The 288,358-nt window shown below is 45.9% G+C and overlaps 2 protein-coding genes and 2 long non-coding RNA genes across 4 annotated transcripts; 2 read left to right on the forward strand and 2 right to left on the reverse strand.

The window, feature by feature from the left end:
• Positions 1-90,082: 90,082 nt before the first annotated feature.
• LOC129146814 (uncharacterized) lies at positions 90,083-93,771 on the reverse strand. The gene is made up of 3 exons (XR_008554076.1): positions 93,739-93,771; positions 91,100-91,272; positions 90,083-90,302 (listed from the first exon to the last, which is right to left on the reverse strand). It is a non-coding gene; the product is annotated as an uncharacterized LOC129146814 (long non-coding RNA).
• Positions 93,772-93,986: 215 nt separating this feature from the next.
• On the forward strand, positions 93,987-97,603 carry LOC119256734 (uncharacterized). The gene is made up of 3 exons (XR_005127868.2): positions 93,987-94,023; positions 94,445-94,518; positions 97,042-97,603. It is a non-coding gene; the product is annotated as an uncharacterized LOC119256734 (long non-coding RNA).
• A 22,330-nt stretch (positions 97,604-119,933) lies between these two features.
• Positions 119,934-120,625, forward strand: LOC119256735 (RWD domain-containing protein 1-like). The gene is given in 2 exon segments (XM_037524499.1): positions 119,934-120,249; positions 120,252-120,625. Coding segments are annotated over 2 exon segments (690 nt in total).
• A 15,167-nt stretch (positions 120,626-135,792) lies between these two features.
• On the reverse strand, positions 135,793-235,020 carry HUNK (hormonally up-regulated Neu-associated kinase). Its single transcript, XM_037525035.2, has 11 exons — positions 234,760-235,020; positions 197,415-197,707; positions 185,216-185,271; positions 179,545-179,680; positions 168,134-168,261; positions 162,099-162,234; positions 157,029-157,191; positions 151,856-151,939; positions 149,030-149,077; positions 144,750-144,930; positions 135,793-142,408 (listed from the first exon to the last, which is right to left on the reverse strand). The coding sequence occupies exons 1-11, from the start codon at positions 235,018-235,020 to the stop codon at positions 141,762-141,764; spliced, it is 2,133 nt and encodes a 710-aa protein (XP_037380932.1). The 3' UTR covers positions 135,793-141,761.
• Positions 235,021-288,358: the final 53,338 nt, after the last annotated feature.

A 288,358-nucleotide genomic window follows, 5' to 3' on the forward strand; every position in this document is an offset into this window, starting at 1 on the left:
GTCTCCAGTGAATTTCCCTGTAGCTGAGTTTCCTTACAGAAGTGAAAGGACTCCTTCTAGATGGAGGGTGCCCTCAAGCACTTGGTCGCAAAGCACCTGTGGTTTCACCTGAGAACCTGCTGTTTCCAATCGTTTTCAGCAAGCAGAGGGTGTCCATCGCCTGGTGCGTTGTCCTGCACTGAAGGGCTGCCTGGCAAGGGAAGTGCCAGCATGTGCTCAGTCTACAACGTGAACACCTGATGCAGTTAAAACACCTGCTACAATTTAGAGATGACTTAGAACCACACGCACCTTTATGCTGAGTCAGGAGCTCCAAGCCCAAGCTCATGGTGGTGGTTGGTTCTTAGACTTTTAGGGTACCGGGGTGGCTCACAGAACTTTTGAGAACCTAATAAAAGCTAAGAAGACTCTCAGGAAGAATGCATGTAACAGAAAAAAATTTGTGTGTGATCTCAAGGATCCCCAAGTCAAGAATTTCTGAGAGAGAGTGAGAGAAAGAGGGAAAAAAAATACAACCTCAACTAATGTGTCTTCTAGGTTTTTAATTAATTAAATCAATTAATTAATTAAAACTTAAATTGAGTCCTGGACGTTCAGGCACATGTAGGGCTGGCTATGGAGTTTGCAGGATCAAATGAAAATGCAGGGTCCATTATACCCAAAGACTGAGCTATGATTTTACAAAAGGATGAAAGGAAAAATTCTCCTGACTTAGCATTCCATCCTCACTCCCACTCTCTCTTCACTCCCCTCAGACTTTCTACTGAAGATATTTCAGTCTCTAAATGTGAGGACTACTGCCAGGTGCTAACTAGAGCGTTCCCGGGGGAGCACGTGCCGTGGCTCACCTCTTGCTGGAAGCCTGGCCCACGGCTGCTTTGCTTCACTCCAGGCCTGTGCAGACAAACCACCACTTGGTAGCGACTGGCCATCTGAGTGTGGAGAGAAAACTAAGGTAGAAAATGGTTTTTCTTAGGCCTCCCTGGTGGCACAAGGGGTTAAGACACAACCTATGAGGCTAGCCACAGCCACTGCAGCATGAGTTCGATCCCTGGCTAGGGAGCTACCCACATGGTGCAGCAGACTTCTCCTGACTCACCCACTGCTCCCCTCAGCAGTGTGTTTCAGTCAGTCTGCCTGTTCTGTTCTCTGTCTATCTCTGGTGAATCCTCTCACCCCGCCCCCACTCCTCTGGCCTATACCCCAGTTCTTGTATGCATAAATAAAATAAATCTTAAAAAAAAAAGAAAGAAAATGTTTTTTCTTTAGGAAGAAACAAATGCAAGGCCAGCCTAGCTCTGGAGCACCTCAGGCAGTGACTCCCCAATGTCTGCAGCAGCCCCCGCACTTTGTCAGCCTCTCATCTCCCGATTCTTGCTTCTGGCCTATGGCTAGAGTTACCATGGAGGCTTCAGGGAGAACAAAAAGCTTAAGGAACTGGAGGTTTTACACCACATTTACTTTCTTCCCACAGGGACAGACACACGTAGAGTGGACTCTAATGACATGGGGAACCTGCTTGCTTCCCATCCCTGGGCTGCTTAAGAATACTGTTTTCTTCTCCCAAATTATCTTTATTGAGGTAAAGTAGGTTTACATCTTTGTATCTGGTGCGGGGATGATAGGTTCAAACCTCTACACAAGTGTACTTTTGCCCCGCTCACCACCAACAGTCCTCCACCATGTTCCACTGGGCTCCTTCCCCACTCCTACCTGATACCGTCCCCCTTTGGGTGCCTCAGTTTTTCAGTCAGATGTTAAGAGTTTATTGTTGGTTTGGTTTTGATGGACCCTTTATTATATTTTTCTATATTCCACATGTCAGTGAGGCTCTCCTGTATTTTTCTTTCTCTTTCTGACTTATGCTGCTGGTATTATCCTCTTCAGTTCCATCCATGTGGTTGCAAAGGGTGGGAGTCCATCCTTTTTTATAGCTGAGTAGGATTCCATTGTGTGTACATGTGTGAATGCACACATGTATGTACACACACACTTTTTTTTTCTGATCCAGTCCTCTGCCCTTGGGAACTTAGGCTGTTTCCATTTTATTGAGAGAGTTGCTGATCTTGGAGTAGGACAGAAAGATGAGGCTTACTTGAGGGGTAACAAAAAGGACCCTCTTACACCTGGAAAAGCTGTTTTGAACAGGACTCATTGCTTTTGCCTTTTGCCTTTCCCCTTATTGTCTAGACCACAGACAGGGTGCTGAGGCTGGTCTTGCAGCCATCAGCTGACCAGAATGAATGTGAAGGCTGCAGTTTGTTTAAAGATGGCTGAGGTAGGATAGGAGGCTGGGCCTCTGCTGGCAGGGTTTGAGGGAGGGGGTTGTGGGGGGCCATCACATCAGGCCTGGCCTGCTTACCTCTGAAAGTTTTGTGTGAGAAAACAAATCCTCCAATATATTTAAACCACTATTTAGTCACATTTTCAGTTACTTGCTGTTGAATGCTGCCCACGCTGACACAGATTCCCTCTGTGTCTTTTATTATGAGTCTGGGCTCAGGATTTTTTCAGAGGGGGTGGTTACAGAGGCTGTGGTCTAGGTGAAAATGCAGATGCTGCTGGCACCCCAAATGTCACCTGTGTACTTACCATTTCTCTGTAAGGCACTCGATTTCCACCTGGCAGCACCCACGACTCTTCACAAGGGCATCCTTTGGCCCCTGGGGCCTGCCCTGTTCACACGTGGAACAGGCTGGAAGGACATCTCAGGAAACTAATGCCGCCTTGTCCTGGCTGAGCATCCTTCAGCCAGTGCCTCATGGGCTGGTATATAAGCACCCCAGCGCCTTTGACCTCAGGTGGGATTATTCTGAAGCAATTTCTACATGGTTTCCCAGGGGCTCTGGAGCAGAATGGACTCCACTTGGCCACAGTAGTGAGCAGCTTGATCACAAATGCAGTCACTTCCACGTTGACGATGGGTCACATCTATCTCCGTGGTCCCCTTGTCCAGCCACGGTGTGTAGCGGCTGCACCATCTACTAGAGAGGCATGTGATGATGCCCTATGACATATGCATGACAAAATCCCCTAACTATGCATTTCTTGGAAAGTATCTTTGTTGTGAAGTGATGCCTGACTGTACCTTGAACCAAATCCAAGGGGTTCATTGTTTTCAGACCCTCAGAGCACAAAAGAAAAAACTTACCTTTGAGAATAGCTTTTACAGACACAGCAACGGCTGGAGGCTTTCATCAACAACCTCTCGCTGAGATCCACGGCCAGCTGGGAACTGAGAGGCAGAAAAGGAAGGGGTGACCCAGAGGAAGAAGGGGGGCACCCACAGAAACCCAAAATTTCAGCTTTCTGAAGAAAAGCTTCTTTAGACTTCATATGTGAAATGCCCTGGGTTTGGCCAATGAACTTCAGCCACATCCATATCTCTTTGCCCCTTAAACCGTTCACACTCAATAAAATTTAACTCCTTTGGGGCCTCCCTGGTGGTGCAAGGGTTTAAGCACCACACTATGAAGCAATCCACAGCCTCTGCAGCACGGGTTTGATCCCTGGACTGCCAGGGAGCAACCCATATGGAAAGGCAGACCTCTCCTGACTCGCCTGCTGCTCCCCTCAGCAGTGTATTTCAGCCAATCCACCTGTTCTGCTCCCCACTCTGTCTCTGGTGAGTCCTCTCACCCCGCCACCACCCCCACCACACCTCTGGCCTATACCCCAGCTCTTGTATGCATAAATAAATCTTAAAAAAAAATTTAACTCCTTTGTTCTTAACCCTGGCCTCCCAAACCTCTATGCTCTCATTTCCTTTCTTTATTGGGGAGGTAGATTTGAATTAATGTTTTACCTCTTGGACCATCGATTCACAAATAAAGCCCATTTCCCTTCTCAAAAACCTGATGTCATTACTGACCTTGAAAGTCGTTAACATGATTCCCTTCCCTTCTGCGTCTCCTGTCCCCGGCCCTTCCAGGGTCCTCCTGGATCGCCTTCCAAATAAACTACCTGCACTGGGAACTCTGTGTCAGAGTCTGCAGCTGGGGGAACCCTAACCAAGACTATGGGATGTTAGCAAAGGTGGCGGTGAGGTCAAGAAAGCCAGGGGGCCTGGGCACCCTGCCCCCCGTGCCTGTGCTGAGCCAGCCTATCTCAGCCCCGGTCCCAATGAGCCCAGCAGGGAGTTTGGCTGTTGCTCTTCTTTGCTGATTCTTTTCCTCTTCCACAACATTCTGTGACCCAGATCTCCCATGGGGTCCACTGAGAAGAGGCTTCTGAGTGAGGGCCGGGTTGGCTGAGATCGTAACCAAGGGTGGCTGTGAAATGCAAAAATCAGAACGCCAACCCTGGTTCCGTGGTGTCCAGCTGGATGAAAACCTTCACAGTCCCTGGTGAGCGCATGTTCACCTTAGGGATTTGGCTCATTTGTTCTCAGGTCCCCTGCCTGCTGAGGGCCATCTCAGGCGTGCCCCATGCCCCCTAACGATGGCCTGAGTTCTTTGCGCTTTTCACTTTAGGAAGCGTAGTTGAGCTGGATCACATGCCCCTAATTTTCAGAGGTAAAGCCCTGATTTGAAGTATTCAAATCAGGCGGCAGTGACAGAGCTGGGTACCCAGCATCTTGGAATTAGGAGCAATCAGATCCACAACTCACTTAGAATACTCGTGCTCTAAAAACACACTTGTTCCCACCAAACAGGGCTCAGCAAACTGCTGCCCGTGAACCAAGTCAGGCCCCAGGCCTGTTCTTGTAAATGAAGTTTCGCTGGAGCACAGCAGGCCCTTTTGTTTGCAGGATGTCTGTGGCTGTGGTTGTGCTTCTGCCATTAAGCTGACTCGGTGCTGCTGAGGCCACAGGGCCTGCAAAGCTTGAACATTTACTGTCTGGACTTGGACAGAAAAAGTTTCCGGACCCCTGCCTTCGACAACTGCCCAGCACCCCACCCAAATCTGCTCCTTCAAGAAACCGCCCCCTGGGCCTCCCCTGGTGGTATAGGTGGTTGAGCTCAGTGCTGTGAAGCTGTCTGCAGCCTCTGCAGCGCCGGTTTGATCCTGGCCGGCCGGTGAGGGTCCCACATGGCGTGGCAGACCTCTCCTGTCTCACCTGCTGCTCCCCTCAGAAGTGCATTTCTTCAGTCTGCCTGTTCTGTTCCCCACTCTGTCCCTGGTGAATCTTCTCACCCTCCTGCGCATCTGGTGTGTACCCCGATTCTTGTATAAAATAAATAAATACATCTTTTAAAAAAAAGAAAAGAAACCGCCCCAGCCCCGATCCTGGGCAGCCCCGCTCAGCCCCTGGGAGGGTGTGCCTGCACGCCGGTGCCCCACCAGGCCACTACCACAAGCTGTTGGACTTGCAGCTTCTGATTCAGCATCACTGGATAGGGCCCTAAGTGGGATTTCCAATAGGCTCCCTGGGTGTGTGGACGTTGCTGGTCTAAGGACTGCCTTTGAGGAGCAAGGTTCTAGAAGCCTGGATCAGGAGGACAAGCCACTTCTTATCACTGTTCCTCATTGCTTGTTGTTGTCAGGAAATTCTGCCCCCTCCCTGATCCTCTGCTTGCCTTACACACATAAACACAAGCACACACACGTACCACAAGCCCACACCGTACACACACACCATATAACTACATGTGACATACAAGCACACACATGCTATAGTACTCACACATACAACACCCCCCACAGCACAAATCCATACAACATGCACACACATGCACACACTATACACTCTCATGCATACACACAGCAGTACACATGTGGCAGTACATGTGGGCATGCAACACCTACATTGCACACATACATGCACATGCACCACACAGCACATGCAACACCACACACATGACATGCCTTACATGAAGGTGTAGACACAACAGTACACACATGCAAAAACACCCTCATGTACACACATGCATGCATACAGCACAATACACATATGTATATGCCACACATGCAGTCACCACACAATACACATGCACACACAGCACACACTCGCACACCACATGCGTAACACACACACACGCACCGCATCTATCACTGCCTTCCCGTTTGATGAGCTCTGGTCTCCAGTCTGAGGTGCAATCTCAAGAGTTAAAGAGCTTTGAAGCCAGCAGCAGGAGAGATGCCAGAACTCTAATTAGTCTCCCTTTTTATATTTAGTTTCTGATTAGATAATGCTCGACACCTGTTCACTAGACAGATCTGGTTCGAGTCTCTTCTATTTTGCTGTTTTGGACATGTGGCTGCACAGACACGGGCACGGTGTGAGCGGAGGAATGAAAGCCAAACAAAAGAGCTGTTTCTTGGAAATGAGGAGCCTGACCAGGGACTAACAACCACTGGGGCCTCCTCTGAGCCAGCAGGGCGGAGCTGGTGGAGGAGACAGCTCTGCGGCTAGAATTCACCCCCAAATTCAGGCTTGGATGGTTCTTACCTTGGTTGCAGGCGCCAGCGCGCCCTTGACACGTGTTTCCCATCTTCAGGATGAAAAGGGAGGCAATTCCAGGGAAACACTCCTTGCTGGGCTCTAATCAGAGAGCAGGCTGCCGGCTTTTACAGAAGTGATCAAAATGGTTCTAATTTTGATTTGATTATTCCATTTGTGTGAAGTTGCCTGAAGTGTGCAGTTTCAGCCTGAGGGGTCCTGAGAAATTTCCTCAGATGCTGCAAGCAAACCAGAAATATTGAATCCATTTTAAAACCTTCCTTCTTGGGTCCTTGGGCTTTTTATTTTCCTGTCAGTGGCTGGAACTGATGGACAGATGTGGGGATGTAAATCCATGCATCACGAGGACCTGGGGATGGACACTTATATGGGCGGGAAACAGGTAGCCAGCCCCCAGAGAGCAGCCACTCTGGGCATAAAGCAGAAACCACCATAGGGCAAAATCTCTGAAATAATGAGGGCAAATATTGTGATGACAGTGCTGGGCTTAGAAATTTTTCTCTTTCCCTAAGCTGTCCTGAACCCAAACATCTCCCAAGTCTGACGCGCTGTAGAGGCACTAATGCTCTATCCTCACAGGAAGCTGTGGGAGGTCATTGTTTTAGATGTTCATGTTAATATACATCCTCAAATTAGAACTCTCTTGTCCTAACTCTGCTGACACGTTTTGCAACTTGAATCTCAATGACATTTCACAAAATGAAAATGCAGTGTTGGGTGACTAAGTCAGTTGCATTAGATTTAAAATTTTCCATGTCATGTTTTATAGAGTGGCGAGGCCACACCTCAGTGCATGCTGGTCACACCTCAGTGCACACACAGATCACCAAGCCTAATGGGATGAGTCCCCCTGAGCCTGCATTTGGATTTATTACCAGCAGGGAGGCAGTATTTCTGAGTCCAGAGTGTCAACCCTGAGAAGAAAGGGTTGTGTCTTGAATTGGCTCCTGGCCTGGCATGAGGCGATGGTCTAGACCCTGCGTCCCCAGGCATCTTCCCACCCACCATGCTGTGCTGGGTCATATGCAACACACCAGATGGCTGCCTCATTTTAGGGACACTGTCTCTGGTCACCTCCCATTTGCTCTCTTGACCTCCCACCTTCTCTCAGCATCCCTGAGCTTTCAGCCCCCAATCAACACGCTGATGTTAGACTCCTGTGTAAGGGGCAGGAAGACACGGAGGTTTTCTATGATCCAAGCAGATGGAGTAATGGAGGCTAGTCCTAGAGCCCTCAGTGGCTTTTCAGGCTTTTATTGGGATTTACCTGGTACACAGCAGGCAGAGGTGCCGGGGGGCCAGGAGGCTGGCAGGTCTCCCAGCCCCCAGCAAGCTTCACTTTGGGCTCTCTGGCCTTCTCTGGTGGTCTCTGCTTCTCTGCTCTTCTCGTGGTTCTGCTCTACTGGCATCCCCGTGACGCCGCCCTTATAAGCCCAGTCTTAGCCCAGGTGAATCCCACCTACATATCCCTACTCCAGGTGTCCAGCATCAGGCATGCATTCAGGACCGCAGATCCATCATCTATCCTGATGGCGGGAGGGCAGAAAAGCCTGATATCATTTACTTACCCTACACCCTGCTTCTGACCTCCCTCTGCCCCTTTACCTGCATAACCAGCCTTGGTTCCCTGCAGATAACACCCACCCTCACAACACCTTAGCTCCATTGCCTCTCCCAGAGTAGGCTGGGACCCCAGCAGGGGTCAGGTAATCAGGAACCAGAGGGTCAAAGAAGCAGGGGATCTGTCTAGAACCCGGGCGGTCTTGCCCTTCATGTCCCAACTGAAGCATTTCCCATCACTATAGAGTGAAGGGTTTAGAACTTGCCCTGGAATCACGGGGAAGGTTACTCTGATTTATGTCATCATGTACTTGCCACATGGTGAAGCTGTACTGGTTCAACCCACATGTGGGCTCAGTTAGTATCATTGAGCATTTTATTTTATTTTCTGGATCCTACTGCCCTGGGGCTAAGATATTATAAAAGGTGGGTCTCCACAAGGGGAAGATATTATAAAAGGTGGGTCTCCAAAAGGTGGGTCTCCAAAGGGTCTCCTTTTATAAGATATTATAAAAGGTGGTGCAGCCTGTTTCTGTCTGTGTGCACCACATCTTTCACAAACACTACATTTGTGTCATGGACTTTAGGCTTAGATGGTATATTAGTCAGGGTTCTTGAAAGAAATAGAACCAAAAGCATAGACATAAAACAAAGAATTGGCTCACGTGATTATGGAAGATGAACAGCCCCAAGGCACAGAGTTGGTACTCTGGAGACCAGGAGAGCTGGTGGTGCAGTTTTAGTCCAAGCCTGAAGACAGAAGAAAACCAATACCCCAGCTTGAAGATAGGCAGAGAGTGAATTCCCTCTTACGTTACCTTTTTCTTCTATTCAGGCCCTCAGTGGAGTGGATGAGGCCCACCTACCTTTGGAAGGATGACCTGTTTACTCAATCTGCTAATGCAAATATTAATCTCATCCAGAAACACACTCACAGGTACACTCAGAATAATATTTGCGCAGATACCTTGACACCCTGTGACCCAAGCAAGTTGACATATAAAATAAACCATCACAGAAGGACTAGAATTTTAAGGCACCCTCTTCCTTCTGCATTAGTCTGGGCTTCTCTGGAGAACAAAGTGCAGCATTAAAAATAAGTAAATTGGGGCCTCCCTGGTGGTGCAAGGGGTTAAGAGACAAACTACGAAGCTGTCCGCCTCCTCTGCAGCACAAGTTCGATTCCCCTGGCCGGCCAGGGAGCAATCCATATGGTGCAGCAGACCTCTCCTGACTCGCCCGCTGCTCCCCTCAGCAGTGTACTTCGGTCAATCTGCCTGTTCTGCTCCCCACTCTGTCTCTGGTGAATCCTCTCACCCCCCACACCTCTGTCCTATACCCGAGCTCTTGTATGCATAAATAAACAAATCTTTAAAAATGATGAGTAAATTCACCTGCAATATCCCCTGTGTATGGAATCTTCCTTGAGGGTTTACAGAGAAGTCCAAGAGGGGATTCTGATTCATCTGGTTATGTTCAAGTACTCATCCTTGGGGTGCTCACTAGGTCTCCAGGAAGAGTACTTTCAGCTGGCAAGATTGGGGCATAAGCTAATCCCTGTGATGAGGGCCAGTGCCCCTACACTGGGACACAGAAACCACTAGAATTGAGGAATCTCTGAATTCAGCAGGTTGGTGAACATGGTCTGATAGCTTGTGTTTTTTTATTTTAAATATCCTTTAACTAAAATTCATTTCTGATAGGAGTATGGCTGCAGATTCAGAGCAGAAATAAAATGAAGACTATTTCTTTCTACAGATTTATTCTATTGAAGTGATTTATGCAATTACAGAGCTCCTGTGGTTTCCACTTTATTGGATGGGTCTCTTTCATCTATCTATAATTCTGTCTGTCTGTCTATCTATTTTTCTTCTGTCTCCTCCTCGTCCTCGTCCTCCTCCTCATCAGCATATATCACCTACCTATCACCTATATATCATGCCAAGAGCAATTAACTTGGCAGAACAGAATGAGATAATTTCTGTTTGGGCCAAAACACATGAGTTCCTATTTCCACTGTGATGCAGGATCTAGCTATGGAATTCTTTTTTCTAATCTGCAGCCACTGGAGGTGCCAGTGCAGGCAGACCTTTGCCTTCAGGGTTCTGGAGGCGTTCTCTCCTTACCATTAAGCATTGTACAGCATGTGAAGCTCCAGCCTGTTTCCTCACACCTTTCCCCCACACTGTGCTCCTGGTGGTGGCTCCTGGGCTAGACGTCCAACCATGGGCTAGCCGTGGTTGGTTCAGCTCCTGTTAAAACAAAACAAAACAAAATGAATATTTGAGACAGATTCTGGGCATGGAAACTTTGCTGTCTTCCCTCATTTTTCAAAGTCATGAAAATGCTGCCCCCCTTTTTCCATCCTATGCCCGCAGGCAACCTTTGATGTTGATTTAATCTGACTTAATTAGGTAGACAAGAGATGGGGGTGGGGGTCACTTAGAAGTGCCCTGGAATCTATGGCTGTATGGAATCTAAAGACCTCCAGCTGCTGGGATGGGGCAACAGGTGACTGCTCCTCCCTCCCAAGGGACTGTTCCTGCCAGTGTATTGTTCAGTCAGTTTGCAGTCAGCTTAAACAAGCATTCATTTGCATGTTTGGGACAGAGAAGAAGGAGGAATTTGGAGGCACCTGGGAGGGGAAGAGAGGAGAGATGGAAGAGCATGGAAGCAGGGCGGTGAAGGGTCAGCATTTCTACTGTGTCCTCCCACCCCCCACTAATGGATGGTTTGACACCTCTTAAGGGCTGGGGCTGGGGCTGGGCAAGAAGCCGTGGGAGGTAAATGATGAAAGAGATGAGACTATAGCACACCCAGGTGACAGGGCTGCTGTGGGGGCTCGTCTCTGTCTTCCCTCACAGCTCCAGTGCACCCCACCCCCTGGCAGAATTGGTCAGGTTCATGGGAGGAGGCCTGATGTAGAGACCAGAAGGAGTTCTAAGTGAAACTGTGGGACTCTCCAGGGAGACCCTAGAGTGGTCTTGATGTGGGGCTGCTGTGGGAGGTATGGTACAGGGGTCATTATGACGGTGTGTACACCTTGGACCGATGACCCATGTCGGGGCCTGCTGGTGAGGGGTGACCCATCCTGGGGCTGACCCATAGGACTGAGGGACTCATTCAGCCAGTGAGTGTAAGAGGGCCTGGAGACAGAAGTCAACAGAGTCCAGAAAGCAGAATACAAATCAGGATCAGTTGGGAGTATCGTCTTAGTCTGTTTGGGCTGCTTTCATAACACACCATAGCCCGTGGGGCTCATGAACAATAGAAATGCATTTCTCACATTCTGGAGGCTGGGAAATCCAAGGTCAAGGTGCTGGTAGATTTGGTGTTTAGTGATGTCATACATGCTAGTTCACAGACAGCTGGCTTCTCGCTGTGTCCTCGCAAGGTGGAAGGGGTGGAGGAGCACTTTGGGGTCTCTTTTGAATGGACACGCATTCCTTCATAAAGGCACTCCCCTCACGATCTATTCACCCCCAAAGTTCCCATCTCCTAGTGCCTTGGGGGTTAGGATTTAACAGATGAATTCTAGGGTTTTACAAACATTCAGTCCATAATAACCGTGGCTGATAGAGTCACTTCCCTCTGATGGGTTTCATTTTTCTCTGGTCCCCAAATGTTTGTGCCTCCCTTACATCCAGGGAAGAAGCACTTGGGTAAAAGGGTGGCATAAATTTTATCATGAAAACTTGAGATGGGTTTGGGCTGTGGTATGTAGTAGATTTTTGTACCTTTGGGCATAGAAGACATTGTAAGAAGTCTGAAACTTTTTGTCAACTTTTACTATAAAAGTCCTTTCATTCATTTAGTTATCAGGCATTTATCTGTAAAGCACCTATTTTATGTAGTGTCTGGGGATGCCAATTTGGATATGATATAGTCGCTGCCTTCACAGGGCACACAGCATGATGGGCTAATGAGAACCCATGGCTGAAAACAGATTACACATCCAATGTGTCCCACGCTTGCTCAGCCTTCTATGCTTCTTTTTTTTTTTTTTAAGATTTATTTATTTTTAATACAAGAACCAGGGTACAGGCCAGATGCGCGGGAGGGTGAGAGGATTCACTGGAGATAGAGTGGGGAACAGAACAGACAGGTTGAAGAAATACACTGCTGAGGGGAGCAGCGGGCGAGACAGGAGAGGTCTGCTTCACCATGTGGGATTCTCGCTGGCCGGCTGGGGATCAAACCCGTGCTGAAGAGGCTGCAGACAGCTTCTCAGTGTGACGCTCAACCGCCTGCACCACCAGGGAGGCCCCAGCCTTCTATACTTCTGCATTATTTTCAGGGAAGCCCGTGTGTCTTGGAGAATGGGGACAGAGAAAATGTATTTGCACCGATATGACTCAATTTTACCAGTTCAAAAAGACTTATAGTAGCAGAAGAGGCTCAAAATGGCCAAAAGCAAGAGGAGGAAAAATTGATGAATGCGTAATTTCTAGGTTGAGTGGAACTTTCATAGGTCTAAAGATTACTGAAAACTATTTTCATGCCTGTTTATCACTCCCATGCAGTGAGGCCAAAGTCGCCAAAGGGTCACATACCATCTGCTCCTCAGTCACCTTTGTCAAATCCGATGGTTGATTTGTTTTAAGAAGAGTTGCAGGAGCTGAGAGGGCTCTGGTCTTGTCTGAGAGGGTGGGCTCCCCCACTTTGGAAAATTTAAGGAGTGAAGGGACATAATTGGAGCCCTTTTTAGTGTTACTTTCTTTGTGGTGCTTGTGATTGTTTTTAAACCTTGAGAACTACGGGCTTCTATCAACGCCTGGCAGGTGTCTGCAAATTTTGTGGGTAGAAGGGCATGTAAATTTGGGGGAAGAGAAGTTCTACGTATTTCATCAGATTCTCAGGCAAGTCTGTTACCAGTTCTCATCACCAATTCTCAAAACAGAAGCAAAGCTTTGGAAACTCCAGATTGGGCAGCTCCATTTCTTACCCGTTCTCTGCAGAATGAAGGTGGTGGCACCTTTAAGACACCAGAGAGGGGGGTATGCAATACTGTCACCTGCAGCTGGCATGATCACACCACAAGCAGGGACAGAAATAGAAAGGGAGGAGGGGAGAGGATGCTGCAGCTGTCAATTGCATTTGAGGAGAGGAAAAAGGAGGAAATCATAAGACAAGAGTAGAGCAACAGAACTAAATTTCAGTACTTCTTGACCTTTGGGAGTTACTTGAAAATAACTGAATTTTCTGTGGCACGTGATTGAGTTCTCTTGTATCTTCACATTTGTTAATGGATGTTTAGACCTTTGAAGACTCAGACTTGTGATGTCAGAGATAGGGTGGAAAAGAAAGTGGGAGCCACTCATTTAGTGGTTGTTTGGTGAGTAACTGTTCAAAGCTGGGTGCTGTGATGGGAGCGTACTGCTCCAGGTATCCCCAGGTTCAGTGGGGAGGAAAAATACCCACAGGTAACTAAGACTGATGTGGAGGGACAGTAAGAGAGGTGAACTCAGGATTACTGGAAGCCCTGAGAAGGGCACCTCACCCATTCTGAGATGATTTAGGGGGGCTGCTAGCAAGCAACAGTATTTGCATCAGGAATTAAAGAGCAGGAAGGAGTCCAGGGAACTGAGTTTTGGGAGTGGGAAACACAAGGAGGACTCACGATGAAATGTACAGGGGTGAGAGAAACAGCCAGGCATAGAACCAAGACCACAGCGGCTGTCCAATACAGTATCAAGTAGCAGGCAATGGGTTACCAGATTCTAGAGCTGGAGAACTGGGCAAAGACCAGCTCATGAAGGGCTTGGCTGCCTCTTCCATCTCCCTTCTGGTGAACCTGCACCAGCCTGCTTTTCCGTGGCTCCTTTTACTCTTCCATGAACTTATGGCTAAAGAGGTTTGCCCAGGTTGCTCCACTGTGGACTCTGTTTTAGGGGGATCTGATAGCCCATCTTGAGCAACCTGGGGGAAATTTCTTCTTCCTTTGAAGGCTTTAGAAATTCTTTTGAAGGGGAACTGACATTGATTGGTTGGATGGCTTCTGTCGGATACCAGTTCTCCATGGAAGAATTCTTATGTTGCTTTGCACATCTGTGAACAGTGGCATTCCCATCTTTGTTCCAGATCTCTTTTCAAGGATGTTTATTTAGTGAGAAGTCATGGAATGAATGTCTTCTTCCAGGGCAAAGAACAGGATATTTACTGTCTACTATAAAATATTTGGGTTCCCTAACCTCAAGGTTCTTCCCTTGTAATGTAATTCTCTGAGTGCACAAGGGTCATCTGGCCACATTCATGTCATTCTGGAAGTTGGGCTTGGGGAATCTACACTATAGCTGACACTCTGGCTATGGCTAGTGCCAGGAATAATAAAGTCCTTTGTCTATGATCCAAGAGTCTTGTGTCTTTTGCCACATACATGAAGCTGGCTAGCTCTGTAGGTCAGTTCAGGGTGATATAACAAAATACCACAATCTCAGTGGCTTAAACAAGAAACATTTATCTCTCACAGCTCTGAAGGATGTATTTTGAGACCAGGGTGCCAGTCTGGGTGGTCCTGGGGGAACCCTCCTCCTGATTTGTAGGTGGCAGCCTTCCAGCTGTGTGCTCACATGCCAGAGAGAAGCACAGCATGGGTCTCCTCTTTCTATACCAACTCCATCTTGAGGACCACATCTCCATAACTTCATCTATACCTATAGGACCTATAATACCTCTGAAATTATTTCCCAAAGCCCCCATCTTCAAATACTACTATATTGGTCTTCAACATGTGAATTTGGGTGGGGGATGAAGACACAAAGATTCAGCCTCTAACACCAGCTAATCTGTTAGCTAGAAAATAGGGCAAAACCTTAGACTCTTTATAGGTCTAGCCAGCTTCCTTCTCCAGTTCTCTGAGAAAGGAGGAATCATTCCTTATCTCTGACTCCATAACACTTTACCTTTATTCCTGTGATAGCTCACATTCTGCCATTGAGATTTACTATGTGCAGGTTTCTTCTGTTGGCCTGTCAGCTCGGCCTCAAAGGGATGGACTGCATCTTCAATTGTCTTGTTTTTAGGTCCCAGAACATAGTGCCATATTATGGGGGAAACATAAGAGATGCTCAATAAATACCTTTCAGCTGAGGAAGATGCATACTGGCCCTGAAAAGAGGTGATAACCATCCTGTCTCAGGATGAGTGACTTCATGTAGGTGAACCTCAAACTCAAGATAAGCTGCTAAAGTCCCCGTCCCACTGTCTGCACAACTCAGTGCTGAGTCACCTACAACCAGCCGCTGCCCAAGCCTGTGAATCAATTTCAAAACATGACACTTCCCAAGGCAGGAGGCAAACTTTCCAAGTTCAAGCCCCAGGAAAATAAAAATAAGTAAATAAGAATTCAACACCAGATGGCCTGAAAGGACAGAGCCGGAGTGGAGGATTAACTGGCTGGTAGTAAAAGCTGTCATTACAGAGTGTCATCGTTGGCGGGTTATTTATTAGCTCTTCCCTTTAGATACCAAATGTCAAATGTGTTAATGTGTAGAAACCAAGCCTTCCCCTCCCAGCTGCTCTGGTGTCAGTCTGCCAGCTGCATTGTCTCCTTCACAGGACCTGCCAGGAGTTTAGCATTCATATGTCAAGCTATGCAGACCATATTGCACTTAAAAAAGGCCAGATGAGGCCAGCTCAGCCTAATAATCAGCTTGTCAATCATTAGGCTGCATTGTGCATGGAACTGCTTTCCCCCAAATCTTTGTTCTCTCTTTAAGCCCACACCTCTTTTCTGCCCCAGATGGGAATGTATGGCTTATTCCCCCAACCGTTGCCTAGAATCAAAGAGGTATATCTACCCACTCAGTGCTGGCGGAGGCCTAGGGGACTACAAGATGCCTGTAATGAGAAATATTTTGCCTATGGAATGGTACTTTGCTTAAAGACTGCTCTAAATCATCTCTCTCTTTCTCTCTCTCTCCCCCCCCCACACACGCGCGCGCGCGCACAACCAAAATTAATTTTATGTGCATCATTCTCTTCTTCATCGTATCTGCAACTAAAGCATCACATATAACCTCAAGTAACCAAGTACTATGTTACATAATCAAAGGACAACTGCAACCCTGATCAGAGTTTGGAGATCACTCCCAGTGCTAAGGAAAGCAAGAGCTAACAAGTATTCCCGGAGCACCCTCCCTGCACCGGGGTACCAGCCCCGCATCTCCCCGACGTCTGCAGGCGCCCCCCAGTGGAGCTGGTACCCCGGTGTCATGCACTTGCCAGCTTGTATGTTGCTCATTACTCAAGACCAAATTATTTGGGGAAGAATAGAGGTGTGGGCAGAGGAAAGGGCCTTTGAAAATATCCTTGGTCCTGATGATTGGTTCCCCATTTTGCAGGTGGAGTTGCTGTCTGGGGCCACATTCAGTGTCTGATGTTAAAAGGACCACGCTACCAGCACCCTGAAGTCACTCCTTAGGTCTCTGCAGTGTCCGGAGGAAAGAAGCCTCCTGTGCATGTCAGTGTTGAAATTTAAACACCCCAACTGACCAGAGAGTTCCACGAACAGGACCCCTAGTGGTAAGGAAAGGCAGAGGAAGGGAAGAATGACAATGAGTAGAAGGGCACGCACTTGTCCTCAGGGGAAATTCACCAGGAAGACAGAACACAAACAGGTGCATTGCCACAGAAATCACAGGCGAGGTTTCCAGGAGTATTCCATGACGGACATGGTTGCTCTGCAGGAGGGAAAGAGGAGCTGTGAGTGCGAGGAAGGGAGGTTGCAGGGACCTGGGAGCTTCACAGTAATGTGGGGGCTTTCAGGGGGGTCTTGAAGAAGGGCAAGAATCTGACAGACTCAGGGAGTTGGTAGGCGTTCCTAGGAGAGGGTATGATGCTGCAGAGATCAGAGGCAGCGAAGTTGCCATATTGTTGGGGTGAAAGGGGACCCAATAACGAGGTCACTTGAATTCTAATTGCCAAGTAGAATAAAAAAGTAAGGTAAGGGTGTTAAAAAAAAAAGATCACTTTGTTACAGAAAAATCTAGTGAGATTGAAGGATGTGGGTTGTACGGATGTGAGGGGGCTGGCCTCCTAGCCTGCTCACAGGCAGTCAGGGGACAACCCCACCCCCCAGGCCTCCTGTAGGAGGTTACCTCTAAACACATGGTCCTGGGTCCACCCAGTGGGCAGCTTGGCTTCCAAGATAAGGGGCAGAGAGAGGAGTTGGCTGTGATGCCCTGTCCCTCCTCCCAAACCAACCGATCAGAGATTTACTCTTCCCGCAGGAAATGGAAACCAGTTGTGGGGTGATGGGATCTCCTGAAATAAGATGGCAAGTTGGCCATCGAATTGGAAAGCCGAGGTGTAGCTGGAGGCAAAGGACTGTGGTGTTTACTTTGAGCACTGGGGACTCCTGGAAATGTCAGAAAGTGGTGTAAGCAACATTTGGGGGAGACTAATCTGTGACGGAAGTGTGGGATCATTTCCTGAGAGTAGACACTGTAGGAGAAAGGCTGGCCGGAGCTGGTTCCCAACTAATGCAGGAAGAAACCCAGCTAGAGGGTCAGCTGTGGCGGGTCTGGAGCCAACATGAACAGGCAGAAATTGGGATCTGGTGGGGGATGGTGAGGGACAAGGAGACCAAGTAGCCAAGAGTTGCTGTTTGGTGCCTGGATGACTGAGCGAAATGTGCTACAGAAATGAAGGTGTTGGGCACAGGACAACCTGTTATGGAGGCAGGGATAAGTGTGCATTTTTTCATATATGAAAATGAAAATGGACCATCCCTACATTCCCATAGGACTGGAATGCAGGAGAGCGGGAGGAACTCTGAGTCTCACTGGGAAGATGTTACCAGAAGGGGGTAGGCAGGTGTCAAATGTCACACAAGTCAGGTCAGATGAGGACAGATTGGAAGCCACTAAGTGTGGTAATTGGGATATGACCTTTTCATGGTCAATGTAAGAAAGTTGGGGAAAAAAAATTTCAGATGCTCTGCCTCCTAAAGAGGAACCGAGGCAACCTGGATCTGGCATTTTCGATTCAGCCTGGTGGCAGAATTGTGAGTAAGGAGACAGCATTGTCCATTTTATTTGTCATTTCCTCCCTTAGCGCTTCAGTATGGAAATGAAAGGATAGTTTATAGCTTCTCTTGATATTATCTCTGAAAAAACTTCTGTCTCAGGATCTCATACAGGGAGGAATAAAAGCGAGTCATGTGTCAGAAGTGAAGGGACTTCTTGAGCCAGGAGAGTAAAGTGGTGAAGTCCCAGACATTCTCGTGAGGCATTTCCGATGCTGGGGGCTTTCTGAAGTGGCTCTTTTGACACAAATATTTAATGGGAGTAAAGCAGGTGAGACTCAGGAATGGGTATAGACTGAAAGGGATTCAAAGATTGAGTTAGAAATAATTGATGTTCATGTCATTTGGTAATCTGAAAAATCCAAGTGATTTCTATTTCCTTAAACAGAGCTCCCTTAACCCAGTTATATTAGTCAGGGTTCTCCAGAAAACAGAATCAAAACAGATCTATCTATCTATCTATCTATCTATCTATCTATCTATCTATCTATCTATCTATCTACCTATCTATCTATCTGTCTGTCTATCATCTATATGTACATATAGACACCTATATGGAGATTTTTGTATGTTATATAGAGAGAAATAAGAGACTTTTATATGTTAGATAAATAGATGTATAGATAAGTAGGGAGGAGAAGATTTTTTAAATAAGAATCACTTCATGTGGTTATGGAGGCTGTGATGCCCCACAATACGGATGCCATCTCTAAACTGGGAACCAGAAAAATGGGGGTATAATTCAGTCTCAGTCTGAGAGAACCAGGAGTGCTGATGTCTGAGGGCAGGAGAAGACAGATGTCCCAACTCAAATAGAGAGGCAATTTACCCTTCTCCACCTTTTTGTTCTATTCAAACCCTCGTGGAAAGTATTTTGAGTCAAGCAGGCTCCATCTTGTCTCTTAGCAGCCATGTTGAGGCCTGTAGGTAAAAAAAGTAAGCAGACTGACTCAGCAGCCTGACTCAACTCCCTATTGGCGGCTACAACAGAACACCCACTCTGCGTTCTCCTTCCAATGAATATGAAAGAACAGCAACACACTGTTCTCTCCTTATACATGACTAGGAAAGAAACAGGAAGGCTGATTTTTACAAGGACCTTACATTGAAACATTCTGTCAAAGCCTCCTGTCAACCTAAACCAAATTTCAAGCAGATGACTTAAACTTAGACCACGGCTCTACTTGAGCCTGTAAAGTCTCCCCTCTGCCCTGTCCCTGGTGCAACACACTTGGAACCACCCCTCAATTGTTGACCTGCATCATGACCCCTATTTTAGATGAAAACTTCTGAATTCTGATGCCCTCAATGCATTGGATGATCCCAGTAGACTTTACTCAGAGTGCTGATTCAAATACTAATCTCTTCAGGAGACACTGTCACAGACACACCCAGTAATAATTTTTTCCAGCTACCTTTGCGTCCTGTAGTCCATTTAAGGTGACATATCATATTAACCATCACTGGTGCTATAAAGATGTTTTGTATGTGTTTCCAAAGGCTGAAACATTTTTCATATTATTCATGAGAAATTGCCTTCAGATCCTGTGGCGTCCTCTTTCCAGTAATTTTAACTGTGGTCTATTTTCCTCCACAAAAGATTGATTTGGGTTTTGGAAAATAGCAAAGAGAAATTCAGAATTAAGTCTCTGTAGATGGCTTTTGACACTTGAAGCAAAATGAATTGTGTAAGATAAAGACCGATCTGGGAAGTACTATTTTGGATCAGTAATGAGGTAGCCAAGAGTTGGCATCTGGTTTCCTTCAGAGACTCTGCAACTGGCTCGGGAAAGCAGAGTCTAAGGAGAAGACCCCACAGTGACACACCAGTGCAGTCATTCCCAAAATGGTCCTTTAGAAAAGGGATGTCTTGCCCAGCTTAGAAGAACTAGACAGTTACTACAAGTCATTCTTATGTGTTTATGTGAAGAAATGATTAGGTTTTAGCTGTTGTCTATGAGACAAAACTCATTATGTTTTGGGGATATTTTCATGACCTTAACTGTTGGTAAAAGAAATTGTGTTTAATTATTTAATTTTCATGCTGTCACATTACTAAAATATGCTCTGTAGCAGTGGTTGTCTGGGTGCTTTGTGTAATGTGTGTGCAATGGACCCTCCGTGGCGACAAATAATAGCTGTGGACTTGATGCAAGAAGCCCATGACATGTACTAATTTATCGTTTTGCTGAAGTAGGATGTTGGCTCAATGGGCTAAGAAGTTGGTGTGTGTCTGAGTGTGTATATGAGTGTGAGGTGGGCAGGTGACAGTACTAGCTCCTCCTAAGGTAACTTGTTCTTGACTTCTGATACTCACATGATTACATCTTTTGTACTGATAAACCCAATTTTCATTGGGGAAAAACTCACGAGGAGAGATCTGGGCCATTATTCTATTTCATCATTTGGGAATCCAAGAACATTTCAGAAGATGTCCCTGAAGCATATACACACATCTTTGCACACTTCTTCTTATGGAGCTTCCATATGATCCAGCAATTCCACTCCTAGGTATTTACCCAAAGGACACAGAATCATTAATTCAAAAGGGCACCTGCACCCCTATGTTTATAAGCAGCACTATTTACAATAGCTAAGCTATGGAAACAACCCAAACAACCCAACAATAGATGACTGGATCAAGAAGATGTGGTATATAGGGCCTCCCCAGAGGCACAGCGGTTGAGCGCTGGCTTGCGAAGCTGCCCGCAGCTTCTGCAGCGCCAGTTTGATCCCCGGCTGCCGGGCGAGGGTCCCACATGGCGTGCAGACCTCTCCTGCTGCCCGCTGCTCCCCTCAGCAGTGTACTTAGTCAGTCCGCCTGCTCTGCTCTACCTCTGGCTCTGGTGAATTCTCTCACCCTCCCGCACTTCTGACTGTACCCAGTGCTTGTATATATAAATAAATAAATCTTTAAAAAAGGGAAGAAATTTAAAAAAAAAAAAAAGAAGATGAGGTACATATACACAATGGAATATTACTCAGCAATCAAAAAAGAAAAACTCATGCAATTTGCAGCAACATGGATGGAGCTGAAAGGGATCATGCTCAGCAAAATAAGCCAGAAAGAAAAAGAAAAATACTGGATGGTCTCACTCATAGCAGGAATTTAGAAAACCTAAATAAGGGACCAGGAAAAAGACTAATTATAATAAAGTAAAAATCAAAATCAATAAGCAACTATAAACCAGAGAAACACTACAGGGGTGGGGGAGGAGAGGAGGGATTAGGGTCAAAATAAGGGGGGTGGGAATTGTTTGGGGAATATAACCAAGATGAAAATGCATACATTGTGCAAAAATGAAAAATGATGTAAAAAATACATAAAATTAAATTTAAAAATATATAGTAAATACAAGAGGTACCTTCTCTTTCCCAGAATAGAGTAACAAAACTGGTTGGGATCTTGGACATCATTCACCTTATTTCAGAGATAGGAAACCAAGTCTCCAAAAAAATCACCCGACCTGCTCAGCTTCACACTGTGGGTTTCTGCTGAAGCCCAGAGGCCTGCAGCTCTCCAGGCTTTTTCCACTGCACTGTGCTGTCTCATGAATCTACCTTCCCCCCAGGGTTCTCTGCTTTGTAGCAGTAGCTGTGGAAGCTGAGTGCCAGCTCTGCTGCTGCTGAGCCCACCTGAGCTCACCCACCCTTGCAGGCGTTGGTGTGGTGAGAAGCCAGGAATGACACAGTGGAAATTCCCTGCAGAACGCAGAACAGAAGACAGTGTCTGCTTTCAATATATTTTTAAAAAGAGTCATGTGCATTGGCCTCATTTAAAAATCAGCTCTTTTTTGGATTTGCTTAGCAGTCCTTTCTTAGAAACTTGAAATGGGAACTTTCCTGAATCAAAACTTCCTTCCAGGTAAGTTGTAAAATGAGGAAAGTGGCAGTGTGTGCATTCAATGTCTGCAACAGCGCCCCCTCTTGAGTTATGGCAGAATGACTAGTTGATCACATACCCCCCTCCATCTCATGAGCCCATGGGTGGCTTTGGAATCCTTCTTAACAGGTAACCGCTATCGGTCAATAGGAACTGATGCACCAGATGATAACCAGCTTTCAGTCATAATAGTACAGGTTGCTCCAATGGGGCTGCTGATATGGAAAATGTTTTATTGATTGGAAACTAGATCTATAGTTATGGGCATGCTACCCAATGTGCGTAGGACAGATTATGACACCAGGGTTTTGAGAAAAGAAAAAAGCTTCATTGCAAATTGATTGGCAAGGAGGTATAAGATAAACTCAAATATACTCCCTCCCCCCCCCCATTAAGAAGGGAAATGAGGTGAATATAGGTTCAGGGGGCCAGGGGTGAGGACAAGGGAGTTAAGTGTTACTGGCTGAAGAGCTGGTTAGGGTTAATGAAGCAATGGTGTTGGCTGCAGTTCACTGACTAGTCTCAGGGCACTTCATACAAGACGTCTGAGGAGGTTTTTCTTTAGATAACTAGAGTTCTGACTTCTGTTGGGGACCCCTGACCTCTGGGTAGCCCCTCTCCTCTCGTATCTTTCCTCCAGTCAACCTGGGAACTCAGCGCAAAGTTTGTCCCTAAGACTCCAACTGTGTCTATAAAAGCTAATCTTCTGTGCTCTTAGTTTCTGAGACCCATTTAACCATTTAGCCTTGGTTACAATATTCTATCAATATAATATATTGATATGTAACAATAATGATGGTGATAAGAATAACAACATTTATTTACTATGTTATTAACTATGAGTCTGTGAAACCTACTTTGAGTCAAACAGGTTCCCTCTTACCTCTAAGATGCCATGTTGAGACTTCCGGGTGAATGATCAGCCTGACTTGACTCCCTACGGATGACTATGTAAGAACAGCAACGCCCTGGTCTCTTCTTACTGATGATTAGGAGAGAAACAGAGAGGCCATCTCTGCTGATTTTTACAAAAGACCCCGCACTCCAACCTTCTGTCTGAACACTCCTGTCAACCAATCCAGAAGTTTCAAACAAATGACCTAACCTTAGTTAGATCACTCCCCCTGCCCTAACCCTGGTGGAACATATTTTGGGGCTGCCCCTTGGTTATAGATTTGGATCATGACCCATAGTCTCAATAAATGCTTTCTTGATTATATAACAGCCTGAATTTTCCTTCAATGTCAAGTCCTTACCACGTATAAGATCCTTGCTGAACTCAATTTTAGTGATATTATCCCATTTTTTTATTGCAACATTATAAAAGTATATAAGCATTTTCATTTCATAGATGACACACATGAGGCAGGGCAAGGTTAAGTAATGGGCCTAAGATCCAGGACTTGTAAGTAAAAGACACATGGATTATTTACCTCCTGAAGTGCACTTTTAATCGCTCTGCTACCTTTGTATCCTATCGCGGCTGACAGCACTAGTCTCAGATCCACATTCACATAGAGGTGCCACTGGCGCTCCCTTCCCATCATTTCTGTATCCACGCCCCTGCTTTGCCTGGCCTCCTCTGGACTGCCGTCTGTTACTGAAAATTCAGATGTCTCTCGGCCCTCTCGCCATTGGAACTGGTATCTTATTATCTGGGCCACTCTTTGATTGGAAGACATGCCAGAGGCAACAGGCAGGCTGGTCTCAGTGGCTTAAGGCCTTATGCCGACCTCACTTCTAAGACCCATGCTAGGAAGCAGTGTCGGTGGTTAACATAGACCCCAGAGTGACCGAATCTCAACTCTCCTCTTTCTCACTGGTGTGTGCTATCACCCAAGTTAAGTTAGAAAAAGACCCTCTTCTCTCAGTCACTTGGAAGAATCAATGCATCTTGCCTCTTTCTGAAGGAAGAGTGGAGATCCCGGTTTTAGATCCAATGTTGGATCTAAATGAAGAGCCCGGAACAACTAAAACACATTATTCATCACCCATCAGCAGGTTGGAGAGAGGAGTTCAGTGGATTAGTCTGTAGAGAGAAGATCCTTAAAAATTAACATCTGACAATGAAAGATCTGGAACACCAATCAGTGCTTCATCTTTCAGTTACCTTTGGATTACCTTCAGGCTCCTGGAGAACTAGAGTACAGATATGTGCATGTGTGCATGATCATATGTGCATGTGCACATGTATGTGCATGATGGAGTATGTTTGGGATGATCTGGGGTCCTCTCAAAGTTGGAGGATAAATCAGAGGCCACCTGTTCCCACTAGCCCTGAGACCTCCCCCAGTGAAACCAAGACCCTCAGAAGTAGGTGTCAAGAGAGAAATAAGATGTAAAATAATTAAGGAGAATTTATTCAAGAACAGAGACCAATGGAGGGTGGTGGTGCACAGCCCAAGAGAGCTGTTGTCCCAGCTACTCAGGAGGCTGAGGCTGGAGAATTGCTGGAGCCCAAGAGTTCTGGGCTGCATTGTGCTATGTTGATTGGAGTCTGCACTAAGTTTGGCATTGACATGGTGACATCCTGGGAGCGGGGGACGACCAGGTTGCCTAAGGAGGGGTGAACTGGCCAGGTGGGTAATGGAGCAGGTCAAAACTCCATGGATCAGGATCCATGTACACAGCCCTGCACACCAGCCTGTGCAACATAGCGAGACCTGGTTTACTAACGAAAACAAAAAGAACAGAGACCATTATCTAGGTCCATAACCCAGGGGCAGTCCCAAGTATTTTCCACCAGGACAGGGAATAGAGAACTTTGAAAGGGCCAAGCACCGAAGTGGTCTGAGCTTGAACCATTTGTCTTGAAACCCTTGGAATGGTTGTTAAATTCATTTGCCCTTTTATGATTGGTTGACATCAGCCTTCAGACACAAAGCTGCGATGCAGGGTCTTTTGTAACAATTGTTTCTTTCCTAGTCTAAGGAGAAATCAGGCAGTTGATGTTCTTTTGTAGTTAGGGACAAGGAGAGAACAGGGATTTGCTGACTCAGGTCTCAACATGGCAGTAACCGACAAGATGGTGTGCGTTTGATTCAAAGTAGTCCCACAGAGACAACTGAGAAGAAAGTCTATCTCAGAGATAAAAAGTAGAGATTCTCAGCTATGTGGGCCTTGCTGTGAATATAAAGGAAAAGAAAGATCAAAATCTATTTCCTACCTGCTCTCACTTGGGTCTGGAATTCATTGTAAGTCTGATCACACAGGGATACATATTCCAGATACTGGAAGCAGCAAAGAGAAATAAAAAGCAGATATTTTATATTTCAAGGAAGTAAAGGAGAGCACTGGAAGTAAAGTTAAGGGACAAGACACTATCATACAGGACCAGGAAGATTCATCAAATTCTGTTGATAAAAAGTATAATAATTGGTGGTAGGAACTCATATAGTTACATTACACAGCAGATTAGAGAGCGGGAGACAGATATTGAAAAATGACTGAGAACTCAGCAGAGAGAAACAAAGGATGAAAATAAGAAAGATAAATTAAGAGATATGAAAGTCAGCTGGAAAGGTTTTACATGGATTTAATCAAAAGGAGAGATGAGCGAACGAGGGAGATAGAGTATTTGGAGAGATAATGGCTTAAAATTTTCCCCACACGACAAAAGACATGAGTTATTAGCTTTAGCTGCAGCTCCCAATTTTTGCTATGTCATCCCACACTGTCCTTCTCTTCAGAATGGATTTTTTAAAGAAATAAACTACTTAGTTTACAAGCATTGTGAAGGTTTTAAAGTTATTTTTAGCTAGGTTTTTTTTTTTTTTCCTGGCTTAATTCTATTGTGTTCTGATGTTTCTCTAACTCTGGCAGTGCTTCTTTAAAATTTACCTTGTTTGATAGCTCATCAGCTTTCTTTAGTTCGTATTCATAGAGTCTGTATCTCATCCTTCTACATTCAGCTTTTATAGTGTCTTGTAAGCAGAACATCTATTTTTAAAAATCTCGTATGGCCATCTTTGCTATTTAAAAAAAAATCTTTATTGAAATATAATTCATGTACCATCAAATTCACCATTTTAAATTGTAAAATCCAGTGGTTTTTTTTGTCTATCCACTGAGTTTTGCAGCCATCACAGCTACCTAATTTTAGATCATTTCATTACTCCCTAAAGAAATCCCATATCCATTAAGAATCCCTCTTCATTACACCCACTTTCCACCCCTGGCAAGTGCTGATCTATTTTCTATCTCTATGGATTTGCTTATTCTGGACATTTCATATAAATGGAATCCTACAATATGTGCTATTTTTTATGACTGGCTTCATTTACTGAACATAATGTTTTTGAAGTTTATCATTAGTATTTCATTCTTTTTTTTATTGCCAAATCATATTCTGGGACATGTATATACCACATTTTGTTTATTCATTCACTCATTGATGGACATTTGGGTTGTTTCCACTTTTTGGCTTTTATGAAAAATGCTGCTAGGAACATTCAAGTACAAGCTTTTATATGAACATATGTCTTAATTTCTCTTGGAGATATATGTAGGAGTGAAACTGCTGGGTCATATGGTAACTCTATGTTTAACATTTTAAGGAACTGCCAAGCAGTTTTCCAAAATTACTGCACCATTTTACAATCTCACCAGCAATGCACGAGCACTCCGCATTCTCTCTGCCCTGGCCCATCTTGGCTAAGGTCTGTCTCTATTCTAGCCATCTTAGGGATGTGAATGGTATCTTATTTGTTTCTGATTTGTATTTCTCTGGTGATTAAAGTTATTGAGGAATTTTTCATGTGCCGGTTGGCCAGTGATATATCTTCTTTGCAGAGATATTTATTCAAATCCTTTGTCCATTTTTAAGTCAGAATAAATAGGGATATGTATCTTCTCTTTTTCTTTATAAATTGTGGATATAAGTCCCTGATGGTATAAATGATTTACACATATTTTCTCCCTTACTAATTGTCTTTTCATGTCTTCATGTTCTTTGAAACACAGATATTTAAAATTTTTATAAAGTCAATTTATCTGCTTTTTTTTTTTTTTTTAGTTACTGTGTTTTTGGGTCCTTTGCAAGAAACTATTGCTGGACTCAAGGTCGTGGAGATATACCCTTAAGTGTTCTTCTAAGTGTTTTATAATTTTACCTCCTACATTCAGATCTATGATCCATGCTGTTAATTTTGAATATGATATGTGGTTGAGGCCAGCTTCATTTCGTTCAAATAGCTAATGAGTTGTCCCACCACTGCTTGCTGAATTTCCCCATTGAATTCTCTTGGACCTTTGTTGAAACTGACCATAATTGAGAGGGTTTACTCGGGACTCTTGTTTCTAGTCTACTTGCCTGCCAATACACACAGCTGTTCTGTAAGTTTTGAAGTTGGGAAGTGGGAGCTCTCCAACTTTGTTCTTTTTAATTTTTCTCCCTTGCATTCCATATGAATTTTAGGATCACTTGGTCAGCTGTTATAAAAATAAAAAGTCAGCTGATATTTAGATCAGTTTGGAGGATTGTTGCCCTCCTAACGATGTAAGGTTTTTCACCCATGAATACATCGTTGGCTTTCTTTTATTTCTTTCAATAATGTTTTGCAGTTTTCAGGATACACATCTTGTACTATTAAATGTATTCATGAGTATTTTATTCTTTTTGGGATGTTTATAAATGCAATTTTTTTCTTGATGTCATTTTCAGATGATTGTTAGTGTATTAGACGTGCAAGTGTTTTTTAAATTGATCTATCCCACAGCATTGCTGAATTCATTTATAAGTTCAAGTAGGCTTTTTTTTGGATGGATTCTTTAGGGGTTTTAATATTCAAGATTATGTTGTCTGTCAATCAAGATTATTTCTTCTTTTCCAACCAGGATGCATTTAATTTTATTTTTCTGCCTTATCATCTTGGGTACAATTTCCAGTGCAATTCTGAACGGGAGTGGCAACAATGAACATCCTTGTCCTCCTCCTGCTCTTAAGGGAATGTATTCAGTCTCTTACCTGATGGTAAGAGTAGAGTAAGCTAAGCACATACTCAGCCACTGACTTACCGCTGCTGCTTACCATTGAATAGGATGCTAGCTGTGGATTTTCCTAGATTCCCTTTATGAGTTTAAAAAAGTTCCTTTCTATTCATAGCTTGTTGAGAGAGGGTGTTAAGTTTTGTCAAAAGCTTTTTCTACATCAATTAAGATGATTCTACGGTTCTCTCCCCCATCCCCTCAGTGTATGAAAATTGTGTATTGATTGACTTTTGGATCTTGAATTGACTTTGCATTCCTGTGATAAAGCCCACTTGGTCACGGTATATTATCTTTTATGTGCTCTGGATTTTGCTTGCTAGAATTTCATTGAGGATGTTGTGTCTCTGTTCTTCCTAGGACCCACATCACACATGTTAGTATGCTTGCTGTTGTCCTACAGCTGCTGAGGCTGTTAATTTTTCTTCATTCTTTCCCCTTTCTGTTCCTTATGCTGTTTCAGTGACCATACCTTCAAACTTGTTCGTTTCTTCCACTCAAATCTGTTGAGTTGCTCTAGGAATTTTTTATTTCAGCTATTCTATGTTTCTGGATCTTCTACCCGGCCCTTTTAAATCATTTCTCTTTTTGGTGAGACAATTATCTCTTCTCATGAATTCATTAATCTTTGAACATATTTATACAAGCTGATTTAAAATCTTTGATAAGATAAACATCTCGGGTAACATACAGAGGGATAGTTTCTACTGATTGCTTCTTCTTCTTGAGTATGGGCCAATACTTCTTTCTTTGTATGTCTTATGATTTTTTTTGTTGAATATTGGACATTTAAAAGAATACATAATGTGGCACTTCTGGAGAACAGATTCTTCCCTGCCCCTCGAGTTTGTTGTTTCTGTTTGTTCCCTTAGTGATGTTCCACATTTATCTGTAAAGTTTATTTTCCATTGTGTGTGGCCACTGAAACTTCTGCGTGGTTAACTTAATGCTCATCTAAATATTAAACAGAGATGTCTTTAAAAGCCTTGAAGTAGTAAATATGCCGCCATTTATCAAGGAGCTCTGTGTGTTGGAGTATACCTTCAGAGCCCCAGTCATTTACAACTCTGCTGTTGTCTTCATTTCCTGCCTGCATAAAGCCTCAATGTCAGCTGTAGGTAAGAGATTAGGACTTCCTCGGATATTTCCTGGGCACGCATGCCACCCTGCCTGTGAGCATGACCTTCTAGATTCAAAGAATATGTTGGAGTTTTTCAAAGCCCCCTATGGACATCTCATTCCCCGTATTTTCCTTTTGTGTTTTGGCCAGCCTCTTGTTTGGCTCCACAGGTCTTGCCAATGGAGGCAGCTGTGATGTTAATTAATTGCCACTGACTGTTTTTGGCAAATGCCCACCGAGCAAGCTCTGAGTCAGGTTAGGTAAGAGAAGGTTTATCCACGGGGCTTTTCCAAGGGGCTGCTGGAAAGGCCAGGGGGTGACAATTCTCTGGGAATGGATTTTTTGAGGGGAAACTTCAAACCTGTTGTCCTTCCAGTGACTGTTGCTGTTTTCATAGCTACTGTGGGTGTGAGGCTGCCTGGAAGGGACACCCCTCATCAGAGTGACACCTTTGTTGTCATTGATGAGCCTACATTGACTGCCTCTTCTGGACCTCTCAATGTTAAAAAAAAAAAGTTGTTTTTTTAAATGTAGAAATGCTTTGCCACTTAATATTCTGTGTACCCAAGAGTGGCCAAGAAGAATCTCAAGGAAGCAATAGATATAGCTTCTCCCAGCCATGCAAAATGGCAGGAGTTAACCGTCCAGAGAGGAAGGATATCAATTCTTTAACAAGTCACCTTCAGCACATGACCCTCAGGAAGGAAGCTCCACTTCTGTGGGTCCCGTGACAAAGAATGATAGAGACTTACTGTTTGATAACTGATATAGAAAGGAAATGCAAGGTCATAGCTTTGACCTGGATTGAACTGCCAAACTTGAAGCTGCCTGATTTGTTTGAGAATCAGGTATGAAGGTAAGTGTCCCAGTGTGCTGAGACCCCTATGTCTCTTATTTTCTAATGTGTTGGAGAAGACCCAGAAGGGGTAATGGAAGATGCATTTTTCAAGGTACAGGTGACTTCACAGGAGAACTGGCTCATTTGCTTGTAAATATATCTTTCGCTTCAGGGCTGTATCTACTCAGCAAAAAAAGTGAAGTGGAAATTTGGCAAACATGATCATTAATTATCTCATTTGGCTGTTTACTCCAATCAAGTTAATGGGTTATCTGCCAGGTTTCCACTCATTGTGATTCGCTTGAGGACGGCAAAAGGCAAGGGGGATTAAATCACACATCTGATTCTTTGATGTAAAGCTGATGAGATGTCTTTATGGGATAGATACTTGGCCTTAATAGGTAAGGTACTTAATGATGAGAATGTTCTTGCATTTTCTTTGCAAAATGACAGAAGAGACTCAGCTGCGTTTTCAGTCCATTAACTGACTTAGATACTGAGATTAGGTCAATTCTTCACTCCCAGTTTCCAGACATTACTTAGCCATGGATCCAACAAGATGCACTTAATAGCAAGATGGAAAACTCCTGGAGAGGTTGGCTACGTGCCCCAGCCTTAGAGGAAGAGTGTAGAAGCTGCATTCAGTTCATCTTCAGGAGTTTCATATCCCTCCGTGGAAGAGCACTATGTGCCCATCCATATTAATTAATCCAGTCATTCATTCACTTACTCATTCATCCATTATTAAAATATGGTATGTGCCAAGTACTGTACCAGGTATAGTTGAATGAGACAGTGTTCTGCAGCCATCCCAGGCCGGGTAGGTTCATCATCAGTTCACGCAGCTTAAGAAAGAATCTTGGAGTCCTTGGCATCATCCCCACAGCTTTTCTAATAGTACACAGGGGAAACAAGCCAGTAGGGAGAAAGCAACTTGCCTCCCCGCCACCATCCCTATACTCTCTTTCCTCTTGTAGCCATTCTCATCTGCTCTCCAGAGCTCCCCACTGCACTTTGCCGCATAATCTTCTGTGGCAAGGTGCTCTGTGCTGCTGCCCTTATATGCTCATCTGCTCAATGCAGGTGCGCCCACTCACGCATGCGCACCACAGTCCAGGAATTAGACCTTCCACAGTAGCGGGAAAGTGGAAGCATGAAAAGGAGAGTTGGAGGATTAGAAAAAAAGTTGCTAAACAGTCTTCTTCAACCGCTGTTGTGGGTGGACAAGTCAGCATGTGTCTGTGGAAGAGAAGCTTCCAGGAGGCCACGGAGCTGAGCACATCAGCCACCTGGAGTCTGGCAGTGAGCCTGGGGCTACTGTGTGTCCCCGGGATGTATAACCAGGAAGATGAGCTAGATGTGGAGCAGGGAAGGCCAGGCCAAGCAGAGTCCAGCGTGAACCTCTGTGTTTTCATCTATCGTGATGTCTTTCAGAGAGCAGTTGGGCTATTTCCTTCCTGCTTTCCAACCTTTTTTCAAAATCCCCTTTTGGCCAATTTTAACCTAGAACTATATGGGGAAGAGGATTCTGAATGTGAAAGTTCTAGTTTAAACAAGTTATCAATAGGAAAACCCAGCATAGGCAACCAACCTGGCGCTCATACTCACTTCTTTTAATCATTACTTCCGAATAAAGACAGTGGAAAAATTGTACTTCCACCTCACAGAATAAACACTTATTCTCATACAATCAAAAACGTGCTAACCTTCTCCCCAAAAGGGGAAACATGGACTCCCACCTTATCCATATATGGGTGATGTTCATTTGCTTTCTATCAGAGTCATCCCTCTTTGAAAATACTAATCATATTCCAGTCCTCACTTCTTCAATTGTCTACTACCCAGTCCATTCTTTCTGACTCTCTCTCTTTTTTCTTTTAATTGAGGTAGCACTGGTTTAAATACTATATGTGATTCAGGGGCATAGGGTCACACCTGTTCATATGCCTGTCCCCACACCCCAGCCACCACCCAGCACCCATAACCACCATAATCCATTTTGTCCTCTCCCATCTATTCCCCCACCCTTGTCTTGTAGCCTCAGTTCCACAGTCAGATACATTGTCTCTTTGTTCTCAAAAAGCACCTCAGGTGGTGATGGTTCCCCCCCTGTAGGGTGACCATGCCATCATTCTTGAGGGTTACGTACCATTGGGAACCCCACCTGAATTGGTCTGTTGTATTTTTTCCATTCACTTTTCCCCCCAATGCTTAGCGTAAACATTTTTCTTTTTCTCATTGTGTTGAAATGCATAGAACTTAAAATTTACCATCTTAACCATTGAAATGGTATTAAATGCAGTCATACAATTAACTTTTATCATAGGACATGGGAGTTCTAAGAGGTACCCCAAGGATCCCCTGTGTTTTGGATATGCCCCCCTGTGCCCTGACTCTGCAGTAGCCATCTGACTATCCACTGCAGCAGACAGGATCCCCCTCCTGTTCCTGTTGGTTCACTGGCAAGTGGAGTCCAAAGAAGCCAGGTACTAGATTCAGCATCCAGGTGAACAGAACAATTGACCTCCATACTAGCAAAATCCAAAATGATGGGTCAGGAAGTAAAAATATGACTGGCAAATCATGAATAATAAGAGAATCCACTCCCTTTCCCAGGCCTGATCCTCATCACCCAGATCTGGGTTATGGGAGAAATACCACCATTGGCTGGTTTAGATCATATATGGCATCCTGGGTTCCCATAAATGTTGCCCCCAAGTTAGCATTACAATTGGGTCTTCAAAAATCATTCCATGGGGGTGGCTGCTTTAGGATGATAGTTAGACCAGGGCATTCCTCAAGGGGCGAAGGAAGCACAGAGGTTGGTCATTTAATAGTTATGTGTAGATTCTACAGACATTTATTGAGTACAAACTTTGTGCTGGAAATTTTGTTAGGATCCAGGTACATAATAACAAGAAGATGGATAATTCTCTGTCCTCAGGGAATCTCAGAGGAAAGATTTACTCTAAGACATTGCAATTATTTGGTAACACCCTCACATTTTTTTTTGCCTTGGCCTGTAGAGCATGTACAGCTAATTCATATTTTATTTAAGTCTTACTCTTCTAAAGCTAAATCAATTTCATCTAAAAGGAAAGATTACATCACAGATTGGATTTGCTACTTATGCTTTTCAAACTCATTAAAATAAATGCATAATTATTAAAATGAAAAATGGCTAAATGCAAAATACCAAGTATTACATGTCCTGCAATCTGGGAAAAACTGCTTTTAGTATGCTAAACATTGTACAAGAGACATTTAATTTATAAAGAACAAAAATTGTAATGGACATTTAAAAGGAAATGTTAATACTGTCTGTTTTTATGTGAAAGGCTATGTAGAAAAGTGATGTTAGCCCTTTTATCATTCTAACATCTGTGATAGTCAAAATCACGGTCCCCCAAGATGGGAACATCTGAATCCCTGGAACCTATGAATATATTCAATCATGTGATAAAGGAGAATTAAGGTTGCAGATGGACTCAAATTGCTAATCAGCTGGCCAGAAGATAGAGATTAAACAGGATGATCCAGATGGACCCGGTGAAATCCAAAGACCCTTCAAAGGAGAAGAGGGAAGCAGAAGAGAATATGATTTGACATGGAAAGACTCTACTGCTATTGCAGACTGTAGAGATGGAGGAAGGGCCCAGAAGCCAAGGAAAGCATGAGGCCTCCTAGAAGCTGGAAAGGCAAGGAAAAGGGCTTTCCTCTAGAGCTTCCAGAAGGAACACAGTCCTGCCTACACCTTGGTTACAGCCAAAGACCCATGTTTGATTCCTAGCTAAAGAACCATAAGCAAATCAATTTGTGTTGTTCTAAGTTATTAAGTTTGTGACAACTTGTTACAGCAGCCATGGGGAATGAACACATCCACACAGATCCACTGCCTCATAGGTACTGGGTAAAATCACACCAAATGGAACAGGGTCTCCCCTCTAAGTTTCTCAGGAGCGAGGAACTCGTAGACCTATGGCTTATAATCATATTAGCATGTAGTTAGAAGACAATCACAACTTCAAGTGCATTTTGAATGAGAGCATGATTTTATCCAGAGCATTAGGAATGGGTAGAAGTTTACTAGGCCTGAGTATGGGTGAAGGGAGGTCTTTGAAGATGGTAGGAGCTGCTTGAGCAAAGACACGGATGTTCGTGCCGTGATTGGAGAAGTAAATGACCATCTGGCAGAAGTCGGCATGCTCAGGGAGAGTGAGCAACTGTGAATCCAGGGCTGGGAGCAAACTGGGATGGGCCTGGTGTGGCACCCCAAGGGGTCCTGAGGCCCCAGGAAGCCATGTGTATCTCCCTTGATGTGCCATTAAAGGAGACTTGGGCTTACCTTCTTCACACCATGCACTGGAATCTCAGGTTTCAGGATCTTTGCAATAACTGCAGATGTTTTGGGAGAAAGCCAGACCTTGTGCCCTTGAGTTCTTGGGCTGGAGGTCCAGGGCTGCCCACCAGGAATGCCATTTAAAGGAAGCCCGTGGCCTGAGCAGGAAGCTCCCTCCCACAGGAGCTGATGAGCTGCATGGGTTCCACCCTACACTTCACACTCCGTGTGTTTGCAATGTGGCCACAGAGATGCACACGGGCTCCCGGCCTGTGCAAGGGCTTCACTCTGGAGGTATTGCTTCCTCCTTTTCCTGTGCATTTCAGAGAAAGCTTATTTTGCTTTCTTAAAGTTATGGTGTGGAATAAAAGGACAGTAATGAGTTCCAGATGCTTTTATTTTTCTCCTTCTATAATTGGAAACAAAAATATAGCCTGGCTTTTAAATTGAAAGTGCCAGAGAGGAATGATGCTTTTAGCTCTGGGGTTTTAGCCGTGATTTAGAGCTCAGCGTGAGGCCGTGGTCCTCATCACCACACACCAACTCACACAGCTCCCTGCAGACCAGCTTCAAGCTTTATCTCAGAGCCTGAATGAGGTTCAGTGGTGAGTCCTATTTTAAGAAACTCTAATACATGAAACCCAAACGTGCAAAGCAGACAGATGTGGGTGGAGTGAGCAGCCCCATATTCAAAGCATGATTGTTGTGCAGAGGCCAAAGCGCGGGCCTCTTTTCATTGGCGTTCCCCTGCTGCGTCTAAAAGTTTCCCCACACGTCATTAATTTCTGAGGAAGGGGACAAAGAAACTTCCCGCTGAAGTGATCCAAGTGTGAAGTGCCAAATGAAGATCAATGAAAATATCCAGAGACCTGACTCTGGAAGTCTAAGTGATCTTAAGAAGGAAACCTGTTTGTCTCCCCCAAACAGATGTAGGACACCCAACTTTTAAGGGGACTTGAGAGCCATCGTGTGAAGACCTGACTTGCAGACATACCTGGAATGGGACTGGCCTCCTGGTCAGTCAAAGAGGCTGCTCTAAACCTGCAGGAGGAAACACCTATTCAGACTCCACTCAAAGCTCTAAGTCCTTTTTGGAATCCTCCAGTCTTCCCTTTGGCCAATCGCTGTTACAAATGGGTGGGTGGAGAGAGCAGGATTCTGATTCAGAGCGTGGGAAAGCAGTTGGCTTCCACTTACAAGACACCATAATAGCAGATTATGTTCTCTCCAGGGAGATAATCTTTAACATAAAGCAGAACCCAGTCTCCTCCATGGAGCAGCAGGCCAGGAAGGCCAGAGAAAGCTAACTGGCCACTCCATCCTTGATTTGCATAGCACCCTGATACAGATGGGGATTCTGGACCCAGAATTGAAATGTAAGACCCGCCTCTTTCCTCTTGTTCATTGCAAAACAAATAGTTTAAGTTCTCTGCTGATAACAACACTCTCAGGTCAGTGTTGATGAGGCACAGGGAGCCTCTTTTTGATCCTCTCACCTTCTGTTCTGCCAGTGCCTTTTCTCTTTTCCTCCTGCAGCCTGGCAGGAGATTAGCCCTCAACATGCTAAGCGGGCCTGCTCCAGGGACCTGTGGGGCGAGCTGCCTTCCAGGGCTCTGTCTCTGCGTCCACATTGTTTCCTTTCTCCAGGCCCTGGGGTGGATCAGCCAACTTCAGGGCCCTCACACCTGCCTGCCCTGTCTAGTTGTAAGTTGCCAGTGATGCCAGTGATGTGGGTCTAATGAGATTCCTCAGTAGTTTTTTTTTTTTTTTTAACCCTTTAAAACTCTTGCTGAAGCTGGCTCCACCCTGGACCTATTAAGGCCGCATCTTTGGGTCGAACGAGCTGCTTCTTGAATCTGTTCATTGTGATTCGGACACATCATGGGGCTGAGGGGCACCCTAGGTGGGGCAGGGTTTGAGGGTGATTGGGAGAGTAGACACCTTTTCAGGGATCCCTCTACCCTGCTGTGGGTACTGAAGTCATTGCTTCTTGTTGGGTCTGAGAAAATAGCAGGGGAGGCAGAAGCAACAGGTGTGCTGCTCATCCCGGTAGGATTTCTGCCCTGTCTCACTCTTTCTGCCCTGTCTGGTGGCCTAGGTAAGCTTGGGTTCATCACCTTCTCCTTAAATCCTAGAGCCTCTTCTGTCTGTACTCCTATCAGATCTGGAGGCTTAAGGGGACCTCCCAGGAAGTCTTTCCCAGACACCGTGGGACTCTGGCCAAGTCCTACTGGCACAGAGTTTAAAGTATGGAGGCAAAGTGGAGAATCATTTAGAGCTACCCTCTTCTCTCAATGCAGAAGAGCCCATCCCCAGTACGTGGGGTGTTCTCAGTTCATCTTCCAGATGGTTGCATTTGCCTAGTCTCCCCACCATTCCATTTTGTTGGTGTTTCCATTGGTCTACAAGGCCCATCCTTCCAGGGGAGATTGGAGAGGTGGGTATAGACACAGACTCTGTGCTGTTGTGATCTGGGGGTGGGATCCTTTGGGTCTACCCTTAGCAAAGTGTCCTGACACAGACACGAGCCTGCTCCTACTCCGTGGGTAAGCTTTCAAGTCAAGTTCCCCTTAGAAGGAGGCAGAATGTGTGATTTTTGTAAAAGAAAAAAAAAATCGTGACAGTCTTGCTGGTCCTGTTGGAATGCCACTTAAGTAAACAATGATTAAGGATGCGCTCCCACACCAACTACCCGGATGTTCCCTGAAACGTGGATTTCACTGTGAAAATTTGGCAACAGCCTAAATGGTCAACATCTGAGGATTAGGTAAAGGAATCGTGTCACCGCTCAAGCTCATGCTGCCCATCCCTATTCTGCATCAAGGAAGCCTGTTCATTGTATTTTAGATGTCAAGGGCAGTGCAACATGGACATTATGATCTCAGTTTAATCTGGAAAAGTACACATCAAAGTGTTAATAAGAACTACCTCTGGGTGGAAATTAAATGTGGTTTTTTTTCCTCTTTCTTTGCTTGTCTGTATTTAACAACAACAACAACAATAACAATTATGCATATAGTATTTGGTTAATGGGTACAGGCCTCCTGCTGGTGTTGAGGGAGGGCAGGCATCTGAAGTGAGGCAGAAACGAGGGTGACTGTGGGCCCCCTGGAATCTCTAAAAGTATAAAAGTCTTGTCCCCATATGCAGCTCACCCCATCTCCACTTTCCAGTCTCACGGACATCGACTGGCATTACTTGCTTCACTTAGCAAGAAGCTGTCATGTTTTTTTCATTAATCAGAAGAGAAAACAGATGCTACCAGGCTCCACTGTGGCTCCACTGTTTCTGAGGTTCCCCAAAACAGTTGTCAATCACCAACAAAGACATCCACCAGCCACCCACCCCACCCCTGCCCCTCCCCAGGCCGCTGAACTGAGAAACGGACACTTTACTATTGGGGTGGATCAGGGAGGTGCCTCCTGAGTTTGGAACAATGGAGATAAGAGATGTGTCCTGCAGATGGAGTCACTTGCGGAAGCGAGTGGGTCTGACAATTCCACGGCCCCCAAGATGAGGCTGGATGTGGCTGTCATTGGCTGCTTGGAACACCCGCGCTCCTCCCTGGCTGTCCTGCCCCGGGAGACTTCCAGGCTCACGGAGCTCCCTGCATCTGTGTGTTAAGTCTGTCTCACATCAGGTGGTGCTCCTCCTGCCCCACCCCCTAAGTGGGGATGGCTAGAGCTCTCTGGTCAAACACAACCATCATCCCGATGCCTCCCTGGGGAGGAACACGGAGGAGAGAGACCAGAGGGTTATTCTCAAGCCAGGGTCAGCAGACGACTCCCCATGGACAGATTCTGGCGCCCTGCCTATTTTTGTGAATGAGTGTTACTGGAACATGGCCACGCTCGCTCACGTGTTGTCTAAAGCTGCCGTCACGCTCCTGCAGCATTGTGGACAGGGCCCTGAGAACCAAATACTGCTGACCCAGCTCCAAAGGACAGCTCTCCGGGGGGACTGGAGGGCGGGGTGTGTGTCTCCTGGAGCGCTTCGGGCTGCTCTGGGATGTACCCTCCCGGCCTGCCCGCCCCCACTCAGTCCTTGGATTTTATCAGGCTCACTCCTAGCCTCCTCTCGCTTTCATCCTATAGTCTCAGAAGCTCTTCTCCTAGCTGTCCAACTCACACATGACCAGATGATTAGCCTGGGGTGACCAGATGATTTTTAAATCTAAATCAGGGCATTTGTGAGAAGAACACATTCTGGACAAGACTCGGAGACACTGATTGTAAATTGGGTGGTCCCAGAGCACCAAGGAGTGTGGGCACGTTAAACGAAAACATTCATTATTTCCTTTCCCCACATTTGGGCCCTTCTCAAGCTTTCTCAAAGTCTCTAGTATCATTGCCCTGCCTGAGGGATCCATGAGCAACCAGGGCCTCTCCTTCACACCACGTCTCCCTCACCAGCCACCTCCAACCCATCAGCAATTCCCACCTGTCTTTGGAGTCCTCACCTTCCCCTGTCTCAGCTGCTACCCTCTGAGGCCAAACCACCATCTCCTACCTGGGCTTCTCAAGAGCCGCCTCAGTGGCCTCATCCCTCTGGCGTCGGCCCTCCGGCTGCTCTCACGGCTGCCAGACTGATCCAGCGGGACTTCAATCTAATGGGCAAAAACGCTGCAGTAAGTAAAGTTCTACCCTTCGGACTCGAATGGCCCCACCCTGCACCCTCCTTCCTTTCTGTAGGTAATTCTTGACCCCTCCCTACACCTCCCCATTTCCAGGTCTCCCTCTAACTGGAAGCTCCTTCCCCTGATGCATTTCAGGTTTCTGTATATTTATTTTTTTTACATTGATTTACCTAATTTTTTTCTTTATTGAGGTAGCAGAGGTTTACAATACTGTAAACCAGATTTCAGGGAAATAGGTTCACACGTCCTGAGAAGTGTGTCACCACCCCACCCCACCACCAAAGCCCCCAGTCTCCACACGAGGCCACTGTCATCACCTGTCACGGCCTCAGCACTTCATAGCACCTGCTCGAGCTACAACTGCCTCCCCATGGCTGGCTGCCTACTGACCCCCTCCCCTGCTGCAGCTTCCTGGACACTGTTCAGCACTCCTTGCTCACCCCTGTACTCCAGTACCCAGCTCGCCATCAGCGCTTGGTACAGACTCAATAAATATTGTTGAGAGAATGAAAATAGGAAAGTAAGCCTCCCAGGATCAGAGCTGGGGGTTTTAGTTGATCAGGAGGGGGGCTGTGCTAGCTCTCTGTGACTGCTGTAACACATAACCATGAATTTGGTTGCTTAAAACAATAGGAATTTCTCATAGTTCTGGAGGCCAGAAGTCTACAGTCAACATGTCAGCAGAGCCACATTCCATGGGGGACTGCCGGGGAGTGTTTCCCAGCTTCTGGGGACTGTGGCTTGTGGCCACATCACTCCAATCTCTGCCTCCAACATATTATCTCTGCTCTCCTGATCAAATCCCCCTCCTCATATATGTGGTTTTAGGGGGTTTGTGATGCCTTTCCAACCCGTTCATATAATCCAGGATAATCTCCTCATCTCTAGACCCTCCATTGAATTAGATCTGCAAAAACCCCTTTCCCTGGTAAGGTCACATCGACAGATTCCAGGGCTTAGGAAGTGGACACATCTCCCGGAGGAGACGGGGTGCATTTCAGCCAACCACGGGGATATAAGACTACATTTGATGCAACAGGCGAGCAGATCTGTCCTGGGAAATTCAGGAGAATTTCTGAAAGTCAGAAGACAGATTTCTGTGACTTGACAGAAACATCCCTCTGATGTTCCCCACTGGGGTCAAAACAGACACCATCACTGTCCCCTTCCTCACTTTTGACTTTTCTGGCCACAAACAAAGGTCACTCCCATGGGCAGAGGAGTCAGGTGAGAGCTGGTTCTTCCCCGGCTGTGAGGATCCTGCCTACAAATCCATGGAAGGGAGCTGGACCTGAGGAATGCGCGAAATTAGGCAAAAAGTCACCTCTGTTAGCATCAGTTCCCCGATTATAAACCACGTTATCTCTTCCCAAGGGGCTCACTGGGATGCATTTCCTCATTTTTCATGTGTCTTGGGACAATAGGGTTAATATAAAACATTGTTCTGTTTATCAAGCCAGTTCCTTGCTGGACTGAATTTCACTCTTTTTTTTTAATTTAATTTTATTTTTGCATAGAAGAACTGGGGTGTAAGCCAGAGGTTCGTGTGTGTGTGTGTGTGTGTGTGTGTGTGTGTGTGAGAGAGAGAGAGAGAGAGAGAGAGAGAGAGAGAGAGAGAGAGAGAATTTTGTAAAGACAGAGTGGGGAGCAGAACAGGGGGATCCACTGAAATACACTGCTGAGGGGAGCAGCGGGGAGACAGGAGAGGTCTGCTGCGCCATGTGGGTCAGCTCCCTGGCCAGGGATTGAAATCAGGCCTCAGCAGTGATAGCACTGAGACTGAACCTCTAGGCCACCAGGGAGGCCCCCTGAATCTTACTCTTTTTTTTTTTAATTAAGATTTTATTTATTTATTTATACAAGCACTGGGTATAGTCAGAAGCACGGGAGGGTGAGAGAATTCACCAGAACCAGAGCGGGGAGCAGAACAGGCAGACTGACGAAGTACACTGCTGAGGGGAGCAGCGGGCGCGGCAGTAGAGGTCTGTCGTGCCATGTGGGGCCCTCACAGGCGGCCGGGGATCAAACCTGCACTGCAACACTGCAGAGGCTGCGGGCAGCTTGGCAGCCCAGCGCTCAACCACTGCGCCACCAGGGGAGGCCCCTGAATCTTACTCTTAAGGTGACTTCATGCAGCTCTGAGCCCTCCAGTTGCCTTTAAAAATAACCCAATCTGCCCACAGACTCATGGGCACCAGGCCCCTGTGCCTCAGCTCTCGATGGTGTCCTTCAGCCCTTCCTGCCCCGGACACCGTTATCTCTGGGAAACTGCTCGGAGGTGTGACCCCTCCAGGGCTGTAGGACATCTTTTAAAAATATATAGTTTCCTGGGGAAAAAATGGCCAGAAAGAAAGGCTACTGTATTTGTAGAAGGCTGGGTTCTCTCATTCTTAGGTAATGAGTCTAATCAGATTTCTATAAACCCCAGCCGTCCTTCTGTGGCCTGACTTCAGCCTAGCACATTGTGCTTCTAAGCCGCCTTCTGAGATGGCACCGCCTGCTGGTTGTGCTATTTCTGGGGGAGAATTGGGGTGAGGTTCCATTTTTGGCAAAGGGTAAAAATAAAGAGTTTTCTTCTGAGTGGGCCCCTCTCCGATCCAGCCTGGCCGCTCGTGTGTGCTGGGCACACGTGCGCAACATATGTCAGCCTTGCCTGGACGAGGGGGTATGAATCACTCGCCTGGCTCTGCCCTGGGGAGTTTTAAATCCTGCTGCTCCTCCGACATGTAAAGCAGCGTTTGATTTTCTGGAAGGGAGGTTATGGATATTTTCACAGTAGAAGATGAACAGCGAGCACAGTCGGTGCCCATTGTGAGGACTGAGGAAAGACAAACTAAAAGGAGATCAGCAATGACTTCCCCTTCACGGGGTGCTTCCAGTCCCCTTTCTTGTGCGCCAAGGGATGGTGGCAGTCTTGTGAGAGGGCAAGGTCACTTCTTCAATCAACAAACAGTTGCAAGCCCCTGGTGTGCACCGGGCAAATGACATGCTGGTGGACCAGGTGTGTGTTTGCTTTGAATGAAGTGAGTCACTCCCAGCTTCCATGATCACAGACCCAGCAGCAAACTGGTTCACGATAACCAAGTTCAAGCTCAGTCATGGTGTTTCAGTCATTGTGTGCACTGAGGTCCCTCCTTCCTACACCTTCGCAAGGGAAGAGGGCTGCCTCCTTTGGGTTACACTTGGGGACACAAAGACTTTGGGGGGGAACTTAGACTGAATTGAATCTCCTCCAGAACTCTCCAAGTTGGGGCCCAAAGGTCCCCCACCCCGAGTCATCCTAGGCTTGTTTGTAATCTGTTGAGTCCCAGTGGCGCCTGAAGGGGCCACGGCCCCCACCTGTGTGTGATGGGGGTTGTGAGGGTGCGCTGGAGGGACAGGCTGGGAGGGGGACAGAGCATAAGTGGTTTGGTTAAGGCAGTGGCTGCTGGTGCTCCGTTCCCCCAAATTTGAAATTAGGAAATTTTGGGGTGGTGCCAGCAGAGAGAAGTGAGATGCCATCAAGCCCCTGCCCAGACAGTGCCCAAGGGAGGGCAGATGCTGGCGGGGGCAGAGTGAGGGTGTCTCATGTAAGGAGAGTGTGGGGAATCCCGACTGATGGGGACTGATGGAGACATAGTAATGACCCCAAATGATGGAGAGGTGGGAGCAGTTGAGATAGAGCAATTTAAAAAATCAATTAAAAAGCAACCATCTACGAAGACATAGATAAACACACACATGCAAGGACAGACAAAACTTGGCTGGGCTTGGGGCCTCCCCAAAATGAAAATGAGCAGCAGGTCTGATAACATGCCTCTGAAAAGTGGTAAAAATAGAGGCACTGAACTTAGGTGGGTGTGCGATACTGTTGAGCTCCATGCCCGTGGAGCTCCAGGTTTGGGGGAGCTGCCCCGCGGTCTCTCACTCCAGGGGGTGCCTCTCTCCTCCCTGTAGCCGGTGGTGCCCGGTGCTCCCTGGCCTGGCCCTGCTGCTCTGTGTTGCCAGATTCCTGAGGCTGGACAAGAGGTTTGTGGCCATCCCCTCTTTACTACCAATTGCCTTGTAGGCTTAACCTGTAACGTGGACTCTCCCCCAATACGTCCACAGTGTGGTTAGATGCATTTGGCTTGAGTCACAGTGAAACCTTTCTGCTAGCGTGGAAGTTCACACACCTGAAGTGTAGAGATCTTTACGGATAATGAACCTGGTATAAAAATGGGCCAGGGTTGGAGAAGGTGGGAGAGGCCGGGAAGAAATGCAGTGGGGGAGCGGAGGAGGAGGAGAGGTCTTCTGGCATTTTCTCCTCTCCCCCCAGGTTCCTGAGAAGGGGAGATGCGTGCAGACTGGGATTGGACTCACTGAGGAAATGTGTGCTCCGTGCGGCTATTTGGAGGAAGGGAGGAGCCTTGTGGGGATCCGACTCTGCCACCCACAGGGACCTCACGGGCACTGGGGAATCTGAAGGCAGGTGGGGGGAGAGTCTGAGGGGGGACGGTGGAGGAAATACCAGCTGTCAACACCAGCCTCTGCTGCTGGGCTAAAGGAACCCTTTTACTCACAGACAACTTTTAACACAATCCTGACATTCTCACCAGCGCCCGTTCTTATCCAGTGTGGGCTCCCCACTGACCTTCACTAGAATTTCAAATTCACTAAAAATATAGTTTTTGAAAAAGAATATATGAGCTAAATGTTCTTTTTGGGGATGCCCAGATGAAAAGTGGGGGCCAGGGCGCCCTTCCAAGAACCCCGTCTTGCCAAGAACCCTTTCATGGGACCTCAGCTCTGTGGTCACTTTGTGGTTTTCAGCTCCATCCCTCAGGGTCACATGGAACTTTCTGGAACTTAGGATGCAGACTGAAAAAAACCTCAGATGTTCCTCCAAGCTCAGGCCTAGAAGCATCCGGGGCCAGTTGCCCTGTGCTTTCTGGTCAGGTCTTTGCTGAGTCAATTAAGGGTCAAGGTGCCTTCCCAATGGCCCCGTGCAGAGGGATAGCCCCTCTGACCAGACCACCCAACCCCCGGCTTTTCCTAGAACCTATAGAAGTTGCCTCAAGGAAGGGCTGGGGTGATGGGGAAGTCCCCTCCCTGCCTGCTGGTGGGGGCAACCCTAAGTGGGGTTTCTGGATAAGCCCTTTGCTCTATTCTGGGGCCTCAGGGGAGTTGGTGCTGCTTTTTACTAGTCCGCCCCACTGGGAATTTAGGGGTACAAAGGACCTCTCAGTGAAAAGCTGCCTGTATTAAAACAGAGCTTCCCCCAAATGCCCACTTTCATTTAAGACAGGAAGCAGTAAGTTCTTTTTACTGAAAGAAAATTAAATAGAAAAAAAAAATCCAAAAACAATGTAAGTGCCAGGCAAACACCATCTTTTCTGCACTTGTGTTATTATTAAAGGCCCAGCTCCCAACGACTATTCTTAGCTGTTTTTATACAAATGCCCACTGTTGGTTTCAAGTTAATTTTGCATCACTGAGAAGGTCTGAGTGTCTTGGTCTGCCTCTCCATAGCAGCTACTCTCCTCTTTCTGGAACAATCTGGAATAATCTTTCTCTGAAAACAAATCCTTCCCTGCAGGAACAAAGTATATTCAAGAAAAGAGCCCAGATTTGGGAGTCAGAGAGATCCGAAGGTGGACCTTGGTTCAGCTTTGTGTCCTTCAGCAAGTGGTGTTATCTCTCTGAGGCTCAGCTTCTTACTTCTATAACCATAGAACCAAATCCCATGGACTACTGGCTGTGTGACCTTGGTCTAGTTACTTAACCTCTCTGGACCTTGATTTTATTTTATCTACGAAAAAGTATAAACACTGTTGTTAATATTTAACTGGGTTCATATTAATTCTCCCATCAGTGGCTCTTCCCCTAGACAGCTCAACACCTGGGAGGACACAGGTGGTCCTTCTCCTGGATAGGAAGGCCCTGTGGAGACACATAGCCGGAAATCCCATGGAGTCAGTGTTCATCCTACAACCTACATTCCCTTCTCCCGGGAGCAAGTCCAAATGTCTGAATGGACCCAGCTATAAGCTCCCTGGGGCCACATTCTTTTGGCCTCACTTTTATTACACCTGCCTTTGCACAGGTGTACAAGGCTGATGAGCACAGACTCTGGTCTGCCTGCCTGGGTCCTAAACCTGGCTCTTCTGTCACTTGCTTAGGGTGTGATTTGGGCCAATCACTTACTTCTCTGAAAAATGGGCATTTTACAGAGGAATAACTGGCCCCGTGGGATGAATTGCGTTACTACGTCTGCCCTGGTAGAACAGTGTTGGCACCTAGTAAACCCTGCACTCACATCTGTCGTTTGTGTTACTCCTCAGACTCTGTGCCAATACTAACAGGTCCTTCTTCTTGATCTTCTTGATCCTAAACTTTCATTATACTGTGTTATTTTCCTGTCTACTGCTTTCATCTTCCCTTCTAGCATTACCTCAAGCCCTGTCTTCCTGCCTCCCATATATTAGTCACTGTGTTGGGTGCAGGGGACCAAACGCATCAGTCAGCTGTGGTCTTTGTCCCCTGAAGCCAGTCCATTAAACACTGTACAAATCCCACCAAGAAACTACAATAAGGGGTGATAAATGATTTGGTACAGGCAGTAGATGCTGTCGAGTCCATAGCGGAAAGAACCGCCATAACATTCTTCAGTGCTGGAAAATGCTGTTACAACAAATTATGCTGGAATAACTAGGCCATCACCTGGGGCTGACAAATATTTGGTTGCACTTCACTTGGATTTTGACTGTAACTGGGTTTGACTTGTATTTAGTGGCTCCATTTCCTCAGGGTTGAAAAAGAGGTCACATCTTTGGGGAATGGGACCTGACAGCGAGTAGCATTCCTTCCCTGTGAACTGCTTACAGGAAGGAAGACTGTCACGTGGCATTGGGTAAACTCCTTTTTTGTAGCTTGGTTGACTGGCCAAGTTGTTACAGTAACAGCGCTTTAAAAAATGTAATCTATATATTTCTATTAAGGAAATACACAGACCTCATTTAAAAAGTCAAGCAGTATTAAAAGGATTTTATTGAAAACAGCAGTCCCCTGACCCACTCTACCCCCTGTATTTAATTTCTCCTCCCCTGAGGCAAGCACTTCCAAGTTATTTAAGATGTTTCTTGCAGTGTTTTCCTCCATGCTTCTAAATAACATGTGTGCATTGTTATTTCTTGATTCTCTACTTTGGATGTTTTATCCCCCATCTTGCCCCCAATAATCAATCTCTCTCTCTCTCATGCGCATGCACACACACACACACACACACACACACACACACACACACACACTCCTATGCCTCCCCCATCCCCACTACCAGCCTTCTGATAATATAATAATGTTCGGTCAAGTCAATATTCAGGGTTCACTTTTTTTTAAAAAAAAGATTTATTTATTTATGCATACAAGAGCCGGGGCACAGGCCAGAGATGCAGAGGGTGAGAGGATTCACCAGAGACAGACTGGGGAACAGAACAGGCAGGCTGACCGAAGTACAATGCTGAGGGGAGCAGCGGGCGAGTCAGGAGAGGTCTCCTGCACCAGGTCTTGCTCCCTGGCCCGCTGGGGATCGAACCAACTCGTGCTGCAGAGGCTGCAGATTGCTTCATAGTGTGGTGCTTAACCACTTGCGCCACCAGGGAGGCCCAGGGTTCATGTTATTTTGACTATATGCATATCAATTACAAGTGAACCACAAAATCTTGCACAAAGATTTTGTTTTCCAAGAGTTAATTGCCTCAATTTTTCATTTGCTTACTTGCCCGTGGACTTATCATAAATTCATTGCTTCTACCAGAGCTTAACTTTCTTAATTATCAGCACCTCAAGCTCCCATTTTCATCTTAGTTACATCTCTCCCAGACAATTTCTGGACTGGCCTCCAGAAACACTCCAGACTGAAATCTGGTCACTTCCCCTTATACCCACACCCTGGGGCTTCCCTGGAACTCTTCCCCATGTTGGATCCTTAACTTCCTTGACTTCACATCATTTGCTTTTAAAATTTTACTTCTTTTTTTTGGTGTAACATCTTAATAAATGGGGCCCCTGAATGTTTGAAAATAACTTTATTCTGCCTCCATACTTAATTACTAGATGGGTAATGATTAATTTTATGTTGAGTTAAGGAAGACCTAGATATCTTGTAAAAACACTTCCGGCAGTCTCCGGAAGAGATTTGCATTTGAATCAGTAGATTGGGTGAGGAAGACAAGCCTACATCCTTACAGGCAGGCATCATCCAATCTGTTGAGAGCCCAAATACAGCAAAAAGGTAAAGGAAAAGGGAATTCTCTCTCTTGCTTCTTGAGCTAGAATACCTGTCTTCTCCTGCTCAGACATCAGAGCTTGGGCCTTCAAACTCTGGAGATACACCCGTGACCCCTCTGTTCTCAGATCTTTGAACTAGGACTTAATTAAATCACCTGTTGCTTTCCTCATGCCCCAGTTTACAGACAACAGATTGTAGGACTTCTTGGCCTCCATAACTGTAAGTCAGTTCCTATAATAAATTTCATTTTATTCCAGAGGAAGCTGACTAATACAACTGGGCATAAAATTTTAGGTTCCATACAGTTTTCTCTTACAGTTTAAAAAACAGTGTTCCATTGTTCTCTAGATTCCGTTGTTTCTATTGGGAAATATAATACTATTTTAATTCTGAATCTTTTCTAGATGGCCTATTGTTTTTCACTTCCTGGCGTTTTTAGGATATTTTCCTGTGCCAGTTCTTTTAAAGTCTTATGATGGTCTGCCTTGATGTGGGTCTGTTTTTCATTCTTTGTGCAGGCAGGAAACTCAAGCTAGATGCTTGAACTCACTTTCAATATGGGGACTAATACCTCCAGTCTTGAAATTTTCCTATTTTAAATTCCTTCTAACATCGTTTCCTCTATTATTTCTTTACTCTCTTTTTAGACTAACTCCTACTATTCAATGTAGAAATGCTCTGACGAGCCAAAGATTCCGATTGTTTTCCCTTTTCTTTCTTGTATTACATTCTTTGTCTTCTCCCTGGGTGACCTTTTTAACTGTATCTTTTAAGTCTTCGATTTTTTTTCTTTTCTATTAAATATTTGACATTTCTTTTCTCATACTCTGAGCTTCCAAAAGCTCTTTCTCATTCTGTATATTTCACAAATATTCCCCTTTTTCTGCATTTGCCCTTTGCTTAAAATATGCAATGATTTCTCATTTTTCTGAGAACTTATAAAAGTTTGATTTTTAAAGTTTTCTTCCATGTCCTCTGAGTTTTTCTTGTCTGTTGCATTTTCCTGTCTGTCATTCTTGCTAGAAGGTTTCCCTCAGATATTAGGTGACCTGTAATTGTCTAATTTTAGCCAAAAGTGAAGCACAGGTTTCCTTTTGGGGATAGGGACTGTGTTGGCTGGAACCAGCTAGAGGTGGTAGTTATACAATATTGTGATTGTACGAACTGCCACTGAATCGTACACTTTAAAATGGTTAATTTTATGTTACGTGAATTTCACCACAATTTAAAAAATTGGGAAACATAGAGAGAACCACAAAGCAGCTTGTGGACCAAGATCTCAGTTGTATGTGGTTCTGTGTGTCTAGGGCCTGTTCCCATTGACTGGTGGGCCTGGTCTTAGAGTGGGTAGGAACTGGGCAGTCTCACCAGGGATTTCCAAGTGTCATTCTCTGTTTTCTTTCCCATCCACAGTTCAGTTTCCCCAGCAAGGAGCGCTCTACTCTCCCACCTGGGTTGCTACAAGCCTGGACCCCAATGTCTGAGAGCTCAAGGAGTAAAGAGCAAGTCAACTTTCATATAATTTTCCTTGTCTCAGTGTGGCCTCTCACCCCACTGGACTATACTGGCATCTCTGAGGTCAAAGGCTCCCGGGTTCAAATGCTCCAGAGAGTAAACCCTGAAGCAGTTTTCTGCCAGGTAGGGAGGGGTTGTCTCTGTTGCATCAACTGAGACAAGGGACTCTTCTTTGCGCTGACCCTGATGTCAGCCCCATCCACATCCCTGCTGTCCTGGGTCCCTGGGCCTCCAAATCTGAGACTTTTCCAAATTTCTGCACCCTTCTTAGTCCTCAGTCCCCTACAACTAACTCCCGGATTCAGGTTTCTTCCCTCTGCTGATCAGGTAGTGCATTTTCTTCTTCAACACAAAGATGCTGTCTTCTTGGCTGATGATGTTCCTCTAGGGGTTTGCTCCCTAAACGCCTGTCCCCAAAGTGTGGTGAGCTGACCCCAGAAGAGGGGTGGAGGATCTTAGGATTAGTCTTCACTTTGGCACTGCTGGCTGTTCGTACTAGAGTATTTGACAGGCCTGCTCTGCTTTCTAATTTTGTAAATATTTCCTGATCTGCAATATGGCAGGTTGAAGGCAGCTGCCCTTTTGAGTCCTCCACACCAGTACTTGGACAAAGGCCTTTCAAAGATCAGGTGTCAGCCCCTTTGGGAGTCGAGAATTACTGGGAGCCCCTTTGAAACCTCAAGCGGTCATTCAATCCTGCCCACACCTTGGGAGCAACATTTTCAGCTAAAGGTATAAAGCACATGAAAAGGAAGAGAACACTTGAAACGCAAGATAATCCCCAGGGCATAGAACAGGTGACTAGGGCTTAGCTTGGTGGCTGAAATGGATATAGTTTAAATTTTCATGCATAAGGGCTGGCTAATAGTTCAGCCTTACATTCCTCTATTTAGTGACCCTTCTTCCTTAGATCAGATTCTGGCTCTGCTGGCCTCACACTCATGTTCTAAAGTGCAGTTGAAACTGGAGTCTCTCCTGCAAGAGCTGCTCATCGGCACTTTAGAAAAGGCAAAACAAATCAATGAAGCAGAACAAATAGTAATATTCTGAGAAGATATCAAAAGCAGCCTCGTCTAAGTACAGAAACCACTGTGGAGGCAGGGTAGTCACAGGGATGGTGGGGGTCCTGGGTGTGGGCCTGAGGGTGAGGGGGCAACTTTTCCTCCCAACAGTTCAGTAGCAGCTACAGATCTCTTGAAAGCTGTACCCAGAGTTTAGGCTACCCTAAAAACGCAACAGTTAGTTTTAGAAAATAAGAATTAGAGGCAAGTTTGTGTGGTTGGAGTTTCACAAACCTTGAAATTTTCTTGAAGGTATTCTTCCTCTCCCCACCTCTGTCTTCCAACTCCCTTTCATCTTTATCTACCTTTTTCTGCTCTCTATGAAGCCCCTGTAGTGCCAGCTCCCACAAAAGGGTCAGATAGGCTTTCTCTATAAGCCCAGAACAGACAAAGTGGCACCTTGGTATGGAAACCAGAGGTCAGTGGAGGCCCCAGAAGCCTGGGGAGGCATGGTGCCACAATTTAAAGAATGCAGATTGCACCAACTTGCATTCTCACCAATCATGGACTATATACTCGATGGAATACTACACAGCCACGAAAAAGATGAAACAGTGACTTTTGGAACAAAATGGGTGGATCTTAAGGTGATTGTGTTAAGTGAAATAAGTCAGAAAATGAAAGATACCAGATGGTTTTACTCATCTGTGGAATAATGAAAAAAACATACACAGGCAAAATACAGTAGGAATAAATCTTGAATTCAGAGCAAGAATTTAATGAGTATCAGAGGAAATGGGGGAAGGGGAAGGAAATGGGGTAAAGAGGCAGAGGGGGTATAGGCATGAGTAGTTTGGTGGAGGGTGAGTGGAGTTTGTACATATATGGAAGAGCAAAATTACCCCAAAATTAAAGATTAAAAAAAGAATGCAGATTGTTTGTGTGTGAGAGCAATGAGGGCCCGAAAGGATAGAAGGAACTTCTATTCCTGCCCAGCTCCTTCGCCCCTCCCTAATGAGGAAGAGATCATTCTGTCCTAAGCTTCTGCCCTTTCCTGACAGGAGAAACCATCACTGCTCCCCCTTTTATGACTTAGAAGAATATAGTCTGGCTCCCCTTTTCTGATCCTGAAGCCCCAGGTCCTAAAATACAGGGTAAGTACTCCTGGTCTGCTCCAGTCTTCTTTAGAATTTACAACCCTGTGGAGTTTTCATGTGCATGTTATTAAATTTATTGTTTTCCCTTTACTAACCAGTCTGATGCTCTTTTATTTACTCATCCAGACTGAGAAGAACCAAGAGGGAGTGCGGGCTGATTTCTTTTGCACCCTCCACCTCTCCTTTGCTTCCTCCCTCTCTTCTCCTTCCCCCGATACAATTGAGACTCACCCCTGCCTGCCCTAGCCTTGGGGGCGGTGAGAGGCACACAAATCTTGCCCTCTGATTGCCCTTTCCTTCCTGCCTGCTGCCAGACCAACCTCTTAGCTAGTTCCACAGGGTCTCTGAATCCCTTTGGATTCCGATGTTTAAATTCCAAACTGAAGAGTTTAATTGCAGCCCAAAGTGAGGCTGTGGAGACCAAGCTGGGAGGGCAGAAGCGATTAATTCCTGTCCGACCTGCAGGATGCTGTCCAATGCCCACAGAAGGGACAGCCAATGCCTGGGGCCATTTGGAGTTCAACATGCCTGTGGGCTGTGCCCACTGGGGATTGCCCAGCTGACAGCAGGCTTTGCGTGAGCATCTCTGGTTCTGCTCGTTTCTCTTCTGCAGACCTAATTTTCCCTCATCTCATTTTTGCCTGACACTCACTTTTCTCTCCTTGGGGTGAATACTTCAATCCCAAAGGTCTATTTTACTGAGAAGGGTTTGGGGAGCACAGACAGTAAGAAGCTCATTGTTGCACTGCATCCCTGTGAAACCTTTGTGAGTTTCCTCTGACACATTTGAAGCGCCTGGCAGGTGGAAGGGAAACAGCCTCCTTTGATATGTTAAATCGAGTCCATCTTTTCTGCTGCCCCTGGTAAGTGAATGGGCTCAGGAGTTTGCAATTTGAAAAGAAGTGTATTTTTAAACATGTCTGTAATCAAAAGGACCTTGGAGGGCCTGTCATATGTGACACAAAATTCTGAGCCCAGGGAAGACCTGGGAGCCCAGCTGGGGGCTCCTGGAAACATCACATGGCAGCCTTAGTTCCCATGTGTCAGGTGGGGAAGTGCCAGGGAAGCATGTGATGGGCACCTGTTCCCAGCTGGCTTATGGTGCAATTTTGAGCCATTAGTCTCTGTTCTACTATTTCCTTATGTGCAAAACTGAAAGCAGAAAATAAATCCTGAATTGAAATTTTATGGTATCTGAGGTCTAAAGAAGAAATGTTTTGTGGTATATACCCATCAAGTCCAGCTGGGGGGAACTGACTGGTAAGTCAGCTGTTGGGTTGGTTCCTAACGGTCTTACTGCCCTGATTTCTCCATTCTCTCTTCTTTCACTATCAGTCTTTCCCAACAACCAAGATAAAAGACATTTAATGTTTGTGTCAACCAAGAGTCTCTCCTTGACATAGCTCTATTCAGGTTCCCCTGAACTCTTCAACTTGGCTTTGACTCTTGTGTTCCGCTCCGTAGTATCTAATTTTTATCAGGACTTCTGCTAAGTTGGTTTAAGCAGATCCCCCACCTTTACCATTTGATTATGTTCCCCATCATCCTCCACCCCCCATGGGATGTCTGATCACCCAAACCTGCTTTCTGCAAGGGTCCCTTTAGGTCACTCTAGCCAGAATCCATCCCTCACACCTTGGATGGTTCCTCTTAGTCAACTTGCATCCATTGATTCCCAATCTACTTCTTGGCTATAAAACTCCATTTATACATATTATTTTTGAAGTTGAGGCCAATTTCTCCCCCAGGGCAAGACCCCATTTCAGTGGTTCCTCCACCAATAGTCATGGCATCCCTTGGATAAATACCTCCTTACCCTACTCCAACAAATGTCATTGAGTAAGTTTTAACTTAACAGTATTTTTTTACTTAAATTATTCCTTGGCTACTTGTAATATCAGCCCATGACAATTGTATTCTTACCACTGCTGTTTCATGGATGAAGAATCTAAAACTCGGTTAGGTCAGGTGACTTACCTAACATCACTCAGTTGTGACCTGGCCAAGCTTCCCCATCATCTGGGTCTTCTGATTTCCAATCCCAAACATTTGCTTTCCACCAGGGCAGACATGAGGTACATCTCTGGTTTGAAGAATTCTTGGAGCAAAAAACATTAGTGTTGGGTCTCAGTGATGAGATTTTATGAATTCTTACTCCCTACTTACCCCATCAACCAGGGTCAGTTTTAGCTGCAAGCACAGGAAGGTGTGGGCTATGATGCAACAGTGCTTACATTTCCCCAGATCACTATCCTACTAGCTTTGAAAGTATACTGGGAATGGACTGCTGGATATTTTGGGCTGGATCTCTACCAGGGGAAATAATCGGAGTGATTTGGATGAGCTTTTTTAAGGCAACCAAGCACTGTTATGAGGCTGTGCGTCATCAGAGACGTCACTTGCTTCTCAGAGACTCTCCAAGGCTCCCATCTCACCAGGAAATCTCAAACTCATTTCCCCTAGCCAAACTTGGAGTTAGAGAGCCCTCAGCAAGAAATGAATTTGAAAGGAGCTAAGAGACCCCACCATTGAGGCAACAAGCCCCCCAAAATGAACCAAAGAGAATTTGGGGCAGTCATCTGTGTTCTTTGATGTTGCCAGGAATTGTCATTAAAGGTTAATGGCAGTGCATTTGCAATGAGTGCTGACCGGACTTATGGAAAGATCAGCCAGAATGTTGGAGAGGAAGCTGGGGGGTGGGGTGGGGAAGGGGAATGGGGAGCAAAGAAACTGGAAATCGTGTGACTTGGGTTCTGAAATTTCTATCAGTTAATACAATTCCTATGTACCTTGAAGATGTCACCTCTCCCATCAATTTCCTAGTTTGTACAGAGGTAGTTGGGCAAGCTGATCCTATATATTAAGCATCCTATAGCCATTTGATGGCTTTTAATTCTCAGTTCTTTGCTTGGGTTTCCAAAGAGCACTGAGGAGAAATGGTCATGCAAGCTGCAATTGTTGCTAACTGGCCAAGGATACCTGTCAACGCCCTGGATCCAAACAAACTAAGGAAATAATAGTATCACTGCTCCACACAATTTGTATCTGAATGGGAATTTATAGTCAAAGAGTCTTTCATGCACGTTTTTTGCATTATTAAGATAAGCAACCCAGTGTTCTCCAGGGTACTGGGAGGTCTGATACAGATATAGGTATGTGGAAACAGAATATTACTTGGTCAATTGGGAGAAGCAGACAGCTTCCAGAAGCCGCCACACTCAGGACTGGATCAGCTGCTTCCTGGTGTAATCTTTTTTTTTTACCTTCTATAGCCTCATTTTATTTTATTTTTACCATTTTTACATTTTTTTGACAATATTTGCTTCCCCCACCCCTCAGATTGAGTCCCCATAGAATTTCCTTTCCCAAGTCACCCATGCACCATCTCCTGGTGTAATCTTTTGCTTAACCGCTGTGGTGATGATGCTGTTTGTGGTCAAGTATTTCTTTCCTTTCTCCTCCCCCACCCTTTCATTCATCCACCATCCATCCATGCATCCATCCATTCATCCTTCATCTATATATTTATCATCCATCGTTAACCCATCCATCACCCATCTGTCATCTATCCATCCATCCACCCACCCATCTGTCATCTATCCATCCATCCACCCACATAGCCACCTGCCCACCCACCCACCCACCCATCCATCCTCCTACCTATCCATCCACCCATCCATCCACCCACCCATCCATCCATCCATCCATCCAGCCAGCCAGCCAGCCAGCCAGCCCGCCAGCCACTCATCTATTCTCCAAAAGCATTCACCAAGCACAAGCTTTGTTGGGACTGTGACATGGGACACAAGTGACATGTAGCACATAAACTCTTGTGCTAGAGGGTCCTTATTCAAGCTGGGAAGACAGACTCATGAAATAAAACAAATGCATCTATGATGGCCAGTGCTGAGGAGGGGTGCAAGAGAGCTGTAGAGCTTTTTCCCCCCTTCCCTCCTTTCTCATGGACACCTGCGTAGCAGCCTCATCCTCATGAAACTTCTTCCTTAGCTGAAAGCAATAATGTGGTCACAGTTACACAGCTGAGAAAAGAGCATTATCCAACCACTTCACAAAGGCTTCTGAGTGAATGGCATTATTATTGCAGCTGGATTCTCCTACTTGCCCAGAGGGATGTCTCTGCGGGAAAGGGGCCCTGATGGAGTTTTCTTAGAGCATATTAATGCTTAAAAAAATGGATATGTGCCCTTTCTTGGGTCAGAGTCTCTTAGTAGGATTCCTGTTCAGCTTGGTTGTCGTTTTGTCATTAATTGTTACATAAATGAATGACGCGGAGGGTAGTACTTGCTGTGATAGTCTGCTCTGAGCATGTGTGGTTAGGGTGGTTGTGGTAAACTGGATTAATTGGAGGAACACATTCAGTATGGTGAGGAAGGCCTAGTCTAGAGCTCACACCACCATGATGACGGCTGCTGATGGTCAGTGTGCAGGAGACCCTCCTGGATATTAGAGGAACTCTCACGTAAGGAAGGAGGAAGTTTGTCAGGGGTTGACCTAGAAGGTCAAAACTGAGAAATAATTCTAAGGCAGACTTTAGTTAAACATAAGAAACTATTTTTTCAAACAACCAAAATGTCCATCAAATGAAACGAGGATAAACATAATGTAGTCTATCCATACAATGGAATATTATTCAGCAGTACAAAGGAAAGAGTTGCTAACACAGGTTGAAATTTGAGAACACGTGCTAAGTGAAAGAAGTTAATTCTGTTCGCCACACATTGTATGATTCCATTTATAGGAAACACTCAGAATAGGCCAATGCAGAGAGACAGAAATGGTTGCCTAAGACAGGTTGGAGGTGGTTGGAGGAAAATGCGGAGTAGCTGTGATTGGGTTGGGGGCTTCTATTTGAGGTATTGAAATGTTCCAGAATTGATTGGGGTGATGGCTGCACCACTCCACTCTGCATATGTGAAAAACTGTTGAGTTGCTTACTTTCTATGGGAGAATTATATAATGTGAATATCTTAATAAAGCTGTTATAAAAATTAACTTGTCTGTTTTTAACTTTGAAAAAGGAAACTTTTTTGGGGTCAGAATGGGGGGATTGCAATTGTATGGGGAATATAAAAATAAAATTTATTAATTAAAAAAAAAAAGGAAAAGGAAACTTTTTTAGCAAAAAGAGTGGAAAAATATAGCACAGTGTTCCTTGTGGAAAGCCCTGGATTCCCTCTGGCTCACAGCTTCCCTCTTGTCTGCCATGGGGAGGCTTAGCTGAGGCAATAAGAACTCCAGTCATGCCTGGAGACACCAGTGAAGTCAGCTGAAGGGGCATGTAGAAACTTCCAGCAGTGAGACAGAGGATGGGTCTTGGTTTGGATTTTTTGAAAAGTAGAGCCTGACCAGAGACCAAGGTGGACGTTATATAATGACAAATAATTCAATCCACCAAGAAGACATGACAATTTTATATCCATATCTAGTACACCCAACATAGGAACGCCAAAATATAGAAAGCAAAGACTAAGAAACAGAAAGAGAGATATTGACAATAATTCAATAACAGGGGTCTTTAACACCCACTGACAAAAACAAAAAACAAAGCAAAACAAGAACAGGAATGAAGCATGAATTCAAGGAGATCAGGGCTCCTGATCTCTGTTTGTCAGGATCTCTGTTTGTCCTGATCTCTATTTGCCCTGTTTGGTTTTTTTTTTTTTTTTTTTTTTATTTATTTTTATTTTTTTTTTTTAAATATTAAATTTTATTTTTATATTCCCCCATACAATTGCAAATGCCCCATTCTGACCCCAATCCTTCCCCTCCCGCCCCCCACCCCCAAAAAGTGTCTCTGGTTCATAGTTTTTGTTTGATTTTGATTTTCACTTTCTTATATTCATTTTCCTGGTCCTTATTTAAGTTTTCTAGATTCCTGCTATGAGTGAGACCATCCGGTATTTTTCTTTTCTTTTGGCTTATTTCGCTGAGCATGATCCCTTCCAGTGCCATCCATGTTGCTGCAAATTGCATGTGTTTATCTTTTTTGAATGCTGAGTAATATTCCATGGTATATATGTACCACATCTTCTTGATCCAGTCATCTATTTTTGGGCATTTGGGTTGTTTCCAAAGCTTAGCTATTGTAAACAGTGCTGCTATAAACATAGGAGTGCAGGTGCTCTTTGAATTGATGTTTCTGTGTCCTTTGGGTAAATACCTAGGAGTGGAATTGCTGGATCATATGGAAGCTCTATGTTTAGTAGGTCCAGAAATCTCCACACAGCTCTCCATAGTGGTTGGACCAGTTTGCACTCCCACCAACAGTGCACAAGAGTTCCTTTTTCTCCACATCCTCGCCAACATTTGTTGTTGCTAGTTTTTTTAATATGTGCCATTCTCACTGGTGTGAGATGGTATCTCATGGTAGTTTTGATTTGCATTTCCCTGATTACAAGTGATGTTGAACATTTTTTCATATGTCTGTTGGCCATTTGCATTTCCTCTTCAGAGAAGTTTCTTTTTAGCTCTTCTGCCCATTTTTTGACTGGATTATTTTCTTTGTTGTTGCTGAGTCTCATCAGCTCTTTGCAGATTTTTGTGATCAGTCCTTTATCATTAGTGTTGGGTGCAAAAATGTTCTCCCAGTTGGTGGGGTTTCTCTTTGTTTTTGTTATTGTCTCTTTGCTGTGCAGAAGCTCTTTAATTTGATGTAGTCCCAGCTGTTTATCTTTCTCTTCACTATCACTGCTTTGGGTGATGTGTCTGTAAAGATGTCTTTGATGTGCAAATCCGTAGTGTTTCGCCTATATTTCCTTCTATGTATTTTATGGTTTCAGGTCTTATGTCTAGTTCTTTAATCCATTTTGAGTTGATTTTTGTGTATGGTGTGAGGTAGTGGTCAAGCTTCATTCTTTTGCATGTAGCGACCCAGTTTTCCAGCACCATTTATTGAACAGACTTTCTTTGCTCCAATGCATAGTCTTCGCTCCTTTGTCAAAGATTAGTTGACCATAAATCTGTGGGTTTATTTCTGGATTTTCTATTCGATTCCATTGGTCTGTATGTCTGTTCTTGTTCCAATACCATGCAGTTTTGATGATTATGGCTTTGTAGTATAGTTTGAAGTCTGGGAGTGTGATGCCTCCATTTCCTTCTTTTTTTTCAGTAGAGCTTTGGCTATTCGGGTTTTTGGTGATTCCATATGAATTTCATCAATAATTGTTCTATTTCTTTGAAGAATGCCATTGAGATTTTGATTGGAATAGCATTGAATCTGTATATTGCTTTGGTAGGATGGCATTTTAATAATGTTTATTCTTCCAATCCATGAGCAGGGGATGTCTTTCCATTTCTTTGTGTCTTCTTCTATTTCTTTTAACAATGTTTTATAGTTTTCTTTGTATAGGTCCTTTACCTCTTTTGTTAGATTTATTCCCAAATATTTGATTTTTTTTGTTTCGATAATAAAAGGGGTGGTTTTTTGATTTCTTCTTCTTCAGATTTATTGTTTGTGTATAGGAAGGCTACTGACTTTTGCGTGTTGATTTTGTATCCTGCCACTTTACTGAATTGATTGATGAGTTGAATTAGTTTTTCTGTGGAGATTTTGGGGTTCTCTATGTATATTATCATATCATCTGCAAATAGTGATAGTTTGACTTCTTCTTTCCTATTTGGATTCCTTGGATGTCTTTCTCTTGTCTTATTGCTCTGGCTAGGACTTCCAGTATTATATTGAAAAGCAGTGGTGAGAGTGGACATCCTTGTCTTGTTCCAGATCTTAATGGAATTGCTTTCAGCTTTTCACCATTGAGAATGATACTGGCTGTTGGCTTGTCATAGATGGCCTTTATGATGTTGAGGTATGTTCCTTGTATCCCAAGAATTTCAAGGGCTTTTATCATGAATGGGTGTTGCACTTTGTCGAAAGCTTTCTCAGCATCTATTGATATTATCATATGGTTTTTATATTTCTTTTTGTTGATGTGTTGGATAACGTTGATTGATTTTCGGATGTTAAACCATCCTTGTGCCCCTGGAATGAATCCAACTTGGTCGTGGTGAATTATCTTATGGATACATTGTTGATTCTGATAGATAAAATTTTATTGAGGATTTTTGCATCAGTGTTCATTAGGGAGATTGGCCTATAGTTTTCCTTTTTTGTGTTGTCCTTATTCGGTTTTGGTATTAGTGTAATATTGGCTTCATAGAACGTGTTTGTATTGTCCCTTCCTTCTCAATTTTTTGGAAGAGTTTGTGAAGGATAGGCACTAATTCGTCTCTGAATCTTTGGTAGAATTCATTTGTAAATCCATCAGGTCCTGGGCTTTTGTTTTGGGGAGGTTTTTTGATTACCATTTCAATTTCGCTGCTTGTAATTGGTCTGTTTAGGTGTTCTATTTCTTCTTTATCTAGCTTTGGGTGATTGTAGAGTTGTAGGAATTTGTCCATCTCCTCTAGATTGTTGAACTTGTTTCCATATAACTGTTCATAGTAGTTACTGATTATTCTTTTGATTTCTGCTGTGTCCGTTGTGATTTCTCCTCTTTCATTTATGATTCTGTTTATTTGTGCTTTCTCCCTTTTTTCCTTTGTGAGCCTGGCTAGGGGTTTGTCTATTTTATTTATTTTTTCAAAGAACCAGCTCTTGGTTTCATTGATCTTTTGGATTGTTTTTTAGTTTCAATTTCATTTATTTCTGCTTTGGTTTTTATTATTTCTTTTCTTCTACTGGTTCTGGGGTTTTTTTGTTGTTCTTTTTCTAGATCTTTGAGCTTCGAGATTAGGTTGTTTCTTTGAGTTCTTTCTTGTTTCTTGATGTGAGCTTCTATTGCTATATATTTTCCTCTTATTACTGCTTTTGCTGCATCCCATACATTTAGGATATTGGTGTCCTCCTTGTCGTTCAATTCAAAGAATTTTTTAATTTCTTCTTTGATCTCCTCGTTAGTCCAGTGGTCTTCCAGTAGTGTGGCTTTTAATCTCCATGAGGTAGGATAGTTCCTTGCCTTCTTTTTATGATTTATTTCTAGTTTGATGCCTTCGTGGTCAGAAAAGATGGTTGGTATGATTTCAATCTTGGTGTATCTGTTGATGTTTGTCTTGTGCCCCAGTATGTGATCGATCCTGGAGAATGATCCGTGTGCGCTTGAGAAAAATGTGTACTCCGTTTTTTTTGGGTTTAGTGTTCTATAGATGTCTGTTAAGCCCAAATGCTCTAGGTCCTTATTTAGAGCTTTAGTTTCTTTACTTATTTTTGTCTTGTTGATCTATCCATTGTTGATAGTGGTGTGTTGAAGTCTCCCACTACGTATGTGTTTTCTCTGATGTCTGTTTTCAGAGAGGACAACAGTTGTCTGATATATTTTGGTGCTCTTTCGTTTGGTGAGTATATGTTAATGAGTGTTATTTCTTCTTGAAGTATTGTCCCCTTAATCATAATGTAGTGACCATTGGGGTCTCTTTTATTTTTTTTGAGTTTGAAATCTGTTTTATCTGATATAAGTATAGCTGTTCCTGCTTTTTTTTGGCCCATTTGCTTGTAGGATTGTTTTCCATCCTTTGACTTTGAGCCTATTTTTATCTTTTGTAGCTAAATGTGTTTCCTGGAGACAGCAAAAGGTTGGTTTTGTTTCTTAATCCAGGCTGCAACTCTGTGTCTTTTATTGAAGAGTTTAGTCCATTTACATTTAGAGTTAATATTGATATGTTAGCATCTGTATTTGCCATTATGTTTGTCTTTCCTTTGATTTTATTTATTTATTCTTTTAATAACTTTTTTTTTTTTTTTTTGGTCTTCTTTCGTTGTTATTCGTCCCTCTGAGGTTCTGGCTTTAGGATTCCTTGTAGTATTTTTGGAGTGGGGGTTTAGTCGCAATGAAATTCCGGAGTTTCTCTTTGTCTGGGAAGGTCCATATTCTTTCTTCATGGAGGAAAGAGAGCTTTGCGGGATAGAGTATTCTTGGTTGGCATCTGTTTTCTTGGAGTCTGTTGACTATGTCCCTCCACTCTCTCCTTGCCCGTAGTGTTTCTTCAGAGAAGTCTGATGTCAGCCTGATTGGTTTTCCTTTGAATGTTATCTGTTTCTTCCCTCTTGTCAGCTTCATTATTTTTTCCTTGTCCTGGATTCTTGGAGCTTTACTATTATGTGTCTTGCTGTGTTTTTCCTTTCGTCGTGGAAGTTTGGTGTTCTTCTTGCTTCTTGTATATCAATTTTTCAGCTCCTTCTTCTCATTTGGAAGTTCTCTTCAATTATATCCATGAATATTTTCTCTGTTCCTACATCTCTCTCCTCTCCTTCTGGAATTCCTATAACTCTTATATTTCCTTTCCTCATGGAGTCAGATAGTTCCCGAAGTCTTTCTTCATTCTTTTTCCTTCGTACTTCTCTTTCCTTTTCTGTTTTGGTTCTTTTTATTTCTGTGTCTTCAAGATTACTTATTCGTTCTTCCATTTCATCTATTCTGCTTTCCTTGCTTTTCCCAGAGTTCTTTAGTTCCTCCATTAATTCTTTGATCTCCTGCATTTCTCTTACTTCCCTCTTTAGGGACTCAATTTCCTTCTCTGATCTATCACTTTTTTAATCATGGCAATTTTAAATTCTCTTTCTGGAAGGCTCAGAAGTTCTTCCAAGTTGCTGTCGTTGCAATCTGGGGAGTGGTTTTCTTTTTGTGGTGTGCTTCTTTCCTGAGGAGTTGTTAGGTTGCGTGTGGTTCTTCTACTCCCTACTGTCTGTTTTCTAATTTGTCGTATGCGTTGGGACACTGTGTTGCTCGGACTGACTGACATCTTGGGTGAACTTCTCCGCTCCCCTCTGGCCCTTCCAGGAGCCATCTCTGTCTTCTGGGGGAGCTTTCTGCTGGTTTTAGGCAGTTTTTACTGAAGAAATGTCCCTGTTCTCAAATGGCGAAGCGGGATGCAGTCCCTGCGCCTCCGGTTTCAGGCACACTCTTCTGCGCCCCCGGTCTGCCCCGGACGTGGGTGCCTGCTCCCTCTGTGGCTCAGACTGCTGGTCGGAAGGGGCCTGGCGTGGAATAACTTCCCGGCTGGCCACTGGGTCCTCCAGAAACCTGCCCTTTTCAAGCAGTCTTAAGAAATGTCCTGTTTTATAGGGTGTTAGTGACTTTTTTTTTCCTGGTCGCTAGGTGGCGCCAGAGATCTCTCCTATTGGCCTTGGGGGGCTGTTTTTCGCCTCCCCCCACCCCGTGGGACAGGGAACAGAGCGGGAATGGTAGGGTACACCTCAACGGCTTTGGGGTGCTGTGTCTGCCTTGTGCCCCACCATCGTGGGGAATCCACGCCCCTAATTTCGTGCCCCGGGTCTCAGTTCAAAGCCCTCAGTTCCAGGACGCGGGCTGTAGCCCAGTTCAGTGGCGCGGGAATGGCGCCTTTTGCACCGCTCCCGTGCCTGGGCGCCTGGTTCCTGCTCACTCAGGGAGGGACCTTCACCTCAGTGAGGACCTCCGCGCGTCTCCCCGCAAGCCTAGGTCGTCTCCCCGCAAGCCTAGGTCGCAGGCGCGGGGACCTGGGCAGCCGCGATCCAGGTCTGCACTTGCTTTTCAAGCTCCCCGAGCGCGCCGCGTTTCCGCGCCAGCTTACCGGCAGCCCGGGCTGTGTGCGCGTCTCCCGGGGTCTTTGTTCTTCTCTAATGGCGCCCGGAGCCGTTCGCTCACCGCCGTGGCGGATCCTGCAGGGTTCGCCTCAGCTCCCGTTCACGGGGTGTGGTGGCTGCAATAGTTCCTTTCCACTCACAGTCCCGCTTGCTGCGTCGTTTGTTCTTGTGGGCCGTTTTGGTTTGTTGTTTCCTCCTCTCTGCCGGTCGGAGAGTGCCGCCTCTGTGGGCGGGGGAGGGAGCAGGGTTCTGCGCTTCCCTCCCTTCTAGTCCTCTTTTATGGCCACTTTCTTCTTCGGGCAGTTCGCTGGCGTCACCCGTTTATCTTCCGTGTCCCAGTTCTCACTGGGACCTGCCGCTTTTCCTCCCTATTCACTTTTTTTAATGGGAGATCTTACTCGCAGCGTCTCCTCGCCGCCATGTTGCTCCGCCCCTATTTGCCCTGTTTGATCAGGGCCTTGTCTCTGTTTCTTAGGAATAATGTGCTCTAGGACCTCTTACCTTATGTAAAGAGATTTGTTTTAAGGATTTGGCTTATACCATTAAGAGGCCTGGCAAGTCTGAAATCTATAAGGTAGACCAATAGTGAGGGTTTCTACATTACAACCTTGTGGCAGAATTTTTGGGGAAATCTTAGTTTTTGTTCTTAAAACCTTTAACTGATTAGATGAGGCTCACCACCTTAGCAAGGATTGTCCCCCTTATTTAAAGTCAACTGATTGTAGCTGTAGCTGTTAACCACATCTGTGAGATACCATCATGGCAACACCTGGCTTAGGGAGTCATTGAATCACGAGGTGCTATAAAATGGCATAAGGATCACCCTCCCCTCCTGACATGCCGGGATTTGGACTCCCATTTGGCAGCTCCTTGAATGTGAGCTCAATCTCTGACAACCTGAAAGTGAAATGCTTTACAGAATACGAGTTTGCAGTCCAAAGCTTGTGCTGTTATTGAAAATTCTGGACCATTTGAACTCACCTTTGTCCCTATTTTACAGATGAGAGGGCTCAGATTGGCCTACCCTGTCAAGGCCCCACCAGGAGCTTGTGGCCTAACCCTCATTTGAGTGAGACATCTTGCTTTCTTAGAGCATGATGGGTTCCAAAATGATAGTTTGCTTAGGCCAAGTGGGGAAGGAAATACTGTTGTGTCAACTTCACTACGAGTGGTTCTTATTACTTTCTTGAACCAGGAGGTAGATGTTTTCATTTGACAGCAAACATTATTGAGAGCACATTTCCTACGGAGACTGTCCATGTCCTAACTCCCAGACACTGCTAACTATCTGCTTCCCTTCCTCCTGGGAGGCGAGGAGAAAAGGCGGGGCGGGCCAGCTCTCCTGGGAAACGCAATCTACTCTGACGTGGATGGGTTTGCAGTCATCAGAACCAGATGTGCAAATGTGTCTGGGCCTCTCCTCCTCATCATGGGGTGACCAGGCCCAGAAGGGGGTAAGCAGCTTCGAGAGGCTGTTTCTAGTCTTGGGGTGTCTATGATCCTTTAGTGGATGATGGAGGAGGGGGTTCTGGCGTAGGGAATGTTGTGGCCTTTCTCTCAACCCTCTTCCTCCCTGCTCTCTGGCCTTGTAAATCATTTAAACATGGAAGGAACTAGGCGCCATTCAATGCCCTCATCCTCACGTGTCCATTCTCACTCCAACAGGGCTTAAGCAAGGCTTACTCTGTCAGGGCGCCCCGCGTCTTTCCTCCGTTGCTCAAGAGCAGCTTAGGTGACACTGCACTTTAGTCTGTCTTATATATTGGGCATTTGTGTAAAATTTCATTTGAAAAAATCAATTCTGCTGCTTAAAAAAAGGAACTATCATTGCTGAAGATAAGGGGAAACTATCTCAGGTGATGGTCTTAGATGAGATGCATGTCACATGTTAAAACTTTGGGGAAAATTTGCTAACTCACACATAATCCTCCAAATTTTTCTTTTCAATATCCTTATTTATAGCCTGCTCTGGGAGAGTCAGAAAGTCAAATATTCTGTATAGAGGTAGAAATCGCCGAAGAGGATAAGGTGCATATGACATAAAGCATCTGACCCGGGACCCAGGGGCCCAGTCTAACAGACACACATGTCAGACGAGAGACTGAGTTAGGGTGGAGGCATTTCTTATCCCAAGGCGCAGGGCAGCCCCAGTCCCACCTCTGAACAGACTCCTCCTAGCAGGTCCAGCTGGAGGCTGACTTTCCATCCATCACAGAAATAATCATGGACTATAATCTCCCAAGGTTCTCCTTCCACACTTGGGGGGCATTGCATGTCGAGGTGGGAATGCAATCCACACTTCAGGTGCAAGAAAGCCCTGTCGGTCACACAAACCTCAAGCTATCCTGGTGCCTTATTTTTCCTCGTGTATATCTAATTGAACAGAATAAAAAAGATATTGCTTGGCCTCAGAGGGAAAATCAACACTTTCTGAAATTAGAAAGGCCTGGTGTGATGGTGACTCTTCCTTGTACTTTTGTTCTTGGGAAATAGTAGCTACTTGCTTTAGAGCCAAATTTATTTTGAAAAGTCACGTTAGTGTTCCTGTCTAACCGAAAGGAGCAAGAGCCACCTAACACTCTGCTTCTTCTACACTCGATTTCTGCTTGTGCTGATTGGGATAATGGCAAAAAGTGCCAACTCTGGCACAGGTGTTGATGCCAAGGACTGGCAGAAGGCTCCAGTGAGGACAAGGGTGTGCTGGGGATGGGTGCCCTCTGACCACTGTGGGGGCACAGAAGCTGAGCCACAGGAACCAGGTGTAGCCATGTGTAATATTTCACCAAATACTGCAGTGGATTTGTGGGTGTCCTTTCTCACGAGTTCTCCCTCCATAACACCCAACCTCCTTCAACCGCTCTCCTTTCAGATCCCAAGACAGAAGAATGTTCTTGTCTTGACCTTGTTCCAGCTTTTCTCTCTTTGGCATTGGCTTCTGTTGGGAACCACTGGACACAGTTGTCCCAATTGTCCAACTTTCTCTGCTCCTTCTCTTACCTGAGAAACCCAAGTGTTCCTAATGAGTGCCTCTGAATCTGGGAATCTGCATTCTCTCTCATCTTTTGATTTCCATGAGACATTTGGCCAAGTCTACCATGGTGTCTTTGTAGTGGATGAGATGTAATCTTACTCATTGCATTTATGGCTGGTTCCGTTCACCCTTTGACTGACTGATGACGATCGCTTCATTCTTTTTCTAGCTAATTTCCCAGCCATCCACTTAAAATGTGTGGGTGATCAGTCTAACAGAATGCCTCTTTTGACATTTTTCTGGAACATTCTTTTTAATGGATAACTCAATGTCTTTTTCTGCATCTGGCAGAATTTCTTTCCAGTATCTTTCTTGGACAAATGCGTACAAGAATTTTTTGGGGGGACAGGGGGAATTGAAAATGATTTGAAATGGAAAGGATAGAATAATGTCATTGACAGGGAAACATGTTGAATTTGCCTAGACTTTTGTTTTGAAGGGTAAAGTTAAGATGAGTTTAAATAGTAATCAATATCAAAACCTGCCTTTTAGCTTCAAAAAGAACCTCTAGTCCAAGTTTAAAGGTGGGGAAACATAACTGGCAGCAGCTAGTATAAGAAGACAAGATAAAAGGAACCATCATTGAGACACAGGACCTAGCGAAAGGAAATGAAACCCTGCCTCAGGAGACCAGCCCACAGTTGGGAATGTTCACGCCACCCCTACTCCACGTTACCCACTGCTAGTTCCAGTTCTAACAGTGGGGTCTCTCCCTGGGCTCTCATTTTAAGGAGACATCGACAATCTTGAGTATTCCAATCAGGGAAATCATAACACCAAGAGGTTCAGAACCAGACTATAAGCATAATGGATGGAAGAATTGGATAGTCTTCCATCCTGCAGGAATAATGGACAGAAGAATGGCTAGCTTTACCTCTGGGAATTGGAGACTAAAGAAAAAAAAACAGCTGCAATGAAATATTAAAGGGCTGTCATGCAGAGGAGGAAATAGTCTTGATCTTGTTTCTCCAGAAGGTGCACTTAGGAGAATGGGGGGAATTTGTAAGAGTAACTTTGACTCAGGGTGAGAACCTTACTGATGTAATTTGGCAGGAAATGGAGTGAGCACTCTCCTGCTCCCTTTGCTGGTGAGTCTAGTATTTGCTGGGGGACTTCTTCAGGCAGAGACAATGTTTTTAGGCATCTCCAGATATCTGCGTCATTTGGAGAGATGGAAGCAACTGAATTAAAGTCCTTTCCCAGTCTCAGGCCAGGCTGCAGGCCTGGCTGGAATAAGCTGGGGTGCAGAAGTGAAATGGTTACAGGTGCCCCATAAAGTCTAGTGAAGGGGAGGAAATCCAAGTTAGGAAGGAAGTGTTGTCCTCTGGCAACAACCTTGATTATTTTGCCAAGGGACACCCTTAGCCATATGGTACGCTCATCTGCCGAAGTCTAGGTCAACAGTGGTTGGATTTTACTGTGCTGGGCAGAGCGGGTTACCTTTTTAAGAATTTTTGTGTGTTTGCATGGGAGTCCTGCTTGAAGAAGTTGGAATAGCCCTTCTCGTGATTGCATTTCCACAAGGCATTTGACCACGTCTACCGTGGTGTCTTTGCAGTGGATGAGATCAGGTTCCGCTACAGTGGATTCCTATGGTGGGATCTGCACAGAGACAGGTCACTGGACTCTGGAGTCTCCAGACAGTGCTAACATGTGGTTCTCTTGAGGCACTCACAGGCATGCTGTCTACACTGGCAGCCTACCCAATGCCCAGCACCTCTGGCTCTTCAGCAGGCTACACAAGCCCACTGACTGCTGAGGAGGAGGCAGGGTAGAGGGGACCGGCTCTCTACAGAGCAGTGGATCCCCTCTTAGCAGCTTGAAAGGATGGGGGAGGGAAGGCCACATCTGTAGCATGAGGGCAGCTACTTGCCCACTGAGAAAGCGAGAACCTCTTGAGAGGGAACGAGGTATACAACAAAGAAGTGTCCTGGAGAAACTGGGCCGGGCTGCTGGGTCTGCCTTCTCTGTCATTCCAATCTATATGAACAGGTCTGTGCTGGCCTCTTTGTCCCTCCTCATCTATGCAATGGAGGCAGTAACAGCACTTAAAAGCATGGAGTGAGGGGCCAATTCTAGTGCCAGGAGCCAGATGAATGTTTGCTATAAAACAAGACCAGAGAAAGTTAGGTTCACGCTCTGGTTCAGCAACTTTCTGGTTTGGTGACTTGGAGTGAGGGTCTCAACCTCCCTGCGTCGCTTCTTCACCCATGATATGGGAATGCCAACTCCCAGGGTTACCTGAGGACCGTGTAAGGCAACATGTGTCAGCTAAGTGCAGCAAGCTGGCATGCCAGCACATGCTTATTAATAACGAAGACACTGAGGACCAGCAAAGTTGAATACTTGATCCACAACACAATTCCTCCATCACTCCGCCACCAAATTTCCAATAAAAACAGGCTCAGAGAATCAGAGCTTGTAACCCTGGAGCTCTGGAGGGCCAGATACCCCAAAGTAATAACAACGGCAATAGCAGCAGAAGCAGACCAGCAGGAATTTACTACCTCCCAGACCCTGGGCCAAATACTTCACATATATTATCCTGCTGAGCTCTAACAAGTTGTGATTATTCTTATTTTACAGATGAAGCATAGTGAAATAACTTTGTCTCAGCATAAAATGGTTGGGAATGGAGATCTGCTGACTCTACCTAGGCTCTGAAGAACCAGACCCACAGTTTCTGAGTCCTAAACACTGAGTCCCTGAGAATCTAAGGGACCCATAAGGAAGATCTGAGTGTCTTGATGGAACACAAGATTAAATGGGCCAAAACTGGGATATAATTACTTTAAAAGTCCATGTGATCGTTTGAGACAGTTCCGAGCATGTTCTCATTGTCATCTGCCTCACCCAGGCATTTGAATAATGTCACATTGGGTTTACATGAGTTCACCAGAATTTTGCATTTTCCTAGAATGCCTTCAAACAGAGTTTCTTCACATGAGATGCAAACACTCCAGGTCTGGATAATATCTTAACATCAGTTCAAACTGCCAGCTTCTTTCCCTCTGCAGAGCACCTGGTCCCCACCTGATGAGAGGAAGCAGCTGGGGAGTCTGGGGACTCCAAGTGGGAACAGCTGAGAAATGTAGAGACTGATTGAAATAAAGCAAACCAGGGAACAAGGGGATGACCTGGATGGTGTGTCCTCATCTACACACTTAACAACACAGGACACACCCCGAAAGTAGACACACAGAGAGAAACAACAATGAGAGAGAGAGAATCTAATGCCGAAAGCAGAGGTAGCCTAATCTCTCCATAGCATCTTAAGATGCAGCCATCCCTTTGCAGACCCAAACCAAGCCCAGCTACAAAGAAAAGTCCAAGCTGATTTGCACACACTAAAAAAGGATAATTATGCTGCAGAGACAATCTCCAAGTCACAGTGATTTGTAGCCACAGAAATTTAGTTCTTACTCAAGCTACATGTCTTTCTTCCTTGGGATCCAGGTTGATGAAGCCACTTCCTTCTGAACCATGATCCACCTTGAGGCAGAGGGAAGCCTCACAGCAAACCCCGCACCGCTTCTTAAGCCTCTGCCTGGAGCTGACTCTGGTCACGTGACGTTTGCTTGCCTTGATTAACAAGAGCAAGTCTCATTAAGGGTGAGGGGTAGCAGCAGACCATCCTCCAGGAGGGGCCAGCAACTATTTTTAAATATTAATACCCTCGGGGACAGTCTCAGAGCATTGAACCCTGAGACAGACAAAAAGATCTCTCCTAGCCCCGTGACCCAATAAAACATCCTTGTCCTTGATCATAATGCATCCTGGGAGGGGAGGAAGGAGGAGCAGAGGGAAGCAGGAGCAGAGAGGAGCCCCCTGGAGGCCAGCAGCATGCATTAGTGATGCCCAGAAAAAGGGACAGCAGAGCGGGAATGGAGGGCGAGTGCCTGGGCCGGGCCGTCCACTCCGTCAGGGTGCCCTTGCTCAGGACTCTCTGGGGCTCCAGCCGTGGCCAAATGGGGAGAACTGGGCACTGCCTGAAGCTATTGTCTGGCTAGAAAATGGAGCAACTATTTTTCCATGACCCACTTTTAATACTGTGAGTGTGTAAGGAAGCTGAGGGAGACAAACTTTAATCTCTAAAGGAGATTAATTTCTCAAAAAACAAAAACCCACTTCTCTACAGATAAGTGCAGCTCAGTTCAAGTCTTAGAATAGACAGAATCAGTCAGAAAGCAGGCCAGGAGGTGGCTGGAGGGAGCGGCCCACAGGCCTGAATCCAGACCTCCCCAGCTGACACTCAGAGGACCAGAAGGGCATTTGGCGGAGGAGTCCCTGGTGCGCACAGTTCTCCACAAAAACCACGTGCACCTTTATGGGAACTGGGCCAGAATATTTAAAATGAAAATCGTCATTAAAATCTGGGCAATAAGGTCATGGAGCCCACAGGGCCCCTGCAAGTCCTAAAACCTACCAGGTTTTTTGCTCTGCAGACTTTTCTCTGGAGTCGAAACATCTGATCTGACCTTTCATTGGCCCTAGAATCTGATTTTTTTTTTTTCAGTTTCTGGGCCAACTTCCTGGTATAAGAAACCCTTTGGGGGAAAGCAGTGGATGGTGGTTTAGCAGGAAAAAATAGGTAACACGTGAGCAGATTCTTGACAAGAAAAAGGAGGTTCAAATTGAACCCTCAGGCTTTTGAAGATGGATAGTGTGCATGATAAAAGTGAATGATTCATTAATAGAGTTGGGGTTATATTGGTTCAGCTGCTTTAACAAAGATGAAAATGAGAGCGACTCAGACAAGACAGAGGCTCCCTCTTCTGTCATTTGAGGTTTGCTTTGTCTGTGGCAGGTGGGCAGCGCGGTGGTTCTGCTCTCCCGGGTGGGGTTGGGGGAGGGGTGGCTCCTTCCTTCTGCTGTTCTGTGGCTCTGTGTGATGTCATCCTCCCTGGAACTGTTCACTGTCTCCAAGTCCACCTTCCATCTGGGATAAGAGGTGTGAAGGACAAGCAGGACCCTAAGGGGCAGGGCCCTGAGAGTGGTACACCTCCTCTTCCTGCATCCCATTTGCTGGCACTTAGTCCCAGGGGCAGGGCAGGCTGCAGGGGGAGCTGGGAAATGTGGTCCAGCAGGCAGTTGTACACCTACCGGGAGGAAGGGAGGTGGATCCTGGGGAAGGAACCAGGTTTAGTAAACAGTGACTGATGGATGTTGCTGTGAATTGATAAACCAAAATTGCAGCAATAACCTGCAGGTGTAACCAAATCTCCAAATAGGGGATACTGTCACTGATGACTGCAATTAGGAATATTTCTCAAATTTAAAAGAAATGAACTCATTGCTGTCCACTCAGGGGCCTGTCGCCTCTAAGGGCTTTCCCGGGATCCCTCCCTAGACACTCACCAGCTCCGCCCGCGGGAGGGAGATGTTATCTTTGTATCTGCCCATCAGCTACAGGTCCAAAGTCCTGGCTGAGGACGGCAGAAGGTCCCGAGCTACCCTGTGACCCGCTGCAAGATTGAGGGAAGGGGGATTTCGACATGGGGCCCCTTCCCGACCGCCCTGCACTCCCCCACTCCAGCGGTACCACTAGGGCTGTAAGGCTCAAAATGGCTCTCATTAAACCAAACCTTCAGCGTCTTCACGCCCCCCTCTTTCCAGAAGAAAGAAGGCTCCTTATTATCTCTCCTCTCTCCATCCATTTCTTCCTACAGGTATAACAAAACACACACACACACCCCTACTATGGGCAAGAGAATCCTTTCGAACGTTGGTTTGTGTTTGTGTTTCTTCTGACTCCTTCACCCCATCCCAGACAGGTGAGCAGGCTCAGGAACCCCAAAGCAAGTTGGGCCCAGCAAGGGTGCGTGCATGAGGGGCCAGGGCCACAGATGGGGTGTCACGTAGAAGGTTGATGCTGTCTCAGAACTCCGGACACCTTGTCCAGTGGTCGATCAGAGTCCCATTAGCGTCCCCACGGGCACTCAGGTTTCCACGGAAACTGCAGCACCGTCCTCCCTGTCCAGGCAGACGCCTCTCGATGTCAGAGGAGCAGGCGGCTGATATCAGCAGGGCAGAGGCCCGTGACAGGCAACAGCAGGGCTGGAGCCGAGGCATCGCCTGCAGGTCTGGGGTGACAGTATGAGGCCAGGGCAGTGTCCCTGCACAATAAGTGGCTGCTAAAAATGGCAGCGAGACAAGGTTCCTGCAGCCAAAGGACATTCAGGCTGAGACTGGCCTCCTCCCGCTTCCCTGGGGCCCAGGAGCTGTTGGCGAGCCGGCCGGGCCATTCTGGATGGTCTGACATTTCTCATCTGTGCACCTCACTGTGGGGGAGGCCTCCTAAGGAGAGGGCCAGATGGAGGAGGGGTGATGGCAGGAAGGAACAGAGGGATGGGGGACAGAGGGAAAGAAATAGGGGAAGGTGTGGGAAGGAGGGGCTGGGGGGAGAGGGAGTAAGAAGTAAATGAAGCCTTGAAGCAACAAGGGGAGGTGGGATGATCGTCCATCAGGTTTGGTTGAGGGAGTTCAGTCATTTCTTATTTTTCTTTCTTTTTTTTTTTTTTCAGAGGCATGTTATTTATTTGTTTGTTTGTTTGTTTGTTTTGTTTATACAAGCACTGGGCACAGTCAGAAGCATGGGAGGGTGAGAGAATTCACCAGAGCCAGAGTGGGGAGCAGAGCAGGCAGAAGGACCGAAGTACACTGCTGAGGGGAGCAGCGGGCGGCAGGAGAGGTCTGCGCGCCATGTGGGACCCTCCTCCGGTGGCCGGGGAGCAGCCGGGGATCGAACTGGTGCCGCAGAGGCCACGGGCAGCTTCGCAACCCAGCGCTCAACCGCTGCGCCACCGGGGAGGCCCGGGGGTTCAGTCATTTCTAATTGAACTTCTCAATCAGGTGTATGGGCTAAATTCTGCACATTTCTGGAAAAAAGGAGCTATATTGAAGTCCTGACCTCCAGGACCTCAAAATGTGACCTTCTTTGGAAATAGGGTGTACGCCACTGCGATTAGTTAAGATGAGGCCATGCCAGAGTCAGCTGGGCCCCTAGTCTGACTGGCGTGCTTTCAAAAAGAGACACAATGAGCCAGTGGAGACCCAGACAGATTGGGGTTTTGCTGCCTCAAAGCAAATAACACCAGGGGCTGCCAAAAACTGGAAGAGGAAGGAAGGATCCTCCCCCTGGAAGTTTCAGAGGGAGCATGGCCCATCACAACTTGAGTTTGGATTTCTAGCCTCCAGAACTGAGACCACAGATTCCTGATTTGATTTTTTAAATTTATTTCACTGGTTGCCTAGGGATTAGGTTTCAGGGCTATCATCTCTGCAGCCTGAGTTTGATCCCCGACCAAGGAGCTTATCGCCTGTTCTGCTCCCCACTTTGTCTCTGGTGAATCCTCTCACCCCCCTCCCCCTCATCTCTGGCTTATACCAGAAAAAAAAAAAAAGTCGTTTAAGGAAAATAACTTTTTTTAAATAAAACAAAACATCTGCCACCCTTGCTCCACCTCCCCACCCTTTTCATGGCTGGTGATTTCATTTTGATTTCCACTGCTTAATTTTTATTTTCTTTTATCCTTTAATCTGCTTAGTTTTCTTATATTGCCCATATAGGTGAAATTATCCAATATTCGTCTTTCTCTTTCTGACTAATTTAACTTTACATAATCCCCGTGAGTTTTTTTTTCAATTGGCAAAATTGCATCTTTCTGTGTAGCTGAATAGTGTTCCATTGTGTGTGTAGACTGCATCGTCTTTATCCACTCCTCTGTTGGTGGGCACTTAGGTTGCTTCCATCGATTACCTACTATGAATAATGCTGCATAAACATGTGGTGCATGTAACTCTGGGTTGATGGTTTCACATCCTTCTGAGAGATACCCAGAAGTGGGGTTACTGTATCATATCATAGTTTTATTTTGATTTTTTGGAGGAAGGTCCACATAGCTCTCCAAAATGGCTGCACCAATTTACATTCCCACCAACAGTGTAAAAGGGTTTCTTTTTCCCCACATTCTTGCCAACAATTATTGTTAGTGTCTTTCTGATATAAGCCATTCTCATAGGTGCAAAGTGACATCTCATTTTAGTTTTATCTGCATTTCTCTAATAAGAAGTGATGATGAACATTTTTTCCCTGTGTCTGCTGACCATCTGTATAGGAAAATGTCTCTCATAGCTTTGTAATGATCGTATTTTCAGATTCCCCTAAACTCCCTTCCTTCTGACCGCCTCTGCTCTACCCATAATCTCCTCAGCCCCCCTGCACAGAAGCTCTCACCTTCTCCTACCAATGCTTTTGTAGCCAGAGCAGGAAAATCCCTGGTCAACCTTTAAAATTAGAGAACAATTTACAAACCACAGGAAACAAGTAGGGGTTCCCATTCCCAAAGTCTTCCCAGGGAAACATGGAAGACTCTTCAGAAATGCACATGTTCCTTATAGGAGGTGGGGAGTTGGTATTCTCTGCAACCTGATTGCAACAATAGGGAAGTGTATGCTGAGGCTTCTGGACGCTAGCAAAATATCTGAGGATTCAACTGAATTTTGACACCATCTACCTGAAATAGATCAGATTCCACATGTTAGGGGCTCAGTCTCAGTTGCCAGTCCAAGCCCTTAGCAAGCCCATGGTTCTAACCAACCATCATAGAGATCATAGGTGCCCAACACCCCCTTCCCAGACTTCAGGTGTGCATTGCAGGCCCAAATTATTACCTGTGCTTCTTACCAACTGGTTATAAATCAGAGGTCCCCACTACACCCTCCTCAGTTTCAATTAATTTCCTAGAATGGTACAGAGGACTCAGGAAACCATTTACTCACTAGATCACTACTGTATTATGAAGAATACTAATTGATAAAGATCAACAACCAGATGGAGGAGAAGCATTGAGTAAGGTATAGGGAAAAGTCTCGGAGTGTCCATGCCCTCTCCAGGACTGCTACCTTCCCCCCAATCTTTGTGTTTATGAAGCTCTCTGAACCCCACATTGAGTTTTTATGGAGGCTTCAGTGCATAAGCATGATTGATAAACTCAGTGGCCACTGGCAATTGAACTCAACTTCCAGTCTCTCTCCACTCCCTGAAGGTCAATAGAATAGGACTGGAAATTCCAACTCTCTTTGCAAGTTGGTTTCCCTGGCAACCAGCCCCCATCCTCAGGAGTTTTCTAAAAGTTACCTTTTTTATTAACATAACAGGAGATACATTTATCACTTGTAACTCATAGAATATTCCAAGAAGAACATGGAGCCAGGCGCTGTGGATGAAGACCAAATATGTATGAGAGATATGCATTTGAGTCATCTGAGTGACCCAAATATTTATTTCTTATATCACAATATCATACCTGCTTAAACCTCTTTGATATTTCCTCTCTGACTAGAGGACCAAGTACAATCTACTTCTAGCAAAGCATTGAAATCTCTATAACTTTTAACCTGATTGTCTGTGACCTTGAGCTCTGTGCACATGGTCACATTAGTAGTTCTCAAAATATTACTGTTACAGATGGGGGTCTCCATAAAAAGGAGGGCTTTCAGGTTCCCTGTCCCACCTAATGAAGGGTGGTACTGAGTGGCAAGACTTGGAGCAAACATTCAGGCAAAGACTCAGAGGAGGCACACGTAGTAGACATGTGAGAAGTCAGGTTTGCTTCTTGGCTTTGGACTTGCACCAGAGAGTTGGGGGACATGGAAGGAGACACATGATCATGTAGAGACACTTGGAAGAGAAGTGGTGAGAGACCCATGGGAGGCTGAAAATGGCAGCTGTTACCTTGATTTGTATTTTGATTCTGCTTCTTTCATTTGAGACTTAGACTTGTGGGGAGCTTCTGGGCTCAGTGGCCAAGTTTTGGACCAACTCTATTTGGCTGGGCATTTACCCATGAGGGGGATGGTAACTGGGTGTTTATTGGAAAACCATTATCCTTTGTATTATCCTGTCTATGAATACTATTCTATTAAAGTTTTTTCATACTAAGTATGCTTTGTCTTTGTGCAGCAGATGGAAGAGCAGATGTGCAGGTTTGGGGGGTTCTGGGGTACCCCAAGTCTGCCCACTGACATTACAGCCTCATATTTCATTGCCTTTGTGTCTGATGTTTCCTCTGCCTGAAGTTCCAACCCTGCTTTGTCCTTCAGGTGACCTTCAAGAGCTGAAGCTGAGGCTCAAGCTGTAGCTCCGATGTCTTTCCTCAATGAAAAGATTTTGGAGCCCCCCCCAGGCAGTATAGGTCACACAGAGAGTGGGGGCAGTTAGCAGATCTTGGTACCAGACACATCCAGACGCAGAACCCACCTCTGCCACTTACTAGCTGCGTAAACCTAGACAACTTTTTGGACATTATTTATCTTATCTATAGGATGGAACTAACCAAACATGTCCTCACATCATGAAAATTAAAGAAGTTATGTATACAAATTCCTGACACATGCAAGATGATCAATGCATAGGCCATTATTAAAATGATTTCTGTGTGTGTGAACTGGGGTAAAGCTAAAACATGCAACCAGAATATCCCAACAGAACATCTGAGAAAATGGAATGATACTTATCTTGATAAAGGTATGGGCAATGTGGGTGTGGTATTTGTTAACACTCAACAGTTATACATTTAAGATTTGTATATTTCATTGTATATGCTTTTTTTTTCATCCAGAGGGAAGTAAATGATTGAAGTCTAGTACATACGGGAAGTACTTTGAGGAAAGTGCAAAGATGTTTGCAGAACGCTTTGAGATGTGTCTAAAAAGTAAAAGGGACTATTGCATGGATAATGGGTGGAGAGTTTGTAATTTTTTTTAAAGTATAGTAAAACTGTTGATGATAGACTTCAGGTTTTATATTTTTAGCTTTTCTATTTGTTTGAAATTCTTCATAATAAAAATAAATAAAAAGATAGCATCCTAAAGTGGTTTTGAAATTATCGTCGTTTTTTTCCCCCTCAAGGGACAGTCTCAAAGTGAGTGTGCCAGGTTTGTGGGCAGTTCTGTCCCATCTGCTTATCCAGGGGTGCCAGGGAGTGGGCAGGCATGCGATGACTTCCAAGTTGTCAAGTCATTGTTCCATCGTTCATTCCCTAGACCTAAAGACATTATCAGAGCCCACTGTGTTCTGGTTCTGAGAGATACCTATCACTTCAGGCCAGGACCTGCTGTCGACAGCAGGCTTCCTGTCCACATTCCACCACAAGTGCTGGGTCACATGACCACATAGGAACCTGGAAATCTCTAGTTCCAAGCTCATGCAGAAGGGATGCAAACCCAATCCTGAGCACTGGAGAACATACCGGGAGGCCATTTATCACCCCAAACTGTATTCATGTGGAACCCCAGTGAGTTGCAATCCCCCGGACAGCAGGAAGAGTGCTTGGCATGTCTTAGAAAAACACCTTGCAGTCACTAAAATTGCAGGTCTGAAACAATAGGTCTCAAAGAAATGTTTGCTGAATGAATGAAGGCATGAAAGAAAACATAAATGGATGCGGCTAAGAATGAATCGTACGTTCTTGGACCAGACGGTTCTCAATATGGATCTACTTTTATATATGTTAAAGCCAGCTGTCTCGAGTTTGTAGATCTATAATATTCCAACTCACTCAAACCAATTAATTCCTTATGAATTAAGGACTCCTCACTTTCTTCCTCCCTCTTCACACAGGACAAGAACTATTTTACAAAGTTTATCAAATAATCTTAGATGCCTGGACACGTTTAACCTAATTAAGAGTGGAAACTACTCTCTGCATTATTGAAGCACTTGAGTAAACCAATTTGGATTAAAATAGTGTGAAATGGCATATGAAAATTGCTTACTAATTACAATTGATCAGTAAGACTTCTACATGGTTATAATTTTTTTTTTTTAATCTATGTAAGTACTGGAAGGGATATAATTGTTTCTTCTACTACGTTCTGGAATTCTTACTTTCATTAACTCATATTGAGCTCTTTATCAATTGATTCAAATGATTGTGTTTTTACTGTACTTCTCCAACATTTAATCTTTGATTTAAAGAAACATACACTATTTTGGACGGCATTTAGCTCAAGTATTGAAAAAATGGAATAGGAAATCTAATTTCCTCTTTTGTGCTTGATGGATTTGTCTTATAAAAGCTGCAGAGCTGTCCTTTCCATTCTCCACATCATTTCTTCCTATACAGTTCAGAGACCGCTTGCTCTTCTGCATTTACATCAAAACCTCCACATATAGTTCTGTGGTAATAGTGAAGCCAAAATAGCTTCTTTTAGCTGGATCTCCTTATGTCTGTATATTGGGACTTATTTTCAGCAGGCTGGTATGGTATGCAAATGCTGACCCAGAATACACGGTGAATGCTGGTGGCTCAGGACTTGACTGTGTGGAAGGAGGATCTCATCTGAACAGGCTGAGCCCCAGGACCTGGGCCTGTTAAGAGCAGGCAGTGATTTCCATCCAATAGAAAGAGGATGGTTAGCCTAGCTTGGAAATGGAGATGAAGCCATCTCTTGGCTAGGAGATGAAACAGGGAAAAGCGAAAGAGGTAACTAGGAGGTGGGTGGCAAAAAGTCAGCTCTGAGCTTGGGGAGCAGAAGAGACCAGCCAACCAGGACAGAAGTGAGAACAGAACGTCCCCGAGGCCTAGGATGAAGACGCTTCTCATGGGAATCCTGGACAAGTGGGTTAACACAGAAGTTCCGCTTTTAGGTTTGCAAAATTCAGGGATCCCCAACCCTCACTTCTGTCTCTAACAATTGGGGGTATTCAAGATCACCTTTGCTCTGAAACCAACTGCAAGTTTCAGGAACCCCCAAGATCACCTTCAGGTTGAGTCATTTGCTAAAGGAACTCCCCAAACTCATTACACTAATGTTTATGTTTATGGTTTATTACCCTGAAATTCTATTACCATAGAATACAGGTTTGTACAGCCAAGGGAAGAGGCAGGTGTATAGGGCAGGGTCTAGGAGTCCTCAGATTTGGGCTGTGCAGAGAGCACCTACTTCTCCACGATAAGACGTGATGTGAGGCTACAGAGTATTATTAACCAGGGGAGATCAAGCCTTGGGTGCAGTGTTTTCTAGGGCTCAGTCATGCAGACACATTTGACTGCACAGCTGACCTCTGTATCCAGAAATTAAGACGATACCGTGTGGCCCAATTTCCTCTCCTCTCCCATAAATTACACTGCTGGCATAGACTCCATGGCAGGGCCCCAGACCCCAGGTAAACGAAGCTACGCTCATCAGCAGGGTGTTCCAAGAACTTAGTGGCTGGTTCCAGGGCACAAGCCATCCTTCTCTGGGCAAGCAAATTCTGAACTGCGTGTCGGGGCCATTCCTGCTCAGGGAGGCCTAAGCAAGGGCAGATTATATGCTCAAACCTGTAGCAGTAGCAGAGCGTCAGAGAGAAGCAACTGTCCTTGCACCCAAGGGGCAAGCTCAGGACTGTCACAGGAAATATGACCCAAAGTCTCACAGGGATGATGAGTAGACATAGAAAAAGGAGTCAGACCCAAGGCTGAGATAGCAGGAGCTTGTTCTTATTGGGGGCTTATCCTGCGGTGCTTGGGTGGGTCTTTGTGGTGTTAAAAAAAAAAAAATCCAGAACAGATTTTTTTTTTTAATTCAATTTTTAAAAATACTTAAGAATTCAAGCCAAACAGGTATTTGAATTACGTTGGTTGTGATGACTAACCTAGGCACCTGAAAGTTCCCAAGCTATCTATAGCTTCTGCTGGTCGCAGAGCAGATAGTTACACCCGGGAACACTGACATGCCACGTGTGCTGATGCAGGAGCACAGGGGGTTGCAGAGGACAGGCTCCAAGGGGTCTCCGAGGTGGAAAAGCTTCCTCTCTCCATGGGGTGGGAAACAGGGAGGCCTACAGGTGAATCCCAGCTTTCCAGGAAGAGTCTTCCCAAACTCATGACCAGCAGGATGGGTTCCCATTGCTGTCCTGCCAGAAGAGGAGGCTTCTAGAACCCAGGTCCTCTGCCATTTCTCAACCAAGTCATGCTGGACCGGAAGAAAGCACTGAGTACTGAGAGTCTCCATAACCCTCGTAGAAAGACTTTGGCAGAATGTGTAGCCAACAAATTCATTTCTTCAATCTATATTCAATATCCCCATGTACCTACCAATGAATTATGTTTCAGGGGTATCACCGTAGACCTTACTCTTTTTTCTTTTTAAAGATTTATTTATACAAGCACTGGGGTACAGGCCAGAGGTGCAGGAGGGTGAGAGAATCCACCAGAGACAGAGCTGGGTGTAGAACAGGCAGAAGAAACAAAATACACTGCTGAGGGGAGCAGTGGGCGAGACAGGAGAGGTCTGTCGCACCATGTGGGACTCTCCCCTGGCTGAGCAGGAATCGAACCGGCTCCGTGGAGGCTGCAGACAGCTTCATAGCACTGCGCTCAACCTGCTGCGCCACTGGAGAGGCCCCAACCTTACTCTTAAGGAGCATATGTTCCCCCCTAAGTCAAGGCCTCCCAAGTGGAGGGTACACACTCTAATTTGTCCAGGATCTCTCCAGATTACACCATGGTAGCACGTAGCAGGGCCATGAAATGTGGACATTAGAACCTAGTTGCCTCTTCTCTTCCTGGATCACATGGGATTCAGAGCTTTAGAGAGGAAGGTGACAGAGAAAAGGTAAATGTTGAGGGGGGTGATCAGGGACAGGGCTGAGAGAATCAGCAGTATACTGCAGCCCTGCAGCCTGGCTGAGGTCACCCAATCAAATTAAACAACATTTAAATGTTGTAAAATTTTTTTTAAAGATTTATTTTATTTGTACAAGAGCTGGGGTACAGGCCAGATGCATGGGAGAGTGAGAGGATTCACCAGAGACAGAGTGGGGAACAGAACAGACAGACTGACAAAACACACTGCTGAGGGGAGCAGCAGGCGAGACAGGAGGTCTGCTCACCATGTGGGTTGCTCCGAGGGTGGTGGGGATCGAACTGGCGCTGCAGAGGCTGCGGACAGCTCCACAACACTGCTCTCAACTCCCTGCGCCACCAGGGAGGCCTGTTAAATGTTTTTTAATATCACCCCAGGCAGGGTCCTCTCTGTTTTCCCCTTTGAGGGCTTTCTCTTCTCTAAAAAGAATCCTGAGACTCCTGATAGACAAAGATTACGCCCAGAGGATATTTCTGGAAAATTCTGCCTCTTTCCTTGGATGGTGAACCCCACTCCTACTGCAACTTTACAAGACCTTAGGGACTCATCGTTGGGCAATGAGCAAATCTTCAAAATCACTTCATTAGTTCATTCATCTGAGGACAAAATGTGGTGTTCGGTTCTAACAAGGCTCCTTTGTATACGAGAAACTGCTCTGAAATTTCCCATCAAGGAACCAAGTTATATTATACTGCATCGTTTGGGAAATCCACTCCATCTTTGTCCTCCCTTGAGAGGGCAATCACTGCCAATTCACGGTGCTGTTGTGAAAATGAATCATTTGGGGGAATGCCAAGCTAGGTAAAGAAAGGAGGAGGGCAAATTGGCCTGATGGATCTGGCAGCACTGAATAACAGATTTAAGTGGGGTGTACTTTGTAGTGCTGTTTTCTTAGTCCTCGCAGAAAAAAGTTGGAGTGAAGTTACCTAGATTTGCGACATTTGGTAATATAATTATATTACCCTTCAGTTCTTCGAAAAATATTTGACTAGATAATATATGAACGTTTTAAAACCCAAAGATGATATTAAAATGTTCACATTAAGGGGCCTCCCTGGTCACGCAAGGGGTTAAGTCTCAGCACCATGAAGCTATTGGCAGTCACTGCAGTACAAGTTTGATCCCCAGCCAGGGAGCTGACCCTCATGGTGCAGTAGACCTCTCCTGTCTCCCTGCTGCTCCCCTCAGCAGTGTTTTTCAGTGGATCCACCTGTTCTGCTCCCCACTCTGTCTCTGGTGAATCCTCTCACCCCCCCCACACCTCTGGCCTACACCCAAGTTCTTGTATGCATAAATAAATAAAAAGAAATCTTTAAAAATAAAAAACCAAAAATGTTCCCATAAGAATCCACACACCTACTCTCCCTGAAATTGACCACTTTTATTACCTCCTCTTCTATCATTTCATGTTTCTTCATGAACACAAGCAGTAAACCTTCCTCTGACTTGGGGAATCCTACAGTAGAATTCAGGGCTTGACCCCCCTCAATGAGCTCAAATTTACAGATACCTTCCCAGCTTCCCCTCCCCTGCCAGGGTGATGCATGTGATCTAGGCTCAGCCAATCAATAACCACACACCAGATGCTGAAGTAGGGATGGTGATGTACTTTGGTAAGCACTGAAAAGAATCTTTCCAAGCACAGAAGCAGCTACAGCTCATTTTTAGAGACAGCAGGGCAATTGTTCAGACTGCAGCATCTTGGGTCCAGGGCCAATGAGCACAGCAGGGCACAGGGGAAACCAGACCTACTGTGAGTCTGATGGCCCTTAAGCTTCAAGGCTTCTTCCCTTGAATGAACATCTTCCAAGGACTCAAGGGGCAATGCATTCACATGTTTTTGGAAGAGCTTCAAAAGAAGACATTTTAACTGCAATTGGTTAAGACCACTATCTCCTTCTCCAACTAACCACTTGTCACACATCCTTATAGGCTGTTGGTAGCGGAGTGACAGCAGCGTTTTGGGTGATAAGTGAAGCTGGGCTGAATGTGACACATTGATATGGTCCATAATGATTTCCATCACTTTCCTAGGTACCCTGGCATCAGAATGACTGCAAGGACATTTCTACTGCTCACTGTGCCAATTCCCTAGCCTTCAGACCAGAAGGGGCAGGATAGGAATTTGTGTTGCAATATGGATATGCCCTTGAGAGTCAGACCCTGGCTTTGTGTAGCAAGTGAAGAGAAGAAGCAAGATTTGAAATGCATGTGCCAGACACGGGTCCATGAAAATCCTTCTATCTTCATATCAATGATGAGATTTGATAGAGTTCCCCCAGCTCTGACAACAAACCTACAACATTTCAGACATTACCAACAATTCCAGAAACTTTCCTAAAATTACAAATGATTTAAAACCTATTTGGTGATCAAGGTTAACATGTGATGGAATGAAAATGGCACCTCATTTGCTTGGTCTTTCTCCCCTCAACCCATAATCCCAACCTGGTGATGGAAAGACTTTAGACAAACCAAAATGGAGGGACATTCTACAAAATACCTGACCAATGTTCCTCCAAACTATGAAAGTCATCAAAAAGAAGGTAGAATAGCCAAGGTATGGAGACAACCTAAATTCCCCAAAATAGATGAATGGGTCAAAAAGTTGTGGTATAATTTATACAATGAAATATTACTCAACAATCAAAAAGGCAAATACATGCCATTTACGGCAATGTGGATGGAGCTGGAAGGGATTAGTCAAAAGGAAAAAAGTAAATACCAGATGGTCTCATTTATATGTGGAATATAGAGGAACCAAACAAAAGGTCAAGAAAAAGTTAAAACTAGGGGTCTCCCTGGTGGTGCAAGGGGTTAAGACGCAACTTACGAAGCTGTCCGCAGCCTCTGAAGCACAAGTTCAATCCCCGGCCTGAGAGCTACCCACATGGCGCAGTAGACCCCTCCTGTCTCTTCCACTGCTCCCCTTGGCAGTGTATTTCCATCGATCTGCCTGTTCTGTTCCCCTCTCTGTCTCTGGTGAATCCTCTTACCGCCCACACCTCTGGCCTGTACCCCAGTTCTTGTATGCATAAATAAATAAATCTTTAAAAAAAAGAAAAAAAAAGTTAAAACTAGCCAGCTGACTATAGAACTGAGACATACAGCAAAGGAGGGGGTGGGGGGGTGGGGCAAGACTGGGGAGGGCTGAACACAAGGGACTATGTTGATGCTTCAAGGGAGATTTGGTGGTGGGAGAACTGAGGACTTCAACAATGTATGAAAAATTTTTAATTAATTAATAAAATAAAAAATAAAATAAAAAAAGAAGGAAATCCTGAGAAACCATCACAGTGCAAAGGAGTCTAGAGAGACTAGTTGACTAATTGTAATGTGTTATCCTGCATGATATGCTGAAACCAAAAAGGACAACAGGGAAAACTAATGAAATTCAATAAAATATGGAGTTAGCTAATAACAAGTATGAATGTTGGGTCATTCGTTGTCACAAATGTACAGAAGGGGAGCCAAGTAAGGAATCTAGATAGAGGAACTCTCTCTACTAACCTCACCACTTTTCTGTTTTATACTTAAACGTTCCCTTAGAAATTTGGATAAACCATGCTAAAAGAAAGGCTTACTATTGTTCTGTATTTTGAAGCTGTTATGAAACTACATTCTCTTGTATAACCATGTTCTTACACAGCCAAAAATGAAATGGAGAGACATATTGTAGAGGAGTGTAAAATAATTAAAATACCATGCAACAGTTCTATATTTTGTAATGTTTATGCTATTTATCAACTTTTAAAATGTTGGATTTTGGTGACTTTCCCCTCATTCCAAATGTTTACTTTGGGGCCTGATTTTCTGTTTATAATTTTGCATGTTTTTCTCCTTAAGAATGGCCCCTCAAAACCTGGGTCTGCCCATGGGTATATGTGTCAGGCAATGGGCAGTCATACTGTGAGGTGGGGCATTGACACTGTGATCTGACCTTCCAGTGACCAAAGGCAGTTATGTAAATTTGAAGTCATTAGATTATTTTCTTGCATAAGACATCCATAGTTTGTTTCTACTGCTTGTAAATAACAATTTGCCCAGTAAGTTGGACATCATTGAAAGCAATGGCTTTTAGCCCTGGTGGCACATCACATCCCCTGGGGTGACAGTGTTGGAGTGGGTGGGGGTTACAATGCAGTGAACCCTAAACCCAGAACAGTGGTACCAGTGTCCCTGAAGGGAAGGCCCAGGCACCGGTTGTATTTAAACTTCCTAGTGGTTTTAATGCTCGGCCAGAATTGAGCACCATTGACAAGAGTCTTGTCTCACATAACCCGCATAGTTCTGGTCCGAGTTCTAACTTTGTTCCAGCCATGATGGGTGCCCATACCTGGGACACACACAGTGAGGGGCTCCCAGCCTGGAGATCTCCAAGTGGGGAGGGGCCCTGGGGTCTTCCTCTAAGGAGAAGCTGAAGAGAGAATTGAGTACAGGCTGCCTGCTGAGAGTAACAGATGAAAAGCGTCAGAGAGCTGGGCTTTGTTTTTACCACATCTAGGGGTGTTGACAGATTCTGAAAGAAGATTCTGTGGATTTCCAGAAGCTTCCAAGAAATTTGAGGCTCTGAAGAACCTTCTACCAGAACCCAGTTTTAATATTAACGAGGCAAAAGATGATCTCAAATGACCTGCAGGCTCAGGGCGCCTGCCATTATGGAGACGGACTAGAAAGGACTGGCAAAATGTGTGCATTGTTAAGAAAACATGTTCCCCAGTCTGTCTCTGGTGAATCCTCTCACCCCCACACACACACCTCTGGCCTGTACCCCAGATCTTATATGCATAAATAAATAAATCTTAAAAAAAAAAAAAAAGAAAACATAAGGAGGGAGAGAGAGAGAAGGAGAGGCGTGGGGGGAGAGAACTTGCTTACAATAGCAACAAAAATATCAATCGAGGAGAAAAGAGGTATAAAGAACCTAAAATCAGAAAATTATAAACTTTATTAAAGATGTTTTTAACCACTTCATAAATACAAAGATTCCAGTTTGGAAATGTGCGGTTGCAAGCATGTTTACTCATCCCAAATTAACCATATACTAATTAGAATTTCAGTTTCTACCCCAATTAAATTATTTCTGGAACTTGACAGTGATTTTAAAGTCAATTTGGCAGGATGTGTGAAACTGGTCAGGTTGAAAGAAAAAAAAAAAAGAAGTAGGCAGGGCATTCATCTTACCAGATATTAAAATATATTTTTAAAGTGACAAAAATATAAACAGAGTGATATTGTCTTAGGAACAAAATTAAAAGTATAGAAAGAGCTCTAATTCCATAGAAATAATTAGGATATGGTAAAAATAATGTTCCAATTAAGTGTGAAAGAATGAATCACTCAATACGTGGATTTGGAACAACGGGCCAAGTTTTTGGAAAAAAGTCAAGCTAGATTCCTTCCTCATAAGATCTATGATAATAACTTACAGATGGATTATCTGTCCTCAAAAAACATAAAAGTACCAGGAAAAAAAGGGATATTTGACATGAACTTGTAGGAGGAAGAACTTTCTAAGCATAACACCCGGGGAAAAATCAATTGAGTAATATATTGGGAGAAATGACTATAAAAGATACTTTGCTCATAAATCTAAAACACTTAATGAAAAACATGAAAGTACATTGTATCTGGGACAACAGCTGTGACACATCTGACAAACAGGGTTTAATATCCTTAAAGTGCAAAGAAGTTTGATAGACAATAAGAAAGAGACAAATAGTTCCATATAAAACAAACAGAATAAGAACTAACTATTCTTACAAGAAGGACACGTGATCCATTAATATTTTGAAACCACTGTTCAATAGGGTGCATAAGAAAACAAAGAGAAGGTGCTTCTTTCCTAAGAGATGAGCAAAAGAGAGTTTGGAGAAATAGGTTCGCTTTCAAAAAATATACAGTCACATGTCACTTATCAACGGTTGTGTTCTGAGAACCGTGGCTGGCGTCCTCTGAGTGTCCCAGATGGAATCACACAGACCTGCGCTGGCTGGGGCAGCCCATCAGGACCACTGTTCTAGAGGCCATCAGTACTGACATGGGACAGTAAACTGTCATTTCTGGAAGACCACTGGGCTCTGATCCTCAGTGACACAAGCCTTTGGCCCTGCCAGCTCTTTGGGGGAAGTCATTCCAAGACACGGCAGCAACAGAGCACCAAGGGAGACCTTTAAGCATATGTTCAGGTGTCAGCAAAACAAGGAAATCTTTTTTTTAGAAGAATTATATAGTGAATATTTCAAAAAAGAATTGGAGGAACCATTAGAGACTCTGCAGAATTTTGCTGACTCTCCTTTATGATTAGCCATTGTTTGTATTTTATAATTTGAATGAGACAAGGAAGGGGGAGAGATACCTTGTCGCAGCTTCATGTATATTTAGGGCTCAATTGTGTTCTGTATGAAAGCGTCCCATCTACTATTAACACTTACAGTCATGAATAAGTAGGGGAAAAGCTGGTAAGTGAGTTGTTTACAATGGATAACACAATCTTACAATAGAAGGCCAAGAGCCACTGCAAATTAAATAACAATCTTATTTTTATTTAGTGACATGGTAGGATATTCACAATTCACCAGGAAAAGAATAAAGTTCAGAAATAATAATCAGATAAATCCTGCTTTTGTCAAGTTAGTATTTTCAAGTATATTTCTATATGAAAAAAAGTCCAGATGAATAAATACCAACATATGCACGATGTTTAACTGCATGTGAATGGAAGAGGAGATGAACAGGTTTTTACCTGTATTTTTATTTTTTACAATGAAAATGAATTATTTTTGTAATAAAGAAAAGATGCTAGGGGAACTTTTTAGCTGACTCCATTTAGTACTTTCTGGAAGAAGGCAGAATGAAAATTATTTAATGGAAAGAAAATAGATCAGCAGGCTCCACACCCTTGATGCCTCCTTAGCCTCAATGGGTCCTCACGACAATGCGACCAACACTGGGTTCTAAGTCACATTGATTTTGGGATGTCTGTCCTCCTGGCTTTCTCCATCAAGTGCCTGAGGGAGCACTTGATGTTAAAGTGCTCTTTTGTTAAAGATGAGAGTGTCAGGAAGAAGGGCAGTGTCCTTGAGAGGCCTGGGACCAGGCCCTGGTGTCCCTCTTCACCACCAACTCCACCACCACCTCCATCAACTCCACCAGCACCTCCACCATGGGTGTTTCCCGAAGCATGGCCACTTGAGATGGTGGCAGGGAGTAGTCCTCATACTCCAGAGTTGGGAACCTGGAGACCTCACAAGTCTTGAGAGAAGGCAGTCCCTGGCCCCTTTGGCCCATGAAGCCTGATGCTTCCTTGGGCCCTCTCAGGGAGGCCTCACAAGGATTGTCCCCCAACTCTCCCCGCTAGGCACTCCCAGAGACTAGCCCTGGCCCTCTCGTCTGCCCTGCTGTGTCTCCTCTTACATGCTCCTGCCATGCGCTGGCAGCCCATGCCCTGTCGTCTCCCAGAATGCAGGCAGGCTTGGCAGCGGGAGAGTGGAGATGGTATGGAAGGAGCAGAGCCCAGGCAGCCTATGGCATCCCACATCCTCTCTGCCGCTCATTTCTGCCCTTCAAAGCAGGGCTTCTGGGGTCTCAGCTCATATCTGGGAGAAGGACAAAGTGAGTTCACAATGTGGAACACCTGGGAGACAGGAGGTGTCCAGTCAACACGAGTCACCACTTGGACTCCAGCCTCTCACTCCGGAAAAGCGGAAGAGATGATGGGGCCTCTGGGGCCCCCCCAGGCTCAGCCATCCCTGAGTCAGAGACCAGAGAGTCCCCTGCTCTCCCCTCACAAAGTCAGCTCAGCTCTTGACGGAATAGTTCCACATGTGGCCATTAACTGAAAAGATTTTTTAAATATCCATTAACTACACACTATAAATAGATTATCTTTTTTGTTTTTCTATAAAAATATGTATTCTGGCATATTATATTGCTCTTTTATCCTTGTTTAAAAAAAAGAGTCTTTCAAATTGCCTTCCATGGAAGAATAAATAGCATATCATTTCTGGAGGGTTCTTGTAAACGATTTAATATCTTAGTTGAAAATAAATGTAGTATGAGATGGATGTAAAGTTAATATTGACTTCTTTTTGCTGCTTGGTCTCAGCTGAAATTTCCCCTTTTCTTTTCTTTTTGGTCAATTCTGTCCAACTGGTGGTTTGGCTAGAAGTGTTCCGGAGAACCCCAGTCACGCTGGAAGGGAAGCAGCTGTTTCCCCGTGGAGGATGGATGGAGAGAGGCTGGGAATGCTGGGCCAGGGTGGGGAGAGACTTCAATCCCAGGGCCAGTGACTGGGGTGCTGGGAGGCAGAGAAGGACAGAGCCAGGCAGCAACCAGTGACCTGGGTGCAGAGGCTCCCCTAGGGGCAGTCGGGGTGAGGGAGCAGAACAGGAGGAAGGGCCTTCCCCTCCGCCCCTTCCTTCCATCTGCACCTCTGGACCTGCCCTTTAGAGGGCCTCGGTGGGGGTGGGCGTGACCTGCAAGCCTGCGCAGAAGGACGCTCAGCACTGGGTAGGACAATGGCGCCACTGATGGCGCATTAAGTGACACATCCTGGTTTTCATGCCACAGCTGAGTTTGTCTACAGCCAGTTTGGGCCTCTTGTTTCCTGTCCACAGCCTTCTGGTGAGGTCACCCATAAGGTCACCGCACCTTTCTTTATCCCCAAGGGAGGTAGAGTTAGGCCACCCCAGGAGTCAGGGGTCAAGAGCAGGGGAGCAACTTGCCCCTGGTCACCCAGCTGGGTAGTGGAGACTTGAGACCCACCCTCACGCTCCACCACTGCTCACCCTGCTCCCCTGCATGTCCACTGGGGCCTGTCCCCTCTCACATGCCTTACTTTATTGGCGGCTCACAACCTCCCTTTTTGTCAGATGACCAGTCCGAGGTCATGCATCAAGTTCTTGGAGTGGCTGACCAAGCCAGGATACCACCCAGATTTTCCTACATCAGCCCCAGGGCACCTCTCACCTCCCCCAGGCATCCAGACATGCCCACCCCCCACTGTTTTATGATCACAATAGCTGTGGGGACCTCCCACCTCTGGGATCCTGGGGCCTCTGTAGAGCTTGGTAATCTTGCGGATTTCTCTTGCCATGAAAGATCAGAGAATTGGATCCCTCTAGCAGAGGGGACCACCTGTGAAAACTCAGCAGTGACTAGCAGCGGGGAGTGCAACCAAATGTGAGACAAGTGGGGGGCCTTGAAGACGGCAGATCTGTCGCTCTCAGTAACAGGCAGAGAGGACCTTGAGGAGCCACTTCTTTAATCCCAGGGTCCTACCGTGCCCTGGGATAGCTTTACCTGCTCTGGAATTGCCCACTTTAATGGTTCCCAAAAGGCTTCCAGGAGGTGCACAGGCTCCTGGGGGTGTATACCCCGGGGCTGAGGGTAGAGAAGGCCATGTGTGCACAGTGTGAGGGTGTGGGAGAGCCCACAGCCCACTGGGGGGCACACACATGCAGGGGCATGTCCCTGGACATGGTGTACAAGTGGCGGACCTGGGGTGAGAAGGGAGAGGCGGCGGGCCTGTCTGCTTTCCTCCCAGGCGCACTGTTGAGGACGGCCTCGCGTGGCTGAGCCACGGGGTCCACTGAGCCCTCCTGACATTGGCTTCAGGGCCCGCTCACTACCTCTTAAAAAAATTATAAAGAATAAAGCACACGGAATAACCTCTCATTTCAATACTAGTACATAAACGATGTACTGATGAAAAATACAAAGAAGGAAAAAGAGGAAGGAAAATGAACTCCATCCCCTCCTCATAGGCCCTTTCCCAAATACAGCATCTTGGGGTTTAGCGCTTAGCTTAGGACTCGGCCGGGAGGGACACAGCTCAGTCCACAGCGGTAGATAATAAGCTACTTTCAAAAAGTGAGATCATATGGTGCGTGTTGACTGCTACTCTGCTGTTGTTCACGTGATAACATATTTTCACATTCTTTCCACGCCCATACATGTATTTGCACAGCTTTTTTTTTAAATTTATGCTCACTGAGGCGATGTTGGTTTCCAACACCCTCTGTTTTAGGTGTCCCAGAGTACACGCCCTCACCCAAATTAAGTATTACTAATCTTTGTAAATCTTGGTAAACTTTGCCAAACTAGCAGGTGAAAATGGACTCATTCGTGTTTGAGTTTACACTGAAAGTTGCCCAAGTAGTCTGAGCACTTGTTTACTAGAAGTCTGGGTTGGTCTCCCGTGCTCTTCTTACTGGCATCTTTGTCTTTCTTGGGCCTCTCCTGTGTGCTCTGGAAGGCCTCTCTTGTGCCACGGGTAACCACCTCCTGCTGATTCTGTCCCTCCTGCTCCTCACACAACAAGCCAAGCCACAGAGGAAGCCTTCCCTACAGAGCCATTTGGAGGAGTGTGTCTCCTGGGTTCTCTTTCCTCTCTCCCCACTTTCCTGGTCCCTCAGTCCCTCTTCCCAAGTTTCCCATCTCAGTCCCCTTCAGTCTTCTAGTACCAAGGCATCTCCCTGTCCCAGCAAAGAGTCAAAACCATGAATGAGGAATGCCTGCTCTCAAGGGCGCTATGGGATGAACCATCTTATCTGTGGGATCTTCTGTGTCTAAAGGTTGCCCTGTGGTCAGTCAGCCTTGAGGCCAGGGGTGAGTGTCCTCCAGGTAGAACAACTTGGGAGACGGAGTCAGGCAAGGCCTTTGCTCGCTGGGAAGCTGGGGGGCCTGCTGGATGCCCGCTGACCCTTCTCTGTCCTATGCTGCTGTGTGATGGTGAGCAAGCCCCTCTGTGCCTCAGCTTCCTCAGTGTAGAGCAAGCTTAGCACCCGGGCCCCTTACCTAGACAGTGATTTACTTCAAGCCTCTCTGGCTCCATTCCTTGGCCCAGGCACTTGCCAAGTGTGTAAGCTGCACACATTTAAAAAACAGGATGGACCTGCATGTCCTGCACTGAACTCTCAGGGAGGACTCAGGAGGAGCCACCGGAAACCAGAAACCAAGGCTTCCACCCTCTGTCTCTTGCAGATGCATTAGTAATGGTGCATATCTCGTCAGTGCCTACCACGACAGGCACATCTGGTGTGTTATGTCCCTTCATACTCTCATTGCTCTAAGGAATGGGTCCTTTCATTATATCACCTTCACACAAGGAAACTGAGGCACAGAGGCGTTAAGTCGCTTACCCAAGGCCACAGAGCCAATAGATGGTGAAGCTAAGCTCTGTGCTCATAACCTCCATGATAAACAGCTTCCTCTTTGGCTGTGGGAGAACAGGAGGAGACATCTGGAGTCAGGAGGAGCAAGCCAAGGGCCCAGTCCAGGTAGTCTGCTCTGAAGCTCGCCATCCCTGCAGAAACTAAAATCACACATGATAGAGCCAGATGAGACCTTGAGATTTGTGCTGTTCCCATTTTTCTCACAAAGAGGCTGAGGTCTAGTGAGGTGAAGTGACTGGCCCCAAATCCCAGAGCAAATTAGTGGCAGAACCAGGCCAAGAGCAGATGTCCTGGTTTCTGATCCAGCGATCTTATTAAATACCATGTTCCATCTTAACGAGAAGGAGTAATTTTATTCCACAGCTTGAAAGATTCATAAAGGGTGCTGAGAAACCCTTTCTGATCACTAAGCTCTGGCATATTTTGGGGGTTTCCCAGGGAAGATCTTTCAAGCGGGTTTGAAAAGTGGAGCAAATCTCATCACTCTCCACTGGGACCAGCATCCAAACTGCTGTGGGCAGACTCCTGAGGGAGACCTAGCTGGGCTGAAATCTCCCACACCCACATTTCAGGTGTAGAGTTGAGTGAATTATGATTTCACTAAAAGTCTACTAGTCCTCCTACACTTATTGTACCAATTACTGATTGATATCCGCTGAAGACAGGGGAATAATTTTACCACAATATTCAGAGATAATTGAGAAAGCAGCTGTCAACTGTTAGTGGTTCTTGAGATATGTCCACAAAATTTGCCCATCCATTCAACCACTTATCCATCCATCCATCCACCCATCCACCCATCCATCCATCCATCCATCCATCCATCCATCCATCCATCCATCCATCCATCCATGAATGCATGTTTCATTCCATTCAGACATTCATTCAACTATCCATCCTTCCAACCATCTATTCATCCACCCATCTATCCATGCACCTATCCATCCATTCATCCACGTATCCATCTGTCCATCCACTTATTCACATTGTTTTTACTCTGTGCTAAGCCTTAGGATTTACAAAAGAACAAGACATAGTTCTTACCCTTAGAAGAATTTAGGTTCTAGTGTTGGAGGCAGGTTAGAAACCTATGACGACAACACTCTGCTTTCAGTAAAGCAAACAACCAAAGGTTCAAGAAGGCTGAAAAGGGTTTCTTGGACAGAATGATATTTACTTAGGTTTGAGTAAGAATTTGTTAAACAAAAAAATGGAGAGGGAGGGTGTTCCAGATAGATAGGCAAAGAGGAGCAACAGCTGGCGGGGCAGGTGCTGACCATGAGACTTGCGTTAGCGTGAAGTTCAAATTGTATTCACAAGGTGCCCACAACCATTGTTCAATCAATTCTCCAACAAATCTTTCAGGTTGGGAGAATGATGCCAGGATAGAAAAGGCTACTTTCATTCAAGGTCACCAAACAGCTTGGATGTCATCCTCAATACTGGGACATCAACCTTGAGTTTTCACTTCTACTAAGTGCTTCCATGACTTGCTCTCAAATAAGCAGAGAGGCTGGTCTGAGGAAACGCTGTGAGGCAGGCAACGAGCACAGCCAGGCCTAGACAGATGCCACAGCTGCAGGAGCAAACCTGCTCTAGTAGCAGCTTGACTTCATTTGCCTCCCAGCAATCATAGGGTGCTCCTTTCTTTTCTCTCTCACCATATGGATTTTATAAACAAGATAAAATCAGAACTTAAAAACTAAACAGACCCTGCAAGGCCTCCAACACTGGCTAGGGCAGTGATGTTTTCCAGGCATTTCCTCTCCTGGTAGGATTGTAGAGAAAGGTCAGAGGTAAGGAATGGAGGCAAGGAAACAGGGCTGGGAGGCCACAGGAGACCCCCGTACCAAACACCGTCCGAGGGCGGATGATCTGTGTCAGCCTCGCAGGCATGGTGGAAAGAGGTCTTCCCTCCTTATCTTCCTTTTTTACGACTGGTATCATCTCCACTGTCCTGCTCCCATGCCCCAGTCACCCCCTCCCAGTATCCCCAAGGCTGTCTTCCCATTAAAGACCTCGATTCCCGACTTGAAATCTCCAGGGAAATGTCAGGTCAGCCTCATCCATCATTCCCCAGCACAGGCCAACAATGTTCACACCATATAATAAGAACACATGCCCTGAGGTTGCACAGGGATGGGCCCCCTTTGCTGGAGGAGGGACAAACTCCTCTGTGTACACCCCAGGAGGCTGTTCTGGGGAGGGAAGGCTCTGAAGCTGGTGACTGTTACAGGCTTGGAATGAGTCCGGGGCTCCTTTCGACTTACTCAGCACGGTCCGCACCACAAAATGAAGTTCAGATCAGTATGAAACTGAAGTCACTGGGTGTTGAGACCAAGATATTTATATTTTACTGCTCAAACTCTGAATTGTGGAGGGGGAAGCCAAAACTGCTAATGGATTGGCAAGTCAGATAATTCGTCTATATGTTGGTGCCACAATTGCAGGAAAAAAGAAATTGTGTGACAGGCAATTATAAGAAGAGTCAGTTAAAAAAAAGAAGTCAGGAAAAGACCAAGTTGGATGTTGAGCTCCGGGTGGTCTGGTGTGAGTGCAGGGGCTCAGCTGCTCGGCAAGAGCCATCAGGCTGGCACGTGCCTTACCTGACGTACAGCATCAGGCTCCAACAAACACAGCCAGGCCATGCCACTAATCTTAAGGCCCAGATAGGCGAAAAACCAGACCCTGGGCTCCCAGGGTCAGAACTTGAGGACTTGATGAGAAAGCTCTGGAGGTGGAGAACACATTTCAGTCTGGTCTGTAACTTTGAAGCTCATCCTATGGGCTGTTCCTGAGGTCGCCTGCTGTAGAATCTGAGGGGTGATTAAAATTCCAAGTTCTAGGTCCAGACATTTTGATAGAGAACATTGGGAGATGGGAACAAGAGAGTCTGTATTTTTTACAAACTTTCCTTTCTCCACACCTCCCCCACTGGCCAGGGTGATCCCCTGCCCAGGGGAGAAGCACCGTATTGACTGTCCTCTTCCCAGCTCACCATCCGAACTTTGTGTCTCTCTTCCTGGGGCCAGGAGCCCTGGGCATGGGGGGGTGATGGTGGTGGAAGAACAGGTGTCATTTGATAACATGCAGATCTTTCCACATAGATTGCTGTGCTCCTTGAAATGTGTATCAGTTCAGGTTCTCCAGAGAAACAGAACCAATAGATAAATATGGAGGGGTGGATGGGTGGGCAGGTAGACGGGTGCATGGATTGGTGGGTAGATGAGAGAGAGAGAAACATTTTCTTCCTTCTTCCTTTTCTCCCTCCCTCCCTCCTTCTATTTTGACTTAAAAAACATTATTTTACAGGACTATAGGTTGAAAGTCCAACGTGGGCCAAATAAAGATGCTGGCACAGCTATGTTCCTTTCTGGACGCTCCAGGTGAGAGTCTGCTTTCTGGCTTTTTCTAGCTTCTAGAAGCCACCTGCTACCCTCTTCTTCCAGCTTCAAATTCAACACTGCAGCTCTCTAACCTCATGTCTGTAGTCACATCTCCCTCTCTGACCGCAGCCAGGAAAGGATCTCTAGTGTTTTCGTTGTTTGCTTTTGGTTTTTCCTACCGCCTGCCTTGTACCCCTGTGACCCTTCCCCCTGCCTCCCCCCTCTTAGCCTTAAAGTCCACGAGTGTCATGCCAGCAAGCCCAGGGCAGGTCTTTATCAATTTGGGCAGGTGGCTAAAGGGGAGTCCTGGAGCCTCAGTGGTTTTCAGGCTTTATTGCTCTTTCTATGCCACTTGTTGTGGGGCAAGACCATAGGTTGGCAAGGCAGGGAGGCCAGGGGACCAGGAGGCTGGCAGCCCTTTTGGCCCCTGGCAAATCTTTACCCTTTTCTTTCTCTGGACTCTGACCTTTCTCTCATGGTCTCTCCTCTTAGGCGTTCCATCATAGCTGTTTTTTGTCTCTGAGTGATGCCACCCTGATAACCTCAGGCTCCAGGCTCAGGTGTGCCCACTCACACATGCCCACACCATACTCCAGGGGTCCATAATCAGGCACGTGTGCCCCTGCGTCCTTGCTCCCAAGTGCATGCAAGGCCACAGGTGATGGCCACAGAGGCCAGCTGCGTAAAAGCCTGACCGTCACTTACCCTACAGCTAGTTTTTGTATTTTCCTGTCAAATCATCCATTATGGAGATGTCCAGTATTTTGTCTTTGTGATTCTGATTTGGTTTATGACTCATAATTCCCTCACACGCTCTCCATTTTGCTATAAATGGTGGCATTTCATCTTTCCTTATGGCTGAGTAGTATTATATATAGTATGGCTGGACAACATCTTCTTGATCCAATCTTCTACCCATGGGCATTCAGGTTGTTTCCATGTCCTATCTGTTGTCTTTAGTGCTGCAATAAACACTGCAGAGCATATAGGTTTTAACACTGATGGTTTCATGTTCTTTGGCTAGATGCCCAGGAGTGAGGTTGCTGGGTCACATGGTATTTCCATTTTTAGTTTTTGAAGGTAAATAGATTGCCTTCCATGATGGCTGTGCCAGTTTATGTTCCCACCAACAGTGTAATAGGGTTTCTCTTTTTACTCAGCATCTGTCCATCCACCCATCCATCTATCTTTCCATCTATCATTTATCTGTCCATCTATCTGTGAAATTACTTATTTATTTATTTATTATTTATACAAGAACCGGGGTACAGGTCAAATGCGCGGGAGGGTGAGAGGATTCACCAGAGACAGAGCAGGGAGCAGAACAGGCAGACTGACGAAATCCACTGCTGAGGGGAGCAGCGGGCGAGACAGGAGAGGTCTGCCGCACCATGTGGGACCCTCGCCGGCCTGCTGGGGATCGAACTGGTGCTGCAGAGGCTGCGGACAGCTTCACGGTGCAGTGCTCAACTACCTGCGCCAGCAGGGGAGGCCCTATCTTTGAAATTTCTTTTAAGGAATAGGCTCACACAATTGGGGCGGCTGGAAATTCAGGCAGGGGTAATGCTATAGGCAAGGTCAGATGTTTTCCTTCTCAGAAACCCTCAGTTCTTTGCTCCTAAGACCTTTCAACTTATTGGGTGGGCCATCCACATTATCCAGGATAATCTCCTTAAAGTCAATTGATTGTTGATGGCCACCCCTGCTACAAAATACCTCCACAGCACCACCTAGATCAGTGCTTGATTAAATACATGGGTACCATAGGCTCACCACGTTGCCTCTTAAAACACACCAGCACAGGATGCTTCTTAATTGATTTAACCTACTTACCCAAGGTAGAATTGTAAGGAAAGAACATTTGTTAAATAATCCACAGGAACATAATTTTACAGTCAGTTTTTATGGTAAAAACTGACTTCAAAGAAAACAGAACCCACATCGGCTGCCAAATAGACTCCTTAAAGTTACCCAAGGCAGAGGGTCATTCAGTCATAAGAGTCCCTGGTTCAGTAAGCAATGGGCTTTCATAATCCGGAGAGGTTTTCTGTCTTAGCCTGCCTCCTGGCAGCCCTGAGCTATGGCCTCCTAACGAGCACTTTAATTAAGATGAATGTTTATAAGGACCAAGGAATTACTTCGCCTCCAACCAAATAATTTTCTGTGGTATTGTTTCCTTCTTGCCATTTTAAAAGAGGCAAAGAGAAGAGTGAGGGCTGGGGATATTGTTGAGGGAAGATTAATGTGTTATCGAGGTTGGGGGTCTCAACGTGGGGTCCACCGTCTCCTGGGAATCTTGGCTATTAGACAGAAAATGTGTTTGTGTCTGTGAAAGTACTTTATATGAAGAGAATCTGTACTTTTGTCAGATCCTCAAAGGGGTAAATGCCTCCCAAATAGGTTAAGAACCTTTTTACAGGCAGAGGCAGGGAAGATAAGGCCTCCTCACTCAGACAGCAGCCAGGGGGTTGATCAACCAAAAACGACCATATGATTTTTTTTTAAAGTAAACTTACTTTTTAGAGCAGTTTTGAAGAGGAAGAGGAACCAAAATGAAGAGGAAGGTGGAGATTTCCCATAACCCTCACGCCGCATGATTCACGCGCTGCCAGAAGGCTCCAGGTGTTCCAAATGCTCACCCTCTGCGGATACCTCATCATCACTCCGAGGCTGGAGTTTACATCCGGGTTCACGCTTGGAGTTGCATGTGTTTGCACACGTGTAGAACGACCATTCCATCATTATGATACCAGACTGAGAAGTTTCACTGCCTTAAAATCCTCTGTGCTTCACCTATTCATCCCTCTCTCCCCTAATCCCTGCCATCACTCATCTTTTTACTTGGGCAAATGTCAGACAGGCTTCTTCACCGAGGAAGATGCGTTTACGATTCCTCCATGTCTTTGCATCACTTGATAGCTCATTTCTTTTTAGCCCTAGATAAAATTTATGACTGGATGGACCACAGTTTTTCCATCCATTCAGCTACTGAGGGACATCCTGGTTGCTTCCAAGTTTTGATGAGCACAAATAAAGCTTCCACACGCTTGGTGTGGACGTTTTCAACTACTTTGGATAAATCCCAAGGAGCATGGTTACTGTTCATATGAATAGGGATTTTATAGCTCAATGAGATTTTTTCAATACACAGATGACATGCAATTAAGTACGGTTATGCCAGCAAGGCACGGGGGCAGCTTTTCTATCGATTCTGGAGAGCCGGTAAAGGAGAGTCCTGGAGCTGTCAATGGCTTTTGCAGGCTTTTTAATGCTCTTTGTATGCCAATTGCTGTGGGGCAAGCCTGCAGGCTGGTAAATCTTTACTCCCTCTTTGGGCTCTCTCTGGCATAGTCTCGTGGTCTCTTCCTCTGTAGTCGTTCTGCCGCCCTCTCTGCCATCCTATTCCATAGCTGTTCTCCAATGCACTCTGCCCTTTGGCCTGCTGCTGCACCCTGCCCTCTGTTACGCTGCCCTTATAGGCTCTGTCTCTCAGCTCAGGAGCACCCACTCACGCATGCCCACACCACGCTCCAGGTGTCCGCTGTCAGACGTACCCTGAGCCCATGCTTCCAAGTGCTTCCTTCAAGGCGGCAGGTGAGAGCCACAGAGGCCAATGGTGCAAAAAGCCCAAGGCATCTTTGTTTACCCTACAAGTACTAAATAGCCAGAAGACTGAAAAGCCATAGCTCAGAGTGGACAGGCATTGTCTGAGATAGCAGCTTCTCAAATGGGCCAGAAGAGGGTTCTGGGGCTGTGTGACCTTGGTTATATGTGACTTCTCCCATCTGTAGGCTGTGTGACTTGGGGGGCTGCCTACCTTCTCTAAGCCAGTTTTCTCATGTGGCAATTGGGAAGAATAATAGCAGCACCCACCTCTTTGGGGGGCGAGTTCTTGGCAATTGCACACCTAAGGGCATAAAGCAATTCTTGGCACAGGTAACTGTCAGATTTGATTAGGTTTGGAAGCATATGAGGGAGGCCCAGGACATGCATGCTTAATGACTTCTGGAGATGCTGGTTGCAGGCAACTTTAGCCATGTTGTTGTGAGTCCGGAAGCAGCATAGGCCCTGTTCTGTCCATCAGCTCTCACGGTGTGCAGAAGTACCTGGACGTCTTCTGATCCCTGTGGCTGGTGGCCTCTGGCCAGGTGGAAGTTGGAGAGTCAGCTTCTGACTCTTACTGGGCCTCTTGACTGGGGTGGGTGGGAGGCCCCTCTGGCAATGCAGAGCCTGCTCTGGCTGCAGCTCCGCCAGGAGTCTGCAACAGGGTGGTCCCCAGGAAAGGGGGAGGTTCCCTGCCCCACCCAAGGGAGGGTGGAGCTGAGCAGGAAGAGGAGAAGCTGCAGAAGAGACTGAGGAAGGAAGCAGGATGGAGCCAGGAGACCTGGAGGAGACGCATGGAGCCTAGAGACACGTGAAGAAACTGCGCTTGTCTTTGGGTCGTGGACTGGGTGACACAGATGTGGGTGAGACCCGTGGGGAGGTGACAATGGCAGCTTTTATCTTGATGTTGATTTTGCTCTTTTCCTTCCGGGCTTGTCCGGTTGTTTGTGACCCTTTTCTGTGGATCCCCACTGGAAGATGTTTTAGACTTGTGGCAGGCTTTGGGGCCTTGCTCTGGGCCGATCCCATATGGATGGAGTTTTACCCACGAGGGGATGGGTGACTTTGGGTGCTTCATTTAGAAACTAGACTCTTTGCCTTACCTGTATTGTTTCCTAGTTTTTATTAAAGTTCCTTCCCATTAAAGTGTCATATGTTTTGTGTTGATGCGGCGGATGGCAGAACCCATTTAGAATAGGCAGGTTTGCGGGGTTTGGGCTGCCCCTCTCCCTGTCCTATAACAAGTCCACGTTTCCTATAGGGCATCCAGATGGGCAGAACAACCCGACACACAGAGCACAGCAGGAGCTCCCTCCAGTCCTCCCATCAGGAAAGCTCTCCACCTCCTTGGCACAACAGCCAGGTGCCCTTCCCACACCCATCTGCCCAGCTTCTCTCTCTGATTTCTCTCTCTGGCTTCCCACCATAGTCCCCACTCCTCTGTTCAAGTTATAGAGGACACAGTGAGTGTTAAGATTCCAAATCATCCCCGAAGCTGATGCTTCTTCAGCTCTGGTTATAAAGACCAGTAAAGTAAGCAGGTGACACCTCCAGACAAGCCGAAGAGTCGCAAAGACCCACTGCAGAAGAGCCAGCAACAGAGAGCCAGGGCTACAGGAGCATCGCCTCTGCCCCCAGGCTGCCAAAGTTGGAGGGGAGAACATCACATCAGGGAGACCGGTGCACAAGCTGGTGACAGGTTGGCCAGTGCGCTGCTGGGTTCACACCCGGCTGGAAGGACAGAGCCAGCAGGAGGGAGAGCAGGGCCTTGTCAAAAAGGAAGAAACAGGGCCCTGCAGGGACTGCTCTCAGCTCTGCATCATTTGCAAGAACAGGGCTGGAATCCACAGGCAATGTAAAGTACTCCAACTACGGGACATGGCCCTGGGCATTGCTTGGGGAGAGCTATCTGAGAAGCAAGTCACAACCTCAGCACTAGCAGCCGCCACTACTGCAGTTGGGAATTCATAAGCCCCAGGCGTGCTGCAGGGTGCCACACCCATCCGCTAAGCTTCACTGGTAGAGTCAGAACTGCAAAGGTTAGGAGCAGGGCGGGAGCCAGGAAACCTGGTTCAAATCCCCTCTTGACTGCTAACTAGTGATGTTACCACTGGGGGTGATTGTCCCTGATCCTCAGTGTCCCATTCTGTAAAACGGGTCTGAGAGAAAGAGGGGCTGCCTCAGTCAGCTGCTGTGAAGGGGAAATGGGATGGCACTGTCACTGCATTTGCTCTGTGAGGTTGGCTTTCCAGGCTGCGCTCACCTGGTAACAGCAGAAGAAGAAGTACAGAGAGGTAGACAGGCACACCCCGAACAAAGGGACCAGAAACCCCAGAAAAGAAAACGCTTTCTAAAATGTGTCTCTCTCTGTTTCCCTCTGCACAGCTCGTAGGGACTACAAATGACCTTCCACATGACCTTTAGCGCAGGGTAGGAGCAAAAGCGACACTTGCTGTTTAGACTGTGAGTCCTTAGAGGAAAGGTAGGGACGGTCCTGGCTGGGACCCCATGTTGCCCACACAGTATCCCTATTATTTCTACACTAAACTAGCAGAATGAAAATGAGCAAGGCGTGATCACAATTGGTCCATAGTGTAGCCAAGGACGGGGTTTCCAGGAGACAGATGACAAAACAAACACAGCTCTGCGGTTCCTGGGTGATTCGAGACTGTTTACACTCTCCTGGGTGAGGGTCTTCACTTGGAAGGTCAGTGCAGTTCTTCAACAAAGTAACTGTGTGAATGGAGAGATGGAGTCACCGGCCTTTACCCCACCCCACTCCCCCCTCAAGCTGATACTCAGCCTGGGTAGAGGCCTCTGGAATGGGCTAGGGCTGGTTCTGTCCAGCGCTGTGCTGATCTTCACAGAAGCCTGCAGGTCTGTGCCCGGGAATTTTTAGTGCACCCCAGGAACATGCACAAAAGCCCCCGCAGGATTTTACCTGGTAGGTTGGGAGTGTGGTGCAGAGAATCAATCTCTCCTCTTCTCTCTCTCTTCCCCTCTCCCCGCCCCCCATCCTGCAGAGTGGGAGAATGTCTTGCACATTAAAAGTTTGGAAAGGATTAGTCAATAAAGCCAGATCAGATGGTTAGCTTTGGGGAGGGGAGAGGAGGAAGAAGTTAAATCCTTCACTTCAACCTAGGCTAAGATTAATTCCAGATGGCTTAGAGAATTAAATATGAAACATGGAGCCATTAAAGAAGAAACTTCAAAGGTGCTGGGGGTTAGGGGATGATCCCCCAGATGATCTTTCCAAACATGCGAGCCAGGGAAGGCTGCAATCCTGAATACACAGAAACGCAACGCTTCTCCAGTAGACACCCGAAACAAAAGCAAAGGACAAGTCACCAACCATTTCGAAACATAAGCAATAGGATTTATGTGGCGAATATTTAAAGAATTTTTACAAAACAATAAGTGGAAAGCGATCACAGAATGAGCATGGAATTAGAGCCCAAAAGAAGCGCAAATGGAGAATGTATCCACATGAAAATAGTTAAAACCACCAGCACTCCAGTTCCTACGACTGAAACTAGCCACAAAAATGTCACTTTACAGATCAAAATTAGCAGATGCTTTGAAAATCATGCTATTTCATAGGATCTGATTTGGGTCACACAGTGCATTGCCATCAAGGAGGGCAACTTTTCTGGAAAAGCAAAGCAAGTTGGCAACAGGCACAAAAGGCAGCAAATACACTCCTACTATTTGAACCACAATTCCCACCTCGGGAATCTGTTCTAAGGAAATAGTGGAAGATGAAGACATGGACAAGGAAAGGGATACTGATAACACTGGAAAGCCGAGGGGGGCCCATCAGCTTGGAAATTATTTGAAAAAGCCACGTCCACGTCATATGTTCACAAGTACCCAATGACATTCATGACTCGATGTTAAGAGAATAAAATTATTTATTCCATGCTGTGTACAAAGATGAGGCCAATTTGGAGATCTCTCTCTGCTCACCATTTCTCTGTCTCTGTCTCACACACACACACACACACACGCGCGCGCACACACACACACACAACCATACACACTGCGCACACACGATTGTACGGAAATTACCAAAATATTAAGAGAGGTCATCTCTGAAAAGTGGGAGTAATAATACTTCTTTAAAAGTAGTAATACTTCTATAATCAGGAAAGAACAAAAGGCACACCCACTTGCATGTGATAAAATACACAGCAAAAATGAGGCCGTGTTCAAACGGTGAAGGGATGGCTATGCCTCCCTAGCCAGCTTCCCTGAAATTCCAGTGCATGTCCCCCCTCCACAGCCTAACAGACACCAGGGCCACAGTAGGGATTTGAAAAGGTCCTACAAAATGATGGCCACCTAGGATCCTAGTAAATTCTTCCACAGGGAACTTCTGTGGAGAGTTTCACCTTGAGAGTTACCCAGTGTGGCCCACCACCATGACTTCTGAGAAGTAGCCTGGGGGAGTACCTCAGGCTGGGGCAGGGAAGGGCCACAGTTGACTGCAGACTTCCTCCCACTCTGCCTGAAGGTCCTGTCCAGCCCTGCTATTTGGGTACAGCCACTGACATGAAGAGTATCCATATTTTTTGATGATTATGTAAGTACCTCAGTTTTGTCTCTTGAGCCACAAGCCTCAAATACTTACTAGCTGGCCCTGCCTCCCAACACCCCAAATTGGTGTTTGGCTACTTGGAGTTGGAACATTTATGTGCTTTAGTTAAACACCAGTGACAATTTTCAAAAAATAGTGCTTGCTTTGAAAACTAAAGAGAGTGATATCATCTATAGTTTGGGAGAGCAGTAAGCTTACCCTAATGGGGAGAGTGGACACTTTTACTTTTTTTAAAAAATATTTTTTTTTTATTGAGGTATGGTTTACAACCCTGTATATAACTTGGGGATACAGGTTCACACCTCTTCAGAGTTAAGTCACGATACCTATAGTCCTCTACCACCGTCCACTGGGCAACGGTGGGCAATTTTGAGTCTCTCTTCACAGTAACTTAAAATTATCCAAAAGCCTCCACAACATGCAAACTTATCTACTTAGCAATTCCACTTTGGGGGATTTATTCTAAAGAAATAATTATATAACTGCACAGAGATCTAGCTGTACAGATGCCCATTGTGGAATTAAAAAATTGGAACCAGCCTCAAAGTCCAACAATTAGAAATTTGTTGAACAAATTATGGGACATCCATCTGCTGTGATAGTATGCGGCCTTGAGACATGCAGTTTTGATAGACATGAAAAGATACCGATCATACAGTGCAGTGTAAAACAAAATAGAAAATAATTACACAATAGGAGCCTATTTTTGTGATTATTAGCATACAGAGAAAAGTCCCTAGAAGACTATAAACCAAAATGCCAACACTGGTTATCTCTATGAGACTGGATTGTGGACAATGTTTATTTTCTCCTTTTTGCTTATCTGGACTTTGGGTTTTTTATGCAATGAACATACATTATTTATGCCTCTGCTCCCTCCCCACCACCACACCCTGACAAAGTTAAGCAAAGCTGAGGACTACACAGTCTCACTGACACATCTTACAGAGCGTTGTACAAATATTATTTGGAATTAATTTTCATCTAGGTTGAAGGGAAAGCTCTAACTTTATCCCTCTCCTCCCGCCCAAGGTTAACCAACTGAAGGGGCTCTGTTACTAATCCTTTACAAACATTTAATATACATGATTTTCTTCCATGCTGTATATTTTGAATGTACCAGAAAGTTCCATGTTTCCATTAGTTATAGTTGCAAAATAATGTATCTGAAATGTAGCCGCTTCCAACAGCCACCATGTTGTTATTTGCTCAAGATATTACCATTTGGATATTTTGGTGGGTAGAACTTGTCCTGCTCCACGTGGCTCCGATCAGCACCTTGACTAGGACTGGCTGAAATGGCTGAACTTGGGTCATATTGTTAATGGGTGAATGAGGGCTACCCAGGGACTCCAAACTGTTAAGGGGTGCACATCTCAAAGGGGGCTCAACCATCCATGCACACTAAGGCAAAGGAAACATACTCTTGATGTGGACAATTTTTAATAGAATTGATGTACATAGAGAGAAGGAAGGTTTTCAAATAACAGCAAACCCTGAAAACTACCCATCCCCTCTTGAGCAAATGTCCAGCCAAACATGCTTGGTCTGAAGTGAGGCCCAGAAACTTGCCACAAGTCAAAGATACCTCCTGGTGGGGAACCACAAGAAAGGGATGAGTCAGTCCTGGAGAGCTGGGACAGAGGGAGAGACTCAAAATCTAAACTATACCACATAACCCACCACCAGATAACATGACAGCTGCCATTGTCTCTGCCAAGGATGGGGAGCAGCCTCCCCACGTTTCTTACCCACATGTCTCCTCCAAGCACCTCTTCAAGTGTCCCTCTCCTTCCCTGCCATACCCCCTTCCTTTATAAATCCCCCCTGCTCCTTCCTAGCCGCCCCCCATTCAGGAAGTCCGGTTTATGGCCTGGGGGACTAGAAGTCTAAGGTGGCTGCCTATAAGTGGAAATGGAGTTAATGGTGCCCGCTCAGTGGCCTCCCCCCTTCACTGGGATGGGTCTGTAACAATACAATCTCAGTGATCACTGTGGGGGGGTCTCCTATTCTCCTTCATTGGCCTTTTCACATGGTTAGCCTGAATTTCCTCCTGCCCTGCTCATTGCAGGCTAGCTGGACTAGTACATGGCAGCTGGCTTCCCTGAGCATAAAAGTGAAGAGGTTGTACCTTCATAGGATGTAGACACCAAAGCTGGCTCAGAAATGGTTCCATACCTTATTCACGAAGGCAAGTCCAGGCCAGCCCAGATCCACGGGGAGAGACCGGTATTCATTAGAGGCCGCCCAAGGTACAGTCCCCCACACTCAGTGTTTACAGGAATATCCTAGCAAATTCTCTTGGAATGTACACTGATTGATTATGGGTATAATTTCTCTTTCCCTATATTCTTAAATTCGGCAATACCTGTGAAAGGATGGTTCATTATATATTTTACTAGTAATTTGCACCTCTCACTTGACATAGTGTGTATTTGATCTGTTCAAACATCTTAAGATGACTACATTTATATATGCCACTCAACAAAATAACCATCATTAAACTATCAGCAGCTACTTATCGTTCCATTAAAGGCAGCTAATGGCATCAATAAATGTGAACTCAAGTATCACTTAGGCTTCAGCACTCCTTAGTGAGATTCAAATTAGGCTGAGTATTTTGGATACAAGTTCACTCAGCATTTATCACAGATTAGCGGGAAGGGCTAAAGGAGACCCAGGACAGGCAGCCGGGGTCACTGGCAGAGGTGGGCGGTGAAGTGTTGCCTGGTGGATGCAGAGAACAGTGGAAACCTGCAGAGTCAGCAATGCAATCTCTTGACCTCCCCACCTGCCCCACCCACCTGCATTGTCTCCCATAGTTCAGAATCTTCCTCCTCAGTTTCTTCTGATCTTTTCTGTATTTTCAATCTTCCTTGTCTGCTTGCTCGTTGCCAAAATATTACAAAATTCGTCTGCTTCAATTTCAGACAATAGCAGCAGCAACACTCATTGTCCCTCAGCTCCTTGAGCCCCACCCACAAATACCGCCATAGCTGTCTCCTTTTCTCACACCCAACCATCCTCATCTCCTGCTCACGTTCTAGCCCTCGCTCAGTCTCCACGTTCCCCTGAGGGCGAGGCATTGCCATCAGGTCCCCAGTAGGACCTTCTACCATAGGGCTGAACTTCCTACAGCCCAGAGTGCTCTGCCTGGCCAGTCCTCTCTTCTCTGCACACTCTCCTCCTCAGCTTAGTCCTCACAGCCTCTTGGTTCTTACTCATCTCTCTGACCAGCCTCCCTCATGAGCTCTTTTTTCTCTGCCGACACCTGGCTTGTCCATGTGTGTCCCTCCCCACCGCCACCCCAGAGTCTGTGTCCCCAAGGCTCTCTTTTTGCTCTCAAGTTTCTTCTAGGCCAAATGTTGTTGAGTCAATGATTTTATGATACTTGATGTTCTGAGGTCCATGATTCTGGAACCAAAAAACACATGAAGATTTCTGAGTGTGCTGTTTTTCTGGAGAAAGGGTAAAGCTTTCAGCTGATTCCCCAGAAATTTTGTGGTCCAAATTAGGGAGGAAACTCCCTGTCTTTGGTTATCTCACCTGCTTCCTGACTTTGTCAGTCCTCCCTAGGCTAAATATCTGTGAATCTGGAGAGCTTGGTGGGCCTCATTTCTTGGTACCTGGTTGAACACATTAGGGGAAAACTGAGGCTCTGTCATTCACTGTCTGGGATGGCAGAGCCCAAGGCCAGGGGGAGCTCTGTTGCAGCCACCAGCTCCAATCCTGCGTCTCCGACCTACATGTCTCACAGTTACTTCAAATGCAGCAAGTCCAAAACCCGACTCCGTCTTCCCTGAACCTGGATCCTGTGTTTTCTGGTGAGGTCCCAAGAAAATGACCTCTTTTCCTCACCCTGTATCCATTTCCATATCCATTAATTCTGTTCCTTTCACATCATTCCCAGACCGCTCTCTTTCTGCCATCTCTACTTTATTGCCTTGACTCCACTCAGGTGTTGACAAGCTTTTCCTGCAAAGGATCAAATAGTAAATATTTCAGTCTTTGGAATCATCTTTCCCTGTAGCTCACAAGCAATCCTGCATAATATGTGTATAAATAAGCATCCAATAGAACAATGTCAGGGACACCAAAATTTGAATTTTTATATATAACAATATACTATTCTTCTCCTGATTTTTTTCAAACATTTAAAAATGTAAAATCCATTCTTAGCTTTCAGGTCCTACAAAAACAGATGGCCGGCTGGATTTGGACTGTGTGCTGTCATTGGTCAACTCCTAGTTTAGGACATCACATCTCTTGCCCAAAACAATCCTCCCCCAGCCCCCCACTCAGCTCTGCTGTCACAGTGCTCTGAGAGTGATTTTCCTAAGAAAGAAGCTGTGGGCGCCACTCTCCAGCTTAAAACTCCCCCAAAGCTCCCAGTCACAGTGGCAGAATTTCTCAGGCTCGGTGCTACTGACATTTCCTGCTTGAAAATCCTGGAGGGGGCAGGGCAGAGGCTGTCCTGTGCCTATTAGATATTCAGTGGCATCCTGGACTCTATCCTTCAGATGCCAGCAACAACCCTACCTCCCTGATAACAACAATCAAAACTTCTTCAGGTGTTGCAAACTCAGCCCTGCGAGAACACACCAGGTCCTACCTGACTCAGCCCTGGCCTCCTCCCCACGCCACCTCATGCTCCCCACGCTCTGGTGAATCCTGGCCACTGTAGTTCCCTGTGCAGGCCAGGTGTCCCCACCTCTGTTCCCTGCAGGAAAGCCATCCCTCCACCCACTCGCCCTTCTACACTGGGCACAACTGTCCTGTGCATCTCACTAGCCTGAGGGTTTGCGTTTCCCCTCGCCATGTCCTCATGGTCATCCCTGTCTGCCAAAGCTCCTGAAATATGTAGAGTAAGGAAAAATGTCAGGCTTTTTTGCCCCCCGCCATCAGGATAGATGATGGATCCTTGCGGTCCTGAATGCAGGCCTGATGGCGGGCACCTGGAGCAGGGGGTGGGCACAGGTAGATGGGATTCACCTGGGCTGAGACTGTGCTTTTAAGGGCGGCGTCACGGGGACGCCAGCAGAAGCTGCGAAAGAAGCAGGAGAAGCCGAGAGAGAAGCAGAGAGCTGGGGGCTGGGAGGCCTGCCAGCCTCCCGGCCCCCCAGCACCCCTGCCTGCTGTGTACTGGGTAAATCCCAATAAAAGACCTGCAAAAAAACCACTGAGGACTCTGACTTCTCCTTTACCCGGTCTGCTGGATCCTAGAAAACTTGGTCAGTGGTCATTCCTGCCCTATACAAATACCTTCAAGCCTGTGTTTCCCATTTGTCTCCCACCTTCGGTTGTAAACCCTTTGAGAGTGCGGGTCGGGTCCAATTCCTCTCTGTAACTTCGGCATCTAGTTGAATGCATACATGGGTAAACTGAGGCTCGGATAATCCACATCTGTGATAGAGCCCAAGATCCAGAGCTTTCCTGGTGGAGCCAGGCCTAGAAGGTAAGTTTCTCCTTGCTCTAAGCCCTCTACCTTCACGGCCCCATAGACTTACTTCCTCTCCTGCTCCAAGCTTTGACGGTTGATTTGGGGATGTGAAAACTTTGCTCTTATAAAGAAGCAAAACATTTCCAGGTGAGACCTATAAGTCAAGGAAGAGATTTGAACCTGAGTTGCTGCGTCCTATTAAAGCTGCGGGGTTTGTGAGCTGCCCGTGGGTGAGGGCAGGCTGGCGTCCAGCATGGTACAGGCCTCTGAGCAACCCAGACCCAGGTGAGCTGAGGGGTAAAGGCAGCAGCCTCTTGGGGAGGGAGCCTGGCATGGGAATAAATGCAAAACACACCCAGGTTCCAGGCACCTGGAGCCTTGTGTGTCACAGAGGATTTTCTAGCTGCTGCGAGCTGAGAAAAATGACTGTAATTAACCCATGCTAAGGATAATATTTTGACACATGATTTCTGCATCAGGGCTTTTGAGCGGCTCGGAGCCACCAGCAGCCTCTCCGCTGCGGCAGCCTCACTCTCCAACACAGTTGCTCAGGAGTTGTCGAAAGCCTTTGCAGGACTGAGATGTCGAGCATCTGGTTTTTATTTCAGAAATCCCAACCTTCATAAGGCCCAGAGGTCACCATGAGGGTTAGAAAACAAAGGCAAGACACTGAAAAGTGGCCTGGCCCTCTCAGGTTGAGACAGCCCTCCTGGCACATGTGGGGGAGCAGTGCTGCAGGTTTGGGGCATCCACGCTGGCAGTCTTACTCCAGCCCCCCACAGCCCAGTCTGGATGGGGTGTGAGTGTTCAGGCGTCTGGACCGCATTCAGGAGCCAGAGTCCTTTGCTTCCTCCCATACCTGCTTCCCCCTGTACCTGCCTCCCACACATGCAAACCACCAGCCATCTGTGCCAGGGCAGGAAGTGAGGAAGGTCGGGTCTCCCTCCCTACTCTCTAGATCCCCACTGTACCCTCAGGAGGAGGAACTGTGGGATGTGGAGCTAGAAGACCGTTAGAAGCATCCCTCCAACAGCCTGTCTTACAGAGGCGTCTGGGGCCAGGGGTGGAAGCCACTTGCCCAGGGAAGCGCCTTGCTAGGATGTGACCAAGTGAGCTCCACAGCCTTGCTCTCTCCCAGATGTCCAGCGAGAGAGAATGGGTCCCCAGAACGGTGGTTGTTTCTCACAGCAGAGAACTACGTAGCTTTCAAGAGAAGGAGGATGCTCTTGAAGGGCTGATGCAGAACAGTCTTTGAGATACACAACACAGTGAGAGCAAAGAGCGCAACAAAGCATTAAATATACACATATGCTTGGATGCAGTAAGGGGTTGAATTACATCGCCCCAGAAAGGCAAGTCCAAGTCCTAGCCTTCAGGACCTGTGGACGTGGAAATAGGGTCTTTGCTAATGAAAACAAGTTGAGGATCTAGAGATGAGATGGCTCTGGATTGAGGTGCTAAATCTCACGATGAGTGCTCTTAGAAGAGAAAGGAGAGGGACAGCAGAGATACAGAGAGACACAGGAGAAGCTAAGCTGGGTCAAAGTGGAGGCAGGCATTGGATGACCTGCACAGACTAATGATGATCTAGGGCAACTAGAAGCTGGGAGAAGAATGAAGGAGTCTTCCCTAGCCTGCAGAGGGAGCGTGGCCCAGCTTAGACCTTGATTGCAGACTCTGGCTTCCCACGCTATGAAAGAATAAATTTGTTATTTTGAGCCACCAGGTTTGTGCTAATTTGTCACAGCAGCCCTAGGAAATGAACACAGATGCTACCTAATAAGAAAGTTTTAGGAGGTAGGTTTAGATTTTAGCTAATACATGATCAATAGGAAGAAAATCAATAGTACTTATGTATACCAATAATAAAACAATTGTATAATACAGAGTTTAAACTGTCCCGTTGATAATAGGATCAGTCTAACAAAGGAGTCAATGTAACAAAAGAACGTAAGACCTCAACACAGAAAAATATACATATTATTAGAAAAGGTAAAGACAGTCTAAATAAACGGTACATTTGGGCCTCCCTGGTGGTGCAAATGGGTTAAGTCTCAGCACTATGAAGCTGTCTGCAGCCAGTGCAGCTCGAGTTCGATCCCCAGCCAAGGAGCTGACCCACATGGCACAGCAGACCTCTCCTGTCTCACCCCCTGCTCCCCTCAGCAGTATATTTCAATGGATCCACCAATTCTGTTCCCCACTCTGTCTCTGGTGAATCCTCTCACTCCTCACACCTCTGGCTTGTACCCCAGTTCTGGTATGCATAAATAAACTTTTAAAAATAAACAAACAAATAAATAAATAAATGGTACATTGTATGTTTATAGACTGGGAGGTTCAAAAATGTAAAGATATTTCTTTATCCCCAAGTGGTTTAAGGCAATCATAGTGTAGATTCCATGCCACCACCGTGAAAATCTAGTAGATATCTGTGAAAATTGACAAGGTGATTCTAAAATACGTGTGGAAATTCAAAAGCTTGATAATTGTCCAAACACTCTAAGAACAGCAACAAAGATGGGGGATTTACCTATCCTGAAGATCCAGATTTATTATAAAGCTACAGCCATGAAGATTGTATGTTATTATTTTAAAAACAACAGCAATGGACTAAGGGAGTAAAACAGGAATAGAAGTGCACCCACATGACCAACTTTAGTTTTGATTTATAACAAAAGTCTCACAGAACAAAGGGGATTGAGGGCTTTTCCATAAAGAGTTCTCAGTCAATTAACCATCCTAAGAAAAAATATCTATCTTGCCAGTCACCTTACAGCATCCATAGAAATCAATTCCAGATCAATTGTAGATCTAAATGTGAATACCAAAACACATTCTAGAAATGTGCCCCCATTATAATAGGGGCATACCTTCATGACATAGGAGGAAGCAAAGATTTCTCAAAGTTAGATAAAACAATAACAATACTAGAAAATATTGATTTTTCTGGATCTGACCAAAATTGAGAGTTTCTGTTCATTACAAGACATTATGAAAAAACCGGAAGGAGGGCCTCCCTGGTGGTGCAGGGGTTAAAGACAGCACTGTCAAGCTATTGGCAGCCACTGCAGCACAAGTTCGATCCCCGGCCAGGGAGCAACCTACATGGTGCAGCAGACCCCTCCTGTCTCGCCTACTGCTCCCCTCAGCAGTGTACTTCAGTAGATCTGCCTGTTCTGCTCCCCACTCTCTCTGGTGAATCCTCTCACCACCCCCCATACCTCTAGCCTGTACCCCAGTTCTTATATGCATAAATAAATCTTTTAAAAAATCTGGAAAGGAGAACCATGCAATGGGACATCTGCATTCCACGTAACTGATGGAGAATTTGTATCCAGCCCATATAAAAAGTTCCTCTAATTAAACAACAACAGCAAAAAGGCAGCACAGATAAAAATAATGGTTTAGATGTTTGAACAGGTACCACCTAAGAGAGATTGTCCTATGATCAGTAAAAATAAAATAAAATAGTAAAAAATAATAAAAATAAATACCTAAATTCGTGGCAATTTGTTATGACAACCCTAGGAAATGAATAAAGGTGCCTGGAACATTTTCGGAAATGAATTTACAGCATATATTTCCTGTCATGACAGGTCTTGCTACAGACAGAAGATGTTTAATTAGATCAAAAATAAGTAAAAATAAATGTAAAAGATGCTCAGTCTTATTAGTCATCAGTGCAAATTAAAGCCACAAAAAAAACCCATACATATCCACCAGGAAGCTAAAATTAAAAAGACTGACAAAGCCATTTGGTGGCAAAGATGTGGAGCAGCTAGAACTCTCAATACCCCACTCATGGAAGGTGCTGATTCCATTTTGAAAACCGTAGCAGGGTCTACAGTCGCTCCTATATATGTTTCTCCACAAAGGCAAAAATGTGCATAGCTCTGTTATTACTAATAGCTCCAACATGAAACAACCCAAATGTCCACTAACAAGAGAATGAATAAAGGAAGTGTTACATATTCACACAGTGGACTGTGAATTACGTGAAATGAACGCACTGTAACTATAAGCAAAATCACCATGCAGAAGAAGCCAAGTTCAAAACAAAACGAACATACAGGTTTGCCCCACTACCCAGAAGTAGAGCATTCCCATGAGATGTTTCCTAAGTTAAAATGGAGTAAGGTGAAGAAGCTGCACCTTTAATTTACATGGAATTATTTCGAGCATTCCCAGACTCCCAAAATAACCTACCAAATCTTACCAAACACACCTAAAACCTAAATGAGCACTCCCCAGGGTAAAAGTGGGCGTGGTATGGTAAACACACCGTCTGTATAAGTCTTTCCCTGGGGTCGGGGCTTGGTGGCGCCGGTCTCTGCTCTGGGCTAGCTCTGTCTCTAGAACGGCTGCTGCAAAACAAACACTGAATATTATTTTTGCTTTTCACCTTTTGTTATAAAAGCAGAACTCACCTTTGGATTTATTTTCATCAGCAAAAACAGACACTAATATAGGTCTTTTGTAAAAGTGAAGTTGCCTAAAGTGAACTTTAAAAAAAAGCAGGATGTTACCTGTATATGTCTAAACACTGCCACAGAGGGTTAGGGCTCAGCGTGGAAGGGAAGCTCTCTGCCGCTGGGTTGTGAGGGGTGCAGCCAGGAGGGAAGGCAGAGAACCCTCCAGGTGGTAACTCTCCAAACAGTCGGAGCACCCACCTGTGACTGATTCCGCTCTCCACTCCTCTGAGGCTGCTTTGTGCTATTGCTCCACGGGAAGAGGGGTTTGGGATTTGGGCTGTGAAATGTCAACATTTGGGATTTTGATTTTTCAAGATTGTGATCTTGAGGTTTCTGACTGTCAAGGTATTGACCTTTGAGATTCTGGAATTAGATGCTTTGGAATTAAGACCCAGGACCCTTGCAGGATAGAACGGATTCATCATTCGTTTCATCCCATATCAGCTGATGAATGTTCAGGAATGGGGCCGTTTGAGTGGGAAGAGAGAAGAAAGCTACTTTTAAGTAGAACCAGGAGAGAAAGGTCAGGTTTAGGTGGGTAATCATTACAGGTCAGCCAAGGGGCAGCATGAAAGTCTCAGGCCCGGGGGGATAGGGAAAAGGAATATTCAAGAACCCAGAAAACAGAAGCCACCAAATTTCCAGTAATGCCTGGTGTCTGCACAACTTGTGAGAGCTTCATTCTTCTCCTGAACACCCCACCCCCAAGGTAGTGACCTTGAATTGGCTTCATTCACAATCCCACTGGAGCTGCTGGTGCCCCCATCTACAGGTAACTGGCACGATGCCCAATCAAAGTCTGATCCTTGGGAGCCCTTGGACCTGTAGGCTTGGCGCTGCCCCACCCTTAGCACTAGGAGAGGGATAGTTGAGGTTCAGGGAATCACGGTGGCTGGGGACTCATGCCAGCACCCCACGGCTGCCATTACCTCATGCAGACCTGCCCCAGCAACCTGAACGTCCAACGTACCCACTCCCATCACACTGCTCACCCAGACTATGTCAGAGTTGTACCTCCTGTCCCCCCCTCCCCCATCACATCCCCACATTCCTGCCTCACCTTGCATGACCTGTTTGACTTCTAGGCCTGGCTCATATCCCCACCCCAGACCTCAAAAATTGTTGCTGCTGGCCAATGTGGACGTACATTCCGCTTGATGCCAGGCATTGTTCTAAGCACTTTCCTGCTGTCACATGACCTTCCACCAACGGTAGAAAGCAGATACTATTTACTAGCATTCTTATTTTACAGATGAGAAACCGAGGCACAGAGAGGTTAGCACACTTAGCCAACAGCACACAGCTAGCAAGTGATGGTCCCGGGAGTCAGACTCTTAGCCACCATGCTATACGAGCCAGAAAGGGAGGCTGGATAATTCAGCCACAAAATAACACCTTGCAGATGGGAGTGAGCCCATACAGCAAGAAAGGCATAAGGTTACCAAAGGGGAAGCTGGTGTGGTGTGTCCTCAATGCCCCCCTGACAGCAGACAGGAGCAAAGAATCGAGAAAGGACACATCTGCTGAGGAGCGCAGCCTCAGGACCAGAGCCGACTGGATGGATTCTGGGCTTTGAAGCTGCTGCCCAGGAAAGTTCTGGCACGGGCCAGACACTCCTGAGAATACAGCCAGAGGTCTCTGCAGAGGTTGAGGGAGCTGGCACAGCTTCAGCTTCAAAACTGACCCTGCGACCTGACCATCTCGCCCTTCTCTTCCTCCTCCTTCTTTCCCACCACCACCTGCTGCTGCTGCCCTTTTTGGTTCTGACCTTGGCCTTCATTCTGTGGGTTCACAGGCCTCAGAGTCAGTTTCTCCACCTCCATAGCCCAGGCCCCCGGAGCAGTGCCCAGGGCATCATAAACACTCCATGGATTAGTTATTGACTAAACAGATGTGGATGAAGGCGATGAAACACGCACATACTTTTGATCAAGCAGACTCAGTGTGCTGGTCACTCTTTCATTTGTTCTGCACCCGTTCCCAGCTTGCTCTTTGCCCGAGGCTGAGCCCCCGGCCTGCACTGTTCAGGCCCTGGGGTTGGGGGTGGGGAAGGGTCTGGCTGCTTGTATCTGCAGCAGTAAATGGAAGACAGTAGTGGAGACATGGGCGGGGCGGGGAGGCTCCTCAGTCCTGGGACAGCTCAGATGACCCATCCAGCACTGAGAACACCATGCCCACCCCCTTCCTACAGGCCCAGGAGTGGGTACAGATCCCCCACGTGGCTGTTCCTGTAGACGCCCAAACATATGGATGAGTGGGCAGCACGACCCACACACCACAAACCACAGGCCGGACGAGGAGCAGCCATGTCCCCAGCACAAGAGCTGCGGTGCAGCCGCGGGTTCCCTGTCAGGCCTGCTGTGAGTTTATTAATGATACAGTTGATGACCATGGGGTTCTGGCAAACCCTTTTGGTCGGAGGATGACTCAACACTTAGCAACCACAGCACATCCTGAGGCAGAACCGGTATTGCTCTAGTTCAGTGTCTGTTCTCGACAGGCTGCATTTAACCTCCACTGTGACATCAGCTCAGGACAGCCCCAACTTGTCTTCCTCATGGGAAGCCCAGCCAAAAAACCAAACCTGTTTCTGAGACTGCAAAGAGTAGCCTGTGTTTTGTGGGTGGTCCAAAGGGGATGAAAGAAGGCCAGGAGGACCCAGTTCTGGGACATGGTGTGGCAGATGAGACTCACTGAGACATCAGCATATAAAAGGCCCCATCCTGGAGGTAATGATGATTGGCCAGCCTGCCTTTCAATCACCTTTCCCTTGGTGGGTGATTGGTCTAGGGGTGAGCATGTGACCTATACCTGCCAATTAAATATAAGGAGGGGTCTGTGGGGACTTGCTGGGTAAAATATTTCCTCTTATTAATAGCAGGTGAGGGTACCTGGCGCGGTGCTTATCTCCTGCCTTCTGTTCAGGCATGTGTGGGATGTCTCCAGTTGCACATTGCGAGCGTCAAAAGAACTGGGATCATGTCTTCCTCACAGCTTTGCTCCTACAGTTTCTGGTTCTGTACACTGACTAAATGCTGGTTTACCACACATATGTTCGATACTTAGAAACTTGCTCTATATCAGTGTCCTCAACTGCTCCACTGGTGATCTTCCCCTCGGGTGACATGTATCATGTCTGGACACATTTTTGGTTGGCCTGATTGGTCAAGGGGAGGAAGTTAGCAGCCACAGGAAGGTGGGGGCCACAGACCCTTTAATCCTGCCCCCAACACACACACACAATGCACAGGACAAGATAGCCCTCACACCGAAGAATGATCCAGACCAGAATGTCAATAATGCTGTTGTTGAGAGATTCTACTCTGTAGACAACTAAATAGGAATGCTTTCTCTTGATTCTTTTCAGTAAACCTGAAATCAATAAAAACAAAACAGATTTTTAAATTATTTCATTTTTATTGAGGTAGCATTGGTTTACAACACTGTATATGATTTAGGGGTATAAGTTCACGACTCCTCAGATGTATGTTACCACACCACACCCACCCCCAGGCACCCACAAACTTCCACCATAGTTCTTTGGGTCTCTACCCTCTTGTTCCCCACCTCCATCCACCTTTCTCTCCTGGTAAGCTCAATTCTGCAGTCAAATCTCTAGGGTTTGAGTTGGTTCAGTTTTGTCTGTTCTTTTTTTTTGTATTCCACGAGTGAAATCATCCATTATTTGTCATTCTCCTGACTTATTTCACTAGTTTCATTCCCTCTAGTTCTATCTGTGTTGTTGCAAATGGCAAAATTTCACTTTTTTTAATAGCTGAGTAGTATCCCATTATGTACCTAGACCACATCCTAATTCTCTCATATGTCATTGGGCACTCAGCTTGTTCCCCTCACTTGGTTGTTGTACATAGCACTGCAATGAACATGGGAGACAGAACTCCAAGGGGGTGTGGCCAGTGCTTTCTGGGAAGTCAATCCACCTGCATGGCCCCTGCTCAATGGTGAGGATGGCCACGGCCTAGACAGAGTGAAAATGGGGAAGTCACAGACCCTCTGGACAGGCAGCCAGGGTGTCTGTTCTTCAGCTGTTCTCAAAATCTAGGTGCCTGACCATCATCTCATCTTGCCTGGGAAGGCGGTTTGTTTATAACCTTGACTCTCAGCACCTGTATTAAACACCCATTCACCTATGGTGCTGAGACATAATTTGTTTCCTACACCAAATTTTGAGAAACATGGCCCTGGGGGACAGAGAAGACTGTCCTGGTGGGGTCACAGAAAAAGCATAACACCCCAAGAACAACAAGCCTCACCAAATATCATCAACAGGTTCGTGGAAACCATATCCAGGGGAGGCAGATCTTGGCTGTCTAACTCGGTGTTGCCCAGGGTCATTTTTTTCTCATTGACGTTATGACAAGATGATGATGAATGAAACAACGTAATGGAGGACCTACTGTGGGTGAAAAGAATACCAGAACACCTGAAGAGGGCGGAGGGGCCTGATCCCAGGTGTGCAAGCAAGGGACAGAATGAAAGGATGCATAGCTGCCTGAGCTAAGGCAGGGGTCGCCTGCTGTCCCCAGGCAGTGCCTGACTCATGTCAGTTAACATTTGCTAAATGACTGTCGCCCAAAGGAGACCAGGCTGCTGATGACTTCTTCGGAGCCATTTCTTTTACTTCGTTTTAGAAATCCTCAGCCTTGGCTGTCCATTGAAATCTCCTGGGGAATTTTGCAAAAACTTGTGTTTGGGTTCCAACCCTAGAGATTCCTATTTAATTGGCCTGGGTCATGGCCTGGCCATTGTTTCTGTTTGTTTTGTTTCTAAAGCTCCTCAGTGCTATGTGCAGTCAAACTGCAAACCACTGCCGTGGCTGCTAATGAACTTGTATGTATTAAGTTCAATCACATAAAATTGGCTTACCAGAATAGCAGTTTTCTCTGGTTGAACTTGATATTTCACTTGTAGTGTTGGCTGTGCTTCTATTTAATTCACATCTGTGTTCAGTTGTTAAAGTAAAAAACACCTGAACCCAAACGAAGCCCAGGTGGTCATGGCTTCCCCCTCCCCCCAAAAGGCTACATCTGAAGATAAACTGATCTGGCCCAGGGAGGGCAGAGACACCCTGCCTTCTATGGGTGACGACCTGCGCAGAGGCTTTGAGAAACTTGCTTTCCAATTGGGGCCAAATCCTGAGTCTATTTTGTGCCTGAGAGCAAATAAAATGTGCTAATATGAACCTGCTCTTCTAATTCACCCTCTAATGCAGGGAAGGCTCAGTTGGATTCCTGTGTAAAATGCTCAGAGTCTGGGAAGCTTAATGCTCTGCAATCATTTCCACTTCTCTACTGATGACTAGAAATATGACCCCAGAGGGATTCAGTGCAGGACAATATGGGTGGGGAGGCGAAGGGGAGATGGAGGAGGCAAGACCCACATGAGCCATAAGAGAAAATGAAGCATCCATACTTTATCCTTCTTATGTTGGCCTCCTGCTTGGGAAGATGTGAGGTGTGGGAGCAGTACCAACTGCAAAATTAGGGGACACAGTCCCCAGGCTGTTTTTCCACAATGCACTAGAAGGACTCCAGTACTGACTAGAAGCTTTATACTCATGGTTAATGTTTACTGCAGCAAAAGGATACAGATTAAAATCAGTCAAGGGAAGAAGTACTTAGGACAGAGTCTAGGGGGCTCCAAACACAGGATGCCCAGTTGCTGTCTGCAGTGGGGCCAGGACAGCATCGCTGGCCCAGCCCATGTAGCAATAGTCTGCCCAGAGGACTGCCAAGCAGGAAAGCCTCAGTGTCCACAGTCTTTATTGGGGCTCTGTCACTTGGTTGGCTGCCCATGTGGTTGACCTGTCTCCAGTCCCATCAGAGGGCAACTGACACCCCCACCCTAAGTCACCCTGTGGGTGTGGCTCCAAACCTCAAGGCAAGGAGGTCAGGCACACCATCCCAAGGGCTTCATGATCACCTCCAACAACCACGGACAGAAGCAAGGCTGGATTCTTTACCTAGGGAAGAGCCTTCTTTCTCCCCTAGAGGGATCATACCACACATCTAATCCACTTACCAATCTGGAAAGACTCAATTCCTCAGTTCACTTGTCTTCTCTCAATCAGTTGATACTTTCAAATCCTAATCCAGATAAGCCCTAAATCTGGTAGCCAGCCCATGGGGTGGGTGGAGGCTGGTGAGAACCAGAATTTGTGCACCTGTCTTAAACCTTCCATGGTAGGTGATATCTAGATGCCTTAAGTATAAGATTAACCTGATTTGCTTTTTTTTTAATCTTAGAAATATGTTACCTAAAGCTCAGGTCAGGAATGGCCATTACATGGCTTTGTCCTATAATTAGAAGCTATTCAGTTCTATTATAGAGGGTGGCAAAAACAATGGGTTGGATGAAATCGATAAGGTGAGGTGTGCAGAATGAGTGAGCAAGTAGCTTTTAAGACAAGCAGAATTGATATGAATTCTTAAGTATATGTAAATTAGTAACCTGTAAAACATGTGATGTGGATAAAACAAAAAAAGGAGGGATGCTTTTTTTGCTACTGATAGACAGAAAGGATTAGGAAGTCGAGGTCTTATATAAGGTCTTATATAAGATCCTACTGGAAGTCATGCCACTTCTAAGCGGATGGTGTTGTCTACCCCTGCATTGGTCACCCATCCATGACACTCCCGATATCCCATTCTGGATTCCACGTGCCCAAGAAATGCACATGAACCCATAGCTGTTCATCAAGCCAGTTGGCAAATGACGCCAATGGCTGGGTATCATTGCTCCTGAGTCTCTCCAATAGAACAAGCATGTGTTGACTCTGAGCGTCTTCTGCCTGTCGACCCCCATTCAGCTCTGACACCACGCCATTGACACAGAAGGGTGATGCAGGTTGCAGAGAGACAGGACAAGATGAGATCATCTAGTGACCCAGGAGTCAGGGGGGTGGCAAGGTCAGCCCTGTCCCGACTGTGGAAACCACCCAATCCCTCTCCTGTGGCTTCTTCCTGGGCGTTTTATGTTGATTTACTGCTTGAGCTTCCTGGCAGCCACTGGGGAGGAATAGTTATGAGAATGTTGAATCAGAGACAACCCTTTGTCTTAGTAATTCCAAGGACAATTCCTGGAACCAAGTTTGAGAGTTTATCTTCCTTCTTATCGAATTAAAATACTAATATTTTCCTTCTTAGGGAGGCAGGGTCATCATGACTGTCTATGATATATCCTCATAAGAGTTCTACAATGGGTACCAGCATGGCCGCGGTCCCGCCGCAGTGCCCTGCCTGGGTGTCTGGGTGATCCATGGGCGGCAGCCAGGGCCATGATGGCAGATTACGGTGAGGAGCAGCGCAATGAGCTGGAGGCTCTGGAGTCCATACACCCCGACTCCTCCACAGTCTTATCAGAAAGTCCACACAGCTTCACCATTACTGTGACATCTGAGGCTGGGGAAAATGGTGAAACTGTCCAGACTACCCTCAAGTTTACATACAGTGAAAAATACCCAGATGAAGCTCCTCTTTATGAAGTAATCTCTCAGGAAAATCTACAAGATAATGATGTCTCAGACATTTTAAAATTATTAGCATTGCAAGCAGAAGAAAATCTTGGTATGGTGATGATTTTTACAAAAAGAAACAAAAAGAAAAAAAAAACAAAAAGAAACAAAAAGAAAAAGAAGCAGAAGGAGCCGAAAAGCAATTATTTCATGGCACTCCTGTTACAACTGAGAATTTCCTAAGTTGGAAAGCCAAGTTTGATGCAGAACTCTTGGAAATAAAAAAGAAACGAATGAAAGAAGAAGAACAAGCAGGAAAAAATAAATTAAGTGGGAAACAGCTATTTGAAACAGATCATAATCTTGACACATCTGATATCCAGTTTTTGGAGGATGCTGGAAACGATGTGGAGGTAGATGAGTCTCTGTTCCAGGAAATGGATGACTTGGAGCTGGAAGAGGATGAGGATGATCCAGACTATAATTCTGCTGACCCAGAGAGTGAGTCGACTGACTAATGGACTAACCCCATCTGCCGAGACGCTTTGTTGTAGAGCAACCCCGATACAAAACGGGGTGCCTGACTGTGGGTCCTCACCCAGGCGCTTAAAAGGATTTATCAATGCTCTACTGCAGGCACACGTGAAAGGTTAATAAAGGGTTTATTGACAAGGGAAGGGGAAATGAGGAAATGGACAGCTCAGGGAGAAAAGTGGGAGACAAAGTTTTAAATGAGTCCTACCCAATCCCCCGATCAGGAATCCCAAAATGGCGCTCTCAGAGCTGGCCGCGAGCCAGGAGCCGTGAAGCCAGGAGGCGAGCGATCGCGAGCCAGAGAGAGCCCCCAAGGCCCACGTGTTTGGTTTTTTATATCCAACCTGGCTGCCCAACTCCACCCTCAGGTCCCAGCCACCCTCCCTTGGTGGTGACGGGATTTGTCTTTCCCAATGTCTTGATGGCTTTGGTCTGGAGTGGGGGTGGGGTCCACAAAGCCTGCATGGGATTAGCTCAGGACATCATTTCCCCCTAACAGCTTGACTGTCACAGCACCTGTGGCTTTGCTGAGAGGGTGTTAGTTTTCCTTTCTTTTTTTTTCTAAGAAAAAATAATTTTCAGGAGAATATTCTTCAGATAAGTTTCATCATTGAACTTAATAAACTGACCTTAAAATGTAAAAAAAAAAAAAAAAAAAGAGTTCTATAATGGAGAGGGGTCAGGATCCAGGTAGAGAGCTCCACTCCTTCCAGCACAAGTGACTGAGAAAGAAGGGTTTTGGGGGAAAAGACTGAAATTGGCTTTGCAAGAGAAAGTGGGAATGAAGTGGAGGGAGTCTGCGCCTGGGGAAACAGGTGAGTGGTAGCCGGGGAGAAGGCCGGGGATTGTATTTAAGAACCTGTGTCCAGGGGCCTCCCCGGTGGCACAGCGGTTGAGTGCTGGGTTGCGAAGCTGCCCACAGCCTCTGCAGCACGGGTTCGATCCCCGGCTGCTCCCCGGCCACCAGAGGAGGGTCCCACATGGCGCGCAGACCTCTCCTGCCGCCCGCTGCTCCCCTCAGCAGTGTACTTCGGTCCTTCTGCCTGCTCTGCTCCCCGCTCTGGCTCTGGTGAATTCTCTCACCCTCCTGTGCTCCTGACTGTACCCAGTGCTTGTATAAACAAACAAACAAACAAACAAATAAATAAATAAATAAATAAATAAACATGCCTCTATTAAAAAAAAAAACAAAACAACTCAAAGAACCTGTGTCCACCTTCCGCCTTCCATCATCTCCTACGCCTTCTCCTTATCTCCGTAATAAAACCCAGTAATTCCAAACTGGTTCTAGGAAATACTGATGGAAATAGACATTGACCGAAGGCTCTGGGAGAAATGTAAACGACCCGTATCTATAAGGTGTTCAGCCTCCCTAGCAACTCCAGCAATCCTAAGAACCGCAATACAATTTCTTGGTAGGGTTTGAAACAACTCAAGGAGGTGGTCTCAACGCTTTCCAAATAAGGAAAACTTATGACTCTTTGGGGATTTCTCAAGACATAAATGATCATGATTTTAGAGGGCTCTTTTTTTTTTTAAATGAAAGTGAAATAATAGTATTATACCAACAAAAGTTGCAGGTATTTGGGAATTTAATAAAAAACATAGTATCTGGGATTTATTGAAATCATAACTCAAGGCAGCTTATGAGATGACAGTTCTTTTCTCTTTGCCATCGGTCATGTGGAGATTTCATTGGGAGAAATCAGAGCCGACAACCAGCCTCAAGTTTTGCAGAAGGAAAAGATCCTGTTTCCATGTCCCCCAGATCATTCTCTTTCTTCTTCTCTCAACTCACCGCTCTCCTCACTTTTGCCCTCGTACCTACTTTTGCCCATTTGTGCATGTCCACTAGAGTCGAGGCAATAAACTAATGAACTGTCAAACCCCAGCACCTTCTTTGTGGTGCTTTCTCTATCACTCTCCAGAGAAAACCGAGAAGTGGAGGTTCAGCTGAGAGCTATCTGGCAGTTCATCCCTTCTGAGATGAACTGAAAACAACCTAACATCATCATAAAACAGAATAAATGTCCACAGGTTCTCTCCCTCCTTTACTTGTGCAAGGACCGACTTTGGTGTATTCCCTGCACCCAGCTCTGCTCTCCCTCTCAGCACCCCAATCCAGGCAATTGGGCTCAAGAATCTCCAGGACACAGGAAACCCAGTGGCCCTCTGGCCTCACAGTCTGGGGACCATGACCCCCACCAGACTCCTCCCTCGAGTCCACTCCCAGCAGGGTTGCCATGGATCCTCCAGGGACTCTGAGAAGCCCACATTATATAAAACTTATGGGGAGGTTTTGTGACAGGATCCAACATTTTTGTTATGTGTTTGTATTTTGTTAAGTAGAGAAAGCTGATGGGTGCAGAGATCGCATATGCCATTTAAAAGGGGAAAAAAGCTTTAAAAACTCCCATATTCTTGATTATTGTACCATGGTTATAGAAGATGTGATCACTGGGCACACCCAGTAGGACGGCTATTATAAAAACAAAACAGAACAGAATATAGCAAGTATGGGCAGGAACGTGGAGGAATTGAAAGCCTTGTGCATTGCCAGTGAGACTATAAAATGGTGCCACAGCAGTTCACAAAAACTAAGCATAGAATTACCACATGATCCAGCAATTCCACTTCTGGGTGAAGACCCAGAAGACCTGACAGCAGGATCTTGGAAAGATCCCATGTTCATGGCAGCATCATTCACCATGGCCAAGGGTGGGCGCAACCCCCATATCCAGGAGTGGATGACTGGATCAATAAATCATGGTCTATCTACACAATGAAGTATTATTCAGCCTCCAAAAAGGAAGGACATTCTGTCACACGTTCCAACATAGATGAAGCCTGAGGACATGATACTGTGTAAACTCATCACAAAAGGACAAATGCGGTTTGATTCCACTTAGATAAGGCTCTAGCAAGTCAAAATCAGAGAGAGGAAATAGAAGGATGGCTGCCAGAAGCCAGGGAGGGGTCACGGCCAGTTATTATTTAATGAAGGCAAAGCTTCAGTTCTGTCATGCGAGAAGAGTTCCAGAGTCGATGCAGGAGATATCTTTAGCCACTGAGCTGGACTCTTGGAAATGGTTACAGTGACCATTGATGTTAAGTATATTTTACCACAACTCTAAGAATTAAAAGAAGATGTTATTACTGGGGAAACTACTCTACCTTGCAACTTATATGTGCCTGAAATTATTTCAAAATAAAAAGTTTAAAAGTAATGATAAGTGAGCAAACCATAAAGAGGGAGGGTATGTACTTATGAACAAATTAGGAAAATAGGAAAAAATCAGAAGGGGCTACACCAAGTGTTTTTAGGCCATGGGACTTAGGAGGGAACAATTTTCCCTTTTTTCTTTTCTTCTGGCCTTGCTAAGATGCAACCGGACTAATAAGAAAGAAAATTTTTTGTTTTTCAAAAGTCCCCAGCTATTTTCCTAGATCCACAGAGAAATGGCTCTTTTGACATTCAAGAGCCAAAACAGAGTCTTAAGATCCCCAGCAACTCCCACCACATTTATTTATAAATATTTATAGATTGATAAATCTATATTTATGGATGAAAATAAATTTTTCTTGAAGGAATTACAATCACCAGTGTGCTAATCAGCAGTGAGATGAAGACCAGACAGACCAATTGCTGAAAAGCAAACAAAGCCTCCACCAGAGCCCAGGGCTGGAGGGGCCGGAGGGAGACACGATACTGTGAGCAGGAGGGGGCCTCTTGTCAAGACCAGACAGGCTTGACGTGGACAGCCAGGAAGCTTTTCTGGGAAGTTCCATCACTCTTCTGGTGTCCTTCCTCAGACCCTGCATCCCTTCTTTCCACCCATCTCAGCAACCCAGCCCACCCCATACACATCAGAGAAAGTTTTTCTTAAGAGGAAAAGTCACTTTTGGAAAGTTCGAGCTAAAATTCTCTTCTCCTAGCTAACTGGCAATTATGAGTTAAATTATGTGCGCCACCCCCGCCCCGCCCCAAATCCCTCTGAAAAGAGCTAAGTTGGAGTCCTAACCCCCAGTGTTCAGTGCTTTTAAGAACTTACTCTTCTTGCTACTCTTCTAGACACAAGTAGAAACGCCTCTTCTAAGGGTTAAAACAGAGCCTTGTCTTGAAATCTCCAGCAATGCATATTTTTATTCTCAATCTTATTTGGAAATAGGGTCTCTGTAGAGATGATCAAGTTAAAATGAGGTCAGTCAGGTGGCTCAAATCTTTATAAAGGAAACAGAGCCAGGCTCAGAGGGACGACGAGGGAAGAAATGGCAAGTCGGGGCATCCACCAGCCCAGGAAGGCACCAGGAGCTGGATAGATTACTCTTGAAGCTTTGGAAGCCTCCAGAACCATGAGACAATACATCTCTGCCATGTGAGCCGCCCCCACTGGGGTGCTTTGTTCAGCCGCCCTAGGCCATCCACACCAGCCTTCGTCGCTTCTTCCAAGCCGGCTGCTTTCGCAACAAGCTCTCGCTTCACCTCCAATGGACAGCGTCTCCCTTTGGATTCGGCCATTGTTATTTTCCGCTTTCCTTCCCAGACCCAAATCTGAAATGATTGTTTTCCCATTTGTGCCTTAAAGACATGAGTTTGTATTGTGCTCCCCTGGGATTTCAAAACACATTCGAGATCTGCCCCCAACCCTCACCCCCAAATGCATGTCTTACCACTTAGAAGCAAGTACTATTGGAAAAGACCCTTCTTTCCCCCTTGCTATTTTTATTTTTACAGATATCTGATCTGCAAGATAAGGTGCATGGGAGGGGTTTTAGCAGTTTAATGAATTTTTAATTGAGAAGGTAGTTTAATAGTCTACTCATTAGTCTTTCTGGGAAAGCCATTAGAAACATACAGGGTCCTATTAAGCAATAGAATCCATTGACCGACAGGATTTTGGAGAGCTTAGCTTCTGTATTCCCACCTCTGCCCAGAAAAGGGGCAGGCTCTGCAGCCCCCAGGACAGTCGGGCATCCAGGCCTATCCCTCTCTCCTCCTACCTAGATCCCAGGACACCGTGGCCCTCCCTGGGGACTAACTACCTCTATGGAGTCAGAGAGCCTGGGGGAGGTGCAAACCCCACTTCTGGAATATTTGGCAGATAGGACAGTGCACAGACCTCCCTTCCCATCAGGGTAGTTCCCTACCGACCAGGCTTGCTACTTCTGAAAGAGGGCGGGGAGTGAGACCGCATTCCAGGGCTTAGAAGTCAGAGGAGCGAGACTTGTTTGAGATTTTGCTGTCAGCAGAAGGAAAACCACGAGAGTCTGGCTCCAGGAAGCTGAGGCTTCTGTGGTCAGAAGGTGGCCAGACCTCCCACTCCAGCTGCGCTTGGGCTCTCAAGGGTGAGAGGGGGGCCCTCTCTTTTGATGGCACCAGCTTGGTTATTATTTCCAGCACATTTCCTTTGTGCAGTCACTCCCGTGGGCGCAGACCACCCTGAACGCATGTGGGAGAAGAAAAGCTTGCGCATTGCGCACATTGGCGATGACAGATGGGCTTCCCCATCAGCCTGGGCTGCCCTTCACCTCTTTTTCCAGAGTGGGGCCCTGGGATGAAGGCCAGTTCCCCTCTGTCCCTGGAGCCTTGAGGTTTGCTTTGCCTGGGCTACGAGGATATCTGCCCAGAGCAGTTCTGTGTGTGTAAATGTGGGGCCTTTCAGACATTCTGGACTCTTCCGTTGCACTGTGTGTTTCCCTCAGCCACACAGCGGGTGGGTTTGGGAGTGGTCAGTGTGACATTGTGCAGCTCCAGGGGCCCGGGGCAAGCTAGGTCTTGCAGGATCCCTCACCTTTGCTTTGCCTGGTTCTCAGCCGTGCCCGGTGGAAAGGCAAGCCAGGCTGACAAGCCACGCTCAGCTACATCTTCCCATAGAGAAATGGTAGTCCACAGCAGAGCTTTTGACCTTGCAAAAGGAGCTGCAAGCAGAGCTGGAACAGAGCTTCAGTTGTTAGGAATCCACAGGATGTGGAGTTGCACCCACAGGCTCTTCTGGGATGGGGGACAACTCCAGGAGGCAAAGGAGAAGTTTTTTTAGTGCCCATCCCTTGTGGAAGAGTGATTTCTGGCCCAAGGTGAGATTGTCCTTTCAGTTGAGAAGGATGCAGAGGTAGGCCAGGTGAGAAGGGCAGAAGGGCTGGTAGCTCAGCCATCGGGACCACCTGTTCTTGCCTCCTCTAGTGGGAGCCAAAGGGAAGGTTGCTGGGGGCCTCCTTGGTGGCGCAGTGGGTTGAACGCAGCGCTGTGAAGCTGTCCACAGCCTCTGCAACATGGGTGCCAGCCAGGGAGCTACCCACATGGTGCGGCAGGCCTCTTCTGTCTCGCCCACTGCTCCCCTCAGCAGTGTATTTCGTCAATCTGCCTGTTCTGTTCTCCACTCTGTCTCTGGTGAATCCTCTCACCCTCCCGTGCCTCTAGCCTGTACCCCAACTATTGTATAAATAAAAAAAAATCTTTCCTTTAAAAAAAAACCCCAAAAAACAAAGGGGAGGCTGCTGATGGGTGTCTGGAGTGAGGAGGAAGCGGGTTGGTGTTTCCACCCCCTGCTCTGTGTCCGGCAGCCATACCATGGCTTCCCAGATGGAAGGGTAGCAGGCAAAATAAAAGAAAGAAATGAAAACCAAAAAATAAATATTTTATTATGTATCTAAGTATTTAATAATTATTTAATATTTAATGACTTATTGAGGTTGCTTCACAACACTATATATGTTCTCAGGACATAGGTCACCATATCACACCCACCACCTCCCCCACACGCCTCACCTCCCCCACAAGTACTGAGTCCCTCCCCCCTTTGCTCCCACCCGTCTCTCCTTCTCTGGTAGCCTCAGCTCAACAATCAGATTTCTAGCATTTGTTTTATTTTGTTTTTGTCAGATTCTTTGCTGTGGTTTTTATATTCCGCCTATGAGTGGAGTCATCCGGTATTTGTCTTTCTCCTTTTGACTTATTTCACTTAGCACCATTCCTTCCAATTCCATCAATGTCATCCTAAATGGCAAGATTTCATCTTTTTAATAGCTGAGCCGTCTTCCATTACCACATACATACCGCATCTTACTATCTGCTCCTCTGATGGGCACTTCGGTTGGTTCCATAATTTGGCTATTGTAAGTGGGGCTGCAATGGACATAGGAATGTGTACGCCCTTTCAAATGAATGTCTTTGCATACTTTCTGCAGATACCTAGGAGTGGAATTGCTGGGCCACATGGTAGATCTATTTTTCATGTTTTGAGAAACCTCCATAGTGTTCTCCATAGGGGTTATGGCAATTTCCCAGAGAAGTCAGGGGGCACTCAGAGAAGTGGAGAGAGAGAGATTTATTTGTCACACCGGCAGGCTCAGTGGGATAGCTCCCCAAAAGTCGGAGCCCCAAATTGCAGGAATGGTAACGTTTTATACAGTTTGTATGAGGAAGCTTGTCACACCATCCATCATAGACTATTATTTGGGAAGGGGTCAAGGTAGCCATAGCTACTACTGTGGGTAAGCAGCACATGCAGGAACTTTCCACTCCAGCAAGCAGCAGAGTCCAAACAGCAGACTTAGCAACTTCCTGCTTCATAGGGGCTGGACCAGTTTACATTCCCACTAACAGTGCACGAGGCTCCTTTCTCCCCACATCCTCGCCAATACTTGTTTCTGATCTTTCTGATGTGGGCCGTTCTCACCCATACGAGGTGGTATCTCATGGTGGTTTTGATCTGCATTTCCCTGATGACTAGTGATGATTTTTTTCATATGCCTGTAAGTCATCTCGATGCCTTCTTTGGAGAAGGGTTTGTTTAGCTCTCTGCCGATTTTTTTTTTTAAGATTTATTTATTTATTTATACAAGCACTGGGTACAGTCAGAAGCGTGGGTGGGTGAGAGAATTCACCAGAGTCAGAGAGGAGAGCAGAGCAGGCAAACTGACGAACTACACTGCTGAGGGGAGCAGTGGGTGAGACTGGAGAGGTCTGCGCGCCATGTGGGACCCTCTCTGGCGGCCGGGGATTGAACCATCGCTAGAGAGGCTGCAGGCAGCTTTGCAACCCAGCGCTCAACCGCTGCACCACAGGGGAGGCCCTCTCTGTCGATTTTTTGATTGGGTTCTTTGTTTTCTTTTTTGAGTTGCATGAATTCTTTGTATATTTTGGATATTAACCCCTTGTCTGATGTATGATATACAAACTTTTCCTCCAAATTCAGTAGGGCTCAAAGATGGATCTTAAAGGGACTTGCGTTGACCTGTGCTTGCCAAGTAGCAGCCATTTCTCATGCCAAGCAGGCAGGTCTGCATAGTGCATGGAAGACAGGCTGTGGCTTCACATTTGAGTAAAATGGTAGTAGAAAATGCGAGCAAAAAGTCTCCAGTTTTGTAAAAAAGCAAAACAATGGGGAAGTTAGATACTTGCTATACTCAAAAGAAGCATTTGGAGAAAAAACAAAATGACAGGCAGCAAAGAAGAGAGTTTCTGATTGTCACGGAAGGTTTAAGAAAGGAAAGGGGCGGCTCAGTGATGGTGCACAAAGGAGTTGCCTCAACACTCACCAGAGAAGTGGAGAGGGAGGGGCTGCAAGGTGGGAATGTCAGGCGGCTGAGTGTGACTTTCAGATTCAAGCAAAACTGAACACCAGGAAAGTGTCTGTGAAAAATTGCCAAGGATTTTGAACCATGAACTCAGAACTAAAAAGTCTTGGCATTTAGTCTGACTTTTATAGGGGGGTTGAAACACCTTCAAAAGCCCATATTTTTTGAGAAAAATGGTAACTGATCACAGAACATAGTGTTTCTATCATGATCCAGAAGTAAAGCATCAACGTCTGCAGCGAAAACTTCAACATCCCTAAGACTTAGGGAAAACACCCACTTCCAAAGCACAAGTGAAAAAAAGCGTTCGTTTGTAACATCATGACATTGTTTGTGCTCAGGGCAGCACAGAAGGAGAGAGTCCATCAATTTTTTTATGCATAAATGTGAAAGTGATTGGAAAATGTCAAATAGTTCTTTAAAAGAACTCTGGTAATGATTTGCTTCTCAGCCATGATAATGTTCCAGCTCACTTACTCTCTGTCACCGTTTTTGATGAAAGATATTATTTAACCGGTGTGATTACAAGCTGTGTCACCAGATATGACTCTAAATGACACATGGTGCTTAAATACTTTTAAAATCCACTCACACTGGGCCTCCCTGGTGGCGCAAGGGGTTAAAGTCTCAGCACTAGGAAGCTATCGGCAGCCACTGAAACACAAGTTCCATCCCCTGCTAGGGACTGACCCACATGGCACAGCAGACCTCTCCTGTCTTGCCTGCTGCTCCCCTCAGCAGTGTATTTCAGTAGATCTGCCAGTTCTGTTCCCCACTCTGTCTCTGGTGACTCCTTTCACCCCCCACACCTCTGGCCTACACCCCAGCTCTTGTATGCATAAATAAATAAATCTTAAAAAAAATAAAATCCACTCACCAACGAATTGGACTTGCCACTGTTGGCAGCATTGTAAAGATCACAAGCAGGGCTTCTTAGAGAAGTGGCTGATGATAGGACTTTCGTAGGGAGAATGCAAGATGAGCCCAGAGCACCTTGCAGCGGCAGAAAGCAGGGAAATGCACTCCCCCCCAAAACGGAAGGGAGCTTGTCAGAGTGACACAGGAATCAGCCTGAAAGTACTCCCAATGGCCAACGCTGCAACAATTTGAGAAGCAAAGTAAATGACCTGAAATATAATGACCTAAAATATAACACAAATATCCACGAGTCTATACCGGTATAAACACATGGTTGAATAAATAAATAAATAGGGGTGGGGAGAAGAAACCCACCCTTCCTTTCTCCCTCCCTCCCTTCCTACTTGAAGCAGAGATTGTTCTTTTGTTGCTGTGCTGGCTTTCCTAGGCTGGGGCCAGTGGGGTGCTAGGGAGTGGAAGATGACAGATTGGGAGAAACCGAATGTCCCAGCTGATGCCAGTGTCTCCTGGAACATCCCCCTCCCACAGGGGAGATTTCTTCCATCTCAGAGCAGGGACTTTCCCCTGGCAAACTCAGCCAGCCTAGCTCTCCCCTCACCTCTGCTCTGCTTAGCCCAAAAGTAACAGGGAGCATGGAGAGCCAGCCATTATCTGATACGATCCCAAATACCTACTTTAAACAACTTGTTAAAATGCTCCCGTGAAAGGGAGGAAAGAATTTGGTTCCTTATCAAATCTGGGTTCCAGTCTCAGGGCTACCACTTACCAGTCTCCATTTACCCAGAGAGAGAGAGAGCAACACCTGCCTCGCAAGCTGCAGGGTGTACAAAGGGATGTGGAAAAAGCCCAGTGCACACAGTAGGTGCACACAGTAGGTGTGCCCTCTCAGCACATACTGGGGAGTAGGTACTACATTTAACCACTGGGGTGGTTTATCGGTTGCCCCTTTGGGCCCGGCCATTGCTCCCTGATTATGCCACTCCCATGGAGCGGGGGCCAGCAGAGACATCTTTCTTAATAATTTTTTTAAATAATGTATGCAATATTCCCTCCTCTAGGAGGTGGAGTTCAATTTCCAGCTCTTCCCACTTAAGGGTGGAGAGGACTTAAGTCACTGACTTCCAAAGGCTGGAGTAGAGAACGGGCAAAACAGGAAATTGATGATAGAGAAACCTGGCAAATTCTCCCTTCACAAGTGATCAAGGTTAATGTCACCAAGTGATGTCATTTGTCTCTCTTGAATGGACTCCCCGCTATGATGTCAGGAGAAGGCATGTCACCTCTGTGACACTGTTTATAATCATGATGAAATTAGGAAGATCAGCAGACAGACCCAGAATAGGAGACATTTTATAGGACATCTGACCAGCGCTCCTTATGATTCTCAATGTCATCAAAAGAAAAAAAAAATAATACACTGAGAAATTGTCACAGACCAGAGAACACTGGGGGAGGCAGGACAACTAAATGCCATGTGGTGCCCTGGATCAGATCCTGGAACAGAAAGAGGACATTCATGGGGAAGGCTGGTGACATCCAAAGAAAGTCTGGAGTTTAGATCCTAGTAATGCATCAACGTCAGTCTTGCTTCTAACAGATGTGCCCCGGTCACGTAAGACATTAATAAGGGGGGACTAGGGCGAGGGGCATGTGGGAACTCTCTGTACTTTCTTTGCAACTTTTCCGTAAATCTTAAATTTTTCCAAATAAAAAGTACATTTTTTTTTCCCTACAGAAAAGGACATGATGAATTCCAAGGGCATTTCCAAAATAGAATAGCACAAAAGAATTTTTGAAAAATGGCAGCAATGCTAGAACATGTGTCCCCTCTCTCAGGGGCCTGAACTTGACTCTATTTTTGTTTTATTTCAGGGAGAAATATGCCCCTAAAGAGTGAGGCAACTTGTCTGCAGCTTCGGACCCTGGCTCCTTGACTTCATGTCAAAGCACAGCCGCCCACACACTCACTTTGTACCAGACTGTTCTTCGTTAGCTATTTAACCCTCTTACCCCAGATTCCTATTTTGCAGATGGTTCCCAACTTGACTATCTTCCATGGCACCACGCTAAGTGGCAGGAGAAAAAGAGTGGGTTTCCTGCCCCCCAGGTGGGGATGGCACTCCAGGTGGGGATGGCACCGAGGGCCCTGCTAGCCCTCCATCTTTGGAAGGTGGGACTAGCGAGAATTATGAAGCTTTTCCACTCCTCGGCCTGCCTTTGAGTCTCTGCCAAAGGCTCTGACTCCCTTGCTATGGGCAACTCTGACAAGTAGCCTCTGTTCACATCAGAAATTGATTTCTCACACCTGCAGAGGCTGGACGTCTAAGATCAAGGTGCTGGCCAGGTGGGTTTCATCCTGAGACTCCACCCCTTGCTTGTGGACAGCCCGTGTCTGCATGTGGTCTCTTCTCTGTGTGACCAAATTTCTTATACAGGAAGATACCAGTCAGGTGGGATTAGATCCACCCTAACAGTGGCCTCATTTTAACTTAATTAGCTCTTTAAAGACCTTCCTCCCCTTCCGAATACATTTACATCCTGACCTCTGGAGTTTGACAAACATGTCTTATTTCTCAAAATGGGGGTTTAGCGCTCCCCTCTGAATTTGGGGAGGGTGCAATTCAGACCATCACAGTGGGGAAGTGACGAGGTCAGCTGGGGTGAGGCAGAGCGTGTGAATGCAGTCTTGATGAGCCCTTATAAAAATGCACTATCTGTTTACGGCTTCAGATGGCCTGTGTGCAACACAGCTGGGCTCCAGGGCTGGCAAGAAATGTCAATGAGGATAACAGAGTATTTCAGAGTCAAGATTAGGACACGATGAGTTTGGGCCTCAGTAGCCTGGCCTAGTGAACAGCTGTGTGTGGGTGGAGGGGGCAGAGTAGGTAACTGTCCAGCTTCTCTCATAGTTGCCTTATCTTCTTGCCAAATTTCCATAAGGTCACCCAAGAAAACAGTCAAATGGACATCCATGCATTTGACAGTCGGGGACATGGCTGCAGCACACAACTGAGGTAGCCAAGGATCCAATGGCAGGAGGGTGTCTGGCTTCAGCTGCTAAGTATGTTGGCACCCAAAGTTAGAGTCTTTGTTTCCCAAGTCCTCCATTTGTCCATTTAAAGTGTAGTTGAGGGTTTTTTTTTTTTTTTTTTTGTGTTCGAGGGAAGTACTTTTCCTTTTCCTTAGGTCCCTTAGATTAGTCCACTAATCTAAGTCATGTAACTCTTTCAACATTTACCCTCAGCCTTATTCATTCATCAGTCCACTCAACCACCCATTCATCCATCCATCCACCCACCCATACATACACTCACCCATGCATGCACCCATACATCTACTTATACATCCACCCATCCATATAAGCATCCATTCACCTTCCCATCCACCTACACTCCCACCCATCGATACACACCATCGCCATCTACCCATGCACCCACCCATCCATGGGTACCCACCCATATATAGACCCACTCATGTAGCTTTCCATCCATCCATCCATCCATCCACCATCCATCCATCCGTCTATGCATGCATGTGTTTAGATATGTGGATATAGACACAAAGATGAGTAAAACAGCATCCCAGAGCTCTGAAAGACACAGCAATGTGTTAACGATTATCACACAGTATACTTGGTGCTACAAAATACATACCTAGGAGGACTCGGAGGAAGGTGAGAGTCATGTTTGGGATGGTAGAGAGAGAGAATAACTACACATACCCTTCAAACACTTCTCACATGTCAGCTTATTCTTTCTATTATAGTCATCACCATGTCCACCCTTTCTGTGGCTCCAAATTTGCAAAGAGTGAGTAGACCCCAGACATCATGACACCCTAAGCATTCCCAGACCCTGCTGTCATTCCAGGCTCTTCATTGGGGTTAGTGGAATGAGAACGGACGCTGGAGGCAGACGTGGCCACTGGCAGCATTGGTGTTGTATCAACACATCACACTGTTGCTAGTTCTTCACTGCATCATTTTCCCATATTGTCCTCAAATCTGCATCTGAAAGGGTTAACCCTGACCCCTGCTTCTTACAATTATTCCCTGAAATGTCCCAAAGCAGAGTGGCTGATGAGGCTTGGAGTCATAAGATTTACCCTGATTTCGTATTTAAATACATGACATGTGTTGAGTTAAAAAAAAAAAGTTTGTTCTTTTTTAAAATTAGCAGTGAGTGATAAAAACTGCTCCAAGTAGCTGCTACGTGCTTATCCTGAGCATCCTCTTTGTTAGTGTGCTCTTTGCAAGCTGCCCCAAACTCCTGGGGTGCTGAGCCGGGGCTGGCTGACCCTCAAGGTCCCCGCAAGCTCTGACAGCGAAAGGCTCCTGTAATTGAAATGGCGTGGGCGGAGGGCTCTGAATGGGCTCTTCTGAGCGCTCTGACTCAGATGGCACAATTCGTCTTTCAGCAGAGGGGACGCTCGTCCTGCCTGCGGGGACAGTGCGTCATTCAGGCCTGAGTGACGGCGAGGACGCCACGAGGCTGTGTTCCGCTGCCTGTCTGCTCTGCGTTTAGATTTGTTCCCTAGGATTCTGCGTAAGCTCTCTGTTCACAAGCAAGCATGAGCTCACTGAGAAGCCATTCACAAAGAGAAACAACTCGAATGGCAAGTGAATGGGATGCGGGGCCACGCTGACACACACGAGAAAGGGGTGAGGCTGAGCGTGGACTGGCAGGCTCCCCACCAGGCTGGCCTCACCTGGGACTGGGAACCGACCCCAGAAACCTACCAAGAGCAACACAGGAAGGACAGAGAAAGACCCAGGTCTCTTCTCCACCTTGAAATCCCCTGGGGTAAACCCTTGCCCCAGACGAACCCTAACCAGCTCGTTACAGTCGGGTGTCATGAAGGACACTCGGTCAACGATGGGTGAGCTGGAGGATGGCGTTCCTGACGGGCTACACCGCCAGCCTAGGTGTGTAGGGACTGAGCACCTGGGTTTGTGTAATTACGCCCTGACGTTCACACAATGAATTGCCAGCAATGCATTTCTCAGAATAGGCTGCTGTGGCTCCATGACACGTGACTGTCCTATTATCAATGGTTTCTGCGTCCAGACAAGCCCAGAAATGGCAAAAGGTGTTCCTTCTCCTTTATTCAGGTGGTGAGTTCCCAAAATGAATACCTGTGGGGGATAGGGCAGAAGTCCTGGCTCTGTGAACTGGACAAGTGACCTACCACACCAGTGAAGCAGGCACAGGGCACTTCCAGACCCTTGCAGGCACGACGGCAGCAGCTGGCCGGGACTCTGGGACCTGCTGTCATATACCCACCAGGTAAAGATCTGCCCACCAGCTAGTAGTGGTTTTTTAAAGGATTGTGGAAAAAAAAATAAATGAACTGAAAACACAAAGTATGCAACAGACAGCATGGGAGCTGGCTAAGGATAAAATATTTACTGTCTACAAAAAAAGTTTGTGGATATCCAGATTAAAGGAAGTAACAGACTTGAAAAGAACTGGCACCGAGTCTAATACACAGGGGACATTTAGAAAAGGTGGGATTTCATGCCAAACATAAAACGAAAGAGAGAACGTTCTGGGAGTAATTTAGTTGTCAGAAAAGGATAAATGGAATTCAGCATATGGGACAAAATGTGTAAGATCTGTAGAATGCATAAATGTTTCTATTCACCCTCTCTCCTTCCATGTTCGTCTATGAGGATTTATGTCCAAAGGCCCACAGACAGGTCATCTTAAACAATTTATTTTCTCACAGTCTGAGGCTGAAGTCCAAGGGCAAGATGGCGGTAGGTTTAGTCTCTCCCCTTAGTCGGAGGGGCCACCTCCCCCCATGTGGTCCTCACATGGCCATTCCTGTCTGGTGTCTGTGTTCACATGTCCTCTTCTTAGAGCGACACCATGGAGACGGGGTTAGGAGCCAACTTCATGGTGCTTATTCTAACTCACTCTACTCTTAGGGGTCCCATCTCCAAATACAGTCACAGAAGGAGATATTGGGGGTTCGTTTCAATATGTCAATCTGCAAATGGACATTGTCCAGCCTATAATGCCCCCCTTAAATGAAGTACTAATCACTAACAATGCTTCTCCCTTTCCTTAAAACAAAAATAATCCATGCACACTGAGATGTACTGTAATTTGTCCAACAACGGGAAAGGCCAGCTCACTTTTAGGGGACCTTTAAGAGACGCACACAGTTGGAAGGGGCATGGGCAGGCACTTTCACTTCAGACCAGCCATGAATTTGCTGCCTGAGTATGAGAAGCACGGCTCCTGGAACTTCTTGAGGTAGAGATATTTACTGCACCCTAAATCTCCATATGCTCCCCCACATTTCTCAGTCTTTTGTTCCAAGGCAGGTCCATATGAATGAATAGTTGCAGCCAGTATGGCTTCATTTGAGTGGATGGAGACGCATATTGGAAGCATCTTGAATCCCCGAGTCGCCACATAGAAGACAGCTGCTCTGGAATCAGCTGAGCTGCCTAAATATTTGTGTGAGGAATCACCTGTGAGAATGGCTTTATCCAAAAGGCAAGAACCAAGTGTTGGAAAGGATATGGAGAGAAGGGAACCCATATGCACAATTGGTGGGAATGCAAACTAGTGCAGCCATTGTGGAAAGCAGTACGGAGATTCCATATAGAAATTCCATTCAGTGTAGTTATCCCACTTTCAGACATTTACCCAAAAAATACAAAGATACTAATTCAAAGAGATATATGCACCCCCATGTTTATTTCAGCATTATTCACAATAGCCAAAAATTGCAAACAACCACAGGGCCCAGCAACAGACTAATGGATAAATAGATGTGATTTCTAAACACAGGGGAATACTATACAGCTATAAAAAGATGAAACCCTGACATTTGCATTACATGGATGGACTTAGAGGAAACAAATAGATGAATAAAACAAAAATAAACTTTTGGACTATGGGGTCAGTGGTGGTTGCCAAAAGGGTAGAGGGTAGGAAGGTAAATTGGGACAAGAGATAATGGTATGGAGGACAGAATTAGATGTTTAGCAGTGAGCTTAATGTAGTACCTACTTGTGTTGATTCTCAATGATGCACACCTGAGACTTATTTAATGTTACCATGTCATGTTACTGCAAGTAAAAAAAATGTGTAAGAAGTAAGCCTTGATTGGGCAAGTCAGAGACTCTGGGTTTAATTTGCTATCATCATGAAGTCTAATCAGCTTAACACAGTGATGGCCCAAGATGAGATGCTTGCAGATGGAAGTTGGGGTGGGGAGGCACTCCTGCCTCAGACCTGCTGTGATTCACCGCCCGAGGACGAGAAGCCTGGTTCCTGATACAAGCCCATAACCTGCCCTTTTGAGCTAGTAGCAAGAACAGGAACAATATTTGTGTTATTCCTGCAGATTTCTAATGTCAGCCAAAGACATTCCTTTCTGAATAGCTTCTGGGCCATCTTCTGAGAAGAGAATCCATGGTGTAACTAGCTCAGGCCATATAAGAGCCTTTTGTTTGATTCCACCTGTAAATGATGCCGCTTCCTCCATGAATGTGCTGCCATTGTCCTGTGCAACGTGTTGTTGTCATTTTCATCTCGCTCAGCTCCAGTCAGTTCCTGAGCTTGCTCCACATCATGCTGCACTCAGTGCTCCTGGAGGTAGTTCCTCCAAACGCCTCCTCATCTGCATGCCCAAGTAACTGTGGACGCACGGGTGGGAGGGGATGGCGGCGCTGCAAGGCCCCCAGGCCCGCGGTGCCCCAGACATCAGATCTCAAAGATCACTGTATGTCCTGAGGACAGATCCCAGAAAAGAAGTACAAATACACACCCCATTTGTCTTTGGAACCAGATGTCTGAAAAGCTCCCTTGACAAATAAGCTGCCACAAATAATACACTCATTTACTACTCAGGAAATACACTCCTTTCATTGAAAAGTGATGACATTAAATTGAACCAGTTCCCAGTGCTGTTCTGCGTTATTCTGACTATGCCTAGCGGCACAGAGAGCACCCCCAAAGAAACAAAGGCAATAACCAAGGGGTTTCCAGACCTCACCCAAAATATCAGTCTTGCGATCTTTCTGGATTTGTCTCCCTTTATGACCGGGCTATATAGAAATGTTTTGTTGGTTTAATCTAGTGAAACCCAAAAGCCTTTTGATAGTTAAAGAAGAGACCCCGGCTACCCCAGGGTTGCTGCTTTCTTGGCAGATCTGTTAAGAGTCTTTCTCTGACTTCAAGAATCAAGGGTGTGTACACTGTGTGCTCAGAATGTCAAGCTGCACAAGGCTGAGAATGAGATAAAGACCTGATCCACATCGGGGCTTCAGAGATACATGTTGTGATAAGGCTTGATCTGCTGTTGACTTCCTATGTTCCTGGGGTCACACTCACTGACTGTTTTTGAGGGAGGAGCCCTGAGCCTGAACTGCCAACTCACTAGGGGACACTGGGAATGTGACAATGGGGACGTGTCCTTAAACCATTCAGGGCCCCGGCTTACTCTTTTTCGAAAGGTTGCAGTTGAGCCAGATAATCTCAGGTCTCTTTTTGTTCTCAGAAGCTCTGATTTCTAAAAGGAAACATCATCCTCAAAGCTAGATACTCATCCTGCTCCCCTGTCATCAAACTTGAGCAGAGCTTCCTGTGGTAGGAATGGTAAGCTCTCCCCTTCCAGCCAGGCCACCCTCCCAGCCACACCATACGGGGGACATGGGGTTGGAGCAAGACATCACACCTGAAGGGCACTCTGTGGACAGTGATGGATGAAAACAGACCGAACAACCCAAGCAAGCAATCTACACCCCCTCTCCATCCCACCTCATCGCCCCACTTGCCCTTCCTTCACGGAGGCTTAAACAAGACAAACACTAGAAGGAATATTCACAGTTGTCATTCTTCACAGGCGACTTTCAGAGTCTCCTTGGGAGATCCTGATCCCTCTCCTATGCCCCAAAAGAAAAATGCTGACTCATCTTGAATGGCCAGTCGCCATATGCCAAGCCAGATGGACTTTTGTAGACCTACATGTTACAAGTGAAATGAAGCAAGGACACTCGAGCAGAAAATGCCCCAAATGCCCCACAACCCAATTCCCACTTCCATCCAGTCAGTTGTTGGGCTAAGAATTTTATGTAGAAGATGGTACAACTATTTGCAATGGACTCGATGGTTTAAGATTTATCAGCAAAACAACGAAGCCATCAAGTGAGGGAAGCGTGTATTTCACAGTCATTATAAAAGTACATATATTTAGTAATGGTGACATAAACACAGTCCTTACCTATGACCAAAACAAACCATTGAAGCCGACTTCCCCCCCGGACGTCACGTGATGGTGGGTCAGTCATTTCCGTCAGTAAATACAGGCTGACTGAGTTCACAGGTGCAGACTAACGAGAAACAGTCACGGTCAAGTAGACAATAAACAGGCTTTGTACTTACCAAAGGGAGAGTCAAGTTTTCCATATAAATATAATAAAATAATAAACAATTTAACATTTCTTCTTTCATTCGATTTCATAGATTTGTCGGTGCTCACACTCACAAAAATACAGTTTGCTCCCTCCCTCACCTCCCTCACCTCTCACTGGGTTCAGAATAAACCTGAGTTCACAGTTCAGGGGCCCGTGGCAATGTGATCAGCTAACTGTAGACAAGCCTGCAGCTTGTTCTCGACGCATTCGGGAACGGGAAACGTGTTCCCCACGAGCTCACAGCGACACGGAAAGTAAAATACATGAAAGAGACAAAGGAACTAGAAATCACAAGGCACAGGTAACAGCCTGCCAGCCTGTAGGTTGCCCACTTGCAGCTGGAAACAATCTCAGAAAGGTTTCTCCACCACCCAGTGAGAACCAAACGTTTCAAGCCAAATGCAGAATCTTCTTGATACTTCTTTTCTCTCCTCTGCTTAGATAGCTCTATGTTTGATGGAAGGTTCTAGAACCCGGTCTGGAGTCATGCCAAGGAATAACACCAACAGGCAGGAGCCTGTCCCCCACCTAACAAGCCCGGGAATTGGGGTGATCCCCTCAATGGGGAAATAGCAGCTCTGTCTTGTCAAGGTCAGCCAGGACTGGGCAGGACAGTGGGTTTCAGGGTCAGTCAAATATCTGCTCTACTTGCTCAGTTGGAGACACGCAGAAGGCCACCACTGGCCAAAGGGAAAAGATGATGAAGCATCACTGCTCTCTGCCACAGGCTCACAGTCAGTGGGCTTAGTAGACTGGCCTTCAGGTGGCCCCCATAGTGGCTGCTGGTCACCCCTGGCTTAGTCACCAGTTGAAAACTCCAGGCCATTGCTATCCAAACTGGTTAGTTCTTTTTCCAATTCTGCTCATGACCAAGGGGTCCCTGCCATGCGCCAGGCCCCAACCCCATGTGGAGAGCACCCCAGGCAGGCCCAGCTGGACACGGTCAGACCACAAAGGGTCCACACACCGGCACACACAGGGACGGCACAGATACAGCACCGGAGACGCATCTTTGGTTCAATCCTTGGCAAAAGGTGTGAAGACAGAACATGGACTCAAAACCTGTGTGGGGAAGGGTGCCGTCCTCCAAGAAGACCCTGCTCTTATGGCACATGACCCTGCTGGGCATGCCTGTTCTACATGGTGCCCACAAACTAGCTGAGCTCTAAGCAATACTCATTTTCTTGGCAGCTTGAAAACCATATTGCACAGAGGAAACGGCTCCTCCTTGCCATCCATATCTGACCTGCACCACTTTCTCTCTTTGGAAACAATCCACTGGAACTATGTTCTAAACCTTCTGGAAGGATCAGGGCTGGGCTGATGGGATGGGAGAATGCAGGGAGGGTCTTGATCACACCCCTCCTGTAGGCCACCCAGAACATCATCCTGGGGGGAGCCCAAGTGCCTTCCACGCTCATCCTCTCATGGAATGTTCGGTGCAATTCCTTCTTATGTTTCCATCCAGGTTTTCTGAAATGATGTTGCTTCGATCTAAGGACATTACGTAAAGAAAAATCATCTTTGGAGAAGGTAAGTGGACCATTAGCAGGTTCCAGCCACAAAAACGAAAGAAAGTCTGGCAAACTCTTGCTTGGGGGGTGGGTGTCCCCTTTGAGCTTTTCCTTCACTCGGGGTCCCCACTAGTCGGTTGTCTCTGCCCAGCAGGGTTCTGCTCAGAGTGGGGCACTGCTGGATACTGGGGCACTTGCCTGGCTTCCTCGGAGGTTCCTGGGGTCCAGCACCCCTGTGGGGAGTCACTGCTATGAAGGAGGGGAGAGCAGGCCTGGGTGACCCTCTGAGCTGCTGCCCCAGTCCCGTGTGGCTGGCTGTCAGGACAACAATCCACCGAGAGGCACACGCAGCACAGAGTGAAGAAAGGTCTCCTAACAGCTGCAGTCTGGGGACCCCGGGCCTGCAGCTCCTCACCCTGAACCCAGCAGGGGAGGTGGGTGAAGGCCAGTGAGTGGGTGGGAGGAAGGAGGACATGACGACTGGAACTGGCCACACCAGGGCCAAGCCTCTGAGCGGCCTCTCTGCAGGTCCCTAAGTGAAAGGGGGCTAGGCAGGCCTGGGGTCTGTGGGTGCCAGCAGTTCCACAGTTGGGACACAGCACGGCAGGAGCTGGGGAGGCCAGGAAAGCTGCCTCCATGGAGTCTTCATACCCTCCAGGCTGGAGCTCTGTCCCATGGCGTCCCTCAGAGACACCCCCATCCTGCTGCTGGTCCAGGTTAACACTGGCCTTTGACACCATCAGCCATATCAAAGGAGAGGCTCACAGGGGCCATGGGCTGCAGAGGGGGCATGCTGGCTTCCAGGGGCCGGTCTGTGGTCGCCTGCAGGCTCTGATGCCGCTTCCTCAACATCTGTCCAATGCCCATCATGGGGAACCTGCCCCGGCTCTTGACGCAATTCGGGCTCCCCAGGGGCTGCGTGGGGCCATTGCTGGGAGCCGGAGGTGGGGCACAGACACCTTCCTCTTTGGGGGAGCTGTTCTTATCTTCGTGAGAAAAGGAGACCAGAGTGGAGTGGAGAGCTGACGGGCTTCCAGGCAGAAGGACTGGGGAGAGTGTTCGCTCACTGGGGTGTCCTCGAGCCAGACCCCCGGGGGAGCTTAGAATCCTATAGTGATGGGTCGGGGAGAGCAGTTCCACCTGGTCGTCACGATCCACAGACTCGAAGGAGCGCACCATCTCCAGCATCAAGGGGTCTTCCCTGGGGGGGATGCCCGTGTTTCCAGGCCCCTGCGGGGGGGACTCTGGCTTCTTGGAAATCCTGGGGGTTCTAGGAGGTGGGACGGGGATGAACTCCATGGAAGAAGAAGCCACACAATTGGAATCTGAGGTTTTGCGGAAAATATTGCGGCAGCCGAAGGAATCTGTACACCAAGAGAGCAAAGGAAATGGTGAGGAAGCCGCACCAACCATGCCCAGGGGCCCGTGCTGCCGCTGGCCAGCCTGGCTGGGGTAGCCTGTCGCCCGGCTGAGGGCAGCAGGAAGCAGCACCGGGAGTCCTGGCTACTCGGAGAGAGGTTTGGTCAGCACGTGACCCCCGACAGGGCCCAGAGAGGCTTTGTGGAATGTACGGGCCATCAGACTGGTGGCCGCAGCCTCCTGGGCTCCGATTCGCCTCCTGGCACCAGTCACATCTGCTCCCCTTTTGAGGCTTAAAATTCAGGACCCTGCCAAGGGCGTTTTGAATAAAAGAAGCACCTGCTCTCAATGGAACAGTTGCAAAGATGCCAGAAGCACATTAAGCAAAGTTCATGGGAAGCTCAAGTTGCTGAGGACCCTGGAATCGGGTGCTCAGATATTGAGGCTGGAAGAAGTGTTTTTCCTGTGACTTTATTTTTGTAATTGTAATTGTGGTAAAAAAAAAAAAACAAACCAAAAAAACAACATATAATGTGAAATGTACTTTCTTAGCCACTTTTAAAGGCACCCCAAAAAATAAATAAATAAAGGCACCGCTGAGTGGGGCTGAGCGCATTCACACTGGGATGTAGAACTCTCTTCATCCAGCAAAGCTGAAACTGTCCCCCTTAAACCACAGCTCCCCTGGGGCCCTGCTCCCAGCCCCTGGCCACCGCAGGCGCCTTGCGCAAGTGGACTCCTGCAGAATCTGTCCTTGGGTGGCGGCTCATTCGTCACCTGCTCAAGGTTCACCGCGATGAAGCAGGAGCAGACTTTTCCTTCCTGGGCTCCCTCATGACATCTGAATGGGGTGCGGCACCCACATTTCAGGCCACAAGCCAGTCCTCACTGCTTCTATCTCAAATCGGCACAGATGGGAATCGAGGTTTGCAAACTGTGCCAGAAAAGGAAGGGGACCTCCATACACATATCTGGAGTGGAGGGAAATAAAGCCAAGTTCACACCCAGCGAGCTCTGCCTTCACCTCCTTTCTCTTCCACCCCGTCGCGGCCCCACAGCAGAGCAAGCTGTGACGCCCGAGAGTGTGTGTGGGAGCACCAAGGGCGCGCAGACCCTCTCTGCCTTACGTAAACAAGACACCCAGGACACACTTACACAGAGATCTGAAGCAGATCTCCAGCTGCCACAGATGCCTGAGATTCACGGGCAGGAACGGGTAAGGTTTCCTCAGGGCTACTCCAGCTGGAGCCCAAGCATCTCCCCCATCTGTGCACCCACCTTGCCCTTGGTCCGGTCCTGCCCTGGCGCCTCCCAGAGGGACCAGAGAGGGGCCTCCCACATGCCCTGCTAATCTCACCTCAGACTCAGCCCCCCAGGAACTGACCCGAGCACCACGTTGCCCCAGCAGAAAGAACCTGGGCCTCGGCCCACCCTGTGAGCATCTTCCTGCTGCTCCTCATCCATCCTCATCGGGAAGCAGCAGAATCCAATGGTTGGGGCAGAAAGTTCTAGCACCAGTCTGCCCGGTCGGAAATCTGGACTCCTAAGCTCTGGGTGTGTGTGTGTGTGCCTGGGTGTGTATACGTGAGTATCTGCCTACGTGTGTGTGTGTGTCTGGTTGTGTATGTACATCTGGGTGTGTCCCTTCTGCATCCCTCAATGCTCATCCCAAGGAGGGAGATATACATTCACCACTTAGCGGATCTGCTGATTCTGAGGGAGGCAGAGACACCCACTCTGCGCCTCACTTAACCCGTCCAACAGCTGGTACACCAGGTCCTGTTTCATTGCAAAAGCAAAAGCAGTTGGTCAAAATCTCAGAAGATAAGGAAACTCAAACTACAACAAACCCTAGAGCTGGGGTTTGAGCACCGCCCCCTACACACACAGGCTCACAGTCCTGGGGAAGGTTCTCACCACACCGAACCCCATCACTGCTTCTGCTCCCTCTCCTCTGCCTCACACTACTGAGTTCCTCGTTCTGTTCTCTGCACCCCAATATCTACTCTTGTGGTAACTTACACCTAATTTCTGTTCCTGCGATACCATGCCCCCTGATAAGACAGCTGCTCCCACATCTTACCCCGCAGCACTTTACACCCCGAGGCTCCCACAACACCATGTGCGCCTATCTCTGCCCCACAACAGCATGCACCCCAGCTCTGCACCTGCTGATGGTGCTGTCTGCACTGCAGCTGACATCACTCACACCGGACCTGGATTGTTCTGGGTGGCCTTGGGTGCACTGACGTTGCCTTTCCAGGGCACAAGAGGGTGTCTGTCCCATTACTCATGAGGGGAACACAGCTCAACACAATGTCCTAGAGGGTACTCGAGCTGACCCACCTTTGTCCGGGAAGCCGGACTTGGGGGCCTTCCGGTCCTTCAGCAGGGCTTTGGTGTTCTGCGTCTGCGTGATGAGGGAGCCTGGGGGCTGTCTGTGGGCCGGCAGGTTCTTGTCCAACTTCTTGGAAAATGGCCGATGAAGAAAATCCCCTCTTTTTTCTTGTTCTTTGGGTTTTTTGTCCTTCAAATCAAAAGGAAACACACACGCTCAGACACACACCAGAGCCCATGATCCGATTCCTCTTTGAAGAGGCACCAAGTTGAGACGCCCCAGTTATTCATGCCCCTGTACTCGGGGCTGCCTCCCCAAGATGCTGCAGGGGCCTCACCTGCCTCTCCCTGGGCAGCAAGCTGTGCTCCAGCTGGGGCCAGGTCATGCCTGGGATGTCAGTTATCCCGGAACTGGCTGAAGGAACCGAGGCTAAGCAGTGGAGGACAGCCGGACACCTCCCAGCGGGGGTTCAGGGCTTCTGCCCACAGCACAGGCTTTGCAGCAGCACCCAGAAACCCAGCCGCTCCCACCAGTTCTTGTGTGTTCGGTCAGGTCAAGGAAGCGGACCGCAAATCGGGGTGCCCTGAGCCCCTCCCAGGTAAGGTTCTGGCTCTTTTCCATCCTTGGGGCACACGAAGACTTGGAAATTTAACACTGGCACCCTTGAGCCACTTTTGCTGTAAATCTTGTCTTTACTGAACTTGATCGCAATCTCTCTGATGGGAGTGAATTTGACTATTTTATGTATCTTTAATCCCACGGCCTCTGGCATGGATCCAGGCACTCGGAGAAAGCTTAATAAATATTGAATTTTTTTTTTAAAGCCAGTGGAAAACCAACTGAATTAAATTTAATTGAGTTCGAGCTTCTGGGAAGGGTGATGCCACTGAGATTAAGTTCTTTTCTGGCTCAAGTCTGCGTTTGATGTTTACTGTTAAACAGGCAACTCAATCCCTGACCTCACCATGAATGATGGAAAAAGAGACCAATTTTCACATTTTGCCTTCTACTTTAAGAGCATTTGCAATTCAAGAGAGCTCATCTATTTTTCATGGATGTTGTTGAAAAGCTTCCGGAGGAAACATCTCTGGCACTTGGGTAGCCCTTCTTAATGAGATTTTTCAAAGCCTTCTCGGACTGGGCTGCCTTGTGTCCAGGTTTTGAGTGGGGACGAACAGGAGGGAAGAAATGTGGAGTGGGGGACACTAAGCCTCCAGGGCCACGTGGGGCTGGGGGGGTATGAGAGCTCATGGCGGGGTCTGAACCTGGCAGACCCAGGAGGCTTGTGCCCTTTGGAGCGGTGACATGGAAAGCGGGAACAGGTGAAGTTCCTGCAGACTCCCACCCCAGTATCTGTCGAGTCACCCCAGCCGTTATTGACGACTGGGGGTGCCAGGTGCTGTACTAAGAGCACGGCCCACGAATAGGCAAATCCGGGCATGGTAAAATAATTGAAAACAGGTTTTCACGGCCTGATAGTTGGTGCTCTTAAGCTTGACTCCACACTGCCCTTGGGAAGCTGGGGGCAGGGACTGTGTTTTTGTCCTGGTCAGTGTCTAGATGCTTTGGAGGGGACAGGGGGCCAAGCGCGCCACGTCACCAAGGTCAAGGTCAATCACAGCTCTCCATGGCTTCCTTCTCCCTGTGTCTGCAAAGCAGTTGGCTTTCACACTCCCTGTCCCCTAGCATCAAAGGACATGATGGGCTTGTCCTGAAAAAATTCCTCCTTTTGCTCAGTTCTATCTCTATTTTTATGAGAGAAGTCACTGGTTCAACCTGTTAACACCTTAAGCAGGAAAAAGGAAATCAAACACACTTTTGTAATACACTGTAACACATATTTGGAAGAGAAGATTGCTGCTCCTGCCTTTTTAGGGTTTGGTTCTTTTTAAAGCAATGAGCAAATGCTCCTTCCGGGCTGCACTGAGATCTCCACATTTAGATGGTGGACAGGGGCTTTCTGGGCCACCTCAGCTCCATCAGACTCCCCTGGGCTCGCAAAAGTTGAAGGATCAAAACAGGTAATTTCTGAGGGCCAGGACCACTCCCCACCCAACACCACCCTTTATTGGGGCTTTTAACACCAAGGGGTGTAGCAGGCACAAGAGTTTTCTGTAGAAAGAAAGACCAAGGGTGGTCTAGAACCTTCTCGTATAGCTGACAAAGGCATATTTGGCAAAGGGCTATTTAGCCGAAAGCCCACTGTGGGGTCAGAAGAGGAAGTGGATGGAGGGGCTGAAAATTTCAGTAAGCCCTGTGAAGGCCACGATCCAACTCCATGCCTGGATCCTGCACCCTGGCGCCTCCTGCAACCCCCAGAATGCCCTCCCCCAGTCTAAAAGAATAGGTGATTTCATAGTACTGGGTTCTAGTGGGATGCAAAAATTCACCACCACCATCTCCCTGCAGGGGGACAGCCCACATGGAAGGACCACCCGCCTGTGTTTGTTCTCACCAGTCATGTCATCGCCCTCCAAACACAGGTCACCACATTCAAACGATCACCCAATGGCATCTAATCATGGTGTGGTCTATTTTGTCCAAGGGAAGTTTGCTCGGGAACAGGATGGTACATTGCCTTACGTAACATAAAAAGATCTTCAGAGGGCCTAATTATGTTCCCCTTCAACGTGCCTGCACCCACCCCCTGGCACCCCTCCTGGCAATGAGCAGCCTCCTTGGCTTCCTACAGGTTTGGATCCCCATGCCCAGTGGCAGGCAATGGAACCGAAGCTGCAGGTTGGAGGGCCCTCCTTAAATCCTCACGCATAGTCTCACATCCCCTGCCCCCAGCAGATTAGAGGGGACTCCATGAGGCCCTGATCCAGTCCCAAGGGATGTTGCAGGCACTTGTTTGAGCCACTTCCCACCCAGTGCACATGAGCACCGCCATTTACACAAGTGGAAACTTTAAAAATGTGGCTCCACGAAGGCCTATCTACTCGAGACTTTCAATGTCTTACATTGTTTGATGGAGAAGAGGAAGGTGGGGGGAGCAGGTGAAGGATGGGGTGATGATCTGCCAGGCTTCTGGAAGGCGGTATCTGTAGGTGCCACTGCCAATGGGAGGAGGAAGCCTGTTCTCAGCCCAGAGGTCTGAGCTCGGGGGACTAGTCCAGCTCAGACTCTTCCCTGTGGCTCCAGGTGCCTGCGTGCCAAACAATCGCACCCACCCCCTTCCTTCTGGTTTTGCTCCCATGGGTGTAGGAGGATCACCTTCCTGCAAATCACTGTCCCTAGGGACGTGTCTCCCCATCTGTAACCAGAAGAGTGGGCCCTTCCCATCTCTGCCAGTGTCAAAATGAACCTCACGTCTCACTTGCTTCATTGTCTGAGAGGCAAATGCACCAGCTTAAGCAGGACAGATGTGACTGCACCTGCTCTTCAGCCTGGCTGCAGCAAGAATTGACCAGAGACAGTAAGTTGAGCAGCAGGGGTTGGAGGGGTGGGGGTGTTCCTGAGGCCAAATGAAGCTGTTTCCTGTGAGACACTTTCAGGTTCAGGTCTCCCAAGCCTGGTGTGCCCTTGATGGTGCTGTGGCCTCCCCTAGCTGTCTGCAGCATCAGAACCAGGTGTGGAGCATGAACACCCAAGGGCCCAGGTGCTGTCGGCTAGTTGATTTTCATTCCTTGCTGCCATCACACCAGGGAAAGCCACAGAGATCTGATCTTGCTGAAGGAAAATCATGAGTGAGTTGAGAAAATGAGAAAATAGGGCCACTGCTGCAAACCCCATCTCATACAGGTAGAAGCACACAGGGAGAGCCAATTGTGAGATTACAGTGAGACAATAAACTGCCAGCAGCACGAAGAAAGGAGGGATTGCTCTGCTCTGAGGGGATTCTGCAGGCCAACTCACGACTGCATTCAGCATGTTTTAATTCAGAATGAGGATGGACTTGTACTGAGTCCAGAGGCCTGGGCAGAGATGTATTACCTCAGGATGAAATGTGATAGCTACTTTCCTGTGTCAGCCTGCCTGGGCCAGGGTGCCCACTTTTTAGTCAAACACAGTTGCTGCTAAAAGAATTTTTTTAAAGGTGCTTATCATTTATATCAGCAGACTTAGAGTAAAGCATATTACCTTCCACAATGTGGTGGGTGGGTCTCACCCAATCAGTTCAAGGCCTTGAGAGAAAAAGACGAGGGAACTCTGCTTTGAAGCAAAACATCGACTCTTCCCTGAATCTCCAAGCACCACACACACACACACACACACACACAACTTGGTTGTTTCTCTAAAAAATTCTGACTGATTTGGGGGTCCAGCATAACCCCAAAGTTCTTACCTGCACAGCATGGAATTCAAGGTCTCTTGTCCAAGTGTCCAGGGAAGCCTGTGAAAAGGAGCATTTTTCAACAATTCATGACACTGTATCTGCTCTTTATCCTCTAAACACTACTGCCTACCACTCCCCCTCCGGCTCCAGCTGAGAATTCTTCATCTTAGTGCTTACAGAGTAAGAAAGAAACCCAACTACTAAAAGAAACCCAACTACTAAATGGTCGTGGCAGCAGGCAGATGTCCCCAGCCATGCATGGAGTAGACGCTCTAGGTAAACTTTTTGTGAAAGTCTAAGACACCTAACGGAGGAGTGTGCTGATGATGAGCAAGCAACTCGATGTGTTTGCTCAAACTACAAAAACACTCATGGAACCAGCACCCAGATTAAGAAACAGAACATGACCAGCACCTGGAAGCCCTTCCCAGCCTGCCCTCCCCATCACGGTCTCTCCCAGTCTGACTTCTAGCAGTATAGATTAACCTGATTCCAAACCTTATTTTTAGAAGTTGTACAGATTTTAAGATGCAAGGCGAACATTTTAATGTTTGCCCATGGTGGGCTGAACTGTATTTCCCCCCAAGTCATTTGTAGGCACCCTCATCCCCAGGACTTCAGGTGATGACTCCATCTGAAGACAAGGTCTTTTCAGAGGTAATCAGGTTGACACGGGAGGCCACAGGGCAGACCCTGATGCGATGTGACGGGTAACCTTACATCAGGGGGGAAATTGGACAGAGACTCATCCACAGGGAGAATATCACCTACGGGTGCAGTCGGTGATGGAGCCAGGCTCCTATAACCCAGAATGCCAAAGATTGCTAGCACCCCCCAGCAGCTAAGTATGAAGCAGATTCTCCCTGCATGCCCCTGACACCTTAATCTTGAACTTCAGGGGCCAGAACTGCAAGACGATGGTTTCTGCTGTGTGAGCCGCTCAGCTGGAGGCACTGTCCTGTGCCAGCTGAGCACGCAGTCACTTGGATACTGGGCAGCTTCTCCTCCAAACTGCAATATTACTTGGACAGTACAGAAAAAACCTCCTAGTTCTATTTTACGATTTCTATAAGTTAACATTTGTAAAGACTCTTAACAAAAATGGATTCTGGCTCCAGATGACTTGAATCAGCCATTTAACAACGATGACTGCTCCACCTCGAACCCTCCAGGGCCTCCTAGAGGAACAGGAGTCCCTCAGGAGTGTGCCTGGGGTGTTCTTGGGTGAAACACGGGTCCCACTTTTGCAGACATCATCTCTGCCTCTCACGGGAAGAAGCGGTAGAAAGAACAGTAAAGTAAAACCCAGCACTGTAACCCCGAGAGGGAAGGAGCCCACAGAGGCTCTGCGTGGTCTCCACTGAGCAAATCTGGGCTCTTTTTTTTACCTTTCAAGCCTTTTCTAAGTGGCTCCATTGCACTTTGTAGGTTGCAGTGGAGAGGAGCTGGCGGAGCTCATCACAGCCTGTCATTTAATTAGCAGAAATCTCACTGCCGTTTGGAGAAAACAAATGGATCATAGAGAATTGAAAGGCTGTTTTCCCATTAGTGTTCCCGTTTAAGCCCTCACCATTAAGTATTTTAACAAATGTTTAAAACACGCACCGGGTGTCTCGGGGCCCAGTGAACTATGCGTCGAGGGAAATCACCTGGATGAAAGGTGATTCCCATCACAGTTGTGACACTTTCCAACACACCAGGGTGGGGGTGGGGCAGAGGGTCCCCAGGGACACAGATGTTAGCAGAGCAGCTCAGAGGCCACTTGGGGAACATAAATGCAGGCACTTGGTGCCTCTATTCATGGATTGGATTATTGCTTGAGGCCCTTAAGTCAAGTGCAAACAAAGAGGCAGGAGGCCCTAACAGTGAATTCAGATCCCCTGGACTCCAGCTGAGGTTCCCCCCACTCACTGCCAGTGATTGTACTGGACTGTGCTGCAGGGGTCCCCTTGCTTGCCTGGAACCTTCTAGCTTCTCCAGTGGCTGTCGCAGTTCTACCAATTTTCAGACACCCAAGTCAAGGTCCACTTGATTCTCTCAGTTGTTCATTTGGCAAATATTTACTGAGCACCTACTGTGTGCCAGGTAGGTGGGGACACGTAAGGAGTCAATTCTATGAGCCTGTGTAATCTTCTAATCAATTCCTCTTTTGAAGCAAAGAAACCAGTCAGTTTCTGTTTACATCCCCGCCCCCAGGCCTCCACTCCTGGCCCCCTGCACCTCATCTTACTTCCTTCTCCTGATACACATCCCACCCACTCTCCGACTGGGACCACAGACCCACCAAGGAACCCCACGTGCACATCTTTGGGATGTGGGAGAAAACCAGCTCCAGAGAAGACCCACAAAGACATGGGGAGAATGTGCCAGCCTCCCAGAGAGTGGCTCTGGCCAGGACTTGAATTTTTTTCCTTCTCATCAACATTATAATAAGCAACACTGAGCAAAAAAGGGTTATTCAGGACCTGCTGTGTGTTGTGTTTACCTATTAGGGACCTGATAATTGTTTCTAACCTTGATTACTCAGAGGGAGTATCCAGGCAGCTTTAGAAAATACTGTGCCCCCAGCCTGCCCCATGAGAGTCCTTGGCAATGGTCTGAGGTCCACCCTGGGCATCCAGATGTTTTAGTGTCCCCAGGTGACTCTACTGTCCCCATAGCAGGGAACCACAGTCTAGAGACTGGGCCCCGGGGATCTGCCATAAACTATCCTCCAGGGCTCAGTTAAGTAGGTCAATGTTTGTCTATGTCCCACAATTATTGCTTTCCTTTCCAGTCTCCCCCTAAAATGAAAATCCACTCTGCCTAAGAGATCCTGGCTTGGGGATCACTCACCTCATAGGACTCCTTGGAGGGCCTGCACTTTTCTATCTGGTAGAGCTGGGTCTTGTAGCAGATGCTGTCCTGGATGTCAGATTTCTACCAGAGAAGAGGAAAAAAGCCTGGCTCAGTTCACAGGGAAATAAAGTGTCCATTAAATGGTCATTAATTTTTAAACCAGAGCTTGGCAGAGAAAGTGCCAAAAATGGCGGGCAAGCCAATAAACTGCCTGCAAGAACAGCTCCAAGCCCAGGCAGGCATCCTACTTCTGTTACTGGCTGTACCAGGAAAAGGCCAGGTCACCCTGCAGGTTGCTGTTGTGTCTGGATGCTGGCTCCTTCACCTCTCTAATGAAGTCTACTTCAAGATGCATAAGCAGAAACCAAATATGAGAGTTGGGAAGATAGTTTATTTTATTGAACTACTAGTGGGATATGAACCTTGCTTGTTTGTTTGCTTATCTAAAAACAGCACTTGAGGGCCTTCCCTGGGGGCACAGGTGGTTGAGCGCAGCGCTGTGAAGCTGTCCGCAGCCTCTGCAGCACCAGTTTGACCCTGGCTGGCTGGTGAGGGTCCCACATGGTGCGACAGACCTCTCCGGTCACGCCCACTGCTCCCCTCAGCAGTGTATTTCATCAGCCTGCCTGTTCTGTTCCCCACTCTGGCTCTGGTGAATTCTCTCACCCTCCCGCACATCTGGCCTGTACCACAGTTCTTGTATAAATGAATAAATTAATTAAAAAATATTCAAAACAGCCCTTGTTCCCACCCACCCCCAACCCCCTATAAAAGTCACAGCAATTCATAATGCAGCTTAAAGAAGAAAATAGACAAATATAGCTAAGATGAGCTGGAGGTGATCCTATCTGATGACAGACGAAACTAAATGACCGATTAATTAATTTATCAACCCATGAAACCCTTATGGCTCTCCAACTTAACATCCATACTTCTTGTTTTCGAAAGCGGAAGTAAGTACTAAGAGCGAAGGGAGAGGTGACAACTGTAATCAAGTATTTTACTTTCTAGTTCACTAGTTTTAATTTCAAAATCAAAACTGGATTGTCAGTAATTGGCTGACGACATTAGCAACTAGGACAGGGCACCCTGGACAATGAAGTTAGCCATGTATGTAAAGCACTGAGCAGAAGAGTGGCGGTCTACAGGGATTACCCTCTAAAAGCAGCCACTTAGCTAAATGCTGGTCCTCAGGCCAGGTCGGTCCTAGGATTTCAGGGTTAAGTGCAAAGTAAACACAATCAAAAAAGAACCTTCCCCAGTTGGAACTACATCAGCTGAATTTCCAGGGAATATTCTCAGTAGACAAAGCCATGTTCCGCTCTGCGAAACTGCCACTTGATACTGTGATGCTGGACAAAATTAAATAGCAGAAACCAGCAGATGGCAAGACATCCCGATATATCAAGACACAGAGTTTTAGACAAGTGTCTCTCTCTTAGGAATGAGGTGTGTGATTGCTCAGGAAAAGTGCGGGTAAGCAAAGTTCACACCGGCAAGAAAGAAACTATTCCTCAAAAAGCCTAACCTCCCTCCATCTTATCGCTCAGCATCCAAAGAACATGCTCTGTCCCGAGAAGAATGTCTGACTCCCTGGCTTACTCAGCAAAGCAGCATGTCATCTTGAACCACGGGAAAGCACGAACTTTATCGGCGGTTTCACGACAACACTTTTTAAAAACTAGCTTTTGAACAACATTCATCATCTGAAAAAGAAAAATCCCTGAGTGGATCCTCTTCTCTTCCTTTGACTTGAGAACTATTTAAATTCTTAAGCATCACCCTCTTGCCCGTGTCCCTAAATGGTGTGGTCCTCAGCCTTTATCAGGGAAGCAGTTGTAAGCAGGCACCCAGCACTGCAAGCAGATACCACTGTGCCAATACACCAAGTTGTTATAAGACGTGTAGTGAAATAACAAAAGGGTAAGAAAGGGAGTGGGGCTGATGGTATCCTTGTAAAAGAGAAGTGAGAAACAGCTTCAAGAGAGATAAGAGATTTTCGTAATCACTCCTTATCACATAAAATGGTATCAATAATAAAGTATGTGTTGGGCCTCCCTGGTGGCCCAGGGGTTAAGTCTCAGCACTATCAAGCTATCATAACTATGGCCTGAGTTCGATCCCTGGCCAGGGAGCTGTCTCACATGGCGCAGCAGACCTCTCCTCTCTTGCTAGCTGCTCCCCCAGAGTATATTTAGTAGATGCACCTTTTCTGGTCCCCACTGTCTCTGGTGAATCCTCTCACCACCACCCCCAACACCTCTGGCCTACACCCCAGTTCTAAGCAAAAATAAAAGAAAAAAAAATCACAAATTTTTTTTTTCTTCCCAGGCGCAACGTTCCCCCTGCAGCAGCTCTCCTGTGTCCATGGCATCGTCTGTAAAATCTAGTCCCAAAGTTGCCTTTGTCCTCATCAGCATGCGTCCTGTCGCTGCTTACGTGGGGCACATTTTCCCCCATAAGACATTGCTCTTACGTTTAAAAGCCTTTTACTATGGAGTTAATTCTTCTTGTGAACCTCTTTTCTTTAGCGTTTGACCAAAAAAATGTTGTTTGGTGGATAATTTCCTATCGAAGCAAAATCTAGCAAATAGCCTGTGCTGAATCAGCTCAGAAACAGCTGCACTTTCGCCCAACTGTTAACAGACTTCCCGCTGAGCCGCGTCGTCCACTCAGCAAGTTCTCCTGACCTCTCCTGAACCTGTTTGCTGACAAGAGACACGGACACTCTGGCCATCTTGGCTGCCAAGCATTAATCTGGGTCATTTCCGCCTTTTTCCCCAACTACAGGGGAGCGGGGGCAGAGGGAGGGTTCACCTTTAGCTCTAATACAGAAATCTCACAAAAGGTTTCTATTGTTTAGTGGACTTCTGTGATGTATTGGGCCGATGAGTTCATGACTTTAAAAAGCTCTGGAAGACTCCAGAAGTTCATCTTCACATTCTTCTTCCCCACCCATAATCCACATGATCAGATGGGTAGGAAATCACGCTTCAGATGGGTGCCCAACAACTCGGATTCCCCTTGCCTACGTCCTGGTGGATGTGTTTAACACCAGCTACTCTGAGGAGGAGAACACAAGGGCAGAATCCACGCCGCCTGGAGCCAGTTTTCTTTGCAGAATTCTTTTGAAGCTATTGTCCATTTGGAGAAAGATGATTCAGTCAAAGCTAGATATCATTTCTTCTAGAGGATTCAATTTATTTGCATAAAGACATTCACAGCCGTTTCTTAAGATCCTTTCTTTGCATTTCTGTGGCATCTGTTATAATTTTGCCTCTTTCATTTCTTATTCTTTTTATTTGCATTTTCTCATTTTTTTCTTAGAGAGTCTAGTTCAGTGTTCAGCAATTTTGCCTATCCTGTCAAAGAAAGGCAACCTGCAGACCAGGAGAAGGTATTTGCATACCACAAGGGATTAATTTCCAAAATGTAGAAAGAACTTACACAGCTCAACAAAAAAAATCAAATAAACCACCCAACCAAAAAGAAATGGGCAAAAGACCTAAATAGAAACTTCTCATAAAAGTTTTGTGTGCCTACAGGCAACAAAATATCACAATGCCCAATAACAGTTATTAGAACCAAAATTACAATGAGGCATCACCTAGGGGAAAGTGGCCTTATGTCAAAAAGCCCGGAAACCACAAGTGTTGGCAAGGATGTGGCGCAAAAGGGGCCCTCAGCCCCCGTTGGTAGAATGTGATCTGGTGCAGCCTCCATGGAAACAGCATGGAGAGTCCTTAAAAAAATAAAAATGGATCCAGTAATAGCAGTGCTAGGTATTTACCCAAAGGACATGAAAACACCGATCTGGAATGATTTCTGCACGCCCGTGTTCGTACCAGCATTGCTCACGGACACAAGCCATGGCTGCCACCTAAACACCCAGTGACAGGTAACCAGATAAAGAAATTGTGGAAGATATCCTCAATGGAATACTACTCAACTATTAAAAATTAAAACCAGTGACTTTTGGGACAAAATGGATGGATCTTAAGGTGACGATGCTGAGCGAGGTAAGTCAGAAAGTCAAGGACAGATACAGGGTGGTTTCACTTATTTGTGGAACATAAAAAACCAAAGAAAAGAAAATGACAAAGCCCAGCAAGAGTAATTCTCAGACTCTGAGCAGTATGCTAGTCCCTAGAGGGAACGGGAGGTAGGGTGGGGGAGGGGGGTGCATGAGCAGGAGGAAGGGGAATAAGTGACGGCACTGGAGTCTGGGGGCAGGTGAGTGAAGCATGCGCACTATGAAGGTGTGAAGCTGTACACCCAAATTATAAAGTTGTGTAAACAACAGACAAATGGAAAAGTAAAACAAAAATTAAAAACCTAGATACCCAAGCATGCAAAATCCTTTAGCCAGGCACATAGGAAATGACTATGGTAAAGAACGGTGTTACTGGCCCCATTTTACAGAGAAAGAAACCGAGGCCCACAGGAAGTAACTTGCCCAAGGTTACCTAGGCAGGAAGTGGTAGCAGCCCCCAAATTCAGACACTCAGAAGCCAGATGCCAGGCTAATGCATGAGGGTACACTGCCATTTGCCTCAGGCTTGGGGTCTCCTAGCTGAACCCCATTGTGGCACAGACACCTGGACTTTCTGATGCCCAGGCTGAGTGAAGGGGCTGGGGCAGGCCAGTGACACTCAGCATGGTCCTCACTTTCTGGATAAGTAGACGAGAATAGTGGTTTCCTCAAAGGCCATGCTATTTGTTTTTCAATTCACGTGTGAGGTTATGGTGAGGTACGACACTGTATACGTGGTAGAGTAAAAGCCATATTTTACAAAGATGTCCGAGAGACATTTCTTTCCAACTCTTACAACCAGAGAAGTCCCCAATACCTCTAGCATGGGGAAACCCACGTTGCTGAGAGGTAGTAGGGGAAAAAAAGCAACAGAGAAGCTGAAGGGAAAAGAGGCTGAATCTCTGACAGTTCTGTCCAGGGCTTAACTCTGTGGGTGGATATTTGAAAAGCACCTCAGATAAAAAGCTCTGCCTGAGAAGCAGGTTTAGTTACTGTTCTAACCCACATTCAGGAAACTCTGCCTCACCTTCATTGACATGAACAGCTTAGATCAAGTGTCAACAACTGGGAGACACTTTGGGAGATAGAGCTTTTTTCCACAGAGGATAGAGAAAAGTGCCGCAGGGCCCCACTCACCCCTGACAAATAGCGCTCCAGTTTCTTGTTTAAAAGGAAGTAGATGGCGAGGATGTGGCAGGCGCGGTTGGAGAGCACGGTGTTGATGACATCGCTGTTCTTGTAGCCCAGCTTCTCGGTCATGTGCAGCACCACACTCGGACTTAGGTCTTCCAGGGAAATCCTGCACGGCAGAGACAGAGAGATGGGTCACCTGTCCAGTCCATGGAGCGGCTCCAGGGCCACAGGCTCACAAATAGGGCAGGACAATCAGGTCCATCCATCCAACTATTCATCCCTCCATCCACCCACCATCCATTCATTCAACTGTTCATCCATCCATCCATCCATCCATCCATCCTCCATCCATCCACCCATCCATTCATTCAACTGTCCATCCGTTCATCCATCCACCCACTCACCATCCATCCATCCATCCATCCACCCATCTATCCACCATCCATTCATTCAACTGTCCATCCATTCATCCATCCACCCATTCACCATCCATCCATCCACCCACTTGACTTTTTAAATGAGAAATTCCACATATGCAGAGAATATCATGTATGTACCCCACGCTTGGATGTACTGAGTGTGAACACCTTGCCATGCTTGCTTCATCTATTTTTTTCCTATTTATCATTGAAGTTACAGTGCATAAGTATATAACACTGCATGATAACATTACCTAAGTTTCATGTGGGCATCATTATAAATCATCCCATGTCTCTACTACATTAAATTCACCACTAAAAGTCCTTCGCCCTCCCATTGTCCCCTTTTATTTGCTTTACCCACACCTTCCTGGTAACAATAATTTCATCATTAGTCTAAAGTTTTGTTTTATCTAGTTCATTCATTTGGTTTCTTTATATACTACATATGAGTGAAATCACAACTTCACCTGTTTGGTTTTCACTGAAGTATTTTAAGTCACAGGTACCAGGACATTTCATTCCTAAGCACCTCTGTGTTTCGATGTCAGTGGAGCCCACACTTCAGGTGGGTATGAGTGGGCAGGGGAAAGAGGGGCCAGCCCAGGCACATTTCAAGGAAACGTGTAGGTTCACAAATCCACAACAGGAAGTTGGGTACAAGCTGTAGAGTGAGGAGCACTCAGAGGACTGGGTAAAGCTTCCTCACAGGAGTATTCTGCAGATTAATTCCTCAGGATAAAATGCCAAAGAAACACTAGTCGTGGTGGAGTCTTAGTCTCGTGGAGAAAATACATTCATTTGGTCCTCATGACAGTCCTTGGCTTCTCTGGTGGCCTAGGGGTTAAGGTCTCAGCACTACCACTGCGAAGGCTCATGATAGCCTTCTGGTCCTATTGGTATTCCCATTTTACGGATGAAAAGACTGAGATCTAGCACAGTAAAATGATTTGCCCAGGGTCACAGAGTAGCAACCCCAGAATTCAGAGGCTCAAGGTCTAAATGTGAAAGCTGCACACTGCTGCCTGTCAAATAAATAGATGGTGGAATGGCTGTGGAGAGCAAGGAAGCAGCTGAGGGGTACCGGGAGGGTGGGTGTTGCAGCAGATCTCATCAGGTAGACCTTCTAAATCCCTTAAGGAGAGACAAATAGAGCACATCTGGCTGGAGAGCTCTGTAGCCCCCACAAAGGGGATGAACACATTTTTGTTGGAACTTGAGAATCATAATACACTGAGAAACCACACGGTGCAACCTCATTGCCATGAAGAAGACCCACTGGCCAGGCACACAGGTGTTCAGGTGTCAGGACTAGGTCTCCCAACCTCTTCTCCCACCAGTTAGGGAAACTAAATTACTCTCCCTCCCAGGTTTCACTAAGTGCCATCCAGAGGAAACATGCTTGGAAGCACCTATCTGCCCTTACTCCTATTGGTCACAAAATCAGAAATTATAGGCAGGAGGGTGTAGAAATGACCAATGGTAAAAAATAACAAATGTCTGCTTAAGAAAACATTTTCTTGAAGTTTGTCTAAAGGTTTATCATGGAGGATTCCATTGATTGAAACTGCCTGGTCATCTCAGTGTGGCGTGGCTCTGCCCCTGGCCAATCAGCCCAAGCAGCATGTCTTAACGTTGGCCAACCACATCACTACTGTGCCCTAACCTTGGCCAATCAGACCTCTCATAACCTCACTCCTGGCCCGTCTGGTCACAATCACGTAACAACACCCATATCCAATCAATAGGTGGGCACACGGCAACAGCCCTGCCCACTGCAGGGAGCAAGTCTGTAAGAGAGAAGGCTCAGGTGTGGGTGTGGAAGGGTTAGGGTTAGGGTTAGGTGGGACTGGAGGAGAGAGGAAAAGCAGCCAAGGCCTGGTTTGTAAAAATGTCTGCATCCAGAGGAGGGAAGCCAGCTCTGATCACAGCAAACATCTGTTGACTGACCAGCATGAACACTTACTATAAAAGTTTATTTTTAAAGACATTTTTGCTCTTGCCTTTTGGAAGAGATTAAGTAACTTAACAGAAGACTTTACAGAAAAGTGATGTAAAACACAGACTTTTATTTTCTCTTTTTCCCAAAAGTAGAACATTGACAACATCTAAAATAATTAAATCTGGGACTTGGAATTTATAAAATATACTTTAAAAAGAAAATATCACTTTCCCTAGCCACGTGTGTGCTTTTATCTATGTGCTGGTAAAACCAGAAAAATAATTATCAAAAGCACATTTTTGGTCTTAAATATTTTTCGAAATAAAGACTATAAATACCAGTGTCTCCCCCAATGGTTCAGATTTCTGGCTTCATTACTTGCAAACTGAACATTGATTTGCTTCTAGCACTAGTTGAATAACGGGACTGACACCAACAGAAGACACTGCGCTGCTATTTTCTTTAATATACAAAATTGTAACCATTTCACAACCTACCTAACGAGTTCAAGTGCAGCCTTGCGGCTACTGACCAACTCCAAAGGCATCACTCATCTGGCAAAACCAACCTGAATTTAGGTTTTAATCTACAAAAGCCTGTCCGTAACCTGGGGAAAGCTACAAGATGAGGCGCCAAGGCCCAACTCTCTGTGAATGAAGCTGTGAGCAACAAGGAGGGGGACTTGTTTCTAACACCAGCTCCACTGCTTTCAGCAGCTGCCGCGTGTGGGGACTAACTGTGCTCATTAGCAAGTGAGTGTGTATCTCGCTGACTCCCCTGCCTTGGGAAGCATACCTATGTGCTCTGTCCGGCATGAGCACCGGTAATGAGTCATGGCCCCTCAGCTCTGCTCGTTCTGTCTCATGTGGGGGTAACGTTTCTGGTGTCTGTTTCAGATCCTGGCCCAAATCAAGCTGGTGATGGAAAAGAGCAGTCTCTTTCCAGGTTCCCTTGGTAACATGAGTAACCTAAGCTTTGTTTAAATTACCTCCCATGTCAAACGCTAGAATCCTATATGGCGACTGAGTGAAACCACCTCATCCATGGCTGTGGTGAGCAAGGGTAATTTAGCCCTGTAGCATGGGCACAGATTCCAGGAATATCCACCCATCACCCCTTAAGTTCTTCTAGAACTTTCTCCCCAAGACAGAGCCTGGCCTGCCCATCTCATTTGGAGAACTTGGCACTGTTGCCAAGTTGTGGTGGATGCTTCCAGACTTTCCTGGGTACCTTGAAAATATGATCACACAGAAATACCAGGTGATCCAACAATTCCACTTCTGGAATTATCTACCCAAACATGAAACTAACTTTAAAAAAAAATTATATGCTCTACAGTGTTTACTGCAGTCTTATTTACAGTAGCTAGGACATGGAAACTACCTAAGACCCCAGGAATAGAAGATTGGATCCAGAAGATGTGGTCTAGCCACACCGTGGAATACTATTCAGCCATCAAGAAGGGCAAACTGTTGCCATCTACAGCAAAATGGAAGGAAGTTGAAGGGAATGATGTGCAGTCAAGCAAATCAAAATGACAAAAACAAATACTGAACATTTACATACTGGACAATTCAACAAGTAAATATTTACAAATATTAATAAATGAAGTGAGGTTTCTAAGGTTAAGAAGGAGAGGGACAAAGGGATGGCGGTAGGGGACAAAAAGGAAATACGATCACAGAGGACACCTCTTTCCTGCCTTGTCAGCCCCCATCGGACCCCCTTCAGCAGTGGTTCTCTTGCCTGGTGCAAGCTTGGTCAAGTGGGCAGGAAAGACGGACTCACCATGGGGCCAAGGCTTGTAGCTACTAGACTCATGTGGTCCCCATGTTCATGCCAAAGTAACCACAGTGAGAACACACATTCCCTCCCTCAGGTTAGTTTGCAGTATGTTAAACAAGTAGGAAATGTCTCCTTGTACTTGCTTTCAACTCTGCCATGAGTATTGGCACGGAGGCGTAGGCCACCACCAGGTGTCCCTGAGTTTCCAGGCTGTGGACTCCTGCCTGGACCCTCCCCTAAAAGCCCCTCTTGGGGAACTGCTGAGGGTAAGCCTCATGGGAAGTCCGCCGGGAAATGCCACCTGGAGCCAGTGATGCCTGCTATTACCTCTTCTTCCCGCCTCTAACATTTTAAGGCAGGGGACTTAGGGTGGCATAAACCTCAGAGCTAAAAAGCAGCAGAAGAGGACCCCAGGGGATGGTCTGAAAGAAAAGAGGGTCAAGTCCAACAGATCCAGATGCTAGGAGAGCGCGTGAGGAATCACACACGCAACACACACTCTCACACAGGCACACCTACAACATACACATAGACACACACACATACAACACATGCACAGACACACAAACTCATGATCTCACATGGCATACAGACAAGCACCCACACAGACACAAATACACACACACACACGCACATACAGAAACACACATACTCTCAGACACACAGACTTACACACACACATACACACGCACCATCAGGTCTCAGCTATGCTGCTCTGGGAGATGCAGCTCTCGGAGCCATGCCCTTGGCCCTTTGCCCGCACCGCCCCGGGGCCCTGCCTATACCACCCTGGTGCACAGTACTAGGCTCGGTGGTGGGCGCGGGTGCACCGGGCAGGTGCTGGCTTTCCCTGGCATCCTGCCCAGCTGCCTGGCTGGGAGGAGGCCCCACCCTGCTGGAGAAGGGGGCCCTGGGGCCCGCGGGTACCTGTTGGGGTAGGTGATGTTGCACGGCACCCTGCCGGTGTAATTCTCATTAAGCCAGCGATTTGCCAGCGCCTGCTGGATATTGGGCCTCTTCACCGGGTCTGGCTCCAGGAGCGAGCGCAGGAAGTTGATGGCCCCTGTGAAGACACGGTCAGGATCACATGTCTGGCAGAACGCGCCCCACGAGCCCCGACGCGGCCCCGCACCCCACTCCTGGCCGCAGCCAGGGGCCTTCCCGCACCACTGCTGCAGGTGAGCCCAGATGCGTCGCAGGCAGGTGTGAAGAGATGGGAGAAAGGAGAGAGAAGACTCTTGTTTTCTAGGTAGGTCTGAGTGTGACTGAGGCAAAGTCGCCCTCAAGTCACACCTTCCACGGGCAGCCCGCACCGCCGGGGTGTGAGCCTGGCCTGGAGTCACGCACCTTACTGCAGCGAAAAATAATACATAAATAAAAATGAAATAAAATAAATAAAAACTAATAAACGAATACATATTGAATGATATGAAAGAGCGTGTGGGCAGATTTTACTGAGACATAGCTTTTCTTTTATTACTAAACTCTGCTTGCTTGTAAGCCATTTCTCTTAATGTGTTCCTAGAATGTACTTCTATTTTTAATAGAAATTCTGTGTGTGTGTGTGTGTGTATAAATTATGAACTTTCTTTCCCTAAGGTTAAAATGGGTTAACTGGAGATAGGACTATTTTTTTTTTATTAGTGAGATATAAAAAAAAAAGCACAAACCTTTCAGTCTTCTTTCCATTTACAGGTAGAAATGCATTCACTTTCCCAATAAATTATATGGGTATTGTATAAAAATAAGAACATAAAGCTAGACCCTGTAATCTGGCACTCGCCACGTGACACCCAGAGTCCCAAGGCCACGGGGAGGCAGGAATCAACCTAAACATCCCTGTCACTAGTCCTGCCTCGGAGGACGCCTCCAGGTGGGTCCCCTGGAGCTGATGAGGTTGGCAGAAGTGGTTTCCCTTTGGAAACATAACGAATAAAAATAGAGGTGGAGGTACCAAAGCAGTCACGAGACAGACTTAATACCTTTTATTTTTAGGTTTTTATAGCTGGCTCTCCAAATAAAACTTCCCTAAAATGCTTTTCAGTGGTCTGTAAAGCAAGCATCTCCCCAAAAAGGATCCTCTTTTGGGAAGCTGTTACCCTTCTCTGGACTCCCCAACACAGCAAGCTCCATCGGGATGCTGCATCAAGGACTCCCGTGGCTCAAAGGAAAAAGATGTGCAGCTGCTGAATGGAAATGGGGCGGGAGCGGGTGAGTTCATGAAGTTTCTGAGACTTCTGTAGCTTCCCCTCCAGCCCCAAACAAGCCCCAGGCAGCAGCCACCAGGCAGCCCATGATGAGCCGGAGGAGTGAGATCAAACTGGATGAGTGTTTCTGTTCTATTTTCAGAACCAAAGCGCTGCCTCTTTGCAAACTGCTCTTGAACACAGTCATTTTAGTTCAGATCTCTACTGATGGATGTGTTTCTTTGGTGATTACAAACACTGCATTACTACCCAAGGGACTCTGAAAACCTCCTTAGAGCTCTTTGAAGTTTGTGACAGGGGCCTGAAAATCCCTGTATCTCATAAGCAAAAGGGATTAAGATATTCCCCAGTGTCCTGGGAAGTCGTGATGGGCATGGCCTTCTAAGTCACCACTTGGGACCCTCTGCTCAGGCCCAGGGCAGGGAAGACACACAGGGGGTGCTCCTTCTCTGTGCTCCACATCACAGGGGTCTTGAGATCCTCCCAGGAAACAACCACTTTCTACTGTGAGACTTCGGCTTTCTGGAGTCTAGACTGGCCTCTGGGAACACCTTGACACTGTGCCTGGGGAGGGGACGGTCAGGGGTGCAAGCAGAGTCCCATACCTGCCCAAGGTGCTACTTCATCACCTCCCAGGTGAAAGCAGCAACAATGAAATGAAAGCAGAACCTTCTGGGAAATCTTAATCAGCACTAAAGCCAGCCCTCACAGACGTAACACCTCCCTGAGGTTTCACTTTGGTGCAAAACCTCTTGATCTGAAGACTGAGGAACATACTCTAAATGCTTCAATGAGGTGTAGTATGAAAAGGTGAATTGTCTAAAAAATACGACTGGCATGAAAGGCATTCATAGTTTGTGATAGACCAGTGCCAACAAGCAGGAGGAGGAACAGTGAACAGAATTGGAAAGGTCCAAAGAGCTCAAGTTTTCAGACTCTGTGACAGAGATGAGGCACAATTCTTTAAAAGCACGCACTGTGGGTTCACGAGGGCAACGGTGATTTTCAACTCAGATTGGGCAAAAATGCTTCAAACTTCACCTTAAAAAAAAAACCTAACTGTGATAGAACCAATGTGGAGAGTCATTAAAAGTATCAGTGATGGAATCATCAAGTTAATAATAATGGGTTGTGAAGCAAGTATTAAAATTGGGATTTTTTTATTTGAACATTACTCAAAACATAATATCCCCAAATTGGGGCTGGGATGGTTCTGCATGGGCATCTTATGCTTGAGAAAGGGAGAAAACAGCACAGAGTTATAGGAAAATCAGATCTGGGATCAAGCTGCCATAAATTCAAAAACAGCAATGCTACTTCATCTCACTGAGACTTAATTTCCCCACTGAGCATTGGGGTAATAGCACTTCCCTTGCAGGGCTGTGATGAGAACAGGAGACAATAGGAAAGCACCCACACATGACCACTCAACAAGTGGCCACACCCTTGGTACTGGTAAGCTGGTATTTGGGGACATACACACATGGTCTCAGGAATGAAGGTGGCCCAGGCTGGTTGGAAAGGACAAGAGTAAACTGGGTGGGGTACAAAAAGGGCAAAGAGGGCCTCCCCTGGTGGCTCAGCGGTTGAGCACTGGGCTGCGAAGCTGCCCGCAGCCTCTGCAGCGCCAGTTCGATCCCCGGCCACCGGCGAGGGTCCCACATGGCATGGAGACCTCTCCTGCCACGCCTGCTGCTCCCCTCAGAGTGTACTTCGTCCGTCTGCCTGTTCTGCTCCCTGCTCTGGCTCTGGTGAATTCTCTCACCCTCCCGTACTTCTGACTATACCCAGTGCTTGTATAAATAAAAATTTTTAAAAAATCAATTGTCTGAAGCCACTGAAATTTGGGGGATGTTTATTACTTATACAATAAGTAGCTGTTCTGCAAGATCAAGTCTCATGGGGATTCTAAGTGAGCACCACCTGCCTTTTCTAGACATGTGGGCACAAATATCCTCTTATTATCATTTGTTCTGTTTGGTCATGAACCATGAGAGGAACTCCATTATTTTATGACCCTTAAAGAGACTGCTCTGAAAGATTGCATTTATCTGTAAACATTAAATTTTGTTACCACAATGAGATGTCATTAGATCCCTATCAGAATGACTAAAATAAAAAATGTTGGTAGCAACAAAGGCCAGCAAGGATGCAGAGGAACCCGATCACTCGTGGGAGAGGAATGCAGGACAGCACACCACTCTGACCAAGAATGTGGGAGAGTCTTACAAAACAAAATATGTGCTACTTCATGACCCAGCAATTCCACTCAGAGGCACTTGTCCCAGAGGAATGAAAATTTGCTCACACAAACTTGTACACGAATATTAACCCAAAGATGGAAACCACCCAATGCCCTCCAGTGGGTAAATGGATAAAATAATTACCGTCTAGCCACGTCATGGAATACTATTCAGCAAGAAAAAAAAAACCCACAAGACGGATCATGCAGCAACTTGGATAGATCTCAAGGGAATTATACTCAGTGAAAAATGTTAAAAACATATATAATTTTATAATCATATTTGTATACTTGTATGTACATATAATTTTTGAAATTATGGAGAAAGAGAAAACATTTGAGGTTTTGAGAGTTAGGGAGGGTAGGAGGCAGCGGGGTGGCTTTGGCTGTAGAAGGTAGGATGAGGAATCCTTGTAATGGAACTGATCTGCATCGCGACTGTGTGGTTTCCACGTGTGATTAATTACGCAGAACTAAATACACACAAACACACACATGACTACATGCAAATGTGAATAGGCCAATGAATTTTATCAATGTCAATTTCCTGGGGGTAGTATTCTATTACATCTAAGCAAGGCATCATTAGTGGGGACACAGGATAAAGGGTAGCTCTCCTGGGTCATTTCTTGCAACTGCATTTAAATCTACAGTTAAGCCACAATAAAAAAGGTTTTAAAAATATTATTTGCTTAAAAGAAAAGCTACCTTTACTCTCTAGTCCCTTAACTTGTTTTATTTTCTTTAGAGTACTTACTTACACTACCTAACATCACATGTTTATCTCTTTTTTTTCTGTTTCCCCAGCTGCTGTGTCAGCTGGATGGACACTGACTGTTTTGTCATCTGTCTTCCTGGCACCCAGTCTATGATTGGGGCACAATCCAAACTCATGGAATAAGTGAATGAGTAAGGAATATGGAGTGAATGAATGAACGAACACTCCTCATAGGGCTTTGCAGCCCTTACAACACTTCTGAAACCCAAACATAGCTCTAAAATCCAAATATAGCAATTCATTTGACATTTTGCACATTTTCTAACTCCAAGAGTTAGTGCTCTCAGTGCAGAAATATTTCTTTTATGATGACAGAACTGTAACTTATCTTCCCAAGTACATAATGCCTCCTTTGCTTTCAGCCTCCCGAGATTGTAACCTCCCTCGCAAAGGTGAAAGTATGGACCGAATTAGGTAATTGTAGACAAGAATGCATTTAGGTTTGGATTCCATTTGGCAAACATAAATTCAGAGTCAGCTTTATGGATGCTTGAGAAACTCAAGAGAAAAATACATAACAGTACTAAAAGAAAAATGTTATATTTTAACCATGTATCAGATGTTGAAATTCAATAATTATTTTTCTGGTCACATGCCTTATCTTAATGAAGTTTAGTTTATTTTCTGGAGCCAGTTTCATGATCTGCAAGGCCAAGCTGTGGCCAAGAACTTAAAGTGAATTGTGAACCAAACAAAAGAAACTGCACGAATTGACTGGATCTGAAACTAAATCTTAATACAAACTCCTTATGGAAATGTGAACTAGCTTTAGTTTGAGAGCACTTTCCAAATACACCTGATGATTCAGTCTAATCAAGTAATTAAACCTGTATCTATATATAAAAGCTTTCAAATAAGCTCAAAAACTCAAAAAACAAATCACAACACAGTCCAAACTTGAATGAAACTGGAATTTCTTGACAATGAACAGACTAAGGGAGCCACAATAGAAACACGACTGTAAACACGCTTTCCAAAGTCAGCATTACAATATGTGAGTTTTAAAACAACCAAGTCTGCAATTATTTTTCAATTGGAAACATAAAACCCTTTTGATAAATGTATAATACATAGCACAGAGGAGGATGGAGGAAGTCAGGGTTCAGAATTGAAATGAAAAAGGAAAAATCAAGGAGGCATGAAAGAAGTGCCTGCTTAGAGATGGGAGGTGAAACCTCTTGAGACGTACTTTCTTTTTGTTTTAATTTTTTATCAAAGTAACATGGGTTTAAAACATTCTGTAGGTTTCAGATGTAAGCATTATAATGAAAAAACATATTACATATTACATTATGAGCACCACCAAAAGTCAGTTTCCATCCAACACCACATAACTGCCCCCCACTTTACCCAATTTACCCATCCCCTTTCCAAACCCCTCTGGTAACCCCCATTCTATCTGTATAATCAAAGTGTTTCTTTTTGCTTCTTTTGTTCAATTTTTTGGTTTCTTTATTTTCCACGAGTGAAATTTCTTGAATTCTGTCTGTTTCACCAAGCATAATGCCCTCAAGCTCCATCTATATTGTTGCAAATGGCAAAAGTTCATCATTTTGTATAGCTGTGTAGTATTCCATTGTGTAGACCATATCATCTTAGTTTTGACACTAGGAAGAGATCTACAACCATGGGGTAGCCCTAACACATTGTAAAACAAAAGCAACCCCATATATGGACCCAAAGTGGTTAGAGTGCAAATCTTGAAATTCCAAATTCAGAGTGGCAGGTGCCTTACCTGTGGAGAGCTGAGTGGGGAGTGGGTTCATTTCCTTGTCCACCATTTTCTGGTACAAAGCCCTCAGGCTAAAAGGCTCCACCGTGAAAGGCAGGGTCCCAGTCAACATGGCATACATGTTCACACCTCTGAAGAGAGACAGCAAAGCATGAGACAGCTCCTCCTCATTATGACAAAGAGGGGAAGGGCTTGGCCAAGCTTCAGTTCTGCTACTTTCATGCCAACCTCAACACTCCTTCGCCATCATCTTTTTAGAACCCTCAGCATCTCATCAAAGCAGCCAAAGTGAAAGCCTGGATAAAAGTACATTTGTGAATACTTGAACAATGGACAATGGTGGTAAGAGGAGTTTCAAGAGTTTCCAGAACTCCCTGCTAATGAAGGGAAATCATGGCTCTTCCTTCTGGAAGGAAGTCCTGACTAAATGATGTGAAAAATACCTGGGGGATGTTAGGAAATTTGAATCAAAGTAGTTCTGCCATTATGTGGTTTTCTAAGTAGGGTTTCCAAGGTGGAGCCCGGAGGAGGCCAAACCAAAAAAATACAGGGCAGGAGCCTGCATAGGAGGACATGTCCCAGCTTGGTCCCTGCTCAGTCCTTTGAAATAAAGTCTCATACTCAAAACTGGTGTTTTGCTTTCCCTGAATTGTTTTGGCCTGAAACTAGAGAAATTCCTGGGGGGACAAGGATGAGGGAGAGGTTTCTTTCCCACTCTTATTTTTTATATGTTTATTTTTTATTATTGTGCGAGTCTGCCACTCAGCCCTGACCCAACATCTCAGATGCGGTCCAAATACCTTCTGAATGGGCTTAAGTGCTTTTACCCAAAGCCAGTCTGGAGAACAGCAGTGTCCTCCTGGAGGAGTTTTATTTTCCTGATGTGCAAACCTAATATCATTTTGATGAGATTCGCTGATGGGGATGAAATGCCTGCCTGCCAAGAGGTCTCAAGTGCTCAAAAGCACCTGAGGGAATATGTTTTAAAAACAGGCAATAGGATTTCCAGTCAAAACAAATCCAATGAGACTGATTGAAATTAAGACCCTTGGGGCCCTGCTCCATTGAGGCGCCTCTGAATTAAAGTGCTACAGATCACCACAGGTACGGAGCCCACGGGCTCCAGCTAGAAATCATTCTCAAATTGCAGACATTTGCTAAGACCTGGTTCCTGCTCTGTCACTCACAGCTGACTGAGAGAGACTCTTTGCCCCAGGCCATGGTGCAGGTGCTGGGGAGGGTGAACCAGACCACCCACCATCTTGGATACATCATTGGGGACAGACAGCCAACAAACAAATCAATAAGCTCCTTCCTTTCAAGGGGTGTTGAAATGCTGGGCTGTGCTGCTTTATGACCACAGAGGAGATAAACAGGACTACAGTGTAGAGGATGTGTCTTTGGCTGGTGGACAAGAGGCTAGGGAAGACGACCTCCATGGACCAAGAAAAGGAGACAAGAATGAACAAGGTACCTACAGAGCCATCGAGAGCAGAGTTTCCCTGTGTTTGTGAAACGTGTTTCCTAGGACGAGAAAAGATGGGTGATTCAAGGATTTGGGCAAGGTGACCCAGCGGTAAGTGGATGGAAGGGGCAGGTGTGGGGAGTAGGGGATGAAGGGAGTAAACCCAGCACCAGCTACTGAACAATGAACATGAGCGATGTGTGCAATGGGAAGAGAAAAGCAAAGAAGAAATATGGACATCTGAAGGGGATGGGCCAAGGGAATGGGTCAAATTACACGAAAGCCAGACAAACAGTGGTCATAGTGACAGAACTGAGGAAGCTGGGAGAAGAGTGAGTTCTGGGTGGAGGGGAGAAGCATTTGGGGTGGTGGCAGGTCTGAGAAACTACCATGCACTGCGTTTTAGATGTGTTTAGCAATGCTAACCCCCTTTTTGGAAAGATTCTTGGAGACTGACGAGAGAGGGCCTTAGACCCCCGGGTTTTATGGATGGAAACTCCACCAACAAAGTCGCTATTGGAGACTCAACCAGTCTCTCAGACAAGCTGTTTCCAATCTCCCTAGGGCAGCTCGTTCCATTCAGGAATCCTTCCCAGTATCTTCCCTACATCTTGTGCCTGCTGGTTATCGAACAAAACCGTCTCACATCCGTCTGGGTGCCTTAAACTTAGTTTAACATTCACACCTTTAGCTGAATAGCCCAGGACTTACATACTATTTTCCCACAGGTTAGTTTTTATAATACTCAAGTCAAACAATGTTTCTCAAACCAAGGTACCTGTACGCATTCTCAGGGGATGAGCAGTTCTAAGTTTAATTTTCTTTTGGTGATTCACAAAAATATTTCACAAAGCCTAACCAGGGACGTGGGCTGCCCACCAGATAGCCAAGTGCCTCTCCATGGTCCACACTCAATTTCAGGGTTGGCAGCACTTGCCAACACAGGTCACTTCTATGAAGGTCCTAAGCTAGTGAGAAAGGGGCAGCAGTGGGCTTCATCTGTCCTTGATGCCTCTGGGCCTGTATCTGTGGAAGAGAAACCTCCTGACGAGAAGAGTAAGAAGCTGTTCCAAAGCGTGGCCCTCACCCAGAAGCAGCGGCACCAGGGAACTTGTCAGCAATGCAAATTCTTTGGCCCCAGTACAGACAGACCTACTGAGCTTGGCACTCTGGGGGTGGGCCCAGTCTTCTGTGTCCTTACAAGCCTTCCAGGTGCTTCAGATGCCACTCAAGTGTGAAAGCCACAAGAGGAGTGAGAAGTGGAGAGAGGGTTGACCCACAGTGGGAATTACTCTAGGACCATGTGCAGCCTCGCAAAACGGGGCCAGTGGAATTCCAAGTTGTTAATTTGAACGTTTCAGAGAGGGGGGATTCAGTCTTGTTATATTTAACTTGGTTTTATGTAACTTGGTTCCATGTAACTTGCAGAGCCATCTAGTCTCTCTTGCATTGAGCGATAAATAAAAGCAGTTTAATTTGGCAAGGGTAAATATTAAGGAAAAGTTAAATAAAATAACTGAAGGCAACATGAAGGGCAACCAAGCATGTTCTTCCTCTACAAGAAGCAAGTCCAATACTCAAGTTTAAATACTTCAAACATGGACCTATTATATTCTCCCTTAATCTTCTGGGGACACAGAGCTTCCTGTTACAGACGAGGTACACTGAATGATGCAGAAGCTCCAGGAGATGGGACGTTATGATGAAGAGAGAATCCAACTGAAGGTGTTTGTGGCTAAAACTTGGGGCCCTAGAATCAACTCTAATACCGTCTACTTTCAAGGAAACATCCAAATGTTTGTCTCCTTGTCGTCAACTGGTTTCACAAGATGACAAAGATCTCAAATCATTGTCTCTCTGAATTATTTGGCAGGGACCACAGGTAATAGATGTCAGCCTTAAAACTGGTGCCACAGAGGAGCATAAGGGACCGTGGTGATGGATCCTGGGTGCAATGGTGGTGGGATAACTATAGGGACCATACCTGAGAGAAGCCAAATATGGTCCAAAAATGAACAAACATGTAAGAAAATAAATATATATGTTTATCGCAAATATATATATATATTTGTGATAAACATATATATTTGTGATAAATATATATATATTTGCGATAAACATATATTTGTTTATATATATAAAAGTTTATTTATATTTATTTGTTTTATATTTTATATATATTATATATATTTTATATATATTTATATATTTTTTATAGATATATAAAACAAATAAAAGGATCATGCATTTCCTGTTGTTAAAAAAAAAATTGGTGTCACAATCAGTGAACTCTGGGGTCTGGCCAGCTGAGCACGAACTTCATAAAGTAAACATAAGAGATTATTTTATCAAACTGACTCCAGAATTCCATTTCTCTTGGAGGAGTTTCTCCTCAACAAAAACAGTCACCAATCCTTAAAAAAAAAAAACCCAGATCTCCCTTCCAGGCTCTCATCTCATCTGGAGAGTGGATAAGAGCAGTTAGGCCTTTCAGGTTGTCTGAGGGTAGAATGAAAGCCACAGAAAGTGCTCAATGCCTGGCATAAATTCAGAGCTGATGAAGAAGACCTATTGTTTTATAACAAAACTTTTAAAAACAACAGGAAAAAGAAATTACAATTGTATTTGTCTCCTAATGCCAAGTAACCTGCACTAATCGTCAGACGGTCCTCAGGGGTTTTCAAAGGGAAACCATATTGAACATTTTAATTCCTTGCCCCTAGAGGGTTCGTACACATTTAGTATGTGGATAAAGAGAAATCTTGTCCCTTTGACATTTCAGAAGCATGTGAGGATATCAAGGGAACTATGTGGAATGCACTTTATAAACCTCGGTAATCCCATAGAATTAGTGGGAATTTCAAAACATGTTCAGAATTTCCTGATGTGTCTTTTGAAACATGGCCCAGGGGCTTTCTCCCTCCACAGCAGACACAAGGCCCTGGAGAATCACAGGAGGGGAGTAATAAGACACTGGAATGAAAGAGGGCAATAAGCAAGTGTGATTTGGGTTTCTCCAACCCGAAAGAAATGAGTGAGACATTGTGGGGTGGAAGAAAACCCAGATACTTATTGGCCAGTGAGGGATATTCTGGGGTCAAAGGGATAGAATATTCTGGGATCAAAGAGCAGCTGGAAGAAGAGGGGGCAGGTGCACCATGAACATACATCTGGACCCTGGGATTAAGTCAGGAGCTTAATGGCAGTCCTGATTTTCAGCCCAATACACAAAAGTATTTCCTAGAGGAAAAGCTGGGGTATCACCTGTCATCCCAGAGAGGAAAGACATCAAGTCATGTCTCCCTAGAGAAGTCAGCCAGCAGCTTTAACAAGACACCAGGGACAGTCACTGATAGCTATGCTGGCAGGTGGTCTGTTTACACAGGCTCATGGGGCTGGTGGGCAAAACCCCACAAAGCACCCGGTTTACATCAGAGTGCAGCTGAGAGAACTCCTGCAGACACACCTTGCTCCTCTGTGGTCCTACAGGAAAGAAATGGCCTTGGAAAAATTAAAAATAACTCTCCACCTAAAAAAAGCAATATCCTCCCATCTTTCAGTATCAACTTTCAGGACAACTTCGGGCATAAAGTCTTGAAAGTAAGAGTGGGAACAGATCCATCCACTTGGAGAATCTCAAATGTCATGACCACCCGTTAAGTGGTCCATGTTCCCAAGAAATTGTTATCTTGTGGATTTTAAGAATTTTTCCTTTCTCCCTTTCTCTTTTCTACTTTAAAGGTACATGTTAGCTACAAAAATATATACATACATGTTGGATTTTATAACTGAGAAACCTCAGAAGTTAAAGGGAGCTTCTCTTAAAAGTCACAAGCCCTGAAGGAAGTCATAGGTCTCTTCTCCTGCTGCCACCTACTGCCAGCCTTCATTTTGTGGGGGCCTGAATGGGGAGGAAATGTCATTCTTCCATATCTGACCCCAGTCAGTAGCTGATGATATCTGATAGTACTTTTATTAAACAGAGTCTGAGACCTAGAACAAATTCTCGCCTCTCCCTAGGCACCTAGGTCTAGACAGGAGGAAACAAGATGGCTTCCCACGGCCAACTAGTTTATATGAAGGGAAAGCACTGGGGACAGAGATTTTTTTCCCATGAAGTGAAGACAGATTCATGAGGTTGGGAAGGTTGTCTGAGTGTGTTGTACACCACTCTGCGAGGCATTAGGTCTTCTCACAAATTCTTCATCCACCCCCATGAAGGCAAAGAGTAGCTTTGGTTGGAAAAAATGTTGCATTCTTGATTTTCCTTTTCTTGGTCCTTAGAGATGGACCAAACTTCTCAAGAGAATGCTGTGGCATTTTTCTTTTTCTTTTTCTTCTCTTAATTTAGAAAGTACATCTGCGTTAAAGGTGTTTTTTCTAATGGACATATATGCACTCTGAAGGAAAAGTCTGCCCCAAAAAAGGATTCAATACACCAGAATGGACATTTTTGTTCTGTGTCTGAAATCTCAAAGCTCACTGGAAATAAAAATGTAGATATTTCATTTGTCTGGATTAAAGAAGTAGATAATTTCAAAGATTTTCATACCTGGTCCATATCTGAAAATAATTATCACTGAAAAGAATGGAGAACCCCCCCCCACCCCCGCCAAGACAGCAGGTAAAATGTTCTATTTCTATTGTTAACTCCTGATTCACTACAGGATGATGATCCTGGGGACCCCATTTGTGGGAAGAGCTTTCTTTCCTCAAGGTTCCCACGAAAGAGAAGCTGGTTTTCTTCCTCACTCAACTGTCTTAGAAGTCTTGAAGAAAGATCCTATGCTTCCACCAAAACCTCTGGAGGAGCCAGTTTGCGTTTGATTTTGGAAATGAACTCTCCCCTGTTGTTGTTTCACAGCAATAAAGAGATGCTTTATAATAACAGTGTCTGACCCAGGGGAAAATTGTCTTTTTAAACTGCCTTTTAAATTAAATTCTCTTTGGGCTTTCTATTTCCAATTCTGCCAGTGATCACGGATACCAAAACAGAGAGCTTACTAGGATCTCAAACAGCACCCCAAGCAGTGAAAAAGTCATTCTTAAACAAGGCTTGAAGTGTGAGGTTTCTCCAAGATGAAGAGCAACAGTCATCAGTAATCCTTGTGCTTGCATATGCTGTTCCCTTTGTCTGGAAAGGCTATCTCTTCTATGCCAACTGGCAAATTCCCCTCCTCGATCAGGAGCAGATCAAATCCTCCTCTGAAGTTTTCTTCAATTCAGCCAGTTGTACAGTCTCCTCTGGTCTCCGCACTGTGACCAGAGGTTCTGTCGTTGCTGTAATTGGTGAGACTGGCAGGGAGGTACATGTCGTCTTAGTCAACACAGGGCGGCCTAACCAATGGACAGTTATTTGCTCCCAGTTCTGGAGGCCGCAAGTCTGAGATCTGCACTCCAGCATGGCAGGTCCCATGAAGGCTCGTCCTCTGTCGCAGAAGGTCACCTAGTTACCCTGTCCCCACTTGTGCATAAGCAAGCAAGTCTCTTCTGAGGACACGAATCCCATCATGACACTCCACACTGAAGACCCCTCAAAGTCCCACCTCCAGATGCCACTGCATTGAGTGTTAGGGTTTCACCATATACATGTTCAGGGAACACAGCCAGTACATCATCTTAGATAAGTGCCTAGATTGAAAAGAAAAAGCCACAAATTCCTTATCCCTCCTGCCCCCATTAAGGGGTGGAGTTGATCTCTCAAATGGGTTTGACCAGGAGACCTGCTTTGCCCAAAGGGACACGAGCAGAAGTGACAGAGACATCGCCACAAGGCACTCAGGTGCGGGCCCGTGGTCTCCCACCCCGGGACATTCTTCACCACAGTGGGCACAAAACTACGTATTTTGTACTTTTCTGTTTCTGGTTTTCACACAGTTGATAATGCCCCACATTTAGGTGACAGAGCCACTAGAGAACTCGATTTTAGGATCTGATCATCGGTGATCTCTGTGGGATCGCTGACGGTGTCTTGCTCTCTGCTGGGTGACAGGTGACCAAGAATTCACTTGATCTGGTCCATGTGTCTTCAATAAAGGAAACGGCTTGTGCTTCCCGGGAAGGAGAGTGGGTCCTGGGATTTCCAGCGGTGACTTTGTCCTCATCCAGTTACTTTGGACCTTCCCTGGAGGGCAGAGCTTAAACAACAGAAACGTATCATCTCACAGGTCTGGAGGCTCAAGGCCCAAGACACAGAGCGTCGTTTCTGAGGCTGGTGGGGAGACCCTGGCCTGCACTGCTCTCCAGCCTCTGGGGGCTGGTGGCCGTTGGCGGCACTCCTTGGCTGGTAGACATCTTTGTAGTCAATGGCGATCTCCGTGTCTCTCTGTGTCCAAAGTCCCCCTTTCATAAGAACTTCAGCCATGTTGGATTTTATGCCCTCAATTTAACTGGGTTGCCCCTGCAAATTCCTACTCTTCAAATGATGTCGCTTTCAGAGATGCTTGGAGTTTAGAACTCCAACTTTTGGGGGCACAATTCAATCCTAACATTTTATTACCCCCCCTGCTTACAAGTAATGGCTCCCCACTACCCTTAGGGTAAAATGCAACCCTTCCCACGCCCCCACTCCCAGCCTTCATACACTATTTCCTCTGCCTGCAGCCGTCCTCTTCCCACAGTTGAATCTGCCTCAGGATTTGATTTTGAGGTCAGTTCCCTAAGAGGCCACCCCCATCCTCATTCCCTGCACCCCACTTCCTTCCTTCAAAGCAGTTACCATACTTTGTTTATGGCTTTTTAATACATTGACTGTCCCAACAGAATGTAAACCCTACAGAAAAAGCACAACAACAGCTGTAGAGAGTGAGGATTAAGAGACAGACTAGAGGTCAAATCTTGGCTCTAACCCACATTAGCTGCTGTCGGACACGCCGACCTGCCCCTCTGTGCCACCCCCGCGGTGCCACAGTACTTCCTGGGGGAGCCGCTGAGTCTGGTCAATGGGTAGGGAGAGGGCAGATGCGATGGACCAGGTCCCTTTACTGTGCTCACGAGGCCTCTCACATCTGGACCCTCCCCCAGGCCACAGGACTTGGTAGAGGGTTGGGAACAAAATCTGAGCTTAGAAATGTCCTTTGACGGGGCTGCCTGCCACGGCCGGGGCTGCCCGTGTGTCACGTGGTAAGTGGTGTGGGCCCACCGCAGTTGGCAGCGGGAACAGGGAGACCATGTGGGGTGGAGGCCTGGGCCCTCTCCCACAGCTGCCACAGCCCATGAGCACCCCTCCTCCTACCAGTCCCTCCACACATTGGGGAGACGTCTGCTTTACCACTCATGCACTGAAAGGGGTCTCCTACTGCAGGCCGAGCCTTGTCACCATGACGACAGGCAACAATACCATCTGGTGCAGGGCCCTTGAGAGCAGGACCTCAGGAGCCAACTGTTACAGCCACATGACACCCTGAAGCTCAATTTTTGGGGTCCCCATTCTTCTCCATCCTTTCCTTTATTCCTGGTAAACAAACTGCCCCTTTCACAGCCTCCCACTTAGCGTAGATGACTTTCCTGAGTGCTAAGGGAAGAAAGTCAAATTCATCCATTCAATAAGCCTGTATTGAGGGAGGATGTCGTGCCCAAGCACTTTTGAGAAAACATGAAGGGCCAGGACAGGTCTCATCCCACGTTCCCTGCCTGGAGGGTTGTGTGCAGAAGGATGTTGAAGACTCTGGATCAGCCAGATGAGTGGTGCTGGTCAAGCCATCGGGGTACCTTGAAGAAAAGGCATCCTGGGCCACCCTGCATGCACCCCCACGCCACCCCTTAGAGCCTCTGTGCCACACTAACCACTGAGCCTTCCTACCTGTAAGGGGGAAGAGACTCACAGACTGGCCTGGGGATCAGAGAGGATAATTAGCCCCCAGCACTCAGCAGTGGAAGCAGATTCCTGCCTAACTTGTTTCGCCCTCTGGCTGAGCGAGCCCAGCAGGTTCCAGGGAGAGTGTGTCTCTGAGGTCTCTGGACCCTTTACCCAGAATGTCCTAAATCCCACGTACCCCCACCCCCCGCTGAGGCTTGCACAGCCCCCCCCCTTGGTGTGCTTCCTCTGCCTACTTCAGCCCTTAGCCCCCTAGCTTCTGCTCACCTGGATGAAATCTCTCCCTCTTCATTCTCCCTTTCTCCCCCGACTCCTCACACCTCCCTCCCGTGGGCCCCCTGCCAGGTGTGGAAGAAGCTCTGGCCCGGTGGTCCCTGCTCAGTCTGCAGTCCAGGGGTGCAGTCCAGGGGTGCAGGCGGTGTGCCATGACCCCAGGGGTGAGGGTCAGGGAAGCAGAGAGCAGGGACTGGGGTGACACAGGAAGCAGGAGAGCTGCCCAGGGGAAATGTATCCAATTCAAGCAGAGGGAAAGGGTACATTGAGGCAAGATGTCCCTGGCTGAAGGGAGTAGTGCCGGCAAGGGCAGGCGCCCACTGGCATCCCAGAGGCGGGAAACGGTGTGGAGTCAGCTAAAGGGTGCATGGAGGAGAGGAAGAATGGCTTCCGGCAAAGCCAAGTGTTCAAGTACGTGCTCAAGTATGGGGATTTCTGGTGTGGTGATGGACACTGACCCTATTCATTCCCCTGAATCATAGACGGTGCTGCAAACCTTCACATACAGTGCTGTAGCTAAGTCATAAAAACTAAATAACACAAAAGAAAGAACATTCTTCAAATAAAATAAATAAATAAATAAATAAAACTGTATGCATACAGCTGCGAAAAAAAAAAAAAAAGTAAGGGTATTTTATCGCAAGACCCTGGGAGGCTGCCTGGTTCAATCCCAGCTCTACATAGTGGTTCTGTGACTTTGGGACATTTTATTCATTTCTCATGAGCAGTTTCTTCTTTGGTGAAGTAGTGATAGTCAAGAATAACGGCTTCATGGGGTTACCACACAAACTGAATGGCATGATAGTACAACAGGCCTTGCAGCTAACACAGGCCAGGTGGAGAGACGGTGAACAACTCTGGAGGTGACTTGGATCACATGCCCTTGGTTCAGATGAGCCCCCCACATCTCTCCTTTCTGCATCTCAATCGGGATCCCGAAGTCTGTGCTCCCAGGGCCCGTTTCTCGACCCAGGAGCTGTGACTCTGCAGGGTCCCCTGTCCCACTCACGGATGGCGAGGAGGGGCTCACGCACCATGGAGACCTCGAGAGACCTGGATTCACCGGCCACGGCCCCATAGGACCTATCATTCCTTTCGTCTGCAAATATGCTTTAAGCGTGCCATGCCTGGCACTGGAAATGAAATGGTGATGTGGGCCAGTGCCCCTTCCCCGCCTCCGCAGCCCCCTTTCCAATGGGGAGACAGACAACAAACAGAGTAACAAGAAAATGACAGACCATGCTGGGTGCTGGAGAGGAAATGACAACAGTGAGGCAGCAGAGGCCTGGGACCCTGTGGGCTGGTGACGCAAACAGGGCTTCCGCAGTGGTGACAGTGACAGATGCCTGCACGTGGCGATGGGCAGGTCACTGGCAAGACTGCGAAGTGACATTCCAGGAAAGGATACAGGAAGCACACAGCCCGGAGATGGGGACGATGAAGCAGCATCCACTGAGTCTGAAGAACCGCCGCAGAGGGCGGGACAGAAGGTGGAGGCCGGGGAAGTGGGCAGCGGCCAGTCCCGCCCAGAGCAAGCGTCCAGCACCCAGACTGTGTTTACTCTGGTGCTGCTGCAAGGCCATGTGAGGGCTTCAGGCGAGGAAAAGAGGTGGGTGACTCAGGAAACCAGATCACGAGCTGCCCGAGTGCAGCACTGAAATGGGCTGCGGTTAAGGTCTCTTGGAGGTTAATGGGGAAAAGACCAGAAGGAGAGAGTGGAGAACTGACCTGGGAACCCCAGTGTGGAGGCCCCTGAGCCTGTCATGTAACACATTCTCCTCAGACACTGAAACTTCATTTCACAGGACGTCAAAAAGGGAAACAGAGGGAGGGCTCTATCTTATACACATGAGGACTTACATGGACCAGACATCGATTTTGGGGCCATACTTCTTCCTGGCCAGGAGTTCGGGTGCAGCGTAGGCAGGGCTCCCACACTGCGTGCTGAACGGGTCGGAGTGGCCCAGGATCCCCGCGCAGTTACTCAAACCAAAGTCTGCAAAGAAGGGAAGATAAACCGGCTCTGAATTAGAAAACTCTGGATACGAAGGAGGAGGAATTTTTTTAAAGCAGGAAAAGAAACATTTTCTCAAGCTAGCACCTCATTTAGCATCCAAGTGGAAAACCAACAGCTGCGAACCATAACCTTGGACCCGGGTCTCACGACAAAGGAATGTCGGGCGGTCGCTGCCTGGCTTAACTGGAAACATTTGAGATCTGACCTCCCTGTAAAATGCAGCCGGAGCTAAAAGTAGGCTGACCCAAAACATTTTCATCAAACCTTGGAAGAGTCATCCAGGAAAAAGAGAGGCTTTGCTTTCTAGGACTGAGGCACCAAGCGGGAAGGAGCAGAGGGTCTTGGAGCCAGCGGCCAGGCTGCCCGAGGCCAGATGCCAGGGCGATCCCTTTTCTCTGGCTGGTGTGGGCCTCACCCCAGCTAGCACCCCTTCCCACCGTTGACTTTTTCATTTCATGCAAGTCTCTTAAAAATTCTCCTAGTGCATGTAGTAACCTATAGTGACTTGACGAGGAGCATGAAAACGCACCTCACCAATCAGACAACGCTGAGTGCTGGCTGGAAAAATCACGCCAGAAAGATCGCACTGAGGACTAGACTCAGTGACCTCAGAACTGTGCTTTGTTCTCGGATGATTAAGGCAACGGGGAGAGGAGAGAAAAGCCCACAGCGTGGAAAGCCAGGCGGGGTCCATTATGCCTTTGGTGCCCTGTTTACTTTTGATCTTAAGGATACCGTAACTGACAGGTAATTAGAGAGCTGTTAGTGTTATGTCCTCATCTGATATCTCCCCTCAATCTTTGTTGATCTCAGAACTAAGATCCTGGGTCCTCCTTTGAACTTCAATGTAAATATTATGGGTCCCATCCCCAAACAGAAGACGCTCAGCCCACAGGGCTGGTGAGAAAGGGCTGCCGTCAGAAACTGGCTCCTCTCCTCGTCTCTCTTGCACAGAATCCTTGGCAGGATTCCTATCGAATTTCATTACTGGCTTTTCTCCTTGACTCTAACATGTTTCCACCTGCAAAGTGCATGATTTTTATGGATAAGGGAGCTCAGGAAAGGAGAAAGATGGGCCAGGTGAGGGCTGTTATGAGTCCAGGACGTTATTTCACAGCCATGGCCCCACTTTAGCTGCACCTGTAAAAATTCTCTGACTGTCACTGTCGTTGGGTGAAGCTGGATGATGGAAGAGTGTTTCCAAATAGAACCCCATCCAAGCATAGCTCCAGAGACTCCTAGGTCCCCCAGAATCTGAGCCTGGGGATGAGGAAGCAGACGCCACCCCAGGGAATGGCACACCCACCAGGGGGAGGCTGCAAGCTCACTTCTTAAAAATCTTTTTTTTGTCCTAACCTTTCTCCTCTCTTCCTTGGCCCCTTTTCTCTTCAACCCCCACCCTTACTTGAACTCATTTTCCTTCCACACCCCACACCCCCCATTGTCCCAGCCAGCACCAGGTGGCCCCACATAACTGCCTAGGAAGAGCAAGAATCTGAGCTAGATTCTGACCTCAGGGTGAGAAGACCCTGGTCTCAGACTCCCTGCAGATGGAGGGGGGAGGGGTGAATATTTTAGAAGAAAATCATCTCGCTTTAAACTAGGTGGTTGTTTATATGCTGTGGACTTGGAAATTAACCAAAATGATTGTTAATGAAACAAATGCATAAACAGACCTACTATGGTCAGATGGAAGGCGCAGCATGGATAAATATGCTATTATTTGGGGTAACATTTGAAGGAAAGTTTTATAAATAAGTCCTATTGTTAGGGGGAAAAGGCTGTCCTAAAGCTAATTCCATACAGGCTTTGTGGACTCCACCCCCACCCCAGGCCAAAGCCAAAGACACTGGGAACTCCAAATCCCATCACCACCCAAGGGAAGGTGGCTGGGACCTGAGGGTGGGGTTAAGCAGCCAGGTTGGTATAAAGGCAGACATGTGGGCTTTGAGGGGTCCCCCATTTTGGCTCTCCACCAGCTCACAGCGTCCGGCCAGCTCTGAGAGTGACTTTGGGTTTCCAGGTCGGCGGATCGGGTAGGACGCATTAAAGAATTTATTTCCCTATTTTCTCCCTGAGTTGTACATTTTCCTTATTTCCTTTTCCCTTGTAAATAAACCTTTTATTAACCTTTTTTGTGTGTGTCTGTAGTAGAGTATTCATAAGTCCCTTTAAAGCGCGCAGGTGAGGACCCACAGCCAGGAACCCGTTCAATATTGGGGCTGTCCTATAACACTATGAGGGACTCAAGCTTCCTTGGATTCCCAGAAAATGTAGCTCTAGATCTCTGAGATTAGAGGGAAAGACTCCACTCCCCATCTCAGGGGAGGCTCCAGCACAGAACAAACAGGTCCCCTGTTTGATTCCTGAATTCCAGGGCTGGATCCCTACAAGATCCTGATGGGCAGGAGGGGGAAGAGGTAAACCAGGTCACCAGCCCTGGGTCCCATGCAAGCCTGGGAACACAGAGACTTGCTGGTCTTAAACACAGTTTTAAGAAGATAAACCAGCAGAAGATTTGGGGAAGAGATAAAATCTGCATTTTAAATGCCTGGTGTTGACCTAGCCAAGAGGGTTTAATTTAAAATATATTGTAGAGAAATCATCAGTCTGGCTCCCATGCAAAATTATTATTATTAAAATTTTACACATATGCCTATAATTAGAATTGTGAAACTAGAGAGAAGTTCGCCTCCCAGTCATGTCACACAGGTCTGCCTCAATTAGACTGAAGCCAATTATCACTCAATTTTCTGAGAGCTACCGAATGAATCTCAGAAAACGCCCCAGTGCAGGCTGCTTTGGGAAATCCGAGCACAGGGCTATTCTGAGTTGAGACTCTTCTCTTGTAAGATGATTCTGAACTGTAACATCAGACGGCTTTATTTTTTTAAAGAGGAAAAAAGACCTGCTTAAGTAAAGTCTCATTCCTGGTTAATTCTAGTTCATTTGAAACATGGCTTCCAGGCCTTAAGCAAATTTATTTGAATCAAATGATTTTAGGAAAGAGAAACTGCTAAGAGGAAATGCTAATAGCTCTCATCACCGCTGGAAAACAAGTAGGTGACTCCTTGGGAGAAAAAGCTCCAGGGCTTTCTAGTTGCAAAAAGACAAGTTGAAGAGACATTTGATTCAAACTGCCCAACCAACCTGGGACAAGAAAACCCACCCAATGCAGGCCCTCCTTCCTTCCAGCACCTTCTCTTCCCCACCTCCAGCCTAACTTGCATGAAAATAATGAGGACATGCGGATTCTGCTAATAAAACACCATCCCCAGGGGTCCTCGGCCCAGTGTCTCTGATGACTGGGTGCCGGGCCCTTTGGCTGGTTGGTCATAGGGAATGGAGAACCACATGGAAAATTCTAATGACGGGAAACCCAATCACTAGAGCTTTCTTTCCAGCCGTTTTGGGAAATTTGGTTTCTGCAATGGTCTGTTTTGCCCTGATGAGCTGAAATGTCTGCTTGGGTGCTGGTTCAGAAGTTGCCACACCAGAGGTGATGACCCTGAAACATTTGAAGAAAATGGTTCCAGAGACCCAGGGAACAACAACTGCACTCACCCCCTGGGGGGCCAGGGACTCCGATTCGGGTACATCATCCTTCATCTCATTTTAAGGGTTTCTTCTACAGAATTTTACCCCATGGCCAGTCTGCAGCCACTCTGCTGTTTACGGAAATGAGTCCATGTAGAATCTTCTGAGCAAACTTCTAACCAACAAAGAGGCCTGTGCATTTAAACATCATCTAACTTACATTGTCTTTCTGGTTTTATGCAAGGTCAGCTAGGGCTCTGTCATAAGGAGAGGGAAGACAACAGTCCCCATCATGCACCACACAAGTGAATTATTCTGTGACGACAACCTGCAGCCAACTCTGCAGCTCTTAGAGACACTCCTGTCACTGTCATCGCTACAGAAGACAAGTTACAGGTCAGCCTGCAGGGGCCCTAAGCGTCATCTTTCCTCCATGCTCAGTCCCCCAAGAACCTCCTGTGTTTAACACCACAGACCCCGGAAATTAAGACCAAAAAGCGATCCAGCAGGCACGTCAACATCTGCCTCCATGAAGGCTTCCTTATTTGGCCCTCAGGACAATTGAAATGCAATCATGAAACAATCAGATAAAGAGAAAACATCTCAAATGGTCCAAGATTCTTCTAAGAAGACATTCTTTAAAAATCTTGAGCGGGTAGGGAGAGTTGGTTTCCTTTCATGGTTAATCTTCTAATAATGGGCATATTCATCAAGTCTGTCAGGGAGGCTTAATCAGGCTAAAGCACCTGCAGCCATGTGCCTGTTACGGGGTGAGGTGTGGACTCGGTTCCAACTGGTCCTCTGGGTGATATGTTTCAGAGGCTTGACATGGATTTCAACACTTGCCAAATGAAATTTCCTCTTTGAGTAGAAAAGTCAGATCCTCCTCTTTTCTCCTAAGAAGTCTTTTTCTAACCATTGTAAGAAAAGAAATTACTTGTGTTTGAGGTAGGAAAAGAGAACAGAAGATGATGCCGCATGCACCTGGCTGTACAAGTGATGCCCTGGGATAGTGCCTAGAGCAACCTCACAGGCAAATAATGGTCCTCCTAGGGAATGTGCCAGGGAGCAAAACTGTCTGTGGATCCTGAATTATGAACCAGTGGTGACTTACTGTATCCTGAAATGTCCTTTGCCTTGGAGCAGACTTCTCAGTTCCCCTCTGTGGGGATTTCTCTCTGTACAAGCACCACTATCTGATGGGACTTGGATAAAGATTATATGATAAATAAGAAGGTGAATTGTATTTCTCCTTTTTTGATGCCCCAACATTCACTGAAAAGTAGGATGAGATAGAAGACAAAACTTGCAAGCTGACCATAGATTTGAGGCATCCAGCAGGGGAGAGGCAGGGAGAGGGTCCAAAACAAGGGAGGGAAGAGCACAAGGGACTGTGTGGATAGATCATGGGGGCTGTGGTGGTGGGAGAACTATGGGTACTACACCTGAGGGGAGAAGTTAAATACTGTTTAAAAATTAACAATGATGTAAGGAAATAAATAAAATATTTTAAAGAAAACAAGCACTAGCAAAAAAAGACTAGAAGAAAACACAGCTAAGCAAAAGACAGCATCTCTAAACCAAACTATTTTCCACAGTTTTTAAGAAGTATCATGGTTAATTCAAATAAAAATAACTCCTAAAAAATTAGCTTCATCTGAATTTAGGGAGAAGCTGAAGTTTGAGCAATCCAAAGAACACATAGCCAATAAATATTTATTTGTGATTGTGAAATTCCTTTTATGGACACTTTAGGGTATTTTCATTTTCCTAATTATGTTTAAATTATTACTAAAATGCAGTTTCATGTTCAAAACCATTATTAAATATTGGAGGTAAAAGGAAATGATCCAGAAATACCTGTGGGGATTTGAAACAGACCATGAACAAGTCCCAAACCCAATAACCCAGAAATAAATAACTTAATCAGTAATACTTAAAAGAAATCTTGGTTTAAAAAAAAAAAGTGACTCATACCAATCAGCTTGATATTATTGTCTTCATCTAGAAGCAAATTTTCTATCTTCAAGTCCCTGAAATAAACAAAACCATACATTTCAGATAGTCATTTGAAATGGTAAAGTAACATTTTGCTTCAGAAGAGGAACTATTTTAGAGCCAACTTAAACCACCCCATAAAGCTCTCTGCCAAAACTCATGCAATCAATAAGTAAATATTTATAAAACATGATATAATTAATTGCTGCAGTCTAAAAAAAGCCAAAGGATTTCAGAGGAGATGGGGCGTGAACCAATCATGAGAAGTTTCCAGGAGAAGTGAGAACAAAGCTAAAACTTGGATGTTCGTGGAATCGGGACTGAGAGACAACACAACAGATCTCTGAAGACCGGCGTGGCCAGAGAGGTTGGGAACACAAATGTGGCCACCCACATGCCTGTGTGTGGGTCAGCAAGGGCAGTCAGAACAGGGGACAGATTCCAACTGCCATCCACCGATTAGCAAGTGATGATAAATTAATCTATTTAGCAAGAAGATAGTCTGGTGAGCAGAAAAATAGACCCCAGAGGGTCCTAATCCCTGGTATTATGTCTGAGTGTGTGTTCATGCTACATAACCAAAGGCAACTGAGTGGGCATATGGAATAAAGATTGCTAATCGGATAATGGGTGGCTCTGATCACTGAAGCTGCAGTGGGCGGAGGAGGTGGTGGCAGTCTGTAAGCTCCTGGAGGCCAGGAAACAGGTCTGCCTTGCTTACCACTGTACCCCAGTGCCTTTGCACATTCTGGGTACTCATTAGAAACAATGAATGTACATCACCAAAGACATCATTTGGGGCTTCAGAGGGGGGAAAAAATGTGGACAAAAGTATATACTTGGTCATCCAAACCATCTAGGTTGAGTAAGCTCTGGCATCTGAGGTTGCGGCTTGTTTATGCAAACCCACTTTGAATATTAAATATGTTAAAATATTCTTCTCTTCCACACACATCAATGTTCTCTTCATTGTTTAAAACTCACAGGATTCTTGGTCTAGCTCTTATTTTCCACTCTTGAACAGACACATGGGCAAAAGAAATATTTTTCCCCTCTCATCTCTATTGTATGGAGGAGAATAGTACAATCATGATAAACAAAAATGGCAATTGATGACACTACGTCAGAGCTGGGAGACAAAGGAAACAGTTTCAAGACTGTGGTAATGGGAGGGTGGGGTTCCACTTCTCGGGGACTGCTGCTCACGTCTCCGTCCTAGTGCTGCCAGCTGAGCCTGTTCTTCAAGAGAAGCTGGAATTCTGGATTTCATCCCAATTTTTAAATGTTAGCAACAAATTCACATTTAAAACAACAATCACATACCCCACTGTCTGGGTCAACTTGGCAGAGCCTACGGATTATCTATTGCAACCTCAGCACAGGTGGAAGCTAAGTCCTGCAAGAACATGAGATTTTCTACAAAGAGGGTACAAAATGAGGGGGAGAAAAACCCCAGGATGATATGCTGAAGGGGCACATGAACACTCAGCACAGAGACACTGTTGTCACGGGAACCATGAAGGACAGATGGCATTTTGAGATGGGAAGAGTCAAGGGATTAAGTGCAGACAGAAAGATGAGCTCAAAAGGTGTCCGATGTATCTTAAACCTAGAAGGGGGCTGGCAGCCTCTGGGAGGACACTAAGATAAGAAGGAGATGTGCCTGAAGTGTGTGGCAGGGTTTTTGGGAACTCAGATGTTCCCGAAAATGCACCCACCAATGGGAGAAAGATTTGTATGTTTCACTTCGGTTCAAAAGGAACAATACAGAGTATGGAAGAGCCACGTCAGCCTTGAACAGGTATCACTTATATCCAAATGCAAGGTGACGCCTCCATTGTTCCAACAGGAAGATCCTGCCCCTCAGAAAGCCAGTTTTGGAAAACACAAATATATACATTGTAGGAATGCAATGGAATTATCTAATAATCATTTACACTATTTACCTAGCAAGCTACACCATCATACATAAGAGTACACACTAGAATAGTGATATAATTAATTTTAGAAATATTTTTGTTTCACGAGATAATTTTATCCAAACTTGTCACAGGCAGGACTGACAATTGGGTGTTTCCAGATTAACGTGCTCCAAGTTGACTGGGTGTTTGAGATAAAGCACTTTCTTAATCTGTGTATGAGGCACTTGCTGGGGAGCTTATCCCCTGCCATTTAAACTATATAAAATAAAAATGTAATAAGTTATTAAAATCTCTATAAATGAATCACTCTGTGTCTTGTTTGCAGATGACCTCACAGCCCTCGCAATGGTCCACATCCCCTGAAGTTATTATGAAGGCGCATAAAATGCCTCTGCCTCCCTTTCTTCAGTGATTCAAGTCAAGGTGACCAGGTCTTCTGCAATTTGTACTTTGCTATTGAAAATAAAATACACCCCCGTAATAGGAGACTGTGCGAGGGCTCTGGAAGGCACTCCATTTTTTCTGAAGATAATTAGGACGCATCAGCCAAACCCTATATTCTAGCGTATATGGTAATCCCAACCCCACACAAGCACACGCAAATAGTGTGCCAGCAACAGCGCAAACTGTGATTCTATAAAAAGTGATTATAAAGCAGCAGTACTATTTAAATGTAAAGGAAGACCACAGTCTGTTACCAGCAAAATTAAACCTCTCTCCCTGGGAAGAATGGACGCCGCATGAAGGCGGCAGAGGAAAAATTGGGTTGAGAACAAACACCATGGAGAAAAACAGCTTACGGAGGTGAGGGAAGGGAAATGATCTCCAAGAATAAGAAAACTAAGCTGGATATTTCTGGGGTCACAAAAGCTTAGAGAACAACCACAATGCTGAGAAGGATATAAATGGAAGACTTTTAAAAAGAGAGAACACGCACAAGGGGGGAAAAAAAACCCACTTTTAAAATCAAGAAAATGTTATAAAGCTCGGGGAGGAAATATAAAAACATAATTATTAGGCAAAATGAAATCAGTTCAAAGTTACTCTCCTCCCACTACCTGCAACCCATAGTAACCTACCCCCAACGCCCAGGGAAAAAATGTTCCAAGAAAACCTGGTTTATAGGGTGGTTGACCACAGATTACCTTGTCGTCAAGCTTTCTAAAACATTCCATGGTCCAATCTAACTGCCTAAAGGCACCATGACTAGTAAATGGAAAGTTGAGTGAAGTTCATCTCTGTCCGGGGCATCAGTGCACTCAATCTACCCAAAGCTTACATTCCATGTCCTCCTTTGTCTTGGAGACGTATCTAGAAGAAAGGGGAGAATACTTTTCTTCTGATACTTCATGGGTAAAAAGGGTCTAAAGCTCTATTTTTAAAAGTAGCTTTTGGCTAGGTATTTACCCAAACCAATAGAAACTTATGGACACAAACGTTACAACGGCTTGATTCCTAATTGCCCAACTTGGAAGCAACCCTAACTAATGTCCATTAGCAGGTATGGCCACACAGGCTGTGTCCACCCAGACAATGGATGTTATGCAGCAATAAGAGATAGGCCACCGGTTCAGGGACGGCCGTGGAGGAAACTTAAGTGCATATTTCTAAGTCAAAGAAGGTAGTCCAAAAAGACTATACAGTGTGATTCCAGGTAGAACCTTCCAGCAAAGGCAAAACTGCAGACAGTAAAAAGATCGGAGGTTGTCGGAAGGAGGCAGATGAACTGGTAGAGCACATTTGTTGAGGGTGGTAAAGCCATTCTCCGTGATGGCTGCAGGACAACCTGGCAGGAACCCAAATGCCAGCTGGGGGTGTTGGTTAATAATAATGTTCCAACATGGGTTCATCAACTGTAACAAATAACCACACTGTTAGAAGAACAGTGAGGAGCAACCTGGAGGGAAGTAGGAGGCACCTCCTGGGCTCACAGGGTGAAGAGTTCCTTCCCACGCAGGCAAACCAGGAGGAAGGGGAAGAAAACAATGGATGATGGGGAGTAGCTTTTCCTTAGCTTTTCCACAGAGGCTTCCTGGAGGCCAAGCAGGAAAGGAGATGAGGTTGCTCTGATCTCAGTGAGTCTTGGAGGATGGGTTCAGAAGGACCATCTGGGGCAAAGGCATGGCATGGAAATAAAGGGAAACTCCCAGAAGGGCAGGCCAGTGCAGGCCACCGGGCAAGCACAGGAGAGCCCCACCCACAGACCTCTACCCATGTTCTGCTGACCTGGCCATTCCAGGGAGAAATGCCCAGTGGGGCTCTCATGACGTGGGGTCACCTTCACTACTGTGCTGGGGGCAGCGGAGGCCTGAGGTGGTGGCTGTTTATCCAAAGTTGGGCAGTTTGGGCAGGAGCCCTCCTCACCAGCTTTTGTTCCAGCTCAAACAGGCCCTAACTAACAATTACGGCTCACCACGGGCAACCCAGACACTCTCTCCTCCACCCACCCGCCCCAGGGCTCCTAGCATTTCACTGTAAAGATGGCCATCTCGAAGGTGTGGACACTGACCTCTGGGAACTCCAGTCTTGGCCCTCCCAGATCAGGGTGGGGGAGTCAGGAAGACCTTGTTGCCAAAACAAACAGAAGGGTCCGGGGCCTGTGGGCAAGCAGGTCAGCGGATCAGACCCTGAGGAGCAAAGGGGCAAACAGGAGGCCAGCCTGCAGAGGGCAGTGTGAGAGAGAAAGAGTGTGCATGTGTGTGTGCACAGACATGCACACGTGTGTGCTTGCATGAGAATAAGAATATAGACACGTGACTGTTCTGCATGCGTGTGAGCACATGCATGAGTGTGTACACTTAAGTGTGAACACACATGGCTTTGTGCACATGCACCTGCAATGTGTACACACATCCACAGATTTGTGTGTATACACGTGAGCACACAGAGCCCACAGGTGTGTATGTGCACGTGCACACATGTGTCGGTATCTACACAGCATGAATGAGCACACCCAAGCACATGCACACACATTCAGAACCCAAGATGGGAATAAGGCAGTTTCTTGCAGGGTTTCACCAGGCCCTGCCCGGCCCAGCGGGAGGTTGCAGGCCGGGACTCAACAAGCCTCAGGCTCAAGAGGAGCCAGGGAGTCACTCAGGGCGATCAGAGATAAAGGTAAAGAACTGAATAGCACAAGACTGAGGTCATTCAGGGAGGGAAAGAGGGAGACACAGGGAGACCAGGGAGAGTCAGTGAAACTGACTGGCCATCTCGAAACTGGAATGGAGGGGCTGAGCTAAGACTCAGAGCAAAACATGGCAGCCGGGGGAGCGAAGAAAGATAGGCTCTGGTGTCTGGAGCTTCTGATTCTCTTTTGAAAACAGGTTGGGTGGTAAACAGGAAGAAATGAGAAAATGCACTTTGTGGACCACTCGGGGCTGAACAAATGCTAATAGGTAAGAGGTGGGAGGCTGGAGGTGAAAAGTTAAAAAGGCTAAGAGGAGTATAAGAGAAGGGTCCAGCAAAGACTTACTCAGGGGGATTCATCCGGGGAAAAGCAAGCAGTACCGGAGGGCATTAGCCCTGGATGAAAGGCCCAGGAGAAAGGCCCAGGAGTGTTAGACCAAGTTCAGACAGGATTAGGGCTTTTGGGGGACGGGGGGGTGTTGTTTGCCTGGAGATGACTGCAAGATGGATGTTAGTAATAAGCTAAGGATAAAGAATCTGAGAAAAGCACAGAACTCTCCAAGGGCAAGGGGCATTTTGCAGTGAACAGTTTGGGATTTGTTTGGGTTTGGTTTGGTTAGGTGTTTGTTTTTTAAAGATTTATTTATTTATACAAGCACTGGGTACAGTCAGAAGGCAGGAGGGTGAGAGAATTCACCAGAGCCAGAGCGGGGAGCAGAGCAGGCAGATTGACGAAGTACACTGCTGAGGGGAGCAGTGGGAGGCAGGAGAGGTCTGTGTGCCATGTGGGACCCTTGCTGGTGGCTGGGGATTTAACCGGTGCTGCAGAGGCTGCAGGCAGCTTCGCAGCCCAGCGCTCAATGCTGCGCCACCAGGGAGGCCCTGGTTTGGTTAGGTTTTATCTTCAAAAGCACGTACCAGATTTATTTATTCAAAACGAAACCTTGATTGAATGACCTCTTACAGTGCTCCAGAAATGAATTTTGATTATAAAATGCAAGAGCTATTCATTCGTTCAGGTCACTCTACAAATTGTGACCTGAAAAACAGACAAATTGGGGCTACATCAATGAAGAGACTCCTGTGAAATTCCAGGGAATATACGGAATGTTCCAGAAAGAACATGGAACCAACTACCAGAAAGCGTCCATTCCAGTGTTCACCCTGCCACAGGTGTATACATTCCACTTCCTTTGGATTTATTCAACAGTCTTAATGTGTGCCCACTAGTCTGGACACTGAGCTAGGTGGTAGCCTGTGCGGAAGACAGTTATCACACAAGTAAATGATTATATGAAGACTGTTTGGAAAGCAAAGTAGAAGGTGCTGTGGGAACCTATGACCTGGTGTGCTATCCTGGAGGACCTCCTGGAGGAAGTGTGCTTGGAGCCAGGACCAGCGGGTGAGCTGAACTCTAAGGCCCAGTTTCCCACACATTCAGTGAAGGTGGCAGACTCATAATAATGACGGTGAGCTCGTACTCAATACTTCCTAAGTGGCTTGGTTTTAAGGACTTTACATAAACCAACTACTTTCATCCTCACACCCACTACACGAAGTGGATAAACCATTTTCCCTGTGTCCCTGTGGGTGTGGGGGTCTAGCTTTAGTATCCACATTGCTGAACACTGTGCATCCCACTCCATGAACTGGTGGGACTAGAACTTTTCCACATCTCACACTTCCAATCATATATTTTTAACCCCAACTAAAAGCAAGGCACCCAGCAGAACACAAGCAGTGCCTGCAGACATATACTCAGTAAACGGCCCTGGGATTTCCAACAGTCCCTGCACATAAGCAAAAGTTACTGCCCTCTCCCAGGAAACCTAAGAGTCAATGCAGCCTTGCACCCGCCAGCACAGAGAGCCTGCTTCTGGCCATGCCGGAGAGCACAAAGGGACCCGGCTTCACTGCCTTCCACTGAAGCGCCGAGGGCCCATTTCTAACATTGAGAAGTGAAAAGGCCCTGGCCAGGGAGAGACAGCGTGGCTGCACGTCCAGGCAGGGGCACACGGCCCCCCTTGGTCCTGTCTCTCCTAAGTCCTGCCAGCTCCAAGGCTTGTCTCTTCCTGCTTGGGGACGCGGCATTGTCACCACTACCACCATGTGACACCGTATGTGTTGTCTGTAGACTTTGATTGAACTTTGTGCTTTTAAATGGAACAGAAGAATCTCAAATGAGCCTCTTGGCAGAATCAGGGTTCCGGGTGACTGGCAGGGAGAGTCGGGGGGTTCTTTGCACAATAGGCAAATCAACAGATTCAGGCATCCTGCTGGGTGAGCACGTTTAAGAAAAAGAAAAAAGGCCCACTTGTTATATTTTAAAGGCGAATGACTCAGGCAGACCTAAAATGGAGGCATAAAGAAGTTAGACGTGCTCCACCTTTGTAAAACCTGACAATCGCCCTATTGTAGCAAAAGACAGAAGGGCTACAAGAGGTGTCATTTAAAATGAAGTTCTTTGCCAGCTAAGGGAATCAGCCTTATGGAAGTTCAGTCTCCTGTTTTTTTCCTCCTTGTAATATTTACATGATTTTTAATGATTGGTTTCCTTTAAATAATATTTAAATAGCTCTGGGTAGATAATTAAATATTTACATTTACTATCACAGAAAATGTGAGCACTGCTAGACATAAATGGAGGAAAACATAGGGAATAAAGGAAAAGCCTAATCAGCAACTATGTTTTTTTTTAACTGCATCATTTTTTTAGATAAGGTTGGTTTACAACACTGAATATGACTTCAGGGAGTAGGTCCACACCTCTTCAGGTGCATAGAACCACATACATCCACCACCAAGGCACCCAAGTCCTCCACCAGAGTGCATTGGGCACCCCCTCACTTTGCTCCCCTCCGGAGCCTCATTTCTACAGTCAGATTTCAAGGGTTTGTTTTTTCAGTTTCTTTGTTTTGTTTCTTTATACGCCACACATGAGTGAACTCATCTAGTATTTGTCTTTCTCCTGATTTATTTCACTTAGCATCATCCCCTCCAGTTCTATTCATGTTGATGCAAATGCCGAGATTTCATCTCAGCTTTATAGCTGAGTAGTGTTCCGCTGTGTGCATACACCATATCGTCTTAATCCACTCATCTGTCTTTGGGCACTTAGCTGTTTCCAGAACTTGGCTACTGTAAATAGAGCTGCAGTGAGACTAGGAGTGCAGGGATCCCTTCAAATGAGTGTTTTTGCATTCTTCTGACAGATATTAAGAGGGGAATTGTTGGGTCTCCCCTGGTGGCACAGGCAGTTGAGCGCCGCGCTGTGAAGCTGTCCACAGCCTCTGTAGCGCTGGTTCGATCCCGGGCAGCCGATGAGGGTCCCACATGGCGCAGCAGACCTCTCCTGCTGCACCCGCTGCTCCCCTCAGCAGTGTACTTCGTCAGTCTGCCTGTTCTGTTCCCTACTCTGTCTCTGGTGAATCCTCTCACCCTCCCGCGCCTCTGGCCTGTACCCTGGTTCTTGTATAAAATTAATAAATAAACAAACAAATAAATCAATCTTCAAAAAAAAAAAAAGAGTGGAATTGCTGAGTCATGTGGTGGGTCAATTTTTACAATTTTGGGAGAAACCTCCATACTCTTTTCCATAGGGCTGGGCGAATTTACATCTGCTCCAACAGTACACGAGGGTTCCTTTTTCTCTACATCCTCACCAACACTTGTGTCAGGTCTTTTTGAAATGGGCCATTCTCATGAGTCTGAGGTGGTAGAAACTGTGTTTATAATCCTTTCCTGACACCGGTCACCAAAAGTCCTTGAAAGCAACATAATATCCAGCCATCAAAGTTCATCCCCAATTTTTAATGGATGATCCAATCTATTTTCTCAGAAATCTTTCTACAAGGGACGCCTGAGCATCTCTGAAATATTATGCTTTCTTACTCACTTGAAAAATCTAACCTCAAAGTAATTTATGAGATTCATTCTCCCTTTTCAGCATAAAGGAGAAAATTCTCCACCACTGAAAAGGTGCCATGAATAGCTCACTGGGTGAGCCAGACGCCTGCTAAAAACGAGTGGCTGCAGAATCTGACAGTCAAGACATTCAGCTGAGGCCCCCCATGAGTATGTTCTAAACAAATGTTCCTCACTGACAGCTCAATGCACTCATCACCTCTGTTCCTGGGTGCTGACACGAGGCAGCATGATTTCTAGAGAGAAAAAGGAAGGAATCCTCCCCAAGGATACCTGTATTTCCAATTTTCCCTAACTTTAGGAGATCTGGGTCTTTGTCACTATTGGCTTATGAATATATTTCCTAAGAGAGAGGAAGAAGTAAGCAGAAAAGAGAGCCAGAGATCAGAGAGAGAAAAATCGTACCAACTTTGCTATCAAAACATTATTAGATTCATTCCTTTGACATTCTGACAGTAATTGCGCTGAGAGGGATAGGATTTTGTTCAAATTACTTTAAAAGGGTTGTTGAGAAGTTCCTCCAGGAAAGCCAGGCAGGGAAGTGCAGTTTGCACTCAAGTTTCCTGTGTCACCCCCAGAACCTGGAGCAGCTTAGGGCTCTGGTTTTTCACAGCACAGTCACCCCCTCAACCCCACACCCCTCACCCCACAGCTGTTCCTCCCGTCTCTCTTCCGCTGTGGACAGCAGAGTGGGTGATCCAGCTGACTCACTCATGAGCTCTTTGCCTTTGTCGTGTTCGCACACACAGGCACGCTTGCGACCAGCATCTTCCTAATAATGGCAGAGCTGTGACACCACAGGCTGCACCGGGGTATTGTTGGGAAGAGCCAAAAATAGTGTTATTCACTTAAAATTTCTGAATGTTCCCTTCCTGGCAGATCTAATCTCAAAGAGTTCCAATAAAGTGTGATTTCATGACAACATGTGTGACTAAAAATACATACAAGGGGGCCTCTTGCTCAATGAGGAAAGGCTCCTCCCCAAGCCACCTTGTCACGGTTCTGAGCCCTGACACCCGCACCCCCAGGGTCTCGGCACTGAGGCACCGGGAATGGAGCTTCCCCCAGGACCCTCCCCGGGCAAAGGAGACCGCCTTCTCCACCTAGAAAGTCAGCTTTATTCATTAAAGATCTAACATGAATGGAACTGGAGAGGGATGATGCTAAGCAAAATAGTCAGAGGGGAAAGACAAATACGGGATGATTTTACTCATGTGGACTATAATGAAACAAAACAAAGGAATAGACAAGATTAAACCAAAACAAGCCCTAGAAATCTAAGTGTAGAACTGAGGTGATCAGAGGAGAAGGTGGAGGGTTAGGGGGCAAAGGGAGAGGAGGGCCCAGGGGACTGTAATTGAAGGATTATGGGTGGTTTGGTGGTGGTTGTGGTGTGGGGTGTGAATCCTCATAGACAGTGTTGTAAACCAATGTTAGCTCAATGAAAATGTGAAAAATATAAAAATAAAGGCCTAGAACTGCTTTCTTCACTGGTCAGTGTGACTTTCAAACTGATAAAAGGTAACAGAAGATAACACTGAATTTTTAAAAATATGTTTTCTCAAAACAGAGTTATTTGATCTAGTAAATCAATTCTGAAGGGTTATTATGCTCTGTCCAAAGATAGAATTCTCCAAGACAAGTGAAAACATAGATTCACACAATAGCTTGTGTGTAATGTTTGCTGCAGCCGTGTTCACAATGGCCAAAAGGTGGAAACAACCCAAATGTCCTCAGGGGTGAAGAGATAACGTGGTTGGTCTATACAATGGAGTACTACTCAGTCATCAAAAGGAATAAAGTACCACAGCTGCTACAACAGGGCTGAATCCTAGAAACATGCTGGGTGAAGAAGTCAGTCATAAAAGACCACCTACTGTTTGTATCCATGGATAGGAAATGTCCAGAAAAAAGTAAATCCGCAGAGACAGGGAGTAAATTAGTGGTTGCCAGGGGCTGGGGGGAGTGGGGAGTAGACCGTGACTACTAATGGGTATGGCCTTTCTTTGGAGGGAAGATGAAAATATTCTAAAATTAGATAGTGGTGATGACTGCACAGGTTTGCAAACATACTAAATAAGCTACTGAATCATACTTTTAAATGGTGATTTTTACAATATGTGAATTTTATCTCATTAAAAAATATCAAATAGATTCGTGCATACATAAACCTGTGTGTACATATGGAAATGTATACACACACACCATATTTTATACCTTGACCTTGCTTTTCAGAATGAGAATCAATGAAACATGAGCCCTAATTTTTCTCAACAACCTAGAGTAATTATTGATTGCAATTTCTTGAGGGAAGAGCTATGCATTTATTGCTGAGGTGAGTACTTTCTGGGGAAGAAGGAGGGCACTTTGATATTTTTGTTTTATTTTAGTACAGCACTAAAAGGAGGCACCCCCCACCGATGTAGGAAGGTTAGATTTGTTCACTTTCCTCGTGGAGCTCCTACTTGGGAGGCAGCAGGCAGTTTTTAAAAAAAGGTTCACTTTCATAATAATTCAGAAGACTGGTTTAGCTTATGGAGAATACCCCTCACATTCAAGGGCAACTTCACAATTGGAGTGGTGACTCAATCCAATTGAACAAAATAGCTACTGAGCAACTGCCATAACGTAAGTCAGATACAATGAAAGCATCATCCCTAGCTCAGAAACACTGATGCTTGCGATGCGTAAGATGATGCCTTCTTAACCTTGGTGCTTCTATCAAGCCCCTGGCAACTGGTCTCATTACTATGCAAATAATAATAACAACTTGTTTTATTACTTTGCAAATAATAATAACAGCCATCACTTACACAGCCTTTACTATGTACCAAACACTGTTTCAAGCTCTTCCCACATATTAACTCACTTACCTTACAGCTACCTTGAAATCAGTATCATATTATTCTCATATTATTCCCATTTTATAGAAGAGAAACAGGTCCCTAGTGGTTAAGTTACTTGCCTAGGATCACACCACTATTAAAGAGTAGAGCCAGGACACAAACTCAAGCCCCCTGGCTTCGAGACCCCTCTTCTGACCCCACACTGGCAGCAACCCAACTCACAAAACAATTCTATTGAGCAAAAACATGGAAGAATTGTAAAACAAGGTACAATGAATTGGCTTTGTAGGAAGCACGCTGAGCACCATGACACCCACTGGGCAGAGAGAAGCAATCAAAAGCAAGGTGAGCCCTTACCTGTGGACCACTCCCACCCGGTGCAGGTGCTCCACTGCAGAGATGAGCTGCCTGATGTACCTGCGGGCTTCCGATTCCTCCAGACGCTTCTTCTCGTAGATCTTGTGCATCAGGTTGCCCCCAGGACACAGCTCCATGACCAGGTAGTAGCTGTTTTCTGTCTCTAAGATATCAAGAAGCTGGGTAATGTTGGGGTGTCGGATCATCTGCTGGATCTGTCCCTCCCGCCGAAGGTTTTTGGTGACATAGGTGTCCTTTTTGGCTCTCTTCTTATCAATGACTTTTATGGCCACCTAGGGAGACATCCAGATATGGCTGTCGTCAGACATGGCAGCAAAGGTTATTCCCTGACTCTCCAAGAACCTAGGAAAATACACAGCTACAGAAGAAAACCTATATAAAATAGTGCCAAGGGAGAACAGAAAACTGTATCATTGCAAAGATCAAAAGATTCCGTTTTTAAGGAGGAAGAAGACACTGGAAGGTCAGTGTTATGCTTGACTCTCGGTAGAGTGAAATGCCAAGCTCTCCTCCAGCAAAGGTCTCCTCCCCACCCTCTCTCAGGGCTCACCGTCACCCCCAGGCTGGGATCCCAGGCGTCCACTTGTGACACAGCCATACCTGCGGCTAGGGTGGGGTCAGGGGAGGAGGGCTCTTGTCCTGCCTCCCTGCCCTCCTCTGCCCTGCTCCAGGCCCCCAGGCCCGGCTGCTCTGGCTGCAAGTTTTCCCTCTTGCCCTTGGTGGATCACAGGAGGGTGGACTCTCCTCCCACTCAGGACCAGTCTCACTGCTGATCCACAGTTGCATCTCAACCACCCCCAGGCCGCTCCTTCTGGGTCATCCCCCCCACCCCTGCAATCAACACACCCCATGTGCAGACCCTCTAGCCTGGGACAAGGGAAAGGTACAAGGGATGGAGAGCCAGGCAAGGGAAGAAGGGAAGACGAGAGGAAAGGCCTGAGTGAGAGAAGTGAAGGGGAGATTGTCTTTTCCACCCAGATCTGCACCCCTTCCCTTCCGGGGCTGTCAACTCTCCTCTCCCCAGCCCCCACGCACGCCAGCTTCTGCCCTTTTCTTTCCTCTTCCTCCTCTCTCCCATTGACCAGCTTGGACACCATGACAGTTCCGTCTGCAAACTGCCCTCCTGCCTCCTCCTCCCTTCCTGCCTCCCACACCAAGAGCCTGGTTCATTCAGAACCTCCTCTGCGAGCACCCACATACTTGTCTCTAAGAGAGGCCCGGGCATCCCTGCAACGGAACAGAAACAGAGGCCTCACACCTGTATTTATTTCCTTTTTTTTGTAAATATTTTTTGTACAGTTTAATAATGCCACTCAGTGTATTAATACCGTGGTGTGACATAGCTCAATCATTAAGTGGTTGACCAATGACAAATAGATACACATATACACAAGTTTGCAGTGACAACGCCGACTCTAGTTTCATGACATTAGTTCATGATCAAATTAATAAATGTTTGGTACATAGTAAAGGCTGTGTAAGTGATGGTTGTTATTATTATTTGCAAAGTAATAAAACAAGTTGTTATTATTATTTGCATAGTAATGAGACCAGTTGCCAGGGGCTTGATAGAAATAGAAGCACCAAGGTTAAGAAGGCATCATCTTACACATCTCAAGCATCAGTGTTTCTGGGCTAGGGATGATGCACCCACATTCCCCCTCCACCCTCCCCAGGCTCATCTGGGCCCCTCAAAGTCATTCTAAGCTCTGTCTCGAAATTAGTGGATCTGGAACTCTGATTTCTTGCTTCGGACTCACTGCTGCTGCTCCATTCCCTGGGCCCAGCACTCAAGCATCCCACTGGCCCTTCCATATCCAAGCTCCCCCTTACTCTCCCAGCATATGCATTTGGTTATTCTCCAAGCACTCACCAGTAACCCCTTCACCCATTCAAGACCCCCAGTCCTTCAGATGTTAACTCAACGCCCACCCCCCTTCTAGACAGACTCCCTTTTAATTCCCCTTCTTTTTGTTCTCACCATGCCAATCACCCCAACACCATTTAAAGCACTTAATGCAGGGACCCCTCTCTCCAGCACACACCGCACTTCATCAGCAGTGAGTGGCCAATAGGTCATCAATGGAGCAAATCAATGAGCCTTTTTTAAAACTGTTCAAGCAAAAATAGCTGCCAACAGCTTAATCTATTTCCTCTTCTGGAGAACAGAATCTCATTTTGTTTTGTTTTGTTTTTTTAATTATAGTCATCGCCACCTTATCCACAGTTTCGTTTTCCATGTTTCAGTTACCCTCAGTCAACCTGGGTCCAAAAATATTATGCAAAGTAAGATATTTTGAGAGCAAGACCATGTTCGTATCATTTTATTACAGTATATTGTTCTGCTTTATTTTATTATTTGTTTCTGTAAATCTTTTACTGTGCCAAATTTATCAATTAAACTAATCATGGTTTTGTGATTAGTTTTGGATAGGAATCATATATAGGGTTTGGTCTTCCCCATTGTTTGGGTCTCCACTGGGGCAACTTGGAATATATCCCCCATGGATAAAGGGAATCTAGTGTAATTTTAAGTTGACATATAATTTACATACAAAAAAACTGATAGTTTCAGGTATATCACATAATGACTGCATATATGTATTTATCACATAAATGATGACAGTTCCTTTGCTGGTTCTTGGATTTGGTGGTGTTAACCCACCACCACAAATAGTCACAAATTCACATGCATGCAGAGAACTTTCAAGATCTTCCCTCTTAGCGACCTTCAGATATACAATGCAGTATTGTTTGCCCTAACCACCAGGCTGGACTCACATCTCCAGAATTTCTGTATCCTTTAATTAAATGTCTGTACCTTTTTACCACCCATTTTAATAGCAATTATGAGGCCCTGAAGCCAAAGACAAGACCAAGAAGCAACCAAAGAGACCAGACACACGGCAGGAGGCACAGCCCTCACCCCATACACCTCACTGCCAGGGACTTGCCCAGGCCGATGTCTTCGTTATGTCCTAGGTTATGCCCTGGCTGTAGTTCGATTCAACTAGTTCAGTAGATGCTGGACTAAAAGTTGTAAAAACTGTACTCATTCATGATCAAAAGAAAAAATAGATACATCCACATGTATCTAGATAAAGTTATAAATGATAGGTGACTGATAGATGAGAGAGATAGCTATAGAAAATAAACAGATATAGACGATAAATGGATGAGTGGGTGGGTGGGTGAGTGGATAGATAGATCAATAGATAGACAGACAGACAAATAGAGACAGACGTCTTCATTCTCCTGTAGGGCTGGTGAGAAAGGAATGCTGAAAAGTATAATTAGATTCTGTCTTTGCTTGAGTCTGTTGTAATGTTTTAAAAATTGCACCCTTTGGCAATGAAATTCTTACAAGTACTATGAATAAACAACAGTTTAAGAGCCTGGCAGTAATATGATCTGCCTTTTTTAACAGCACACAATCATTATTAAGATAATTTACTTAGCTCTTTAATTGCCTGTAGTAGGTTACATAATGGCCCCCCAAAGACATTAAGACCTAAACCCTGGAAGTATGAATTTGACCTTGTTTGGAAAAAGGGACAGACTTTGAGGAGAGATTAACCTGGGTTATCTGGGTGGAGCCTAAATCTCATCCCAAGTGTCCTCATAAAATAGAGGCAGTGGGAGATTTCCCAGAAGCACAGAGAAGGCGGGAGCCAGGAGGCAGACAGCAGCCACCGAGCCACGGCCAGGAATCAGCCGCCAGGAGCTTAAGGGAGCAAAGGAGGGGCACCCCCAGGGCCCTAGGAGGAGCCCGACCCTGTCCACACATTGATTTTGGTCCAACGGAATTGATTTTGGACTCGGACCTCCAGAACATTGAGACAACACATGTCTCTTGCTGTAAGCCATGTTTGTGGCAATTGGTACAAAGACCCAGGAAACTGACACGTGCACAGTGGTCACTGGTTGTCTTGGGCCCCCTTCCAGGGCTTCTGAGCATCTTCCATGAAAACCGTTATCGACCTCTCCTGGGGTAGGTTCCTGACGAAGCCACCTCTCCACTTTCAAACTCAGCTCCTCACAGCAATTGTTTTCATTCACCCCCTAAATGTGCAAGCCTTGCCTCGACAAAATTGAAAACAGAATGTCATTCTTGATTACACAGAACCATTTAGCCAACTGCATCTGTAACAAATGAAATGGGAAACCCGGATGGGAAATTAAGCAAAAGGCAATCGATGAACAGCAAAGGGAGGTGCCTGATTGAACAGTAATCAGAGACCTGCAGGCAGAACAGATCTAACACGATTCTGTGGTGACGCTGGTACGAGCACGGGTTTCTCATGAAAAGATAAACTGCTGTATCACGAGAATTTTAAAGAGTAAAACAAGCTGCACATGCTCACTGAGGACCAAGTCCAAGAACCAGACTAGAACTCCCAATTTGGTCCTTGAGTGTTTGAGGGACGAGGAGGGGATGTGAGGGGAATATTAAGCCTGGATATCATCCTCAATGTATGCCAAGAAAAACAATTTTCGATCTTAGTTACAGAGTAGCACCCCCAAAAGATTCATTTGTTGATTATTAATTAACTGGAATCTGCAGGGTCCTAGTAGGAATTGAAAGAAAGCATTTCCATGGAAGGGGAGGGGCAGTGCCACATTTTCCACTTACATGCAGTCAGTCACCTTGAACTCTTGAGCCGGCAACTACTGGGACTGGGGTTAGAGCTGAGCTGTCAGGTGCAGCTCTGTAACACAGGAGGCAGGTGGACTTCAGGGCTACTGCCTTTCCTGCTTTAACTTGCACCCAGGGACTTGGAAAAGGTGACTTGGAGGACAGTCGTGGAAGAGAGACCATGTAGAGGCGTAAGTGAGAGGCAAAGTGAGGAGCTCTTCGCTTGCTTTGTATTTTTTGTGTCTCTCCTTCTGTCCCCAACTTGCTGGTCCTTTTCATCCCTTTCAGGTCGACCCTGTTTGGCTGGGCATTGCCCACAGGGGATGAGTAATATGGGGTGTTTTCCTGGGTTGAAGAATATTCTTTTTTTCTCCTCTCTCCCCATGCACACTAATTCTATTAAAGATCTACCACACTCAGAGTAAGCTTTGCCTTTGTGTATATATACAGATGGCCAGATCCCTTTAAATTGTGCTCCCCTTAACTGTTTGGGGTCCCTGTGTGCCCCTCGGTCATTCACTAACACATTCATCATAAAGAATGGAGGAAGCTTTGATGATTTCATGGCTCACAGGTGTCACTGCAACTTCCACATCACCTCTGCCTGCAACATTCACAAGACATCAGGCAGACATTGTAGTCGTATTCACATCTTTATTTAGTTTGAAATTTTCACTTTATAAGAAAAAAAAAGCAATTTTCTTTGGAAAAGTCAATAAAAAGACTTGAGTTTGCAACAGATCCAACTTGTAAACCTACCAAAATTTTACAAAGGACTCTGTTCTCAGAGATTGTCCCCAATATTTCCAAGTTAGAAAGCCAAGTCTTGCAGTGGTGGAAGATTAATAGACCGAGAATAATACAGCTTCAGTCCACCATGGTTCAAGCAGATTATTCATCAACTTTTCTCACTAATTAAGAAATTGCCCTTCTCACAGGATGGCAAGCCCACCCCACTTCCGAGATCACCCCGACGCACCAAAAATAAAATAAAAAATAAAAAAAAAGATCAATGATGGATAAAATCATCAAGTTAACTTTCAAAGAGTGAAGCTCATAAAAAAGAGGAGGTAACCCCTTGAAGGTAAAAACAAGAGGCACTAAGAGAAAGTGGAGGGACAGAACAGGCTGTCCCCTAAATATACCACTTTGGTAGGAAAATTGCTCCCAGCAGACTCAAGAGGCGTTTCTTTACCTCTACCTCAACTGCTTGAAGTAATTTAGCGAGAGCTGCCCATCCCAGGAAGCCAGAGGATCAGGAGAATTAACCACAATGAATAGGAGCTAAATGTACTAGACTGGGGGGGAATTAACAAGGCGTGTTTGTTGACACTCTACCCTGTGTCCTTTGTCTCCTGGATGTGGCAAACATTTGTTTACCAAATATTTGCTCTGCCCATCTTCCTGAGAATGTCTTCCTTCTCTTCCAGCCCCAGACCCCTCACCCTTTCTCCCTGGCTCAGGATGACAAATGAACCCCATCTGCCTGTTGGGGAACCCCATGTTTTTGTAGGGCTCTTGTACAATAAAACTAATTTTTTTTTGTCCTGTTAAGCTATCTTACGTGAATTTAATTATTAGACCAGCCATTGAAGCTAAAAGGGTTTCTTCCTCTCCAATGACTAGGTGGCAGTTATGGGGGTGCTTTTCCTGGACCCACAGTTTAAGCATATTAAAAAAAAAAAAAAAGTCCAGGCCACATTGCAATGTTTCAAACTCTCCGGAATGGACTTACTTTTAAATCCCAAGGCAGTGGTTTAATATCAGTCTAGCCTCTAGCTCATCTTCTTTAAATATTGACTTAGTTGAGACTGCCTACATAGGATCAGAGTTAACAGGATTTCAAATTCATCCCTTCATCCTGGATCACCCTTCACTGCCTTGAAAATTCATTATTCTGAAACACATCAAGAATTGTAGATGCAGGGCCTCCCCTGGTGGCGCAGCGGTTGAGCGCTGGGCTGCGAAGCTGCCGGCAGCCTCTGTAGCGCCAGTTCAATCCCCGGCCGCCGGCAAGGGTCCCACATGGCACGCAGACCTCCCCTGCCGCCCGCTGCTCCCTCAGCAGTGTATTTCCTCAGTCTGCCTGTTCTGCTCCCCGCTCTGGCTCTGGTGAATCCTCTCACCCTCCCGTGCTTCTGTGTACCCAGTGCTTGTACACATAAATAAATAAATAAATAAATAAATCTTTAAAAAAAAAAAAAGAATTGTAGATGCAGCCAGTCTCCCAAATGAAAAGACAGGTGTAAAATGGATCTTCCATACAACTAAGAGGAAGAAGAGGGCTGATCACAGAGACAAGCCTTGAACATCACGTACATGTCTTATACGATGTAGGCTGTGTTTCCGCAAGTTCACGGTTGCTATTTAACCCAAGTGCTTTTACACTGTAATGTTTTAAACAATCACAATGCAAGGGGAAGCCCTGCTCAAGTGAATTTTCTTTTTACTTAGGCAATAGCCCAAAAAAGTTTCTTTCCAGAAGACTTTGGTTTTGTACTGAATGCTGCATGTTAAATGCCATTGAATCTTATCTTCATCAGCAAACATTTCTAAGTACCTAAAATACCCTCTACATGCTGAGACATGAGGAATTTCAGACCTTCTTGTGAGGATTATTCAAATTCTTTTTAGTGGTTCAAGGTTATCATCTGTTGTGGACTGAACTGTGTCTCTCCCTCCCCCTAACATGTTTATTTGTGGAGACAGTGACCACCACCACCACACCATGAGACTATATTTAGCGACAGTGCCTTTAGGAGGTAATTAGGTTCAACTAGGTCTTTTTTTTTTAAATTAACATTTTATTTTATATAATTCTTACATCATTTTTCATTTTTGCACAATGTATGCATTTTCATTTAAACTAGGTCTTAAAGGTAGTGTCTTAATCTGATAGGATCCATATCCATATAAGAGAAAGAAACCAAACCTACCTCTTCCCTCTCTCTGCCCTCCTCCTACGACCACCCCCCTTTAACCTCCCAAACCCCTCCTCCCCAGTGCATGCAGAAGAAAGGTCACATCAGATCATGTAAGGACCCTGCAAAGAGCCAGCTACAAGCCATGGAGGGAGACCTCATCTGAAAGTGACCCCACTGGCACCTTGGCCTTGAACTCCAGCGGGTCTGTGGTCTCTGTTACCCAACTCAGCACCTTGCTGGAGAGTGAAATTTTAAGTAAGAACCAAAGGCCAGTCAAAACTTGCTGCTCCTTTCCCTCCTCACGCTGCCCTCCCCGCTGGTGGTGGGGGAGGCATGGCGTGGGGGCAGGGCATTCAGGCTCCTTCAAAGCCTGTCTCTGCCATGCAGCAGCAGAGAACTTGTAGTTTCCTCATTTTTTCTCAAAAAACAGAGGGGAATAAGTAGTTTACCTCATGGAAAAATAAATGAAGACACCCAGGAAGGGTGTTTAGCACTGGCAAGATTGCTGGAAGCCCTCAGCAAGTGTTCATGTATAGGATTGCATGTTTTGTGCAAAAGAGACTAGAAACAAGCCACTGTCTCCCCTCCCATCCCCAGCTTCCCTGAAGTCCTGCCCAGGGCCCCTGAGGTCCTCCTGACCACTTAGTCCAGGAGGTGACACCCTCTGTGCGCCCCTCATGTTAGGGAGGTGCTGTCCATCTCCCCCACGGCCACCCGTGAACCCTGTGACCGCCATATGCTCATGTGTCCACCACCCCCCACGGAGCTCAGACGGGCCTGAGCACACCCCCACACACCTGTGCACACCCCCCACATACTTGCACACAGGGCCCTCCAACCTGCACTGCCTCCCCCTGCTCCTCTCTGGGGCCCCCAGCTCAGCCTACACCACCTCCCTGCCTAGGTGGCCTGAACCCCAACTGTGGTCCTCCTCTACCCACCCACCCCTCGCTCCTACCTAATGGACCACAAGGCTGTCCAGAATGTCTGGTCCACACACAGCACCCAAACACCTCTAGAATGAATGAACAAATGAATGAACGCGCATGTGGATGGAAGGAAAAAACTCTATTAGCTAGAGACAAACCCATTAGAACTGAATTTTGTCTCCCCTCATGTTCACGCACCAGAGACCTAAGCTCCAACATATCTGTGTTTGGAATTAGGGCCTTTAAAGAGATAATTAAAGCTAAGTGAGGATGTTTAGGGATGGGGCCCTAACCACTAGGACTGGTGCCCTTAAAAGAGGAAGAAGCTCCAGGTGTGCACACGGAAGACCCCGGAGAAGGAGTTCCAGCCACAAACCACCAAGAGAGGCCTCGGGACACCAGACCTGCCAGCACCTTGATGGTGGACTTCCAGGCCAGAACGGTGAGAAAATAAATCTCTGTTGTTTAAGCCACCCGGCTGTGGCATTTTCATTACACCGGCTCTAGCAGACGAAGGCAGAAACTTTATGAAAGGTACTAGTCATGATAAAGCAGCTTGCTTCGTAAATCTCATCATAAAAATAAAATGCAGGTGACGACACTGGATGAAATGAGTCGAACAGGAGTAAGCTGGGGGGAGAAATCCCCCCAAAATAAGCCAAGAGGGAAACACCAGGGGCCACGGGCTCCGGTTCAGGCTACCGCCCAAGCCTGAATTCCTGCACAGGGGCTGAAACGGCAGCGATTAGCATGACCCGGTGGGAAGTTTTGAAAATAATTTGGTTTCACGCCTTCTTCCAAAGAAATGATATGTGTCAATGCACCCGAGTGGAACGTGCCCCTGTGTGGCTGAAACATATTTAACAGAAAGTAGAGAATAATCCTCTGCCGGCTTAGTAATTAATTTCAGGGTTGTTCTGACTCGCAGAGACGCCATGCAAGAGGCACAGGCACACTACTATCTTTTCTAGGGGCCCATTAATTGCTGCTATTTATGTAACAGCCAGCGACAGCTTCTGACCCCTGGTTCCCAGCCGGCTGCCCTCCCGCTGCTGCCCGCTAAAATCTATCTTTTGGTAAATGAGGGAAAAAAGTTTCCTTCCCCACTTTAAACAACAGAGCTCATTAGGACCCATGTTGGCGCCACGAGCAGAACAAGAGCTGGGTAAGGGCAAAGAGCTCAACTCTCATTTAGGAAAAAAAATAAGGTCACCGCTCCCCTGAGGGGCTGGGACACACACACACACACACACACACACACACACACAGAGACACACACAGTGGAGTTCTGAAGTCACTGGGATTCTCTGTGCCTGATGCCAGCTCTGATTCAAAAAACAAATCACGTCCTGACACCCTAGAAACACCCTGCTGGTGGGAAACCAGAAGCTGGTTCCTGCCAGGGAGGAAAAATGCAAGACAGAATTTTGAGACAGCAAGGTAGACTGTCTGGGCTGTAAGGATTTGCAATTGTTGAATTCTTAGCAAAAGCCCATCTACCGAGTTAAAGAGAGGCATGTTCCCTTTGTCATCAAATGGACATATTATCCACCAGGGTAAGAGTAGCCCCAGATTCCCTGCTCGGTCGGTATTCACCAAAACTCGGGAATTTTAAGGGGAGAGAATGAGGTCTGAATTTAAACAGCTGATGCTAAAATCATTTCTCTATGGTTTGGGAGCAGACAAGGCCCGACTTGGTAAGAGATGGCAAATTTCTTTTGAGACCCTCGTTAATTCCCCACAAGGTTTGGTTTCTGGATCGACAAATATTGTTGTTTAAAAAACTGAACAAACAATTGTCCCAAATTCCATTTGGCTCTGGCAACCCAGCAGTCTCTACTGTTCCGTTCTCTTCAATTGTATCCCATTTCTAATGATCCAGGAGAGAACTCGGTGACCACAGAGGATGTCAACTATGTCACCTCAAAGCAGATGGACCCATAGAAACCAAAAGAAATGGGTGGATTCTGAACCATTTCCCCTCACCAGCCATCACTGTCAACTCCAACTCGCTGACAATACCAACCTCCCCACCACCACCACTGGACACCAACGTAGAGAGCCTGCACCCCAACCCTCCTAATGTAACAGGGTGGTCCCCAGGAAAAGGGGAGGTTCCCTGCCCCACCCAAGGGAGGGTGGAGCTGAGCAGGAAGAAAAGAAGCTGCAGAAGAGACTGAGGAAGGAAGCAGGATGGAGCCAGGAGACCTGGAGGAGGCGCATGGAGCCTAGAGACACGTGAAGAAACTGCGCTTGTCTTTTGGTCGTGGACGGGGTGACACAGATGTGGGTGAGACCCGTGGGGAGGTGACAATGGCAACTTTTATCTTGATGTTGATTTTGCTCTTTTCCTTCCAGGCCTGTCTGGTTGTTTCTGACCCTTTTCTGTGGGTCCCCACTGGAAGATGCTTTAGACTCGTGGCAGGCTTTGGGGCCTTGCTCTGCGCCAATCCCATATGGATGGACTTTTACCCACGAGGGGACGGGTAACTTTGGGTGCTTGATTTAGAAACTAGACTCTTTGCCTTTCCTGTATTGTTTCCTAATTGTATTAAAGTTCCTTCCCATTAAAGTCTCATATGTTTTGTGTTGATGCGGCGGATGGCAGAACCCATTTAGAATAGGCAGGTTTGCAAGGTTTGGGCTGCCCCTCTCCCTGTCCTATAACACTAACACACCCCCTCCAAGATGGCAGTCATCAGGGCTCTGCCTCAAAGGCAACTGCCCCTCACTGAGACCTCTTTGTTCTGGGGGCTATTGTCTCTGAACCCAGAGTTCTTGCTGGTCAGCTAAACATACAATCAGGCAGGAAGGAGGCTTCTCACCAAGGATAAAAGTCCTGGTATGAGGGACACACTGGGAAACCAGTATCTGCTGAAAACAGCAGGTAGATATTTTGGCCAGATTAAGCAAGACCTGCTAAAATACCTTACTTGAAAAGATTAGCAGAAAGGTAAGAATATAGAGATAACATGCTTTGACTAGTGGGAACAATGGACCCCCCCCCTCAGGAGATTGCCTCTGGTCACACTACCCTAACTTACATCACATTGCATCCCACAAATGTACATGCAGGAATCTTGCCCCACCTTTGTACATGACTCTAAATAAATACAAGACTGCCTTTGGATGGCACAGTACTTCCTGGTGTAGCCCCTGTACGCTTCTCATTGCTTAACCACTTGGGCTTTGAGTAATCTTCCAGAAGGTTCCCTCCCTGACATGCCCAGCTAAGGGCTTCCCAGGGTGCCCTCTCCAGTCTCCACATCAACACCTCAAAAGTTTCTTCCTAAGAAAGGGTACCACCCTCTTCTGTGCTCAGAGACCTTTCAAATAAACTCAGTTCCTTGACCAATTAAGAATCCTTTATGATCTGGCATCAACCCCTATCCCACCTCCCCCTCTGCCTATTTTTTTGAACAAAATTATATTTTGACTAGCTCACATTCTATGATTTTCCTTTAGCCCAACTGCTTTTAGTCGAAGTTTTATTTTTTAAATGTTTTCACATAATAGTAAGTCCTTATGTTTTCATTCCTTCTTTATTAATTTTTTCATTTGGGTAAAAGTTATCTCATATGAAATCAACCACCTTTAAGTGTATAAATCGGAGGCATTAAGTACATTTCTAACAGGGTGGTCCTCAGGAAAACAGGAGATTCCAGTTCCCTGCCCCACCCACGGAAGGGTGGAGCTGAGCAGGGAAATAGGGAGGGAAGACTGAAGAAAGGAGGGGGATGGGGAGCCAGGAGACCTGCAGGAGGCACCTGGGGCAGAGACACGTGGGGAAACTGCTGACTTCTTAGTCTTGGCCTGGTGGAAAGAGTTGTGGGTGAGAGACCGATGGGGAGGTTAACACTGGCAGCTTTGATTTGGATTTTGCTCTTTTCTTTCCAGACTTGTCTAGATGCTTCTGCCCCTTCCCCATGGGTCCCCACCAGAAGGTGCCTTAGACTTGTGGCAGGCTTTCAGGCCTCCGTGGCCTTGCTATGGGCCAACTCTGTTTGGCTGGTCATTTGCCCGCGAGGGGATGGGTAACTTGTGGTGCTTGATTTAGAAACTTTAATCTTTGTCTTCCCTGCACTGCACACTAATTGTATTAAAGTTCCTTTCATTGACGGTCTTAGGCACTGGAGTGTGTTTTGTCTTAATGCAGCGGATGGCAAACCTATTTAGAATGGGCAGGTTTGGGGGTTCTGGGGTGCCCCTCTCCCTGCCCTGTTAACACATTCACATTGCTGTGCAAACATCACCATTTCCAATCTCCGGACTGTTGTCATCTTTCCAAACTGAAACTCCACACCCTTTGGACATGAACTCCCCATGACTCCCACCTCCCACAACCAGTGGTTCTACTTTCTACCCCACCCCTCCCCTGGTCCCACTCGCTCTCTCCCTCCCCACAACCCAACCTCTGGGAACCTCTGTTCTACTCTAAGTTTGCCTTTTTTAAATTAAGTTTTCACGCGTAAGTAGATCATATAGTATTTGACTTTCTCCGTTTGGCTTATTTCACATGGCAAATTCATCTGTATCATCGCAAGTGGCAGGAGTCCCTTCTTGGCGATAGCTGAATCAAGTATACAGACATCTCCCATTTTCTTCATCCATTCATGAGTCGAATAAACATTTAAGTTGTTGCTCTACCCTGGCCATTGTGAGTCATTCTTAATGAGATATTTTACATTCTTTTTTTTTTTTTATACTATGTCTTTGAAGGCTGATGTGCATTTCACACAGCTCATCTCCATGGGGACCAAGGCTCATTATCCGGGTCCAACAGCCACAGTGGCAAATGGGCACTGTGTTGGAGCCCAGTACTGGCTCTGGCTTGGGCTGAGTCACTGACCCTCTCAGTCCAGGACCCAGTGCACTGTCCACCTGTGATGGAGCATCCAACACAAGTCTGGGGAATGAATGAATGAGTGAAGAAATGATTCACTTTCTCACTGGCAAGCTGTGTCGATTACCAATCATACAAATGTGGAGCAAGAAAGAAAACCATGCCTTTGGAAACCAGAGCAAGGTCAGAGTCCCAGAACTGAGAATCCCAGGCAAAAAACAGCCTCAACTAATCTCAGGCCATTCATCCATACACGGGGGAGATCGTGGAGCCAAGGGAAGCGTGCTTGCAACACAGTGACTGTGCAGCTGTAATTGAAACTGAGCAAACAATAGTGACAGCACAGAGAACGAGGATATAAATGATCTGTGTAGACAGAGCTAATGGGGAGTGAGGGGAGGTGGAAGGAGAGGGAAGGGGGGGGAGTAAGGATTGCAGGACAGTGGGGTATTTCATAGAAACCCCCACAGAGAAGGGGGCAGAAGGATACTCTATTCAAAGTGCGAAAGACTTCACTAGCACCCCTACCCTCCCACCCACCTCCACCCTACCCCACCCCACAGTGGGGAAGGGGCACAGTCCAGGAGGAGGAGACGCACTTGTTCCAAGAAAGGAGAGTGGAAATCAGAGCTGTGTGTTAAGGTTAACCAGGCACGGGAATCCTTCTCCCCCTCCTGTCTCCAGCCTCAAGGACTGCTGGTGACCCTTGCACTCCAGGCGCTCCAGAGAGTTCTGCGGTGGCTTCCCCACAAAGGTGCACAAAGGCTTCCCATCTTTAAATCACCCCTTAACTATCAGGGCTAGCCCAGTGCCTGTGCTCCTAAGGAAAGGGAGACAGCTCTGACATGGGCATGGGCACAGTGGGGTGTCCGTCTAGAAAGCAGCTCCTGTATTCCAGTAATGACACCAGCACCCTCCACCCACCCAGAATGCAGAGCGCCCAGCTCCCATGACAGCAGATAGTGCTGGTAGAAAGGGCAAGGAGTTCACTAGCAGGTAATCGGGAAACTCGGTGGGAGGTGTGAGTATGTGCGTGTGTTTGCATGTGTATGTGTTTGCTGGGTCAGGTGGGGGCTGTTTGGAGAAAGCCAGGTGAATCCATCATCACACTTGAGCACTGAATTTCTTTTTAATCCAGGTTGCTCTCCAATCACTGTAACTACTATCTCCCAGTTTATTCGTTCACTAGGGCCACCATAACTAAGCACTAGGGGACATCAGTTTCTCACAGTTCCGGGATCCCGAAGTCGAGATCGAGGTGTCCAGGTGCGCACCTCTCCTTAGCTCAGTTGCTCCTGCGGTGTGCTCTCCTGTATACCCTCTGGGCACGACTGTGTCCTAATTTCTTTTTCTTATAAGGACACCAGTGGGACTGGATCAGGACCCACCCTAGTGACCTGGTTTAAAAATGAAAAACGTAACAACCTTTTTGAAGGGACTCTCATCACAGATAGTCACATTCAGAGCTACAGAATCTGGGGTTTGAGGAGCAACGACGCAAAGAACTCAGTTCACAACATCCAGTAAAACTTCTACTCATAGAACATGATGGGTGGGGTCCTCTATTTCTAAATCATATAGGGCTGTAAGCCAGTGTTACCTTAAAAAGATGATATAAACGATTAGTCTCTTCAAAAAATTAAGAGAAAGAAAAAACTTCTCACAGATTTTAGTAACAAGAAGGGAACGATAAACCTGAGGGAGACGCACAGTTCCGACTGTAAGTAACGTGCCTTAAGTTAACTCAACTCCAACCTTTGCGTTTCTTTTCACCGCCGTCACCTGTGCCCCCCACTTATGAATTTCAATATGCTTACAATCTGAAGTTACCAACCTTCCTACAAATAATCACATCTTTTGCGTCTTAAGTTCAGATGTCTACTTCCCGTTTATCTGAAAGAGGCCGCCATTTTGTTTGCCGCCATTTTGTTTGCATTTCCACGCGGGTCTTTTTTTCCCTTTCAGGTGCTTTTAGTGAGGCACAAAGTTTAGGAAATATCAGATAAAAACACTTTCTACCCTTTACCATTTGTTCAACATTTAAAGTTTGAGGAACAAAAAAAAAAAGGAAAGAGACCTTAAGGGTGGACCCCCCAAAATTTCCTGAAGCAAATTCCTGTCAAAACTCTGCCAAAATTTGAATATTCGATCTAAAAACAAAACAAAACAGTCCTTTGTGGTGAACAGTCATCATCCGAATGGCAGACAGAAAGGTGTCTGCAAGAAAAGGGTCACAAGCTGGTGCTAAGAAGAAACAGGTGGTTTGTGGAATCATCCTCCTTAAAGAGGCCTTTTAAAACTCTTGCAAATGAGAAATGGCACCCCCATCCCTAAATAGGCTGTTGTTTCCACTGATATAGTTTAGTATCAAGCTGCAGAGTAGCATTATCTAAATCAGTTATAGGGGGAAAAAAAAAAGAAACCAACCCTTTTAAATCAATACTGTTCAAATCATTAAATAAGATCTGAATGATTTTAAAAGGCTAAATTAGGGCCTCCCTGGTGGCGCAAGGAGTTAAGATGCAAACTACGAAGCTAACCGCAGCCACTGCAACATGAGTTCAATTCCTGGCCAGGGAGAGACCCACACAGCGCAGCAGACCTCTCCTGACTCGCCCGCTGCTCCCCTCAGCAGCGTACTTCGGTCAATCTGCCTGTTCTGTTCCCCACTCTGTCTCTGGTGAATCCTCCCTCCACCCCCCACCACACCTCTGGCCTGTACCCCAGCTCTTGTATGCATAAAAATAAAATAAATCTTCAAAAAATAAATAAATAAAAATAAAAGTCTAAATTAAAACATTTCTTGTTTTATCTCAAATCTTTCTCATTATATGAAAATGAGTTCTTAGCTTAGTCCCTCTGACAGTGGAACTCTTTAAAAAGGCTAGGAGTTTACATATATTTCCACTAATGGGAGGAAGTAAATTGTATTTAATAGGAGCTTGGGGACTTCCCAGAGCGACAATCATTGGGGAAACCCCCAGACTGGACCAGTTATTTGGATTCTATCCAGTAGTCTAACAGTCAGAATTCTTTTAAAAGATAGACTTTTTATTCATCTTTAGCCAACCGCCTGTGTAAAGGTAATATTTTTGGTGAAGAATAAGTTAATCTGTTTGGCCAAGAATTAAAAATTTTGTTCAACAACAGCAATTTTGTTCAACAGCAATATTTTTTACTATTCAAATGGCAAAAAAAAAATCTAATGAAACAATAGGAAATATACACACACAGCAACATGAATATTTATATAGTCAAGTCTAATAAAAGAATCATTTCAAGAGAGCAGATTATCATAGGCTTCAAAGGAGTGTTTCTCACTTAAAAGAACATGCTCACTAACCTTGAACATACACTTAAAATTCTGGGATGCCTTTATTTTTGGTGTCACGGGACCTGTGATTGGAATTATTTCTCTATTTATGATTCTCATCTCACTAGGATCTCCTACTGTGAACTTGGGTCAAGTGTCAGTTATTCATTTCTTACATCAAAGTAAGTGGAGCTTGATTATGTCAAAATCAGGCTGGGAATTTTTGAGCATCTTTTATAGTAGACATGATTATTGGTAGCACGTCCTGTCTCTGTCCATCACCAAAAAACTTTTCTCACTATCAGTTTGTAAAGTGGATCAGAAGTGATAATCTCATGGGCCTCCCCGGTGGCGCAGCCGTTGAGCACTGGGTTGCAAAGCTGCTCGCAGCCTCTGCAGCGCCGGTTCAATCCCTGACCACTGGCGAGGGTCCCACATGGCGCGCAGACCTCTCCTGCCACCAGCTGCTCCCCTCAGCAGTGTACTTCAGTAGATCTGCCTGTTCTGCTCCCCGCTCTGTCTCCGGTGAATTGTCTCACCCTTCTGCACTTCTGACTGTACCCCAGTGCTTGCATAAATAAATAAATCTTTAAAAACAAAAAAAAAGATGTGATAATCTCACTATGCTGAACACCTTTTTGTCCTTACATAAAGAAAAGATTAACTGATAGTATGAACAATGTAAAAATTTATGTTGTAATCAGGCAAACAACAAGCAAGTGGTGGATGCCAGATCAATCAATCAATCAATCCATCAATCAGTCAATGCAGACAGCTCTCTGAGCAACAACATAAGATTGAATATTCAAACTGGCTGGGGACCATTTAGTGGCTTAAATGATCTACTTTGATTGTCTTTAAGCATAAAATGAATGAGCTATTTGGACAATTTGCATTTCTTTGCCCAGTGTGCAGCACAAAGAAAAAAAAGCACAGAGGCCACAGTCGCCAAAGGCACAGGAAGCTCAGACAGGACTAGTCCCCCCATATTAAGCACTTGGCAAGCAATGCTCCCCAAGACTTTGTGCTTGCCCTGTCTCTGTCACCTCCACCATTCTATGAAGAAGAGCCTATTATTTTCCTGTTTGACAAGAGGGGTAACTCCTGGTTACACAGATTGTTGGTTGTCCAGTTGGGACCCAGTGTAGCCTGGGACTGACTCTCAAGCCACAGCGAAGCTGCTTTCTGCTCTGCAGAGGGGGCATTTGAGCTGGATTAGGGCCCACACTCGGCTACCCAGAGGGTTATTGGATGACTGTAAATCAGGTCATTCAAAGTAACCAAGAAAAACAAAACCAAGTCATCTGACAGCGCACACTGTCCACCTTCAATGCACAATTTTCACATCTCCCCAGCATGGCACTGTCTGATGAGCTCTGGGGCCAGCTGCCCAGGCACAAAGGAAGCAGCTCAATCACATGGTCGATCAGAACTCGGCTAACAGAGGGAGAAATGGGCCGGGCTGGCAGAGTAAACAGAAAAGGGCGAGTTACAGTTTAAATATTAGCTCAATACAGATGTGACTGCTGCCAGGTCCTTAACTCTGAGATCTTAAAAGCTCCCTCCCTCCGAGAGGGCCTACCCATCTCTGCTGACCAGCAAGCAGGGTGCCCAGAGCCTCCTTCCCCAGGCCAGGCTGGTCACTCCACCCTGGCCACCAGCTTCAGGTTTCCATATTGGTTAATTGCTGGCAGTGCATGGACAGCACGTGGTGGACAGCTCGTAGACCAACCTGGAGTTATTTTCCCAGGGACTAGAGGGGCACAGTGTGGCCAAACATGGTTGTCCCTGTCATCAACACCTTCACCTGAGGATACCTCCCTCCAACCTGGCAAATATCAGCGTCCCATCCACCTCACCTCAGCAAGTGCCCCATGCTCAACACAACTTAGTACTTGCTACAGGTTGAACCAATCACAAAGAATTCATGCTGAAGTCCCCAGGACCTCAGAATGTGACCATCTTTGGAAAGTCATCACTGATGGGATCAATTAAGGTGAGGCTGGCAGGGTGGGCCCTTATAGAAAGGAGACATCTGGCACAGGCACACATGGGGAAGTCATGGGAAGTTTGGGGTGGTGCTGCCACAAGCAAGTCGCTCCCTGAAGCAACCTGACTTTGGACCTCCTGGCCTCCAGAACCGAGACAATGAACCTCTTGTTCTGAACCAGCCAGGAAACTAACACAAGGGTCACCAGTATCCAGTCTGTCCCAAAACCTCTGGGAAATTCTTTCCAACCATTCTGGCCAATCCATCAGGAAGTTAAAAATAAACCGCAATAAACCCGAGGCTGACTTTAGATAAAGGCTTATTCCAGAGTACTGATTAACTCAGGTGTCACACAGGGCTCGGTGCGCTGATGTCCACAGGAAACCCCTGGAGCATGGCAAAGCCCCAGAAGGGCAGCTAGAGCTTCCCACCAAGACCTGAGCTAAGTCCCCACCATTTGTGAAATATCAGGACAGGCATGGATGAGTGTTTTGTTTTGTTTTGAAATAACTGAAACCTGATTATATCTATTCTAAATAGTGCTACAAATTGGTGAGGACATGAGCTCGGGTGCGCGGAGGGCAAAGGCATCTCATGGAGTATGAGAGGTGGACGGGGTGGGGAGGGGGCCGGGCTGTTGCAGACTGGATGGATCAGGGCAGGCTCCACAGAAGGAGCAAACTGCAGTGGCTTCGAGGGAAGGCCCAGCACAGCAGCAGGAAGCAAGGGGCCCCAGCAGGCCCCCCAGAGGACGGAGAGCCCACCTTAAGATGCAAATGGTAGTGGGAGAGAAACCAGAACTTAGCTCAGGAACTAATCACAGAGCCCCTCAACTCTGTCCCCTCCCCCCATGCAGGGGCTGGAACTTGGGATTCACGCTATAGGTAAAGAAGGAACCAACAGGGCGCAAGGGTGGAGGTTGTAGGGACTGCAGCTTGATGAAAGTTTGCTTCTAGAAGGTGAGGACGGATGACTGCCAGGAAGACGGGACCATCAGCAAGGACTGAAACATAATGTGACAAAGGGATCAGTCAGCAGGGATGAAATTAAAAACTAACACAGAGCTGGAACTCAGAGGAACTGCAAATAACCCAAGGCGGGTTATTTGGATAGAGGTTGGGGGATAGAGGAAAGGCGACAACCCGAGTAGCAGGGAGGAGCATGGAGAGAGAGGGGAGGCAAGTGGTTAGTGACGGAGATGATGACCGGGGTTTGCTGTCTGTTAGAGGATGAATTGGGTCCCTTCAAAAGAACAGGCTGAAGTTCTAACTCTCAGTACCTCAGAATGGGGCCTGGTTTGAAATACGCTGATTGCAGATGGAACAAGTAAAGGCAAGTCAAGGGCACGGTGAAGTAGGGGGGTCCCTAATCCAGTATGGGGGTGCTTGGAGAGGAAGAGAAGAGACACAGAGATAGGAACGCAGTTACAAGGCACCCATCAGCAAAGGTTGCTGGCAAACCACCCGGAGGCAGACAGGGGCCAGAGAGGACCCTCCTGCAGGTTTCAGAGGGAGCCCCCCACCCCCACCCCGCAGACGCCTGCATTCCAGACCACTGGCCTCCGGAAGGTGAGAAGACACATTTCTGTTGTTAGAAGCCACTTGCTTCCTTTGCTCTAGCAGCCCCAGGCACTAACACAGAAGGTAAAAACAGAAGACATAACTAAGGCTAGTTGGGTGGGAAACCTGCTGGTTTTAAAAATCATTTCCTCCTGAGCTCGAAGCCTGGAATGAGCCGTGCCCCTTAGACTCCAGTACCGTGGAGGACACGGTGAGAGGGCGGCGGCCTAGCAGTGACTTCTAGTCATGGACACTGTTCCCGCGGTGACACACACTGTAAATGGTTACGACATTAAGCCATAAAAGAAAATAAGTTCACACAAGAATGCCTCGAGAGACTCCTAACAAAACTATTTAGACATATTGATTGGATGCTTTATGAACATTAAAGTCTTCGCTTTTAAATCCGTCTCTGTTAGTTTCGACAGAAACTGCCCTTTTTCTCCAACGTCCGTGCTTCACACAGAGCTGGTGTGACATTCATCAGCCACTCTCTACACTTCTGCAAGCCTCTATGGGGATCCAGCCCTGCCCCACCCCACCCCACCCGCAGCAAAGTTCAATGTGGGGCCTGTCCACAGGGGTGCCCAGGAGACAGAGGGTGGCCTCTGCCTTCTAGAAGAAAAGTGTTTGCAAATTGCTAATTCAATATGTTTCCTTTTGTCCTAACAAAACCACAAAGTAGAAAGCTTGTCCTAAAAATAACCAGGAGACCTACAATGGTTTAGGCAGGTGGGGATTCACCACAGGACAGGAGCATGAACAATGTGGCTGAGGATGCAGCTCTGTGAAGGCTCTCTGCCTTCCCCTGAAGCCTGGACGCCTGGGGGCTGTGGCTCCAGTCTGTGTCCAGGGCCCAGGGGGATGTTGGCATAACCTTCCAACTTTCTACAACTCGGCTCTACCCCACCTGCACTCCCTGCTTCATCCCTCCAGCACAAGAGCCCCCAGGCGCATCTAATAGCAACTAGCACCCCGGAAAGAGGGGGCAGGTTAAGTACCCCAGAAAGCTAGAACAAGGGGGCAGAAGTGATGGGGCTTCACACAAGTCCAGGCGTGTCTCCACCCAAATCCCCAAAACAGCAATCCTGGCAGTATCACTTTTGCCTCTGCCCCCCTCCACCCTCTTCACTCTCCCCTTGGCCGAGCCTGTCTCTTGCTCCTGGCTTGCAAACTCCAAAGGTCTTTTCAGACTAGTGGGTGGGTGAATGAGTCAGTGAGACAGGATAAGGGTGAGAAAAGAGCCCAACGTGACATTGGGGGTTCACTTGGACTCCCCTCAAGGACTCCCCACAGGACCTGTGAAAGTGACCTGACTTGGAAATAGGGTCTTTGCAGAGGATCAAGTGAGGTCATGGGGGAGGCCTGATTTAATGAGACTGTGTCTTAATAGGGAAATTTAGAGTCACGCATGCACAGTGGGAAGCCGCGGGGGAAGATGCCCTTGGACAAGTCAAGGAAGCTACCAGAGCTGGAGAGACCTGGACCAGGGCCCCCTCCCAGCCTTGAAGGAAGCCACACTGCTGCCATCTTGATTCTAGACTTTCAGCCTCTAGAACTGAGAGAATAAATTTCTGTTGTTTAAGCCACCCTGTCTGTGCTACTTTGTTTCAGCAGCCCAAAGAAATGAACACATGAGAAAAATGCACTTTTGAGTGCAGTGCTGTGGAGCTGTCTGCAGCCTCTGCAGCGCGGATTCAATCCGGGCCGGCCCGCAAGATTCCCACATGGCGCCGCAGACCTCTCCTGTCTCGCCTGCTGCTCCCCTCAGCAGTGTATTTCAGAAGATCTGTCTGTTCTGTTCCCCACTGTTTCTGGTGAATCCTCTCACCCTCCTGCGCATCTGGCCTGTACCCCAGTTTTTGTATGCATGAATAAATAAATCTTTAAAAAAAAAAAAGAAAAATGCACTTAGTGGTAATAACACCTTCACTATACACATTTTAAGAGATATATGGAATAAACTTTGGGTTCACACAAATCAAATGTAAATTATTCATAAGCTGTGTGTCAATACCCTATAAACTAAGAAAATATAAGTACCATTGTGGATGGTTCTTATCACTTCATTACCTAAATGTACCCCCTAAGAAATTCTAGTGGAAATTTAAAACTCTTTATTCATCTGAAGGCTGAGGATTAAACCTAGCAGGGGGAAAGAAACCACTATTGGAATTAAGTATTTCCATAGCGGGATTTTTCTATTTAATTAGTTAACTAATTCTATTTAGTGCTATTCTTACATGGAATCAGACAGCCTATGGCATCATCAGACAACAAAACAATTCAATTCAACCAGCAACAGAAGTTTCCTTCTCCAAGTTTCCTTACTGCAACAGAAGTTTCCTTTCCTACCTGGACATCTAACAAGTCACTACAAAGCAGAACTCAGGAAGGCATGGACGTGAGAGAGAAAAGTCCCTCGTTCCTTTTTAAGAGGAAAAGTTACTGGGCCTCCCTGGTGGCACAAGGGGTTAAGCCACAACCTATGAAGCTATCTGCAGCCGCTGCAGCAGTCGATCCCTGGCCAGGGAGCTACCCACATGGCGCTGCAGACCTCTCCTGTCTCACCCACTGCTCCCCTCAGCAGTGTATTTCAATCAATCCACCTGGTCTGTGCCCTACTCTGTCTCTGTTGAATCTTCTCACCCCCTGCACCTCTGGCATGTAAACCAGTTCTTATATGCATAAATAAATAAATCTTTAAAAAAAAAAAAAAAAGAGGAAAAGTTACTGATGAAACAAGAGGATTTTATTAGAACATGGTCTCAAAAAATCCACAAGTTTACCAGCATGATTCTTGAGGCAGGTCCTAGCCTTTGAGACAGGAATCATTTTGCCCGTAAAAACACTACATCCCTTGCCTGGCCACCATAACAAAATACTACACACCAGGTGGCTTAAACAAGAGAATCACTTTTCTCACAGTTCACAGGCTGGAAGTCCCAGATCAAGGCACTGGTGAATGCAGCTTCTCTCGCGGCCTCTCCTCTTCCTGCTGTGTCCTCACTGGTCTTCCCTCTCTGTGTGTCCATGTCCTAATCTCTTCTTCAAAGGCCACCAGTCACCCGGGACCAGGATCTACCACAGGACTTCATTTCACCCTAATTACCTCTTTAAAGTCCCTGTCTCCAAATACAGCCCTGAGGGTTGGGACTTCAGCACAGAAATTAGGGGGGACACTTCACCCCATAACAAACACCTTAACAGATGCAAGACTTGGGTCCTCACATGAGGATGCTCCAGACTCCAGGAGCTGGACAACTGCTGCAAAACACATCCCAAAAGCTCACAAGTCCCTCCCCAGGCAGGAGCCATGCTGAGCGACTATCTTTAGAAGGATGCTTATGCCGGGGCATCAGCGAGCCATGGCCCACCCAGCTGTTCGTGATAAATCAGAAGCTCCTTTCCTAAAGCTGAAATTTTCCTCTGTCACACTGAGATGGATGAGCCTCTCAGATTACACACAGAGAAACCCAAAACCATCATGTTCCTTTCCCAGGGAAAAAAAATGGTTCAAGGCTCTTGCTTTTCATTTTCTCCGCTTGCTTGTAATTGCCACAGGAGCCTTATTAAATTGTTCCATGATTTACCCAATCAAGCTAGAACCTGTCCGGAGGAGGCTGATGAGCAGTCAGCACTTTGGGGGGCAGAGGGGTTCTCTTTGAACTTGCAGATGGGAGCTATGCGATCTCAGCTGAACAGCTGCTGCCACTCTTAACGCACAGGAAGTCTGAGCCCCCGGCCCTGCACTCAGGAGACAGGGGTCGCAGGTCTAGTGAAGAGCATTTCCCCAGGATCCTCAATGTTACATATGCCGCCATATGTCAGTGTCTCCTGGGCAGCTGAGTCTCTCTCACACACACACACCCCTGAATTATGTCTCACCCAGATTCTTCATCTTACTTGTCTCTCCTATAGAGCAAAGCAACGAAGCAGACTTCTCCAAAGGGGAACCAGGACTGACTCTGCAATTTGACTGGCGAGTCCCTAAAACCCTGTCACTCTTTTGGGAGCCACGTCTGGCTGTAATAACATGAGTTCTGTGTTTCTGGTTCACAGCTAGATGCTGATGCTCGAGCCCTGCTTTCTTGGGGGACACATCTGATGCGACTGCCATTCACCATGCCTTTGGCTCCATACACAAAAACATCCACTGGAAGCGGGGACACCTTTTTCCAATTGGTCTGCCAGGCATCCCTTTTTCCATTTTGTACAAATGCCCATACAGGTAACCAGCAGCTCTGCATAAAGAAGGCAGCCAGGAAATGCGTGACTGAAAAAAAGCACATGATCACCTGCAAAGGCCAGGTAAAAGCAATGTCTGTTGGTTCATTTTGAAAATGGTTACAGGTAGGAAATCTCTCCGGAGTGAGCATTCTGTTTTCACAGTAAGCCTGGCAAAGGACTTCAGACGAAGAAGTAAATCCAAAACAGTTTGAATGGGCAGAGTTTTCCATGAATGTAGAGGGCATGATTTAGAAGAGGGAGAAATCACCAGCTATTTTCTCTCTTCCCCTCTGCCTGCCTTTCCCTTCCCGGAGGCCTTGATGACCTTCCCTTCTGCAACAAAGCGATCTCAGACAAGCTTTCTTCAAAATTTGACTTTCAATACTTTAAACGCTAAAATTAGCTCTAATTCAAGAAGCATTCCTGTCCCACAGGCAACAGGAAACAATCAATATTCTATTCTCACATCATAGGGTGACTGGCAGCCAAATGTAGCTGAAAGGGTACAAAAATAAAGTAGTCTATGGGAGAGGAAGGTTTAAAGGGCACTATAGGAACTGGTGGAAGCACCAAATTTTGGAGAGAATAATCCAAGACAAAACTCTCAACCCACTCCTGAAATCTAAAGAGATCTCCGATCACACCATAAAGAATGGAGATTTCTAGGAAAGGGCGAGTTATCAAATGAAGGAGCACACCCCCAAAATCACAAATCTAGAAGAAACCATAACCCTTATGAGGGTAAATTGTTTTGTTGAGCACTGAGGAAAGAGTTGGCTAGCAACTCAAAAAACATGGGGGTGTAAGTTGTCCAAATGAACTTTTCCAAATCGTACTAATTCAGTAATCATGGAGAATCACCTACACATCGACTCTTCCACTGGTGAAAGTGTTAGGGGGAAAGGATGTCCTGAGCAAACTCCACACAGGCTTTGTGGATGCCATCCCCAATTCATCAAGACACTGGGAACTACAAATCCCATGATCACCAAAGGGAAGGTTGCGAGGACCTGAGGGCAGAGTTAAGCAGCCATTTTCTCTGTTTGAGTATTTAACTGGCCATGTGGCTGGGGGTAGTAGCCCTCTTGGCCACGCGCGTGCTTGGTTTTTCACCAGCAACACAGGTCATTGGGATTCCAGGTCAGCGGGATGGGTAGGATGCATTTACAAACTTATCTCCCTCTTTCTCTCCCTGAGTTATTCATTTCCCCATTTTCCCCTTCCCTTGTAAATAAACCTTTTATCAACCTTTTGTGTGTGTCTGCAATTTAGCATTAATAGGTCCCCTTTAAGCATGCAGGTGAGGACCCACAGTCAGGCAACCCTTTTTATATTGGGGTTGCTCTGTAACAAAAAGATTCTTTACTGTTAAAGGAAGCTCAGTGGCAAGAAGATGACAAGAAGGAAAGGCCAGTAAGGATTTAATGGCACCTTCCTCACCCTATAATATTTAGAAACAGCAGAAAGGAAGAGCCAGGAGGCAGAGAAGCCAGTAATAGTAAGAAACTGTGAGACAGAGGAAAAAGAGAGCAATATTCCCTCGGAGCCCAGAAGCTGCTTGAAGCTCCTGCCCAAGCAGAGGGGAGGGAAGTAGGATTGAGGAATACAGACATCTAGGCCCCCAGGGGTGTCCTAATGGCCTTCCAGTCCTCTGAGAGACATTGAGTGCAAACGTAAGACGTGCAGCCAAAATTTTCCTCCTCACCTGCCTTTAAAATAAAACTTCATCACCTATGATAAGCTGAGTGGGTATGTTTCTTGCTATCTGAAAGGGCCTAATTAACACATACCTCTAAGGGTTAAAAATAAACATAAAAGTCTAGGAGAAGAAAATAAGCAGCTGTCATTTGTTCACTAACACAATACTAAGTATATTTTCAGAATAACTCTGTACCATACATGTGTGTTAAAATATATGTATATTTATGTAATATGTACATATGATATATACATATAATCAAATTTCCATCAAATACTCATGAGGTTATTACCATCATTTTTCAGATAGAGAAACTAAAGTTTGGAGGGTTTGAATACCTTACTCAAGATCACACAGCAGATAGGCAACAGGAACCCAAGGCCCCTAAAGCCTTTACATGACACCATTAGATTAAATCATTATGTAACCGGTTTAAAAGACTGTCATAAATCTCTACCCAACACAAAGAGTTTTCTGCAGACAACAGTGAAACACTGGCAAGACTCACTGATAATCTGTAAAGTAAAACCAGCAACAAATCCACTAGTTTACGTAAGCATGAAATATATAAGAAAACTAAGAAAAAAGATTAATTGCTCTGACTAAGCAAAATATATAATTTCTATGAGCTCCCCAGAAAGGAGACATAACTGAGTCAAAAGACAAATGTTCAGCTGCAAGAAAATATTTGCAATATAACAAAGATAAAAAGCTAATATCCTTAATATGTAAAAAGTTTGAACAAATCACTAAGGTAAATGAGAAAATGCAAAAAATTAGTAACAATAATCCAAGAAGAAACAAATTCTCAATTTAGTAGACAAATTATGACTACCCTACTAATTATCAAAAGGTATTTTTAAGAAATAATTTCCATATATTGTGTCATTTGGCATAGTCTTTCTGAAGTGCATTTGGCAGTTTATCAAAATTCTTCTTAGTATTTATCCTAAGGAATGATTCAGAAAGATACATACAAGAATAGTAATAGCACTTATTATTTTTGTAGGCAAAATTCTGAATAAGTTCAATGTCCAACAGTTAGGAATTAATTTTTTTAATTATAGTAACTCCAAATAATGAAACATAAAATTAAAATTTAAGAGACCATTTGAACAACATGGGAAGATATTCTCTATATATTAAGATGGGGGTATGCAAGGTCACCACACAATATGGACACTCTAATCCCAATTTTGTGACATATGGCTTCAAGAGGAGAAAAGTCAAACATCTGCATCACATGTACCCAGCCCTAAATGTTCTTAATAATTATTGCTAGGCTGGGTGATTATACATAATTTTTATTTTCTTCATGCTTTAGTTTCTTTTCCACAGGGTTAAAAAAAATCATGCTTAATTAATCAAAGAAAAAGAGATAACTTTTTAACGCTTGTAAAATAGCAAGAGAACAGATAATGGAATGTGATTAGTAAATGTAGTAGCAAGTGGCAGAGTTCATCATGAAGAGAGTACATATAAGTGGTTATACAAGACCCAACCATGGCAATTAGCAAATTTAGCTCAGGATTTGTTTTGTGTTAGAATTTCAAATAGTCTAGAATGTACCTGTGACTGGACTGGTTTAAAGAATTAAAAACACTAAATATTTGGTCAAAAATACTTTCAAAAATTGTTTTCAAAATATAGGTTAGAGGAAAAACACCATTTATATTAGATGATTTACATTTATTTTAAATAAATATGCCTCTTTGGGGTCGGGAAGACATTATTCTAAGTCTGATTTTTTTTTTTTGGGGGGGGGACTATTTTTTTATCCTACATTCTCAGGTACTTTAATTTAATGGCCCTCTATGATGAAAAGCTATTCTCGATCTAGGGAAAAGCATCTCAGAATAATGAATTAGGTGGGAGTACAATAGCCATATAGCACATTTCCTCCAGAGAGAAATTCAAGTTTCATTACATCAAATTGGCCTTGAAATTGCAACTACTGCTCACAAATGTTAGTTTTTAATAGAATAAAATGTCATCCTGTGGGAATGACACTTTACAAACCTGGAGAAGTGTTTTCAAAATAAGTTTTTTATTAGTATTACTACATGTAAATGTTCAACTGAGAACTGAGTCATCCACTCATTTCTCTAATTAAATTTTTAACCTGGTATAAAGAATGCACTTAGAGAGCCAGACTTCCACATCAGAGCAGCCATAATTCCAACTAAAAACCAGATTACATAAGTGATAACACTTATCTTTATCCATTTGGTTTCACTCAAGTAGGGCTCAGATAAAATGCCAGAAAATTCTGATTCCAGATTTTGCAGCCAATCCCATATGTTACAGCCAACTTTCTCTACGCTTCCTTTTCACCTGGACACTTCCTCATTCCATTTGCCTCTGGTGTCCCTTTTCAGTCCAAGTGGGGACTGAGGAAAGACTTGGAAAAGCTAGCCTAGCTCTAGAGAGTCTGCATATCAAGCAAGGCGAGGGCAAGTGTGATTTTGTTTTGTTTTTAATAAATAGTCTGTGTTCATTCTTGCCAGTTAGATGAACAAGAAGTCTACGTGACTGTTCAGCGAGCGAACTACCTAAGATGCGCACTTGCAGCTTCACCGTCAGAGTCAAATCCTTCCCTTCCCTTCTGCAGGTTTTTCTCTCTCCAGTGCCAAAGAAAGTGAATGCTGACCAGAGTCCCTCCAAGTAGCTGCCAGGCACACTGCTGCCTTCTTAAAAAAGTCGGCTGCCAGAAAATTATGGCTATATTGACATTATATGGTTGCTATTCAAAAATGTACACGCATATTTTTGTGTATGGATACACAGCTGTGTGTAGTGTGCGTGCACACACTAGCACACCGTGCGCATGCACACTACTCTGAAGAGCCTCCTCTCATACTAAATTCATGAAAGATTCCTGACCAGTGCCGCTGACCACACTTTGAGACTTGACTGCACTCTCAATCTGAGAGAGGTGGGCAAAGAGGTGGGTAAGGTGCCCCTTCGCTACCTGCAACCACAACTGGAGGTTTTCAGGCACAACAAGCAGCCACTTCTGCCCAGGGCTTTTGGTTTATTTGTCACTGATTCATGACCTGATTAGCTGTTCATTAATACTTTCATCTACAGGAATCTACAGGATTCCAAACACTCTGATGAAATGTTTTCTTGTTAAAACTGGTTTTGCCATTTTCTGACAGTTACCCGAAGGTGCGAGACTTTCGGTGCTAAACGGAGAGAGATGGGTACGCCGGGATGGCTGGTCACGCCAATCGATCAGCAAGATCTAGACCAACTACAAAAGGTCATTATAAGGGGTACATTATATTTGCAGCAAAGCATCTAGAACATAGCCTCACAGGTTTTATGAGATCCATAAATGTCTATTATTATTATCAGCACTACATTCTGGTGGTCAAGGTGTAGAGCAAGCAGTTATTTCTTTCCTGCAGCTTTTGGGTCAGATCATAAAATCTTTTTTTTTTTTTTTTATTACAAGTAGACAAAGGAATCAGTTTCTGGGAGTCTGAACTTCATCCTATCTTCCTGAGAGAAAGAGAAAACGCAAGATGCCTTGAAGGTGGCTGCTACATTTCTGCCTCCTTTGTCCCTCAGCACCATGCTCTGGGGTGGACACAGCTGTGGCAAAGAGCAGGAACAAAGACACTTCGGGGAACAAGAGAGTCAGAAGGACAGTCACCACAAAGCCATGGGACAGGCTATAAGGCAACAAGAACTCAATGGGGGATAAAAATGGCAGACATGGCACAGGACAGAAAAGATAGTGAATCAAGTAGCTCGGAGAATGGGTGTGAGAAACAAGCAGGAATGCAAAAATGTTTTGGCACCAACTCGCCGCTTAGGAGACTGATAAACTTATTTTAAAAATTACAGAGACAGATCCAAACCTCTATATATTGCCTTGGGAAACATCCAAAGAAATGTATGTTTGCAAATAGCAACTTGGCCCATCTGCTGCAGTGTTGGTATATTTTCTCAAGAAAGAGCTGAGGGTCCATTCACAGTCCCATGACATGGCAAAATATTTCCCTGCTTCTGGCTGGTCACCTGTCACCTTGATACCTAAGCTGCCTTCCTTAACAAGTCCCTGCAGAAGACACAGCTATTCCCAGGTTGCGATATTTCCCAAAGAGCGCGAGCTGCACAACCTGTTCCATCTACTCATCACTCATACAGGCAGACCCAGAGCCGTAAGGAGTGACAGAGAAGAAAGCACTTCCCTGCCAACTCAGACACTGTCTTTCAGAGGTTGGCCTCAAGTCTTGGGGAGACCAAAGCATTCTTTGATCCATTCAAAAAAAAGAATTACCGAGGATGAAGAGAGTCAGAGGGTGATGTATACAAATGACTTTTGGTGTTTATGATGTCCTACATGCAGGTATCGAATTATAATCCAGTACACATGAAGCCCACAGTGTCACAGACCAGTGTTACTTCAAACAATAGATTATTCCTAAATAAAATATTTCCTGACCCTATTCTCTGTACCTGGTATTAATCAAAGCACCAGGGATAGAGCAGCAGCCCTTCCTCATGGGGCTTACGGTCTAATGAGTAGATGAACAATTAACACATCATCACATAACTGTATCCCATGGGGTTACATTGAGTAGAGCGCTAGCTGGCTAGAGAGCTGGCCTGCAAGAGCTGGCTGCAAGCTGGCTGGCAAGGGCCGATTGTAAGATAGCAGCCTGAGGCTAGGTGCCTGCGGAGGCAGAAAGCTGACAGGCAATGGCCACTAGCCACTGAGCTAGGAGGCAGAGGCTGGTGACAAGAGACATTCAGAGACACACAGTAGCTTGCTGTGGCTTCACACCTGTAGGTGGCAAAGTGGGGCATTGAGGCTGGGTAGTGGAAAAGCACCAGAAAGTCCCCATGAGAGATTATAAAAGTAAACCGACCCCCAACAGTAACAGTCTCCTCCCTGGGACCTCCCTCCTGCTGTTAGGAGCTTGCTGACCTTCAGTCCCGTGTGCCTGCTGAGTATTCCTCAATCGCACGGACACAAGAACCCACTCACTAGGCAACATCTCTGACCCGATTGGACACAACATGATATCGTGAACTGCACAGTGCCCCCCTAAAATGCATGTGGTTAAGTCCTTTCAGGCGACCGTAACAAGATATCACAGGCTGGGTGGTTCATAAACAACAGGATTTGTTTTCCACAGTAAAGGAGGTTGAGAAGTCTAAAATCAAGGCACTGGCCAATTTGGCATTTGCTGAGAGTTCTCTTCCTGGTTGGGAGCTGGCCATCATCTTGCTGGGTCCTCACATGGTAGAAGATGCAAGGGGTCTCATTTATGAGAACTCTGCCCTCCTATCTAACCATTCACCAAAGGGCATCACCCCCATCTTGTCGGTAAGACCATTAGAATGTAGACTCTGCTAGTGGACACTTGTTTCAGGTTGAGAGGGGTCACCTGAGGGCAAGGAGAAGCTGCTCACTTTCTTTCCAGAACCAGTGTGGACTCAGATGACGATCCCTGGAGCCCTGGCCCAGTCTCGCTCTGTCAGCAGTTCCCAGCAGGCCACACAGCCCAGGTTCCCCATCAGGGCTGAAGAACTTCCTCCCCTGGCTGTCGCTGGCTTGTCCCAACCATGATCTGGCTCCAGGATCTGCCCCCAGCAAGTGTCCAAGGAACATGCCCCTTCTCGGGGCAGCTGGGATCCAATGACCGGCCCACGCTGGGGCACAAAGGTCTAGTCCTGTAGCCCCAACATGGACACCACTGAGGGGTCATGTCAGCTCCAGAGTCACCATGGCATGGGCAGGGGCCCCAGCTGACACTGGATTGGAGCCCACCTTCTCCCTCTGTCCAGTGTTACTCTGCTCCTCGCCTCTGCACCCTGACCTCCCCTCACAGCTGTTGGTGCTGAGTATACTCCCTAAGGCCACACTGTCTCCTTCCTAGATCTGATTCCCGGGAAACCACCCAGAACACAGCCCTAGCAGTCCGGGAAAGGGTTGTGATTGTCCCTGTGAAAAGGCATGTTCAGACCCTAACCCTCGGGACCCATGAACGCAACTTTATTAGATGTGGGGTCTCTGCAGAGGGAGTGAGTAAAGATGAGGTCCTGCTGGGCTGGGATTAGCTCTCATCCAGTGACTTTGTCCTTAGGAGGAGAGATCTGGAGACACCCAGAGGGAGGAAGGCCATGTGAAGAGAGGCTGAGACCACAGTGATGTGACCACGAGTCAAGGATGCCCAGGAGTGTGGCCCAGCACCAGGCAGTAAGAGAAGCAAGGGAGGCTTCTCCCTAAGAGTCTGCCCATTATGACCCCTTGACTTTGGCCTCTGGCCTTCCAGAGTGTAAAAGAATAAATATCTGTTGTTTCAAGCCACTCAGTTTGTGGTCACTTGCTTCGGCAGCCCTAGCAATAGAGAAGAACGGGTCAGAAGGAAAATCTGCTTGGTCAATGTGGGTAAAAAAAACCAGCAAGCTGGTTCCCCCATGGCTGGGGTCACCGAGAGCATCTAATGACAAAATGCACGGAAAACCCTGCATAAACCACCAGACACAACACCACTGAGGCAGTATGTAGGGTAAAGAAGCAACAGCTAGCTCGAGTTTGTTGGGGTGTCAGCCTGCTCAGGTAAGATTCAGGTCCCGTGTTTAACCTCTTTCCTGCTGGTCATGTTACCAGCCAGCTGCAGCTGAGCAGATAATGTGACATTCAGCTCAGAATTCAGGCTGAGTGGAGAAAAGTCTCACCAGTTTGCTAAAATAAGCTTTGGTGAGTCTCAATTAGCCAGGAGCACAGTTTCTCAGTTACCATGAATAATCAAGAGGGAATAAATGATATTTGGTACTCAAGCCACCTTCCCACAGAGGACACCCAGGCAGCCTGGTGTCTTTGGGCAAACAGAGCTGCTGCTCCCCAAAACGACTGAGAGGAGACCCACCAGGAGGATGAGGGTCAGCTGCCTGCAAAATGCTGTCGTCAAACCCAGTGGCACACACCTGCATGGGAAATTTCAGGTTGTGTTCCTCTCCTTGGGCACCATTCAGTACGATGGTGCCGACTCACAGCACTCTTTTAAGTCCAAAGGACCTGAACACTCATGAACCTTGAAAACTAAGCCCTCACGTGCCAATTTCTATCATCCACGCCTACTTCAAAGGACGAGGCAGGGCAGGAAGTTCACAAGGATAGTGCCTCACACTGCAGCGAGCAATCTCAGAAATTACAGGCACTGCCTTGTCACACACGACATCTTGAGCAGGTGCTTTTGCCAGACGCCACCTTCTTGCCAAGAAATCCCTGCTGAGGATTAATAGGAATTTCCAGTTCTCTAAGCATTTCTTGTTCCTCCAAGCGATTACCCCTAAATTTCCAGCACATTAAAAAAAAAAAAAAAAAAAACACAGGATTTAGCACCTGTTTGTTTCCCAAATACTTGCAGAAGCAGATCTGCCAAAAGGCCACCTCTAAAAATTAGTCATATTTCCTGCTCCGCAAAACATAGTAAATTATATTTTTAGTAACTCCTTCACTCCAGGTAGCTGGCACTGTCGTGCTCAAAACATAATTATTGGCAACTTACTAAGCAGGCAACCCTTATTTTTAGCCCCAAAATAGCTCCAACGAAAGTGATAAACAGGCTTTTTTTAAAAACAAGAGTTAGAACAAGATATTGAAACATCTTAACCCATCGTTCCACATCCAACTTTGTATCTTAGAGAGACTGAATCACAAAAGAAGACAATTGTGTCATCAACTATTTTTTCCCTTTTTGCTGCTTTGTCTATGAAATCACTGTTCTATAGCTGAGACAGACCTGCCTTTTCTTTAGAAGCCTTTCCAACTCAATTTTATCCGCTTTTTAAAAAATGTGATAACCACCTATAGAGAGTACCAGAGACTGCATTTCAGAGGGACCAGGGAGCAAGCAGGGGCAGCAAACTTGTCCCCTCTGGGTCTTTCAAAGTCAGTGCTTGATACTATTGCTCAGTGACCTCGTTCCTGCTCTCAAAGCCACAGAGAACACTTTTCAAAATCTGATGTTGTGGTTGTTTTCCCTCAGCCAATCATTCACGGCCATTGAGTCAAAGACACTGGTCATGATTGAGGCCGCTGCCAACGAAGAGTTTCACTTGGACAAGTGCATTCTCTCTTCGGAAAGCCACATTGGCTGAGGTTGCCGCCGCGGAAGGTAAGGGAAGACAAAATTAGGTATCGTCCAAAGCATCCTTTCCTTTCAAGCAGTAAAAGGATCATCTCAATTCAAATGACTTTCAAACAAACAACTTCAGAGAAAAAGCAGGCCAACGCTGTCCTGCGGGCAGCCGTGGGAAAGGCAGCCTCTTGATAAGATAGGATTGAAGCCCGAAATGAAAGCCAGAAGAAGTGGTGCTTTTGTCACTTGGACTCAGACAGCCGTTCCCAGTCAGCAGAGGAGGATTTTACCCACAGCTTTTCGAAAACATGCATCAAGTGAAAACGCAGCCCTCCCCCAGCGTCCTAAACCAGGGGTACCCCAGATTGAGTATAAATCACCCAAAACAAAGCACATCGTTTCACATAGCACCTAGGAAATGAGACCCATGTGGGGTACCCCTTCTCTTCCCTTTCTCCAGCCCCTCTTTCTGTTTTTTCATGAAATGATTCCCCATCATGAGACACCCCGAATCCTTCCACGGGGAGGAGGGGTTGTGAGGTTCAGGGGAAAACAGCTATTTCTCACTGCAGTGTTCATGACTTAATTCCCCTGCTGCTGCAGCCTGTTTCTTTAAAACAGAGGAGAAAAGTGAAAGGCTTTATCCAAAAAGTATACACCCCCCCTAAAAGAAGGACATCTTGGAGGAGAGATGCTACTTTAGGGGACACTTCCTTTCTCTCCTCTGGGTCCAGTCACCTCAAGGGCTCCCCTTACTGGGCTCATAGGAGCAGTTCTTTTCTAGCCAAAAATCCCCTTAATAACTCACCTTTGGAAAAGACTGCAAGGCTGCAAATAGCTTGAGGTTAACTTCACCTTTGTTTTGGCCTTAGTAAGACAATACCCAAAATAGGAGTGAGGATGGCTGCTCCTTCTGCAGACACAAACACACACTCACACACACACACACACACACTATAATCTCTATCATCTGACAAAACCCAATGTATTAAGGTGTTGGATTTGAAGGATAAGATCTATGAATGACACCCACTGTTTCTTTAAAGCTGGCAATTAAGTAAACTAAAATCCAGAGTTCTCATGAGGCTAGCCATCCTGGGCGCACTGGTTCTCATGACTAGAGTGGAACAGTTCAGAAAAATCCCCAACCTCCCCCTACTCACCCTGGTCCTTAACTAGATACAATCCATTCATGGAGAAATAATGTGACAGCCAATTAATACCTCCTTCAGAGAGATCCAGGGCTGAAGGGCAACAAGATAGGGATGAGGGTGTGAGCAGTGGGGTGAGAGGGGAGGCGGATGCAGCAGACTCCTCACTGGACCCCATTCCTATGGGTCTGGCACAGAGCTCAGGAAACCAAGCAATGCGAAGGGGCTGGACACTGACAGAGACGCCCAGGGAGTTCAACCAAGGCCAACAGACTTCTGATAAGAAGCAAACCCAGTCTGGGCACAAGGTGGGCAGGGGGAAGTGGAGAGAAACCCACTGCTTTGCCGTGATGCGATCAGACGAAAGCCTCGCCTCTTCTTGCTAAGTTTCAGGAGAAACACACACGAGCAGACGGAATCATATACATTTGGAATAAGAGTAAACTTCTACCACCCACGACAACAAGACCTTACACAGGGATGGAAAAGTGGGTGCCCAGTGCTCAGAGCTGGGGCGCTGGGCAGCCTGCACCCTGACGGGATAGGTATGTGGGCCTGCTCGCTGCAAGCCAAGGCTTGGTCAGACTATAACGAGGTTTAGAGCTGTTCTTATTTCTTCTTTGCAGAGTTACTCAATTCTGTGAGTTCATCCTGAACCCTCCCTTTTTGTATGGGGATTCACACAAGAGGCACTTTTTCATTTACCCACTTAACCCCAACAGAGGTGCACCCCACCTGGAGTGCCTGCAGGGGCAGAGGACATGACCAGGGGGATGGAAAACTGCACCCGGAACCTAAGGGGCTCAGGACACCATGGAGAAAGAAAGAGGGGAGCTAAGGCTAGGTGAGGCCAGAAGGGGGGGGGGGTAGTTGGGGGAGGTGTGTGCAAGTCAGCTGAAATCCAAGGCACTGCACAGGGGGCTGGGAGGGGGAAGGGGAAAGGCAGAGGCTTCCAGAGCAGAGGGCGAAGGGTCGGCAGGAAGCCTGCGCTCCCCTGTCCCTCCCAAGCTGCCCCAGGCCCCTGACCAGTGGGTTACTCCAACCTGGGGGCGCCTGAAGTCTGAGATGACCATGAACTTGGTCACCTAATCTGAAGTGGTTCCAAGCTTGGAGGAACTCCCAGCACGGGGTAGCCTTACCACTTGGGGTGAAACCAATGCCTTGACCACTCACCCCCAAATTAAGCCCTCTTATCTTGGGTTTCTTCTCAGAAATCTAATCCACAGTTTCTGGCTACCTGGGCCCTGCTGGCCTGGAAGGGCTCGCCACCCCCCAGCTTCTCACAGGGCTGGTCTCTAGGGGTCTTCCTTTGCTTTCACCCTAAAGACAAGTCATCTCCCAGCCCCTCAGTCTGGGGGCTCGCCTGCACTTCTGCATCTGCCGGAGCAGCGTCCTACCTGCAAGCTCCCACCCGGGAGCTGGAGGGACTGGAGAGGGAATGGAGGGAAGAGAGTGGGAAGGGTTGGGGGTTGGGGGTGTGGAGGGCGCGCGTGCAGCCCCTCCTGCGAGCACAAAAAACTTCCCTAGCCCGGGAGGAGGCGCGGGGTGGAAGCTCCCTCCGGGGCTGGCTTCTCAGCTCTCCCGGCCACCCGAGCGCTCCAGGCCTCTCCCCTGGCCCTGCACCCCCACCCCCGCGAGAGCCCAACTCGGTCCCCCGACCCCTCCCGCGCGGGTGTCCGCCAGGCGGCGCCTCTCCAGGAGCCCAGAACCAGCGCGCGGCTGGGCGGGCGAACCCGCAGCCCGGGTGGGAAACCGCCCCCGGCCCGCGACGCGGAGAGGCCGGGTCCCCGGCCGCCAGGGTGGGCGCGCGCCGGGGCTCACCCCGGAGCACAGTCGGGCGCAGGAGGGTTGGCGCCCGGTCCGGACCGCGCTCCCCCCCGGTCCCGCCGCTCCCCGCGCCCCGATCCCGCGCCCGGGGCCCGGCGACGGCGCCCGCGGGACTCACCTTCTCCCCGGTGAGCACGTGCAGCCCCTCGCGCACCTTGGCGAAGGAGCCCTCGCCCAGCTTCCTGCTGCCCACCAGGTAGTTGCCCACGCGCTTGTGGTGCTGGAAGTCGCGCAGCCGCTCGCGGGGCACGCCGCTCACCCAGGCGGGCAGGAAACTTCCCTCGCAGGCCGCCGCCGGCCGCGCCGCGTCCTCGGAGGCGCCGCCGCCCCCGGGCGCCGCCGACTCGCCCAGGAGCGCGTCCCCCGCGGCCGCCGGCATCGCGCTCGCCCGCGGCCCCGCCGCCCCCGCGGGCCCCCCGCGCCCCGGCGCCCCCCGCCGCCGCCCGGCCCGGCCCCGCCCGGCCCGCGCCGCGCGCAGACAATAGCGGCCGCCGGGGCCGCGGGGGAGCCGGGCCCGCCCCCCAGAAGTTCTTCTGGCGGAGGGTCGCCCGGGACCCCTCCCCGGGCGCCGGGCGCGCGGCTACGGGCGGTCACGCCGCGGGGGGCGCGGGGCGCGGGGGGCGCGGGCCGGGGTCCCGCAGCCGGGCGCTCCGCCCGCCGGCCCACTCGGGCGCGGGGCCGGCTCCCTGGCTCCTAGCGGGGCGCGGGGCGGCGGGCTGCCGGCGCCCTCGGGAAGGCAGCAGAAGAAAGCCCCATTCAGTTTGGATTGGCAGAAATTTAATCCGGCGGCGGCGGCGGGAACAGAGCGAGCCCCGCTCCGCAGCCCGAGCACTTTCAAATCCCCGTGGCCCCTCCCTCCCCGCGCGCCTCGCCGGCCCGACCCCCGCCGCCGAGGGGAGGGCCCTGGGAGGGGCGCGCCGGGGCGCGCGGCGGGGCCACCTGAGCGCCGGACTGGGGACCCCGCGCGGCCTCGGGGGCGCGCGCTCCCGGCCGGCCCCGGTCCGGCCGCCTCCGGCTGCGCCTCGCGCGCGGGCTCCGGGCGGCGCGGGGCGTCGGGCGCTGAAATCCCCCCTCCCGCTGCGCCGAGCTGGGGGCCCGAGCCAGGGCGGGGGGCGCCCCGGAGCCCCGCGGCCCGCGGCTAGGTGCCGGCGCCCTGCGCAGGGACGGGCACCGGGAGGGCCCTGGATGGGTGGCGGGTGGAAGGCAGGGTGGGGAGGTGGCCGGGCGTGCGCCGGGGCTCGCGCGCAGACCCGACTGCTGTGCCGGAGGAGGAGCAGCCGCAACAATCATAGTAGCAGCAGCCACGTAGGAACCCGGGCGGCCGCTGCCTCTGCGCGTACGTTTACACCTTCTTGGCTCTCCATTGACACGAGGCTGCGGGGAGCTGGGCGAGGGAGCCCGGCGCGCCCTGCCCTGTGGGCTTTGTTCTGTGCGCGCAGATCCCTGGTAAACAAGGCTGCCCTGGGACTTTGATCTTCCCCAGGATCACCAAGGTCTTCTTAAACGAAAAGAAAATGAGCGCTCGTGAGGGAGAAGCTGGGGGTAGGGAGAGGCTAGGTGGGGGGAGGCATTTGCAAAACGCTACCTGTTGAGCAGCCAGATGAAAGGCGCCAGCATCTAATGCAGCCCTAACCCTGATCCTACGGCGGAGTTGAAAGAGGATTCGGTCCTCTCCAAGTTCCTTTCATTGTTCGCTCCCCGGTAAACAAGGATGGCACGATCCACGTCATGGAGACCGGGGGGAGGCACAGCTGTCAGGAATCCAGTGTCTTGGGGCTCACTGACCCATTGGAAAAGTGACCCAGACAGTCTATTTTAAATAGATGTAATTTTTAATAGGCTCCGATCAACTCCTCACACGGTGCCTGTCACCACTCTGTGGCTGAGCTGTATTTCCTACGGTTCTTATTGTTCCCATTTTGCAATATGACAGATACACTTGTAAATGCGTTGGCTTTTCCTTTTTGGTCCCCTGCCTGTATTCCAGTAGTTCAGTAGGATTTGTTTTAGTTTCTGCGTATAGATGTCCTTAAGGTGGTTTATTTATTCATAGCCTTGTGAAATAGTCTTTCTTACTTGTAAATGTATTTCTTTCTGTGCTTGAGGGTCTTCTTTGCCAACACCCCATCCCCACAGTTGCTTCATGACCAACCCAGTAGCTTTCATTCTCTGATTTAATCATCAAATTCTAGGACATCCAAGGAAGGAGAAGGGTTGGGAGACCAGCATGATTGTCTGCAATGTAGACATTCAACAAATGTCTGCTGAAAGAAGCGCAGGGAACCCCCGTTGGAGGTAGAAATGTTCTGTATCTTCCTTCAGAAAAGGTTTTGGAGTTTCCCCAGTGTTGTATTAGCAGAGGATGACTTAAAAAAAATTTTTAGGACACAATTCTTTATGAAAATTGAGAGCTTCCTTTATTATGGTGTAGGGCAAATTTCAAAGACATTTCATCAAAGTATCTCCATGGCCTTAAAGAAAGAAAAAGGTTAGCCTCAGGCACAAAAATGGTAGAAGACATTTACAATGAAATAGAGATTTTCTTTCCCTTTAATTATCCTCTGGGGGTGGAGGTCAGGAAAGGGGTGAAGAAGAGAGAGAATCCAGGCCCATTAAATCTTTTTCAAGCCTGCAGCCTCAGTTTGATTCAAGTTCACTGCTAATTCCATCAGCTGGGATGGATGCCAAAGAGAAATCTGAATCCTACATCTGCCCGGGCTTAGTGACTGGTTTTTGAAGGAAGGGTCTTGCTCTCTGAAATGGCCTTATTTAATAAGAAATCACCCCAGGAATTCCTTTTTTTTTTTTTTTTTTTCATTTTTTTCTTTCCCCCACATATGATGTTTTCAAGGCCATAGTTCTTTTTATCTTTTGTGTCACTAAGTTATTGTAGCTACTTTTTTCTTTTAAATTTTTTTATTAAAGTAACATTGCACGATACGTTTATATGTTACAGGTATGCATCAATACAAAGCACATATACTACATGTCCATACGAATTTTACACTATATACTGCATGAAGTTCACCCCTAAAAATCCAATTCTATTCGTCACCTTTCAGGTACCTCTTTTACCCATGTTACCCCTGTTCCAGAAATTCCTTTGTGTAAGATAAATTTATACATGAAACATTACCTTATTTTGGAGCTGCAGAAAGCATCAAGTTGAAGAGTGATCATCCAGCATTGAATATTCTGTATAAATTATCCTAAATAAATTTCTCATCTCTTGTGGGCTCTCCACAGAGACTACTTTTCAGCTGTCTTCTTCCAGAATTATGCACCCTCTCCTCTTCACCTTTGCCTATGTCTAAGCCACCCTCGCCCCAATTTGCTATCTCTGACGGAATGGCAGCCAGCAGAGATGTTCTCTTTCCTGGGAGATCCTTCCTAGTCAATGAGTTGCAAGCATCACTCACCCTTCTTGTTTCTTCCTATTTCCTATTCATTTCATATACGTCCTGTGTCACTGACTATGAACGATAATGATATGAATGGATGTTGTTCACCAAATATTTGTTGGATGCTGTTCACCACATATTTGTTGAATGAATGAAAGTAATCATCCACTGACTCTCAAGTGAGTGCAATTTCATTGTATTTGACAGCAAGACCCCATCTGTCTTGAGGGAGGAGATTTCTAATAATTTTCTAGAAGTATTTGTAGTTATAGTGTTGGTTGCCTTTGGGGGTCAACAAATATGATTGGGTAGAGAACGGGGGGGGTGCCTCGGTGGTGGGTATGGTATGGTAACACCCTTTGGGGTGTGATCCTTTACCTCTAAATCATATACAGCATTGTAAACCAATATTGCCTCAATAAAAAAATGAAAAAAGAATAGTTATCTTGTCAAAGATGAGCATTCTGTAACTTGGGTGAGTTAACCCTTTAAAAAACATCGCCAATCCCAGTAGGCAGGAAGGCCATGAAAAGCGTTTTCAGTTGACTTATACCAGCTGCTTCCTTCCTCTCCATCTCTTTCCCCATCTCCTCCCTCCATATGGCTAGGAAACAATCTATGTGCTCCCACAGAATGCCAGCAAGAAGACCCAGCTGGAAGCAGTCAAAGACAATTAGAAGTAATCAGACTGGCATGGCCAGGAAATAAGAATTGGCTAGAGGGGCTAGCTGGCAGGAGCTGAATGATGACTGGAAAAAGAATGGATAGCAAAGAGAAAATAGCAAAGGTGAATAAAGTTTGCCTGAAAGCCATCCTCCCTACACACAGCGTCCAATAAATCACAGAAGCGGGTCTTGAACCCACATCTCCAGAGTTCCAGTCCACCATTATTCTTTTCTCAACACTTAGCAGAGGCTGAGGAAGGATTCCTGGGTCATGAAGGCTGGAGGGCAAGTTCATGGTAGTCTGCTGTGTTCAACAGAAGGCTTTCTGCAATGCCCACAATGAAATGCTTCTCTGAAAATGAGTCGTGACTCATTGCCTCTTTATTCCTCAGTTTCTTTCATCTGTAAAGCTGAGACCACATTAAGGAAGTCTGAGATTAAGTGAGATTATATACATAAAGCACTAAGCCCAATGCCCGCCACTGTATACGCACTGAGTGAATTTTAGCTCTCATTCCTGTCTACATTGTCAATCATCACAACATTGAAAAATCACTTGAGAATGACTTGATGCGGCCCCTTTGTAGTAGGACCTGGAGAGGAAGCCCACATAGAGCAGCAGCTCTAGGACATGACTGGTGGGTGGCCTTGCCAGGAGAAGAACACCCTAGAACTGAGCCCATTCACCAGTCACAGCCAGGACATTCAGGATGATTGAAGAAGCCTCTCTGGACCATCTGGTGGTCACACCCAGACCTGAGACCAGCACTTCCTACTGGTGGACAGCGCTAACCAAGCTCTCCTTCACCACCTGACTCAGGGCCTTGAGTTGGCAGGTCTTATCTCTGAACATCACTTTTCTCCATTGGTAAAGGAAATCATTTCTGTCTGTCATTCCTAGGTCTTAGCCCTGTTTCCAGGATAAAGGAAGACACCTATACTGAGAGAACCACAAAAAACAGAAGCTATTCTGATTATTATTGTCTTAAGTCAAAATGGAAAGTGTCTGTATATAAATTAGAAAACAATGAATTTAAGCTAAAAGGAAAAGTGAATAGAGGAAAGATGTGTCTGGTTGTTCGGTACCTCCTCCTTTCAAGGTGAGGGCTTTCTAGAAAGTATTGACATGAAGGTGAATATCTTCATACTGTGTGTCTGTGCTCAAGGGTTCATCCACCTGTCCCTGCCTCAGACCTCCTTGACGCTGCTTTTCCTAAGCAGTAAGGGATAAAGACATGAGGGGAAAGTTCATTCGGGCCTCTCAAGGGCCGACGATTTGAGATGTCATTACTGAATGGGACTTTTTGATATCAAGGGTAGGGCAGGATCCTGAAATGATGAGGCCACTGCTCTCCCACCAGAACCAGGCAGGCATGGAACCGCGATGAGAATCAATGTTGGAGCAGCGGCCAGACGCCTATGGAGATGGTGACAGGGTGTGATGCCTCTCGAGGCAACACAGATGGCAAATGAGGTTGTTTCATGTGTGCCACTAAAAGAAGTCAAGGGGGATGAGCAGGAGACCGAGGGTGGCTGCCCAATAAACAAATCATGATCAGTTTCCAGACTGGAGTAATCCACACCCTACTTTTCCAATTTTTCTCCTTTCAGTCGCTGGTCAAGCCATTTGTTATTGGATGTGTAGATGGACAGACGACAGATACTCTCCATCTAGGTCAGTGGGTGAGCAGGTAGATGACCAGGTAACACCCCACCAGCCTTCACTCACCATTGTCTTGAAGACCAACCCAGGTGTAGTCTACGGCGCAGTCACCATCTGGTTTTGTTTGTACCTCTCCCCCCAAACACCCCAAAAACAAACTCATGTCTTTTCCTCCTCCATGAGTGGGTTGTAGGTATGAACTGATGGAGGTTAGGGAGGTCTGGGCTGCCTGCTCTATGGCTTTCTTGGCCAGGGTGTGGATTACAGTCAGTTGGAGCTTTCCAGCCCTTTGTGGTCTGTGCAATCTGGGAACCTCCTTCCTCTGTCTGCCCTGGTAGTTCTAGCATGTCTGCTTCAGCTACTGCTTTTTCCAGGCTTACAGGTTCTTGCCAGCATTGTAGAGCCCGTATTCCCAAAGGGAACTTCCAAATGAATAGTCTCTCCCTTATCCAAGTTTATGTCCCACTCCCATTTTTCCAGCACCTAAGAATTCAGTTCCTTCTGTTCTTCTCTGGCCTCTGCCAGGACATGTGGGCTGGGTCCTGTGGCTCCTTCAATCACCACCATGTCTCTTCCTCACTCAGACCCTCATTCACCAACTGTGTGATGCGGTGACTTCACCCAAGCTAAGTCAAGAGGGGAGTTGCACCAAAGTCTCTGCATCACCCCCAAGCAAAACAGGGAGATCAGAGAGCAATAGTAAAGATAATTGAGTCCTCTGGTAACAAGATGGGCAAGAAAAGGAAGGGAAATATGAAAACTAAATGCTCTTTTTAGATCAAAAGCATAAAATTCAAAATAAAAACCCATCTCAAAAATTAATCCATGAGGACCTCCCTAGTGGCACAGGCGGTTGAGTGCAGTGCTGTGAAGTTGTCTGTAGCCTCTGCAGCGTGGGTTCGATCCTGGCCAGCTGGGGAGATACTCACATGGCATGGCAGACCTCTCCTGCCGCGCCCACTGCTCCCCTCAGCAGTGTATTTCATTCAGTCTGCCTGTTCTGTGCCCCACTCTGTCTCTGGTGAATCCTCTCACCCCTTGCGCCTCTGGCCTGGAGCCCAGCTCTTGTATGCATAGATGAATAAATCTTAAAAAAAAAAAATCTAATAATGGGTATCCAGCTTAAAAAAAAAATAATTCATGAGAATATGCACATTGATGTTTGTACCCACAGAATCTCAAAGCATAGTAATAAATTAAGTTCAGACTTGTACCAAAATTGCCATGAAAGATTTCAGTGAGTCTCCCTTCATTAAAATTAAACTTGTAGCTTTGGGGCTATGCACAGCACAAAAGAAGACAGGCATCAAATAAAGCTTTGGTGACTGTCCCATGATGTGTGTTAAACTCCAAGAAGATGTTGAGGATGCCAAGAAGACAAACCCAGGCACCAAGCTAAAGCTAACAGCTCCGTGGAAATATGCTGAGAGGACTTCCTGAGGGCTTTCTGGGTTTTGTTTTGTTTTGTTTGCTGCCATTTCATCCTCAGGAAAAAAGAAATGTGCAGTGAGATGCCATTCATGGGCTGAGAGAGTGAAGTATTTCTATTTTACTGTACTTACACAGTCCATATATTTCTGGCTTTCCTGGAATTTTCATTGAATGAGCATAGAAGTGTTTTGGTTTTTTTCCCCCACAATTTCTGTAAACTCTAGACAACTCTGATATGGATCTGAAATTGTGTATTGGGGGAGGGGGGGCGGAGAGAGGATGATGGAAATATCTGGAATGCTTCATAGCTGGCAGGTGAGAGTTGAGTCACGGTATCTCATGTGTGTTATGAACACAAGCCATTATCAAAGGCGTAAACGTGTTTCCTAAGGGACTTCTGGACCCCATAAAAATGACAGGATGTAATACCCACTCTCCTAAATGTTCCCTGTTATCCTGCAGAGCACAAATGCCCCAGGAGCAGCTCTAATACCTTGTTACAAATGCAGAATATTTTAATGACTCAAGTCCCAAAGTCCTAACTGATATAAAGTACGAATATCTTGCTACAACATAGTACATTTGCAATTTTTTTAAATAATTGGCTTTGCCTAGTGACTGATCTTACACAAGCTAATTTCACATCTGAAAATCTTTGTTTATTATAAATAATTGCCATCATTAGTTATGTCATATTTTTAAAACTCATTTTATGTGTCTCCTTCATGCACAAATTTCCATCTTATTCCCAGAACCAGTGAGATACATGGGAGAAAGTGCTGATATTCCTAATGTTTTGGTAGAGAAAATGAGGAAGCCAGGTTTGAGCCCACAACCCCACACTCTAGCATGGAAAGTTGTGACTGGACTGAGATTCAAACTATTTCAAAGAATTCCTCATGGTTGGAGAGGTTACTGAACAGACACAGAAAAAAAGACACGTTAAAAGAACAAGAACTTAGAAAGACAGAATAGGAAACTCCTGCCGAAAAAGATCTCAATACTGTTCACAAAAGCTTGACATCAGTAATAGTGACAATGTTATTGAAAATGAACCCTGCTGCACAAGAGGAATCTTCTGCAACTATGATATTGCCTAATTTTATTGCTCTGGAAGTCCTAGACAGAGCAACAAGAAAAAGGAAAGAGAAAGCAGTGGGAGGGAGAGAGAGATGGAAAGAAGGGCTTCCAAATAAAAAAAGAAGAGACAAATTGTCTCTATTTGCAGATGACACAATATTATATATCTATATAAAACATTAGGGCCCCATAAAAAAGTAGACTGTTGAAACTAATAAACAAATTCTGTAATGTTACAGGATTCAAAATCAATATGTAAAAGTCAGTTGTGTGTCTACAAACTGACAGTGGGCTATCAGAAACTGGAATTAAGAAAATAATATCATTTATAATTCTATCAAAACAGAATAAAATACCTAGGAATAAATTTAATCAAGTAGGCACAATTTTGTACAATAAAAAATATAAGACATTGATGAAAGTAGTTAAAGAAGAACGAATAAATGGAAAGATACTTCCTGCTCACAGATTGGATGAATTAATTTTTTTAAATGTACATATTACTCCAAACAATCTACAGGTTCAGTGCAACCCCTATTTATTCAGATAAATAGGGGGGAAATCTTAAAATTTGTATGGTACCACAAAAGACCACAAATAGCTAAAGCACTCTTGAAAAAGAAGAAAATTCAGGCAACATCACATGCCAGGATTGAAATTATATTACAGAGTTATAGTAATCAAAATGGTATGGTATTGGCATAAAAACAGACACATAGAGGGCCTCCCTGGTGGCGCAGCGGCTAAGCACTGGGTTGCGAGGCTGCCCGCAGCCTTTGCAGCGCTGGTTCTATCCCCAGCTGGCCACCAGGCGAGGGTCCCACATGGCGCGCAGACCTCTCCTGCTGCCCGCTGCTCCCCTCAGCGGTGTACTTCGTCACTCTGCCTGTTCTACCTGGCTCTGGTGAATTCTCTCACCCTTCCGTGCCTCTGACTGTACCAGGTGCTTGTGTAAATAAATAAATCTTTAAAAAAAAAAAAAAGAAAGAAAAATGGAAGGCAGGAGAATGCCACCTTTAAAAAAAAAAACCAGATACATAGATCAGTGGAATACAACAGAGAGTTCAGAGATGAATCCATGCATGTATGGGCAATTACTTTATAACAGAGGAACTAAGAATATACAACAAAGAAAGGAAATTCTCTTCAATAAATGATATTGGGAAAACTGAACAACCACACACAAAAGAATGACACTAAACCCAAAAATCAACTACACTATACCCTTCTACACTATACCCAAAAATCAACTCAAAATGAATTCAAGACTTGAACATAAGACCTGAAACTATTAAATTCCAAAAGAAAATGTAGACAGTAAACTGCTTGGCATAGGTCTTGGCAAGGGTTTTTTTCGATTTAACACTGAAAGTAAAAGCAACAAAAGCAAAAATAAACATCTGGGGCTATACCAAAGGAAAAAGTTACTGTACAGCAAAGAAACTATCAAAAAATGAAAAAGACAGGTCCTCCCTGGTGGCACAGGGGTTAAAGACAGTGCTATCAAGCTATCGCCAGCCATTGCAGCACGAGTTCCATCACTGGCTGACCAGGGAGCAACCCACATGGTGCAGCAGACCTCTCCTGACTCATCCGCTGCTCCCCTCAGCAGTGTATTTCAGTACATCTGCCTGTTCTGTTCCCTATTCTGCCTCTGGTGAATCTTCTCATCACCCCCGCACTTCTGGCTTACACCCAGTTCTTGTATGCATAAATAAATAAATCTTTAAAAAAATGAAAAAGACAATACACTGAATGAAAGAAATATTTTCAAATTATATATATATATATATATATATATATATATAAGACAGGGGTTAATATCTAAAATACACAAAGAAACTCATACAACACAATACAAAGAAGGCAGAGAGACTGAATAGACGTTTTTCCAGAGAAGACATACAAATGGACAACAGGTACATGAAAAGATGTTCAACATCACTGGTCATCAGAAAAATGAAAATCAAGCCACAATGAGATATCACTAGATACCTATTTGAATGGATACCATCAAATAGACCTTAACAGTAGTTGGTGGGATATGGAGTAAAGGAAACCCTTGTGCACTGTTGGTGAAAATGTGAATTGGTGCAGCCATTATGGAAAACTTTATGGGGCATTCCTAAAAAATTAAACATAGAACTGCCATATATACAATCTAACAGCTCCATTTCTGTATCAGAAGAACTCAAATGAATAACCCGAGAAGACATGTGCACACCTATGTTCATTGCAGGGTTATTTGCAACAACTAAGAGATGGAAACAACCTTAATGTCCCCCAACAGATAAACGGATAGAGAAAATGTGAAATTAACATACAGTGGAATATTATTCAGTTGTTAAAAAGGATATCCTGCCATTTGGGACCACAGAGGTGGAACTTGAGGGCATTATGCTAAGTGGCATAAATCAAAGACATTACTGAATGATCTTACTTATATGAAATGTTAAAAAACAAACAAACACATGGAAACAAAGAATAGGCTGGTAGCTGCCAGAAGTGGGAGTGGGGAAGTGATGGGTAGTTAAAAGTTTCAAATTTACAGTTATAAGAAAGTTCTAAGGCTGTAATGTATAATATCATGACTATAGTTAAAAATAATGTAAATTTTTTGAAATTTATTTCAAAGTTGCTAAGAAAATAGATCTTAAAAATTCTCATCACAAGATTTAAAACCATTACATGAGGTAATGAATAAAAATGAAACTTATTGTGGTAATCATTTCACAAATAAATATATATTAAGCAATTATGATGTACTCTTTAAATTAATACAAAGTTTTGTGTCAATTTATATCAATAAAACTGGGGTGGGGGAATTATGACAGTTATTTTCTATTTTCAATCTAAGAACTTAGACTTTAGAATTTTATTGCACTGTTATAAATTGTTCTAAAAAAGTTAGACAGATAGGCAGATAAACTTTGTTTTGCAGACCATCTTCCTGACATGGTTGAAGACATTAGACACCACACTGCCTAAAATAAATATGGGATACCATGAAGCCAACTCATTCATTGAATGTGCAAATTTTAAGCATGTAGACCTTAGAAACCAAGCTTAGAGGGAGCCTGATTATACACGGATCATAAACTGTAAATGCAATTATAGCTGCATTATATGATGCGTTGAGATATGATATGTGATAGTGTGTTTCTTTACTCAGCAACTTTAGTGAGGCTATAAAAATCAGATTGTACATCATTATAACACCCATCAGTAATATAGCTAAAGATGAGAAAAATCGAATAAGACAGTGTGGTCCTAGAAAGATTGAAACTCAAAGAAGACTGTTACATTGAGATGAAAAGTCAGATCACGATTGTGAAATGAAGTACAAGTTTTCTCTTTACATACATCTAGACTCTGAGGTTTTCTTCAAGCCAGTTTGCAAGTTTTGGGTAATGCTATAGTCACGTCTCTTACCATGCAATTTTCTTTGCCTCTTAGAATGGAGATGAATTGGTTTGCAGTGGTATTCAGTTACTAAGGACACATTTCATTTTCAAATCTGAACATTTTTGCAAGGATGTGATATTTTTAGAAAACCTCCTGATATTTCTTTTCAGAAGCACTACTGATTTTATGAAATACCAACTATAAAAAGCAAAACCCATAGAGATAGCCATTTGGAATAGACAAAAATACATCTACCGTTATTATTTTAAAGAAAATAAATCTAGTTTAAAGCACACAAGAAGTGTTTACTGAATGTTCAGCTTTGGTTCCTCAGAAATGAGAAAATTATGTTATATGAATATAAGTCAAAGATCTTGGAATGGTACATACATTTTGATCCTGTAAGTTTACTTCTAAGAATTTATCCTTAAAAGAATTCCTAGAAAAGCATGCAAAGACACACATGCAAATAGGTTATTGCAATATTTACTTATAGCAAAATACTGGAAAAATCCACTTGTCTAACACTAAGGGACCAAACAAATAAAATACGGCATCTCACAAATAAATGTAACTTCACAGCTATATTTTAGTGTGGAAGAATAGTTATGGACATGGGAAATCTACAATGTTAACTGGAAAATGTTATAATAGTTACAGTACTTAAAGAAGTAATCACTTCCGTGCATTAAAAAATAATCGAAGCATATTCAAACAGTGATTATCTCTATGTAGTGAATAAGTGTAACATTTATCTGGTTTTATTTGCGCTTTTCTGTTATTTGATCAACAAACACTTTTTGAGTATTCTCAGTGGGCTAGAAACTGTTAGATAATGAGCATGTGAAATGGTTAGAAAGCATTACTTGAAATTCTTTTCCAGCTTTATTGAGATATATTTCACACATAACACTATGTAACTTGAAGTGTACGGTGATTTAATATATTATATATATTAAATTTTACCACAAGGTTAGTTAACATATTAATCATCTGATATATTTACCTTTTGTAAGTGTGTGTGTGTGTGTGTGTGTGTGTGTGTGTGTGAGAACATTAAGAATATTTAACTCTGGTCCCCATGCATTCCATGAATTCTTCATAATTTATTCATCTTGTATTTATTCATCTTGTATCTGTACCCTCGGACCACCTTCACCCATTTCCCCACACCCCAGCTCCTGTTCCTATGAATTTGTTTTTTTTTAGATTCCACATAGAAATGAGACCATATGGTATTTGTCTTTCTCCATCAGCCTGAATGCCCTGAGATGAGGCCCTCAGGTCCACACACGTTGTCACAAATGGCAGGGTTCCTCCTTTTTTGTGACTGAATAATATCCAGTCTAGGCAGTTAGGCATCACTGAACCATGGAAACGCTTTCTGAAAAATACATCATTAGATAATTTCATCATTGTGCAAATGCCATAGAAGTAATTCCCCAAACCTAGATGGCACAGCCTCTGGCACACCTAGGTTGTAGAGGTAGCCCGTGGGACCCACATCATTCATGCCATCTGTTGTTGAAGGAAACATAAAGCGATGAACAACTGAAGTAAGTGTGTGTGTGTGTGTGTGTGTGTGTGCGCGCGCCACATTTTATCAATTTTGGACACTCTTCCAATTGAAAAAGTGTCCTCTCCTACTGAATCTGAGCTGATGGCTCCTTCTACCAGCAGAGCATGGCAGAGATGATGGGACAGTCTTTGCACACCAGGTCACAAAAGACCAATCATCTCCCACCTGCCTCCCTGGAAGTGCTCACTGTCCAAAGGACTGTACTGCCCACCCCGGAAGGACCCTCTCTGCGTGCCTGGGCTGGCTCAAGAACAGGTTCCATGACACTCCTGTCAGCTCCCATGTGACTTGGGTATCCCTCAGCTCAGTCACTGGGTCCCACCAGGCACCATCTGAGAAGAGCTCCCGGCAACACCCGCCCCCTCCACCCAGTCCTGTGTGTTGCCAGCCAAGACCAAGGTGCCACAGAGCTAATACCGTCCCTTTGGTGCCCTTTTTCAATTCTATCCCCAAAGAATGTGTGAACACGATAAAATGATTGTTTAATCCTCTACATTTGGGGTGTTTTGTTACACAGCAAAGGTAACCAGAATAGCATGTCACAGTGAATAATATACTGGCAGGCAAGGGAGATAGCATAAGAGTTGTCAAGCAAGATAGTTATGGATGAATGTAATTAAAGAAATAAATAAGATGATGCCTTTTTCTCCATTGTGTTTATCACTATCTGTTGTATGATGTAATTTATTTTACTGATTTATCTTGTCTATTGTATTAATCAGGATTCTCTAGAGAACCAGTACAGATAGAATGTGCATCTGTCATGGGAAAGAGATTTATTTTAAGGAATTGGCTCTTACTATTGTGAAAGGTGGAAAATCTGGAATCGGCAGAGTGGCCAGCAGGCTGGAAACCCATGGAAGAATTGATGGTGCAGCCTCAAGTCTCAGGGCAGGCTGGAGGCAGAATTCCTTCAGCCCTGGGGGAGCCCAATCTGATCTTTGAGACCTTCAACTGATTGGAGTAGGCACACCAGTATAGTACAGGACAATCTGCTTTTCTCAGAGTCTACTGATTTAAATGTTAATCACTTCTACATAATACCTCCACTGAAGCATCTAGACTGGTGTTTGAGCAAACCTCTGAAGGTCAGTGGATATCACAGAGGGTGCTGAGGCTAAGAGGGACGGGGGAGGGTAAGGGACATGAGGATGTAAGGGATGGTGGTGGAGGAAAGAAATATGTTCATCCCAGACTTTTTAAAAGATAAAAAGCAGGTCATCACAATAGAATGATAAATTTGATCAATTGCGGGGGCTCTGAGAATGTGCCTCTCAGACCTTTATTTGTAGGGAGCATACTTGAGGAGGCCCCTCCCCTGGGCTCTGAAGCCCGTCACAGCGTGGCACTGGAGCCCTTGCTTCCCCTGGGCTGCTCCTGGGCAGGGATCGAGCACAGTGGGAAAGATAACAAGGCAGCTGCTCCTGGGAACAGACTGACTTTGTGGGCCCTGCTAAGGCCCTGAACTAATCTTCCCAAAGACCATACTCAGTACAGGGCCAGAAGGGCCTCATGCTTGTTATGTAACTCTGCTGTTAATAATCTTTCAGCAAGGGATCCCCGTATTCACTTCACACTGAGCTCCACAAATTATATTGCTGGTCCCACCTGGAGGTAGGCAACGCCCAGATGGGCTCAAGGACAACCCAACATCGGTGCAGAACTTCCCTTAAATGACATGAGTGGACTTCCACCCGATCTTCTCTCTCCTATTTTCTCTCAAGCTCCACTGGCTCTCCCAGATTTTCCTACCCCCCTCCCTATTTTCTCACAGGTATTTGCCCTAATGAAATCTGTGCATGGTTAAGCCCATTTTAATGTCTGCTCCTTGAGTGACCCAGACTAGCTAAAGTTGTTTGGAGAGGGGTCAGACAATACAGGCAGAAATTCACATGCAGGCACAAAGGATGCCATCTGAGCGGGTAGTTGAGGACAGCCCTTTGGCAAGGTAGCAGCTAAATTACTGATGGTAATTTCCCACTGGAGGAGAGTGATGTGGCAGGTGCAAAGATGCAGGCATTTGAAAAATATGGGTGCAGGGAAAGCCTACAGGAGACAATGGCATTGGCTGAGTGATGCTAAATCATGCCGATACTCTGCAGAAGGAGAATAAAAGATGGAGAGCTGATAACCAGTAGCAAATGGCAGAAGTTGAAGGTCAGTGAACCTCATAGGAATCTCACCAAGAAGCCCATATTAGCTGCAAAGGAAGCAATCTAAAGGCCTAATTCTATTGCAGGTTGCTCCAGAGATGTTTGAAAGCTCAGTTCAAGGCAGGTATGTTACAGAGACCAAGGCCCTGGTGAGGAAAACCTGCATCCATACAACCCAGCCTGTAGAACAAAGCCAAAAAGAAACAAGGGGGGAGAGAAGAAGCAGGAGGAAGAGAGAGGTCTTTCATGAGTACCTGGATCCAGCCATACCTGAAGCCAAAACACCTCTAGACTTTTCAGCTTTGAGAACCAGCATTATTTCCTTTTGCTAAAGGTAGTTTGACCTAACAGCAAGTCTATCACTGGCTCTAGAGAGTCCAATCAGAACTTTCCCCTATTAATCTTTTTGTATGAGGAGCATCCTTTTGCTATGCAGTTAGGCTACAGAAAAAATTTCTATATCCCTTCCTTCACCTTTTTGCACCAAAGGGGGAAATTATAGCCCCACACAGAGTATGATTCTCTAAGTTGGTCTTGTTTCAATCAAGAAAATCCTCACAGTTTTCTGGAATCCATTTCATTCCTTCATACTTTTGCCACCTCCTTTGAGGCTTCTTCTTGGCAGAAAATTTGTTTTACATAGGATGGCTCCAGATTACGTTTTAAGCCCTGTTTTATGCAATCTGGCTCTGGAACTAAGCTCTTCAACTCCTTGGGGTTTACAGCCTGGCTTTCTGTTGATGTGAATTTCTTCTTAATCCTTAGAAGTTCCAGGCTTGGTTTCTTCTAATAGTTTACAAAGTATTTTTTAAAAAGCAAATACATGTGGGGTTGGGGGATGGGTGTTGTGGTTTCCTCACCCACTGCTGAAGGGTTTTACCAGTGGCAATAAAAATCTTGAGATTATTTTAACCTCATTTCAGTTCTTCTTACAATTCAAAAAACACACAATTATTGACTTTTACTCAGAGAGACTGGCTTATCAGGTCAGGAATTGAAAATGCTTTAGAGTCTGATTATTTATTGTTACAGGTGTTGACTTGGCAAATATTTGCTGAGTACTATGAGTACTGTGGCATTTTGCATAACAGTTCTCAAATATTTGCTGCCTCTCCCTATGGAAAGATTGTATTTCCCTATACCAATGGCATCAATATTTTAACCAATGAAAAGTCACTAGCAGTGACACGTGTGGTTTCAAAGAATAAGCTGTAAGATTCATACGAATTTCACCTTGCTCGCCCTTCACCACTGTCAAGACCAACAGTATTGCAGATAGAGGCTGCTCTGTGAACTTCATTCCAAAGTATGAATTTACATGAAACCATCAAAGATGTGCAATGGATACCCAAAATGAGCAAGAAGTAAACCTTTCCTGTGGTAAACCACTGGGATTCTGGGGATCCCTTGTAACAGCACCTGATTATAACCACCCTGAATAATACACAGACCCATTATACGCTCATTATTGTGCTGGGTGTGATTTATTAACTAACACAACTATTAGGCCATGGCCCCAAAACAATTTGATTTAATAGATGCTTCTTTGAAAAAGGGTGCTGTGTAACAGAAGATTTCAAACTCTCTTTAAACAGAAGTCCCCTCACATAGAATCCCAACTATTAAACAGATACCAACAGACTAGCTCTGGCTGAGTGAGGGCCAGAAACTTGGCAGTTCTGCCTCCCCAAAGAGCACACTCAACCTAGTGCCAGACATCTGGCTAGCACTCAGTGAATATTTGTTGAATAAATAAACAGATTATTTCCTGCAGATTCTTTGAGGTCTCTCCAGGGAACCCTATAGGTCCATAAAATAGAGTTTTAAATTCCCACAGTAACTGATGGTCCTATAGGAGGTGTCAGATTCAGCTGTCAAATTCATATCTAGAGACTAAGAGGACAAGAACAGAGATGGTGAAGCCTCAGCTCTTATTTAAGTCAACTGTGCTCCTACATCTTTTCAATCACAGCTCCATTAAGATGTTAGTGACTATTACTTGGTAAGTGTTTCCTGAGACATCTTTTTCCAGAGTCCACCAACAGCTGAGATGCAATAAATAGAGAAGGGGAGCAAGGGCAGATGAGCTAATAACTCACACATTGGGTAATTAAGTCCCCAAACAATAATCCACCCTTGGAGTTCAGACTATATGTTCAGGAAGATTTTAGAAACCTGATAAGCTCTAGAGAACTGGCTCAAAATTACACTTTCATTGTCACAAGAATTCCCCCCCCTTTCTAAATATCTCTCTTCCCATAAGTGTAGCCTGCTAGACATAATGAACCTACTGCTCATATAATTCCAGTTACAGTAATTTCTTAGCAAAGGACATTTTCAAAACATTAATGGGGAAGGGTGAATTCTGCTGGCAACAGGGCAGGTTAAAATAACATAAACCACTCTCAGCAAACTTCTAAATACACTGCCTAGAGCATAGTTATTAAGAAGTCTTTTAAATTTTATAGTTGAGCTCACAAGAAAAAAGAAATCCCAGTGGCCACATAGAAAAGAGAAGTAAAAACTACCATATGAGTGGATATTGTACATATGCTTTCAGGTGGTTGCTAGTCCAAATGACCATGGGACTTGAGTTTCAAACTTCATGTGGGGATGGACCCTGGGACTTTGGGCAAGATGTACAGGGGGAGCTGGATTGTCAAATAACCGCAACTTCAGCAATCAGATGGTTCAGAAAGAATCCATTCATTAGCATGGCCAGTAGTTAAGGAAGAAAGGGCATCTGTTTGTTGCTTGGGCATGGAATAAAACTAGGAAGAAATAAAACTCTAAGCCATTGCCTTGTACGTGTGAGATTTATGCTAATCATAGAGTCCAGGAAACATCAAGACTGGAAATTAATATAAAAGTTGGCCCTAGGCAAAAACAGAAAAACCAGGGCAGAAGAAAGTAATATGATATTGTCACAGATTATCTGCAAAAAGTGACAGTAGATTTCCACAAGACAGAAGCTATACTAAAATTGAATTCACGAATATAAACATATATGTGTGTTTGTTGACATATATGTACATATTGTACATGTGTACATATATGTCATATTCACATTCATTATTTTTGTATATGTTATTTGGATAGTTCCCCAAGAAGACATAAAAATAGGCAATAATCACATGAAAAGATGTTCAACATCATTAGTCTTTAAAGGAATGAAAATAAAAAACACAATAAGATGCCCTCCATAGGGCAACTATAACAAAAAAAGACAATTGCAAGTGTTGATGAGAGTATGAAGAAAATTGGAATCCTCATACATTGTCTGGGAATATAGAATACTATAGCCACCTCAGAAAACAGTCTGATCATTCCTTAAAAACTCAAGTGAACAATTACCACATGATCTAGTGATTCCACTCTGAGGTATATACCCAAAATAACTGAAACAGGTGTTCAAACAAAAACTTGTACATGAACACTCATATAACATTATTCATAATAACTAAAATGTGAAAACAATCAAGGTGTCCATGAATTGATGAATGGGTAAGCACAATGTGGTATATCCATACAGTGGAATATCATTTGACCATGGAAAGGAAATACTGATACATGCCACAACATGGATGAACATTGGAAATTTGCTAAATGACAGTTTTTGGCACTCACAAAAGACAACAGATTGTTAAGAGTTATATGACTGCATGAGATGTCCAAAATAAGCAAATTCATAGAGACAGAAAATAGATTTGTGGTTATGAGGAACTGGGAAAAGGGAGAAATGGGTGGTGATGGGTGTGGGGTTTCTTTGTTGGGACGATGAAAGTGTTCTGAAATTATGAAATGGATATAACTGCACAATTCTACAAATAATGCCTGAAGTTACTAAATAGCATATATTAAGAGGATAAATTTTATATGTTAGCTATATCTCAATTTTTTAAAGGCTAAAAACAATAATTATGGACAAATAGCCAACCCTAAATATAATAACACTTTGATTAGAAAATCATGTTTTTCAAGAAAAGAAAGAGGTTATATTAATTCTGATACTTAAAAACAACAAATGTGTAACTTTCACAGTTTCAACTCACACTTATCTTGACTTTGAGCGTGATGATCAGGATTGCTAGTAGAAAGAAATGAAAATTTTAAGCCATTGCCTCATGCATATGAGATTCTAATTTATGCTAATTGTAACACTAAACTGGAAAGAAATGATTAATAGTTAGGGTTGCTATATGGAACTGAAAATTGAGAGAACCAACCCACAGTGTCTGGCAGGGAGGAGGGAGGTGAAGATACAGCCCAAGTTCCTTCTTCTACCTTCTGATCTCCTACCAGTGCCTTCCACTGGCCAACCCAAATGGAATCTAGAGGTCAGGGAAGTCCATCAACATAGTCTTCCCAAGTCACTAAGCATGGCGGATGACAGGAGTAAAATTGGAGAGATAAATGAGGAATGCCTGTACCATTCTCATGTCATCTCACATAAGATTTAAAGTCACAGGAGAACATAAGTTGCCTGGTTTGGACCTGGTTCTCACCTGTTGGGCAGGGAAAAGGAAGACTATCTTGATTTGCTACCACATTAAGACATGAAGAAGTGATTCAAGGCACCTTTAGGAAAATAAGGTGGCCTGGTTACTAGACAGTGATATTCACCACCATGGACATGTTTTAGAATTGTGTTTTACTGTCCTCAGTACTTTTGCAATACCAAACAATGGCTACAGCACAGAAATGAAAATGAAATGGGTTATAGAACTATCCCATATCTGATCACTTATTATGCCAATCATTTTCTAAAGGCTTAGCATGAAGTGATCACCTAATAGCCCCATTTTGCTGATAAGAAGCTGTAGCACACAGTGGTTAACGAATTCTGTGCAAGAACCTTCAGCTACTATGTGGCTGAGCCAACATCAAAACAAGAGCCTTCTTTTTCCCCATGTTACACTGCCTAGTGATAATCTTGTCAACATTTAACTCAAATTGTCTAATGAGACAATTGAGGCCTGAAGGGAAGTTGCCCAACATCAAGTAGTTAGTTACTGAGAAAGTTTAGAATCAGATGATCTTCTGATTCGTAGACCAGTGGCTTTGCCATTACATAATGAAGAATGGAGAGAATTTCATCATTTCACACTTGCCTGTTCTTACCATTATGAAACGGAAGCCAAAGGAATGAATGAATGAAGAACAGAAGAGAACATCGGAGTTCTGTATGTTCCATATAATTTTTTCTTTTGGGATGTTTGAGCAAAACTGACATAAATAGCTCTTTATGTTCTTCCAGTACTGGGGGGCACCATACAGAGTGACGAGAACATGCACCATCAGAAGCAGTATGCAAATTTGCATGTGAGGCATACTCGTTTGATTCTCCATCTGTCTCCTGTTGAATTACTTAGCCATAAATTAGCACTTTTTACTAGCTACATTCCACAAATGTGATCAATTCACTGACTTTAATGTCAAATATGGAATATTTTTGACTTTCAAGTATTTAGCCTTTTAATTTACATTCACATTTTGAAATACAAATGAACTATTGAAATCTACCCAAATACAATGTTGGGCAATTTTTTTTTTCTATTCATCTCTGTAAGACTTTTCTTTGATTGAATCATTGATGAGATGCTTTTTTGAGACATGGCTTTTATCCCTAAGGGACAAGGAAAGAAAGTGTTTTTAACATTTAAAGGTTAAAATTAAGAAATATATCATGAATAGCATGAATTCAGGGCCTCAAAGACACAAAGCCTATAACCGTGCTTGAATTTGCTGTGGCCAGCCTTTGCTGCACTAATCAAATCAGATTGTCATCAACAGAACAAAAATAGTAGCTTCCAGTCTTCTCTTGAAAAAATGTCCTAAAGAAAACAACTTTCCACCTTATCTGTTGTGAGATCACCCCATATTTATGGGATCCTCACTAAATGCCAAACCACTGCATACACCCAATAAGGAAAAAAGAGGATGAGATGAATTCTAGTGTGCTTAGAATACCAGTACATAGGAGGTAGAAAATGTTAAGGGAACCTATAATAAAATGACTATATGATGAATATACTAGAACATATGCATATAGCATGTACTACTGTGTACTATTTCTTATTCCTTGCTCACAGAATCCTAATTTTATTTAAGAAAGAATGTAGCCTGCAATGAATGAGCAGTGGTTGAAGTCAATGATGACAATTGTGTCCCTTAAATTCTCAGATATTTTGCACCTACAGATAGTTATAGAACACAATTCTCACTGACAAAACACTGACAAAATAGGAAGACTTCTGTGGGCTTCTAGGAAAGCTTCTGTTTTCTTGCTATAATTTCTGGGATGCCCCTCCCACCATTTTCTCTTATAAATGTAGATGTGATATTTAGAATGATGAAGCCATCTTGAGATTATGAATAAAAGGCAAAAAGAACTGAAGATATGCTGGTCCTGAAACTGTTGAGTGCTTGCACAAATGCCAGGAGCCACCTACCTTTGGAATTCTTACTGTATGAGAAAAAAGAAATCTCTTACATGCTTCTGAATGCATTCCTAAGTGGTATGCATATGAATTGCAAAATATATTTAACCACAAAAGCACTAAGATACATTCACCCAAGGGGAAGAGTTACTGGGAAACTAATGGCTGTTCCCCAATTAGTCTCAAAACATCCAGCTGGTCCAATTTCAGTTCCTCAACTGGGAGCCTGCTGATTCATCGACCCACCAAGACAGTGGGTTCTAAAGTGTAGTCTCCTGGCTAGAACAAATGCAAGAGAGATGTGTTGGTATTTTTAATGATGCACTCAGACAGTACAGGGAGAAAAGACAGGCACTGAATGTTCTGACTGTCTCTTCTTGCTCTGAAATCACCATGGACAGAATGCTGTGCAGTTACTAAGCCTCCTGGTGAAGAAGTTCCAAGGTTAACCCATCTGGAATCAAGAAAGACGTCTTCTTAGTAGTCTAGTAGTTGCAAAAAAAAAAAAAAAAAGAAAGAACTGGACCTGAAGTGTTTACAGGTTCAACTTACAAAGATGAACATGGACTGATGGAATCAAAATTGCTAAAGGAAACATCTTAAATGTGGACAGGAGGCCATTATCGGATTAGTGCTTGTGCCAGCCTTCCACACTAATAGCTTAGTAGCCTGTACCCATGACTGCAAAGATTGCCCCAATGAACCAATATCATGACACCTGGTATTTGGGGAATTTAGGAAAATGGTGCCTGACTTCTCATAAGAAAAAGCAAAAACTATCAGACCCGTCTTCAAAAAGAACAACTTATCACTGCACAGGCATGCAAAGTATATTTTGCATGCTTTTTCTTTATCACTTCAAATCATCCTATAATTTTACCTCCAGGAAGCAGCTCTGCCAATACGAGCTCTGGTTTCCTCCCCACTTCTGAGTACTTACATGACTCAGATGGGCAGTTTTCATATTGCAATTCTCCTAAGGACCCCAAATAAAGTTTTGTTTTCACCTGCAGGCTGTTTATTGCTGGTTTATTTTAGATAAACATAATCCCTATCAAAACTCCAACAGCCTTTATTTTTTAACAAAAAGGAAAAGTCAATCCTCAAATTTATATGGAATTGTGAGAGGCTCTGGTTAGCCAACACAATCTTGACAAGGGACAACAAATTGTCACTTTTCAATTTCAAGACTTACTACAAAGCAAAAACAATCAAAACCATATATATATATGTAGTAGTGACATAAGGACAGACATTTAAGCCAAAGGAATAGAATTGAGCATCCAGAAATAAGCCATACCTATGTTAGCCAACAGAGTTTTGAAAAGGTTTCAAGACAATTCAATGGGAAAATAATAATCTCTTGAACCGATGGTGCTGGGACAACTGGATTTCCACATGCAAGAGATTAAAGTTAGACACTTATATTACATATAAAACTTGATTCAAAATAGGTCATGACCTAAATATAAGAGCTAAAACCATAATGATCTTAGAAGATATTGGTTCAAACTTTATGACCTTTTGAATTTGGGAATGGAGTCTAAGATATATCACCAAAAGCACAAATCACAAAAGACAACATACATAAACTGGATTAAAATAAAAAATATTTATCCACCAAGGGATGAGAAAGACAGAATGGGAAAAAATATTTGCAAATCATGTATCAGATAATGGCTTAATATACGGAATAAATTTTAAAAAATAAGCTCTTACAACTCAACAACAAAAAACAAACAACCCAATTAAAAAATGTGTAAAAGGATTTGAATAGACAGTGAGTTCTATTCAAAAGAAAATAGAATATTTCTCTAAAGAAAATACACAGTCAACCAACAAGCACATGAAAAGATGCTCAGCATCACTAGCTATTAGGGAAATGCAAATTAAAACCACTATGAGATACTACTTCATACCTAATATACGATGACTATTTTTTTTTTTTTCATGGAACTTAACAAGTGTTGGCAAGGATGTGGAGCAATTAGAAGCCTCACACATTGCTGTTGGGAATATAAAATGATGTAACCACTGTGGAAAATAGTTTAGTAGTTACTCAAAATGTTAAATATACAATTACTTATGATCCAGCAATTCCAATATTAAATCCACAAGAATTGATACAGATTCAAATGGATACTAGCAACCCAATTCATTGCAGCATTAGTCACAATGACCAGATGATGGAAATGATGTTGTGCCCATCCACAGATGAAATGATAAACAAAATATCACTTGTCCATATATAATGGAACATTTTTTGAATTATAAAAAGAAATGAATTTCTAAAACATGCTACAATACCGTAGCAACTTGAAAAACAAGATGTTAAGTGAAATAAGCGAGACACCCAAGGACAAAAGTAAGACTCTACTGGACTGCCTGGAGGCTGTAGAGTATAGCTAGCAGAATAGGCCCAGCACAGATTGGAGGCAGAGGAAGACGACCAGCAGGCAGGCCCTAGCTTGCGTGAAGGCTGATGAGATCCACCAGCTGGTCAACATCAGCTCAGCCTGAAGGCTGAGGAGGTCGAACAGCTGAAAGGACCCAGCTCAAACTGGATGCTGAGGAGGTCAATCAGCAGGCCAGAAAGAGCACAGTATGGACTCTGCAGGTTGACTAGAATGCCGACCCAGCTTAGCCTTGAGGATGAGGAGATGGATCAGCAGGCCCACCCCAGCTCAGCCTAGAGACTGAGGAGGTCGACCTACAGGCTAGCCCTTGCTCAGCCAGGACACTGCCAAGGTCAACAAGTAACCAGAAATAGCCTAAGGCAGGAGGCTGAGGAAGTTGACCAGCAGGCCAGCCCCAGTTCAACATGAGGGCTTAGTAGGTCTACCAGCTACCTAGCCCCAGCCCACCCTGGAGGTTGAGGAGGTCCACCAGCTGGATGACACCACCTCAGACTGGAGGTTGAGGACTTTGACCAGATGGTCAGACCAAGTCCACCCAGAAGGTTGAGAATAAGGACCTGCGGGTAGAACCTAGATGAGCCTGGAGGCAGAGCAGGTTATAGCATGCTGGCCCCAGCTCAGTTTGCAGGCTCAAGAGGTCAATCAGCAGGCCAGCCCAAGCTCAGCCTGGAGGCAGAGGAATATGACCAGCTGGCTGGTCTGAGCACTCCCTGGAGTCTGGGGAGGTCAAACAGTAGGGTAAACACAGAACACCTGGAGGTGAGGAGGTCGACCTGCAGTCCGGCACCAGCCCATCGTGAAGGCTGAGGGTCGACCTGCAAGCCGGCCCCAGCCCAGACTGGAGGCAAAGGAGGTTGACCTGCAGGCCTCCCCCAGGCAACCTTGAGGCTGAGAAGATCAACCTGCACCTGTCCCGAGCCCATTGTGGAGGCCGAGGAGGTGGACCTGCAGTCCAGACCCAGCGCAGCCTGGAGGCTGAGGAGGTCGAGCTGCAGGCCGGCCCCAGCCCAGCTTGGAGGCTGAGGATGTCGACCTGAATGCTGGCCCCAGCCCAGCCTGGAGGCTGAGGAGGTGGAATTGCAGGCTGGCCCCAGTACAGCCTGGAGGCTGAGTAGTTCAACCTGCAGACTGGCCCCTGCCAGACTGGAGGTTGAGTAGGTCGACCTGCAGGTGGGCCCAGCCCATCCTGGAGGCCGAGGAGGTTGCCCTGCATGCCGGCCACAGTTCAGCTGGGAGGCCGAGGAGTTCGACCTGCAGGCCAGCACCAGCCCAGCCTAATGGCTGAGAGTGTCAACCTACAAGCCGGCCCCACCCCAGCCTGGAGGATAATGAGGTCGACCTGTAGGGTGGCCCCAGCTCATCCTGGAGGCCGAGGAGGTCAACTAATAGTCTGGCCCCATGCAAGCCTAGAGTCTGAGGAGGTCGACCCACAGGCGGGCCCAGCTCAGCCAGAATGCTGAGGTCGACCTGCAGTCCGGTACAGGCCCAGCCTGGAGGCTGAGGAGGTTGTCCTGCAGGACGGCCCCATCCCAGCCTGGAGACCAAGGAGGTCGACCTGTAGTCCAGCACAAACCCAGCCTGGAGGCTGAGAAAATCAACCAGCACTAGCCCAGCCTGGAGGTTGCGGTGGTCCACCTGCAGGCCCTACCCAGCCCAGACTGGAGGGTGAGGAGGTCTATCTCAGGCTGGCCCCAGGCAACCTGGAGGCTGAGGAGTTTGACCTGCAGCTGTCCCCAGCCCAGCCTAGAGGCTGAGGAGGTCGACATGCAGGCCGACCCCAGCCCAGCCTGGAGGCAGAGAGGGTGACCTACAGGCAGGCCCCAGCCGTACTTGGAGGCTTGGGAGTTGACCAGCAGACTGGCCACAGCTGAGACTGGGGTTGGATAGTCGACCAGAAGGCTGACCACAGCTGACCTGGAGGCTGATTTGGAAGACTGGCAGTCCAGCCCCAGCTCAGCTTGGAGTCTAAGGGAGTCATCCTGTAGTGCGGCCCCATCCCAGCCTAGAGGCTGAGGGTTTCGACCAGCAGGCCAGCGCCTGCCAGGGCTGGAGGCTGAGACATTGTGCTGGCAGCCCTGCCTCAGTGCCGGCAGGAGGCTCAGTAGTTAAGAGGCAGGTGACCGGCCCAGCATAGGGCTCAGGAGGTCAAGCAGCTGCTGCCCCTAGACAAGCCTGCGGGCTGAGGAGTTCCATGTGCAGGCCGGGCCCAGCCCAGCCTGGAGCCTGAGGGTTCACCAGCAGGCCGGTCACATCCCAGGCTGGAGGCTGACGGGGTCGACCTGCAGGCAGGCCCCAGCCAAGTTTGGAGACTGAGGGGGTCAACCTGAAGGCCAGCTCCAGCCCAGCCTAGAGGGTGTGGGGGTCAACCTGCAGGCTTGTCCAGCCAAACCTAGAGGCTGAGGGCTGGAGGCTGAGATGTTGTTCTGGCAGTCCTGCCCCAGTGAAGGCAGGAAGCTCAGGAGTCAAGCAGCAGAGCAACCCAGCCCAGGATGAGGGCTCAGGAGTTCTAGCAGATGTGCCCCACGACCAGCCTGCTGGTTGAGGAGATCCACTTTCAGGCCGCCCTAGGCCAGTCTGAAGACTGAGGTGGTCAGCCTGCATTCCAGCACCAGCTCAGCTTGGAGGCTGAGGGGTCAGCCATCAAAACAGCTCCTACTCTGCCTGGAGGCTGAGGGTTCGACCAGCAGAACAGCCACAGATGAGCCTGTGGGCTGGAGAGTCAACCAGCAGGCTGACCACAGCTGAGAATGGAGGCTGATGGGGAAGACCAACAGTCTGGCCCCAGCTCAGCCTGGAGGCTTAAAGGGGTCGGCAGGCAGTGAGGCCCCAGCTCAGCCTGGAGGCTGAGGTGTTGGTCTGCATAGCCTTCCCAAGCTTAGGCTAAAGGTTGAGGGGTTGATCAGCAGGCCAGCCCCAGCACAGTCTGGAGGCTTCGGGTGGAAGAGAAAGCCGGCTCCACTCAGCCTGGAGTCCGGGGAGTTGACCAACAGGCTAGCCACAACTTGTCCTGAGGCCTGGAAGTCTACCAGCAGTCAGCCACAGCTAATCCTGGGGCCTATAGAGTCGCCCAGCAGGCTGACCACAGCTGAGACTGGAGGCTGAATGTGTTGGCCGGCAGCCCAGCCCCAGCTCAACCTGGAGGCTGAGGGGATCACTGGCAGTCTGGCCCCATCTCGGCCAGGAGGCTGAGGGTCGAAGAGAAAGCAGACACCACTCAGTCTGGAGGCTGTGGTGTCGACCAGCAGGCCAGCCACAGCTGAGTCTAGGGGCTGGCAAGTCGACCATGAGGCTGACCACGGCCCAGCCTGGAGGCTGAGGGATTAGAATGGCAGACTGGCCCCTGCTCAGGAGGGAGGTTGAGAGTGTCAGCATCAGGCTGGCTCCACCTAAGCCTTCAGGCTGAGGGTATTAATCACAGAGCCTGAGGAGATCGACTTGCAGGCCCCCCAACTTAGCCTGGAGGGTGACAGGTTCAACCAGCAGCCTGGCCCCAGCTTAGCAGGTCAGCCTGGAGGCTGCAACCTGCCCCAGCTCAGCTTGCAGGTTGAAGGGGTAGAAAAGCAGGCCAGCAGGCCGGCTCAGCTCAGCCTGGAGCATGAAGGTGTGGAAAGGCAGGCCAGCCTAGCTCAGGCAGGTGGCCTAAGGGTTCAAAGGTCATGCCAGCCACAGCTCAGGTGGGAGTGTTACAGGGCAGGGAGAGGGGCAGCCCAGACCCCGCAAACCTGCCTGCTCTAAATAGCTTCTACCATTCCCCGCATCAGCACAAAACATATGAGACTTTAATGAAAAGGAACTTTAATACAATTAGTAAATAATACAGGAAAGGCAAAGAATATAGTTTCTAAATCAAGCACCCAAAGTTACCCGTCCTCTCATAGGTTAAAGTCCACCCAAACAGGATTGGCCCAGAGGAAGGCCCCAAACCCTGTCTCGAGTCTAAAGCATCTTCCGGTGGGGACCCACAGAAAGGGATCAAAAACAACCAGACAAGTCTGGGAGGAAAAGAGCAAAATCAAAATCAAGACAAAACCCACCATTGTCACCTCCCCATGGGTCTCCCACCCACATCTGTGTCAACCAGTCCACGACCAAAAGGCAAGCACCATTTCTTCACATGTCTCTCGCTCCATGTGCCTCCTCCAGGTCTCCTTCTGCCTCTCCATCCTGCTTCCTTCCTTCCTCAGTCTCCTCTGCAGCTTCTTCTCTTCCTGCTCAGCTCCACCCTCCTTTTGGGTGTGGCAGGAAACCTGGAACCTCCCCCTTTCCTGAGGACCACCCTGTTACAGGAGGCTAAGGGTATCAGGAATGTGGTGGGAGGCTGAGAGTCAAGCCTGCAGGCTGAGACCCTTGATCACACAGCCCAGCCCCAGCTCTGCCTGGCGGCTAAGGATGTGGACGAGCAGGCTGGCCCCAGCTAAGCATGCAGAATGAGGGGGTTGACCCGGGCTCAGCGTGGAGGCTCAGTTTATCAATCAGCAGACCGCCCACAGCTCAGCCTGGAGGCTGACATGTTCAACCAGCAGGCCAGCCCCAGCTCAGCTTGCAGGCTGAGGGGTGGACTAGCAGGCAGGCCCCACTCATCCTGGAGGCTGAAGGGTCAAACAGCAGCCAGCTCAAGCTCAGCCTGGAGTCTGAGCATGTCGACAACAGTATGCAGGCCCCTGCTCAGCCTGGAAGCTGATTCTACAGGCAGGCCTCCCCTAGTTTGCTCAGAGGCTGAGGAGGTGGACCATCAGGCTGGTCCCATCTCAGCCAGGAAGCTGAGGAGATCGACCCTTAGTATCCACCACCCCCAGCTCAGCCTGGATGCTGAGGAGGTCGACCATCAGGCTGGCCCCCACTTAGCCAGGAGGCTCTAGAGGTCGACCAGCAGGCCCCACCAAGCTCAGTCTGGAGGCTGAGGAGGTCAACCTGGAAGCTGGACACTGCACAGCCTGGAGGCTGAGTTGGTTGATGGGCAGGCTGTACTCATCTCAGCCTGGAGGCTGAGGATGTTAGCCCACTAGCTGGCCCCTGCTCAGCCTGGAGGCTGAGTTTGTCAACTGGCAGGCTGGTCCCAGCTCAGCCTGGAGGCTGCAGAGGTCGGCCAGCTTCCAGCAGGCACACTATAGAGTGGAGGTAAACGAGGACTTGAGGTAAAAGGGCATGGAAAACTAATGGATACCTAGCTTCTATTTGGGATGATGAAAAATGTTTGTAACCAGATAAAAGTGACTGTTCCACATGTAAGTGTGTTTTACATCCTTTTAAAATTTTTTTAAAAGCTTATTTTTTATGTATTTTTTACCGAATTTTTGTTTATTTTTTTTAAAAAAAGTTTCATTTATTTATGTTTGCAAGAACTGTGGTTTAGGCCCTAGGTGAGTATGTGAGTGGATTCACCAGAGACACAGTGGGAAGCAGAACAGCCGATCTACTGAAATACACTGCTGAGGGCTGCAGCGGGTCAGACTGGAGGGGCCTGCTGGGCCATGTGGTTCAGCTCCATAGCTTTATGCTGCAGTGTCTTCGATAGCTTGATAGCACTGTGTCTTTAACCCCTGTGCTACTTGCAAGGCCCCAATTGTTACCAAAATTTTAACAGAGCAAGACGACCTGGGTTCCAGAGCCCTGGTGTGAAGGTCAAAGGAGATTTCCTGTGACTGTGTCACAGGGCAAAGGGTCTAACAACTGTCATCAGCTCAGAACCTGTCTCACAGGTTCTGGTCCTGGACACCTGCCACAATGTGGGCCTTTGGTACAGAAATAAAAAAGAATAATTCTAACTAACAGGATAGAGGGAGCAGGAAGCTGGCAGGAAAGAGGCAGACTGTGCATTTCAGATCTGTGAGAAGACCCAGATCAGAGAGGCCACAGAAACATTTTAGCTTCTTTCCTGAATGTGTAAGTTCAAGCTGGTGAACTGTGGTGTTCTACCCCCAGAATGAAATGTTGGTCATGCCACAACCTTGGTCTCCCCAGAGGCAATCACACTATCAGAAGAACTTCCTCAAGAGAAATTTTACTCCTTGTCCCCATAAATCAGAAGTTCTGTTCTCTCAACATCTTCATTATAACCAGCGCTCTCTTCCCCAAGCCTCACAGAACTGTGTTTCATGTTATATGAAGGCGTTCCTATAATTAGTGCTTCTAATCTGAATTATTTCTTGAAAGAATTGTTAACATCCTTACCTTTTTTCAAATTAATTCCTAGTGCATTAATTCTTAGTGAATTTCTCTTATGCATAATTAGATTTTTTTCTTTTGGAAAAAAGAGTCTTTAAGTATATAAAAAAAAGGCAAGCTACTTATTACCACCTACATCTCAGTGAAGTTTCTTGGGCCAATGACATCAAATTATGCTGCTCTCTATGGAAAGAAGTTATGGGCTGTGGACAAAGCTGAAGAGGTAGGAATCTTTTCTGGAAGAAGTTAAATGCACTGAGTAGACCTGAGTTGTAGACCTGAATGCTAAGAAAAAAGGATAATGCAGTGGCAAGTGCACATAAAAATCTACTTGCACAGCGTAAAGAATTAGGAGCCTCAGAGGTGCTCTGAGCAAAACTCAGTTATGTGCATATATGATAATATTCTAGACTTTCCTTGTCTAGACTTTCCTTGTCTATCTTTGTGCTAACAGCACACTGTGTCTTGGTTATTATAATTTTTAAAAGATTTATTTATTTATGCATACAAGAACTGGGGTACAGGCCAGAGGTATGGGGTGGGGGTGAGAGGATTCACCATAAACAGATTGGGGAACAGAACAGGCAGAATGACTGAACTACACTGCTGAGGGGAGAAGTGGGCAAGTCAGGAGAGGTCTGCTGTGCCATGTGGGTTGCTCCCTGATCAAACTTGTGCTGCAGTGGCTGTGGACAGCTTCATAGGTTGCATTTTACCCCCTTGCACCACCAGGGAGGCCCTTGGTTATCAAAATTTTATAATAAGTTTGAATTCAGGTGGTAGAAGCCCTCCAACTCTGTGCATTTTTTTCAAAGTTGTTATTCTAGATTCTTTGCATTTCTGTATGGATTTTAGAAACAGTTTACCAATTTCTACTCTTAAAAAGTCAGCTGAGGGGCCTCCCCGGTGGCACAGCAGGTTGAGTGCAGTCCGGTGAAGCTGTCCACGGCCTGTGCAGCGCAGGTTCCATTACCGGCCAGCCAGGGAGATATCCACATGGTGCGGCAGACCTCTCCTGTCTCGCCCACTGCTCCCCTCAGCAGTGCTTTTTGTCTGTCTGCCTGTTCTGCTCCCCGCTGTTTTTGGTGACTCCTCTCACCCTCCCACACCTCTGGCCTGTACTCCAGTGAATAAATAAATGAATCTTTAAAAAAAAAAAAAAGTCTGCTGAGATCTTTATTAAAATTGCATTGAATCTATAGATTAACTTGGAGATAATAAACATCATAACAATATTGACTAGGGCCTCCTCGGTGGCGCAGCGGTTGGCGCTGGGTTGGGAAGCTGCCTGCAGCCTCTGCAGCGCTGGGGTTTGATTCCCGGCCGCCTGCGAGGGTCCCACATGGCGTGCAGACCTCTCCTGCCTCCTGCTGCTCCCCTCAGCAGTGTACTTCATCACTCTGCCTGTTCTACTCTCCGCTCTGGCTCTGGTGAATTCTCTCACCCTCCTGCGCCTCTGACTGTACCCAGTGCTTGTATAAATAAATAAATAAATATTTAAAAAAATATATTGACTAGTCCATTAACATGGGTATATTTCCCATTATATAATTTTAAATACAAATTAATATAATTTACTCTGGTTGATGTTCAAATCTTAAATCAACTCACATGTATTTAGGAAATTTTTAATTTAGTTCAGCAATGTTACATAGTACTCAGTGACAGGTCTTTCACTTATGCAGACCTCAAAGTATTTCATGTTTTGATGATATTGTAAATGATATGTTTTGAAGTTTTCAATTTCTGGTTTTTTGTCACTAATATATAGAAATACTATTGGTTTTTCTATATTGATGTAGTATCCTAAAGTCTTGCCAAACTCACTTGCCAGTTCTGGGTTTTTTTTTTCAACTGTACAATCAATATATCCATAAACGATCATGTGATCTACAAACCCAGATTTCTTTCTTCCTTAATAATATGCTTTATTTTTATTTATTTATTTTTATTTTTTTGCCTATTGCACTCTATAGTACTTCCATTACGATGCTGAATAGATTTTTGGATGTCCTTTCTTGTTCCTGATCTTAGGAGTAAAATATTCTCTTTTTCCCAGTGAGTGTTCTGTGGCTGCAGATTTTCTGAGCTGCCTTTGTCAGGTTGAAGGAATGCCCTTCTTTTTCCAGGTTGCTGAGAGGTTTGATCAGATATGGGTTTGAATTTTTGTTAAATACTTTATCTCATTTATTGAGGTGACTCTATGGTTTTTCTTTCTATTCTGTTAGTGTGAATTATTGTGTACTTTATTTTATTAATATAATTCATACTGTTTGATGTTCAATGTTAAATCAACCTTACATTCCTCAGTTTAATCATGATACATTATCCCTTTTACATAGTGTTAGGTTCAATTTGCCAAAATTTGTCAAGCATTTTTGCATCTGTGTTCATGAGATATATTGGTTTGTAGTTTTCTTATAATGTCTTTTTCTGGTTTTGAAATCAGAGTAATGTTAACCTCACAGAAGAAGGTATGAAGCATTCCTTCATAATCAATTTTCTGGAGAATTTTGTATGGAATCTGTATTAGTTTTTCCTCTAATGTTTGCTAGAATTTTCAAGTGAAGCTTACTAGGTCTGAAGTTTTAAGCTAGATATTAAATTTCTTAAGCAGACATAGGGCAATTTAAGTTCTCCGTTTCTTCCTTCATGAGTTTTAGTAGTTTGTGGCTTTTAACAATTGTGTTATTTTCATCTAAGTTGTCAAATATATTGGCATCAATTTGTTCCTAATATCCTTTCAGTTTCTGTAGAATATGTAGTAATTGAGATCTTTTGTTCTTAATGCTGGTATCTCTCCTTTCTTGTTTTTTTTTTAAGATTGATTGATTGATTGATTGATTGATTGATTGATTGATTGATTTAAACAAGAACCAGGGCACAGGCCAGATGCACGGGAGTGTGAGAGGACTCACCAGAGACAGAGCGAGGAACAGAACAGGCAGACTGATGAAATACACTGCTGAGGTGAGAAGCGGGCGGGACAGGAGAGGTCTGCTGTGCCATGTGGGACACTCACCAGCCGGCCAGGATCGAACCCATGCTGCAGAGGCTGTGGACAGCTTCACAGCGCTGTGCTCAATGGCCTGCGCCACCAGGGGAGGCCCTATTTCTCCCTTTTTCAAATAAACTTTTAATTTTAAAACACCTAGATGTACGGAAAATTTGTAAAGATAGTACAAAAATTTCCTCTACATCCCATACCCCACCCACTTTCCCCTATTATTAAAATCTTATATTAGTGTGATACATAGCATAATACTTTATTCAGATCTTATTTTTGCCTTATGTCCCTTTTCTGGTCCAGGATCCCATTCAGGATACAACATTACATTTAGTCATCATGTCACCTTACACTCCTCTTGGCAATGACAGTTTCTCAAATTTTCTTTATATTTTGATGATTTTGGCAGCTTTGAGGAGTACAGATTAGGAATTGCTATAATATCCCTCAATTTCGGGTGCATCTGATGCTTTGTCTCATGATTAGACAGATAGGGGCAATGGGATTGAGGAAGGTAGATCAGAGACATAAATGATAATCTCATCAAACTAGCTCAGGACTATACAGAATCAACATGACTTATCACTCTAAATATTCACCTTGATCATCAGCTGAGGTCATGCGTCTCAGCCTTCTCCACTATCAAGTTTACCCTTACCCCTTCTTTTCCATTGTATACCCTTTGGGGGGAAGTCACTTTGTACTTCCACCCTCTGGAGTATAATTAAAAATGCAGTTCTAGGGCCTCCCCGGTGGCGCAGCAGTTGAGTGCTGGGTTGCGAAGCTGCCCGCAGCCTCTGCAGCGCTGGTTCAATCCCCGGCTGCTCCCCGGCCACCAGAGGAGGGTCCCACATGGCGCGCAGACCTCTCCTGCTGCCCGCTGCTCCCCTCAGCAGTGTATTTCAGTCCTTCTGCCTGCTCTGCTCCCCGCTCTGGCTCTGGTGAATTCTCTCACCCTCCCGTGCTTCTGATTGTACCCAGTGCTTGTATAAATAAATAAATAAATAAACAAACAAACAAACAAATAAATAAATAATAAAAAATAGATCTTAAAAAAAATGCAGTTCTATTCACGTGGAACATGGGAAACAGAAGTAACCACTGTAAGCAAGGTACTTATAACAGTATCTGCATGGAAAGCTATTGTAACTCAATATCTCAGAAACGTCTTTCTTGATGAAAGAGACATCAGTCAGTGGCTGGGTTAGGCAGAAATTCTGCCTAAATATGAAATTCTGCAATAAAAGGGGGGGGTGCATATATCTCTTCAAATCAGTGTTTTCTAATTATTTTATGTATTGTAGACTTAATAGAGTAGGAGGGAGGAGGAGGTCCTAGGGATTTTACTTAAAATAACTTGTGAGTACAATGAAATGCCACAGTGAAACAAAAGAGTCTCTTTTCATTCTTTCCTTCCCTTTCTTCCATTGTCTTTGTCATTTTATGTTTACAACTGCCCTCTTACCCCCTCCAGATTCTTTTATGTCATTTCCAGCTTGATGTCTTTTTTCTTCTTAAAGGACCATGTAAGTTTCCAAATTACCAGCCTCCCAGTCTGGCACTAAACATAATGATCAAGTGTCTGCAGGAGTCCTCATGCGCATAATGAAAGAATTTAGGTCTTTGCCCTTGAATAGTTTTGAGAGTTTTCAAAAGTACAATGAGAATCAAAGGTGAGGAAATTTTCTTCATTCCAAACCAATAGCTATGGAGCATGTGGGCTTATGTGGGCTATGGGAAAGGGGAGAGATTAGGAGAGTGCATGTGGGGTAGGGGGAGGAAGGGTAACTCTATTAAGTCTACAATACATAAAATAATTAGAAAACAAGGCAACATTCCTCTGGGGTCCCACACATCACCCTATGCTCCAAATAAGGTCTGCTCTCCTTCCTGCCTCCTCCTCACTGTGCTTAATACAGCAGTTGGCACATGTGAACTAGAGAAAAAGAAATAAAGTAAACTCAAAGCATTTCTTCACATATTAAGAAGTCTGAATGAAAACACTGATTTGAAGAGATATATGCACCCCCATATTTATTGCAGCTTTATCTACAATAGGCAAGAGCTGGATGTAGTGCCCATCAATTGACTAATAGATAAAGAAGATGTGGTATATATGCACAATGGGATCTAGTCAGCTGCTTTAAAAGAAAAAGATGATGAAAAAATAAATAAAAGAAAAAGATGAAATTCTGCGATTGGCAACAATGTGGAGAGATCTAGAGGGTATTATGCTTAGTGAAATAAACCAGACAGAGAAAGGCAGACACCATATGATTTCACTCACATGTGGCAGAGAAAACAAACAAATAGAGGAACTAAATAAGCTAAAGTAAACATTTGGACTATAAGACTAATTAGTGGTTACCAAAAAAGAGGGGGAAAGGAGTGTGGGTAAACTGGGACAAAGGGCACAACCGTATGGTGATGGACAGAACTGGATGTTGAGCAGTGCACTTCATGCAGTATAAACAGATGCTGATTCTCAATGATGCACGTCTGAAATTTATATAATGCTATACTGCAAGATTGCTTAATAAATAAGTAAATATCATTTTTCAAAAAGTCTGGATGAAGTCCTTGCTGTCTTAATTTAGCTGCTCACGCTCATTAAGAATCCAACTCTTTCCACTCTGCCACCTCCATTTGTTGGCTTTTTGTCTCTGTCTGTTGCTTTCATGGTCACAAGGTGGCTGCCACAGCTCCAGGAATCGAGTCTACATTCACAGTCAGAATGCAGTGATTCAGTCAGATAGAAAGAGGCCTTTTTATTCCCCAAGCCCTCAGGAGATTTTCCCTTTGTCTCACTGATCAAAATCTGATCATAGGGCCTCCCCGGTGGCGCAGCAGTTGAGTGCTGGGTTGCGAAGCTGCCCGCAGCCTCTGCAGAGCCGGTTCGATCCCCGGCGGCTCCCCGGCCACCAGAGGAGGGGCCCACGTGGAGCACAGACCTCTCCTGCCGCCCGCTGCTCCCCTCAGCAGTGTACTTTGTCCTCTGCCTGCTCTGCTCCCCTCTCTGGCTCTGGTGAATTCTCTCACCCTCCCACGCTTCTGACTGTACCCAGTGCTTGTATAAAGAAAAATAAATAAATCTTTAAAAAAAAAAAAAAAGCTTAAAAAAAAAATCTGGGCATATAGCCCCACACACAAACTAGCTACAAAAAGGACAGCATAAATGAGGACCTAGAAAACAGTATTAGCTTAGCCATGACAGACTTAAAATTAATAACAATACATTGCTAGAAATTTGGACACATTGCTGTCCATAGTTCTCTACTCCATCCATCCCCATGACCATCACCAAAAAAAAAAATCAGAGTTATGTTAGCAAAAAAGGAAGCAGAGAAATGGCAGGTAACCACATCTGCAACTGCATCACATGTAGATTTTATTCTACTCAACTTACCTATAGTAGCCTCACAACTGAATTTGCTATCATTAGGACTCTCCTAGACCCTTCATCCTGGGAGGAAGGTTCAGCTGAGCATGCTTCTGGTCCAGTGAAAAAACTTCGGCCCTGGTATCTACCTTCCTGGATGTGAGTCCTGGCCAACCTCCTGTCTGCTTATGGCCTTTTAGGAGTTGGTAGTGGGGATACTTTGGTTTCTTCAACTATCAAAAGAACATGAGTACAGTGACCGACACAAAGATGTCTTCAACTTTTAAAAATGGTTTGATGGGCCCTCCCTGGTGGTGCAAGAGGTTAAGCATCAGCATTATGAAGCAATCTGCTACTACTGCAGAGGGAGTTCTATCCCTGGCCACAGAGGTGACCCACATGGCCCAGCAGACCTCTCCTATCTCTCCCGCTGCTCCCCTCAGTGGTGTATTTCAATCAATTTGCCTGTTCTGCTCCCCACTCTGTCTCTGATGAATCTTCTCACCCCCCACACCAATAGCCTACACCCCAGTTCTTGTATGCATAAATCTTTAAAAAAAATGATTTGATGATAGAAGGGCTAGATGGATGCATGGATGGATGGATGGCAGGTGGAGGAAGGGATGTATGAATGAATAGACCATATCTACCCCTACAGAAGCCCTGAAAAGATGAAATAAGATAATGTATAGAGAAGTCTGCGTGGCTCCTGGCACACAGTAAATATTCATTAGGCACAGGTAGAAACTGATCATATCATCCCCCTTCTTCAAAACCTTCAGTCACTTCAGTTACCCTTAGGGTAAAGGATCAAGTCCAAACTACTTGAGCAATCTGACCTTCGAGAACCTCTTGGGATTCTCCTTGTCATCGTTGTCTCACGCTGTCTCCCACCTTGGCACCTGCTCATCTGCTCCTGTCACCTGGCATTGGATGAGTTCATTCATCCTTCCCAGCTTAGGACTCTCTCCTGGGGGCTGTCACCTCTGCTCTGCTCACAAGCGACAGCAAGTAAGCTTCCCAGGGTGACAGGGACATCCTAGAACTTACTCAGAATTTTCAGACCTGGGAAACATGAGAGCAGCCTCTCAAATCTGCCCCTCCAGAGCCCCAGGCTAAACCTCCTAGAGACCTGACAGGATTTATCTTGTTCGGTGTCTGGGGAAGTGGTGGGAGCAGAAGCTTCAGATCAGACCAGTGTACCGAGCGGGATGGACGACAAAGGGGAGGCAGGTTCCTCAAGGATCAAGGCCCAAAAAGAACCCTGAAAGTTCTCCATAATTGCCTCAGAACCCACAATTTGCCTGGAATTGAGTGGCAATCTCCAGAGATCTCTCATTTTGTAATAAAGTAGTTTCTTACACTCCTTGCATGTGCAAAGCTAAACTGCTCATCTTCTCTTCCTTCCAAGCCCTCCTCTCCCACGCACTGTCTGCCCACGGCGCCACCATTCATCCACCCAGGCATCTTTTATCCTGGGCTCTTGTGAGCTTCAGGATTTTACACCGTGGTCCTCACATGCCTCTGCGGGCCCCCTGCATGTGCTCAGGCCCCAGGACCTCTCCCTGCCGTGATGCATTGCTGATGCATTGCGGCTCCCTTGCTGGTACCCGCAGAGCCCGGATCCCTTCCTGAGCTACCAGCCTCCCACACCCGCTCAGAGGCCTCTGCTGACTCCAAGTTGTCTCCGTTGCAAAGTGCAAACATGTAACCTGGAGCAGCGAGTCCCCAAATACTTTTCTATCCCATCTCTATTTGGCCACCTCCTCCCCTCTTTTCATTTATTTGGAACATGTTATACATTTCAAAAAGTGCTCCTAAGAGATATACGCAGCATTTCAGAGAGACAACACCCATGAAGCTAAGACCTCATTTGTGCCCTGCCCACGTCCCCCACCAGTCCATCCCCTCCTGCCTCCAACAATGAGCCTCCCCTGAGCTCACAGACTCATTCCCTGGTTTCCTTACAGTGGTAGCCCAGTCCTGGACGACTCCGGAGTGTTGCCAGATTCTGAACAACATTCTGTCCTTCTGCTTTGGTTTGCTGTGACTTGATTCTCCTTTTTTTTTTTTTTTAAAGATTTATTTTATACAAGAACTGGGGTACAGGCCAGATGCACAGGAGGGAGAGAGTATTCACTAGAGAAAGAGTGGGGAACACAACAGGCAGACCGATGAAATACACTGCTGGGACCCTCGCCAGCCGGCCAGGATCAAACCAGCGCTGCAGAGGCTGCGGACAGCTTCACAGCACGGCGCTCAACTGCCTGCGCCACCAGGGGAGGCCCTTGATTCTCCTTTTTAACAGTGCTTATGAGATATAATTCCTATGTCATGTTACTCATCCAGTTAAGGCGGACTGTGGTTTCAGCATATTCAGTATATTTAATGTAAGCATCCTCTCTGTCTAATTTTAGAAAAGGTTATCACCCCTACAGAAGCCCTGCACCCCCTCAAACTTGGGCAACCTCAGGCAACCTTTAACCCACACACCTGAAACAAGCTCTCCATAGGGCATCATGGAAGCTGCCCCACAGACTGAGGAAAAAAGGCAGCACCTCATTCTACCTCCTCGAGAGGGGCAGGGAGAGGAAGGACTAGTGCCAAAATAAGGGGGGGGGTGCAATTATATGGGGAGTACATACATTGTGCAAAAATGAAATATAAGAATTATATAAAATAAAATATTAAAAAAAACTTATTCTCACTGTCTATTTCTCTTCAAAGACATCCTCTCCCTAATCACCAACCCCTAACCATGCTGTGGTTTGGTGTAGACTGCAGTTAAGTGTCAAGTGGGATCTCCTAGCTGGCTTCCAGCCACCTCCTCATCTGTTCTTCTTGGGACACCCCACAGCTCATTCTGGAAAGTCTCTGTTCCTGCCTCCTATTGACTGGATGTCTCGGCCAAAACTGAGGCAAGAGCCCCATGTTTAACATCTGAACTGGACTGATTTCCTCATTAGTTTCTAGGTTCCTGCAAGCAAGACTCTGCCCACTCATCATCCTTGCTTTTGCCCCTCTACCTGGTGCTCAGCTGTGCGAGGCTCCAGGTACTGGTAGGTATTCTAGAAAAAGAGCAGAGGCAATGACCCAGCAGCAGGAAGGAGCACAGAAGAGAAAAAGATAGAAGACTCCACATTTTCAGTGGCTCAAGGGGAAGCTTTAGAAGTTTTGTCTTTGAAGTTACTCATGCTTGGCTGCTATTTTTTTTTTTCAATAAAATCAGAGATTTCCCTTGTCCAGTTGTCTTTGGTATTGGGTCTGAAACAAGAAGATAATATAAGTAATGGCCTCAAGACTGGCCTTGCCATGGCCAGAATGCACAAAACAGGAAAAATGAGGTGTTACAGGGAATAAAGGATCATTCTCCCTGCAACCCCATCCCTCCAGAGATTTTTCTAGGTCATTCTGCTCCTGAAAATCAAGTCTGGCACCAACCACTTTGAGATATTAGGAGACATATTAGCCCCTTTGTTGAGACCTGATCAAGGCCCATGTTCAAGGTCTTGGTCACATGAAAAAGCAGAACTTAGCAGCAGAATGAAGAGTTCTGAGATAAATTATTACAAAAAGTGTCCAAATTCTAGCTCGTATCTTGGATGCGACCCTGAGAACTGGATCCCATCGTTTTGCACGTGAGGTCTCAGTTACATCCTAAACTCACAGGGTTTCGTCTGAACTCATTTCTTTGTCAAACATTTATTTGTCGAAAATTCTTAACTAAGCCTCCAATCTTGTCCCTTCTACTAAATTCCCTGCCTTAATTTCGGCCACTAGTTTCCTCTTAAAATGTCCACTCTAGAAGTGGCAGTTATGGGTCTTCTTTCCTCTCCTATTATTGCTATTAAATACACCTTTCAAACATCTTCCCAATCTTCCACCCCCTATCTCCACCAGAGCCCCCAGTTAGGTCTTTGCTATCACTCAACAAGTAGACTCGTGGAATAGAACTTTGTCACGGATTCACTGGCCGAGAGCTTGTACAGTCTACCTTCAGCATTCCCATATGGACTGAAAAGTGTTCCTGCAAAGTTCCTATGTTGCAGTTCTAATCCTTAGTCCTTCACAATGTGACTCTATTTGGAGCCAGGGTCTTAATGTGATAATACGTTGAAATGAGATCTTGACCGTGGGCCCTAGTCCACTGTGACCAGTGTCCTTATAAGAAAAGGAAATTTGGACAGACACGTACACACAAAGAGATCATGTGAATAAAGAAAAAGATGGCCATTTGCAAGCCAAGGAATTAGGGCGAGGCAGAAACCCAACCTGATACCTTGACCTCAGACTTGTCGTCTCGAGAACTTTGAGAAAATTGATTTCTGTACTTTCAGTCATCAAGCCTGGGGTACCTTGTTCTGGCAGCCCTCACAAAGTAATGCAATGCTCATTACCTTCTTTCATGTCTACTCAGTCTCCTGCTTCAAACCCTTCTACAACTCTCAGACTCCCGGTTTCCTTTGGGATCTGTCCAAGTCCTTAGTAGGGGACATATAGCCCTTCTTTCAGCCCAAATCTGCCTCTTTGATGTGACCTCCTATTTACCTATTCTGCTGCATAACATGGACCACAATCCCATAAGCCAACAATCAACATGGACCTTAGACACATTGTACCTTGACCAACTCCATGACCCCGTCACCTGTCTGGGAACCACCAATGCATCACTCAACCTTCAAGACTCACTTAAATGTCATCTTCCCATAAAATCTTCCTTATACCCCAAAGCTAAGTGTGCCCCACATCTTCTATGCCCTTCTGGCATTTTCTCATTGGAGCAGTTACCTCTTCGGTTTCTGATTGTTTGCACTAAGTGAATTATGCAGCAGTAGAGTTGATGTGACTATATAGCAACAGTAGTTGCTCAATAAATATTTGTTGAGTGGCTGGTATTATGGACCAAATGATTTTGCCCCCCAAAATTCAAATGTTGAAGCCCTAACCCCCAGCACAATAGTATTAGGATATGGAAGTTCCGGGTGATAACCAGGTTTAGGTGAACTCATGAGGGTGGAGTCCTGGTGTAGTTGGAGTAGTACCCTTATGAGATAACAGAAAGTTAGCTCACTTACTTTCTCCCTTCCTCCTCCCATCCTCTCCTTCTCTCTCTTCTCTTCTTGCTTCTTTTCTTCCCTCCCTCCCTCCCTCCCCCACTCCTTGCCCCATTCCACCCTTTTACATGAGGATGCAGTAAGAAGGCAGCCACCCACAAGTCAGGAAAACAACCCTCAATGGTAACCACATAGGCCAGCACCCACCTTCCAGAATGTGAGAAAATAAGTTGATGCTGTTTCCCAATGCACTTCCCACTCGCTGCGCAAAGGAGTCTTCGAGCTGCAAATGGCCAGGCAATGAGCTGAGTGTCTGATGCCTTCCACCGGTGGCAAGGAGCCTGGAGCCCAGGGACCAAGCATATGTGGGTCACCTGCATGGACAAAGACAACCAAATTGGGATTTGGCGGGTATCATGGAGAAAGAAAGCATTGGAGATGTATACATGCTCTATGAAGGTTCTGTTCAATACTGTAGATTAATTAAAATGGACAAACACTTAAAATCTGGTTCCTTGCTCACACAAATCACGTTTTAAGTGCCCAAGAGCCACATGCAGTGGTTGCTGCTTTTTTTTTTTTTAAAGAGGCATGTATTTTTATTTATTTATTTGTTTGTTTGTTTGTTTATACATGCACTGGGTACAGTCAGAAGCGCGGGAGGGTGAGAGAATTCACCAGAGCCAGAGCGGGGAGCAGAGCAGGCAGAAGGACCGAAGGACACTGCTGAGGGGAGCAGCGGGCAGCAGGAGAGGTCTGCGTGCCATGTGGGACCCTCCTCCGGTGGCCGGGGAGTAGCCAGGGATCGAACCGGCACTGCAGAGGCCGCGGGCAGCTTCGCAACCCAGCGCTCAACCGCTGCGCCACCGGGGAGGCCCAGTGGTTGCTGCTTTGGATGAAATATTTCCCTCATTGCAGCAAATTCTATTGGACAGCTCTGATCTGTAAGTACAAGGAAGACCAAAGTGTGAAGTTCCTGCTGTTAAATGAGTCTTGCAAACATACAAGTGAACTTTGGTGGCTGCCATCAATGTGAAACATGGCATTTGTGGCTCCTGGTCAAAGGAAGGAAAGAACAAAGGCAGAGAAAAGAAGAACAATCAGCATGAAGGTGTTGCGCTGCACACCAGGTGGTCCAACCATCTACACCAAACTGAGAACATCTCGTTGGAAGTCCTATCTGCAGGTGGCAGGCACTTTTTGTGCCTTCCCATCCAAGGAGGTGGTGGGGACATGGTCACAGGCCAATCAGGTATTTGATGTGGCCATTTGAAACTATATTTTAAAGACTTAAGGTGGGAGGAGAATGATGTCACCTTCAAGGAGTTCCTACCCATTATTCACACGCTACTTCCTCTTCTTAGGCCAAGTTGGATGACTGACCCGTTGTGCAATGGATGGACGTTAGCACCACTGCTGGGGGAAAACGCCCACAGACAACAGAGTTTCTTGCACTTGTCTACGCCTGTCAGGAGAGAATCCTCAGAAGCTGTATTCCCAGCAGTCACTGGGATTCAGCCTGGGGCTCATGACAGTGAATAGATGTCCATGTCTGGCTTCTCTGTGGCCCATCTTCCCAGCCCATCTCTTGATTTTTCCATCTTTGCTCTGTTCAGGAGACCCCATCCCTTCCTCCATTGTCAAGTAGCAAATAAGTAGTGGGTATTATGCTTCCATATTGATTTTGCAAGACTGTTAACAGCCGTCCTGCATGAGCTTCTGGGTTCTATAAAAGGTCTGAAGAAAATCAGTTTTGCTGACTCCTCTCCATCTGCTCTGTGTGCTGGGCTGACTGAGCCCCAGATGACCCAAAGCAGCTCTGGACTGGGCAGCCCCTTCACTGAGCACAACCCAGGCCAACATTCCTGCTCTTTTCATGAACTCCTGACCCAGAGTGGTGCCCTGGAAGCTGGCTTCACATCCCACTACTTGTCAACAGTGGCCAATGAACTGACCTCAGCAGATCCACAGCTTGGCAGGATGTCTGAACTGGTGATTCTTGGCACTGAACCCCACTTGTGATCCACTCTGCCTCACACTATTCAGAATGGGGTGATGATGGGAGGCAAGCCCTGTCACAGATATAGGACCACCTTCCAGTACAGCCCGACTCTACACATCACCCCTCAGCCATCTCCCCTCCCTCAGTGTATGCAACGTGCATATCCACCACATGCATGTATCTAGAACCACACACACGTGTGCAACATGCAAACTCACACCTGTACATGCAGCACACTCAGCTACACATGCCTTGAGTATGGAGTCACTGCAGTGCTATTTTACCTGGCTCAGCCTGAAGCTGCTAATAAATAGGAAGCAGGCTGAAAAATGGGGCGCCACGTCCTCCCCTCCTACTCTTTCTGCAGCTGCTTTAGAGGGGAAGATGCTTCTACTTTTGCCCATCCCAAAGGCACTAAAAAGGGCTGGATGGCGCAAAGAACACCTAGAGTGGATGGCAGGGCCACTGAAGGCCAAGAAGCCACCCAGGGTGCGGTTGAAAGCATCCTGCAAGATGTGCAAGGACTTGCTGACCCCAAGTTGACCTTCAGCTTCATTGCTGCTAATCCTGCCCCTGCTGGCCTGAGGCAGGTGCCAAGGCCATTGGGCTGTGCTGTCCTCTGGGCTGCCCAGGGGCAGGAGGCACTAGATGTCAGCCTGAGCTCAGGGTAGAGAAGGGGCCATTGTTTAGTATTTCAGCTGTACTGGCACTTAGCAATTCTCTCCTCAAAAGATGCATGCTGTCTGTAACAGTCCCTGACTTAAAATGGATCGACATGTGACTTTTTACTTTACAGAGGCATGAAAAGGATACACATTCAGTAGAAACCATACTTTGACTCGGGGGTTTGATGCCTTAGGTCTCTACCACCTCTTCTAGAATCTCATCACCCCTTCATCCAACAACTCATTTTAGTTCGATACTTCAATTCTTCTTCAGGCCCAGTGCGCTCCAGTATGTTCACGTGGCAACCCAGACCATAACCATCTGCTTTTGCTTGCAGTACAGTAGTCAATGAATTACACAAGATATTCAACACTTCAGAATAAAATAGGCTTTGTGCCTGATGGTTGGGGTACCACTGTAGGCTAATATAAGTGTTCTGGGCACTTTCCGCTCAGCCAGGCCAGTCTATGATGTCCAGCAGGTCACAGGTATTAAATGTGTTTTTGCCTATATATTTTTTTAAGATTTATTTATTTATGCATACAAGAACTGGGGTACAGGCCAGAGGTGTGGGGGGTGAGAGGATTCACCAGAGACAGAGTGGAGAACAGAACAGGCAGACTGAAACACACTGCTGAGGGGAGCAGCGGGTGAGACAGGAGAGGTCTGCTGCGCCATATGGGTAGCTCCCTGGCCGGGGATCAAACTCATGCTGTGGTGGCTGCGGCTTGCTTCATAGGTTGTGTCTTAACCCCTTGCGCCACCAGGGAGGCCCTCTTATGATATTTTCAACTTATATAACTTTATTGGGACCATAAGTCAAGGAGGTCTGTATTGATGTGATACTCACTAGTCTATGGTTTAGATGCATGGTGTAAGAGACATATGAGATATGAGATATCCGTAAAAGACATCTATGAATAGGCCAACCAGAGAGGGGGATGGAAGCAACTGCCCTACACCAGGCAGACAGCAGTGGTAACAGGAGGCAGCAGCCTTTGAGAGCATGGCACATCCACCAACTAGTAACGCAGCCTGGGCCTGGGGCTGCCTGAGATCCTGTTCACACAGGCCAGGTACTGAGGTCTCTTCTGTTCCATTGAGAGGCCCGGACTGAAATCTGCAGGCATCCAGCCACTTCAAAGGAATTGGGAAGAAATAAGGAATGAGGGAACTGTAGAAATGTGATTTTTGTAAAAGGTGGTGCTAACCGGCTAATAATATCTGGGTGTCAGGGTGCGCTGCACACACTCGCAGGCTTCTGCAAACACGAGCTAATTAGCCTGTACTCAGAGGTGGGAGCACATGTGAATTGTTACCACTTGAGCTTGCAGAACCACTTAGCTCTGTCACATTTCTTGTAGCAACATGCCAAGTCATCGCTAAAAACATACTGGGTTTAAAATACCTGGATACAGTCGAATAGCGCCAGGATCTCTGAAGCCTCTGTGAATTCGGGTGAGAATTCTCCTTTTCCTCCCCTAGCTCTTGGCTGCTATGTGTTCTTCTAGGCTTTAATGCCCATTCAGAGGTCTCCCTCCTCTTAGAAGCCTTCCTCATGCTTGCTTGAAAATCAGTCTTTCTCTACGTGACCAACACTCCTGGTTTCCCTAGGACTTCTCAGTTTGGGAGTTTGGCAGGGGGGTTGTTGGGTTTGAGTTCTGTTGGAGTGGCATTGCATTATAACTTCAGGGTCTGTCTCCCAGGAAGTCCCTTAGTCTTGGGCAAGCTGGGCAGTTGGTAACCCAAGACTTCACCACCTTACAGGATTGGCAGCTTGGGCTTTTGCTATTAATTTTACACTGTATGCTGTCTAGTAAGATAACCTAAGGATGCATAGGCTGAGTTTGTTCCAAGGTTATAAACTGCACAAAGCAAAGCTCCTGTCTTAATCTCCCTGGTATACCTAATTTAGGCACCAAGAGCCACTTGTTCATTTCACTTTTTTTTTTTTTTTTTTTTGGTGGGATCCTCGCCGGTGGCCGGGGATCGAACCGGCGCTGCAGAGGCTGCGGGCAGCCTCGCAACCCAGCGCTCAACCGCTGCACCACCAGGGGAGGCCCCATTTCACTTCTTAATACCAGGTCGCTGCTGACACAGCTCAAAATCAGACTCCGAAAAGGTTTCGCCTTCTAAAGGCAGGATGGAGCCGTCCCACCAAATGTTCTATTAAGTCCTGATCTTCACCATGGAAGGTCCATGACCAGCAGGATCTGGGGGTTTTGCCTCAGTTGGTAGAAGAAAACTTACTGGCCAACACTTCTTAATTAGTCTCCAGGAGTAGGGTGGTCATTTAAATACAGATTCTTGGGACCCACCCCCAGAACTTCCAATTCAGGCTGCAGCTCCACTGGTGACTCTGATACAATTTGTTCCTGAAAAATAGAGTAGAAACACTTTCATCCAACCCATTTTGGACTAGCTGTTAGCTGCCAACCCCCCAAAAAAAACATTTACAGTGAAAATCCATTTTATAAAAAGAAAAAGATACTTATTGAACTACTTGATTTTAACTTACAATATGCACACATCCATTCCTTTACCCATCTTTTAATGAAAACTCCAGGTCTTACTTGGGTATGAGTATGCCAACTAGGTGTCTTCCTTGTTTATCTGTGTAAATCATATCCATAATCTAGTTTTGACTTCTTTAAGATAGAACAAGATTTTAAAGACACTTGTGAAGTGTTCTGTGTGGAATCCTTCCAGACCTTTACAATATTATTTTAAATCTTTTTATAGCTTCCACCACACCAAATTAAGCAAAATTTTTGAGCAACTCACATTTGTTGAGTCTTACTGAAGCATTCAGTTTAGTTCACATAGACACAATTTTATGAGGTAGATTATATCTTCTTGAATAAAGTTATATATTTTAAAAAAAAAAAAGAGATCTTTGTTCTTCTGCTCACTGATTTATTCCAAGCATGAAGAACAGAGCTAGGAATGTTGTGGGTGTTCACTTTTTTTTTTTTTAGTTTGCCTAATAATTACAGTAATAAATACAATCAGCATAAAAATATTTGGGAGCTAATTCTACTGGCTAAGAAAGCATGGCAGCTAAATATTCAGGGGATATGGTAGTGGTCAACTAGTTATGAGCATTCAGTTTGCCCTGGGGATCATTAGGGTGTGCTTTGGAAGCATGAGGAAAGTGTCCACAAATCTGAGGCATCAATTTGGAGAAGTTCATCATGAGATATTCCTCTCCCTTGATGAAATAAGGAGCTTAGTTCAACTGAGGCCTAAAAGAGTCAGAGGGAGAAGTCAGAACTTCTTACCAGGACATACAGCTATCCTATAAACCTCAAGTTCATTTCTGATTTCCTGAATCACTAAGGAAGTTTCTCTCCCAAAAATCATTTAAAAATTTTCTTTTAATATTTTGAATATGTCATTTCATTCTCTGCTGGCCTTAGTTTCTGCTGAGAAGTTTGATGGAACCATCTTTATAGGTTACCTTCTTTTTCCCCCTAGCCACCATCAGTATTCTTTGTCTTGAACTCTGGATGGTTTTATGTGTCTTGGTGTAGGTTGCATTACAATAGAAACCAGGTTTCTGTTGACTTTGTGAACTTGTTAACTCAGTTTCTTCCCCAGGATTGGAAAGTTTCCCACAAATATTCCTATGAATAAACTCTCTGCCCCGATCCACACACACCACACAGTCCTCTCTCTCTCTTCCCCTTCTGGAATATCCACCATCCTTGTGTTGTTGCCTTTCTTAATGGAGTCAGAAAGCTCTTGAAGTGCTTCATTTTTTAAAAAAAGATTTATTTATTTTAACATACAAGAGTTGGGGTACAGGTCAGAGGTGTGGCGGGGGTGAGAGGATTCACCAGAGATAAAGTTGGGAACAGAACAGGCAGATTGACCGAAGTACACCGCTGAGGGGAGCAGCAGGCAAGCCAGGAGAGATCTGCTGCACCATGTGGGTTGCTCCTCAACTGGCCAGGAATTGAACTCATGCTGTAGTGGCTGTGGATAGCCTCATAGGTTGCGTCCTAACCCTTGCGTCATCAGGGAGGCCCCGTTTTTTGGTTTTTTTTTTTGGTATCTTATTCCTCTCTCTTCTTCCACTGATCTCCTTCGTGCATTACTATTTTAAATGTCACAAAAATAAACTTTTGGACTCAAGACCAATTAGTGATTACTAGAAGAAAAGGCAGAGGGGTGGGTAAATTGGTCAAATGGGGTAATGGCATGAATAGAGCCATAGATTCAGATTTTTAGCAGTGAACCTAGTGTAGTTAAGTTCACATGTTAATTCTCAGTGATGAACACCTAAAATTTACATAATGTTATAATGCAATGTTACATCAATAAATAAATTCTTCCAATCTGTTCTAAATAGCTAGAGGCTGCTATTGTTTCAATGGGGGGGGGGTACATAACCCACCACCATCTTAAAAACAAGGATTCCACCCACTTCTTTATGTTATTCATCATCGTCCTTCTTTTTCCAACAATGTATTTGAATAAAATCATTTTAGATCACATCCAGAAAGACAACAGAGGCTCAGATCACCTTGTGCACATCCTGGCAATACCCCAGCAATGCAAAACCTTGGACAAGTTCTTCACCTACTCTCTCTCCACGGCAATAGCACTTCATTGGGTTATTGTGAAAAGTGAATGAGACAATACACGGGAAGCATTCAGAGCTCAATAAATTGTGGTTATTGTATTTGTATCTGTACCCTGCTTTTCCTACCAGGACCTAATGAGTGTCAAAAACCAAAGAAAGCCAGAAATATGTTGATTGAATTTCGTTTTCTACCACTTAATAACTAGTATTTGGTAATACTTATTCACTGCCAGTCACTAACCTTTGCCTCTTCAGACCTCACTGGTTTCTGGGACAATCGAAATTATGGCAAGAGGCAAGTCTAGAGCACTGCACTTTACAAAGGCTGCAGAAGAGGCAGAGTGGCATGGGCTACTTCATCATCAAATAGTTTCTCTCAGACCCCAACTCAGTAGAAATATAATGTTTCATTCACTCATAAAACCTACCCAATCAATAAACTGATTGCATAAAGAATTTTTATTGATAGTGGGAAATGATTACAAATATTAGTTTGACTTAAAAGGTAACTAGTCATTTAATCATTCATCTATTAACGTGATGTCATTGGCAAATGAAACAGATGCTATCATTAATCTCATGAAGATATTTTCTTATAAAATGGTTTAAAATAAGGCATTATTACATTTGTGGGTGTCAGCTGCAGCTAATGTTTGGATGGTTGGTCACGAACTTGGAAGAAACAAGATTGGAGAACTAACAACAAGATTTGAGAAGGGATGTGGATGGCTTCTGAGAAAGTGCCCCACGTGTGTGTACTCAGCAATAGACTCTCACTCTGCAGTGGCAAAGGTACTGAATTAAGCAGCAGACAAGATGCTGCCCCTGTAGTTAGCAGTCAACCTCATCTCCAGCCATCTTAGTGATTGCTTAAAGGACTCAAGAGAAAATTGATCTTGGAGGTGGAAATGGAAATTGTTGATGAATTCAAAGACACAGACTTCACTTTACCAAGGTTAATCTAGCTTTCTTCAGCTCTGAGATCTAACTTGTAAGTAGCGTGGACCAGCCTCTCTCGAAATAGTATCTTCTATCGATGGACCAGCCTGCCCCCTGGTGGCAGATTGTATTTCATGTGCTCATAAGGCACCAGAGTTGTCCTCTCTTCGGAATATGGACTTGCTTCTGTATCTGCCATTCCTGGCCCACGTCACCATCTGCCATACATATTTCTTCTGAGGGACACACATTACAGAAAGAACAAAGTCAATGAGCTGCTACATTGTGTAATTCACTGATCCTACACTAAACATTTTCACCTTCAAATACCTTTGCAAACAGACCCCCAAAAAAGACAGATGCAATGTTGGTTGAGTTGGATTGTTCCTATGATGGGAAAACAGGGCTGTTACTACAGACTGAGGGCAACCTGAGGGTAGAGGGGATCGTGGACCCCTGCACTGTCTCCTACTATTTCTGTGTCTGGTCTTAAAGTCAATGCAAGGCTCCAGCATCCCTCTTCAGGTATGACCACCACAATGTCAGGACTTGTGGAAATAAAGGCTTGTACCATCTCATCAGGGGCAGAGCCCTAACCAGGTGAGGTTCTGGCTGTGTTCAAAAGAAACATGGTGCTAGAGGGGGAAAATCTATCTCCCAACATATCCTCTGGACCAAATACAGAAATGAGTATCATTGACTTCCTCACTAAAATATACATGTTGGCATTTTAACTAACTTTCTTCTTCCTTTCTCCCACTATTTCATATCGGATGATGGTGGTCCCCTTTGCAAGTGTTCCCAGAGGTTACAACATATCAAGATGGGGTGAACATGGAATACATGAGAAATGGTCATGGTCCAGAGATCCTGAACTCTGATGAGACTCTGAGTTAGCCATATTTAGGGGGGCAGAGAATGCTTTCAATGGCATGACTGACGGTTGCCTTGTGTTAGATGGGAAGTGTAAGTAGAAGAGTAGATGTTCATATGGGACCTCCAAAGAGGCCTGCTCGGAAGGACAAGTGTCATTCTTTCTGACTCCCTTCTTTTTGCTTTCACATTTCGACCACCTGTTTCCATTCAACTCTTGCTTCTGATATACACTTCTGCCTAATCCTTCCAGGGGCTCCAACTCCAGGGCCCCAAGGCCCCAGTCCCCCTGTTCTGGAAGAACAGGACTTTTGGAATCTGATAATATTGGTAAAAGTGTTGTGCTGAGCTTGAACAAGGGTTCACAACATCTTATCACTATGCTTCTAAGTTTCCCACAAATGTCTCCTCTTTCTGAAGGAGACTCATTTTCTTTCTCAGCTGATGTTTTTATCCTTTGGATTTATTTTTTTTTCTGTTATGTGATGGGCTGGCTAGGTGCCTGCAGTTTTGCTACTGGAAAGCATGTAGCCATCTTTCTGCTGCTGGGGCCGGCATCCACACAGTTCCCCACTGCTCCTGCGGGGCTCGCAACACGGACGCTGTTCATCCTTGGTCATAAAATTCAAGGATCCCAATGGTAGCCTCACTCTTTCAGATGAGGCTAGAGGTCATTTGGGGGACACCACCCAGTACTACATCAGGAGCTCCGGGACAGCCCTGGGCCACTTCAAACCATTTGCCTACCTTCTTGAAACATACAGAGGTCTCTCTTTATTCCCTCCCTGAGGTTACATCAGTTTTGGTTTACAACACTGTGTATGATTTAGGGGAATAGGTTACCACCCCATCCCCACCATCTAAGCACCCATAACCCTTCGCCATAGGTCATTATGTCCCCTCCTACCTTTGCTCCCTGGAGAGGCAGGACGGGCACGGTGCAGGAGCTTGTGATTGGAGCAGACAGGTTAAAGAGTCCTGGAGCCCTCAGTGGCTTTTCCAGGCTTTTATTGGGATTTACCAGGCACATGGCAGGCAGGGGAGCGAGAGGGGGGTGTAGGGGCGTGGGGCCAGGAGGCTGGCAGGCCTCCCAGCCCCTGGCAAGTCTTTACTCTTTCTGGGCAACCTGGCTTTTTCTCGTGGTCTCATTCTCTCTCTTCTGCTGGTTCCATTCCGCTCTCTTGCTTGTTCTCCTCCTGCTCTTCTGCTGGCATCCTCGTGACACCGCCCTTAAAAGCCCCGGCTCAGCCCAGGTGAACCCACTTAGGTATGCCCACACCCTACTCCAGATGCCCGCCATCAGGCATGCATTCAGGACCGCAGGGATCCATCATCAATCCTAACGGTAGGAGGGCAGAAAAGCCTGACAATCATTTATGCTACATCAACACCCCGCCCCACCCCCACCGCCTTGTAGCCATAACTCTGCAGTCATTTTTTTTTAAAGATTTATTTGTTTATGCATACAAGAACTGGGGTACAGGCCAGAGGTGTGGAGGGTGGGAAAATTCACCAGAGACAGAGTGGGGCGCAGAACAGGCAGACTGACTGAAATACACTGCTGAGGGGAGCAGCGGGCGAATCAGGAGAGGTCTGCTGCACCATGTGGGTAGCTCCCTGGCCGGCCGCGGATTTAACTCCTGCTGCAGAGGTTTCGGACAGCTTCACAGGTTGCATCTTAATCTCTTGCGCCACCAGGGAGGCCCCTGCAGTCATATTTCTAAGATGCATGTTGCTTAAGAAGATGTGGTATATATGTGTAAACACTGAAAGATGACTCAGCTACATAAAAAAAAAGATGAACTCTTGCTGTTTGCAATAACGTGGATGGAACTAGGAGAGCTGATGCTAAGCAAAATAAGTCAGAAGGAAAAAGACAAATACAGCATGATTTCACTCATATGTGCAATATAAAGCAAGCAAGCAAACAACCACCAAAAAGCAACCCACAAAGGAACTGACAAAACTAAACCAGATGTCTCTTGATTGAAGCTCAGGTGGGCACTTTTGCCCCCTGATTTGAGTTGAACTCTTCCACAAGGTAGTTTGTGACTTGACCTCAAACCCCAAAGATCTCTTTATCATTTCTCCCAGGAGATGTGGGATCCTCATGCAAATAGGGTTTCTGGTAATTTTCCAGTTACCCAGTGTCCCCGATGGATGACAGGTAGAGCCTAGATTATGACCTTCACCGTCCATGGCATTGACACCATCAGGGCAGACAGTAGAGAGGCCAACTGCCAGGTCTGCCCAGATTGGCCTGGTGTGGGCACAGGCAGCCCTGCATCCTCAGACCCAGGAAAGTAGGGATAACTGTTCACCCTAGCAAGCAGCCAGCATGAATAAAAGAATATATACAAGTTGAGGTCAAACACAAGTTTAGGTAAAATGATTTGATGCCTTTTGTGTGGATTGAAGTAATTTTCTTCTTTTGTATCTACACACATCGCGTTTTCTTAGACCTACAAAAAAGCTCAGATAATAACGTCTGCTCTTTGTCATTGCTTGAAAATATTCATAGACATCCTAGAGCCCACTTCCTTTCAGCTGGCTGACTGCTTAGTGAAGCATCCCCTGCATAGCGGCTTCCATCTTCTCTCTTTTCATCATTTTAGCTGATCTTTTCTGAACCTCTGCCAATTTATCTGCATCTTCTTGATACCATGACACTCCAGATTGAATGCCAGGCACATTTACAGAGACACGTTCACCTCCTCATCTCAGTCTGTGCCTCAGGCAGCCGAAGCGGCCACAGCATGTAAACATTTTATCCAATTATTGTAATAGCTTTAAAGACACAGGTACACAGA

Source organism: Talpa occidentalis, unplaced genomic scaffold (assembly GCF_014898055.3).
Source record: "Talpa occidentalis isolate TD23 unplaced genomic scaffold, MPIMG_talOcc4v2.1 talOcc4.4, whole genome shotgun sequence".
NCBI classification, from domain to species: domain Eukaryota; kingdom Metazoa; phylum Chordata; class Mammalia; order Eulipotyphla; family Talpidae; genus Talpa; species Talpa occidentalis.

Bases quoted from the DNA above. Each gene is read 5' to 3' on its own strand.
- HUNK (XM_037525035.2), bottom strand. From the start codon at position 235,020: ATGCCGGCGGCCGCGGGGGACGCGCTCCTGGGCGAGTCGGCGGCGCCC. The intron at 179,681-185,215 runs GTATGAGTCACT...CCTTCTTTGCAG, and splicing joins CAATAATATCAAGCTGATTG to ACTTTGGTTTGAGTAACTGC. The intron at 149,078-151,855 runs GTGAGTGATCCC...TCCTTTTCACAG, and splicing joins CCTCCAAGGAGTCCTATGAG to GCTTCCCTGGACACTTGGAC.